The following is a 207,160-nucleotide window of genomic DNA, read 5'->3' on the forward strand; positions in this document are numbered from 1 at the left end:
ACAGCAAGATCTTAAGGTGGCGACCAGTCCAAATGGACCATCTAGGATCTTTCCCATCTTGTCATCTCAGACTATCTGACTGCAACTTACAGAAGGTGGTGATGGGAAGACAGAATTAGTTCACATTCGATTCAAAGATTTCACTTAGCCCAAAGTATGTTTTGAAAAGTACCTGCTTCTGGGATCAGGTTTTCTGAGTAGTCCCTCCAGGAAGAGAAAAAACTTCAACATAGTTCTCATCGCTGTACCATCCCAACTGCAAAATAATTCTTAGGGCATGGTATCTGAAGAAGGCTTCATTCGGTTCTTGATCAATCTGGTTGCAGACACATCTAAGACCTCGACTGCAGTGGTCTGTTCTTGGATCCTTACCAATGTTGTCCACAGGTTCAATAACTGTCCCAAAGTAAAGCTCCATTCACCCAAGGCACTCCTTTTCACAGTAAACAAGAGCTTCTACTTGCCTTCCCAACCCATCTTTTGTGAACAGCCTGTAATCCTTCAGGTTTATCTCCTTAAAGTAAGCTACAATACTAGAGCATTGGTAAAAAAGCAAATCTTGCAGCTATAAAGGGGAATGTGAAGACAACCTGCAGGTAGTCTGCCGAATACAGGCACACATGTATGCCTGGTAAAACTACTTACAAAGCACTACAAGTAATCGCTTAAAACAGTTATTAAACATCAGGTTCATTATGTGAGTTTAACTGGGATAGCTTCTGCTTCCCATATTATTATGATTCTTAGACTGTAGACTTGTACAAGTTTCCACAAGGCAAGCTTGAGTGTGGATTTACAGTACATTAAAGTGCCACTCGACAGTTACTGCTCACATTAATGCTCAGTAAAAAGAAGTAAATATTTGAAACTTGCTTACCACAACAGCTGCCTCATATGTACTGTGGGCTAAAATAGGCACACAGGTAGTTATCATGAAATCATCAGCATGTTGAATAGCTATAATACTCTGCATATACTGACTTAACTCAGGCTTTTATATTTAACCTTTTGCTGTGTGAGTAAAATAGCGGGTAAAAGATGGAATTACATTTCTTTTAAATGTGTGGACAATTTTCCAAGATTCTTTCAGAGAAATGAAGGCACACTGTCAGCCACAAGGTACTAGACACAGTTCAGAAGCTTGTGGAGAAACTGAAGACAGCATATAGAAAGTTTCATAACAGCAGGGGATTTGCCACATGCATGGGGAAAAAAGCTCACTGAAGCAGCATTTGCAGACTTAGTGGTAGCATTAATGTATTAAGGCCCCAGGGAATTTATCTGAAAACTGAGGATTGCTAGGTATCTTGTTGCAACAACTCATTCAATTTTCTTCCTTATCATTTAGTATGAGGCAGTTTGGACTTTCAAGTTTCTCTAAGAAAGTTTTGGGGCCTACTAAGCAATAGTAGAAGAGCTGGTCAATGAAGTTTTCTAGGTCTTGTCTAGACAGCTAATGTGATTTTTACATATATCTGTGGATACTTTGGAGTATAGCCTTACAGAGCCAGCTAGAAATAGGCTATTGCTCTCTGGTTTTGTTCTCTCTCAGAGCAAAAAGCCATGGATTCTATTGCACTCCTGTACTGCTGTGATATCATTCAGCAGTTTCTGATCATATACCTTTATATGCACTCCATTTCATAGCTGATGATGGCAGAGACAGAGAGGCTGATAGACTTCAGCAGCCATAGTTTGTTCTTCATGAATAGCCAGAATCAAATCCATTACCATAGATCTCTCCTGAAGTAAGTGGATTGAAAAGCAGTAAACTCATATACAGTGATGTCAGGGACTACGGTGCTAACTGCAAAGGGAAAAAATAGCCCGAGAATAAAGGTTGGGCATGAATCTACTTCTTAACACAGGCCTAAATTGCAGTGCTAAATGGAATAAAGAATTAAACCCTTTTATATGGGTCCAAAATTTTCTTCTATAAAATCTAGGCATAAACTCACTTGATTTTCTTCAAAGACTAAAAGCAGGAGATTTTGAAAAACACTGGGGTGCAAAACATATTGTCTGGAGGTAGGATCTTTCTGCCTGCTACGTTTAATGTACAATGAGTTAGAAACTGGATGACAGTTTCTACCACTGGGTTATACAAATGCCAGAACTACAAACAGAAACATGGTAGGCAGAAGACAGCTTGCAGCGCTTAAGTCAGGAAATGCCAAGTGCAATATAAAAATAAAACCACCACCCTTTAAATAAAACAGGCTGTATTTCACAGTTTATTTAGGGTGACGTGTGTTTATTTCAGTCTGGAAAGCCATCATACTGCTGGGATGCAAGGGGTCATTTCCTTCTGCATTTAGGCTGTTAGAGGCCTATTTTGTCTTTCCACACTAATGCAGCTTTTAATTGCCTATGAAATTGCACCACCCTGAGGGAACTTCATAGTAACATTCCAAATCGTGCTTTCCTTCTTTATGCTCAAGGATCAGAGGAAAAGCTACAGAAACTGGAATCATATATTTATGAAATTTACAGATTTACAGTAAATTTTACCAGAAATTTACATTAAAATGCAAACTGTATTAAGTGACAGCTAGGAAACTGGAGGTCTTCCATCTTTTCCAGCTCTGAAGTCATCTCACTTGCCAGAGTAAAGGAAATACACATTGAGTTCATGCTCATGTCACCTACAGTGCAGTATGATTGTGCTACACTGAAAAAAAAAAATAAGCAAGACTTTTCTAAAAATCAGGGTTTAATTATGGAGTTAATCTGGCTGTCATCTATTCCAACCCTTGCTCATAGCAGAGTCAGCTAGAAGCAGGTTGTTCAGGGCCTTGTCCAACTGGATTTTGAAAATCTCCAAAGATGGAGACTCCACAACCTCAACGGGCAACCTGTTCTAATGCTTGGCCATGTACACAGTAAAAACATTGTTTTGTTATATTTAGGTAGAATTTCCTGTTTTTTAATTTGTGCCCATTGCCTCTTGTCCTTTCACTTTACAGTACTAAGAAGAGACTAGCTTTGTCTTCTTTATATTCTCCAACCAAGTATTTATATACATTCATAAAATTACTCCACAAGCCTTCTTTTCTTGAGGCTAAATAGTCACAGTCCTCTCCTCAGATGTTTCAATCTCAATCATTTCAGTGGCTGTTCTCTGGATTCACTGAAATACGCCCATGTCCCATACTGGGAAACCCAGAACTGCATAAAACACTCCAGATGTGGTCAAGTACTGAGGAGAAGGGAAGAATCGTCTTCCTCAAACCTGCCAGAAACACTCCTTCGCATTGCAAGTTGCTTTGCAATGACGCTGGCCAGCTCCCTCCCTCACTTCTCAGGGATGCATCCCATCAGGTTCCATAGACTTAGAATCATAGAATATCTAAAGTTGAAAGGGATCCATAAGGATCATCAAGTCCAAATCCCTGCTCCCCGCAGCACTACCTAAAAACTAAACCATACAATTAAGAGCATCATCCAGATGCTCCTTGAACTCTGACAGGCTCGGTGCCATGAGTAGTTCCTTTGGGACCCTGTTTCAGTGACCGACCACCTTCTCAATGAAGAACCTTTTCCTAATTTTTAATCTGAATCTACCCTGGTGCAGCTTCATTGCATTTCCTTGTTGCTGGTCACCAGAGAGTAGATCAGCTCCTCCCCCTCCACAGCTTCCATTCAGGAAGTTGTAGACTGTGGTGAGGTCACCCCTCAGTCTTCTCTTCTCTAAGCTGAACAAACCAAGGTGACCTCAGCCAATTCCTCCTAAGTCTTGCCTTTGAGACCTTTCACCGTCTTGGTCACCCTCTTCTGGACACACTCCAATAGCTTTATGTTCTTCTTATATTGTGGTGCCCAAAACTGCACACAGGACTCAAGATGAGGCCATACCAGAACAGAGCAGAGCGAGAAAATCACCTCCCTTGACTGGCTGCCGATGCTGTGCCTGATGCACCCCAGGACACAGTTTGCCCTCCTGGCTGCCAGTACACACTGCTGGTTCATATTTGACTTGCCAGGGTCCCCCAGATCCCTTTCCACAATGCTGCTCCCTAGTTTCTCGTCCCTCAATTTGTATGAATAACCAGGATTACTGTGTCCCAGATGGAGAATCCAGCACTTGGTCTAGATAAATTTCATACAGTTGGTAATTGCCCAGCTTTCCAGTCTACCCAGATCTCTCTGCAGGGCCTCTTTACCCTCAAGGGAATCCACAGCTCCTCCTAGTTTAGTATCACTGACAAACTTACTTATTGTACAATTGATTCCCGTGTCCTAATAGTTTATAAAAACTATTGAAGAGCACTGTCTGTAAAATTGAGCCCTGGGAAATCCCAGGGCTGCCAGACTGATGTAACCCCATTTACCCAAAGTGTAATGGACTTGTCTAGCTGTGTGCTGGGTAGTTGATTCAGAAGGATATTGTGAGAATAGTATCAAAAGCTTGGTAAAATCCTAAAACACCACATTTACTGGCTTGGTCAACTAGATGGGTGACCTTTTCATGAAATGAAATTAAGTTAGTTAAGCAGGACTTTCCCCTTGTGAACCTGTACTCACTATAATCAATGAGTGCATCGTGTCTCGGAACAACCTTCTCCATAGTTTTATCAGGCATTGAAGTGAGACTGGCAGGCCTGTAATTACCAGGGTCTTCCTGCTTACCCTTTTTGAAATATTGCCAGCTTCCAGTTGACTGGGACCTCTCCAGACTCCCAAGACCATTGAAAAATAACGCAAAGGGGGCCTCCGATGACATTGGCCAGCTCCTTCAGTATCCTTGGACAAATCCCATCAGGCCCCATAGATTTATGTGCATACAGCTGGAACAGCCACTCTTGAACAAGTTCGGGGCAGCTGAGAGTTTTATCATGCCCTCAGTCATGGTCTTCCAACACAGGGCTCCTGGGGTCCCAGAGCCCATCATTGCTGTTAAAGACAGAGACAAAGAAGGCATTAAATGCCTCTGCTTTGTCTACGTCCTTATTTGCAAGGCAACCGACCCTGTCAACCAACAGACCAGTGTTATCTCTGATTCTGCTTTTGCTGTTAACATACTTTTAAAAGCCTTTTTTTGTTGTCCTTCGCAGCGCAGGCCAGCTTGAACTCTAGTCAAGCTTTGACTGCATGAATTTTCTCCCTGCAGTGCCAAACAGGATCTCTGTAGTCCTCCTGTGTCACCCTCTTCTTGCTTCCAGTGCCTGTACGCTTTTCTTTTGCCTAAATTCTGTAAGGAGAACCCTGCCCAGCCAAGGCGGCTGTCTGCCCTGCTTGCTCAACTTCCCTTACTTTGGAATTCCCTGCTCCTGTGCTCTTAAGAGAAGGCTCTTAAAAAGTGACCAGCCTTCACGGACCCCAATACTTTTAAAAGCAGATTCCCAGGGGTCCATACTAACTAGCTCCTTCAGCAGCCCAAAGTTTTACCGGTGCTTTTTCTCCTATCACCAGTGATTTGAAACTCAGCTACTTCATGGTCACTGTGATCAAGACAGCCACCGATCACCACTTCACCCATGAAACCCTCACTGCTCACAAACAGCAAAGCTAGGAGGGCACCTGTCCTAGTCATCTCCCTTAGTACCTGTACCAAGAAGTTATCTTCAATGTGCTTCAGCAATTTCCTGGAACTGTTTGTGTTCACTGCATGATACTAACCAGATGACATCTGGGGAAGTTAAAATCACCCAAAAGGACAAGGGCAGCTGATCTAGAAATATCTCTCAATTCCTTATTAAATAATTCATCATTGTTGGTGTCCTGGCTGGCTGGTCAATAGTAGACTCCCACAACAACATTTGCTTTAGTTTGCTTTCCCCTTCATCCTTACCCAGAGGTCACCAACCATGTCATCACCAACCATGAGCACTGCACAATCCAACCCCTCCCTTGCATACAGCACTACCCCTGCCTCGCCTGCCCTGCCTGTACCTCCTGCAGAGGCGACAAATGTCCATCACAACATGCCAGCCACAAGTCCCTACACCAGCCACCTGATCCAGTTCTACTGAGAAAAAGTGCTCACTGTGCCAGACGTTGCCTCTTGTCTCAGGGACTTGGGAATCCTGATGGCAGATCTTACCATTGAGGCATTGAGTATCTCAGCCTTTTCCCTGTTCTTTGTCACCAGGTCACCTGTTCCATTCAGTAACAGGTCCACTGCTTCCCTAATTGGTTTGGTTTTGGTTTGTTTGTTACTGATATACCTCTAGATGCCCATCTGATGCCCTCAAATCCCTCACTGCATTTAGTTTTTGGCTTTCCTCACCCTGTCTGTGCACACTCAAGACACTTGATTCTTCCCAGGTCACCTTTCCACACTGCCACTTCTTGTGTGCTTCCTCTGGATGTCTGAGTTCAGTCAGAAGTTCCTTATTCATCCATGAAGACATCTTGCCACTTTTGCATGACCTTCTGGATGCTGGGATGGACCATTCTTTAGCATAATGTGTAATAAATTACAAAACAAAAACAAAACAAAAAGCCCCAAACCAAAAAACAACAACAAAAATTCTTTCCTTCCATATAGCGTTATGCATTAAAAATGTTTTCTTTAAATCACAGGTAGCTCAGCATTGGCACATGAATAATTATAGCTGCTGCATAAAATGGCACTTTTTCCAATAAGGCAGTATTAGCTCAGCAATAAAGCATGAATTAACAGGTGGTTTTGTGTATACCAAGAGCTTACAAAGCAAGGAAACTTAAGATCTACATTGCTTATTTGCCCTGTCCCTCAGAAAACAGTATACACTCTTCCCAGTTGCAGCTCAGGACTTTCTACCTCTTGTGGCTTTAAAGGAGACCAAATTAGCTATCTAATATACAGTGACCTATTTCTTCCCCCTTAATACTGAACATAGAGTCTTTGTGCATACTCGTGTCTATCATGCTCTTCCAATCCCTTTCCCTCAGGGCTAAGCAAACCCATTTCTGAAATATTAAAAACCACAACATTCCCAGGGGAACATTCAAATCAGTTCTTCATGTTGATTTTTTTTTCCTATCACATTTTACAGCCGCGCTCTTCATATTTCTCAAACTGAAAAGAATTAGCATTTAATTTTTATTTTAGAAAAAACACCATTTTAGAATGTTTCCCTGTGAGGATGTGGAGCCAGTAGTACATTAGATGGACTTCTCTCTCAGTCTGTGCTATGGTACAATTCTAATTTTACTCAATATTCCACAGTTTGCTGAATCATAAACCAATCTTAAAAGCAAGACTGTCATTAAAAATCTTGATCTTCTCTACTAAGGGAAAAGTATACTGGATCAAATCCAACATTAATTATATACCGCCTTACCAATTCCCCCACAGTTATTCTGCAGTGGTAAATTGTGTATTTTTGTCCACAGGCTGTCCATCTGTGATGAAGCACTACATACATTCCATCCCAGAAACAGCTGAAGTGCACGGATAGCTAGAAGCTCTGTTAGTCAAATCTCTTCCACTCAGAGCTTTCAGTTTAATGAATAGTTATTATAAAGAGAACTGTATTGTCTTCCTGAATGCAGTTCTCATAAATAGTGTTGAATTCTGTTCAATGAAGGATTCTGTGCATCAAAGGAAAACTTTCAGAATTTCACCACTTTATGAGCAAGCTTGATAGAAACCTGTTTTTTACAAAGAAACAGAGCAGGTTTATATTCTGACATTGGAAATCAGACATATTTATCACCACAGCAGTTAAAGGCCAAGAAGAATGGAGATCTATTGCAATAACTAATATATGCACACAACAGAAGACAGTTCATTTCCAGAAATCAATTGCTTCATAGAGCAGACAATTTAGAGCAATATCAGTTTCCTCTGATTTGTTAACATAAAACTTAGCATTTTTGCTCTTTTTGTCACACTAGAGTGATTGATTAAGTACAGTAAATTTGATACCACACACTTGACATGGAAGAAATGCAAAGACAAGATGTATGCAATGTCACTGGTGGGGGGACATTTCAGGAAGCCCCAGGAGAAGCCAGCCAGTTATGTTTACAGGAGACAGCAATACTTTGCTATCCCCATGCTCCTTACAACACTACTCAGAAGAGGTGCTGTAGTTATGTCTCTCATTTCTGACAGTTCTGTGTCACTTCAGTAAGTCTGCTCTCATCACAAAGTGCCAAAAGACATGAAAATTTGACTACAGGTCCCCTGACTCTCCATCCAATACTCTGTGCCATTGGCAATACAAAAATATTGCCAAACATTCAGGAAGATAATCAGAATGAAAACTGAGCTTACAATTTTAAAGGACAAATTTAAAGCAGTAATATTTTTGTTCTCTCCATTTCTTGCATCCACTCCCTAGCTGCAGTGTACATGCACACACATGCACCATTTCACTTATGTAACCATTTTTCTCCCATTGATCTTCCCCCCCCCCACTCCCCAGTACTTCTATCTGTTGTCCTTATCCCATTGCTTTGGGTTATATTTCTTATACTAAAAATAAAAATCAAAATTATTTAAAAAATCAGTCTGGAGCTGTTATTAAGTCGCTCTCATATACATCCAGTTACTAGCTGATACAGCTTTGTCAGGGACACAGTATTCTCAAGAGCTGTGTTAAAACAAAATCTGTGATGAAAGTATTTGTGTCAGCCAGTCCTTTTATAGAAACAAGTCTTTTAAAAGTAATCCCCCTAGTTAATACATAGATAATAACACAGTGTATCCAATATCCAATCATCCTTTGAAAGCCTAATTTGCAGCCACTGTTCTCAGTTGGGATTACTTTCTTGGACAACTTTCACCAGCTCAAAGGTAGATAATGACTAGAAAAAAAATTACATATACTAGCTACTTGATCACCACCAGGTCTGTAACCAAACACATCACTTAATACAGTAAACTGCATTAGCATATTTCCACTCCAAATTACTTTTTAACAACAATCTAGATCTTTCATCTGTTTCACTTTATGACAACTTGAATGCAAGCAAAGCATGGGAACAGAAAGAGGGATGTGAGCAGGCTAAAGTCTTATGTTGCCTTATATTGTTCATGAAACTAGGACATGAGTCAGATACCACCTGTATTAGTTTATATATTACATTGATTTATTAGTCAAAGGGGAGAAAACCGTATCAGTTGAGAACCTGAGTAAAGAGAAGAAATATTTAAGGTTGTTCCTTTTGATATCAGTATGATTTCATTCCCTTTAACTTAAATTTGGCATTTATTGGCTGGAAGACTGAAACAGGAAATGGATCTAACTGCTCTTGGCTTCAGATAGGAAACAATGTTATTCCCCTACCTGCCTTCCTGATAAGGGCACTCTCAGCACACGGACTAAGCAGCTTCCCCAAATGCTAATACATTTATCCTTTCTTGTTCATCTTTTATTCCTCTTGCAAAAAAAAACCAAAAAAAACCAAACAAAAACCAAAAACCAACCAACCAACCCAACAAAAATGAACAAAAAACCCAAACAAACAAAAAATAAAACAAAAACCCACCCCAAAACAAACAAACAAACAAAAACCATAAAATACATTCTAAGGCAATAGGCATACAAAATATAAATACAAACATTAATGGCATTTCTAGTTAAAGTCAATAGCTGAGAAGAGCATAGCTTCAGACTCATTTCTAGCAGTGGAGTTGCAATCCCTTTTGCAAAAGAATCTAAAAGTAGTAGCAGTAAATTAATCTTCAAATGTCTGCAAATAAGTGTGCAAACATCCAGGACCAGCTGGTTTGCCATCCTTAACATGACAGCAGTATCAAACCCTTAACAGCTCAAAGCACACAAGGAAGAGAAACTCATTTTATGGTATTCCATGGAACTGATACTGTCATAATGGGTAGAATTTATTTTCTTTATCCTTTCCCCATACTTACACCGTCTCTTCATTACACTGCAATTTTTCTCTTGCTTATTGCAAATACTCTCCTATTTCTGTACATCCAAGTGGGCCCTTAAATATTAAAAAATCCACTCCAAAGAACTTGCAAGCTTCCAGTCTTTATGTTCCCTTTGGCTGTCTCTTGTCCAGGAATCAGGATGAAAACTGTGCAAACAATCCTAAGTGCATTCTTTACCACAGGAATGAAATGTGACCTCTTCAACTAAGTCCCCAGGTTAGGACAAACGTGGGACCAGAATCGCAGGACATGTTATATGGCGCAGTTATCTGTAGGAGTATGTGGAAGGAGAGTGTCTACTCCTTTAAGGGAATCTACTCAAGCACCTTTTCCAATGCAACAGGGATAATAAGAAAAAGAGGAAACACGAACAAGAAAGGGGATAAAAACCTGACTGATGTCATAAGGGAGGCTGTGATGAGAACCAAACCTGGTCAGTCACATCAGTTGATAAGGGCACGTGAGAGTGTGAAGTTTATTCCAGCAAGGTTATCTGACTGGGGACCTGGCAGTAAGAAAACTAAGGGAAAAAAGGGGAAAGCAGAAACAAAATACACTGAGACACAGACTTGTCAAAACAAACACAGAAACAATGAAAAAAAATAACCTCACATTCACACTAACTGATGGATTATCAGGAAACCACAGGTGCCACTTCCAGGAAGATCAGCCTGGACTTTGGAACTGATATCAGGGGACCAGACTGCGAGGGGTGTAGGAATTGATGGAGCTGTACACACGCATGGGGTGGGGGATGCAGAGGGGAAGGGGGAGCCGAGGAGAACAAAGAGGGTAGGCAGAAAGAGGTGTAAGAGGGGCCAGTGGGTTGGCCAATACAGTTGTCTGGCCAAGCCCCATGCCTGCCCAATGCAGTCTGGTCTTTCTTCTTCTATCTTCTTATGAAATCTTAAGAATCTCTCTGTCCCCTGTGAAACATGTTGCAAGCACTCAGTGCCAGCTACTTGTTGAGCCACTGTGTGCATGAGGGGAATTTAGTGCCAGCTCCTGGGGTGAGACCAGTGATGCCAGTGACCGGAGTGAGTGGAGTCCCCTTGTCAGCTACTGGAGCCAGCAGAGGTCTTGAACTTCCCCAGCCACTGGGGTAGGAACAGCATCTGTTCCCAAAACCAGCTGTCAGGGACACAGCATGAGTGAGACAAGCAAGGAACTCAGCATCGCTGGAGCAGGACCATGGGTCACTGTGTGCCTGGTGCCAGCTGTGGGGGGAATCTGTGTCTGCCCCAGTTTTGGTGTCCCTGGGTGGGGTGTTGGCATATTCACCACCAAACTTTAAGCTGGACTAACCAGCGACTTTGGGAGGCCAAGGATCTGGGCCAGGGTCCCCCAGTCCATTTGCTATGAAATATATGTATTTTGCAAAACCACCCATATTTGACCTTCAGCATGGCTTGCTGATGTAGGTTTTTCTATGAAAAAATCATGTCAATGAGTGCATCTGTCTCAGTTTAAAAAAAAAGCAAACAAAAAAACCCCAAAACCAGCCAAGCAATCACATTCTTATTTTGCCTGCTCAAAGATTATGCCTCTAAACACCCCCACTAATTTTGGGGGTTGTGGCACAGAGTAAAGCAAGAGAAGCATGGGAGAAGCAAATGTATTACAAAGTATTTCATCTGTCAGTCCCCACAGGTTTTTGGTGACCTGTGAAGAATAGATGGCTATACTGGAACAGACCTGTGCTGTTCTGCGAGCCTGCTGTTTTAGACAGTGCCTAAAAATAATAATAGTAACAACACTGATGGACATTTAGGTCAAAGGAATTTCAAGACTGACATATTCATCTTCCTGAAAGTAACTTCCACTATGTGGACTGCACAAACTCACTTGAGCCTTCCTGCTATGATCTTGTGTGCTGATAATGGTTTAAAAAGGATGCGAGTTGTCCTTAAACCACCTGAACTGGCATTCAATGTACTCCTGGAATTTAAGTCACCAACTCTAGCCAGTAAATTATGTACCTCACATCTAGCTTGGATGGGAGTGTACTGGAACATCTATTAAAAATATAGCTGCATACTTTTGTTTCTTCAGATTCTAAATTAAAAACTAGAGTCTGTACAAACAGGCCCTGTAAATGAACTGGAATGCAGACTGTCCCAAACTACTCTGTTCAGCAATAACTGAGTACACACAAAATCTCTTTTTTGGGATTTTGGGAGGTCTCTTTTTTGAGACCTCCATAGGCCAATAAATTATTTTCCTCCCTTCCTCTCTCACTGATTCTTTTAAGTCCAACTATCTCCTGTATTGGCTACTTATACAGTTCTGGACTTCGCAATAATAATCTATCTCCCCTTGCCAGAAAAAGGATGGTTACTTTACAAACAGCTTCGATAACATAATTCAGCAGCACAAAAATAGACACCAAAAAGCACAACACTACACTGAAAGAAGAGCTAAAACTTCAATTGTGCAGTGATTTGGTAAGATTAAGATTCTACCATTCAATTTGAATTAAGTAGCAAACAAGACACCACCATACAAACAATTGGAAAAGTTCTCTAAGATCAGTATAGATTATGGTATTTTGTGTCCATGAGATGCTAAAAAAGAAACTTCAGTTTTCTTAACTAAAAAGGTCAGTTCAGATCTCAGAAGAAAAAAAGACCAAATCAAAGGAACAACAGCACATGTTATTTTTTAGTTTCACAAAATGTATGCTCTGTAGAATACTGTATCAGAATACAAAGGACTCAGTAATTCACAAATGCCCTGTGTGATCTCCTATTATTTTATACAGCGTGGGGAACAAAGTGCCTTTTGCACAGCTAGTGTAGTAGTGAATCAAACACAAATCATACCTAGAACAGTAGAACCTAGAATTCCCAACTGGGATCAGAAATCATACTTCCTAAAATAAAGGAAAATGCATTTTAGCCCTAAATGGTTTAGGGATAGAAGCAAAAGGAAAACTTGCCATGAAATTACAAACAGACACACAACTTGTGTAAGATCTACTGACAGGCATCAATAACAGCACTAAGGAGATATTTGTGTCATCAATTATGATGCCAGATATGTAGTCATATTCTGCTTCCAGTTCCATCGGTTTAATATGACTTTGAGCAGACGTGGTCATCCCAAAAGTTGCAGTGCCTTTTAAATACAATAGATTTTAAACGGAGCCTTCGATCCAATATGTCAATTAACAATTCTATAACAGACCAATACAGATCATTCTATATCTGCCACAAATACATACTATTTCTACAGGGAATTGTTACCGGTCATAGCAAAAGAAAAAGCCTCAAAAGGCTTCAGCTTTGTGCTACTAAGGTCCTTTAACAAAGAACACAAGGGACACAATTTCATAGCAAATCGTTTAACAGGTAAGTGCATTTCACTGCAATAGCCCCTTCTTCGGGTTCTTCATGCTTTTAGGTACTCAAGTTTGGTTTTTATCCAAATATTGTCTCTTTGGCTCTTGCTACATGTGAAAAATACTCTTTAACTATACCAGCTATGAAAACCTGGCCAACACAACTGTTATGGAAAGCTTTCTAATAAAGTGTTTAAAGGATGACATCTTTTGAAATTTTCATTGTTAGTTTAACTGTATTATTTCCAGTAAAGTTAATCTAAACATTGTCTTCAGTAACAGTAATTACATGAGCACTGAATGCTTCTTAAACTCCAACCAGACAGGAACCACAGCAGCACATAAATACTGTAACAAGATGGAAAAAATTCCATAGAATAAGAACTCAGAAAGGTGTATGGCACTGCTGGTATCCCAACAGTGAGCTCAGCCGTTGCATACAAAACAAGTAACAACCACAAGAATTTACTGGCCTCAATTCTGTCAAAATCAAAGTTCAAATCCTAGTGCAAGGGCTTTGTAATTTTGCAAGTATATAACTGAAGCTTACAGTAAAATGTACCTAAAGTTAAACCTAACATCTTTGCTGAACTTTATCTGGAGAAAACTGATGGAGGTACTATAAATTTATTTTTTTAATACGTTTAGAATACAAACTAAGAGACCTCCAAACACAAAGCAACGTGTATACAGAACACAGACAAACACACATATGTAGCCAAGTCCCCTGGGGTTTTGCTGTTGTTACTTTATGTTTTATAGACAATCTTTATAAAAGATTAGTTTCATCATATGCATACTATATTAGAGGCATATTTCTACCACATTAATAATTTTAACATATTTTTAAAAAATCAGAATGTAAAATCTTGCCTTTGAAAACTTCCCAACAACCAATGTATTTAAGGATCACTAAGCAATCTCAAATTTCTAAGAGTCTCTACATTTGAAAAATGCACGAATAAAGTTTACATATTTTTTAAAAAAAGTTCACCAATCTCTCTTATGTACTTAATAGCTTGCCTCCTCCATAAATGTATCCCACCTTTTCTTTCACCTCTCTCCTTTAATGCTTCATGTTTTCATGTTGTTGTCTTTATGAAAGAAACAAAAGTATCAAAAAGACACAAACAATACTCAGTTCAAGCTTAACAAAATTCTATTAAGTACTCAGGGTAGATTTGGTTGGCATCGAAGATGACAAAGATCTTTGGGTTCCAGGTATTATCCACACAGCTGTCATACAAGTTCACAAAACTTCCATCTTTTGAAGGAGGTCTTATGTATTTTGAATCCCCACCAATGTAGTCACCAGTTAATACACGAGCAAGAAACATGACTTTATCTGGTCTGTGCAGATGAGGCTGCAGATTCACGCCATGAATCTGGAAAGTATCTCCGTGCTTCATGCTCTCTTTGCAGAAATGGCTGGAATATGATGCATCTCTGGCGAAGTAGGTCCCTTTCAAATAAAAAAAAAGAAATCTGATCATATTCTTATCATGACAGCTTAACCACTAGAGCATGGATATAGGTACCAGGATGACGAAAAATGTCAGTTCTTTTATCTTCATTAGCAATTCTTTTTTTCTTTTATTTGTTGAATTACAGCAACATGACCAAATATTTTTAGTGTAAACATTTCAGTAGGGAGATTGTCTTGTGATCAACACTGCTTTGCTGGGTATCCCTTCCCCATGCTTCCTGGTCCTACCAGCCAGTTGTGATTACATGTAATTAACTTCCTTAATTACACTTGATGTGAAAGCAGAGCTGTATTAAACAGCTCTTAGACAAACAGAGGGTGTGCATCACCAAGTATAATCTATAAGGAACACTTATCAATGTAGAACTGTTAGGATTACCAAACTGTTGTATGTGACAACTATACTTACCTTTTCCATATACAGCAGCATGCATCCCATTTATTCTCCAGTCAAAGTTATGAATACATATTGCTTCAACAAATTCATTACTGGTGCCATGAAATAGCATCTGCTCATTAATCGTTGGGACACCCCTTTTCTTCTTCAGTTGAGCTTTTTTCCTACAGAAAACACATAATACAGCATTACAAACAGTTGTACAATCACATTAAGTTACTACTGTGAAAACACTGCACAGAGGACAAACCTAAAACACTGCATACAGTCCACTTTGACAAATTCCTAGATGGTTCTAGTTTTTAAACAGGTTAGAATTATTAAGGTACATGTTTAGAAATCACACTTTTCTGAATGCTGTGGACTATTTTCAGGCATAGTCCAAGGTTAGGAAAAAAGGTTTTTTATATCAATTTATCACCTTAGTTCATTTGGCATTAGTTTTAGTATGGTCATTTTCTACAGATACATTTTTTTAAAAAGCACATATTTCTCACATTTTGTTCCCCTCACCTACTTAAATAGCATGGTGGGAGGCATAGCAAAGTTGGTAGATTATAAAGTACTACTACCTAGGTAAATTGCACAAATATTAAAAATAAAATCACCTAATGTTTTAGGCAAATTTACTTCCACATGATCACTTCATAATGGTTTTCTGAATTTATGGTTCACTAATACTTTTTAAAAGACATAGTTGTGCATTGGCAGGATTACATCACTCTAAAATTTTGGACCAAAATTTTGTCCTCCAAAAAACCCACCTTATACTACAGGTGAATGTATATTAGTCTCATGGACAGAAAGCCATAGCACACTTCCAATTAAAGAGCAGATATATTTTCCATCAATCTTTAAGTGACTTTCTGTCAGTTGGGTTTTCCTGAGATCCATGAAGAAGTTGACTCTGCAGCTGTGTCTAACTCATTGAGCTGTTCATAGTTATGATCCCTTGACCGTCCAGGCAAAATCAAGTCAGAGCACATCATTGCTTTGTTCTTATCTGTGTACCTGAATTTTCTTCCAGTAACAGCTACAGTGCATGGGGCACTGTGCCACACACTCAGGTTTATCAAATTAAGCAATCTGCTTATAACTGGAGTGCATGCTTGAATTGGGGAAGAGTTTAGATGCAGTCTGGGGAAGTCTTATCAAAAACATCCAGGGAAAGAGAAAGAGACAGACAGTGATGACTCTTGATCATATTAATGGCATTACATTGCTATTATGCATTATTTATAAATAAGTACACTTCACAGAAGTGAAAATCTTGCAGTAGTTAGCTTGAATGATACTTTTATCTGTTTTATTGTTCAGCATTTTGTTTGGGGTTTTTTTCTGCCCCACTCAGTGCAAACTAAAATAGCTGTGTCTTGGCAACTCAGTTTTTTCTGTATGTTTTTTTTCCCTACAACTGCTTTCCAAATCAGAAGAATGTGTGTATAATCTCAATGGCATCTGGGAGGTTTCACTACTAATCTTATTAGTGAATATTTTTTTATCAGAGACAGACAGGCTCCAGGCACTCAAGTTCCACTCGATTAGCAGTTCAACTAAACCTAAGAGCCAAGATTCCCTTCATCTTGAGAAAACTACCTGTGTGAGGAAACACCTTTCATTTTAAGGGCTACTAATGCTGAACATTCAAAATTTTTCTATTATTAGCCTTCTGTTGCTGGCTGCTGATCTCTGGCAATACATAATGTAGCCTAACTTCTCTTGAAACAAGGCAACAGAACAAATTTATAGAAAAAGTGAATATTCAATTGCCAAAGAATGCTCTGTAACAGTCTTTCACTATCTCTGACCAGTTTATTTCCTATAAACAATTTAGAATTGTCATTAATATGGGAACTACTGAAAGAGGTAAATGTGTTTTGACCACTACAGTGATGCAAATAATCATTCAAGCAATGCTCAAATGTAATACTTGATCTTATCAATTAAACAAAACACTTTTTCAAAACCACAAAAGTTTAAGTAGCAATTGTTCCTCATAAGTAGCAGAATATACTGGGCACACTGGGAAGCTGGTTCTGCAGAATGAAGAAATGCCACAATAGGATATTTTGTTAATTTGGAACAGAAATTGAGGAACCCAACTATTCTAAAAAGCATCATCCTAGCACTTTTCACCAGCACTGACAAGCTAATCCAGCTCAACAAAATTAATCCACCACTCACAATGTTTTTGTACACCCAGTTTGCTCAATAAAAGGAAAAACCTACAGCAAAACTAAGTACCCATAGAGATGCTCTTTGTACACATGCAAGCACTTAAGTAATCTCATTGACCAACACCATTTTTACTCGCTGTACTCCTCTGCAACTCCAACTGAGATGCATAAACAAAAATATGCTAGACTAAGCTTCATCTTCCTTTGAACATTCCTACCTGGGGCACCAAACAAACTTCTAGGGAATTTGAAATGCTGGAATACCTATTACTTTCTAATATACTACCAGGCAATGATGTCTTCACCAGTGTTTGTAAGCCCACCTACTCCAAGGCAGTATTTTACCCTCAGAAGAAAAGCAGCTAAGCCTCAATTGCATACACTTAATCTAGCAATTTTCATTGCTACTTGTATTGTTTTTATACAGGAAAAAATATTTTAAAACTCAAATTACTTTTCTCCATATACTTTTATACTGTATAAGTACTAAAAAGTACTTTGGTTTGTAGTCAATTATATGGTGATACTGTAATACTCCTGACATATGAAATTCTAATTCCCACTCTCAGTTTCATACCTTGAGAGTATTTTGGCACAGCATCCATAGATTCAGAGTTCTTAAACCACGAATTCTATTCACTGACCAGTCATGAAAACTAGTACAGTCTCCAAATTTTATCAGTTCCTAAACTAAGAAAAAAAATGTCTTCTTTAGCCTTCCTCCGCCATCTACACTGGAGACTCAAAGAACGTTTACTTTGAAGCCTGTTTGCCACTCCTATTGTCAGAAATTAAGATACGTATAAATATACCTCTAGAGAAACGTAATTCTAGGAAGGTAGATGGTGAAACAAGGCCAAGCAAATAAGCCTTATATTTAAACAAGGTAAATATAACCAAATCAATTTGCAATTAGAATTACAGAGTCATTTAGGTTGGAAAAACCCTTTGAGTCCAGCCATTAACCGGACACTGACAAGTCCACCCCTAAACCAAGGATGGTGACTTCACCACTGTGCTGGGCTGCCCATTCCAATGCCTGACAACCCTTTCAGGGAAGAAGCTTTTCCTAATATCCAATCTAAACCTGCCCTGGCACAACTTGAGGCAATTTCCTCTTGTCCTGTCACTTCTTATATGGGAAGAAGAGACTGACCTACACCTTACGACAATCTCCTTTCAGGTAGCTCAATAAGGTGTCCTCCTGAGCCTCCTTTTCTCCAGGCTAAACAGTACCAGTTCCCTCAGCTGCTCCTTGTAACTCTTGTGCTCCAGACTCTTCACCAGTTTCGTTGCCCTTCTCTGGACATGCTCAGTGTCTTTCTTGTAGTAAGGGGTTCAAAACTGAACACAGGAGGTGCAGCCTCACCAGTGCCCAGAGGGACAACCATTTCCCTGGTCCTCCTGGCCACACTATTTCTAACATAGGCCAGGATGCCATTGGCCTTCTTGGTCACCCAGGCCCATGGATGGCTCATGTTCAGCCAGCTGTCAAACAGCACCTCCAGGTCCTTTTCGGCTGGGCAGGGTTCCAGCCACTCTTCCCCAAGCCTGTAGTCCTGCATATTGCAACCCAAGTGCAGGACCTGGAACTTGGCTTGTTGAACCTCATACAATTGGCCTCACCCATTGATCCTGCCTGTCCAGATCCCTCTGCAGAGCCTTTCTAACCTCCAGCAGATCAACACTTCCACCCAGCTTGGTGCTGTCTGCAAACTGACTGAGGGTGCCCTCGATCCTCTCGTCCAGATCATCAATAAAGATACAAAACAGGACTGGCACCAACCCTGATCCCTGGGGAACCCCGGTAGTGACTGGCCACCAACTGGATATAACTTTATTCACCACCACTCTCTGGGCTCAACCATCCAGCCATTTTTTTACCCAGTGAACAGTGCACCTGTCCAAGCCATGGGCTGCCAGCTCCTTCAGAATGCTGTGGGAAATAGTGTCAAAGGCTTTACTGAAGTCCAGGTAAATAGCATCTGCAGCCTTTCCCTCATGCACCTTGTCATAGAAGAACAAGTTGGTCAACTGGGAACTGCCTTTCCTAAACCCTTGCTGGCTGGGCCTGATCCTCAGGTTGTCCCATACATTCTGTGTGATGGCACTCAAGACAAGCTGTTCCATGACCTTCCAAAGCATCAAAGTCAGGCTGACAGGCCTGTAGTTCCCCAGACCCTCCTTCCGATGCTTCTTGTGGATGGGTGTCACATTTGCTCACCACCAGTCTACTAGGACCTCCTCAGGGGAGCCAGGACTGCTGGTAAAAAAATGGCTTGGTGAGCACTTCTACCAGCTACCTTAGTAGCTTCAGGTGGATCCCATTTGGCCCCCTAGAGTTGTGTGTGTCTAAGTGGTGTAGCAGGTCACTGAGAATTTCCCCTTGAATTATGGGGGCTCCATTCTGCTCCCTGTCTCCATCTTCCAGGTCAGGGTCTGGGTGCTTGGAGAACAACTGGTCTTACTGTTAATGTCTTCTTTGCCTCAGTATTTAAAGTACCTTGGCCTTTTCCTCATCCTGTGTCACTATTTTTCTCTTCACATCCAGTAAAGGATAGAGATTCTCCATAACCCTCCTTTTGTTGTTGATTTATTTACAAAAATACTTGTTATTGTCTTTCACAGCAGTGGCCAGACTAAGTTCTAGTTGGGCTTTGTCCCTTCTGATTTTCTCCTGGCATAACATCACAACATCCTTTAATCCTCCTGAGTTGCCTGCTCTTCCTTCCAAAAAGTCATAAACTCTCTTTTTCCCCTAAGTTCCATCCAAAGTTTTCTGTTCAGCCAGGCTGGTCTTCTTCCTCGACTGCTTGTCTTTCAGCACAGAGGGACATGAGTCTTTAGGATTTCCTTCTTGCAGAATGCCCAGCCTTCCTGGACTCCTTTGCCCTTCAGGACTGTCTCCCAAGGGATTCTGTCAAACAGTCTTCTAAACAAGCCAAAGTCTGACCTCTGAAGTCCAAGCAGCAGTTCTGCTGACCTTTTTCCTTACTTCTCCAAGAATAAACAAACTTAATTAAGAGTACGAAAACTCACTTAACCATCATTATTATAAAGAAAATAATTTCCTTATACATATTAGTGATATAGCTCTCAATTAAAAATAAATTACATATCTTTCAAAAAAATCACAAAACTTATTTTAATATACATCTTCTTAGTTATTTCCTCACTATTTAACTTAGTTCAGTTGGTTTTACTAGTGTAAGACATCTTTAAAACTTCTGATACGTACTCCTTCTTAGAGGCTACACAAAAACTTTTGTCAAATACAACTTCTTAAGACTGATACTACAAAATAAGTGGATGCAGAACTGAGCACTTCCTACTTCTTCCAGGTCGGCACAACATGAAGAGGGAAAAGCCGAGAACTCAGAACAAGGTTTTGTAGCACATTAAACTTAAGGAAAACTGGAGAAATATGTGTTAATTAGACACTTAATTCTGTCCTGGGTTTCATAAGGTTGAGAAACTCAACAAGACACAAATATTCATTTGCTTTGTTCAGTAAAAATTAAAATAATACAATCTTCTCAAGGAATTATTTTACAAAAAGCTTGCTTTTGTTCTCCTTACTTCACTGTAAGTATTATGGGCATCTACATGTGGACATTCTGAACATCTTTAATGCATTAGTCTTATCTGTGCTACACTATAACTAATGCATTTCTACAAGTATTACATTTCTGCACCTGTAAAAGCTACAGAGTCTTGAAAATGGAAGTTTGAATAGAGAGAAATGACAAACAAGAAAATTTTTAAAAGATAAAAAGTAACACAAATTTTCATTAATAATAAAAACAATTAAACATATTTCTGCTACATAACTTCAAAACTTGCTCCATTAACAATCCTAAGACTGTTGGGTTTAGAAATAATCTCACCTGCAAAAAAACTCCCACAAGTCTAGATTTTGTATTCTCTTAATTCTTTTAATTCGGTGGCTATCCATTGTTTTTCCAAAGAGACTAGAAACTTCATTATATTCATTTGTTTTCTTTTGCAATGGAATAAGCTGTAAAAAAAGAGGTTAGTACGATTTCAATTCAGTGCATTATTTCATTATCCCATGTTTTTGACCAACTTGCATACCAACTCTTACCTGGTATGGCTCCTCAGTATTTACATTCTCCCAGTGCGAAGGCATAGGGATAGCCTCATTTTCACAGATGAAACTTCAAATAAAAAAGGTAAAAATACATCACACTAAAGACATGAGGCATTTGTTTCCTGTCAAACTCCTGCTCCAAACAATACAGTATGCAAAAAAACCAAAACCCCACAAGGTTTACACAGAACTACTCAGGGTTTTAATTCAATCAAAGGCTGTTGCCAGCAGGTAAAGTCAAAGGCAAGAGGTCTTATTTTGTATTCAAATTCTGCCTTAGCTTTTTACAACTAAACCATGGCAATGAACAGTTTTAATACACCATCTGCCCAACAGAAGATAGGAAGATAAAGCAGAAGAAGTGGTCAAAAAGTTCCACAACATTACTAGAGCAACATTGATTTAGAAATGTGACAGTGAACACACAGCCTGAACACTCCAAACTATGAGGAATTACAACTAGCCTATCTGGAAACTGAACCCTCATTTCAAGTAATTAAAAGCATCATGTTAAAAATACACACTTGAAAATTACAGCTTATTTAAAAGAAAAAACCAAAACAACAAAACCTTAAAAAAGAGTGTTTTAAGCATATGCACTGCATATGTAGCAGCTTTTAAGCCTTAAAACTGGGACTAAAAGAAGGAATCACCTGAAAGTAAACAATGTCATCACATGGAAATCAGAGTACTGAATGCAATTATTCGAGAAACAAAAAAAGGTAAATTGCCACATCATTGCATGCACTGTTCAGCAAATATCTAGTGAAAAAAAAAGCTAACACTTCAAAAAAACCAAGCCTTCTTGAAAGTAAGTGTAAACAGATGGCTAGTACGTTTCTTATGAAAAATGACAAATTTCATTCTGAATGTATAACCAGCCTACAATTCAGAACTAAAATTATTTCTCAGAAACTATCTGGGGAAAAAAACCCACATATTCCATGTAGTCCATTTCACCTGTGGCAGTATCACTGCATAGTTCAGTTTATTGTTTAGAGAGCATGAGATTTACATCAGCGGGGCTTTACATCTAATGACCGATCAAAAGGTAAAAAACTAAAGCAATTAGACTAAAAAAATCTGGTTGCTACAACACAATTTCTTTAACTTCAAATCATTTTAGAGCAAATGACCAAAACACAGGCAAGAAAATATAACTCAATCTTTTTTGCTGTTACAGTAATAGTTCTAAATAATTTATGAATGGAACAAACCGTCCCAATTCTGATTCAACAGGAGCGAGTGAGTCCAAAGGCTAAAGTCAAGCTCAGCTTTAAGAACCCTGCCAAAGGATATCAGTATACAGTATGCCTTCCCTCTCTCCATACAAATTCCTTGCTTTCTCAGAAAACAAAAGAAAAAAAATAAACTAAAAATTCTCTTGTCACTCTGATGAAACGTCTTCTTTCTTCACTTGACTAGCTCTCACACGTTGGTTCGCATCTCAAATTGTTTCATGCAAAAAGCAAATAAACATAAACAATAAAGACAAAACATTTTTGTTTCATTTTACTTAGAAGAATCAGGAATAAAATAAAAATAAGGAGTCTTCCTTTAATTTCCTTACCTGAATGAATTGATAGAAAAGGGAGCTCGCTTTATTGGACGTTGCTTAAGGGTAGTCAGGTTGATTTGTTTCATCACTGAGCATAAAACAAAAGTTAAAATGAAAATTTCTAGAATTCATCTATAGCATCTGAAACATTTACGTGACATTTTTTTAAATAACATTACTACACCCAAAGTTGCTTGACAGGGATTCCTTATCAGCAATTAACAAATCAGCATTTTCAATAAATATTTCTGAATGCATTGTTATATGTGAGTTGGCAAAATGCACAAATACTACACACACAATGTTTATTTTTAAAATACCCATCTAAAATTCAGTTTTACTAAATCACTGGCAAAACTTTCACTGACTTTAACAGGATGACAAAGAATATTACTACTATGCTTACTAAGATATTATGACCTACAGACAGTGACAAAAATTGTTCTTTAATATTTGTATTTAGTGTTTTTATTCTGGATGCAAAACAGTTTTATTAAACAGACATTTCAACACAAGTAAACATAAAAACTCCTTGTATTGTTATATACTACTTTACGGCCAGTACATTGTTATTTTACCCAGTCCTCACTTTCTGTATTTGAAATACTTGAAGTTTGAGTATATTAGAATACATATTTATTTCCTTGATTTCCTGTATCTAAACATATAGCCATTTTGTAATTTAATCAGAAAATAAACAATCTACAAATGGAAAAACTAAAAAAAAAAAAAAAGGAAGTTATTAGAACACATCTTCGAACAAAGCACAGATTACATTTATATTTAGTTGCATACATTAGAAACCTGTAATATTCTGTAATTAACAAGAATGACACAAGTGAGATCTTTACTAGAAAATCTTTTTGCCTATCGCTTTATTAGTCTGAGAACTGGCTTCAACTACCTGCTGAATTATTAAATCACTTTGATGCCAGCATTTTGCAGAAAACTTCCTTCATAGCAATGTTTCTTAAACAGACTCTGAATGGAAGAGGTTTTTCAATCTTACAGGAAGTTGCATGTTAAAGAAAAACAGTTCAAACTTCATGTTTTAATCGATGTATGCTACACACCACCTGCAGTTGAGGCAAGCAGCAAGTAACATGATGGACAGCTATGAAACAAGACATGCTAGCACAGTAATAAATTACACTAAAAAAATGTAACAGGGCAGCAGCTTCTACAGACTCATATGAACTTTCCTGTAAAGGTGGCATTTTCAATTAAATGTTTTTGCACCAGATAGGAGGACAATAACTTGCTGAATGAACAAATGTGCTGTGTATCTGGTACCTTCCATTATTTAAATTTACTCTATGAAAAGATACATACCTGAAAAGTCTAGCATGTAGTTAAACTTTGCAGTCGTAAAAGACAGAGAACCGTGTGGGTTTGTTCGGAAACTCCTTTCAATATCTTCACTGCTAATAGAGCAATGACTGTTTGAATCAGTCTGCAAAATAAATAAAATAAGTGAAAAAGCACATTTAGACAAATTCAGCAATAGGTAGTTGGATGTACAGAAATCCACCACAGCCAATATAACTTCATAGGGATTTACCTGAAACATATGCCATTTACCGCACTCGGCCAAATAAAACCAGCCCCACTGGGTATCAGAGGTATCCATCTCTTCAACGGGACTTTCCATTTTTGGAAATACATCTTCTGATGGTCCTTGGAGCATTTCCTGAAACATTCACACATATACACAAAAAATATTTTGCATTTGCAATACTTACAAAAAATCCTGGCAGATGGAGGGCATATTTGTTTTTTCTTTTTCAGAGGAAAATTCTCAATTTGCTACTTACACAGTATTAAATCCTTTGAGTTAGTTAAATATTTTCAAAACTCTCTTAATTGTCTGTAAAGTATGCCAGTAAAGGCAAGTTATAGGCTTTAACATACCAAAGAGAGGTGCTAAATTTCACACTGATGGTTGTAGGGTCAAGGCTATTCAGATATATACAACAGCCTCTCCATTACATGCTACTCAGAAATTATGTTTTGGGGTTACATCAGACACCTTGATGAAAACATCTACTAGCTGCTCACCAACACTGAACAAATCAGACTGGATATCAGAAGCTGTAAGAAAAAAATTTCAAAACTAAGTCAAAGAATATAATTATTTAACTATGTAAGAGCACACTACATTATCCTTCCATAATGCATGATGGAAAGTTTCCCCCTCTAATACACCCACTTAAAAATGACACAGTAAAATTACTGGTACTCTGTACTTGTATTTACAGAGAAGGTTCACAGCATAAGCTAGAGTGGCTTCCACACAAGCAATGACTACCACAGTCGAGGTGCTGCAGGATGGAAGAAAAAGGACTGAAGAAAGCAGAGGTCTAAAAATCATGACAAAACCAAACAGGGAATAAAGAATCACATTTTTTTTCTGACAAATGGAGGAGACACCTATTGAAGGTTGCAAATGTCAAGTTCAAAAAAAGTGAAAGATAAACTTCCTGAACCAGAGGAATTCCTTTTCATGCTATGGTGTGGATGCTGCAAACTGGAAGTTCAAACAGCAGCTAGACAAGTTCAAAACAACCAGAGCTCTTCTAGAATACCTTTAGAAGAACCCATTAGTCACTGCCACATTTCAGCTCATTCTTCATTCGCCAATAAAACTCTGAAAACTCTGAAAGTGCTTGTCTCCACTTGCATGTATTTCCTAACAAGTCAACTCTCTGCAACAACCTCCCCAGCAAAAATTCTAAGTAAGTTGGGGGAAACCTTTCAGAAAAAGAAGCTTGCACCACTCCCGGAAAAGGTCAGCAATTTATCCACTCTTAACTGTTTAACCAAAACACTTTGGCACTCTTCCCAAAAATTTCCTCAATTTCACTTCTGCTTCCAAGAAGTGAAACAATAAGCTCCGGCAGAAGTAACTCAAACAATATGCAGTTTGTATCTTAGATGCTTCAGTTGTTTCCTGATCACTTCAACCCAGAGAAAAATTAAGGTCCTAAAGAAGAATACTGGAAATTAGAGGCAAGAACCACCTGGACAGTGCTACGGGGGCAGGAGTTAAAGAAGCAAGAGAGCAGAAGGCACTTCTAACATTACCCTTCCCTCCCCCCTACTTTTCCCAAGTTAGTGGTTGTTTGAAAAACAATCTGAGATACTTCTTTGTGATAACAGCTATAGACTGCATTATAATCATCAAAAGCTCCAAAGAGTGTTCAGAAAACAGGGGAATCAGAAGTGGACCTCCACACCTCTAACTTGCAGAAACTGAGGGCAAACCTACTTCAGTACAAATGGAAGCCTGCCTAAGGCTACACACATGGATTGCTGCCTCAAGTTCAAGCAGAACTACACTAATGGTACATCAGCTGCACGGAAAAAATATTTTGAAAGAGGTAAGAAAACCATTCGCTATTTCAGAGGACATCTGCCAACATTTCTTCATTTCTTCTGTTCCTCACAGCAATACAGAGTCACAGAACCTACATTCACTTGGTGTTAAAAGCACAACTGGTCAACAGTTTTTTACTATAATCTTTCACCTTCAACTTGATTCTTTCTCTCAAGTAAGCATTTGGCTATGTACTATCCTACAGAGAGAAGGCAGAGAGGCAGATGCAGCCTGCACTTTTTTAAAGCTAAGACAAAAGCAATTCAGGTTTTTTTGGTAATGTTAAGTCTTCTCATATTTCCACTAAAACGGCCAGACCTCAGCTCCATCCCACTGCTGGTTCAGGGCCTTGACTCTGACCAATCAAATCAGTAATGCCTTTCGAACAAGAGAGAACATGTCTTTACAAGCAGAGAGGCACGATTACCAGTGCCTGTCAACACACAGTCCTCCAGGGGCAATACAGCCTCCAGAATAAACTATTTACTAGGGAGATAGTTATTCCCATGGCTTTCAAAAATATTACATTTAATCCACATATTACCCTCTTCACAAAGTCTAGGGTAAGCATATAGATTCCAGGATACTTCAGAAGCATGGAGAAATGACCCGAAGGCATGAACATGTAAAGCCATAAAACCAAGCTGTTCTCAAAGGTGACAGAAATCCAACATGCTGGTGGGAATTACTGATTAATTTAATATCAAACGCACAACATCTATTAAGCATGAAGTAGCTTTTTGAGAAGGACTTATTAGCACTGTTTCTACTGATCTAGGAGTTACCAGAACAGCTCAAATTAAGCAAATTACTCTGGCAGGAAAAACATCATTCCAAACACGATGAATGCTTATTGTATGCTGTGACTGAATGGCCTTACTACTACTGGTAATGCATTGCCTCATTTTTCTAGAAGTACTTTATGCCTGAATGATAAACATGCTTTATAGTGTGTAGAGTCACAGAATGGTTTGGGCTGGAAGGGCACTTATAAGACCATGTAGTCCAACACCCCGCCCCATCCAACCTGGCCTCGAACACTTCCAGGGATGGGGCATCCAGGCTTCTCTGGGCAACCTGTGCCTCACCACCCTCGTGGTAAAAAATATAACAGTATCCCAGCGGGCTACTCTGTCTGCATTCTTGTGCTGTCTGCTTCCACTTGGCACATTGCGCCTACAAACACCAACTTGGTATAGTTCCCTGCTGGAAACACAAGCAGTGCCAGGGGATTCTCCGGCTCTTCCTCGGAGAACACGACACCTGATTAGGAGACTTGTCTGAGGTAGTGTGCAGGGCTTGGCAGGGGAGGCGAGGAGGAACACCATCAACACCAATACAGGACACCAGGTGAAATGACAATGCCCTTCCCACCTGCACCCCCACGCACCGGCTCTGTCCTGCCGAAGGCCACCGTCGCAGTCACACCTGCCACCGAACCCTCCAGAGCCGAGTCCATTGCAGCTCAAGGGCACGGCCGGGCCAACCGAGCCAAGCACAGCACCACTAGCCCCTCATTGGGGCCGCAGGCCGCTCCTACACACACGGTGGCCAACGCCCCCCACCCCCTTGCGCAACCTGGCAGCGCGCTCGGCGACGGGGCGGGGCGGAGGGCAGCGGCCTGCGGGGCGCGCGGGCACGGCTCGAGGAGAAGGACGGAGGAAGCGGCCGTTCCGTTTCCGTTCCGCTCCGTTCGTTCCGGCGCGCCCGCCCGCACTCACCGCATGCGCCGCCCCCCCCGGGCCGCGCTCCCCACATGCCGCGCGCGGGGCGCTCCGCTCCGGCGCTTCGTTACCGGCGGCCGGGGAAGGGGCGGGGCGACCGCCGCGCTGGGCCGCGCCCATTGGCTCGTCAGCGCCGGGTATGTAAATGACGGCGGATGGGTGGTGCTGAGCGCGAGGGGTGGAGCCACTGTCGTGAGGCGAGGGAGGGGGAGACTGAGGCAGAGTCGCAGTCCAAGTCCAATCCCAGGCACTGTACTGATACTGAGCAGTACTAAAAGCAGTACTAAAAGCAGTACCAGGTGTAGTTCCAGCACCAGTCCCAGTCCCAATACAAGTCCCAGTTCTGGTACCAATGCCAGTACCTGTACCAGTCCCAGTACCTGTAGCAGTACTGACCGGCACCAATACCAGTACCAGGCCCACTTCAAGGCCCAGTTCCAGTCCCAGTACCGGGCCAAGTTCCAGTAGCAGTCCCAGTTCTAATACCAACAGGAGTAGCAGTACCTGTGCCAGGCCAGGTTCCAGTCCCAGTCCCAGTTCCAGTACCAGTTGCAATCACAGTTCCAGTAACACTACCAGGCCCATTTCCTATCCCAGTCCCAATTCCAGTACCAGTACCAGTTCAGATACCTATACCAGTACCTGTGCCAGTATCAGGCCCAGTTCCAGTTCCAGTCACAGTATCAGTACCTGTACCAGTGCAGGTAACAGATCCAGTACCAATAACAGTCCCTTGCACCAACCAGAGCCATGATACGCCCTCCACTGCTCTGTATCCCACCACCTGGTCTTTTAGTTCTTTGGATTCTTGGCCTTGATAGTAATGGGCCTCTGCTTTACCAAGAAATATTTGTTGTAACTATTGATAATTTGGTAATACAACAGCCCATCATTTTCCTGTGAAATACAACTCCTCATTTTCCTGTGAAGCACAGGTACACTTGGGCCCATACACGCATTCATTTCTGCACACGCAGCTTTTTAAAGAACTGATGCCACGTTGACGCCAGGCATGGCAGCAGACGTGACCATCACACCGTGCACAGAGCATGGTCAGCCAGTGCAGTGCAAAGAGAGCAGCAATTAGAGCTGCAGCCCGTTGTGGGCACTCAGAGCCCATGGGCAGCTTCATGTTACGACTGAGGTCTAGAAACCTCAGCAGCAGCAGCTCATGGTCTCAAGTTGTGCCAGGGGAGGTTTAGGTTAGATATTAAAAAGAATCTCTTTACAGAGAGGGTAATCAGGCACTGGAATGGGCTGCCCAGGAAAGTAGTGGATTCTCCGTCCCTGGATGTTTTTAAGAAGAAACTGGATGTGACACTTAGTGCCATGGTCTAGCAACCGCAGCAGTAGTGGATCAAGGGTTGGACTTGATGATCTCGGAGGTCCCTTCCAACCCAGCTGATTCTATGATTCTATGATTCTATGATTCTAGGACCAGTTCGTAAGAGAGGACACAGTCATGAATGTAGTTGACCCCAGCCTTTTGGTGCAGATAGTCTAGGATGGGAGCTGCTAGCAGAAAAGCAGGCAGTAACAGCAGCTACATCAGTCTGCAGTCAGCCAGGGGCCTGGTAACTTCAAAAAACCACGTAGTCATCATACATGTGTGCAGTCAGTGAAGCACATCCTGCAGTGAAGGATTTTTGTTGAGCAGCATGCCAAAAACAGCACAGGTGGATTGAAAATGAATTTCGCAAATTCTGAGGGAGTGTCAGGCAGGACACGTATCCAGATTCTGGCTGTGCTGACCTTGCCTCTGAATGCAGAGTTAGAAAAGGTTATTTTTCTGAGTTAAAAAGTCAAGCAGCCTGTGGTGAATCACTGGAGGTATTTTACTGGCATGAACATGAGGCTTCTGGAATAAAGGAGCTTTCTGGAAGTAGAGACATCTTTTCTCAGCCATGATATTTGTATTGACATTGTTGGAAAGCACATAAAAATTGTGGAGGTGTATCCTTCCTGTCCTGCCTTTCTTTATGAATATATACATAGGATAGAGGTAGGGGGGATTCTTTTACCACCTTAGCTATTGAATGTTTGTTGAACATCTTTTTTTGCTTGAAAAGATGCTGGCAATGCTTTATGTTTAACATGGGCCTCTGTGAATCACCTATTTCTATTTTTATTACTGTCAGTTGTGGATTTTTAAAATAATGGTCAGGTTTTTTGTAGAATTTGCATAAGTGTATATGAAGTTACATTAGCACAACACACAGTTTTCTAGGAGACGAAAGTTTTAACAAAGTTTCTGCTGCTATGCCTTGAAGCATGCCATAGAATTGAGATTTATGTTGTGTGTTTCTTCCCTTTCTTCGTATGTTTAGACTAATAATAATGGAGCATAAACCTTTCTTGAGATAAAAATATCTTCATTACAGTGAAAACATAGCTTGTTAGAGTGACTGTATTCTCAGGAAGCTACATGCTAATGTCAGACTCTTTATAGCAACAACAACTTAAAAACCCTTAAAATCCAAAGATTTCAGTGGATATCTTATGTACTGTGTACAGTCTAACAGCTTCTCTGAAGAAGACATAATTGGGTTAACTGATTCTCATCAGCCACTACTTCAAGCAGCAAAAAGGCAGAAACTGGAGAGGTTTGGACACATGACTTGAGTTACAAATTTGTTCTTTCAGGGAATGGTCAAATGGAAATGAAAGAGAGAACTCCCTAATACTGCCTTGTACATAAATTGTAGGATGATAGAAGGAACCAGGTTTGAAAGGACTCATGAAGTTCTTTAATCCAGTCTCCTTACCAAAGCAGGCCTAACTTCAAATCTAGATTAGATTGCTCAGTTTCTCATCCAGCCTTTTCTTTTTTTCTTTTTTTTTCCCTCCAGGCATGTTTGCTGAACTGTTTTCATGGATAAACAGGTTTTCCCTTCTGTCCAGCCAGAATTTCTTGTGTTGCAACTTGTAGGATGCATGTGGTATCTACAAACTTGTACACTCACAAGTACAGTTGCCCACAGGCAAGAGTATGAGGAAATACTCTACTTATTACAGAGCATCACATCTAAAGGCAATGGCTGTCCACCTCAAATATGGCATTGGTCTTGAGATGTGGAGGAAGCTGTAGAAGCAAATCATTATGCATTCTTTCCTTGAAAGTCCACATTGTCTTGATTTGTTGTTCAAAGAGCTGTTAGATGTGTCAAGCAATCTTTCTTAACCTGACTCTCCTGCATCCTTCTGTGTTCTAGAAGATACTGTTCTAACCCTGTTCCTGCTGTGCTTTCCCCGGTTATGCCTATTTTGCACTCTTCAGGAAATGGAAAAGGTCTAGGAACATCTTAGTTCTTTGATGCTTTTTTTTTTTTCAGTGATAGTGCCTGGAAGCCATGATCCCAAGTAGTACCTGTTCTACCCCATATGGAGAACGCATATGTTCTACCCCCATGGAAAACACAACCCACAGTGTGCCAAATTGCCAGTTGCCTTTCTGTCTCCTTTTATGGGTAGACTGAGCTCCAGCATCTCAATTTGTCTTTTTTGTTGTTTGTTGTTTTGAAGAAGGAGTCCTTCACTGACATTAATTGAATTTAAATGCAAATACATGCAATTGTAGCAGCAGGAGAACCGCAGAGAGCTTTTAGTTTGTTTTTCTCTAGAGAAGGACATAGAGGATCCATGGGCACAGAGAACACTTTGATACCTGCACTCATTTTGGACTCCTATCTTTTCCAGGCTAGCACAACCATGTATCTCTAACTGCAGCATTGCATAATGACATCAAGGCCTAATGTTGTTCTAATGACTAAACTTCATTCATCGCCCTACTTCCCTTACTTTGTGTAGCATACTTTGCATATATGGCAGGGATACTACACATCCTTCTGTGCTTCTGTGTACATATCACATCTGCACTGAACTCTGTCAGCCTAAGATTTCAATATAAACATTAATTCTACACACAGAGAAAAAAACCCTTACCCATAGCCTGATGCACTCCTCTCCCACCTTTCATTACAACCTAGGAAAGAATGCAGGGACTACTTGCAACCTTGTTCAATGACTGGAGATGGCATTGCTGTCCACCTCATCTCCTAGTGAATAACACTGATGAAGGGAATGGCTTCTCCATCTTTGCTCCCTGTGCTGAGCTGTACTATCTCTGAGGAGGGAAAAGCATTTGCAGAGAACTTTTGTGCCCAGTTACATTGGGCAGCAGAAGCAACTGTAGTTTCAGTAGTTTATCCTGTGTCTGCGGAATGCAGCGAGCAAGATTGGGGTGATTAGAGACAATGCCACACTGCAAACTGTGAGGTTGTCTGGGAAGTCTGGAAAGGATAGTCATCCGTAAGAAGTAAAGGCAAAATTGCATTCCCCATCTCTCTGAATCTTCATGATGTCTCTATCCACCAGCACTCAAGTGATGCTTAAGAGTGTACCAGGATCTGTCTGGAATAGTGTTAATTTTCTTTGTAGCAAGCTGTATGATGCTGTGGTTTGGATTTGTGACTAAAGCAGCCCTGATAAGACACATATGTTTTGGCTATTGCTGAGTAATGCTTGCGCAGCATCAAGGCTTTCTCTTTTCCCCACTCAGCCCTCCTCAGGGGTAGGCAAAAATTTGGAGGGGACACAAGCAGGACAGCTGACCCAAATAATACTGTGTACACTATAACATCATATACAGTAACAGAAATTGAGGAGAGAGAGATTTTGGGGAGGTAGCCATTGCTCAGAGACTGGCTCTGGACATCACTCTGCTTTTGCATCACTTTTTCCTTCACTTACTAAACTATATATATCTCTACCCATGAGTTTTCTCACTTTTGCTCTCCCCATCCTACTGTGGTTTTGTGAGAGGAGTGAGTGAGATATCGTGTGGTGCTTAGCTGTGGGTGAGGGTCAACCTGCTACAAAGTGAGAAAAGAAAACCTCCAGAGTCTCTTCATGCTTCCACAAAGCTATAGGACATTCCCATACTCAAATGTGTGCACATACATGCACCCCAGCATCTGCTCTAATGCAGTCACTCACCACCCCACTGTTTACCCTAGGACAACACAGGTGCTGTGAATTGCCAAGGAATGCATCACAGCCAGATGAATCTGAACCACACTTGAGCCAGCACTGTGACAGTGGTTGGAAACTTCCTTCTACAGGATACAGAGGCATCTACTGAGTTTGTTTGCTACCTCACGTGACCTGTTGATTGAGGGAAATTACACCTTAGACCAGAGAGCACTAAGGCATGTCCAGACTTTGGCCTGTTCCCCTGGCCTGCTCATCCATGTGTGCACCAAGGATATTGTCAAGGGAGACCTTAGTAAACCAAAGGTGGCTACAGGGCACTGGAGCCCAGGTGCTGTTCTCCTTGGTCCTGCCAGTGGAAAGGCAAGGCTTGGGCAGGAGGACCCCCAACCTATGGGTTAACACCTGACTGCACAGCCAGTGTTGCAGGTAGAGCTTTGGCTTTCACGAGAGTGGACCCCTGCTTTGAGGAACAAGGGCAAGAGCATGTTTTCAAACTGGCTTTCCAGCCTAGCTAGGAGGGCTTGCCCTAAGCATACTCTGCATGCACTGGGATTCTTCTAGTCTTTCTCATACTTCCATGGCCCTCCAGTGGTACCATGTGCTCTCCTTGGACTCTTTTAACATCTACTTCTTTCTTCATCTCTGTGAGGCCACTCTCTGCTCTCTCAGCATTCTTTCAGTCTTTCTGTTGTACTTTTTCACCTCTCCAAGGCTACTCTGATCTCTGGGTCTCTTTCTGGCCTACTTTTTTCCACCTTTCTGAAGCTAATCTTTGTTATCCTTCACATTTATAGGTTTTCTGCTATTTTCTTAACTTCTCTGAGCCTACTCTGTCTTCTCTGAGGTTCTTTCAGGCTCTTTTCTAGTCTCTTAGGCTCTGCAAGGCTTCTCTGTTCTCTGGGACTTTCTCAACCTCCCCACTTCTTCCCTAGACTCTTCAAAGCTGCTATGGCTGCTTTTCAGTTTCTTCCTTCCTCTCACTGAGATGGCTTTGGAGCACTTTAAGTCTTTCTGCTTGTTTTGTATCTCACTCACCTCAGCCTTTCTGTCGTTAGACTGGGTTTTCTACAGCTGTTTTAGTTTCCCTTCAAGGTTCATGGCATCTCAGCAACTACCCTTCTTTCTCCTGGGACTTTTTCAGCCTTCCTGCTTGTTTCTTCCCTTCTCCAAGGCTATTTTTCTGTTGCTCTTTTAGCCTCTCTCCTCTCTTAGCAGATGCAGATATACACTCCCAGTGCACTTGCTGAAGCTCTGATACTTTCTTGTTATTGTCAGGGTCTCTTGTGTGTTTATCATGGTTCTTTCAGGCTTTCTACTAGTTCCTTTTTTTTCTTGGTCTTCTCTTGAGGCCACCCTTGGTACTACTGAGTACTCCGGGACTCCTGTCATAGTTCTGAGACTTTCTTGTTATCACTGAGCCTCTTCTGTATTCTCTGAGGGATTCTTTGCCTTATCTATTTCTTTCTTGGCCAATTTGACGTTGCTATATTTTGTTTCCTTGAGCACTTACAGGCTTTCTTCCCTTCTCTGAGGCTAATTTATATACTCTGAATCTCTTTCAGACCCTCTGTTGCTTTGTTCCCTTCTGCTTGGCTCTGCAGTTTCATTTGGTGATCTTTCAGGCCATCTTCTACTTTCCTGGCATTTGGAAGGCTATTCTGCAGTTTTTCTCTGTCTGAGTGTTAATCAGTTTTCACATTTTGTCTGAGACTTCTCAGTGTCCTCTGGATGTCTTTCAAGCTCTCTACTACTTTGTCCTCTCTTCAGCTATTCTATATTCTCTGGGAGACTGGCAATCTCTTTCCTTTATTAACAGGCTCTCAAAATCATTTTCCCATTTTTGGGTACTTTTCACACTTATTTCTGTTCTATTAGAGTATTGTTTTGAAGGATGAGAGAGGACTGGGGCAGGGTGGAGGAGGAGAATCTTTTCAGAGATGCAACAGTTTCAAGAACACTGGATTTCAAGTGCAAAGGAACTGGAGTAAATCTCTGTCAGTCACCGTTTGGAATGTTTTGTCCCTTTTTGGTTTTGGTGGTGGGGTTAGGAGACAAACGAGCTCAAAGAGGCACCTTTGAAAAAATGCTTTATTTTTATATCATCCTAGTAAAAATCTTTTATATAAAGGCGAAAGTAGGTATTGCATAGAAGAAACACTGGTGCAAACATCACCCGGTGGGAATGGCATGTTGTTTCTTAGTGTCTACTATCTACTGCACAACAGATGGCTAGCCCACAGCCAGACATCTCCAGGTTTCCCCATGCCAGCTACAGGATGAAGCTGCTCAACTCTGTGGAAAGAAGTTACATCAGAATTATGTGTGGGCTATTCCATGCTGCTCCCAAGAACCATCTGATGGGAAAACACCCTTTTCCCCTTGACCACTAGTTGCCCAAGAAAGACCTCGAGGACCAGTTTGGCTGACCCCTGTTTGCACTCCTCCTGTGTGTGAGTTTGTATTACATGCATACAAATGGGGGGGTGGACACAGGATAGGAGAGTTGGCCTAAAGCGACCATAGTCCAGGAGCTCAATGCATGACACACCCAAGGTATCTTCTGTCATCTTGAAGACATTTATGTCATTGTTTTTAACATCTTACATGCTATGGGCACTTTTTTTGAGCACCTTCCACCTGGGCTTCCTGTAACTAACAGCCTTGGTACGTCCAGAAGGGAACAGAATTCACTGCTAACACTTCATCAGCTTTCAAGTAGAGGTTCTTCAGGCAGTTCTCCTGTTTTGCCTCTGCTTAAGTTCTATTGCAGCTTCCAAGCACGAAGGACAGTAAGACAGCAGGTATGCTACAGTCTGAAGGAACACTCAGAGAAATAGCACTTTCACAGACTTGAACTGTGCTTTCATGAATTAGAGATACAGAGAGGTATGCATTTATACAAATCAATATTTGTGTATATTAAAGATACTTTTACTCAGTATCAGTTTTTATTTAAAAACATGCTAAAAACTTATAGTTAAATAATCAGAGTGACATTTGGGGAAAACACACAGATAGCCACCTACCAGCATAAGCAAAAAAAGTGCATACATACATGAGCCAAAGCTCCCTTTGACCAGTTTACAGGATAATTTGTGCCTTCTCTGACAAACTGACTGATGCAGCCTCACACTTTCCAGAGTTGTTTTTTGCTGCCTGGAAAATGGTATTACTTTTTTGCTCCTTTGAGGATGTCTGTCATCACTTCCCACATCAGAGACTCAGCTAGAGACACAAATCAGTCCTGCTTTTGACTCCTCTCCTGTAGGTGGCTTCGTAGAGATGAATACATGAAGCTCATGTAACTATCTCACTTAATACTGTGCTTAAAATGCCAAAAGTAGTCATTAAAAAAAGATTTCAGGATCTGTGCTGCTAGATCATGAAATGGAATGAAGCATTCTAGAAAAATAAGTTTGGATGGAAGGCAAAGTAGCTGAGTTTGCAACTACACATTTCATCTCTGAGTTACTCATAAACATTTTTTTATTTCCTTATTACTTTCACTAATATATTTTACCATTTTTGTACAAAAACTGACTGCAGATTAAAATTTAAGATGTGGCAAGTACCACTGTGTGACCCCAAAGGACAGAGATGAAGCTCCTGCTCAGCCCTGCACCCTGCTCTTTTTAAGCACCAGAGAAAGCTAGAGAAAGCTAAGCACTTCTGCCCAAAGGGAGAATGCAGTGGAGCCATCAGATGAAAATCATCCTGTCTTTTCTTGCAAAAATGGGAACGCATCTTAGCAACTTTGGATACAGTCTTACATGTAGCAGCAAATACACTGGGCATCAGAGCCCCTTCTTCAATGTGGAACAGCCATCTCCAGTGAGGCTCAGATGCTCCTGGTCCCAATTTTTGTTAGAAATGGAAGTAAAACTGGATTCAGTTTCTGTGCTTTCCCTCTGCTTCTTCCCCAACTCCTTGAAAGGCTATCCAAGTGAAATAGCTGAACCCATATGGCCTTGTCTGCGTCAGTGGGAAAAAAGAGCCCTGCGAAACTTTGGGCATTGTGCTCATATGGGCAAGGACTGTGCTCTAAAAATAGTAACCTTCTTCACTGCAACACCCAAATTCATCTCTGTCAACCACACATTCACACTCCTTCCTGTCACACTGATTTCATAGGAACTGAAAAAAGTGACACATAAGTCAGACAAAACACTGTTGCTGCCAGATGTACAGATGCATGCAGGACTTACTAGGAATATAAAGAGGGGACTAAAACCTCTCAGATATAAAGTGGCTCAACAGCTATTTCAGCCCACAAGGAAAAGATAGGCTAAATGATACAATGAAAATTGTATCTTTTTAGAGCTTAAAGTATAAATATTCATATTGGACATTAAGAGAATTTTGTTTACCAGAGGAGTAGTTTGACATGGCATGGCTCTGAAAGGCACGATATCTCCATCCTCAACAGATTCTGAAACTCAGCCCAGTACTGTCATAGTGAACCCCATCTTACATATATGTCAGTACCCCTTCGAGAGTGACACTGGATAAGGTAACCTCTGAAGGTTGATTCTGACAGCTGCTAATGTAAACAGCTATGTTTCTTTCAGAGCTGAGTCAAGCCCTGACTGAAATTTAGTCAGAACATCCTCCAATGTCTGAGCCTTTCCCTCTTCCTTCACAAAATAGCAAAAACCTGGAACAAAGGGTAAATGGGGTTCCTTGCAATGAAGAAGCATTTAAAGTAGAGAAATATATGTTCAAGTTTTCTAACGGGAATGTTGGTAAAAATATGCATTAAGTAAACTACCCCAAGGGATGGACTTGGCAATCCATCAGCAAGAATCAATTCTGTACTGAAGGTGTGACAACACAAATCATCTCTGAATGCTGTTTTGGAAATTGCCCCTTTCCTGCACCATCTGGTCACCTTTAATCAAACCACCTTTTCTACCTCAGGGAGACAACTGTCTTTGGCTTGAGGAAACCCCTACAATGAAGGGCATGGCATGCCAATGTTGCCATCAAATTGCCATCCCCTTCCTTCACATCCAGCAGCACGCCATGCCTTGGGCAAACTTTTTGAAGCAGACAACACAATCTGTGAAGTCTGCTGCCAGTAGGTCAGACTGCAATCTCTCTCCTTTGTGCCAGCAATAACTTGCTTAGTCAGTGCTTTTAGCTTTCAAAGTAGCATGACATCAAAGCAGCCAGGCACTGCTTTGGGTGAGTAAAGGCATTGAAACTTTGCCTCACAGAAGTAGGAAGCTCATCATCTGGTCCAATGGGAGGCCTTTGCATTCCATCTGAGGAAAGAGTCTCTGATTTTAAAGGAACACCTTTGTTACAGTAAGGGCATCAATGCCCTGGTAAAGGTAGACGATGCCTCCCCATGGACTTGAGAAAAGTTGTGTCTTTGCCTGCACCAGCTGTCAAATTTGAAAAACATGTCCTCTGGAGATCGCACAGTGGTTCTCAAATTAATGTACAATAAATGTGTAAAACCAAAACCAGTAAGAAGTTATAGGTCAGGCAACTAAATTCTAAGCTATATCCATCATAATAATAATCATCATCATTATTATAATAAAAAAGTATACACCATAAGGTACAAGAAGCTGCAAAGCAAAGCAGCTCCAATTCCCAGGACTCTCAGAGTGGCTTTTCCGAGTCTTCCAGTAAATTGGATATAAGGGTTGAAAACTTAATGGAAGACTTTGAAGAATTCTCACTTGAAGTCGAACACATGTAATTTTTGCACATATAGCATGGATTAGTAGAGCAAAACATTTTCTTAAGTTAAGAAACATTCTTAGAGCAGATCTATGATTTCGTGTAGAAAATCCATTTGTTTGGGGGGGTTTCCCCCTCTTTGGCAAATAAATGGCAAATGTGAAACAGAAAAAAAAAAGAGTCAAATAAATTGTGATAATAACTGAACAAGTAACAAAGTGGATCAGTCAATGGGACGGATTTCCTCAGCAGGGCTAAGTGTGATGCTCCTTGTGGTCATTCCTTGTGTTCATTTTTATGATGAGACAGAAGGGTTGATGTGATAATGTTTCAGAGGCTTTAGGCATCATATTTTTTGCCAGTCCTGTGAATCTGCTGGAAGAGTGTCATGGAGAAGGCCATGCCAAGAATCTGAAGGAAAACAAACAGTAAGGGCTTTAATACAGGAAGGCTTCCAAAACTGCACTGCTGACCTGTGTCCATGGCCCAGCTGTAGTTTTAACAGTCATTCTACACTAGCCATATTTCTCAAGCTTCAACACTGAGCAGTAACCTTGAATGTATGTTGTTCAGGCACACAGTGATGTCCAGGGCTGTATCTGTCAGAGCACAGATGGAGGCAAAAAGCTCTCAGGGCTCTTTGTCATATGTGCAACAATTTTTCAGAATCAGTATGTAAGAGTCACTCTTCCCTTTGACCCAACAACTTGTGCTTGTTTAGCCAGGTAACTGTGACTGAAAATGTCAGATCCAGGTATCATCTCCCAAAAGTACAGGAGTGATAGAATCAGAGAATACCATGAGTTGGAAGGGACCCACAAGGATCATCAAGTCCAGCTCTTGGCCCTGCACAGGACAACCTCAAAAATCACACCATGTACCTGAGAACATTGTCCAAATGTTTCTTGAACCCTGGTCGGCTTAGTGCTGTGACCACATCCCTAGAACAGGAACTCCAAAACCTTAATAGATTATTATGATACTTCTGCATTTCTTTTTTAAAACATGTTGACCTACTCAGTTGAGTGGCCATGACTTGATTCATTTTGGGAATTTCTAGAACCTGCTTCCAAAATTAAAAAACAACCAGTTCCCTAAGGGACAGCATAACAAATGGCTAAATATGTGAACTCCAAAGAAGTACTCTGAAGTCAAAACACAGGTGGAGGCAAAACCCCACTGCAGCATGTCTTCTTTGCAGGACTCACTGCTGACCTGCTTCCTTTCTGAGCAGATGGCCTTATATGAACTCATAAGACAAATCTGACATTATTGAAATAATATTCCAACTCAAGCAGTTGAGCATCACTTTTCACACAGCAGAATCAAGAATGCTGACAGCAAATCAAAGCCATCACACATGACAAACATTATACCAGTATTACCTGCATTATGAGGATGCACATCCCAATTGAACCAAGGACATGCTTATTGTCATCAAACCAGGTCATAACTCTCTCATAACATCCCTGAAATGATGAAAGATGAAAATTGAAACCCCAAGGTCACATTTTCTTTCATGTGCATTCCCTCTATTTTGTTCCTTCCCACCCCTACCTAAGATTGCCCTGACCTGGGCAAAGTGAGCCTTACCGTTTTCCAGACTAATTCAGTAGAATTCCTTCCACAGTCTTGGGAGTTTTCTGTACAACATCGGTCTGGAACAACGTTTTCTCCCAGGACTGGGTACCAATCCGTAAAGTCATTCACACCACAACATTTCATCTGTGCAAAAGTAAAGGATTAATAAATTAACTAGCACAATTTGTGAATCACACACAACCACAAACTTGTGCTTCCACTAAACCACTCTGTATTTTCCAAAGGGTTGCCACAACACTTTTGTAGTTTTAAAGTGTTCTGTGGTCACTGACCTCTAAATGCAAATACTTAAAAACACAAAGAAAAACCAAAATCAAAGAAAATAAATGGTTCCATGTCCAAGGTACGTTAGTCTTCTTGTCACAGAGACGTGAGCCCAAACACCAAAACATAAGGTAATCTGCCCTCAACTGCTAACAGCAAAAGCCTGCCAAAGCTTCAGTTCCACCTGTGCAGGTTTTGTTGCCTCTCTGCTCCTTCAGATCATCTCTATGCCTGTGATAGGCACAGAGAATCTCAGACAGGTGAGCATCTTTCACCTTACAGAGTACACTTTGACCTTGGGTTTCACAATACACCCTGGATGCTCTGGAGTGCAAAATCAGAAACCAAAACCTGCATTAGCCATCTTTTAGACTTGGCATGGAGGCCACACTTAACAGACTGCAGCAGGCTTCATGAACAAATTATTTTTTTTTTTAATTGAGAAAATATATTACCTCTGCTTGAATGATATTCCATGCATTTTTCAGTCCAACATTATTTTCTGAATTGTATAGCTTCATTCCTTCCTTCAAATCCTTCTTTGCACTCTCACTGACCTGCACCATGTAAAAGATAGAGAAAGTTAATGCTATTCAGAGGAAAGGACCAAATGGTATAGACACACATATAGAACATCCATCTCTTAACTTCTCTCACCACAAACTTAACGTAGGTAGAAAAGCTTCAAGACTCTCACAAGTCAGTGGGACTTTTAAGCACCTGCCAAGGCCTAGTCTCTCCCTGAGATTGCAAAATACTGGATTAATTCTCTTGAGATAGGAGACCTCTGCCAAGAGTCCATCCTGTAGTCATCATCTGATTCAAACTAACTGAACATCAACAGCATAAATCTGCTGAGCTTACTGTAACCTTGCCAGAGATAGCTGTTGTCAACACCCCACAGCAGCCTCTCCTGCCTTTAACCTATGGCCTACTTTAAGGCCAGAGTTCTGGCCTTCCAACTCTAACAGAGTTATCTTTGTATGGGTTCTGAGTTCAGGCAGGCTATAGTAAATAGTCAGTACAAAATCAATTGAAAAAAGACATTATTGTTCTCCTTGTGGGAACAGACTTTTAGGATTTATGATTTTCAACTGTGTGCTTCTTTTCCTAGAGGATAAAGTTGGAATGCTTAATGAGAGATCTGAGATGTCTCATTTCTTGTATAAATTTCAGTCTGAGCTCAGAGTCCCAGATGCAGGTAAGAATGCACCTTGCCTCTGACACTAGTGAGCTGGCAGTAGAGAAAGGATTATGGTCCTGGCATAAAGGTCAACTATATTATCTCTTTCATCCCTCTTTGACATCCCATTCCAGAAGTTCACCTCAGCTCCCTGAAGTAGCAGGCATTAAAATGACAACCTGAGAAGAGATAAAGATCTGGTGGAGCTGTTTTAAAATAAGTCTGGACATGCTCATACTGCAAGGTTCTGCCCTGTGTTTAGCAGAGTTCTCCAGTTCCTCAGGCACTTTTCCAGTTTTACATATCCAAGGGGCCAGCCAGGTGTGCCTACTTCACTTGGTCTCTATGAGATAGCGGATTACAACAGATGAGCTTTACAGGAAGCTGCCTCCTGATCCATTTTGCACCCTTGCCAAATTCTCTGGGACTGCCCAGTCAAGTGACAACTGGTGGCATCTGGAATAACCTGTGAATATCCCATGCCTCTCTCCTCCAATCCTGTTTCAAGAGTTGGCCCTAAGAAGCTAACTAGGTTTTAAGTAGGACCTCCCACAACTCAGGTCCACAAGATGATCAGCTCCTTGCAGACATCAAACAGCTATGTTGAAGGCTATCTAAGATTTTAAAAGAAAATTAAAAGGGAGGCCTTGGACCACAGTTTTATGTCAGGGATTTCTCTTCTGCTTGCTCTCCTCATCACCTCCTCCCCCCTCTTCAGAAGCAGCGTACAGAAAACAGCCAAGGTTTCAAGGTGAAACCTTCACCAAAGTGAAGATCAAGGAGAATCCACATACTTTTATCAAACGAAAACAAACTGAGCCTGGTTTACACGCTAGTACAGATAATTAATCTATGTGGCATATTTGCTTACCTTGTCCATATAAACAAAGAACAAAATGAGTAATATCAGCTCTGCCAGGAGAATTATCAGCAAAACGATGAAAAACTAGAACAAAGCAAAAACAGACAGTGTATACACACTTCCCAAACAGAGTGCAAAGCTGGGGCTTCTAGAAACTATGAAGACTATGGGTCTTGTCCTCTAAACCTCTCCTGCACTGCCAAAACCATGCAAGTTTGATTTCAAACTATTCAGGCATATCGATACTATACTGCCTCTAAAATTTCTGAGGGCCTTGCCATCAGTGAGGAAATTCACGGTGTAGCATTCTCAAAATCTTAGGTTTTGGCCTACTACCAGTTTGCAGGTTTCAGCCATGCTTTTGTCTTGCTCCTTTTGACTGCTGTCACAGCACACAGCCCTCCTTCCTTCATACAGACTACAGGAGAGATGATAAACCCCTTACCTTACCTTAAAGATCAATGTCATGTGCCTCTGCAGTGATTCCCTGGCAGGTGGGCTTTAACCACATCTGACTGTGGAATAGTCATTTTATTATTACTCAGGCCTTCCATTCCCAACTCTCTGTATCTGAAATGTCTGTCTGCAGGGGCATCCCAAGTGTGACTTCTAGTAGTTTCTCACTACTTTTCATGCCCACTATGCTTTTTTTTACCCAGGCCTTTATGCCCTAGCAGACTGTCAGATAGGCATGACACCAGCTGCCCAAACACGGGGAGAAGCAGTATGTAGCACAGCTAGCTCTCCAGTTGGAAACTCATGATAGTCATGGTAGTATAAACAGACTTTTGCAGAACCTTGTAAGAATATAAATACTCTTAAAAAAAAAAAAAAAGCTGGTGTTTGGTGTTGCAGTCTGTGGATGAATGACATGGACCTCATTACTATTCTCTCTTTGCACTCCTAGCTGTACAACATACAATCCAAGAAATCAGACAGCAAAAACCAGGTGCACATTTTCCCTCCAGCTTAACTCTCTGAGGTGGTTTAAGGAATGCTGCCCAGCTGTTCCCCAACATCCTATAAGGGAGACCTTTGCACAAGGAAAACTTGCTCCTGAACGTCACAGCATCTGTATTGATAAGGTGTGACTGAATGGGAAGGTGTGACTGAATGGGAAGCTGTCTGCTTGAAAGCCCTCCTCTCACCTTCTGCCACATTACCTCTCTCCTTGGGGTGGGGAGAAGCATGATGAGCCCTCCTGGGTTTATGCAAGAGGAGTGGTCCACACTGTGTTCTGAGACGGGATCCAAACCTCTGTGCTTCAGTGCTGAACAACAACTGGCAAGGATCAGACTTTTTCTTTTTTTCTTTTTTTTAATTGATAAGGCCTGGCAGAGACCTGGACTTCTTAACTTTCAATCAAATGGTTTCCACCACCCTCTGCCCTTAGGTAAGGGAAATGTAGAAAATAGCAATGAGAGGCTTTGAGCCCCTCTGTGCTTATGATTTTTTCAGTCCATCTTTCCGACAGGCATTTCTAGAAGGGCTATCCAGGTTGATCCTACAGTTCATGTTTAACTAGAGGTAGCTGATAGTAATTTTCTGTGCTATCTAATACATTAGGGCACATAGTGACAAGGAGACATTTGCTAATACACCATTGATATCCCTGTGATCAAAGCTGTGGAAAGTCATACTGCAAGCATACAGAGGATTGAAAGCCAAGGGCAATATTACAGTGAGTCACAAGGCTATTTTGCACTGATCATTCAAATAAAATAATAACAAAGCAACAATCACTTCCTTAGTGAAAAGGAGCATTGATGTCTTACGCTCAACAGGAGGCACTTGTTTTCCTTGATAGCACCTAGACAGCCCAGAAAGCCGGTCACCATGATCACTGTGCCAATGGCAATGACTAGGTTGGCAGCTGAAAGTGATGGAAAGCTAGGAGAAAATGTGGCGAAGTTTCCTTGCGACACCGACAGCCAGATGCCCACACCCAGCAGACCACAGCCACATAACTGCAAAGAGAGAAACAAAAGAAAAGTGTAAGCATTAAAAAAAACTGTCACTGTCTCCTTTCTCAGCAACTCTGAAAAGAAAGAATTTCACAGGTAAATTCTCAGATAAGTGTTCTGCAGTAACGCTTTCACTGGTTTGGTGCAGAAACAAAGTGAAATTAAATGTTCTTACTTAGACTTGGTCATGTCGCCTATACTTATAATTCTATTTGAAAGCCACTGGATGGCAGAATTCTCTTTTTAAAGACTTAGCACATGAAACTAGAGCTATTCATTGATCTCTCAACAGCAAAACCCAATGCAATTTTAATCAATAGCATCATTTCAATAAATATTTGTCATAAAATGCCCAGTCCCAGTAGCCATGTTGGGTTTTAGTATGAGTTTTCATAGCTTTAGTGTTGTTTGCCTGTGTTCAACGTCAAAAAAATCAGATTTCTATGTTCATTTTCTACAGGAAGTTCAACTTTTGCTACTCTCCATCAGTAAAAGAACCTGAAGGAAATGCATAGCTGCTAAAAACCATAAAATTAACTTCACTTTGTTTCTCACTTTTAATAGTATGATGTCTGGTTAAGGAAATAAGGTTTCCCATCTTAAGTCATGGGGCAGGTCTTCAGAACAAGGGCCAAGTATTGCATTATGGGGGGCTTTAAGCTAGCCATCTTTTAGTACTAGCTCAAAGTTAGCTCATGGCTGTTATACAACTTCCCATCTGACCTGTGATCACTGTGCAGTGAAATCTGATGTAGGAGTTGTACTTTCATTAAATCTGTGAACTACTCAACAGTGCTATTAGTTTCCCACCAATTCTAGCCTTTGTCAAGGTCAGAGGTGAAATTCACATCATCTTCCAGTGACAAGGGGATCAAAGTGCAACCTGCCACCCCCAACTCAGAGTATTTCTACTCCAATTTACTTGGACCACTGTATGGGAAAAACAAAACTGCACCTAATCATTACTAACAGTAATATCCCAAAGCTGCTGGTGTTCACCTGTCAGCAGTGGAACATGAGTTCTTGTCATCTAGCAGGTTCCCCCCACCCAGTTCACCCCATCGTGCTTGCATACTTTTACTCAAACAGGAAAGTGAACATCAGAGAATAGCTCCTCCACTAAACCAGGCTTCAATCCTTCCTTGTGATGAGCACAAATCTGGCACGATGAAGACCTATCATTGCAGGCAAATATCTGCCTGAGGTGACTTTACCAGCAGGGCTGATAGTTCCGGGTACAGCTGGCTTCTTTTGGTTTTGCTGCTTCACAGAACATGGAAGAAGAACTAGAATAGTATCTTCTTGCAATCACATCACCTTATCTTTGAGATAAGCTTATATTTTTATAATCATATACATACTAATTTCTTTTACTTCTCTTGTGACCCTTTTGTCCCCTCTGAGCCCTCTTCCTAGTTTGCTTGAAGCTTTTGTAACTGCTTTGCATCTAGGGAGATTCATCAGTTCAGTGAAAAATTGGGACCAGGAGTAGTCCTTATGCAAGATGCTCACAGGCATTCCCAAGAAAGGCAGAGTAAAGCATCTCTCAATGTACCAAGCACAAAAATATAGTGTTGTGTAGGCAGAAAAAGAAAATGAGAGATGGAGAGTAACTATATTGTGTTGGTGGTAATTTCCACATCCCTTTGCACTTAAGCTTTAGTTTAGCAATCTGGAGGAAAATGGCACAAGTGTCTAAAGCTCACAAGAACATGCATTGAATAATAGAGGAAATTTTCAGCATTCTTGTAAGGAGAGTGGGAAGCATCTCTGCTTCCGAAACTCAACACACAGTAATTCTTCAGAGTGAGTTGGGGAGCTTTGCATCACTGGGTGAGGATAAATGTCACCACATCTGCTTCCTATAACAGACCTGTATGCAGCTGCAATATGAGTGTGTGTAGCAGAAAAAAGTCAAACACCTATTATCCCTGTGCTAAGATTGGTACAAAACATACACACACACGTGTGGCAGGGGAGGGCTACAGGACTTTCATCTCTTCCCTCAAATCTGTCCTCTCCAATTAATAGTTTTGAATTGATTTCACATTGCCTTCCATGGTATGTCAGCAAGGTCAATGTGAACTTAAGAGCAGTAAAAAGCTGGGGGGGGATACTAAACAGAAGCCTCGTGATTGTATTCTGCTGCAGGACCCAATAGATATTGCTACAGGTTTAAACTGTCTGCAGTTCGTGGAACCAGCCACCCTACTGTTCCTGCTTTAAATTTCATCTACTCTGTCCTTGAACTGCTGCAGTTTTGGTGCCTCAAGCCCACTCAGGAATCTACTCTATGGCTCAGCTGTTTTCGCCGTTAGATGAGAACTGCAGGCAGTTGCTTAGGCTGAGACCTTAAAGGTTCAGGAGGTCAGAAGCAGCTCTCACCACACAACATTCATTTAAGATATTAAATGGCACTTCTAAGCTTCCAGGGCTGCCATTGCCATTAGCTGATGGCACTTCAATCAATGACTTCATAATACCCCATGGATGAGACTTGAAAGGTTTCCAAAGAAGTTTCTACCAAAGTCTGAAATTGTTCAGTGTAACTTTCCATCAGAACCTGAATTCAGACTTTAAAGGTCATTCACAAATGTATTCCTTGGACTTTCAGACTCTGTTAGGCTCAGAAATCACAGTCCTAGCTCAAGTGTTTTGAAAGAGTGCAGTGAATTCTGGAATCATCAGGCCAAAAGCAATAGATCATTGCAGATAAACAAGGTGGTGGTGAGAGCAAGATCAGGGCAAAAGGCTTACAGAGGAAGGGCAAGTAAAGGACAAATGTGATCAATAGAAAGATCAGCCCATGAAGAGTCACACCTTGGATCTAATGCCAATTATGAGATAGCAGCAACAGAGACAGAAGAAAGAAGCCCCTACCAGCATCCCTTTATATTTGAAAAAATTCTGCAGCACAGTCTCGACTGAGATTGAGTCTAGAAGAGAAAGGTAGCTAGGAAATTACAAGGCTCACATTTATGTTTAATTAGACAAAGTCAGAAGCAGCTAATCGCTTAGATGAGGGGAGAGCTACCTTCAAGTGTAGGAAATCAGAAAAGTGATGGGCCCACTGGTGCTCCATGGGATGGACATGAAAACTAAAAAGAAGGACCAAGAGCAGAAGAAGAATCAAAGCTGCAGGGCAGAAAAACAGACAGATGGCTTCTGTGCCTTTGACAGGGTCTCAGTTCAGGAGGCCTTCTATATACGCTTCCATACAGGGCAGATCATACCTTCACTTGCTTGTGGCAGCCACATCAGTATTTTGGTAAACTCAGGAGCAAAACACTTTGCTTTTTGGCAGAAGACCAGTCACCTGCACCTTCACCTTTCCACAGTGCCTTATTAAGAAGAAGTCTTCAATACTTGATGTGAAATGTTTGCAACAAAGGTCTGGTGCTGTCCCTAGGCAGACCACTGTGGGGATGCAACTTGAATGCCAGACATATGAACATGCTGGGAGGATGGTCCTTTACAATGCAAAATGAATTTGTACATCAGCTGAGGCTGCAGACATATCAACATTTGTTATTTTTTCCTGCAATTCTAATGTCCCACAGAAGACAACTTTCCTTTCCAACTTCTGTAGTGACTGGGTAGCATGCCAAAGCACACAATGTGATTACAGTATCATCCAGAGCTTTGTAAAAACACTTATTTAGTGCAGTACTACAACTACACCACAGTATCTGCGCTGATCATGTTCTCACCATGCCTGATTTCCAAGCTAAATTCTCCATTTCACAGACTTTCTATCTCCCAAAGTGAGATTTCTCCACCCTTAAGTTACACTGAAAGTTCAGATTACATAAAAAATCAGGTGATGGAGGGGCTATTAAAGACGAAGGCTGATATATGCAAGCAGGATTATCTACAATGACTGAAGAGAGTAAAAAGTCAGAAAGACTTGCAAGAGATTTAATAAAAGACATGGCATCCTAAAAACTTCCACAAGGGGGCATCCCATACCAAATAGCTCTAAGAGTTTAAGACAAATTCAATATTTCTCCTCTCCACAGCTCCTTGATTTTTGTGCTTTCTTCTCTGTTTTTCTCCCTGTCTTTCTACAGAGTAGCAGTACTGTTGATGCTAAAATTTATGCTTTAAACCTCAGGTCCCATGACAAATGCTACCGACATGGGACTTAATTGCATACACCATACCAACCAAAGCTAGCTAGCATTCTAGCAATAAACTACCTTTCTCTGACAGTTTATTCTATACCATTCTCATTTTTTATACTACATGATCACTATAAAAAATGTTCTGACTGCTTCTTATTCTCACAGGATCCACCTCTTTCTATTTGGAACAACTGAATCCTGGAGAGTGAAAGGAGAAAAAATATATCAAGTCATCTTATTAATTCCTTTTTCACCATATAATGAAATAATATATGCTGCTTGGTATTTAATTGTGTGAGAGTGATGGCACTGACATTATTTCCCTAGAGAAATGGTTCAACAGCATAATAAATTTCACTAGATTTTTCTTCTCAAAAAATGTTGGCTTGTTTCCCTCTCATGATTAGAAATCATCATCCTCCAGGCAACCCTCAAATCTCTCCTTCCCCTGGTATTTATGTCACCACAGAACACTATCATAAAGTCAGTCACTTTTACTTACCGAGTAATTTAGCCAAGCTATGGTACATATATTTTGAGCTTAAAAGCAAACAAAAGGAACACCAACTTTCCTCACAGGATCTCTCACACTTTGCTATTTCACTGATCAAAATCTGAATTCTTTTCAATACCTCAACATCTATCTGCCATCATCACTGTGCCCAGAAAAATTACAACATTCTAGGAAACAATAAGAATCTCAAATGCTTCAAGAGAAATGAGAAGTCCAGATAAACTCAGAGAGAGAGAAACCCCAAAACAAGTCTTTCCCTGATAAATGCTATCACCAGAGTGGGAAACGGGCTCTTTTATTTTATTCTACATTTTTGAGCATTGCATGAACTAATACAATACAAACTTTCACAATACAGCACCATATCCAGGTTTAGTTGCATTATCAAAAAGAAGATATAGGAAGAATTTATAAGACCTAGGAAAGGGCAACACAGATGGTCAGAGGTATGCCAACGCTGACATATTGTACAGAAGGAGATTGTGCACAGGATTAGCTAGCCTGGGAAGTATTACTAGACAGGATGTGAATGAAACATTCAGAACTCCAGAGGTCAGTATGAAAACCAAACAGCCTGTCTCTTCAGTCTTTTCCAATAATAGGAACAAGGGGACTACTAGCAAGCATTTTTAGTATATTTTGCTTCACATAACTGAGAAGTAAATTGATCAATTATGCCATAGGTGATTAGAAGAATCAAGCATTGTGGTCACAATTGTCAGTAAGGGCTAGATGATTTTATGTATTGGTAATAGCATTTGTAGTTTCTTAGCATATACATAAATAATGACATTTCCTGCTTCTCACAGTAAGACAATGAATGCAGAACCCAGCAAAGCTACCAAGCAGCAAACAAGGTAGGGTAAAGAAGGGGTAGGAAATGTCATTCTGGTAGGGTTTATTAATAGAATTATATTGATAGACTTGCTCTTGAAGTCATTGAACAGCATCAGGAAAAGGGATGAGGCCATATTCTTGTTGACTTTTCCATGTCATGCACAAAATGAGCGATGGAAAAGCTGCACAACTAAGTATGAGAGAGAAAGAGCGGAGGGAAGATTTATTCTTGTCATCAGACTTCCGTCTGCTGGTTAAACACCAGGAGACCTCTTAATGCACTTGGAATAGAACAGAGACATTTAGAAACCAAACACTGAGAGACAACCACAAGGGACAAAAAGAAGCAGCGTGTGTCTCTGTACTCCACTTCGAATAACATGCCCTGGGCTGTCTGTGGCCCAGTTACAGATAACAGAAAGCTCCCCACCTTCTTCTGTGCTGTGTTAAAACAGGCAATCTTGCCTGAAGCAAAAATGATACAATGAAAAATAACGGAACAGCTTAAATATGCCCCCCATAAGTGGCAATAAGCACAGGAGGTTTGTTACTAGGAAATACTAACATCATGACTGAAAAAACAAGTGTCAGTGCTGGGAATTGATTTCAGGACAACTGCAGTGACAGAAAGACACTCTGAATTAGGCTTTAACAGGCCTTTATTTAAACAAAAAGTTAACAGAAAGATGACCTGCACCAAAAGGACAAGAATGAAAAAGCCACATGGACAAGCAGAATGCACCACCAAAGCCTAGCACAGAAAGGTTTTTCAGTGTCCAGGTGGCTCTTAAAACCCTCCCTTCTGCTGGTGTCAGCAACACTTTGGAAAAGCTGCCAGTAATATTTTCCTTCTGTTTGGTAAGTTCTATGAGATAAAGGTTACCTATCTTAGCTCTTCTTTTCAAGATAGAAAGATTTTCCACCTTTTTTCCAACTGACTCTCAGACCAGTCAATGTACAGATGAGATAAGGAAGACAGTGGCCCTTATGAAGTAGTAAAGTCTTACTTTGATCATGGGTTTTGGTTTAATATTTTCCCCTCTCCTTCATTTATGGTATCTTAATGAGCTCACAGGTTTCCTAAGGAATCAAGAAGCAATACATCTTGGAAAACAGTTTGAAAGGTTGTTCTTTCACACCATGCAGGAATTTTTAAAGAAAACTTCCATGAGATATAAAGATGGATATCATTTTCTTTAGCAACTGAAAACCTGATTCAAAGACTCTTCAGATCAGAAGGAAGAGTTCACATCTTCTGTGCATTTTGGATCTGGTGCTTTCATTTGGAAGCAGCCTGGTATAGAGATTCAAACCAGTAAGAGATACCATTCAAAAAACCACCATCCTGTCTCAAAAGACATAGCGATCTCTGCTCTTATTTTAATGCACATTAACTAACCTCAGTTTTGGAAGATATTAACTTTGTTGTCCAGACATACTGTCACCAGAATTAATGGGATTTTTCAAACTATCACAATGCATTAACTGCTCTGTTGAGACTAAAATATTAATCAAAGGGGGTGTGTGAGGGTGACTTAAAGAGGAAAGAGGACTCAAAGCTCAGCAGAAGAGTCATTCTATCATTTCCCATCAGGCAGAGGTGCTCACCTTTTGCTTTTGCAGTATCCTTCTCTGAGTTACAGATCAGAATAATACAGAGGAGCAGAGATGAGAACTACATGGTTTCTACCACTTCAAAACACATTCCAAAACAGAGATATGCTTTCTGCAAATTAAGTTTTTGGATGCCAATCGCCATCTCTGGATTTGGGTAGTTAATCCATCTCTGGAAAGGGCTGGTGCTTAAAGGAGATTTTCAGGTAAGACCAGATAAATTTTCCCACACTGGCTAGATAATCCACAGGATTAATCAAAACTGGGGTTTAACAGCTGACAATCTCAGAGGTTTCTTGCAAAGCAAGATCGTCTTCTACGGATGATCCAAAATATAGCAAGAACATCAAAATCTGAGAAGTTCTTCAGCCATAAACTAGGAAATGAGAATGGAGTATGGAAGTAGGTGAATATACTTTAAAATACCTACTTAGTGCTACTGCCATAACAATACAGCAAATTTAAACTCCTCTACAAGATTCCTGTGAACTGGACATTGATGGAAGACAAGGGAATCATTTTGATTTCTTCTTTGAGTCTAGTGCTGTAACACCTGTAATGACAGCCTGGGAGTAATAGAAGCTTACAGAACTGTGCAAATGCTGAATGTCCTTAATTCATCTGCCAGAGAAAGCAGTTATCCTTTTCTTAGAGTCATTCCCCCAGGAGTACTCCTAGGATGGTCCTGAAAAACTGAAATGAGGTTATCAGAGACTGTGATCTTTTGTGGGACTAGCAGAGGGCGAGCTACCCTGAGGAGAATTAAATTCGGACACTTTTATCAATCTGTGGTTTTGGAATGTGTAAATTTGCAGGCAGAAGCCTTAAGCTTTGGCTTGGATGCTCTTCCCTGGTCACACTGGAGTCTTCAATAAAGGACATGTTTTGTAAAAGGAAGTTGTAATATCTGGGTTTGCTTGGTTTGTCAAGAACAGCTTAACCTCTTTATTTACTTGAAGGGCAACTTGGATACTTCATGTTGCACATGAAGTACTGAGAAATTAGTACAGCACTTTAAGTTACCAAGGAGGTGTCAAAATCTCCAGTCACAGAGGTTTGCAATGCTTTGCTAGAAGCAGTCATGGTTGACCTGACCTAGCACTAGCAACAGTACCACTTGGTATGACTTGCAGAAATTCCTCTCAAGGAACATTTCTGTGATTTTATAATTTCCTCAGTTACTATGTTCTTCCTCATTTGTGAAAAATTCAACAACCATGTCATTTCTAATGAACACATAAAATCTATTACCTTTGGAAACCTTACAGGGAGAGCTGTCTTGCCCTCACTGGAGAATCAGCACACTTGTCTCTCTCCAATGTCTGTACACCAGCACATACAACACAGTGAACAACAAGGAGGAACCATGCATCTGAGCACAGTTACAAGGCTATAACAGAGATAGTGGGATAACTCACTTAACTGGAGTGCTGTGATGGATGAAAACACTCTTTAGGCAGATCAGGCTGGGAAGACAAGGAGGGGACACTGCACCTTATGTGAGAGAGCAGTGGGATGGATGACAAGGAGTCAGTAAAGAGTTATGAGTCATATGTATGCCTACATACGTACACAGGAAACATTACTTCGTTTTGGCCACTGTTTTGACAGGGCATTGCCCTTTTATGGCAGGGAGGTGCCATTTTGTTAATATCACCGCTCTGTGATTGGCTGAAAACAGTTATAAAATTCATCAAACATTCTTTAATAAGAGCTAATGGAATAAATAATTCAAGGTTAAATGTAAACAAAAGTAAAAGGCTGTGTTGGGATCCCCCACTTTAGCAGACTGCAGAACAAGCAGTCTGAGCTGGGGTAAGACTTCAAGAAGGTAGAACGGCACCAAAAGGATGATGGACATAAACAAGTTGAAAGATGTCGAAGGGTTGCAGACCCCTCCTAGGAGGTCACCAAGGTGCCCCAGTCCAAAGCCTGCCACAGGCAAAGAGACCAATACTTCAAGTGGGACTGAGAGGCCTCTGCATCTTCCCACAAAACACCAGCTTCAACTTCACTGTACAGCTGGGGAGGCCCCCAGAACTTTAAGGGAAGTGGGAGCTGGGGCTGATGGAAACCACACAGCTGAAATAACATCAGCAAAGATGCCATCTTCGAAACAGCACTGCAGGCTAAAGCATGGCACTGTAACTTGTGTAAGGGCTATCATCTGTGCTTCTCCATGTTGATGGAATTTCTCACAGATGATGTCACTGCAAGGCCACTCTCAGTTACTTTTGTTATGTCATGGCAATTGGGAGAGGTTACTGAAAAGATTGAAAGAAAACAAATGTCACTCCTATCTTAAAGAAGGAAGATCTAGGGAACCATGTGCCAGTCAGTCTCACCTAAATCCTTGGGAAAATAATGGAGCAACCATTTCCAAATACATGAGGGACAAGAAGGTGATATGTAGTAGTCCCCATGGATTTCCAAAGGAGAAATCACGCCTAAGGAACCCAATAGCCTTCTACAATGAGGTGACTAGCTCAGTGGATGAGGGGAGAGGTGCTGATGTGATTTAACTCAACTTTAGAAAGGTTGCGGAGCCTCCGCTTGTGGAGATACTCAAAACCTGACTACACACTGTACAGGGTAACCTGTTCTAGCCAACTCTGCTCGAGCAAGGGGTGGCAGACTAGATAATCTGAACAGGTCCCTTCCTACCACACCTGTTCCATGATTTCATTAGAAGATAAGCTCTCAGATATCAATTAATAACTATATTGCAGCTCTATTCTCCACTATGCACACATATCCCCTCTTTTTTTTAGCCCAGTACCTAGTGTTTGCCTGAACAGGGAAGGAATAAGCCCCCTCCATTATTCAAGGTTGTGTCCAACACAAGCACAGCACTGATTTGCTAATGATTGTCATTAATTATGAGGGGGTAAACATCTTGTTCATGAAATTCAAGATGATAAATTGTCAGTATTTAAAACACAAGTGTGGAGAAAAGTAGCAATAGAAAGGAAACAAAGGATTAATTTAAAGGAAACATACACCTGCAGAATTATATTCCAAAACACAGACTTTCTGCAAGATGTTTTGGGAAAAGTTGATATAAAGAAGCAAAGTGTCAAAGCTAATGAGACATTGCTTTGGACTGCAGTATTTCTTCTTCCAAAACTTCTCAGCTATTTTGAGTGGCATGCAGAAAGGCAACAAAGCAAAAAACAACAAAACTGTCTCTGCCTGAAGCTGTGAAAGGTCAAATTTGGTTGTGCCAATGTCAGCACTATAATCTTTTTGTATATAAGACATAGTGCCCAAAGTGCAGTTGGCAAGAAAGAAGACTGAACATTTGAAGAGGATTCAGAGATGATTTATGAAGAAGGATTAGAATGTGCACTACAATCTAAGTGACAGTTAAACTCAGAGGGCAGGAAGGAGAATGGAGGCAGAACTTGGAAACAGTATTAGAAAAAAAGAAAAAAAATTTAAAAATTATAGATCAAATACTGAGACTCCCGAGATCAGAAGGACTGGTAGGACCCCAGTTACTCATCTGCTGGATGGAAAAACATCAAAGACCACAGAGAGTTCAAAATGTCAAAGACAACATATATAAAATCCAGAGAATAACTAATATAGAAGGAATTACACAGTCACTCCACTCCACAGTGGAAACTTGATTGGAAGGATATTTAACATATAATTCATAAGGCTATGTAATTTGTGAAGGCTATGTAATTCATAAAGCTCATAAAGGACTTGTGGTTCCTACAGAAACACTAACCTTATGCATACATTAGAATGTGCAGTTATGCTGTCCTTGATAACATACTGACAATAATAGCTCATCTAAAATACAGTAACAAAGCATTATACATAATCTTCACATTAAACCTTTTTCTCATTAGTAAGCAAGGGGATAAGAGCTGAAAAATTCTCTAAGCAATTCATCATAATGAATGAGAATCCATCAGCCTAACAAAGCACTTCTGAGCATTAAGCCCTATTTCCTAAACACACAGAACTGAAAAGATATCTTTCTGAAATGCAAAATTTGGGGATTAAACTCCGTCTCTCTTTAATTCCTGCAAATGACCCTATCTAGAGACTTCAAACTGAAAACAGGCAGAAAATTACAATGCTGTCCTGTTAGTGCAAAACTTATTGAAACTACATGTCAGGAGATATAAATTTAGGGCTTTTCCCTGTGTAATAACAGTAATTACAAAATGGAAATGTGCAATGATTTTTAAATTATTTTATTTTTCGATGTATTACCATAAAGTTAATTTCACTTGAGATGAAAATCCAATCTGAAAACCAGCTGAACAGAAAGATCTCCTGAATTCATTGCTCCATAGAAACATTTATATCTGAGTTTGATAGCAAAAGCAAGTGCATGTTGCTGTTTAATCCCATTAAACATGCAGAACAGAAAGAGAAGTGAATTTTGTTCTTCTAATTCTTGGAAAATTTGGAGAATATTTTACTACAATCCTTAATCCCTGTGCAACCATAACAAAGGACAAGATTTTTACATGTTAGCAACCATAATTTGGCTAGTAAAAATGTTTTCGTTTGCCTCACTATTAAAACCTCTTTCCAAAACCATTTGATTCACAGACTCAAAACCAGCACTCAAGGCTTTGAAAGCTGGAAGGAAACTTTTCAACTACTTTCATAGATGTCACAGGAAGAGACAGTTTTACCAAGACAGATTCCAGAGTAACAAACAGCACATCTAAATCACAGTCCAAATTCCAGTGTACAAAAGCCACAAGAGATGTATCAGACAAGACAGGAAACCATATTTTATTCCATTGTTAGTAGAGAGAAAAACAAATGTAATCATTATCAGTTGAGTCCCCTCAGTGCTCTAATTTTTGGGCAGCTACATTAAAGCCTTTTGAAAATAGAACTGTATGGTTGTTTAAAACTATATGGTAAATTCATATGTTATATATTTGCACAAATGCAGGGGTATGCATCTGCAGTACTTTCTTCTGAGATGGAAGCCCCTACTACTTATGCATGGACACTTTATGCCCAACAAGGAGCACAGTTAGATTCTGGTCAGTCTACCATCAAACAAACATTTACAATATTTAGCATCCACTGGCATAACTTTATGAAATTTAGGCACCTCTGTTGGTCACATGTTGTAAATCTGTCTCTTTTTTCCTGATCCAATTCTCCTGAAGCCACTTTATCCTCTTTGTTTATTTTAACCACAGCTGCTTAATTCTGCTCTATCTCTTAATACCAAATAAATGCAGCAGTAACAAAAAAAAAAAAATCAAAAAAAAATCAGATGTTCAAAGGACTTGTGGTGCGTCAACAGTCAGCAATCCTCACCCAAATTTGTCTAAAAGGACTGAGGACCTGTACAGCCTCAAAGAAGTTACCATGATCTAGGATACTCTCTTGAAGATGTACTACAGGCTACAACCAAGAACACTGAGTCTCAAACACTTAGTGCTCTCCATCTGCTGAAAAGGGGCTTAAACTACATTCTGCAAACTGACTTGTACCCTTCTCTTTCAGATGTTGGAGGCATTTCTGAGAAAAGGCACGAGGAATCAATGTGAAGCATATACCTACAGAAGTTATTTGTAAACCCATCACTGTATAAGTGTGAAGTAAGCCTTGTACTTTCTGGACTATAAGCATTCTACTCTCGGTCAATTTGTTGTTAAAACAGCACAAAACCGTAGAGGATTCACTCCTCTCTTTAATTCTTCTGGCACCACTGATAACTAAGGAGTAAAACTGACTTTCAGTTTTACTTACTTTATGTCAGATAATAGCATGGCTTCCAGTTCCCAGTGACCTTGTGTTGCTTAAGCTTTCAGTAGAACAAGCACGCCAATACTCAAATACAACAGCTAACAGGAACAAAGGCAGGAAAACAAGTTCTTTGTCCTCTGCACTGTCTGCTCTTCTTGGTATTGAAGTACAATTTTGTGAATAGCAATGATAATAAATAGCAATAATAAATAAATAGTGAAATAGCAATGATAATAATAGGAACAGCTTTGCTCAGCATTCATTAAGAAAAAAAAAAATCAATAACTCTATTAGATCTACCAGAGAGAAATTGTATTAAAACTGACTAATTCAGTGCAGATTTAATATTTCTTTGGTAGTAGTTAAAGTTATTCTACCCCTTTCTATTAATATGTTCTATTTTGAAGCTACTGCCTGGCAAGTAACATCTCCCAGTGGATTGGGAACACCTCCTACTTATTGTTAAATACTCTGTCAAGAGGTCTTCAATTAAAAATATTTTATGTGTTCCATCACTGCCTGAATCATCTCTATCTCATTACTTTTCAAGATGTAAAAAACCTCAAGCAAGTGAAACCTTTCACCTGCAGGTTGCTGGAAATACTATAAGGCTGAACCTGATTCTGTTCAGAGAGACTAACAAGGATTGCTATTATAAAGGGGCCAGATCAGATAAATAAAAAGGGGTAGTAGAGCAGCCGTGAGCTACGGTCAGGATAGTTATAAGCAGCAGAGTAGGCAGATGATTCATTAGTTAACTGAATCTCACTTTTCCCTTCCATCCAGAGATGTGTCTTAAGGAAATGAAAAACAGGCAATCACACTGGTTCAGGAAGAAGCGTGAAAATTCACAAGAAAATTCAGCCAGTTACAGGTGAAAAAATATCTTTGCTATCCCAAAGCAAACACAGGACAGCGGCATTAGACCATTTAACATCATCATCATCATGGCTAGGCTTTGTGAACGAAGATTTGGGAAGGGCTCTACCCATGTTTGTCACAAGCACGCTGGTGGCTAAAAAGGCCAATACGAGACAGGAATGTCCGGTTGCAAAAGGCACAACAGAAAGACTCCTTAGATGGTATATTCTGCAAGGCATGATTCTTTCTGCGTTGCCTTTTCTCCTCAAGGGTGATCCTGCATGCGTTCTCAACCATTTAACAAATACAGATGCATACTGCAAACTGTCTTTGAGTCCTGCATTGCTTCCATGAAAACACCTTTTAAAAGCTTTCACTGGCTTATCTGAAAGGAGACTGAGGACTACTTATTATGGAAGCAAGAAAAAAAGGACGTGCTCCAATTTATATCTAGAATATTTTAACAATATTTTCATGCCAAACTCACTGTAAGAAGAAAGAACCTGCAGAGGAACGGATGCCAGAATGGTTTAGTTAAGGGAGTACTGAGGTCACGTCTGATCCTGCTCAGTGTTGATTAACTTCCATGGTCCAGCTAACATCAGGGTGAGAAAGACCTGGGGCTGTTTCATCACCATTATGGTATTTTTTTCATATACCATGACAAAACAATCTTGCTATCAGAAAAGTGAGGAAAGAAGTCACTGTTGCCAGATAGGAGCTGTGATGTTATCCTGGTATCTGAAGCGCTGGAAAATGAGACTGGGACAAAAGAATGTCTGGCAACCAACTGTAAATATCAGCAATGATTAATAGCTCTGGCAATTACTGTATCAAACAAATGAGTATTCATGATATGTACATACTTAGTCTTCAGACAGGCACTGCTACTAAAAGACACAGCACAGTTTGTGATGCAGTGATTTCAAATGAATTAGAAGGTAAATCTAAAAGGAGCAGTCCTAGAAAAGGTGAGAGAAAGTGACTACAACAGGACAAACAAGGCCATATGAGAAGCAGAAGATAAGCACATGTATCTTTTTTTTTCCACATGCAAGATTGAGAGGAAATTGGGTTAGCGAAGACAAATCCACAAGGATTCACAAGTAATAAAAGTTACAACTTCAAATATTAACATGAGGGTACTCTGCAAGCAGTACATCTAACAGAGACACCTGATGTCCCTGATACCTTGGGAAAAGTGCAAGGAGCGTCGGGTTTACCTGTGGTTTACACTGTCCTTTCCCTACTACATGTTCAGTCTGCTAACATGACCAATGGATGAAATATTTCAGGTGGCAGACACTGTGCGTTTTCTGTGCCTCTACAATCTAAGTGAACATGTGAAGCAGAGAAAAGTACTTCCCACTGGAGTCCAGTTGCACTTTAGTCTTCCAAAACACAAATGCAATGGATATAAATGTACTGGAAAATTCTAGATTCTAACAGTAATTTACACTCTCAAAAATATCTAAGAAATACCTTAAATAAAAATAACTTGCTGTACAATCTGTAAAGTAAAGTTACAGGTCTCAATTCCCACTGTAACACAAAAAATCATTTGGTTTCTGCAGGTTCTCCACAGACTTCCCATATGTTCTCATTTTTGGGGCTGGATTAGGTTCAGAAAACATACTACCAGAAGTGAGGAGTACTAAGTGAGACTGCTGTTGCCTCACCCTTCCTTCCCTTTCAATGAGCCTCTCCATCCACCACACAAGCTCATTAAAGACAAAAGCTGCTGTTCTGACAGCATTACATTTGAACATGCTGACAAGACCATAGGGGTCACAGTTGGGAAGTACTGGGACTACAGAAGACAGTTCCATCCCACTGTCTGACAGATTTGTTTGTATTCACTTCTGCACAGAACTGAACAGTAACAGAGCTTTTACACCAGCCATACTGATAGGAGTAAGTGCATTTTATTTTGCAAGTCAAAATTCAGCCATCAACAGAGAAGGTGATTGCCGGATGAGTGGCAGTAGCATAAAACAATTTCCCCTAACTTTTGTGTTGGACAAGAGTTACAAATTGTACTGACAAATACTCACTAGAGTATGGGTTTGCACTCAAAATTATTCTGGTTTACTTTGTGCTTTTACCTAAAAACACTTTCATAGCTGACTGCAGTTTAAAATACCATTTCAGCAATCAATGAAAATAGCAAAAGACACACTCAATTACAAAATGTTTCAGAATAAGATAAAAAAAGCTGTTGGCCACAACATCACGCAAGACATCTTTCAATCTCTTATCTCTGCTCTGCCACTTTCATATGTGAAAGCCAAAATAAATGTACCAAATATCAGAAATGAAAGGTAAAATGCAAAACCCTGTCTCAGCATATTCTACTTCTTAAAAGGCTCAAGTACTGGTAACAACACATTGATACTAGCAGCAGCTTCACTGTTTGAGAAAATCATTATCTAACTGCATCATATGCACACAGAAAAAGAAAAACTATTCAAATTCTGTAAGGAACAAAAATCTCTGCCCACAAGCTACATCTGGGTATGATGCAGTGAGACTACTCTTAAGGGCTTATTCCATGCCAACACTGAATCAATATATTTCCTATGTGTGATTCGTTCCACATGCAAAAAATTCCAGCAGTTCTTCAGACTGATTTACTTATTTTAGCTTACAGGAGGGAAATATGTCCTCAACAACTCATACTCACTTGACTGGGGCCTAAAAAAAGCAAACAACTTTGCCACAGGAGACATAATGAAACCTGGATTCCCATAGATTTGTGACTCATGATTGGAATCTCGGCTTTCTGATTCCATGTGAACTAACTTCTGTTAATGCTTGCCCTCTTAGAGGGCATGTAAAATAATTTGCTCGTGTGGATTCTCTGGCATCTAGTAAAGCTAGAATTCATTCTACAGGCTTGCTCTAAGGGAAGCAGGGTGTGTATCCCCTATCCAGTCACATCTTCAGTTTTATTTCTGTCCCTGAAGAATTCATTAAAATGTAAATTACGTTCTACTGAAAAAACGTAAGACTGTTAATGGAATTTCATCCATTGCATTATGCAGATATCCAAAATAGACAGCCACTTAGAGCTAGTCATGATATACAGTGAAAGTTAGCCTCAAAGGTCATTTCAAAAAGTAAATGCGCTAGGTTTGATTTTTTCTTATGCCAGGTGCTATTTATTTGGGGTTTGGACACATGCTTGACTAAAAAACTTAACAGATGGTATTAATTAAATCCCTCAAGTATGGCCTAAAAATACCTCCATTTCCCTACCTCTAATTCTTTACTCACAAGTTAACTGCCCCTGAGCACTTTTTTCCTCTAATTTCTGCAAGTCATCGGTAAGTAATTTATCAAGAAACAAAACATCTTAGGTACAGAGTAGGCTTCTCTTCTGGTAAGTCCAGACCATACTCTCCAGTAATCTCTTTGACTTGCCTGTTACTAAGACCAAGCTACCTGATACACTTATTCTGGTGTCAGAAATAGTTAATAGTTAACCACTGAGAAGAAAACCAACAAAACATAGTCATAGACAATGACTTATGAACCCCTATTTTAAATAAATTTATTCCAAATAAAGGATTTATCACTCTTCTTGGTATCTCATCTAACTTTGTTATGAAAAAAATTAACTTATAAGAACCTAATATGAGACTAACTATAGCTATTCTTTACATCTACAAGCACAACTGCAATGTTACCTTACTTCAATTTTTACCAAAGTCAGCTGCCCAAGTTGTCAAGCTACGAATACATTCTGTAGCTATGGCATTGACTAGAGTCACAACTGCTAATGATAAATGTGTCTTCACATTTTCATACTCTAATAATGAAACTCAAATGGAACTACTTGGTTACAAAAATTATATCCATGATGAAGAGAAATACATATATTTTCAGATTATTTCTCAGCAAAAAGCTTCATTACCCTGAAGATTAACATCTAAATTTAGGGCAGTATTACCTCTAAGTGGGAACTGACTCAAGGACCAAACCCAAAGATATAAACAAACCTCTTGAAGAAGACTCATTCCACTGCATGGAAAGATTCAGCAACTCACACAGGAGACCTCAATTCAAGTCCCTACTGTTGGCAAAACAGTTAGAATTTCTCCATCCTATAATTTTATGTATTTCCTAAGGCGCTTCAGTTAAAATCTCATCATCTTGGGCTGCCTGTATAAATATGCGCGCCTTCAGAGAAAGACTCACACCACATGGAGGTAGCTATGCACAAAGTAGGTGATAGCATCCTATACAGCCCACAAGCAGAGACAGAAACCATTCACATAGACAAGTATTGTTGCCTTAAAATAAAATTGTGACATAAAACTGCAAAGCCGTATTGCAAAACATAATATCAGGTGTAACTAGAATTTGAACATGTCCCACTTCAGAAAGCATGCTGATTTGGAGTGCTGAAAGTATCTGTGTTCCACCTCTACAGGTAAGACAACTCATGTAGATAGAAATAAAAAAAATATAGTTCAGTTAAATGGGATGAGACCCTGTGTGAAACAGACTGCTATGAATTGCATTTGGAATCTCACATTCATCTTTTAATTTTTCCCATCGCTCTGGATACTACATATAAATTAACCATTAATGGGGAAAAAGGCATTATTGTATGTAAGTACTGCGACTTAAGTGAGTCAAAAGCCTTCTGTTATTTCTGAAATACAAGATTCCCCATTTGGAAGATTAGAAAATAACACTTCTCTACCCTACAAGGTATCTTCTTTCTCTAATTAAAACATCCTTATGAGGAAAAGCAAACAATTAAAGCACCAGAATAAATCAGGGGAAAGCTTGGAAGCAAAAACAGAATACACAGACTATGAAATACAAATAACATTTCCATCTTATTACCGTCCAAACTGCACTTTTATGTGATTTTTTTTTTCCTACTTGTATGGCACTTTTGTAGTGTCTACAAACTTCGAGCATAGAATCCCTCAAGAGCTAAGTCATACCTATTTTTAGTTATGCTACTTGCACAACTATTCATGAACCTTACAATGGGAACCATCTCAAAGGACCACTTCTCACTAAGAACAATTTCTGAGCAGCACTCTCAGTCCCTGGATTTTCTTGATGCTTCTCTTCATGGTGCCATTTTGTGTTTTATTTTGGCCCATTGTTTCCATGTCTAAACTAATGTTCAACATTAACTATCAAAAGTCATTCTAGCAAGCTGGTTCCTTGTTACTAATTATGGTTTTGCTGGTTTTATACAAGGAGAGATATATGCAAGCCATGTGGATGGCTGAGGCCTGTGAAGCCATGAAAAGTCTAAGTCATCTAAAATAAAGTAAAATGTAACTACAGGCTCCTAAATCCAAATTTGGATATCTTTGTGAGTTTAAAACACAAAGAAAATAACACTCTCCATCAAAATTAAGTTTTTCATTTTTTCCTGAGAAAAACCCAAACCATTTCAGGCTAAACTTATTCTAAGCCTGGACTCACCACCAACATTTTTCCTCTGATGTGTATTTTCACTCAGAGTGATGTCTTTCCCTTATGAAGCCGGTGGGAATGCATGGCTGTACACAGTCTCCAAAAACAGCCAGTCTTTTACAAAAAATAGCTGAGTTTACTGCTGTGAAGGATGTATGCTTACTTGTCTTTACTGACTGCCACAGGATACCTTAGTGTGCATGTAACAGGACTAGTGGATTCTCTGGAAGGTGACAATTCATAACACCCACTGTGTGGAAATGTGTTTGTTTATACAGCTCTACATGACAACAGATGATGGAGCTGTCAACATCAGTTTGAATTCTTGATGTCTTACAGTAGATAACCTTCTATGTTTTCAGTGATTAACTTGCATAGCACAAATTCAGCTGTCCAGAAATGGCAACTTCCAAAGTCTGTTATCTTCAACTTCTCACAATTTTTTCTCTGGTCTTTCTTTCAGACCTGGTATACCTGGAATGTCCTTTCCCACATGGGTATGCTAAGTCATCAGCCTTTATGCATTAAAGCCCATCTGGAGGGACCTTGGGTTGTACTGAGGCTGCTCATTTACTATATTTAGAACTGAGAATTATCTATGATTATGCGCAGACAACATACTCAAAATGGCACAAAGATGAATCATAGAATCACAGACCAGTTGAGGGTGGAAGGGACCTCTGAAGGTCATCTGGACCAACCCCACTGCTCAAACAGGAACACCTAGAATCAATTTCCCAGGACCATGTCCAGGTGGCTATCAAATATCTTCAATAACAGAGAATCCACAGCCTCTTTGGGCGACTTGTTCCAGTGCTTGGCCACCCTCACAGTAAAATAAGTGTTTCATTATGTTCAGGTTTTGCCCATTGCCTCCTGTGCTGTCACAGTCACCACCGAAAAAACCTTGGCTTGGTTTTCTTTACACTCCCTGTCAAGTATTTACATACATTAGTTAGAACCTTGAGCCTCTCCTTTCCAGGCTAAACAGTCCTAGCTCAATCAACCTTCCCTCATATGAGAGATGCTTCATCATATTAATGGAAAAAGTCAAACAAAGGGCCACTATATCCATATCTCTCTGGTACTGGGAAGCCCAGAACTCCAGGTGTGGCCTGACCAGTGCTGAATGAAGGAGAAGAGTCACCTGCCCTTGACCTGCTTGCAACACTTCTAATGCAGCCCAGGATACTCTTAGACTTCTTTGCAGCAGGGACACATCGCTGGCTCCTGCTCAATATGGTATTCACCACAATTCCCAGGTCTTTTTCCACCAAGCTTCTTTCCAGCCAGGTGACCCCAGCATGTACTGGTGAGTGATGTTGCTCCTTCCCAGTTTGCATTTTCCCTTGTTGAATTTCATGCGTTTCCTATCAGACCATGAAAACCATCTCCACATCACGATTATATTTTGGTTGAAGCAGAAGGAACTCACCTAAAACTATACTGGGCCTCTCTGTAGCCAAAAACCATGAGATGTTATATCTTGAGCTAAGCAGTAAGAGTCACCAAATGAGCCCTAAGCAACATGTTCTTCCTGCAAGGGCACAGAGAGATAGGTGTGTCACACAATTACTCTCATAACTTATGCAGCCCATGAGGAGTTCAGAATCTGACAAGCATAAAAAGGTAAAAGACAGAAGAAGAGTTTCCAGGAGCAACATGTCAAAGTGTAAGCAACACATAAACAAATTCTCCAAATCTGTAAGAACTGCAGCACTTAATCACACTGAGAAAAGCAGATGTGCCGAAGGGATGTGTCGGTCAACACATATGCTGGGATTGGTTACCTTCTTATAGAGTCAGGATATCCTGACTCTATATATGAATCTTGAGTTTCCTTTCCCAGGTCTGTAAAATTCATAGTAAAGCTCCAGTTGCTGACTGTAAATCTGTGCAGTGTAACCTGCCTACATTGCACTTCTTGTAATGATAAAATCATTCTGGGGTAATTTCCTGACATAGTATCTCAGTACTGACTCGCCTCACACAAGATATCTGACTGGCATATATAGGTAATCCTAAACTGCAAGCTGTGCTATAGATTTTAATACAAACATGGATTACAGGAACACATTGACTAAAATAATCTCCCAGCAGAGAGGTAGTCGTGGGATTTTGACCTTTCCAGTCTCTATCCAGAAAGCTTTCAAAAAATACTTCCCATTCCATAAGTTCAAATAGCTTTTGCTTCAGCCGTAACATCCAAAAACACAGTGCTTGCTCCCTTACCTTCCCATATGCTTCCATCTCTTTTACCACATACATCAAAGAGAAGTTAAAATGGTCTTCAGTTATTGTTGACGTAGTGAAATCCATCCAGCAAGACCTTAAAGTCAGGAAAGACCAACCTAATTCCCAATATGACTTCATATGTGCTGACATTTTTCTCCAAGTATCCTCTGACCTCAGAGGATTACAAGAATCCAGAAACCCATGCAGTGATTTCTTTGCATTGTTCCCAGTGCATCTCCTACTGAGGCCTTGTACTCATGAACTCCTAGCTCACACTTTTCTGTATATAATTAATGCATCTTTTTGCATCTTTTTGTCAGGACAGAAGAGAATCTATGTCTGTACATTTAATCATCTTTTGTTGTTGTTTTTAGTATGTCAGGAAGCAGTGAATGATATGTTTTTATTTAACTTTTTTTTTAATAGTAACTCAATTTCAGTAGAAATTGGCATTCAATCAAAAGCCACAATATAACATTTTGAAACTACACACTATTAGTTACATAGTACTATATCTAGTGTGCTGTATGGATAAGAAACAGGGATGGCTTCTTATCAAGAATCCATCATAGTTTTCATTTTAAATGTATTTAACAGTGGCAGTATTAACCTTAGTTAAAGAATTGAACACTCCTGATGACCAAACTCATTAAAAGTATAGAAATTGTAGCTCTTTTATGCTAATATCTAATTCTCTCTCTGTGCTCAAAAATAGAAAGCGAGTTTGTCTGCTTTTTTCAGCTGCCAGTTTTTCAATAATAAATGAACTAGATGTTGAGAAGAACTAAATGAATAATCTGAAATAAAAGCTACTGCTGGTTTAGACTTTCAAAAACTGTTTTAGTCTTTCAGTCAGCTTTGCTTCCAGCTGCTAAGACTTCTACCAGTTTTTTCTTTGCAGAAACTGACAGCAAGTACCCTTGAATGTTTTTATTAAACTTGCATTTTCAGAGATTATAGTCATGAAATGTGTTGTGAAGATTTTGAATGGGTTTAGTTTTTCAAAAGGAGTTAAGTGGAGTTAAATTAAAAGTTATCTTTTTTTTCTCCTCCAGCTCAGAATGCTAGTTAACAATTAGCAAAAAAATGGAGAGCACTCTCTTGGCAAAGCATGAAGGAATTCCAGTAATTCTTTATGTTGGACTTATTATTTCAAGTCCTCCTTTTCAAAAATAAAAATTATTTTCACTTTCCTCTTTATTTAAAAAAAAAGCCCATCTCCAATAGTAGTTGTGCTGGGAAGTCACAAAGATAACAGAGCAGATGCTATAAGGATTCACACTGCAGTAGCAATGGAACAATATCTCTTCATGCCATGGTCAAAATAGCAGCATGAAATGAATATCACATGCAAATTCACTCAGCTATAACAAACAAGGAAAAATATTTCCATAAAAAGCAGCAACCTGGGAATAGTAGTAAAGACATCAGTCTATGCTGGTCCTCTAGACATTTTGGTCTATTAGGCTCCTCTCCCACTGCCAGAACAGCACTGTTTCAGTTTGCTCTTGTGTTTTTGTCCCAGACTTAACGGTGATGATTTTGCAGTACAACTTCACAAGTTCCTGTCTGTCCCTTAAAAATGTAGCCAAACCCAGTGCTCTGGAAATGCCACAGTATTTCCACCAGTTAACATTCAGTTCATTCACCAATAAAGTCAAAGTTTTTCCTTCTTCCCCACAGCAAAAATATTCTTGCTATTTCCTTTTTTTCATTCTGTTTCTCAATCCATTCCAGATCCTGCATTAACCAGAGAGAGTTGCTCCCCACATGCAAATAAGCGAGAGCATAAAACACTGATTTTTCATGCAAAAACATGAATCATTTTGATTATACAGCAAGCACCTGAAAAACCTAGCAGTAGGGCCTACTTAGATGAGATTACATAAGGGACTACAAAGCTTGTAATTCATAGTGAGACCAAAAGTAATGAAATAAATAATTTTTGGCCTTTGAAGAATTTTGTATCCTTGTTTTACCTATAATTTTACTAGTTAAGGGATCTCGCTAACTTAAATGTCTGACATTAAAGGATTGGTTGTAGCCATACGGAGCGGTTTAAAAGCTGTGATTACAGGTACGGTCAGGAACAGAAGGGGAAGAAGAGTGAAAACTACAAGTTTTCACCACAAATGATTGTGCCATTATTAAGCAGGAGAACACTGTAGGTTGCACTGGCTCACCATGTGTGAGGAGTAAAAAGGGACATGTAGATGAAAGACCTTGTGGGTTTTTTTCAAATAAAGAAAAATAATCAAATTGCATAGGCAAAATTTCAATAACTAGCATAGTGAATTAGCAGGACATAATTGAAAATGACACTCATTCCACAGCATTAGTTGAAAGTGCAGAATGAAAATTCCTATCATTTATCAATATGAAGTGATAAATTTACTTCACAATTTTTTGTGGAATGTTTCCTGGATGCACACATTTGATCCTGAGATGTACCACTCTTTTCTCTCTCTGAAAAAAAAGACCATCATAATCACTCTGGCATAAGTCCAGTACATTTTAGACACGAAATGATACCTCTGTGATGACCTCTAATACTTTTCTTCCCCTTTTCTATTTCTCTAAAAGTAGGTAGGGTAAGGCTTGCACCATCCTTAGCACTGAGAGAATGAGAGCAATTTCCCTTTACACAGTTTAAAATAGAAATAACAAACCTTGCCAGAATGATTTGAAAGCATTGGCAGATGGATGAAATATTTCTAAATCTGCATCGTGTAACATTTGGCAGCTAACATGACTACTGAACAGCTGACTTTTATGCAATGACATTATTAATTATATCTTCCTTGCCAAACAAGCACCGTAACTGAGCCTTTGCAGTAGTCTGTCATTAAGCAGCTCATGCATGTCTGCTAAACTGATCATACGGTAAGTGATGTAGCTGTCCTGTCCCAGGCCTACTAAAAACATCAGCCTGACCCAGCCAAACTACCATCTGATTGCAAGAGCTACTATATATGGGCCAAAGACAGTACAGTAACCAGAGGGTGGTATGTTCCACCCGTCTTATCAAACACGAGACAACAGTCATTCCCAACATTATTCCTGCTTTGCCAAGACCACCGATAATGCAAGACAGTCATTCATGCCTACCGTCTAATTTGCATAAAATTTGCCTGCAGGCTGAAATGTCTTCATTTTGGACATTTTCCATTTAAGGATTTTTATTTTTTTTTTAAATTGAAATCTGCAGAAGCATCTCAAAAGCCCATGTATGCCTGCAGGCGTATAATAACTGAGCTCAGATTTGCAGTGCGCAAAACTAACTCAATGAAAAGCCAGTGCTTGTTTCAGGAAACAGAAAAGCTGACAGGAGCCATCATGTCTCTAATCCTAACTGCCTTAAGCCTCAATACTGTGCAAACATAGTGATCCTTCTCACTTCAAGCCAGCATAAGAAATTTCAGATGGATGTATTAGATACATGTATAAGTGTCTGCAACACTTATAATTCAAACAAAATACGCACATATTCTCTGTTCCAAATCCCAACAGCCACTCACACGCAACAGCCATGTAAATCTATCCCTTTGACTTCTCTGTTTCACTCATCCAAGCTTTCAGCAGTTCTGCTGACTTCTGGAACCGAGTTCCTTGTGTTTGACACTGTTTGCTTCACACAGAAATTTCCGGGGGAACTTTGGATTGAATTTGATAGTCTTCCTTCACTTCTACACTAATTGCCTCCTAGGTAGTCATAAAACAGGTGAGAGGCAGCACAGATTTGATTTCTTCTCAGGCAGCAGAAGCTGCTAGCCAGACATTTGCTTTGAGATCCTTTAGGTATAACCAGGGTGGGGGTTTTGCTGTCCTTCAACAGACCTCCCAGTGTGACAAGATCGGCACATTCAACAACATTTCACACTTTGTGAGAAGTTCCATAACTCTGTAAACTTGACTAATTCTGATAGCAGCTTACTGAAACAGGCAAATTAACAGAACTGTATTGATGCAATCTTCACACTCCTCTGAAGTCATCAAAAAGTCACTGTTAAGTTCAGTTTGCTTTTGAGTGGACCATAAACAAGCATATTTAGATGAGTGATAATGTACAGTTATGAATAATGCCATCAACCATTGTGTTCACCATTATTTCTGTACTTGAACATAGAAAATATGCAGTATTGATCTCATTTTCCAAAGCCACAGATGGAACCTGTTTTGAGTATCCACCAAAGTGTTGAGCACCATGGGGTATTCATTTTCTTCTCAATCTGAAAATTTATCCTGCTTTATCAGTTCATTTCTTTATCTGTTTACAATTATATCATATATAATATATATATCATATATATATATAATATATGATAGTGTTGGTGAGTTCACAAGCTCTCTATTCCATGTGTATCATGGGTCATTCCCATGTATGGTAGCTTTAGCTATATCATCATCACGTTACAAATTAAAGCTGTATTAGGAAACAATACTAAACAGAAAATTAGAGCAGTATCTTGCATAATAGGAGGGCAGAGCATACAGAGACTTCTGCCACTGATAAGCCAGTTGTTATTGCCCTTGTCACCTCACAAAGAGAAACTGCTTACTGTAGAGGCTCAGAGAAGTTGACTTTAGTTGTGAGGTCAATTGTGGTGGTACACTGTGATCTGAGAAATGCTTGTTAGGCCTCAGCCTTGACAAACTGCACCTGGGCTAAGGCCCTCTTGAGCTTATAAGAAACACTGTCTGTTCCCAGGAACTAACAGGTGTCTAATGAGCACCTGTTTTTTTAACAAACAGCCTTGGAGACTTATTTTTCTTGCCTAAATAACAACTCAAGTGGAATAATATTTTTGTTATTGAACCTTCAAAGAAATTTACTGACTCAAATTGTGGCCAGGATAGAAATTACTATGACTACTCACTCTCTTGTGACCCTATAGACAGCTGTCCAAAGTGAGATCCTTTTGAGCTCTCGATTTCCAGAAGGTAAGGGGCTAATGTGTATGTCTCAAACATAATTGGTAAGAGGATTGCTGTGGAGTCAACCAAGGACTGTTAGTAATAACAGAAAAGAATTGTGGGTAATAACCAAGGACTATTGGTATTAACACACTATGAGTAAGAATGAGATTTGGCTGGACAAAGGGACCATACGGAAATAGGGCAGCACTTTTCCCTGAGGAAGAACCACAACAGAGTACAGCACAAGGAATAAGGCCAAGAAGCTGGCATGGACTGCAGGGTGGGATTAAGACCACCAAAGACTCCCAGATTTCTCCGATCCTTTTCCAGAAAGGCCTGATAGAATGGACTGCGCACGGCAACTAATTTGCATAGAAAGCAAGAAACCTGTCTTCGGGGCAGAGAAAAGGTACCACATAAAAAGGTGGCAGCAGCCACATAAAAAGCCCAGGCAACATCTCCAGGACCCTGAACATCTCATTGACTGGACCAACCCAGCTGGACTGACACTGAAACCAGGATTATCAACGCTGAACATCCTATCAACTGGATAAATGCTGAAAGCAGGATCGACATCCCATCAGCTGGATCGATGCTGGAACCAAGATCAACATCCCATCAGCTGGATCAATGCTAGAACTAGGACTGGTGGTCTCTTTTTTCTCTTTTTCTCTCTTTTCTCCTTTTTGACATCAGTTGCTCTTCCTAAGCCTTGCCCTTGAGACCATTCACCATACTGGTTGCCCACCTTGGGACAACTAATAGTCTGAAGTCCCTCTTATATAAAAATTCCCACAATGGCTCACAGCATACGTGATGAGGCCGCCCCAGTGCAGAGCGGAGCAAGACAATCACCTCCCTCAACAGGCTGGCAATGCTTTGCCTGATTCCCCCAGGACACAGCTGGCCCTTTTGGCTGCGAGGGCACTGCTGACTCATATTCAACTTGCCATCAATCCAGAGGTCTTTCTTAGTCATGTTACCATTCTTGCTCTGCCCAATTTTAAGCAACACAAAAAGAGCAACCTAATTGCTGCAAAGAAATGCAACCCAAATGTCATGGTAGAGGCTATATAGCCATTACGTCAGGCACATGGCATTCTTAGAATCAACTTGTAATTTGTCTTCTGACATGTCATATGACCTTGGACTAGTCAGTTCACAATCTGAGCTAGATGTATTGCTTTCTTTGACCTGTAAACCTAGAAGATCCTTGAACTTGCAAAGCATCTTCCTTATCACTCTATAAGCATGTTAACTACCTCAAATATTTAATGTACTGCCTCAAAGTTGAACAAAACCAAAGTACAGATGTGGATAGGCAAATACATGGCTGACCATTTTGTCTAAATAGTCACGTTCAGTTTATTCCTCATTCCCTTCCACTCACTCCATGCAAGAAGAAAATCCAATATACTTTTCAGTGCACTGGTTGTACAATGATAGCACCGTCTAGGCAAGCTGACTCTGCAACTGGGCACATGGGGCACCTATGTCCCAGATTCAGAAGATGCAGTTATAAAGTTAAAGTGACTCTAGATATGGGCCAGGAGGGCTGTACTGTGTTGTAAGTGTACTTACTGCACAGACCAAAACTAACTCAGGGGTCTTTTGCTTTGACTTTATTGACCAGCATAGCTTGCCTGCAGTTGGGAAATCCTTAAGAAGGACAACTTGCTAAACACAGAGACACATTTTTGTGCAGTAATAATGTTTTTTCTGCCTTGCCACTCTGAACTAAACATTTTCTGAACTGTTTTCCAAAGCCATTGTAGAGATCTCTCCATTCATTCTCAGCCCATGCAGAATTTTTTGTGCACATGCTAAACCACTTACTAGCAGCTGTACAGCCAAATTTAAACTGAATCACCAGAGACAGCTCTCTCACTTTTCTGTAACATCTGCAAAAACAGTAGAAACAAAAAATGGCCACTAAGACTTCAAACTGAACTGCTGACACCACATAAAACATTGAAGGAACATGAAGGTCATAAATGAAGCAGGGTTAGCAACCATAAATGAAATGAGCTGGGATTCTTGTTTATGCATCACTTGCTTTGTGCTTCACAAGAATTAGAGGAGGCAGCTTAGGATTAATTTCTGGCTAAATGAATCCTTTCTTGGTGACAAGCAGTACGTGGTGATTCCTTTGCTGCAGCAAAAATCTTCAAAGGCTATTTCCTTCATAAATTCCAGAAAAGTTTCTAGGGGAAAATGGTTTGTTGGGTCATTTTCTAACAGTCCCTGTAAGAAGGTGAAACCATATAATCATAGAATGGTTCGCATTGGAAGGGACCTTTACTCCAACTCCAATGTTTGAAATGTTTGAAGAAGCTTACATATTTATTTAATACAGGTGGCAGTGGCTCCCACTTAACATTAATGCGGTCATTTCACTGATTTTGTCGGCAAAAAGCCTTAAAGAATACTTTTGTTAAGAAGAGACTAGTGTCCTTAGTAATACTGTTTGTAAATCACTTTCCAAACAGTTTTTAGGTTCAATCCAAATTAACTCGGATTAAATTAAGGTTTGGTTGACACAATCCAGAGATTAGATGTCCTTTGCGCAGAGGAAAGCTGGCAAAAGTCATTTTTAGAAAGATACTACATTCAAGTCCACTTTTTTAAACTTATTTCTGAATTAGTCTTTTTGATCTCACTGTCATACATGCATGTGTGTGAAAATCCGTCATGTGTATCTGAAATGTCTAGGCCTGGAAAATAGCTACATACATGACAAAGACTTAAAAATATTTTGTTCATATCTATTTTAATTTCCTCATAAAGAAAAATAAAGAAAATTAAACTAAACTATTGTTTCCTGAATAGCAACAAACTACAGGTAGCTGTAGTAGCAACAAAGAACAGTTAGCTGTGACTATAGTGGGAAAATTAAGCGATAAAAGGGTCTAAGCATAAATGGTTTTCTTGAACAGAAAAGATAAAATTCCAGCAACAGTGAAATCAATATTATAGCTTCTGCTGACTTCAACAGTCACAGAAAGGAGGGATGGAAGCCAGCCTTCCTGATCCTCTTCATATTAAATGTTTCATAATGCAAAGATAGTTAACACAAAATTCATAGAAATCGGAGTAGAAAAAGGAGATCGTAAGAAGGACAAGGACCCATTATCATGGGCAGCAGGATCCAAACAATGCTACTGCCCCATTTCTGAACACACAGCTAAGGTTCTCACCATATTAGTTGAACTGCTGCTTTTCAAGAAATAGGTTAACTCCTGCTCACCACATTTTTGGGGAGCCATAAAAAAAAAGATATAGAAAATCAGTCTTATGCACCCAGCTTCAAACATGTAGTTATCTATTTTCTTCACGTTTTAGAGACTAGTGAGTGGAATGACCTTGCCTCTTTGAGGATCTTTGGCAAGAAAGCCCAAGATAGAAATGCAATAATGTGTTCCAAGACCTTGGCATAATCTCTACTTAGCATGTTCCTGACACTTATCAAAAGGGAAAAGTCACACATTACCTTTTTAGTGCAACAATTAACCACTAGACAAAAGCAAAAGCAGCTAAATCCAGATGTTTCAAATACAGAGACCCAGCAAAACAAGTACAGAATTGCTGATCTACATAGCATGGGTTTGCTGTAATATGGGTGCTTAGTGGCACTCAGAGAACTTCAAGCCCTTCTGAAGTATGAAGCATTGCCAAGTGTTAGCTCAGATGTGTTAAATACATTGTCAGGTGACTGTACCCTGGTTAAATATGATAGAAAATGATTGCATATTTCCTACAGTTTGTAGCTTTGGAACAAGAATGTCGAATGGATGAATTTTATGCTACACAACTGACAGAGAAGGGCACCAATTGTTCCACTTAAAAAGTGTAACTGAACAAACAAAACCTCATATCAGATCTAAATTTGTTCCTTTTAGGCCTTGTAGCAAAATTAAAAGCTACTGTAAGTAATGCAGAAATGTATTCTGCTACACATAAGGATAATTCTCTAACTGCTTTGCACATTTCTTAGTTTATATCTTCACCCCAGCCTGTCATTTTTACTTCTGTAACTTCTCCCTCTAATGGCAGCTGATACCCTTCCATTCCCAATGTGGCTGTTTAGAATATTCAGGGAATCAAATTAAAATAGATACTCACATCAATAGTTTGGATTTTCTGGCCCTAAATGCTAGCCCCTGCCTAGAGGTGCTAAGATTGGTACAAGATTTGACAGGACCTTATTTGCAGTTTCCTAATTTTAGATCTTCCCTGTGGACTATACAAGCAGCCAAGAGAGAAGTAGAAGGTCTTTGACCATGCCCTAGGTGACCAGGCCCAAACCTATGGCTCTTTCTGTGGGCAAAGTTGTGCAAAGCAGTCTCAGAAAGACCTTAAAAGCAAATTCTCCTTTTTTTATTTTTTCCTGCCAGCTAGGTAGAAGAATGAAGATGTTCTACACAGCTGTTCACAAAAACTTCCCAAATTTTTTCTAGACCCAAAGGAATTTCTAGTAACAACCCAATATCTACATGAATAGTCAATCAATGAAGGGAAACCAGAAAGAGCAACAACCTCTTGTTCCTTTATAAGAATTAGATTCCTTTCAGATAAATTACACTAACTTTTTTCTCAATGAATGATTTATACATACAACACAAAAACAGAGGGAATATACCATCTGAATTGTTTCATGTTATTAACACCCATAAATCACAAGTCATACATAATGTTAATACTGGATCTATTAAAATATTCAATTTCACAGTATAGATTTGATGAAAACTATCATCTAATTTCTGAACAAGGCTTCCAGAATCTTCATCACTTCTCACAATGCCTTTCTACCTGTTACAATAGGAATAACAGCACATGCATATAAATCCCATCCATCTCTGGTATGAATACTCCATACCATTTACAGAAAAAACACAATAGTTCATAAAAGGAACGCAGCCTTATATGTCAAAATACTGGCAGCTGTGGGCATTTTTGCTAAGCTGGGCTTCATTTTTTTCAATACTGGCATTCAGAAATTTGGTTGAAATCAAAACAAACTGAAGGCAAACTGCTCCATGGTAAATCAGGACTGATCTGCTAGTGGATGCATGAACAAGAGAACAGCGTGACCCTCAAGACCTAGATTCTATCCTAAACGTGATGCTGGAGGGCCTGCAAGGAGTAATTTCATTGCCTGTGACTTGGTTTCTCTGTTAATAAAATTGGTCTGAATATTTAGCTCTTTTGAAAGCACTTTTTGATCTGCTAATGAAAACCATTAAAAAAATCAAGTCTTGCTCATTTTCTAATTCTGTATTTGTACAATAAGGACCTACCTAGGAGTCAATGGTTCTACGTCAATGAAAACCAAAGTAAGTATGATAGTAATGACCAGAAAAAGATTTAATCAAGACAGGCATTGCTACTTGATTTTCAAAAACGAGACCCCAACCATCTGAAGTCTAGTAGTCCCTGCATAGGGACTTACGTTATGCTGCAGTACTAAACGTGAAACAAAATCAATTAATCTGCTTCTTATCAGTAGCAAAGTTCTTCTAGGTGATCTGCCATCCACACAGCCATCAGGTCCCAACCTGCTTAGTTGCTCCATACAATGAAAGTGAAGTTGTCAATATCTTCTTTTTCAATGGGAATTGGGCTGACTCCTCACCAAGTCTTTATATACACAGGAAGATATAAATTAGATGGAAACAGGTCTGTTGCTAACAGCCTGAGCTAGATATAAAACTATGACCTGCCATACAATGCTTTATATCTCAGATGAGCAGTTCCCTTCTTCCTATATCCCAGAAATAATAAAAGAAAACATTATGGTGGTATTCCTTTTTTTTTTTCTTGAATTTACCTTATTACGTAGTCATACATTGCCCTTTACTACCATACCCTCAGCCAGATGTCTGTCTCTATGAAAATGCTGTAGAGACAGCATCTAGCCAAGACACATATTGATAATGGACAATTTGTAGGTGCATAATCAGATCATGTTAAAAGAAAGAAAAGCCCCACACATCTAAGTAGCACGTGAATACTTTTAAGTCTCTAAGGCCTAGTAGAGGACTAGCAAACTGCATGGTTGGCTTATTGCTGGTCTTCATTTTGTATTACTTCATGAAAAGCCCTTATGATGATTGAAGTGTACACCTGCAATCTTTTCTGTAAAATTTAGGAGAGTGCAAAAATGTCTGTGGATTAGGACAGAAACATTATTGCGATAGTCCAAACACAGGTCAAGAAAACCCAACCAGTTGGTGTCCTTTTTCTGCCTCCTCTTTCACCGCTCTGTCCACACAGGCTTATGCATACATTATGAGTAAGCCATATGCTTTGTCAAGAAAAAAAAACAAATGACAAAAAATTAATCTATTCCTGTGTCTGCTTTGTACATGCACAAGCAACATGTGTGCACATAAGTAAAAAGTGAGATTACACTTTCTATTTCAATAGATTCATACAGTTGACAGGAGATTGCCATTTCTAAGGTCAGTAAAATTCTTAACCATAGGTCTAAGAAACTTCCAACATCTAATCGTTAATTCCTTTTGTTAACATCTGCTTATCTAATTCATTGTAAATGTGCCATGAAAAATTCTCTTTTCTAATAGCTCCACATTTTTTCCTCAGCCAAGGAGAAAGTCAAAAGATTCCTACATCTTCAAAGACAATCAACAGGAGAGTCATCAGAGACTTAGTTTGTCCAAAGTTAATGTCACGACATTTCTTTTTAAGAAGGAAAAATAATCCTGATTTTTCACTCTCTGCCTATACAATAAAGAATGGAAGACGAGCAGATTTTTTCAACTTTATCTCTCTCCCTTAATTCTTGCAGCTAAAGCTACTTTTTTTATAGTCCATTTATACACTTATTGATTAAAAGTAAGTTACACATTGGAAGTGATGCCCACCAGGTTTTCAGAGTCTACAAAATTGAAGGCTCCAGTGCAAGAACGGCAGAATTTTTTCCTAGTCACCTTAATGTCATTCTTCCTTTTATGAAATGACCAACTGCTGGCTCTTCTGTGAGGATACAATCCTTACAATCCCAAGTGTGTTCACGATGGTTTCAGTACCTGCATCTACAGCTCACTTGATAACTTGCTAGTGTGTCCTTAGTTCTGTTTCTCAAACATTTAGTTTACACTAATCCTGCAACTGAAATTAAAGTTCCTAAGTTCCTAGTTCACCTCCCCTTACGGAGCAACCCATTGTTACTGCTCCCACACATGCATAAGTTGCAGAAGAGAGTCTTATAAGAGACACAAAGGTTCCAAATTATTTACAGTGAGACTTAGGAGCCCAAGTACTGTTAAATAACCACTCTTGCAATTATGATGAAAGATATTTTTGAAGATCATAACTATTATTTGTAATTTTGTTAGGGTCCTATGTAGCTATTAACCTTCAGGTCAGAGTAAAGTGACTATATAAGAACCTAACAAAGTTAGAGATGATGAAGGATAGACATAGAAATGAATACTTCTTCCTCCCTACTTAATAAAAAAAAGGTAGTACTTAAAAAAAGGCCAAAATAAATGAAGAGCAAGAAGAAAAAAGATCATTGAGCCCCTGTTGTCTGCATTTCAATAGGGAGAAGAACAAGAGAGATCCTCAAAATGACTACACTTTGTTCAGTATTCTTTTCCACTACACTTTAGTAGTAATACCTCTGGGCCATGCTTTCTCACAGAGGTATTCAAAGGATATTTATTTCCCTCTTGTTCTATTAAGATCCTTCTTCATTAGTGTTATTTTAAAATATACACACAGGACCATTTTATAAATTCAAGAGGACGAGGCAAGTGCGTGATATTGTGAAAGCATCGCTTCATAGCCAGTATGAGAATTCTGCTACAAATGTCACCTTCGTTTCTCCCTGGCTAAAGAACAGTGATGCTGTAGCCTGACAGTACCTTAGTTGGCCATGGCATTCTTCCTGTGTTAGATAATTCTATGTCACGGAAGCTGCACTACCACTACTTGTAAAAAGCTTAATGGAAAAAGCCTTAGTCTACATTGCCCCTAACAGGAATTACTGGTGCCTAAGAAAACAAAATCCAAGATCCTTTTCCTTATTACTATCAACAGCACAGGACTTAGCCAAGATCAATGACTGAAGTACTCTGAAACCACGCCACAGAGGTTGGGCAAATCCTAGTAGGATCAGAAGCTGCCAGTGGAGTGAGGCCATATGGCAATGTGAAAGCATGGGGTAAATTGTCAATCATATTTCTTATTCCAAGTTTAGTACCATAATTTCTAGGATTTTATTACAGAAGAACTGTCATACTAGATAAAATGTAAGGTTTCCACTATGCCATATCTTGCCTTTGACAATATGTGAAAACCAAACACATCCAAAGGAAGCTCAATAGGCAAAATGCAAAATAAAAGTCAATTTAAGAATGTCAACTGCTGCCCTAGAGACAAAGGTGAGATTAGGTCACACAGCAAGTGAGATGTGTTCTTTTGCTCTAAAATTTGACCAGTGGACAGTCTTTTCACAGAGAAACCCAAAATATCTTTGAATCTCTTATTGTCGTTACCATCTTTTAGCAGTGAATTCCACAACCATAGCAAGTGCCATATGAGCAGCGTTTGGGAACTTTTTGGGTTTCAAGTGGTTTGCATATTGATTCACCACATTCTGTGAAACAAGATGAAGAGAAATTACAGATTCCCTTCTCTGTCAAGTTTCATTATTTTGCACTCCGTTACAGTGCTATTTATTCAACTCATGTAATTTCATTATTCAACTTAGAATTTCTAAGACAAACAGTCTTCTAAGCCACCTTCTCGGGCTTTTCATACTTGTTGTATCTCTTTGAAGCAAAGAACAGAGCAAGCTTTCCCCTTCACTGCCAAAGTATCACGAAAAGAAGCAGGATCCTTCCTTCATCTAGGAAGGGAGAGTCTTTTATCCATCCTGTGCTCTGTACAGATGAAGATTGAGCATTAGCACAGCACAAAGACCAGCATCACATCTCACTGTGACACATTCTCGGTCAGCCACGAGCAGTTACAACTGCAATGCAAATAACCTCTGCAATTCACAACTCTAAAAGACTCAAAGGTAGACAACACATTTGTTTTGAGCATACACAAGTGATAACTGGCAGAAAGACAATTATGAGGTTAATCCATACCAAAATGGTATCACAGACTGTTTCCTGCTCCTTTTATGAAGTAAAGCTGCTTGGCTTCATTTGCTGACATGCACTGAAAATACAGAGAACTTTTTCAAGGAATTGGACAGTTTTATATCAAGGTCATGTGACTGCCTCCCTGCTGAAGCCCATATATCAAAGCAGGCAGCTGCTAGCCTGAAAGCACAGCACAGCATCTATTTTCACACAGGAATTGCTGTGTCTCTTGGCAGAATTCTGTTCTATATTCAGTGGGTGACATAAACCACAGCAATGAACCCTGGAAGCTGAATCTCTCTCTCTCTCCCCTGTGCTGCACTCAGAGGTGAAATACCAGCAAAACGAAACCTGTCCTGTGCCAGGGAAGTGTGTATGCTGAACAAGCATTCTCTCTGTCTTTTTTTGGTCTATTGCTCCAATAAGGAAAGGCTGGTCTCAGCCTCATTAATAATTAAAACCAGATATGCATAAATTATGTTCATGGCAATTATGGAGAGGTTAAGCTGAACAAATTGAGAAATAATCCTCTAGCAATACATATTTCAAAATGCCATACTCAAAAATACTACTCTGTGCTAACATACCGTATGCTACTGTTTAAGGATTCTATCTGTCTGAGCTACAAACTTTTAAAAAGATTAAAACAAATTCATTTCCCAATTCTATACTGTCACAAGCCATAGGGGTAAAGAAAAAAAAAAACAGATTTTTTTTTTTTTCAAAGAAAAAAGAGGGTTTTTATTTAAAAAATTACACCCATGTCATAAAAATGTACCTTTAAAATTGGGATATTGCCAAGGAGCTTAGGCTTAACATTCAATCTAGTAATAAAACTGACAGATTGAAGGAGAGGACAGAAATGAATTAAAGTGAACTACAATAGAGACAAATGGGAAGAGATTCAGAGTGCTTATTCCTTTCTAATGCACAAAAACAGAACAGGGGTTAACTGGCTTGGCAGATGTTCCACACAGACAGATCTTATTGGTCAGACTGGGAGTAAACTGAACACAGAATTTGAATGCTGAGATGATAATCTTCCCAAAATGGAAAATGGAAGTGGGGGACAGCAATCTCAGCTGATGACACCTGCCTAGAGAGTTTATTTATTTAAACATAAATCAATGTATTAGGGCAGACTACTTTTTAAAGTTTAAGGGAAATGCATGACAAATTGGTTTTCATTTCCTCTTTAGTAACCAAAAGACAGAGGTCTTCTTGTTCTGATGGCATAAGCTGGGACTGCAGGCTGGCAGCTTGGCTTCCCAAATCCTGGAGTCGAAGTGCCTCCCTAGGCATTCATGCCTGGAAATCTCAGTAAATATTTTACTTCAAAAATTCCTAGATGTGAAAATCAATTCAGCAGTGCAACTAAGCTTACACTTATTTATTGTATAAGTCTCTTTATATTGCTTTTGCCCTGACCTTTCATAACTAATTTATGTATTATTCACTTTCTAGTCTTCATGTTTTGCCTTTCTTAATGAAATGTGGCAAAAGCCCTGCATTTAGAAATTCATATTTTCATTTCTTTTTCCTTAAGTGAGTCTCTCGTTCTTTAAATTATGCTAACTTCATGCTGAGTAATGCCAGTGAATGTGGGGTTACAATAACACAACAAATTTAGAAAGGAGAGATGATATATGCACAGTTGAGAGGTCTACTCAGAACGTGGAAGGCTTATTAAAAAAAGAGAAAGGAAAATCTCGTTTACCCATTAGTCAATAGAAACAGAATTAGGAATCCAGTTTGATCAGGCTGATGCAGAGAGGTTAAATTTAAGATTTATTTTGTCCTATGGAGGTGAATAAAAAGGAAATAACAGCAATTTCTATCAAATAAGTGCTAGATAAAATGAGTGCTGTAAAACTTCAGAGTCGCAATGACCTTGGTGACCTGAGAGTGAAAGGATTCTGTCATTCAGCAAAGTGGGGGGAGGAACTGAGTATCATTGATTAATAATTGAGATAATTCAAATGCTGGGCACATTTTGAGACATCTGTTTTTAATTAGTTGTATTTTTTGACAGAGAAAAAAATCCCAACCAAAAACACCCTAGGCTAATAATCCAGAATGCAAAAAACTCCAAAGTATTAGAAGGATTGGGAGCGTGTGGTCTTTTGGTCATACAGCATCTTCCTTGGATAACCTGTTCTTTACAGCACACAGTTATGTTTTAGCCAAAGTCAAGTGGTCACCCAAAATATTTACCCAAGTAAGCAGCCAAACTCTTCACTAATCCCAACACCTGCTCTGGTCACCAGGGATGACCTTCTGAATGAGGGAGAAAGACACAATGGCAAAGGACACTGTACCAGACTGTCTCCTTTCTCCTTACCCCACAGAGGTCTCACTCTTATCTCAGCATGGTAGGCACGGTTCATTAAAGGAAAGGAGCAGGACAAAAGGAAAAAGCATCTTTCAGCCTTTCTGTAAACAGCCTATACAAGCCATCCATTTCAGCTTTGCCACAGGACTGCCTTTCACTTCCCAAAGCCCATTTATGATGGTCTTGAGGTTAGTGCTGGTGGTTTACTCAGTTTGTGGATGCACTGTGACATGTGAAAAGCTACCAGCTGACTCTGACATTTCAGCTTCTCCTCTGTCTTCACTACTGGAACAAGGTAACCTGCACAGCTGCCCCATTTAACGGTGACAGTGGAAAACACTCTGCTGAAGCACTCCTTCGCCTGAAGTTTCCTCTCTTTCTGGAGTTATAATCAGACAGAGACACTCTGTGTTTTGCTCTGATTATTTGTTCACCCCCAAGCAGTGTAGGTACGTATACCAATGATCGCAGTTAAACCTTTTTACAAGCTGTATGGGCCACAACGTTATCAACCACTTTGCAAAAACTCAGTCTAATTTATTTCTTTGCACACCAACAAACAGTTGCCTTTCAGATAGACGCTTCAGAAGTTCTTTACTATAGGGTTTAAATTACATACAGATTATTCCCAATGAGCAGTGATGACACTAAGAAAGAAGACAAGTCCCTTGCAGACTCTGTTTCTTCCACTAAGACAGTAAAAGGGACATGCTTTAATAAAGAGAGCTTTCCCAGTTTAATTCCTGTGAATTATTTATGCTCGTCTCAGATGTTTAGGTACACATCCACCCCTTAGATTACACATGTGCACTATCAGCAAGAAATGGAGAATCATTACTGCAGGGAACTGGAATTACAGCAGAGTCTAGTCAAGAACAAAATGTAGAGCCAGACAACTGCTGCTTTCCCCTCCTGAAGTGTTCACATTTGTAGTTTGCCTGCAATACAGAATATAGTTTGTCCATAAACCAGAATTTATGCACACAATTGTATTCATAATTCTACACTTAAAATCACAATAGACATATGAACACACACTCTCTGTGCACAAAGCCCTCTCTTTCATGTAAATGACCTTGCCTTCTTATAAAAAGATAGAAAGTTCTGTATTTGATTTTCTACCTGGTCCTTTTTCCATTCATCCTGAATAAAAAGCAGATAGTAATGATGTGCTAAGCAATAAATTCATGCATCACTTTGAAAGAGAAGTAAATGTTAGGTATACTGTCTTATACTGTCTTTCTCTCTGTGCATCTGACTTGGACTAAGACAGAAATGCTGTCTTCCTCTAGATATACATCAACAGCACTGGCACAGCAAGTATAAACAACAGACTTCAGCAATTATCCCAAAATACCACATCATTTATATCAAACCCTACCAGTGAACACTTGCTGATAGGACTGTAAAAGAAAACTGCTTGCTCAGAGAGTTAAAAATTGAAGTAAGAAGGGAGAGAGAAGCTAAAGGAAACACTGGGAATAGACTAAATTCTCTCAGGCTGCAATAGGCTTGACACAAGAAAAGAAGAACCAAGTCTAGCCACTTCATGACAATAAGCATACCAAGTTGTGAACACAAAGGTTAACTACAGATTACAGCACACAGATACGGGTACAGAGAAACAGATCACTAAAAACACACAGCTTTTAGAAGTGCCAGAGCTCAGCACCTGAACCAGCTGACAAAATGGCGAAGGAGTCTGGGGGTTTGAAACACAGCTGTGAGACACCTGAGTTGTGAAGTTAACATCAGTCACAACCCAGCAATCACTTCTCCCTTCCCAGCTTTTCAGTTCAAAAGACAACCATAGACTGAAATGAAAAGTCATTGTATTTAAACCATCAAACCAATGATCCAGTAGTGAGCATGCTGGGTGCTGCTATAGTGCATGGCAGGGTTTGTTTTCTTTTTTGTGTGGTGGGGTTTGTTTTCTTATTAAGCTTTATGAAGGGAATAAAAAAATATGCATTTGATGTTTCCAGTTAGAAAATGTAACCTAAGGGCATGCCAGCCTATCTGAATTATTTCCTGGAGAAGCAGTCTCAAGAAAGTGTTATAAGTAAACTGAGACTTAGGTTAAAATATAGCAGCAAAAATTTATTAAAGATTTATATAAATTGCAAATAAGCAAATCAGCGCGCTGGGCTGCCAGGGAGACCCCTTGCTCCACACATGGTCGGCAAAGCAGTGGGCAAGAACAGTATTTTTTATACTATTGTCAATTCCCTTCCCATAGTCACTTGTTATCCTTCTATTGGATCCGAGTTTGCAAGTCTGGTTCTGGTTGGTTCTTTTGCAGGCTCGCTTTTAGTTGCCAGGTACTTCCCCATCCATAGTCTTAGGTAATTTTTAGTCCTTGAGGCCTACTGTGTGAGTCTCTTCCAGATGTCCACCTTGGATACTTTTTATCATCTTCGTTCTTGACCCTTTGATCCTTGTCCTTCCCTTCGTCACTTTAAGCATACACTTTTAGACAATATACAAAAGACATTCAGTAAGACATAACAACTTGTTTTGTCAGCTTCGAAACTGCAGCTGCAGGACTATCAGCTTATAGTACTGACAGATTAATTGCCCATTCTGTAATTTACAATCCACCGGCCTTAACAGAACCTTGATTACAAAAATATATATGAATATAACATGCAATACTATTAAAAGAGTAAATTACTACAACTATTACTACTTCTAATTTGATGAGTAAATTACTTTACTACTACTAATCTATTACAAAAGCAATGGGAAAAGGATAATGTTGACCCCTTCCCTTCTCAGCCTCTTCCCCAACCCTTTCTCTTCTTCCTCCTCCTAATTTCTCTCCTCTTTTCTTTTAAACAACCCAAGCCTGCTGCTGCAGTCCTCCGACTACCTCATTATTATGTTTTTTACTGTTGTGGCACTCAACTTTTTCCATTTCCCTTCCTGAATACTTCAGTACAAGCATGTTTCCTCACTGCTCTGTCCCCTCAACACATTTTCTGTGACTGCTTTGCATACGAGAGAAAGAAACTGCCTGTTCTTTACTAAGGTAATTAGCTAGTACACAGATACATGGGTTGTTAACAATTCTCAGATAGGGCAGATGAGATCCCAAGTGCCAGGTCAAGAAAGGGGAAGGGAATTGCCATTAGAGAGTTAACAACTCTACCCTGGGCAGCAAGGCAGGCTATGGGGACATCCTCCCTTCCTTGTGTCCCTCATTATGGATCTGGGGTTCCTTCTGAGAGCTACTGAATACATCCGTGCTCTTACCATAGTTACAGTGAGTGTTCTTTAGCTGCTTTTATGAAGTGAAGTTAGGCAAACGTGTGACAACAGCTGCACTGGTAGAATAACCAGAACATAAATACTGTCAGCATTTAGCAAGGCTGAAATTAAACCACCTTGAACTACCAGAGCTGAAGCGGAGTTCTACATGCACACTGAATCATGAGAACTATTTAATTCTGAAGTGTGACATACCACAGAGAGATTATTTTCTCTTCACCCACAAAGAAGTAGTCTGAAACCTTATCTCTAAGAACAGTCATTTTACATGCAGATGACGTTAAATGAGAACTTCCCGTAAGGGTAAGCAAGAAGGGGGCAAAACACCTAGAAAGCTACTGCATGCTGTCATGAGTCACTTAAAAAATATCTGCCACAAATACAAAAAAAAAAAGGCTTCTTTTCTGATGCTGTCTAATACATCTAATATGTTTCTCTCTCCTCAGCCTTTTCCATCACCACTTTATGGTACCAAAAGCTGGGGGAAAAAAAAAAAACAACCTGGAAAAAAAAGCCCAAGAACAACAACCCAGAGACAGCTATTTAAAAGGAGTAAGAGGTTCATATGGAACCTGTAATTTTTATAGTTAATTAGTTTCTCAGTTTTCAAATTCCAGCATACAACGAACACATTTACAGTCCATAAACACTATTAAAAAGATATTTTTCAAAATTCATAGCTGTCACAGATGGCAACAGTTATACCTTTCAGCCCAGCTGCAACAGCTGGCTGTGTGAACTACAAACAGCTGGATGGAATCCACTTTCAAGGCAAGCAGTAAAAACTATGGACAACCATACTACTCTTCTATCTGAGAATCAAAAAGAATGTGGAGGAAAACATAAATCAGAACAAAGCAAAACTGAACTAATTCAAATCTACCTTCCAAAGAGCTTCAGTCCATCATCTTAAAAATATGCCATAAAATAGTATTTATAGAGTAGACAGAACTATTGCTGGACATACAACACCAGTGCTTTCAGTTATGCATCTGGGAGGAAGATCACTCAGAATAAACTGCATCTGGGTCCATCACACTCAGCAAGAGTTATAAACCTCTAGAAGATTAAATCTTATTTTAAGAAGGTATATTTGCTATAATTAATGATATTATTTTAATGTATTTGACTCGTGTCCTAACATCAGCAAATTAGATTTCAATATAAAATTAGTTCTAACATTGATTCAACTTGAGTACTAATATTCCTTTAGTCATTAAAGATAATAACTCATTACACCAGACAACAGAAACATGCTCACCAGGTTATTAAAAAATCAATTTGTCATACATTTCATATGACCACATCCTATGTAAGCTAAGTACTACAATCACAAGGTAGGAGAGCTGAGGTGAAATTCATCGAGCGCTCTACTTTGTAGTGGTGCAGCCTCACCTCAAGGTTTGTGAGCAGTTTTGGGCACCTCAATATGTGAGAGGTATAAAGCATCCAAAGGAGGGCTACAAAGATGATGAAGGGTCTAGAGGGGAAGCCATACAAGGAGTGGTTGAGATCACTTGGCTTGTTCAGCCTGGAGAAGAGGAGACTGAGGGGAGACCTCATCACATTCTGTAGCTTTCTCATGAGGGGAAGTGGAGGGACAGGCACCGATCTCTTCTCTCTGGTCCCAGTGACAGGACACGAGGGAACAGCACGAAGCTGTGTCAGGGCAGTTTAGGCTGGAAATCAGGAAAAAGTTCTTCACCCTAGAAACTGGTGGTTGGGCACTGGAACAGACTCTCCAGGGAAATGGTCACAGCACCAAGCCTGACAGAGTTCAAGAAGTGTTTGGACAATGTTCTCAGCAGTCTAGTGTGGGGCCAGGAGTTGGACTTGATAATCCTTGTGGGTCCCTTCCAACTCAGGATATTCTATGATTCTATGATTGTAAGTACCTTCTCTGACACTCATCTTTTCTTCATTATTTCCTAAACACTGCATTTAACTAACTAACTAACTAAATAAATAAATAACCACTGAAAATTAAATGTGGACTGGACTTTTGTGCACTGGAGTAAGTGGGCATTTCTCACATTCCTCTGCTTCCATTATAAGCAGGATTTGTCTAAGTTATCAGATAATTATTCAGCCAGAAAATTCAATTGCCTCCGGCAATGGCCAATCATATCTAGTTGAATACGAGGAAATCCCTTCCTGTGCAAAACTATCCCCAGCTGAAAACAGAGTAGTCAGAAAACAGACGAGAAAACTCCAAACTTCTTTATCTTTGAAGGATGTTCATTAATAAATTTCTGAAGAAGATTTTACTTATCAAAGAAAGATAATGTATGACATATCTCAGCACAGAAGAATGAATCTTATCCCGCACATCCTTACTTAGGATAATGAAGCCTTTGGTTTCAGTGGGACCACCTCAGCAAACAAAGACTCCACAAATGAAGAAATAAGTCCCACTCTCGTGTTTTCTTACGTAACTCATAGTAGTGAACTTGACAGAAAGGTCATAAAAAGTCCTCAGTAACTCTACAGATAGGTGAATTTCTGGAATGCTGGGTCCAGACCAGCTATTAACTCGGGACAACATTACTGCAATGCCAACTGTTAAGTGAATGCCTGCTTCCTGTAAAAAAGAAACAGTACTTTACCTTGTCTCCTTTACAATGCAGGCTGCTTTCACAATAGTTGGACCCCAGAATCCTTTGTCCAAAAAGGATTTCTAGAGTACAAGTCTATCTCCATATGTTGAACTACCATAGGACAGACTGCATTGTAACTAAAAAATGTTTGATGCTTCCTACCTGACAGTGAGAAGGGATATTTACAGTGATAGAAGGTGTAGGAATGGTTCAAAGCTGCCTCACAGGAGGCTCAGAACTGACATTAGGAAGCATGTTTTACTGAAATGGTGGTCAGACACTGGAATGGACTTCCTAGAAAAGGTGGTCAATGCCTCACGCCCATTAGGGTTTAAGAGGCTTTTGGGCAATGTCCTTAATAATCTGCTTTAACTTTAGATCAGTCCTGCAGTAGTCAGGCAGTTGGACTAGGTCACTGCAGGTCCCTTCCAACTGGAAGTACTCTGTTCTATTCTGTGATTCTGTTCTGCTCTATTCCAAATTAAACCAATGAGGTAGCTGTCCCTTGCAAACAAAGGAATAACATATTAAGTGAAATGTGTGCTCCTCCAGCCCCAAACACCCACAGGTGAAGACCATTTTGATCCGTAACATCATGGATGGAACTAGCCATGATGTCACTGCTTGACAAGAAAGAGGAAGGGAAGACTTGTACTTTCGTGCATCCAGAAGAACATGCAAGGCACAGGGAGGTGCTAATGGAGGGGCACAGCAATCACACCTTTCATAGATAGCAAAGGTAATATCAGTCTATATTTCTATCATTGTTGTTACCATGGGATCACTGAATTCTGCACCAACAGCAACAGCTCCTTAGACCTAATCCTTATACAGTATGTCCTCACATGACAGAAACCATCTGTTCCCACATGAGGCAAGTGGAATTGGATGCACTGACTGGAGTCTTAACCCTATTCTTTTCCCCTTTATACCAATCAGTGGTGCCCCATTTCTTCTTTTGAAGTTACCCCTAGTAAGCAGAAAAAATTATACATTTGGAAGAGCTGTAATGGAAGATGAACCACACCTCCAAATGGCTACCAATAGGCCTGCTCCCCCTGCTCCCAGGCCACTGTGCACTTTGGCTCAGGTCCATGCAGCTCCATGTTTCCCAGAGCACCTGAAGTGTGCAATAATCTGAAACATGAGAAGTCTCCAAATACAGAAAAGCACTTAAAGGACTCATAATTTCAAAGTGATTCAGTTCAGGCCTAAGACTCATATACCTTTATAGTGTTACTTTCTGTTTCATAACATGGAGTTTAACTGCACATTTTACAAGTTTGTTGGGTACAGAATTAAAACTTCTTTTTCCCAGATGATGCTTCAGAACAGTAAAGTTAGGCTATAAACTAAATACGTAAGCTAGAAGTAATGTATGGTATGAAAGCTGTCAAATAAATTTGTCATTCCATATAGATCACTTCAGGTACAACACACCAGATAACCTGCATGCTGAATGCAGTCTGACTGAGCACAAATAATGCCACATTGTTGTTATCGAAATCAGAAGCACTACCATTTAAGCCATTTAATGTCAGCCCATTAGCTTGAATTAAATTGATATGGGTATGCTCATCATTTTACAAGTGATTATGGTACATTGATTATGCAATCAATGAAAGTTTTCTTGTGACTCAGGGTAATAAAAAACCCCATAATCTACACATCTAAGAAAAAGCCAGAAATTCAGAGGAGATCGATGCACAGAATGCATTACATTTAGGTACAGATGTACCTATACCTCAGTGTGACACACAAAAATACCAATCACAATCAGGTCTGATTAACAGAACTACTGAAAATTATTTTATGTGCAGAAGTAACAAGCAGGTCCAGAAATGCACAGACCAAGTAAAAATTAACACTGTTTGCTCTGGCACTCTACAAGGCTAGTTATTAAAAGGGTAGCTACTAAACTACCAAGGGAATATTTGCATGTCATTACAATCACTGTATCTTAGGAAGAACATTGCTGCAGAAACAAGATTACTTCCTTTAGGTTACTTCAATTTGTGAATCTGTGTCGAGAAAGTTGATTATTCAGACACGGCATTTACAGGTCTGACAAACAGGAGCAAAATGTTGGAGATGAAACAAACTCAGGAAAGAAATTAACAGATTGACACCAATAATCAATTCCGGAAGGTATCTAATTTAATCTCGGGCTGAAATACAGACAATATTTCTGAACTCCAGAAATAAATACATCTGTAAGATTCGCTTGCTTTTGCCCAAGATCCTTTCTCTTCCCCATAACAAAAAATATTTCCTTTTTTAATAAGGTTGCATGCTCTAAAACTAAATTAATTTCTCATCCTCTGCAGTGCTTAAGGTCTCAGGTTAGTTAGACAAAATAAAGAAGGGCAGAAAGATAGAAGAAATGAAGAGCAAATGATGAACTTGTAAGCATGGAGATGGTGTCAGCACTGACAAAAGACACACCTGAGGAACAGACGGGTCTTTCAAGCCACTGGTGACAGATGGAAGCACCCACCCAAGAACATCAAAGAGGCCTGATGCCCTCTTTCAAACAGAGTAAACAAAAAAGTTCCTGATGAGTTTCCTATGTGGACTTCTCTCACTTCTTTTTTTTCTGTTTTTTTTTTAATATTAAAAAATATAATTAAAAAACAGGAACACTTTTATTGATTCACCACTTGAATAGTCTTTCAATCCTTCCTCCACAGCTGTTTGAAGTATAGCAGCAAGGAATGAAGCCACATTCCATTTAGAACACCTGCATTCACAGAGCATGTTTTCACACAATTCTTATCTTGCTTTCAGGGTTTTTTTAATGTCCCTGCACAACTTGCCAATTTTAAGTGTGTTTATAACTTTTTATTCTCAGTTCAAAAGTTTTGCTGAGGCAGTGTTTCAGTTGATAATTAAACAGTAAAAAATCTCTGAGCCAACAGCATGCCATCATTTACGCAGAAGGATGCACATTCCCCTCATAAAAGATGCACATAAAAGATTACTAATTTTCCATTGTGAATCAACCTCCCCTTCCTCCCACACCTATGTCATTGACTTATCTCTAGACAAGTTAACTCTATTAGAATTACCAATAAAGTCTTCCTCCTTACTTTCCTCTCCCTCCTTTGAACTAACACAGGAGCACAAAATGGGGATTACATCTCTGAAAGGAAAAGCAATTATTACTGACTGGCACACTTTGCATTCTGCTCTGTGTTTCCCTGCATAGTATTACAGCTGGGAAGCTGGCAGGCCAAGTGAAATGGTTCTCTAGGCAAGATCCAACCCTGAAAGCTGAAATAAAATTTGGCACCAGAGAAAGAGAGTGCACATCAACTGTAAAGATCATATTTGAATTTTCAGTTCATTTGGAGAACGACAACTCATTTCATGGCAGAAGTTGCATACTTAGCAAGTAATTTGCTATTAATTTTTATCTCTGTGTTTGCAACACTATTCAAAACTTCCCAAACTTCACAGTTTCTACAAAACATGATGTTCCAGGGAAAGGACAGGTATATCAGATGATCTCCTAGAAGCAAAAGCAGATGGAATAGCCAAGTAATAAATGTACTTTCATGGATATGGTTCACACAGTCAGTGGGGGGGGGGAAACTGCACAGATATTGAGAATATATAACCAGCTAATGTGAAGTATTTTCTCTAAACAGGATGTTTTCCAAAATTTTCCTAGGAAACGAGTATCCTCTGTTTAGACTCATTGAGGAGCTGTTTAGAGTCATTGAGCAAGCTGTCACTGCAACAGTGTCAGTAACAAATATGTAAAAGATACTAAGAGAATGTCATAATTTATAGCATAAGAGCAATATTGCTACTACTGATCTGGGATGCAAAGCCTGCTTTCTACAGCCTTCAGTACCAATGTATCTAGCTCTATCCCTAGAGAGATAAAGTAGCAATGGGTGTAGGACAGATTTAGCATTTTAAAATAATCTTATTCTTTCAATTTTACAGTCCCATTTGCCTGGCAGAATGCCACCAGAGTATGCAATTTAATAAAGTCATTGCTGTCACAAGACATACTAGATTGCTCTATCCATGGACTGTCTTCTATATATAACTGATAAGAGCTTGCATAATTAAGGTTGCATTTAGAAGTCTCAGCTATGTAACTAACAGCTCTTTCAGTGTGCTTTCATTATATATGAAACACAAGCTTTCCTCACAACAATTTTTCTTCTCTAAAAATGTTTTGATGATGTATTTACAATGATCTTCAATGTTAACAAGGGCTCTAAATTTAAAACATGGTGTAATTTCTTTGAACTTTTAATATTAAACTGCAGACTTTTTCTTCGTATAGAAGAGAAACAGAATTTTATATGAATGTTAAATGAGGAAAAGTCTGTGTATTAGTTATTACGCATTAGATTGTGAAACAACTGAAGACTGCTTTTCCAGACTCATCAAGAAGTCCATCTCACTTCCTACACAGCACAAAAAGAAGCTGTCAAAAGGAGGAATACTTGGAAAACTGCCAGGAAAAGGTAGATTTTGTGCAGAGTTGTGGTACATTTACTTTCAAAGGAAACCAAATGCATCTAAATGTGACACAAGACTTTCTCTTCCTAGGCAGTATGAAAGATGTTGCAAGAACAAATTTTGAGATGACAAATATAGGAGGTATGACATTTCTAAACAACCCATAGGAGCACTTATTACTGCATTTTTTGCCTATAATTCAGAGAGGTTTCTCCATCAAAGAAACTCTAGTTTGTGTGCTTCAGTTGTGCACTTCAATACTAATTCACAAAATAACACAAAGTTATTTCAAACCATGAAAGCTACACAGACTCAATTAATTTATAACAGCAACTTTAGAACAGTCCAATTTTTTCCTGCTTGACACAGGACAATGAAATAAGTTAGGTGTTAAACACTCAGTACATCTTTTACAATCAGTGTTGTACAATCAGTTTACAAACTCAGCACTTTTGCAGGAGAAACAGATCACTTACTTGATGGTTAAGCAATTCACTAAAGACATCTATTTTATTAGAAATAGCAGTTGCAGGATCTGAGGTATGCCACAGCTTTACCACTACCCAAGACTCTCTTGAATTTCCATTCAGCAGTATTTATTCTTCTGTTATTTCTAAGAAGTTGGCAATAAGCACACAAAATATCCTGAAAATGAGCACTGGGTCTTTTAGCAAAGTTCTCCAGCTACTGGAACAGAATTCAGTTCCCCAGTTCTGCTTGATGGAGCATTAAAATTGTGCGAAGGCTTCACTTACTTCCAGAGGCTTTCAAAATACTTTTTGGAAGATTCTATTATGGTCATTTTTAAATAATGTCAGGAGTAGTCTATTAACCTCAGATAAGTGCAAGACATTTGCACCCTATACATATTCAAAGCAGTTGGAATTCAAGTAAAATGAATTCTCCATTCAGGAACTCTATTTATTGTCCAAGAGCCAAAAAGACAGAGAAAGTATCACCTCCTTCTTTTGCTCCCTTCCTGTCCCCAGGGGTAAATATGCAGTTTGAGAGCACAGTAATAATCCCTATAAGAAATTTGTGGCTGTTGTCCAAAACCTTTACTTTCACTTCCTATGGCATAAATCCCTGACATCACAGAAAGTAAAATACTTGATACTCAGAATAATATTAGAAGTGCACACAACTCACTGTACCTTACAGCACACTTACCACCAACATGGTAAGTACATGCTGAGACTTTAAAAACATTACAATGAGACATCTGTTGTGAGTATCCAGGTAACCTCACCTGTAGGTAGTATAATTTGCATTTATTTATCTATTAGACACTTATATGGCTCCCTCACTGCGTTACTAAGGCATATTACAGGTAGCAATGAATTTTCCCAAGAAATACCCTTGCAAATAAGCATGATTATCTCCAGGTCAGAGGTGAACAACAGATATACAAAGGAACAAAGGAACTTCTGAAGGTCAGTCTGAAAGTCTGAAACTACCATTGAAAGGCTATGAAACAATGATAATCAGAACAGAAATCTCCCTAAATCATGAACTAGCTGTGTCTCTTCCCATGCCTCCCATGCCTCTCTCTCATGCTCTTTTGGCTGAACAGAAGTCAAAGAGAAACAGTAATATGACCTTCAGCTTCTGAAGTTTGAAACAAAATTATTACCTCTGACTGAAATAACCATGAAATGTTAAGAATGCTAACACCTTCTGTGTCATGCCACCACAAATACATTAGGATGCATTTATTCCTAATATTCTTAGCAAAATGCTTATATGATAATTGTCCCACTAATCCCTACTGCTGCTAGTGGTAGCTGTGACAGAGCTGAGTAACAGAGGCTATTTTCATCATGCAGAAATAATTCTGCAGCAGCTCATACTGAGTTTATAGCATTTAGGAGCAAAGACAACATCAGTCTACAATTCAGGAGTTTAGTAGAGTCCTTGCCCTGAATGATCATTTTTCATTAACTTTAAATCCAGGATGGGTCTATGTCAAAACTAGCTGCTTCCTAACAGAATCTATGGAGGTGATTTGAAGAAATGTAGGGATGAGAGATATTGAAATCTAACAAAGAAGTTGTATGCCTGAAATAATCAAATCATCTCTTTTTTCTTTATTTCTTTTTTTTTCTTTTTTTTTTCTGGGGGGTGAGGGGAATCAATTATAATAAAAAGAATATGCTTTCCTACAAAGCACTGCTTCCTTATAGCCTCTGACCTTCACAGTGTCATAATGCTAATCTTTCCTGATTTTCATCCTAGACTATCAGGAAAGAACTCAATGTTTGTATCAGAAATTCCCCCACTACAAACAGCCCAATAACACTAGGAATGACATTGGTAACCAAGAGTATTTATAACTTGGTTTTGATGGGAGTCTTCTTTCTTTGGGAATATAAAACAGAGTTCATGGATTTGTAGTGCTCCAAGTACTGAGAAACTACCAGGAAGGTTAGAGGCGTGAATTGTCTATGAAAGCCAAGTAAACAGAAATACAGATTCAGACTCAGACAGGAGTTCTTCCTTGGAGCAGGAATTCTACGATCCACGGGGGTAATTTGCTTACTCTGTAATGCTGTCCACTCACAAGGACCACATGGTCATTTCTGAATAACAACATCCATACAACTGTACAGACTTAGAAGTCTAGTAACTTTCCTGAAGCTTATGGTAGCTTTTTTATATTTTTCATCTTTTGTTCAAAAGACTTCTAGTTTGATTCAATCCACCAGGATGTTTTATGGCTTACACATGTGGAGGGCAGATCTAGGGATGTGTGTTCAACAAGCCTTTCTGCACCTTACACATATCACATGTTGCCTGCCTGAACAAGTCTAGAGAACTTTTTCTGTCCCAAGTTCTTATCCCATCATCAAGCCTGAGAAAGTGGGCTCACCCTGCCCATACCAAATCTGTCATCAGAAGGACTACATAAACAGCACCAAACAGATGTCCATATAACTTGGAGGATGAAGAAATCAGCATGTCATTTAATAATCTGTGAACTTCCAGCATCATACACACCAGCTAGCTGCAAGCAGCACTTCTCAGGTGCACCACTTCTCTTAAAGTAGCTTATTAATGATCAGAGGCACACTTAATGAGTTTGAAGCAGCACAGGTTGGGGATGACATAGCTCAGGCTGTCCCAGGGAAGACACAGATTCAAACAGTAGCTGAATGTCTCCCCCTTTCCCCATCAGATAGACCATCTTGAAAAAAAAATCTAATTCATAATGGCAGAAAATCATCAGGATACCTCAATTTCACACCAAACAGAAATGAGGTTATGTGGGAGCTACATCATAGTATAGTCAGCATGTGATCCTTTCACACCCTTGACAGTAATGTAACCAACCATTAAGCCAACCAGCCAACCCCTCCTAGTACATCATAAATCAGCACCACAATTCAAACATCTGTTGTTGAGACAGCACATGTAACTAACGGTAGCATCGAGATTAGAACCTGGTACTATTCTTTGGGTCTTCCCTGTGCCAGAGGAGGCTTAAAGGAACATACATAAACCCCCGAATGAAAACTAGACAGGTCAAAAAGGGACTTTATCTTACAGAGGTGACAAAAATTATTCACCTTGAAAATATGGAAGCTGTAAGGAAAACCAACACGCCATCCCAGCAAACTTCCTATCAGGATCTTGTGCCTTACTGCAGCATAGCATAGTTAACTATTTGTGAATGGGAACACAGAGCAGCATCTGCTGGTTCCCAACATCAAATCCTACAGCAAAAAGCCTCCGTTTAGGATCACCTAGTTGAGCCTTCACCATGCCCAACTCCAGCACAGATTGTGAGATCAGCTCAGCCCACCATGGTGTGGTATAAGATTCTACAATCTGGTGAAACAAGAAATTGTTTTTCACTAAAATTCTATAAATTTTCTTTTATACATATTTTCTTACAAAAGGTCTCTGGATTGTTTAAACACCTCAAGGGTCTCCAGATTATTCATTCCAATACAAGCTTCCTCTAGCAACCCTTAACCCTCATGTTCCCCTTTGGTAAGCATCTAGAACAGATGTCAGCCATAAAGGATCTTCTCTTATCTTTCTCTGACACTTTTCTACATGGTCAGAATGAGTTTTCACCCATATTTATCAATTCAATGTCACCTTCAGCATGTGTCCCTGCAACAGATGAAGCACTTACTGCACTCCCCTGGAGAACTGAGCATCCTGGACCCATTCTTTTCTTCCCATCATCATCCGTGGAGCAGTAGACATTTCAGGTTTTTTAAATGTTCAGGAATTTACTACATTTGAGCACAACAAGAGTGATGGCAACAGAGAGAGACCCTGTCTTTACATCCCTTTTTTTGCCTCCTTTCTCACATACATGAACTCACATAAAAGATAGAAGTGCTTTCTCTCCCCTACGTGCACCCTTTAATTAAATGTGCATCTTCCCTTAATTTCTTATGATACTCCACACATCCTTTTGATGCACTAGCAGATCACTACTATAATTTTATTAGCACTCCCCAGCAAATCTTTAAAGGCTGCAAAACAGAATGATGTCATACTTTTGATGTAGATATTGAGTGTTACAGTTCCTTCTCGCATGCAATACATACTCCCATGAACTTGTTTATATCCTTCATCTTTCCCTTTCACAATGACAGGCTTGTTGCAGTTCTTTATTAAAGCCCCTCAGTTTTCTCTAGTGTAAAATATATTAAATGTATGATAGCTTCAGCAGGATAACAAGACTTAAAGTAAGTTAGCTTCAAGTCAATACTTCCATCCTCAGCTTCTGGCTTTGATTTTTACATCTACCACTAAGTGTTAACACTTGCATCCAGCTCTGGTGCTCATATTCAATGGCCAGCAACTTGCTGTGTGACCCCGGCCACATAATATCAATTCCCATCTTTCTTACTTATACAGTGCTTGTAATTCTCAGGCATGGGAAGTCACTAAATCCAAATATTCTTATAGTAAACATGTCACAGTACCATCACAAAAGGCTCTATGGAAGTGTAAAGTGATAGTAAAACACTGTTATTAATGTGTGCATGAAGATACCGTCACCTGAACTTCCAAGCACCTTTTCAGCCCTGCAGAGGACATCAGAACCAAGAAAGAGTGCTGCAAGAAAACTAGCAATTACATGAAGGGTACAATAGCAATAATGTAAATTTTTTACTCAGATCAAGACGGAACCCTTTTATTTTTTGCTCAAGTGTTAACGCACAACATTAATGGCATTTTTACAGTTCCTGACATTAATCAATACTAGGAGTAATAATCAAGGTGTTTTTCCCTCCAACTGAACGAGACCAAAGAGAGAAATAAATTTTAGCAGTGAAAAAAAGTAATAAAATACTGACATACTCACTTAGCTCTAAGTGTATACATTTGACACTCATATTATTAACTTCCTATTCATCTACAGAGAATATTCCTTTATCTTTCTAACAAAATAACTTGAGTTGCTGCGCAGCATAACTTCAGCGTAGCATTGAAGTCGTAACACACATACACGCACACACTTCTATAGAGGCAAACCGAGCAATTACCTGATAGAGCTATAAAGTAACTTCCATTTGGTACATTTTTTGCTAAGTAGAGGTGTGTAGAAACGTAGCTGGGCAAATTGATTTTGGAATCAGGCCAAACCTAAAATTAAATGCTTTGTGGCAGCTGTCACTATTTGTCTGTCACGCGTCAGAGAACATTAGGCCATACTACGACATCAGTTGAAGAACATACAGCCTTTTGTCTAAGGTACTGATTAGTTCAGTGCTTTCATGACAACTCTTGTGCACATTTCTTATACCTTTAATGGATGCCTGGCAGGAGACTACAAGTGAAATTCCACTTGCTTCTTTCCTATCAGGAGTATAAATACTCATTGGACCTCAGTCAACTTTATGCCTTGCCAGGTAAAATGCAACATTACAATTCTGAAGCAATCTCCAGCTCCTCAGCAGCCACTCCAGAGGCATTCCACTACTTCTGCAGATTTGCAGTTACCATTGTTTATTAGTCTACCAAAAGAAGACTTGCCAACACCTTCAGAGAAATTGAGACATAACAGCATGTTCTCACTGCTTGTAAAACAAACTTTCTCCTACATGCAAACTAGGCAAATAAAAAAAAACCCCACCTCTTTAGTGGAAAGCTCTACATTAGACTGAACAACTTGCTTTGTAAGTAGGCAACATTCCAATTGTTGGGAGAGCTTGAGAACGTGTTGATGTATGTATACCAAATACAACCGATCATATTTCTCCACAGCAGTGTTGCTAAAATGGCAAATAAGAGGAAGATGGGGCCAAATGGTAAAGTTACCACAGAACAGAAGACATAACATCCTAAGGAGTCTCAACATGACCAAAGATTTTATACTTTAAAACAAAAGGGGCAGCAGATACTTGAAGAGAGACATCTGAAAAACTGCATCTGAAGGACAGATAAACAGCATATGGGTCCTAAACAGAATGCTGTTGCAATATCGTTAATCAAGAGAGCTCAGCCTGATGTTTTTCATCCCTTTTTCTACAGTAACCAGCTTTAAAAGTCTAAGAACTATACTGTAAAAATTTGTTCAAATGAGCTTGGAAATGGACATGGAATTTAGCTGTAATAGCTTGTGTTTATGCCAAGCATTGCTGCTATAGCACATTTCTCTTGTTAATGGTTTTAAACTATGAGTACACTGCAATTACTCTGCATTGATTTTAAATGCAGACTTAGTGCAGTAACGTCTCCAATTTGTAAGCAAAACATCAGCACTATAAATCAAACTGTTAAAGTCACTGTTGGAGCCAAACATGAGAAAATTAATAGAGAACAACTATGAAGATCTGTCTTTAGTTTTATATATATTACATCTGTGGACTTTAGCACGCATTACATTGTGCTTTATGTCATTCACATAACGTAGGAAGAGAATTGCTGAATGATGGTAGCTTTACTGCTGTGTCCCTCACTGTTAGTCCACATACACAGAACTGAAGATGACTTGCAGGTTCTTCCTTCTGCAAGGGTAAGAAGTGCAAACTACAGGAGAGCCATTTGCTTGACATTACAAGCCCTTCACATACAGCCTTACAGTGGAAATGATATTAAAATCTCCAACCACTATGCCTAGAAAGAATGACAGAAGAGCAGGATGTTGAATGAGCAAGTGATAATTACTTGACCTAAGATTTTATTAGATTAATCTTTCTGTGTAATATAAGAAAACACTTCATAACAGCACAGATCAAGCCTCCAGTGCACTGTTAGGCCAATGAAACTAGAGGAATTAATTATATTTAGTAGTTTCTTGCTCAGAAGACTAGAGATATTTTATGGTTAAACTTGTGATGCTTTTAATAGCATATACCTAAGAAACAGGCAATGAAGTCAGAAAAAGACTCCAATTAAAATTAGGTTCTGACATCTTGTCATCCATGCCTGAGCAAATGTGTCCAGCAAAAAATGAAAGGTTTAAGAGATGTGCTAGCATCCTGATTTTTGCCTTATCCATAACAGAGGTGCCCACAATTCTCTTTTTCATGAGGTACACAGCTGAAGATAACCCAAGTACTGCCTAGACACTGAATAGACACTGAAAGGTCTCAAAGGTGCTCTGGTGCTCTCAAACATGTGCTTAACACACAGCCATGGGTGGAAGAATATGCAGCCACTCAACCAAACCCCTGCTCAGTGAGAAGAATACACAGAGCTGCTTTTTAATTCCCAAGAGGGAGTCTTGAAGTTTATCAGGTATTCTGGAGAGGGAAGAAATATCTTCTTCAATAGTCCACCCAGCAGATGGACAGAAGAAGTTCTCCTCAAGAAATAAGTGCCAAGATACCACTAAACAAAGAAATAAAAAGAAAAAAAAAAAAAAGAATGAAAGGAAAAAAAAAAAGAAAGAAAGAGGGGAAAAGCACATTTCCTTTGAGTATCAGTACCAGAGAAAGAAGACTTTGTTGCACTCTAACCAGGCAATGACTGCAAGGCATTTAATTTTCCAATTAATTAGATCCTAACTCTAAATGTAGAAGTAATTGATGTGTCAACACAGACAAATGAAACAACTCTTGACATAAAAGCAAGGACGATGTGTCTACCACTCAGTACTGGATGATGGATTCTATGATAATTTTGTAAAAAATTGCTTCAGTGAGAAGCAATGCCAGTGCAGCTCAGTAGCCATGCAGTAGCATAGTTATTATATAAGGTACCTTCACATCATTCCACATTTTTAGCAGACAACACATTCCTACAACACCTACCACCTCTCTTCTTGGACTGTAAAAATTCCTTTGTCATGTATTGAACACGTATGGTTCACACAAGCATTCACTGATACCCTTATCTTCCAAACACTATTTGCTTTCTTCTGTCAAACACACAAACATTCAACACTCAAAATTGTAAAGAGAGATGTCTGATCTTCTTTTCAGTGTTCTCACAAAAATAGCAGCCAACTGCCCCCGGTTAGATTGATTGTCAGTAACCAAGACTTAAAGCACTAAGTATTTAACACATATCAGTGAACCTGCTACATTCCCTTAATTTCCCTTTTTGCCTGGGCATCATCCATTAAATTTAATAAAATTTCTTAAATACAGTCTTTATGAGGCAAGGGCTATTTTCTTTGCCTTCATTTCTAATGACCACTGCAATGGGAGACTTATTGAGTTCTACCAAACCTTACTAAAGTAATAAAGCCGGCAGAGAGAGGCACAGGAAAGCCAAAGCAGGTGTTGGTTGGGAAGCTTACGTAACATCTGAGCAATCTGTCCCTGTCCTTTTTTTTTATTGTTCTGTAAACATACACCCACACATGCACACACAAAGAGTCAGCAGGCACGATCAAGAATTGTTGTAAGCCTTTTTGTAATGCTGGTCTCATTTTTTTTTAATCTAACTGAATTACTGGCTCCAGGTACAAAACTTTGACTAGTCTACTTCTAAAATGCTTGCTGGAAAGTTGTGAACTCACTGACAACTGAGGTAATAAAAACAAAAGTACTCCCAAACCCTTCACTGACCCATGCAGCTATTACACTGTCAATGTTCTGCACAAAACTTCAGAAAACCTGAGTTCCTACCATTCTACTACCCTGCTCATATATCACTACTAATCTTACTTTAAAAGAAAAATTTATTAACAGGATACAAGAAATTCAGTAATAACTTGGGGAGACAATATTCATCTAAGTTGAAATGAAGTTTTTATGAAAGTCACTTAATAAATGCTTTTTGCTTTATCCATTTAGTGCATGCAGGCATTAAAGCAAGGCACTCTCCAGTCTTTCAGCATCTGAACTATAAGTGCAAATGTACAGGGATGGGAAGGAGCCAGATGGCTCCAGGGATGACAGGCTGGTCAAGGGATATTCCTTCTTTCACCTTATCTAGGTCAACAGTTTGAAACAGACTGAAAAAATTACCAGTTGACAGGAAAGGACCTGTTGGCCCATCCCAGTCCTTCCCCCCACCCCCCCAGCAACTGTCAGCTTTTCTAACATTTAATCAGCAACATTAGGGGATGAACAAGCACAGAGATGACCTCAACCAGTTCTCTCTGGAACACCATCAGGGTGGGATGTACAGTTGTAGAAAGCTTGCTTGACAGAACTCAAATTCCTCTGTTCTGCAGTTAAAAACCTGCTTACACTAAGGCTAGCAGACAGTTAACTTTTCACTGATACTGAAAGCTTCAACATAGAAGAAAAGAAAGGAATTGCCATTTCAAGGAGTTAAAAAAATTAGCTCAGCCCATTTCCCCGGCAACACCGTCTTACTTAAATGTTTTCCAAACTCTATCACACAAGCACCCAAGAGAGACGAAAGGCTGATTCAAGTCAGTTCTTACTTCAACTAAAAGCTCATCCTAATCTCAGGTTGTTTAATACCAGGAAACGTTAATTTGGCCCTGTGAAATGTCAGCTGAAGGACAATCACCCTTCCAAATTCCAGCACATCCATGACTCTTACTCCTCTCTGTGCATACATCAGATACAGGAGGAGTTACACAATGGTTCTTACAAACCCTCTGATTAGAAACCCCTTCTCTGGGCATTTTTCACAGCAGGCTTAAATGAGAGAAAATTCCATAAAAATCCATTCCTACAGCACTAGGGGGAAAGTTCATTCCTTCTCTGCTTCACTACCAGCTTTGAAACACCCCTTGGTGCAGAATAGCCAGTCACAAGTGTCACAACCTAAAAAGCAGCAAAATTGCATTTTCTGACTTTATCGGAGCACTACAGACAGAGCAGAAAACAAGAGAACAAGAGCAGCTTTCCAGAGCCCCCTTCTCTAACACACAATGGGCTTGGCTTTGCACGTAGATGCACCCCATAACTTCCAGATGTCAGATTCAGCAGCTCCTCAAATATGATAACTTGTTCCATTCTGCAGGCAGGGACTGGATCAGCCAGCAGCCTGCTTCTGGCTGCATTACATACCACACAGTAGCTGATCTTGAAGTATTTCAGAGCTACGAAGTAGCTGTCCTAAAGTATATGCTTAGATACTGGGCAACTGAGTTCTTTCCTAATAATAGAAAGTCTTCCAGAGAGAGCAGTAACAGGCATATCTTATTTAGCAAAGTATACAGTGAGCAACTCTGGCTTGCAACAAATTTTATCTCCCTGTTAATTCAGGTATATTCAAAGGTGTACACAATTGAAGAGAGCAGTCAAGGCAGATTATGATATAGCTGAACATAGAACCCAATGAACATATTCAGAAATGTATTTAAAATTTAATCTCTGTTTAGAGACTGTCATTTCAAGATACTGCTAATGTGCATGACAGACAAGCACTACATCTGGTATTCTCCATTCCATACATCTCTAAACATCTATCTCTACACATTATCTATTCTATACATCTCTTCTATTCTCTTCTCTATACATCTCTATTCCCTGGTACTTTCCTAGTCAGCATGGAAGGTGCTGACTAAGCGTTTGCTCCTTTGATGAAATAGACTTCAAAAGTAACACAGCACAGGCAATGTTTTTTTGTTTAAAAATCAGAAACAGACTCTTCTAGGTTTCTGTAAGAAATTTTGCTTTATGGGGAGCAGGAGAGAACAAGTTTTACTTTACTGGCATTACTGTTTCTTTGCGTGCAACAGTACCCAGTGATAGGAAAAGCACTGTTCTAATGGATAAGAGACAGAACTCTTGCCCCCAAAACCTCCAAATCAAACAGGCACTGCAATTTCAACTCATAGAACAACTAATAAGAGTTAGGAAGCATTTCAAGTCAGTGCTGCAGACACTTGATAAAATCTGGAGTATCTTGCCTTGCTGTCTCCTCCACAGCTAAAACTTGCTCCTCACCATTACAAGCAGGAACCATTTTATTGACCTCTACAGTTCTTAATTCGCTTTTTTTGTATTAACTCTCTCACTCTGAACACCCCTTTCAGCTCTCTCGATAAATGGATCAATTTGAAGAGAAGACAGCAAAGTGCTGAGTCATCACTCAACTCCCACTGAAAATACAAGGAGCTGAGTGTAATCAGTCAATGGAAGGACTTAGAAGTCTTCTGTTACTACAAGAGAAGCCTCTTTCATTTCCAACATCATGTCAATTCCTGTTATTACAACAGCCTAGCTACTTGCTTTCCAAATGTACACTTTGTCTTTTACTCTTTACATCCTTTGTTTACAGTAAAAAATAACAGTCAGGTGCCTCTAAAACTTGTACTTAAGAACTTAAAAACCAAACACACACACACAAAAAAAAACCAAAACCAAGCAAAAAAACCCCACAATTATTTTTTATCAAGTAATATATTTGGGGGGGTTTTTTCATCTTTAGTTTTCCCGCTATAGTTTTTACTCCTCTTTTCAAGCTTTTCTCAAAATCTCCAGGGCTAATGCTCTGTCTAGCATTTTTGTTTGGTTTCTTTTCTGCTATGAATAATTAAAATTATTCATTTTAATAATCACATGACTCTGGGATCAAGGCTTTAAGATAACTGGAGATTTAAAGTCACAATTTTTGACAATATTTAAATCTTTCCATTTCTAACTTCTACATTGCTGTTTTATCATTTGCTGGTAAAGTCACCACATTACTGGTTTCAAATGGAGTTTTAATCCAGTCAAGGAAGGTAACATCATGAGATGTCTCTCATCTATCCATATAGTGCTAGCACACACACTTCCTAATAAAAATGAGGTACTACACAAAGAAAAGAAGTTTATTTTGAATCAAGAAGGCAGAACAGCAAACCAAATCACACTAATGCTGACGAAACAAACAGTACAAAATGGTAATTCATTACTTTAAGGATTTAATACAACTGGATTTTTTTCATAACTTTGAGAGACTCTTCATCGCTTAATTTAGTCAGACCGCTATGAGCAGGTTCAAACAACAACCAAGCTGATCTGTTTATAAGAACTCGTCTCTCCTCCTCTTTTTCCATTCCTTGCATATCTGCTCACTGAACATTTTAAGATTACAACATAATATATCCTTATAAAAGTTTAAAACTTAACATTTGCAGAACACAAAAAAGTGGAAAGTTGTTCTCTTGGGTGATCATGTTCAGCTGTTCAGTACTGGGGTAACTAAGGATTCAGAACTGAGGACAAGAATAATAAAAAAAAACAAAAAACCTAAATCAGAGCCCAAGGAGCTGAAACAGTGAAAATATGCCTCTCATCTAAAGGAAATAAACCCATCATCTGCTAGGATGGCTCATCTCTGCAAGAACATAGTTAAATAAAACATAAAACTTATTTCCACTCAGCAGTCAAAAAATAAATGTAGGCCTGTGCATGCATTTTGTTAGCGCTTTGGTTTTTGACCAAAAAAAGAAGCACTAAGAAAAATGTGCTGAGCTCTCCTAATTCAGCACAGGTACTGCAATAGGTAAAGAATTCCTAATTCAGCACAGGTACTGCAATAGGTAAAGAATTCTTCTGTTCCTCAGGCTAGGCTATTTCAAATTCCACTTGTACTCACATCAGGTATGGGGGCCATGAGAAGCCCGTGGGGGAGAGATCTTACACCTACCTCACTGCTGGGCCATGTGTAGGCCAGTTTCTGTAGTTTGCACAAAATGACAAAACACTTTGCTTTGTATATTTGGTTGCTCAAAGACAAGCAGTTGGCAAATTATGCAGGGAATGACTGAATGAAAAATTCACTTTGGCAGGGATAATTTTTACATAAACTAGCATCCCAAAAAATAACTCTACTCTAGGACACTAACATAAACAGCAGATGTGTTTATGGCAAGTGTTCCCCAATATCACAAACAAATAGTGAGATCTCCACAGTAGCTGGAAGAGAGCCATTTTGCAAGCAGATGGCTTGAACAGCAGTCCAGGGTTCTCATCTCAGGACTCTTCCAATCAGAGGATATTCCTCTCAAAGTACTAACACTAATCTGAAGCTAATAGCCCTCTTTTCCTTGCTTTCAAAGACAGAGGACAAAGCACAGAAAGCTGGCCCACCTAAGCCGCCTTAAAAGCCCTGTACTGTTTTCATTAGTGGCGGAGTAGCTGCACTGACTATAGCAATTGCCAGTCATGTGAGATACTCATCTGAGCACCATTCCATGCCATGTGATTCACACAATATTCAGTGGAAAATGAATGAAGAGGCCGAGGTGGGACTACTGTATTCCCCAAAGCATCTTAAACATAAACTCTGGAACAAAGTACTATTCCCACTTTTGTAACCATAGACATGCAACAGTCTTCCACACTCACCCCAAGCCTTGCAGAACTGGGCGCCAGGAGTTTTGACCAGAGACAAAGCAAAGATTATGAATCCCAGCTTGTTCCACAGTAGGCAAAATGGTACTGATGATCACCTAGAGTTTTGCCTGAAAACTTCCACTGTTCCAGTCACTTGCTTGAATGCCAGCTTGCACAGTTTGTTAATCTCAGCTCTACTCTACCAGTTTCCCTATCTTCTTTGGCCTAGAAGCTCATTAAGTCCCATCTCTTCTACATTTCTTCTCCCTTCTTCTATCTTGTGAATTAACTCACCACCTCCAGAATTAATTCCACTCATATTTCATCAGCAAATATCACCACATCAATCCCTCTGCTTGCATGTTTTTATCCCTTTACCTGCCTCATTTTTCTGTGTGTGTGAACTCCCAAAACAGGCTCTGCCTTTAACTCTGCATTTACACAACACCTTGCACAACCAGGCCCAGACCTCTATTTGTCTCTAGACATTGTTCTGACACTTATATTAGGGCTTTTTCTCTCTAGCTATGTTATTCGGTCCAGTAAACGTATCATCTCTTTCTACAAACCTCAACACAATAATAATAGGACAATAATAATTGTGGCAAAAGCAATAGCAGCAGCACTGTACGACCCACATTATCGGCACAAGGTACAGGAGGGGAAGTACCTGTGTACCATGTTTGAGACATGAATTGAAGAATAGCCTGCCCACTCAGACGTGATGTGGAATTTAAGAAGTCAGAGCATAATTACCCGAGCTGGTCTTGGCTAGGATGCCAGGATTAGCACTCCAGCACTTCTGAAAAGTGGCCAGGAAGGCTGTTTTGCCTCTCATCCAAAGGAAATAAACCCATCATCTGCTAGATGGCCCCCAAACACTAATAATACCTAAGGCATTATTTTCACACAGGTTTGAGAAAAGTGTCTTTACTGATCCACCTGAATGACTTGCAGCATCAATGCATCCCTTAACAGTGCACTGGACCAGTATCAACCCAGAAAACCAAGTGGCTCTTCCCTGGTTCATCAAAAACACACCCTTAGCTATCTTAGTTTTTCTGCAGATTTTTCAGCCAGTGACACAGAGACATTAAAGGAAACAGTGACCTAATTCTGACACTGTGGTTTCATAATGTAAAGATAACCTAATTCTTCAGCAGTCCCAAAACTCCTCTTCCTGATAAATGACCTTCTCTCTGGAGTATTTAATATTACTTTTGGCAATTAGAGGATTGTACAGAATATGCAAACTGGAAATTAAAAAGCCTTGCTTTTCCTTTAGATCAGTTAGGATGATGTACACAAACACAGAAAAAGAGTATAAACTACATTAATGTGCAGCTCTTCATCCTAAGACATGAGCAGTCAAATCTCTTGCTTCAGTAAGTACTGAAATCAGGGGTCACAAAGGAAAGTTGTTTTCCCCCACAGTACAACACTACTTAATGTTTTAAATGCATAGGAATTTTCTTTAATTTTCTTAAGCATCAACAGGTATCAGCCCTAAATAGATCAAGAAAGGTCTCGGTACAGAAGTTCCAGTTAGAGTTAGCAAAGAGCATAGCTGAAGACATTCAGCAAACAGGAATATGATAGATTCCTACCTACATTATTAATCTGATCAAAAAATAGTTTACATAATTAATTTAAAAAATCTTAGCCACCAAGAAATAAATTCAACAGAAAACTGCATTTAAATGCAAAAAAATAGGTAAATGAACCAGGATACAGATCAGCTTAGTATGACTTACCCTTATGTATAGCTTGAAAAAGCGAAGGAGCATAAGATAGAGAATGGTCATGGACTTTTCAGGGAGCTGGCTAACTATATGTGTTCATTAACAACAGTTAAAGAACTGAAGAAGAGCTTCTATGTAGCATGATGCTGGGCATGAAGAGTCAGCATTCTAAGAGGAATACTTTTACATTAGTAAGGAAGGGCAACAGATGAAGCTAAGTTTTATCTTCCATCACTCCTGCATTACTATCTTTTTCAAGGCCACGTGTGCATGACAGCCTCATGTTACATCATCTGTGAAATTCATTGCACAAAACTCAGTGTACTTGCTTTGAGAATTCATGGCTTCCAAAGACTTCTTTCCTATGACATCAATTGCATATACTCCCATGGAGCGCAAAAGAAGCAAGGTAAGTCCTCTACCAGACGAAAGACCTTGTAGTTTTTTTAATTTCCCAAGATTAAGTGAGAAGAGCCCAAGGACCTGGCAGATACTGTGTTTGCTTTGTGGCTATGTGCAATTAGCAATGTGCAAGAACCTATCGCAAAATGGTCATTGAAGCGGCAAGACTGCAGGAGCTAAATAAAATGCCAGGCTTCACCATGAGGACTTTGGTCAGCTTGGACAACTCCCACTATTTGGAAACATGCAAATGGAAAGTTCCTTTTATAAGGAAGTTACTAAGAGCAACAGGATGAAACTTCCAAAGTCCTCCTGGCTAACATCTATTACTGGTTTATCAGTGAGCAGCATCCTCACTGAAAGGTACATACTACGTTCTTTTTCTCTCCTTCACAAGTACTCTCCTCTAACAGATGGTCAGTTTACATGTAATGATCCACTGTAATTAAAAACCACATTCTCATTAGCCATCCTCCAAGAACATGACAGCTCTGGCTCACTTTTTCTGGTGAGTATGTGCTTCGTTAAATGATAAACTGCGGCCAGGAAAATAAAAAATACAGTAAATTTCTATACTGGGGTTGAGTGGAGGGCTTGGATTGCAGATTCCCAAGGAGACAGTCAGACAGACATTCACCAAGATTGAGAACCCTTAGTTTGGGGGTCAAGACATGGGGGGTCAGGATGTGAAGTTCCTCTGTTTTCTGTAAGGATTCACTGTGATTCATATTCCCTTCACTGTTCAAGTACTTTTCTCATTCAGCTCTCAACATATTTACAATCAACTGCTCTACAATAATTATGGAACACAACAATTGCAAATGAGAGAGACATTACCAGGACTCTGCTTTTTATAAAGGCACAGATTTACTGCTTCCCCCTTCCTGCAATTCCTCTCCCCCTCTCCAGTTGGAAAAGCCAGAGGGCCAAAATAGACATATATTTTTCAAGAATCATTACCTTCCCACCAACTCTACAGACCATTTCAGATGCAGTGTCACTGCAGAATGGAGACATTGTGGACTATTGAAAGTGTCTGTAGAATCACTGACTCAAAAAATCTCTAACACCTGAGAAAGACCATCATCATCTAAAAGCCTAAGGGGAGGAAGAACAGTATTGCAAACAAGACCTTTAATCAAACCTCTGGAGACACAGGTTCAATTTTCAGTTCTTTCATAAATCACTCTCTAATGTTCACCATCTGTAAATATATATGGAGAAGCATTTCCCACTTCAGATCACAAATACTCAGCTGCTGGAAGCAGCTTTTACTGTCTTTTAATTCATAACCTCATCAAGTAGAACTTCAGTTCCTGAGCAGCGTCCTGAGATGGTACCTCTGCATATAGAAACATGGGTAGAGCCCCACTGTACTCCACTCAAAGTTACCTGCAGGGTCCCAAGAGGAGTAGTAGAGTCACATATACAGGTAGAACGATACAAGTTAAAGCATCCTCCTGGGACAAATTTCTTGGCTGGCAGGTAAATACTATGTACCAGGGTTTAAGTCAGGTTTTTTTAAGTCTTTGCAGCTCCTCTATCAATTTTTCACTTACTTCAACCTTCCCATGAGTCTAGCAAAAACCTGACTGCAAGACAGTAAAAAGCAGATATTTTCTAGTGCCAGGTCTGACTCCTAGATAGAAAATTGTAATTATCAAGGCAAAATTATTTTATGTGGCAGTGATGACACACAATCCCTCTTACAGAGAGCTCTATTTTCCATTTCAAGCAAATAGATTTTCTGTCCTGAGCATCAAAAATTTAAACCACTCATACTCCCTAGTGTTTTGCATTGAGCATGGCTCACTTCCAAAAGTCAATGTCAAAATGCAATAGGGAGGTCCAGTGTTACATTACTTCTCAATTTTTTCTGCATCAGTCGTGTTAGGTTTGCAGTTATCAAATACAATTTTATGTGTTATTTTTTTCTGCTGACTCCGAATCCTGAAGTATCAGCCCTGGGTTTTAGAAACAAACTGAGCTATTTTCTTCTGTCACTCTTTCACTCATAGCAGTACTTTCACAGGCAAATTCTGTTCTGCTGTGAAGGGTCTCACTGATTTAACAAACCCACTATTTCTGTGAAACATGCAGATCTGCTTCTGGGCTGGAGAAGCACTAAAAGGACAAGAAGTTAAAACCTCCCCAAGTTACCTCAGTCAACAAAATCAGTAGATGTGACTACATGCATCACTGGTGGCCAACTTACAGCATTTGAGCCATGTAGGGCTTGAATGCTTGGAGTGCAGGAAACACTCATGGGTCGGTCCTATCTGACTACATACCCAGGTTAGCCTCATGCAGCAACTAAGCAAAGGGACCTGTAAGAAGCTGTTGTCACCTCACTCTCCCGAATTACTCATAGAAACCCCCTTCCCCAGAACTCTCCTCAATATGAGGTATGTACTCTGTGGCATTCCACTGCTGAGAAGTTTAATTCATGTCTCACAGGGTTGGAAGAGCTGGACACCTGTAAGATACAAATGGCTGCATTAAGTGTTACTACAGCTCTTGGAACACAAGCAGCACAGCTAATAAAATGTCATCTCATCTGCTTACTACTTCTGAGGCCATTAAAAACTACAGCAAAAAACAAAAAGTGGAAAAAAGCAGAGAGGCAATCTATAGCACACAGGAGGCCTGACTAGAAGACAAGTACACAGTGCTCATCTCAGGTCTAACGTGTCCTCCTGCATGGCTATGTTAAGACAGTCTCAGGTACCTTGTAATCCTTAATAAAGGGCTTTGAAATTTTAAGAAGAAAGGTGTCTTAACACAACTTGTCTCTATCTTCATCTTGGATTTTTTTTAGTTTCCCTTTCAGGATGGTTAGCACAGGGAAAGTACTAGGTTTCTAATTGTAGCAGGATGCTCTGCCTAGAGTGGGGGTAAACCAGATGGAACTTTTTTATTTGCAAAGCTATCAGTGGTGAATGGAAAAGGGGATGTCATGCTAGCTTTGGTGTTGAAGAATGCTGAAACCAGCCTGACTCACCAACCCCAAAGTTAAACATTCTGAGGAAGAACAAAGTACCTGATAAAGGAACCAAAAAGTGATACTCCTTACAACTTATCTAAAGATGCTGAGCTGGCACAGCTGGCCTAGAGATATATATGATTGACAGTCAATCACTTTATACCATAAAAGTCCATTCCCACTTACTAACTGTAGGGTTTTCTAACATACCCCTTTCTCAGAGTGTATGTGGAAATTTCTCCCTTGAGTGGAGATGCTCCTCAAGGTTACTACTCCAGGCTGAGCGAAAGAGATTTGGTCACAGTCATCAGTATGGATGAGTAACATCAATCTTTTCATAATAATTGAATTTGCTAGCTTCAGTGTAATTGCTTCAATATTGCTTAAAAAATAGCGCACTAGTTATAGTTACCTATACTGTGTAGTAAATAATCCTGATTAAGATATTTCAGTCTAATCATTATAATTATCATAATAAATTTAAATAAATACTTTATTTTACATATATATGTGTGTATATATATTTTTTTTGACTGCCATCCTTAATACTGCAGGATAAAGTTCTGTAAAGGTTCAATTGCACCTATATAATCCTTTAGGCATAAACCATTGACAAACTCTGGGGCCAAGATTGGATCCAGCTGCACCTAGACTCCCCTTTGAAAAGAAGTTTAGAAAGCAAGAGGGTCCTTTGTGTACCTCGTGACTCAACAGGAGGGCTTCTTTAATAAACTTTGTCTGAAGTCCCATTCTGCCCACAGCACTCATGTGTCTTGACTTTATTTATTTATTTGAGTTATGCTCATGAAAAGAAACAGTAGAAAGCTAATTGCATGCAGCCACAAAGCAAATACAGTATCTGCCAGGTCCTTGGGCTCTTCTCACTTTTGACCGCCCGTTTTATCTTAGGAAATTAAAAAACCACAAGGTCTTTCATCTGCAGCAGAGATAAGGCGTTTTCATGCTTTCCTGCTCTGCCAGTGTATGCCAAACCTATTTGGAAGGCATCATCACCACACATTTTTTGTGAGCAAATCTATTAAAGGAAAGCTCTGTAAAGAAATTGCCTCAAGGCTCCAGTTCAGTGGTAGTTATGGCAGTGTTCCTGTGCTGTTGGCTTGCACTCAGTGTGGAAAGTCCCCGTGAAGTCATGAATAAACAGAGCTCTTTATACTTTTGCCATGGGATCACATGGGCATATCAGTCCAAAATGAACAGGAATCTCTTTTACAAAACCACACTATTTTGAAGGTAGAAGAATGGATTCATTTAAGCAGGTCTTCCCAATTCAGTACCTTTGAATGAGACATGTTAAATAAAAGCTCATGTCATTTGTCAGCTGAAATGTATTTTCTATCTCCATTGCTATATTTGAATGACTAGACTTTGAAAACAACTTTTGGAAGTCTCTTCCTAATTAATACCGTAAACAGAGATAACTTGGAGTCATGTGACTTAAGAGTAACTAAATCAAGGTAGGAGTTCTTGCTCAATGCCAAGGACATTTTAAATTAAGTCTCCCACTGCATGACAGACAATTCTTTTCACAGAAAAGAAAAGGAAAAAAAAAAAAACAGAAAAAAAAAAAAAAAAACAAAAAAAAAACACCAAACCAAAAAAGCCAAAGCAGTAAAAAACGGGCACAACAATGCTAAACTCAATATTCAAGCTAAGCTCCATCTCACTTTGCTTTAGCCATCTACAAAGTAACACTGTAGAAGCTCTTGTAATCATGTCTACCTGTCAGATTTGCAGCATCTACCTTAGAACAAGTTTAACCATAGCCTCTCTGTCACCTATGAAGGGAGCTTTTGGGGAATCTCTCAGGTACAGCATCCATAGCAGACATCTTGGCATAGACAGATAATTATGTAAGATGACTGCTATCCATAGAGCTGGAAAGACAATGGAGTTTTGATGACAAAAAGAACTCTGTCACAAGCTGTTGAGAGCAAGCTTAACAATCCTCAGGCAATAGCATCTGGCTAGTGACTGAATAGAGTACCAGGCATTTGGGAGCTTGAAAACTGGCCATCAATGCATTCTTCTCTAAGAGAGCTGACTCTAGCAGCAGCAAAGCCCAGTCAGTGATGAAAGCTTTCAAAAATCCTACTTTTGATTATGAATGTTTGAGTTCAGGACTTCACTGGAAGTTATTGGTTTAGTGGGTTTTTCGGTTGCTTATTTTGCTGGGGTTTTTTTGCAACTGATGGCTCAGTTATAATTTTCTAAAAATGGATTTTTGATAGGATTACAGAACAAGGTTTGATTTTCCAAGAGCTTGCAAAAGTGTTACAAAATAAAAACTTTACTGAAAACAATAGTCTATTAGAAAAGGCATTTTTAATGGGTTCGACTATTTTCAAGAACTCAAAACCAATTCAAGGTAGGCATATTCACGACCAAGAGTACTCAGTCTTTCTGCAGTGCCCACTGTTTCACCCTGGAGAACCAAAAGTATTTGCAAACTCTTCTTCCTCCTTCCTGGCGTGCCAGGGAAAAGGTTACCTCTGCTCAGTCTCAAGGAACTGAGCTGCGACTTATCATCAGAACAATCTCAAACTTGATCATATGTAATGTCATGCTATCACTGTTTCTTGACCGTTTTTAGATTAAAATAATGGGACACCTGAATTAAGCAGAACAGACACTATAAAAACTACCTAATCCTTCAGAAAAACAAAAAATTAGGGTCCATCCAGCACAGTGATGACACTGTCATGCCTCTGTGACAAACTCTGTGCTCCCAAGATTTTTCCTTTCAAGCACATGTTCCTGAATCTTTACACTGCCTTTTGTTTCAGCACTGCCATGCTCATTTCAGCCCTAAGACAGATCTTAAATCTATACAGTCTATATAATCATAGGCAGACATAATTCAACAAGCCTGTTTTTTCTCTTCATGCTATTGGGTTTGAACATTTTCTTTGTTAAACCTGCCCACAGCACATCCAAAAACACAAAAAACCTTGAGCTGACTACCCATAAAATACATCGCATCAATGACCAGACATAAATCTGAGCAGATACTGCAGCAAAAAGAGCCACTGCTGAAATGAATGTCACATCAGGTTGTGGTCTCGGAACAACAGACAGAAGCAGGAGACACTACAGGGCAGAAACAGTGAAGGAAGAAGCCTCCCTCTCTCCCCCAAGCTGCAATGAAGCAAAAAATTAGGCCAGGGACTGTCATTAAAGCAGTATTGTAATTAAAGCTTCTAGAACCTTTTGCAAGTGAGTTGAGGACAGAAAGAAGGTTCTTTAGAAGGTGTTGAGCTTCTTTCAACAGAAAACAGAAAAACGTCTCTCAATTATTCACTCAAAAATCTGAAGTCACCTCAGAGAACTGTGCGCATGCAGGCGCAGTGCTATGGGAATTATAAAAGCGGTGCCTCACACAAGTGCAAATGAACCCTCTCAGCTTTCTCTGATGGAGGCTGGGAAAGAAAGCAAGTAAGCCAGCAGCTGTTATTCTTCAGAAACCTGATCATAACCTCGCCAGGATCTTTGCTTCCCCTCATCCAGTTACTCAAATATTGAATCACAAAAGAGCAGGTATGACATTAGTACCAGCAAGGCTAGGCATGGAGAACAGATCGGTTGGTGGACAGCTAAGCTTTGGGCAGAAACAGATGGTGTGCTGTGGATTCTGGCAAAAGAAAGAAAGGAGGAAAGGGGCTGGGGGGATAGAGTGGAGGAAATTAAGGGTGCTTTTATCCTCCCATTTTCTTTATGAAACACACAGTAAGAATTTAAAAGACAAAAATACTTCTATGTATATGTACCCATAAGTAAATAGAATTACAATAGTGCTGTTTTTCTCCTTTCACATTAATTTTATGCACATCTTCCTTTAATATGTTTGTTGGAGAATTCTTTGTAGATCCAGAGGCAGGATCTTGTAATTGCAGTAGTAATAGTTCTTGAATAATAAGGAAACAGAAACCATCCAGACACAAACAAAAAACTCGTCCTTCTTTCCAGTGCTCTGGCTCCACTCCCCTATCCTCCTGCAGTGCTGTAATGCTATCTGTTCCTTCTTGCTCCTGAGAGTCTCCCACGATGCAGGAACTGGGAGAGTCAATACCTATGAAGAGTTATACACAGAACCATAGAACAAGGAGGGACACTACCGAAAAGTACCAACATCAAGGATGCCGGAGGTAAGGACAGTCTCAAGGAAGAATTAATTTTTTCCTAGTTTTTGCATGTCACCTTTTGAGGTAAAAAATACAGAATGCTGCAAAGATATAATAGTTTCATGAGAAATACATTTCATGGTGGGAAGCAGAGAGGAAAAAAAATTAGTGGTTAAGAACCAGATAAATTAGAAGGAAGTAACAATTTAAATATCAGTGACATTTCTGACAATGTGTCTGATGGCATGGCACAGAAGGAAATTAATCCATAACCTTCTAATTTGGATTTATGGGAGAAGTATATAATTCAGTGGATCTTCAGCATGTAACATACAGCAAGTATTTCAGCTTTCCAAAAGCATGAGCTGCTTCAACCAGCATATGCCATTTGGAATAGGTTGGGGAGTACTCATTAAATCACTTGTTTATTATTCACACTACAGGAATGTGAGTTCTATTGGTAAAATGAATCAATCAGAGAGCAAAGAGCTATTCTCTGGAGTCTACATTAATCAGCCCGACAAGCTGTCACTAAGGATTGGGTCAGACTCATAAGATAGCATCCAACCAGTGGGGAAAAAAATCCCTGAGACTGCTGAAACAGGGAACAGTTCACCCATTTAAAGCTGTCCCCAGGGGCTTGTGTCAACCATTTATTACTGCTCACACACAGCTGCAGAAGCTTTTAAGTGAGAAACCTGCATTCTTGGACGTTCCAGAACTGTGTGTGTTGTGGAAACATGCTTGATCCCAGCTAGTTCTGTGAGGACAAGCAAGATGAAGTGTCCTGAAAGAAATACTGTTGGGCTTCAATATAGCCCTCTGAAGAAAACACATTCATGAACTTAGAGAAGGTCTAAAACTAGGACACATGTCAGAACAGATACACTGCTGGGAAACAGAGTTGTCATGCAGTCTGCACTTCAATAAAACATTTTTAAAAAAACCACTGTTTCTACAGACTATTTTTCATACAGGCAAATTGTTTTCAAGGTTTAGCTGTTTCCCAGCCTCCCTCAATGTAAGTCTAAAATATAAAGTATCATTTAAAATAATGTCATACATAAGAATGCACACACACAAAAATTTGCTTTTTCTTTAAAAACAAACTCCCAACCTAAATAAAACCCCACAGCCATTAACCTGCCCCACTCCCAGCCCTGCTGGTAAAAACCATGAACTACTAAAATTGCAATATTCTGAGATATATACTATTTTAATGAGAATAAATATTACAGAGAAAAAAGCACTAGGTGGACTTCAGGAGCCCTAATCAGACCTGAAATGTGGAATAAAAAAAACAGTCAGCAAGTCCAACAATACTGTGAAGCCATGTAACACATATAGCAATGCATAAAATCAATATACCATACCAGAAAACACAATCACACGCTGCAACTACTTGGATGGGGGAGTGATAAGATCAATGTTTCTGTTCTTGTCAGCACTTGCGCTGGACAGAGTTTAAAACTGAGTATGACTAACAGTGACAGAGCTGCAGGATGGGCTACAAAACCTGCTGAATGGCTCAAACAAGTAGAAGTGGTTTAGCTGAAGTGTACTTCAGGGGAGGCTAGGAGAGAAGGTAATCAGACCCACTTTTGGGAGGGAAAAACAACAAAAGGTTGAAAGTGTTTAGTTTCAGCAAGGTAATATGAGTGTACATACTCGGGAGTGAGGAAGAAAATATTTCTCTCCTCATAACAGAGCTTCTCCATCTCACTGAACTCTATATGAAGTGCTGCTGCTCTAAACTTGGTGTTAAAAGCTACACCACAGAACAACATAAATATTAGTGTAAACATTTAAATACAGCCTCAGGCAGCACCAGCAAGACTATATTCTGCAGATCAGGAGATGTGATTATTCCACTCTACTCAGCACATGCTCTGACTGCTTCATCCAGGTATAGTCATCCCAGCTCAAGAAACTGAAGATCATCCTACATAGTTCCACCAAGACAAAAAATGATTTTTGGTGTGGCTATAAGGAAAACTGAGAACAAACTGAATGAACTGAAAACAATTAAACATTGGAATAGATCACCAAGAGTAGAATCTCACTTCCTATAAATACTCAGTGCTGAGCTTGACAGGGCCTTGGGTAACACAGTCTAAGGATTTCCCTTCAACAGAAGGTTGGACCAGATGTTCTCTAGAGGTTCCTACCAACCTCGAATTTTTCTATGATTCTGTGATCTAAACATATGCTATGCTAAGCATTGCTAAATATTGCTTTTTCAGTAAACACATTTTAAATTAGAATTTCTCTGATTTTTCTTCCCATTCCAGCAATAAAATAAAAACCCCAAAACCAATAATGACGAGTCAAAAGGAGAAGGGTTCACTGTTTTTCAGAATAACTGTCAGCATCTATTCAAGAAGGCTTGAAAGGAAGTGCCCTTTCACAGAATACTTAATTCTGTTTCACAGAAACAAGTGAACTTACTGCCAGAGAATTTTGGATAAATGACCCAAAGGAGCTCCATTAATTTGTTCAATTCCTTTAGTGCCTATTAAGCATTCTTTACCATCTACTTTGAAAGACAGGGTATACAAACTTTTGGTCTGATCCAATATATCCAGTTTTGCATTTGAGTCTCATGAATGAGAGATAAATCAAAATACCGGAAGTCAAGCACGGTGGTACTAACTTGTAACCCCACTACAGTTTAGTGGGATCATGAATTTAAATACTGAAAACAAAATGATAGAAACCTTACCATTAGTAAGCTACATCTTACCACTAACATCTAGTAAATCATAAATCACAACAGTTATTTATTTCAATTAAGTCATAAATGGAAGAACAGGCTAAGAAACAAAACAAGAAGAAAATCCAGCAACAGCGTCAGCTTCCACTTCTACCTAATGGCAGAAAGACAGACTTAAATTTCCAAAGAAAATGGGATTCCAACCTACCAAAGTAATAGATAACTATCACACTAAGGTCGTCATACATCATAGCCACCTCCACAGGCCACTTCTATGAAGAGACCAGACAACAACTAAAAAAGAGCCTAAACAAACACAAAATAACAAAACGGGAGCAAATGTATCTCTATCTATCTGCATTTTAAACTATATCCCATAAGACACAAAACCGGTGTTACACTGAAAGACATCCCAACATCCTCCCAGACGCTGAGAGTGGGAAAAAAGATCCCACCCGAGAGTTCTTTTTAAATTCCACATGCTGAAAAAGCTGTTAGGGCAAACATTGCTCAGACAGTAAAAGACAAACATATGGCTTGAGAGGCTATGGAAAGTAGGAAGAATTGTTACTGCCAGCCATGCAACAGGTAACTTTGTCTTCTTATTACTTTCAGTAACTGTTAAATCCTATGTTGGTTTATTTGTTTATTAATTATGGAATATACATTATTTGTTGGTTTGGAGTTATAAAAAAAATATTACAACATGCATCATAAAGACAGATATCCCTCTTCACCTTGGCTGTCATCTGCTGCATGACAATCTCAAGAAGAGAACTTCAGTTTACTTAGTGACGCTCCGTAGGCTGTGGAGAGGTTTAGGATTTGTGTTGTGTCATGAAAAACTTCCACTCTTCTAGGTGTCAGTGACACGATGCTAGACCTCTGGAGTACACAGCCAAATAAAAGGATGGTAACTCCTAAATCTGACAGGAGTTCTGCGTCTGTGGACAAGACAACGCCATACAAGTATGTAATTGCCTCTGAAGTCTCTCACAAGGCATGGAGCGTAACAGATGGTCTGTTGCTTAAGACACTTAACAGGGACTTCAGAGATCCAGATTCAATTTCAGTTTAACTTTGTACAAGTCTCTTAATAGGACACATCTACACCGTGGATATAGACAGATTTAAGCTGTCTCTGCCCAAGCTAATCTGGAAATGAAAGTGCAGGGAAGACTGCTGCAAAGACACCCAAGCTCAAGATAAGTGATCAGCAGGATTTCTGAGCTCATGGGCACTGCCATGCAGAACTCAACACAAGCCTCTCTATGCTGAAGTCTGCTGCACATGCACTTCTGTCCTGGTTTTGGTTGGGATAGAGTTAATTTTCTTCCTAGTAGCTGGTACAGTGCTGTGTTTTGGATTTAGTGTGAAAATAATGTTGATAACGCAGAACACAGAACGGCTTGGGTTAGAAGAGACCTGAAAGATAACCTAGTTCAAACCACCCTGCCATGGGCAGGGAACCTTCCACTATACCAAGTTGCTCAAAACCCCGTCATCCCATCCAGGCTTTGAACACCTCTAGGGATGGGGAGCCCACAACTTCTCTGAGCAACCTGTTCCAGTGCCTCACTTGTTGCTGAGCAGTGCTTACCCTGAGTCAAGGACTCTTCAGTGTCTCATGCTCTGTCAGCAAGGAGGTGCAGAAGAAGCTGGGAGGGAGCATGGCCAGGACAGCTGACCCACACCATAGAATATCATTCTCAGTATATAAACTGTGGGGATTCAGCCAGGAGCTGTTGATCGCTGCTCAGGGATGGGCTGGGCATTGGTCAGTGGGTGGTGAGCAATTGTACCCTGCATCACTTGGGGGTTTTTGGGTTTTATTTATCTCTGTTGTCTCAGTTTGCCTTACAACTATCATTATTTTGTTATTGTTATTATTATATTTTATTTCTATTATTAAACTGCTTTTATCTCAACACACTTACCTTTCTCCTGATCCTCCTTCCCATCCCACTGGGGTGGGGGGAAGGGGAAATGAGCAAGTGGCTGTGTGGTACTTAGTTGCTGGCTGGGATTAAACTATGAAACTTGCTAGTTCTGGTCTCTAATAGCTCTCAGCCCTCTACCTTGTGTTCCAAAGCAGACGTTCTCTTTGTTTTGGTGTCTCAGCCTTCCATCTGTATCATGAGGATAAAAGCACTGCCTATACTTACAGAGTGTCAAGAGGATAAATTCATTAAGTGGTCCTAAGGCACTCTAGGATTATGGCAACAGATGTAATATCAATTCCTTAAAGCAGTGAAAATAGAGAAGACGGGGCAATCAAAACTCTAAGGAAAGAGCAATTGAGAACATGAAGTTTATTTTTTCTAGTTTAACTGTGTCTCTGCATCCAGAGGACACTGCAGAAGAAAAGGCAAACTTTGGAATGCAGCAATAGCTAGATGAAGTGGAAAATGTGAGGAGTGGGTACATAAGTAAAGGACAGTAAGATTCTTAACCACCAATTGAGTTTAAAACTACTGTGAAATGAGACAAAATGAGATATTTGCATTTCTGAATTACAATCTGTTGACAGACATCTCTCTTACCTGCGTAAGATCAGAACTAGCTGGAAACTCTCCAAGACAATACAGAGGAAGAAAGGAGACTTGTGAAAAATCCATGCTATTCAGCAGTGACACAGCTAACCAACAAAATATAAGTATTCAGCAGCACCATTAAAAACCAAGTGTGCTTAATACATGAATTAAAAAGCCTAAAAGAACAAACCTCTGACTCAGAAGTAGTCCTTCTGCTTCCACTGTTAATCATTATATACATTATTTGCAGAGTAAACTGTGTGGTTTAAGTTAACATGCTTTGCATCACATTTGCAACATGGTAGAAACATGCACACAAGCAACTAATGATCTCTGCTAATGACTAGTAATTTGCTAAGCTGATGAACCCCTACAGCTTATAGTCATCTGTTCATAATCTTGTCTTCATCCATAGCCCATTATTGTCTTGTTTCAGTCTTCTTCATCATAAAAAAAGATTAAAAAAATTAAATACCACTTATTCTAGTAAAAAAATAAATACTTATCAGTCACAACATAATACAATGTTAGAAATTAATAATTCTATAACAAATGATTAGCATACCAGTTTCTGCTGGTTTCAATTCCTTGCAGCAACACTCAATATGTGTCATACGCTTTTAAGAATCAAAAGCAATGTGATCATTTCCTACTGCAGACCTGTAATTTGTACCTACAGCAGCAGAAATTGTACCAGAATGCACATAAAACAGAATTATGAGGAAATCCACAAAAGAAATAAAGAAGATACAAATTCAATCTCTGATGCTTCAGGACTTGCCAGTATTATATGAGAAGAAAGACATAAAGACATTAGGTTAAGCTGTTTTCAAAATTACATGTCCCTGGTGCATTGATTAGAAACAGGACAAGGGGTTTTCATTCAGGAGAGTCAGAAGACAGGAGTACCAAGGGATTCAGGAGACCATGAGGACAGAATTCCTTCCCCACTAAAACAGAAGCAGTATTTTCAAACAGTATTAATGCTCTCAATTCTGAAAAGTTAATTCTCATTTCCTGCATTTAACAAAAAAAAACCAAAACACAGCAAACATAAGAAGGCAAAGAAAGAAATAAAAAAAATGGCAAACTAGTCTTCCTGTGCTTCAGTTTCCATCCCTTTCCCAGGGATGCATTGCTTTCCAAGGGGTAACCATCAGCTCTGTTACCAGACAGCACAGAGGTTCTGAGTAAGAGATGAAAACCGACATGTTAACTGCAAAACCAAACACCTACAGATGGGCTCAGATTGGTTACTAAGATTGTAGGGACTTGCTATAACTTGATTTAGGACAACAAAAAACATTGACTGGATGTTTTGTAACCCTGTGGAAAACCTAGCCCTACCTACATTACCTGAGCAGTGATAAAGCTATTGGCCAAGGTGCCAGGTTTTGAGAGACGTTATTGAAGATGAGCTGTAGATGACTTTTAAATTTCAAACTAGCAGTAGGTCCCAAGAATATTCACAATCCTTGCTACACTGGATGCAGTAGTTAAATGAAAAAGGTTTGGATAGCCATGTGAACTTCAGCTCAGCTCAATAAAAGCAGTTGGAAAGAACAATCATTCCAGTCAAATTTCCAAACAACTGGAAGTTCAATTATCTCTGCTGAATAAATTCAGCAATTTAAGTTGCTCCTAAGCAGCAAGGGATTGAGCTGAGTGGAGATCTAAGTTGATTTAAAGCTAATTTGTTTCAGAAAGTTCTGAAATTGCATTCCATTCAGTGTCTGCAGCAATTTCTATAAAGTGGTATTAAAATGATTAAGTTTTACGTGACAAGTTTCCAACAAGTTCAGCAAACATTCACTGTCTAATAACACACCTTTAGCCATATTAGGTTCCTTCACTTTGTTTGGAAAGTGTGGTTTATTTATTTCTGCAAGATATTTGAAGCAAAGCCCAAGGTATCCAGCAGAATTCTTCCTTTTATTCAGAGTTTTAGTAAGTTGCTGAAAGGTTGACAATTTCACAAATTATAAACACAGAGGAGCTATAGTATACCATAATATCTGTGGTGACTTGGAGGTCCATTAGGAACATCCTAACTTTGTGTACAGAAAAACCCCAATAAATGATACTCTACTTTCCACAAATTGGAATGCATCCTACTATCTTTTCTACCCAGATCTTGTTCTGTGTCAGCAGTGTTTAAACAAACAAATTAGATGCCTCCTTGGACAGCCAGATAATGGAGTTACAAGCTCATCCACTACTCACATGAGAAAGATTATACCCCCTTGGATGGGCCTCTTGCAGTCCTACTTCCCTCATGGGAAGTAGGAACAGACAAAAAAGGGAACATGCTAACCAAGGCCCAACCACGCAGCTTACTGAAATGGGTATAAAAATCCACAAGTAAGCAGGAAATATCACAGTTATTAGGCTTATTCAAAGTTAACAATAATTGTATCCCATTTTTATAACCATTGCTTTATAAAAGCAATGATATATCATTGTTTTTTAAGTTAGGGGAATTGAGACACAGAAGGCTGAAGAAATTTTCTTAAGGTCATGCAGATAAAGGATATGAGGAACAGAACCTGAGTCATACACTTAAAGAAAGATTTAACTCTGGGATTACAGGGGGGGCAGGGAGGACTGGAGGGGGTAATTTGTAATTTGTTTTCCAATTTGAAATTCTTACTCCACTTTTCACTTTTAATGACCATAAACCTCCTCTTGTACAAATGAACAAACTGTCCAGCAAACTACATTATAACAATTCTATACAACAAGTCTGCTTGAGTGATGAATCAACTCATTGTTTATTCAAAATAACAGACACAAATGGCCCTCGCACACACCTACAGCTAGAGTAAAAACACTTCCATGCTGAAAGAAAACAAAAAATAATTTTAAAAACTCCATACACCTAAAAACAACCTGAATAAAATATGGTGCTAGCAAAGAGTAGTTAGTAGAGAACCACTGCAAAAAATGCCATTTCTTATGTCTTTCCTATCAAGTTGAAACAGCTTATACCCTAAAACAAGTTATGGGGCCCTCTCCACCTGGATTAACCAGTCTTACTCAGCTCTCAAGCAAACCTAACTATTTAAAATTAAAACTAGTCTCAGGCCTCCAATAATGCTTGAATATTATTCTATAATGTCATAACGCCGGTTACAAATGGACTTCATTTACATCATATTCACTAGGACACCACAGTGTTGAACTCAATATTACCTTTCCTTTTTCTCCCAGCCAAAATATTGTCATGCTAAAACATTTATCTAACAGTTCTCCCCCAATGAGGTGCACATTTCCATAGGGACCCCAACAGTGCTGTACCATTTGCAGGGGAAGCTAAAAACTAATAGCTGGGATCTTTTCACAGCTTCTCAAGCCTCTGCTGAAAAAAAAAGCATTCTCCTGCTAATGTCATTGAAAACATAGTTTTTCCAGAATTTACTGTCTTGTTGGTTTCTTTTGGGGGTTTTTTGGGGGGTTTTTTTGTTGGGTTTTTTTTACGGTTGGGGTGGAAGGGGTTGTTCGTTTGGGATTTTTTATTTGGTTTTGGTTTGTTGGTTGTTTTTGAATAGTCTTACTTTCACAGGATTGTACAGCAACTGTCACTGCACTTATGTCATTAGAGTCAAAATACAACAGAAATAAATACTGCTACTATGTCAAGAGACAAGCATTCCAGGGCCACCTACTGTCTCCCCTTGTCGTGATCCCCTGTGTCAGAAAATGGGGAATATCAGTGGGAGGACAACAAAAGAGAAAGAAATTTAACGTGTTTCCTTTTCTACGCTGTCTGTAGTTAGCAATTTTATTCCCATTTAAGGGACAAACTGTCCACCCCTTTTAAACCTCAGAGATTAATTTTCAGTTATGTGTAGGGACAAAGTCTGTTCACATGATCTAACTGTCTGTCCAACAGGTTCAATTAGGCATTAAAGCTTTGTACTTCAAACTAAACAGTGCACTATAGTATTTATTCCAGTTTGGCATAAATAAGTATGGATTATTTTATGTAAACCATTCTAAAATTGTTAGCTGCTTTACAGTACCAATAGCTTTGACAGCAGCAAGACCCAGAGAATGGACATGCTCCCTCTCTTTTAGTCTGATCTGAGCCTTTAGTAAAAGTGACCTGCATGGCTGCTGTACTACTGTCCTTATGCTCATTGATAAACACAAAAAATTGTTTTTACTCTACAGGAAAAAATATTAATTACTCCTACTATAAGATTAAATTAGACAAACAATTAATGCAACAAAATATTCTTCAGGAGCAATAGTATCCATTATTGTAATAACAGAGTATAAGCAAAAAATTTGACTTTTGCTGCTACTGCTGGACCATCAAGTTTCTAGCCCAACTTTTCCTCTTGATGCCTAAAGATTTTTAGACATCACTCTTCTAGACTTATGTTTCAGTGAAAGGAAAATGTTCCAAACCTATAACAAAATTTACTTTGAAACTAAGTATTAAATTACTGAATTTGTAAATTTGACTCCATTTATCTTAGATAACCTATAACTTCTGCTTATAAATATAATATTAATACATAGGTATTATTCCTATCAGAATTTTTTTAGTAGTTTAAAAGTAAGCACTTTAACAAATAAACCCCACTAAGGATTTTCTTGACTATGGCTAGCTTTTCCTTTACTCTTATTGAAACACAGAACATCAGATTTAATAATCTTGCCATATATTCCCCCTAATAAAATGCATTTTATATTAAAATTAAGCATTGGTAAAAACTAACAAGATGTGTATTATGAATGTTTTGCTGTATGTGGACTCATTAACCTTAGTTAAATTAATAGAACAACCCAAAATGTAGTCATGACCACTGACTCCTTGCAAAGTTATCTAATGAATTTTTTATCTTATTGCAGTCACTTCAAAATTTCCCTTTTAAAAGCCTGTAAAATTCTCATTCCCTGAGCAAAATTTCTTTTAAAAATTCATGTTTTATAGAATTTCCATTTTATAACCAGTGAGATTTTCTAATACATTTGGTGAAAACAATTATTGTAATCCTTCTCTCTAATAACAGAGAAGTGAAATCTACCATAGAAAGACATATACCCTAATGTTTATATTTGGCAATAACCTTTCTTGACAATTTAGCTGCTATCTGTAGAAGCAAAAATCAATACTTTATTTCTTCTGCAGAGTGATATTAGCTACTTTGCAATCTCTGTATGTGTTTGCACATAAATATTCTTGAAGGCAAACTAAATCATTTAACATTTGTAGTTGTCCAGTCTCTTTGCAAGACATATTATGCACTTAGGATGAATTCAGTGTAAATCATCATCCTAGCCACACAATTAAATACCATAAGCTTCCTTAACCCTCAGCTCAGACTCCCCTAATCTCTAAAAGAAAGCAATGCCAGATGGCCATGAACAACTGCTGAGAATCAGAGGGACACAGAGAAATACCTGAAGCTCTTGGTAATATGGTAGAGAAACACCTTCTGTTCCAACTTACTGCTAGGCCCCACTTAGACAAATTTGGTTTGCACAACTCACATGTGATCCTTCCAGGTTAAATAATACACAGGTTACTAATTTTCAAAAGTTATATCTTGTAGTCTAATTTACAAACACTGCATTTTTGCTGGGCACAAGCAATATAAGGCAACCCTTGATTGTAGCTATCACAGCAACAGTATGTTGGCTTCAAAATGCAGAGATAATCCACTAACCACTGCACTTCTCTATCNGCTTTGCATTTTTAGGGCACCATGACGTGGGTGAAAACATGGGGAGAAAAGAGGTCGGGGCTAAAAATAACCTGTGAGTCACAGCAGGAGCTGGGAGTGTCCAACCAACGGAGCTGGGGCTGAAATCCCTGGGAAGAGGATGGGAAAAAAATCCCTTTTCCCTCCCTTGATGCCTGAGGATTCCCAGTCCTTCTCCAGGAAGAAAGAAAAAGGAGAATATAGAGATATTATATATATATATATATATTAAAATATGTAAAACATATTCTACATAAAATACCGTGTGCAATATATAATATCAATATATAACTCACATGTCTTCAGATACACGAGTTAGCTGCAAGGCTGAAAGAGTAGCACAGCTCATTGGCCCATGAGGGACAGATTAGATCCCAATCTCTTTCTCTGTGTCAAGAAGCAAAAATTGGAAAAAGGTTCCTCTTTTCCTATAGAAGAATATACTCCTTTGAGCCAACACTACGAATCATTTAAGACAATAGTGCCCAGCATTCTGGGATGCCAAAGGACACCTCCTGTTTTCATTTTCAGAGGAAGCATCTCACAACCATTTTACTATGGCAGAACAACACTTCCTATGAGACAAGCTTTCTGCTTCTGCAGGCTCAGAACAATGCAGCTTTGTGGTAACCAAGCTGTTCTGCTGGATTGCCTATTGCAGCTGTACAGCTGCTGGACTGGCACCTGTTTAAAGACTCCTTGAAACACAGTTTTCTCACCTCTGTTTCCAGTTGCCTAAACCAGTTCCTGTATTTAAAAGAGATCAAAACAAAATGCTTCTTGCCTTTACCAGAAGATAACAGTGTGGAAGTGGTCTCCTCACCTCTGAAGACCAGGAGTCTCATTCTGCTTTAAATTACAGCTCAGAAAATTTCATATTTAAAAATGAGTCTTCTCTTTCTAAGAAGAAATCACCTTGCAGTACAAAAGATAGTCACTGCTCAAGAGCAGGTCACAACTTCATGTTTTTGGACCTAGGTTTCTTAACAGAAATTCAGAAGGAAGCAAAAGAATGGGCAAACCTGGGAATGGAAAAAAAAAGGTTAAGAAGAAAGACAGGACTGAAATAGCAGGGAGTGCTTCAGGGCAGAGTAGGAGCAAAGGGCACTGGCACGGGTGTGTGGGGAGTCCAGAGCTGGACCAGCAGGAGAGTACAGGACAGGAGTGAGAGATACTGCACATGCACAGCATCAGTAGGGAGCACGAGCAGAGCCAAACATTCAAACCCTGTCAGACAGGCATAGCAGAACTAATGTATGTTCCAGGTATGAAGCCAGATGTGGCAAACTACAGAACACCTGCCTGTAGTATGCTTCATTCTAGCTTGCATTCCCATGAGTAAAAGAAGATGATAATATTATTAATTTGAATTTCTCAAAACAATAAAACAGCCCAGTTAAACAGAAGTAAGAATATAGCAAGACTGGAAGGATGCATGGTAACATCATTCTGGCTTGCAAAATTGAGTATAAGCCAGCTACACTGAAGGGGCACTTTTGAACAATTTAAACCAGGACAGAGGATCAAATTTCTGTTGTAAACTACTTTGAAAAGTACCTGACATCTTGCATTTGGTATTTTTTTATAATCTCTCAGATTTACCACGCCAGAGTATCATTTTCATTCTGTATAGCACGGTTCATACAAAAAAGCATTTTTAGAATATTGGATAGAGATATGGTGACAAAGTTCAATAACAGAAAGAAAAGTGATATAAGCTTCACAACAAAAGACATGGTGATGAGAGTGTGAAGGGGATTAAGAGGTAAGAGTAAGAACTGAAGAAGCACAGGACACTAGAGAACTGCTCCAGATGGTAGGCTAGTTTTAACCTACAAAGCAATGTGTTTGTATAAAAGTCCAGTGGGAGCTGAGCAGACAGAGATGAGCACACAGTTGAAGTCTGAAATATTTTTATGAGTTCAAGGAATGATAAAAATGGACTCTAAAGGTCTGATGCAGAGTCAAGAAAATTGCTGCTTGGGAAGAAGGTAAAATCAAAGAAAGATGTTGCATCTAAGGAGGTGAGGGGTGAAAGACACCTAAATGACTGATCACAGAGGACATGAGTAATGATAAGAAAAAAGCTTTTCCAAAACTAGTTACCACACATAGATATGAAAAAAAACACTTTCAAGGTGTCAAAATAATGCAGCATTGGGTCAAATAGCCAGTTTGATATAAATCTGGTATGTTTAAAATTATTTATTCCAAAAATAGTTAAGGCAACTTTCTAGTACGGCTTGTGTACAGAAAAAGAAAAAAAAAATTGTAAATCATAAGTGATCAGTTCTATCTTTCTATTTCAGTAAGATGTCCACTAGTTCAGTAATTGTAGCATTCCAGTCTATTACTGATAAAAGCTCACTGTTGCGTGAGCGGTTCAACACTGTACCAAATCTCCCATTAACTCTTGCTCTTAAAGGTTATTTCAGTAAGTGGGTCAAGATAAAAACAGGACCTGCTAGTAAGATTCCTAATTTGAACAATGATATCTATACACTAGAGGTAGCTATCTGAATCAGACTGCTAATGCCCCTTTTTCCAAAATAAAGCCAGGGACAGTGTTTTTATTTATTTGTGAAGCTTACTGTATACTTCTGGATCACAACCATGAATGACTTTGTTCACATGCCCAGGCTTTGTAACCATCAAGAAAGCATTGACTTTGCTTTCAAACTAAGCAAACAGTTTCATACTGGGTTATATTCATGTATACTCAGTATTTCAATTAGCCTGTGATTTCCTTAAAAATACTGTACTGAAGGATGCCTAGTTGCTAGATGATTTAACTTTTTCTCCCTCTCTTGTATATGACAATACTTTGCTCAAAGTAGCCATTAAGCTTTTAACTTGCTTGCTGAGGCATTCATTGTTACAACTCCTCATGCCTCTTGGCTGATGGAGGAAAACCAATTTTGATCCCTGAGAAGCAAGTGCAAGTCTCTAACTTCACACACCAATGTGTACAACTGCAGCTGAAACTGAATCCAGACTATTTCACCATTTGAGGCATTTCACATTTATGCTGAGACCTTAAGAGGTTAGAACATACACAATTTACTGGTTTTAATTGGAGAAATGGAACAGAACTTCCTTCAAATGAAAAAGAAGTTTGTCAAATGAAGTTTACAAAAAGCAAATGAGATTTATGGTGACAATGAAAATGTACTTCAAAAATTAACCTGCAGCTTTTTGCAACACAAGGCATTACAACAGAATGCAAAAATCCAGCCACTGCAGGATTTTAATGCTACGATTATTCTGCTCTTCCTTAAAGGGCAACAATTTTGCCCTTTCTTAGATAACCCAGTTCAAAACATATTAGAACAGCAAGTCTGAGTGATTAGAAGTCAAACTACAGTAACCAGGTAGCAATAAAGATATAGAAAGCATGTGCATTTTCCCAATAGACACAAGTTTAACACTGAAAATATTCCAAGCAGGTATGAGAGAGAGGGAGGGGAGGAGGGAACTTACTGTACTGCTTCAAAGATGCACCATACACATAATGCAGCAGTACAGGGTACACTAACAGATGAAGGCAACTGAAAAGGCAGTACTCACCCAAAATATTAAATTGAAAAGGAACATCATGTATTTCAAACAACACAGGCAGCCTCTTGCCATGTTGCACTTCTTAAATTCTAAAAGGAAAACAAAGGATAGATCCAGGTAAAAGACCACGTATTTGCTGCCTTTGGGTGCACTGTATTTGTCACTTTTTACGCCAGTTCCAGTCCCAACGCCGGTCCCGGTTCCGACCCCAGTGTGGCTCTGTGTGCGTGATCCAGTTGTACCATAGAAAGCTCCTGCAGTAAAACCTCGACCAAATTGCCTCCCTGAGGTAGAAGGTTTAGCAAAATCTGAGTCTTTGCTATCCAAAGATGGACTCCGGTGAATTGAAGAATCCTCACTACTTGACTTCTCCATGATCTCTCTTTTCACAGTTGTCAGATTTAATGTATAGCATCTCTCAGCATTAAATGCAGTGCCTTGCAAATGCCACAGTGCGATAAGAGCTGTCTGTGTTTTGCTTCTCTTTTTCTTCGTACATAAATCAGATAATCACTGCAGAATTTATTCACTGCATTCTTGATGTCTTTATTTTTTATAGCAATGTAGGCTGTACTCTGTCTATCTGAAGCATGGATTTATTCATTAATATCCCATGCAAGAGAAGACTCATGATTTATCTTGATGAATCAGTTATGCAGAACTTTGATTTTTATTCAAAAGAGCCATAAGCTCTTTCTCTGCACTCCTAGTCTACAGCCCTCTGATCTATAGGCAGCAGATGGTCCTTGCATCCATTTCCAAAAAGCTTCTGCAGTACACCTGGGAGACTCTCCTCGAGCCGGAGCACTTTCCTTGCTCTCAGCTTCCCTCTCTCTGTCTCTCTGACTCTCTCTCACACGCTGTCTTTTTTCTTTCCACCCATTCGCAGTGTCTCATTCAGTAACCAGCTACCAGAGTGCACTCTGTGTTTCACTGCTGTTGCCGTGAAATCATCGGCAACTGCAACCACTGGGCATTTCCCACAGAAATCCCTGACCTAACTATCGAGTAATAAATCCGCCCTCCTGCTCGCCCCTCCCCTCTGCTTTCCATCAGGCCAGTTAGCAGAAGCCTTCTCCTGCAGGGCACGCCTCCATGACATAATATCTTTAATAGGATTAGAATTACTCTTGACTATACAAGTGCACAACAGAAAATCTCTTTAAATGTCAAGTACTGTTTAGCTGTTTATGCACTAGAACTGTCAGGCAGTGATATTCTTTCAATGCAATATAATACAGGAAAAGTATGGATTAGACAGACAGGTGCTAACCTTTCCTTGCTCATTAAATTAACAGTAATTTACATTTTTTTTCCCAGGTTATACAAATGCCATGGTACAAGGAACTGGAATAGACTAGCACTCAGCATACGCTGAATAGGCACGTCTCAGTTATACATGCACATAATCACACCTTTACCTGTGATATAATTAACCATAACCAGAAAAGCAGAGCTGTTGCCTCTTACAGGGTCATCAATCAATTCTTAAAACTCCTGAAATGTAAAAGTATCTGAACCCGCAGCTATTTACACTCTATTTAACTAGTATATCAGAGATTATTCTTATGCACGGCAATAAGCCATCTTACATCACAAGTAGTCTGTGAACTAGAAACACTGACCCAAATGCCACATTTCTTTTCCACATAGTAGCACAACATGCCTGCTAGGACTCTGAAACAGAGAGGACATGTGTGTCTGTGCATATGCGTGTAAGTGCCTGGAGGAGAGGAAGAGAAATACTTCAGATCACGCCTGGTGCTTCCAAATTTGTCATTTTGTCATAAGCGTAAAAGCAGTGCACTGATGGTGCAAAGTGCTATAGCAGATTTAAAATACAGGTTGTTCTTTTCTTTTTGTCTCTAAAGAAACCACATTAGGAGGCCACTATGAAAGAAATACAGCTACCAGGAAAAGCAAAATTCTGCACCATTTTCAACTGTCCCTTTCACATGTACATTAAAATGCACTGTCAATAATTGTATCAGGTATCTTTGAGAAAAGACAATATAACATTTATGCAATCTCAGACATCTATACCCAAAAGCCTCTTAAAATTCTATATTTTTTATGTAACAATATCAGAATCAACACCCTAAAGCACTGCTATACCCTTCTTAATAGGCTTTTTCTGTGAAAATATCCCTCCACCATAAGTACTTCATGCCATGAAATACCCAGCATTTGTATGTGTAATATCATTCTCTCACCTATTCTGCTATAGAATAACATTTTAGCAACAGGCAGGCCCAAGCCTGTATCAACGGTGCTTATTACTTTGCTTTTCAAAAGTAATTTCAGAACTGCCTGCCTCAAATGTGTCCATCAGAGAGACAACTGCAAGATGACTGCTCAGCACTGTGTATGATAGCAGAAACGGCTACGCACAAAACATCAAGATAAAAAAAAATAATTAGCAGCAACCAAAGCAGAATGGGGCATTTCTATCCACGTCTATGGTTCACATACGAACTTCAACGTGAGCAGCTGAAGAAGAATCAACTTTCCCAGAAAAAAAACATGGAAGTGATTTGTGGGTCAGGGCCAGGTGCCTGCCTCAGACACAGGAGCCTGGCACATAACTCGCATTCAAACACAAGCCTGAGTATGGATTTAGAAGTCTGAAAAAACTCTTCTGCTTGAAACTCACTCACTGAAAGTGTAAAGTTGTGCCACCGCAAACCTATGCTGCAGCAAACCACACTTTCAGAGGTTTTCACTTCTCACACAAAATTGAGCTCTCAGTCAAAAAATTATGAGAGTGCACAAGTATTTTAAAGCATTTTTTCCTGTTGCACCCTTCAGTTTGCCATAAAATTTATACTGACATAGACTAGCTACAGAAAAAAAACTTGCTATTCACTTGTAAAAATTAATGCATTATAAATATTTGCCTTCCCAGTGAAGCTATATGACAATAATAATTAATGTGCCCTCCTCAAGGTTAAAAAATTAAAAGAATGTTTTGTAATACATAAAAAATCTCCACAAAGCCAATCCTAGTTCATAAATAGTGGAAACTTTCTATTGGTGGTTTAAAAAAGAAAAGAAAAAACAGGCAAAACAGCTATACCTCCAACCTTCTTTTTTTCCAGTTTTCATTTTTAGACCTTACTGAAGTTTTCTAGTTTTCTGTTTTTACCTTCAAATACTACAAAATATTAGTTTACTTTATCAGTACTTGTAATGTATCTTCCATTAAGAGATCTCCACAGCTGGTCTACAGCACAGTTTGTACTTCAGCACGAACAACCGAAGACACACGTAAAGTTAATAGCCAGCCTCAAAATGCAGGCCTGAGCAACAAGCACTAGGGAAAACACAGTTCCAGATCAGCCTCCCCTCCCACTGCGTAGCAAGAAAACATATGACTCTCTTATGGTTATGCTGTTGCCACCAGGGACACTTTACAAGCTTCAGTAACTTTCCACCACTTGAATTTGAAGCCATGGAGCAGCTTTACAGATAGACACCACTTCCTCCTGCTGGAACTCTCAACTCAGTGTTTAGGTAGCTCAGTTAATAAATCACCCAGAACTGCTTATTTGCTGAAAAAATACATGGTGAAAAAGCTGTAGCCTGTCTGTCCAGCTGTGTTTTGACCAACCACTGCACTTAAATCGAACTTTGATTGAGAATTCAGCGGCAGGTGTTGCTGCAGGCCACTCAACAGCACCTTAGAGTGGTCCCACTCGACAGTGTAACCTCAGCACGAGGACAAACACATTTTGCTTCACTACAGACCTTACCTCTGTTTAGTAATCAGGGCATGAAAAACATTCAAAAGCTCGCTCTGTACATCATTAATGTTTGATTACTGAATCACAGAATTTTGTTGTTGAGTGATGCCTCCACATCAAGAAAATAATTTCAGTCCCACACGTACATGCCTAGGACAAGGCAATAAACATCAGTCATCTAAATGGCTCTGTCAAGTATTAAAGGTAAAAATTTAGGTAGTTTTCAGATAACCAGGTATAAAAGTGGATGTCACAATAGGTGTAGCCAAAAAATGGAAAAGAGTATTAGTACTATGGTCAGAAAGGCATAGGTTCATTCTCCTACTGAAAATTATTTACTTGGTTCCCTCCTGAGAACAGTCTACCACAGTCTTCAAAGTATAGATTCCAACAACTTCACTTTTCAGTGCAAGTCACAAAATATTTAACCTTTTTTCTCAGCCCTTAATTTAATCTCACCAGAACTTGAGTGTCAATTATACCCAGCTAGCTGTTTTGCACAACTGGCTTCTGGAAACATGCTGCAAAAGAGAGCAAAAGTTGACCAAGTTTATACACGTATTTATAACCATGTATTTATAGCAACATAATACAGATATAAAAAGTATATCAGCAATATATAAAAATTACATTTATTTTTCCCCTTTTAAAAGTTTTGAATCCATCTTACAATACATTCCCCTTAAATGATCTTGCTGACTCAGTGAGAGAGAGAGGAACTACAATAGGCAAGAACAGGAACAAATACTGAACACTGAGCAAAAATATCCTAAGCTTTTGTTATGTCTCCCATGATTCCTGAATACGAAATATGAAACTCCATGAGTTTTTGAAAGGAAAAACAAAAACTCCAGTCACCACAATACACAAGCCATTTTACAACTTATTACATATTTTACCTTGCAATTTCCATTAGGTAGGATAATGCTACTGTCACTGTTTTAATTATGGGGAACTCGAGGACCAAGATGCTTGTTGAGGATGCATAGGAAATGGCTGGCAGGGAAGCAAACTGAATCTCTGCCTCACATGTCCTCAGCTAGTACACTAACCACTGCACCATTCCCAAATTAATTATTTTTAGAAATCATGAGTTTTAGTAACCCTGCCACATGACTTCAGAACAATACTGAGCCCTGCAGAGAGACATACAAATGCATACACTACCAAGTGTTAGATAGATATGGTTCTTAAATTCATCCTTTTCTTTTGAATTATATTGACCAAGAATTCAATTGTACAAACCTTCCTCAGGGTACACTAGGTAGACGAAGAACCAAGAATGCTGAGTATAAACTCAGTGACTACAGCTTTCCAGTCACTACTACAAATCCTGGAAGGTCATGAGAAAATTATGGAACAAGAGCTGGAAAGAACAGCTTGTGGTTCTGGCATACAGTTACATACAGTTGAAACTTCAGATAAAAAAAACCAAAAACAAACAAACAAACAAACAAACCCCCACCAAACAAAACCCACTGATTTTGGAATAAGTTTAAAGGGAAAAGAGTGTCCAAAAAGTAGAACTGAGATTAGGATCACATGAGAGACAAAATCATGGGGTTGTCAGGACTTCCATACTCCTGGTTCCACCACAAAGAGCTTACAGACACCAGTGAGCCAAAATACCTGGAGTTCCCAGGTCTACTAAGGCTACAGGATTTATAAGCAAATCCTGGATGCTCTGAGGGTTGTAAAACACATCCTAGGACCTTCCAAGCTCACAGCTTGCATCCTGTAAATCCAAAGCATTCTGCTGTCGTGGGATTGAACAGAAACAAGGTAGGTTTCAAGGACAACTTTGTATGGTAGACAAGTTTTGAAATCTGCCTGTGTTTTTCAGAACCAAATATCCCAAGCCATATTTAACCTTTGACACAGTTTCATTTTCCAAGAAGAAAAGTGTTCCATTAGAAACAGACGGAAGAAGTACTGTAACTTCAGTTATCTGGGACAGGTAAATGTGCACACAGCATAAATTGGAAAGAAAACACAGATGGGTTCTTAGAGGCTGAGCTCCATGTTCTGGGTCTCCACCTAGCATTGGGACAGCTGAAGGAAAGGGAGGTCTGGCAGAGAGAGAGAGGAGTAAGACAGCCCTCCAGGATGCAGGAACTGTGTGAAGGAGCACACCTGAGGAGACACTGAGTTTGTGATCTATGGGGAGTTAATCTGTTCTTACAGATACAGGAATTGAGTGTCTAGCCATCTCAATTCAACACCCACCTTCATCAGTCCTGACCCAGAAAAATTATATTTCTTGAAATTGTTGCTAGAAAGGAAATGAATAATCTGTTTCCTCTGACACGATGATACTTGCATAACAGTTCATGGTTGCCTCTGATGAGTAATGTTCCTTGCCTCCCTGAGGCAAAGAGGTAAGAAAAGAGGGAAAATCTCTTTGAATGGACTAAATTAATACTTGCTAGTTTATCCTAACATACACTTATAAAAAGAGTTTATGCTTCCTACATGGAGTCCTCACTGGACGGATGACCAAGAAAATAAGATCCTGTTGTAAGACTTTCTACTGTGCCAAACGTTCTGTGTCATTTGGTCCCTGGGATTTCCACTAAAAATCATTTACTGCCAACAATGCGTATGTGGTTGAGACTTCTCATTTAGGATTTCACACTAGAGACAGAATAAGATCCTGTCTCAAAAATGTGCAAAGGAATTAGCTGTAAATCATGTCAGGAACCTTAACCCACTGCGATCAAATGCAGATGATGACTCGATATGCTAATGCACAGGAGATATGGGACATGAGGATTAAACTGCAATATGAGGTCTGAAAGCTAAGAAATTGTGATTATGTCACACCTTCACACCAGTTGGCCCTCAGGGGCCCTCAGACTGAGCAGAACATTTGAGTTTCCAGAGCGACAGAAAAACAGAACAGAAAATAGAAATCCTGCTACCAACATTTAAGTTTTTTAATCAAAACATTTGCATTAATACAGAGATCTTTTCACTTCACAAACACCATCATGAAATATGCTAGATCTGAAAGAAGTACTCTAAATACTATGTCAGAATACAATTCATCATAGCTAGTTTCACCTTTAAGAACTGAAATCCAGAAAGTCTTTTTACTGTTTGTTTCTGAGAATTCCTGGAAATCAGAATCTTCTTGGGCTTGGCACTGTACATACGTAGAGCAAGTGAACCCATACAACAGACAGTACCGATAATAACAGCTGACTCTGAAAAAAAAAAACTATCGGTCTTTTTTTTCCTCTTAAGTCCCAAAACTACCTTACCAACTCTCCCACTAGTAGGTGAGAAAAAGCAGAGAATATGAGGGGCAAGAGAACAGCACATGCCCAAGTAGACAGTTGTCTCCTGCCGGGCAGCAGAGAATACCAGTCTGTTTATGACTTTTAGCATACGAATCTATGCTTAATTGCAGGGTGTTTATCTATGCTTCTCTAACAATTAATACATTGTTTCATCTCCATCAACAGCTAATCCTTCTTAAATTCTGCTGAGAATTTAGCCTCAATATCTCAGGACTGGGAGTTCCATAGGTATGCATTATGTTATAAAAACCAGCATCTTCCTTTTATTCACTATCATTATTAAGCCTTCCAGCTCTGTCCTCTATCCTGGTATTCATCCTCATCCCATAATTCATCATTCTATAATCCTCTATTACATCTCATGTAATTTGTCCTTCATTAAACTAAACACTCATCTTTTCATCATCTCCTGTTATTGAAAACTCTCTAATTCCCTAATAAGTTCAGCTAACCATCTTAGGGCTTCTTTCTGACTGAGCTATGTTTATACCATAATCATTCCCAATCTGCTGATAAAAAGATCTTCTTTTCAAAGGACACAAGAGTTAATATTCAAATTCAAAATTAATTTAATCAATTCTGTATCTATCAGCACCTTATCTTTATGAAAATGAGGTTACTCAGATTCAACAGACCTTTTTTCATCATCCCTAATCTGCTTTTCTATTTCAGATTCAAAATTTGGCTCTGAAATGTTCAACTTTTCAGAGCCTAACAGGAAAACCCTTGTAGTTTAAATTTGTATCTTACCTGTAGGAGGAAAGGGAGTTTTCTCACTACAACAGCATTAGTTTAATACTAATTTCTTGTAAAGTCATCAATAAGACCACCCTCAAGTCAGGGACTCCTTGTGAAGATACTAACACAACCAATCAAGCCTTGGCCATCAATGATGCAAATGAATGTGTGGTACAACTGCTGTCCCCTCCCAGTACACAAAAAAAATCATATGCAAGGAAGTGCTTTTTACTTCACATACAGAGAATATAAGATCAAGGGGCCAGAAAGCTGTCAGTGCAAGGCAGGAAGGCAACATCATATCCCCAATACCCCCATGGGATGAAACACCACAAATCAGACCTCCAAAACCATGCTCCAAAAATTAAAGACCAAAAAAAGAAAGCAGAGGCGAGAGAGTGAGAAGGGTTCTTATTTAACATCTATTTTTTGCAGAGGTAAAGTACATGATCTGAGTGCTTCTCTTCCACTCCCACTTTAAATGACAGTTTAGACTTTTACTTCTTCTATATTGACTACAGATTAAAGAAAGCTAGCAAACAGCCAAAGGTTTTTGCCTATCATGAGAGTTGGCATCCCTTCTTCCTCTTGGATGCTGCACCAGGACTTCATTAATACAATAACTCTTCTAACTGTGTCCAATGTGTACAAGTCCCTTGGACAAAATCAGGTGGATTTTCTCTAACATCTGTTCCAAAGAGGCTGTCTTTCACCAGCAGTCTGCTGTTTTGAATTAACTGACAGCTGGTGTCTATGTATTAGCAGAACTATTAAACTTAAAAACCAACAAATTAAAGAAACCCTCATACGAATGGTTCCATGCAAAGAAAGGACCAAGAGAATGACGTAAGCATTCATTTTAAAAGGCAGCACACATCTCTGAAACCTGCTCAGTTATGCCATGAAGCAACATTTCTAAGCACATTCCTTTCACAATTGAGTGAATTCCTTCATTGCTAAAATATTCATTTTTTGGCACTTAAGCATAAACAGGTGTCGTTCTATGAATGGGGACATTTAAAACCACTGTGTCAGGGCTGGCAGCGACCCAGATGTCTTCAATGGGCAGCAAACTTGCACCATTATTTTAGGCTCCTTCCCCCCTAACTCATCACCTGCCCCAGCCTCCAATTTAAGATTCACTGTAAGTGGCAGACCGAATGCCTTATTGAAGAGTCAGCCCTCAGAAGGACGTGAATTCTCAAAAAGCTGTTTACCAGAAGCATTTCCAAGCAAAACCTGATCCCAGGTCCCACCTTCAGGTCAGAGACACAACTTTCATAAAGGAGTCAAACTGCCAAATAAATTAAGTACCTGCCCAGGGCCAGTAGCCTCACAGATGAAGGTTGTCAGCAGAGAGGGCTGAGTTCAAGTCACAGTAGCATGTTCCCCTCTGCTGGCCCCTCAACATCACCCAGGGGCAGAAATGTCTGGAAACAAAGGTGGGAACTAGTCTCTACAGCCATTTAGTCCCCAGCTCACTCCTGGCCCTCCCTGAGGTCTACCAACTGTGACAACAAGCTACATTGCCTAACAATTCCCTGCACATACCTCCTTTTGTCTTTGAAGGTAGACATTCCCAAATTTGTGAGAAATAGTTTTGAGTAATTCAAGGTAAATAGAATATACCTTAACTGCCATTAACAGCACTTCTTAAGTTCTGATCAAACCACTGCAGGACAGCCACATTCCATCCTGCCCATTTGGGCTGGACTCCTTTTTATGGCTTTCAACAAACTTCCTCAACTTCTACCCAGAGCAAAGTCCACAGACTCCTTCCTGTCTTGAAGCTCTTTAGATTTACAAAAACAATCCTATCTGAGCATCTGCACCTGCCCTTGCAATAAAGCTTCTCTGTTTCACAATAAAGCTTCTTCCATGTTGTGTAGTGAATGGTGGAATGTGGTGAACTTCAACATTTAAAATAGGATGCGCCTGTAACGTAACAGTCATGCAATTAATGCTTTTTGCTTTGCCAACAACAGAGTCAGATTTAAATCCCAAGAGGAGGCAGATATTTTAGCCACCTTACTCATCTCACAAGAACGAGGCTAAATGGTTCTCATCTATTCTGCATGAGACACAAGAAAGGGTATAATAATGAAAACAAGGTAAACCTCTTACTATAATCCAGCAGGTTTATGTAACGGTGCTACTATTCATCAGCTTTGTGATCGGTGTCAGCTCTTATTACAAGGGTGTGAGAGATTTAAAATGACAAAGGAGGAAAGGAAGAGGGAAAAAATCAGAGTACAGTTTGATGTGACCCTGCCTGTCAAGCCACAAAAATCATGCAGCAGTTCAATTCTCTGACTTACAGTAGGAGCTACTTAACTTTTTAGAGTATATTAATTAATGAGCTCTTATAAAGGCAGAAGTATAATGACAAAACATAATTTTTATAACCTTATCTGCATTATGGAGGACTCATTTACACTTGGAGAGAATGCTGTGTGCTAGCTGCAATACCAGGCATTCAGAGCCTAATATGGGGTGCAAAGAATAGATGCAAGCATGTTTGACTCTTTCCCAAAAGCCAAGCCCACATTCACTTCAGTTTTGAAAAAGTTTAATTGTATCATCAGTGTCCCTCAGAGATGAGAAAACCAAGATAGATACCCTCGATCAGCAATCAGAAACTAAGAACCTTGCAAAAATTCCCCATAGAGGCATCTGAAAGACAAAAAAAAAGTGTCTTTTGGAGGGGAAAACTATTTGTGTCCTTCAATCTACTCTGATCTACTTAGGTATGTCACAACTATGCAGTAGTTATAGTATGAAATATCAATTGGCCTTTAGAAGCAGCACTTTGTTAATTCATCACAGGCAGATATTTTCCATTTACAAATTAATTGGGATGCTGGCATTTTATTTCAGAAACAATCAACATGATGTTTCACGCTATGCTCTGCAGACTGGTTCAGAGGAATCTATCAAATACATGGCCATAAATGCTCAGTCAATGGTGTGCATCCAGACGAGTTTTTAAACAACATGAACTAAACTAAAGGCTTAGAAAATGCAATATCATGTAAGAGTAGACAGTGCTCCTTTTGGTCCAAATATGCCTTGTAGGAGTCAAATTCGATGTCCCTAGCAACAATCTGTATATGATCTTTCTCTCTTTTCTCCTAAATGTCCAAGTCTAGACCAACTTTAAACCTAAACTAATTTACTGAAAAGGCATTCCAGATTTCTCCCCTTCAGGAGAACAAGGTAAAGGTAAATCTACAATAATATAATCCATTGGTAATGTTTTGATTGTTTTTGTTGTTTTAACTCTCTAATCCCAGTGTCTATAGAATAGATCCATGCAAGTTTGGACATCAATACCCCTAACATGAAAGATACTTTGTTCCCTGGATTTTATCCAGCTAACAGGGTCTCCTGTGTTATTTTTCTCATATACTCATTTCTTATGTGCACTTTTCCCTTTTCTGCCAGACATCTGCCCAGAAGTCACAGAAAATTCTTTTAAGCCACCTGGATAATTTTCAGAAGAGTTTTACAAACTCATCATCTTATCCCATATTTGAAACCCAACTTTTCTTGAATGACCACATCTCAGTCTTCTCCCCCACCTTCTTCTGTGCTGATGGTTTTAATGCAGAACTCTCTTGTACAGTACTTAGTGTTTCTATTCTAATCGCATGGAAATTGTTATATTAAACATTTATCGGTAATGGTGTTACTTCCTTCTACTGCAAGCTGAAGCAAGATACAATCATGAAAAGATTCTGTATGTTTCTCTTTTCTTGAAGAAATACAGTACTCGAGTACACACAATTCCAACCAAAACCTCAGTGCGCGAACTGTAGTCTGAAATCCCGTGTTTCTTGTATTCCAAGGATTGCTACATTAAGTCAGCTCAGTTCCCTGCATTTTTTTCTTTTTAAATCAACCTGAATGCTTTCTGCCCCATACACAAAAAACAAAGGTTCAGAAACTGTAATATGGTAAGTAATTGGGTCTAGGATCGAAAATAAAAGAGAAGAAAAGAACTCTTCTCACTCCCCAACAGGTGTACCACTGGAACTCTAGGTTTAAAGGAAACAAAAAACAATAAAAGTTTAATAAACAGAATCAGGAGTTATGGACCTCCAAACATACAAAGTGAACAGAGTTGATAAATTGCAAGGTGCAGTTTCTTTTTTACACCAAATCTTTTTCCAAACAGAATGATGCTTTGCACCTGTCCTGTAATTGGATGACAGGCTTATGTATTATGCTGCAAATAAAAGACTAAGAAAATGTCTTGATCATTTCAAAGAAACTCCCAAAGAGTGCCTATCGCTGTTCCATAGCATTTTTAGCTCCGTTTATAAGGATGTCTCACTTTTGTCCCTACTTAATACATCTGCTGTGTTTATATAGTCTCCATCACATATCGATGATATCTAACTGAGTATAAAAAACTACATCTATACCAAGGCATAGGCAGGAAAAGGGGAGAGGGGAATAATGAATTCTTCCCTTTTTGTTGTTCCCTAACAAATTGTTCCCAGGCACCAGACCCTTCAAAATGTCTAGCACAGAGCTATCTTCATGCATTTTAAACATCCTTCATATTTAAGATCCAGGGTTTTTTTATTTTAATATAAAGGACAAATGCTCAAAAGCCAAATAATCCAAAACAGATTTCTACACAGTGTTCGGCATTCTCAAGCAGTGAAAAAAAAAAACCCCTCAGACTACTGGAGTCCTGACATGGTACACTGCTACAAAGTTCTGTCAACCAGATTCCCTCTCAGATTTCACAGGCTGGTCACCAGTAGCTCTTATGCACAATCTGTAAACCACATTTTTAAAGCAACCAGGGACTCTTCAAAATAAAAAGCCAGATACACATTGTTGACACATATTTCTCAGTACTGGGAAAACTTAAAGCATTGACTTCTCTTATAGAAGAGAAAAGATACGTGCTTAGGGACAGGATTCCAAATTAAGATAACCTCAAGAGATGCTATACGCTGTTTTGAAATAAAACTTTCACCTCATAAAATGTTAATATCAGGGCTTTAGGCTGACACTAAGTTCAGGACAGATGTGCTGCCTAACATGTAAAAGACTCTCACTTTCCAGAAGGCCAATAACTGTCTTTCAATAACTAAAAAGCAGTTACAGAAGATGGTGGTACACAAGTATGCATGTTGGCAGGACAAACAATAGAAATAAACTGCTCAGGGAAAAAGTTGTCCTGGATATAAATGAAAAAAAAAATTCTGTGAAGAACAATTAAAAATTGGAGTAGCTTGCTTAGAGAGATGGTAGAATCTCCCTTCCTAGAAATATTCCTCAGTTTGACAGAAGTCTGGATAACCTGAACTGGGACCCTGCTTTCAATAGAAGTTTGGACCACGTGCTCTCTGGCATCTCCCTCCAACCTAGACTTTGCTGTGATTCTAACATTTTCTTCTAATATCCAAAACTTGAGTCAGCTACTGGCACCAAAGATGGGTTGTGGAATTTCTTATCAAAGCATAATGTCTCCTTGAACTGCAAAAGACTGACACTGAACTCCTCGTAGTACTAGTGAAAAAGTGGCAAATTGAAATTGCTATCACACTAATGAAAAGGGAAAAAAAGATGTGTTTCTTATCATAGCTAGATTTAACAAATTAGTGCATCTTCATCCTATCAACTATCTGCAGATCATAAAGCCTGTCTGATCATAAAGCCTGACTTAATTTGGTAGTTATCCTTTCTAATCTGTTAACAAATGTTTTCTTTTAACAGAAGAGATTTTTTCTTTAACAGAAGAAATTACACAATGAATTCCAGTCTTTCCCATCACCATGTTCTGGGTTTTTTTTCCTACTGGAGTGTGAATTCCATACAGGAGTATATTTGTCAGATTAAAGGACCTTCCTCAAGGAAAGGAATGTAATATATTTGCAAAAAACAGGGATTAGTAATTATTTAAAGGCAATCCATCTGCCCCTAGAGACGTACCAGCTACACAGATGAAGGGCTGGTTTAATCTCTTCAAGAGTAAATTTCTGAAAGATCCTAAATTAAAGTTACTTATAAAGAAGAAGAAAGCTTGATCCTTGAGCACAGAGATGCTAGAGTTTCTTTTGGTGTTGCCACTATGTCATGACAATGGAAAGCTATTTAAAGACTTTGATCTGACAAGCTGGCACAGTTTTAGATGCATCCATCTCCTTAACTGGGCATTAACAACATAAAATAATGTCACTCTAGACAGTCTAGAAAGTTAAGATACATCTTGTGTTGCAAGTTTCTCCCTACATCTTTCCTATCATACTGTTTTCTTCTGATAGCCCCACTGAAGAAGAAAGGAGAGTTCATGAAACTTTGCACAAAAATGATCAGTTGAGATGAGAAGAGGGAGAAGAAGGGAGAAAAATCCTTTTGCTCACTCAAACATCATTCAGGGCATTTCAGATGCTACTGTACTAAGAGTGAATAACACTTTCTGGACAGGAGTCTGACTTTAGCAGCTGTTGATTCTTTAAGCGCTAAAAGAGATATCAGATTATGTATACGAATAATGTACATTGGTCTGATTCTAAAGCTTTCCTTCAAAATACTGAGTTAAGGACTAGTCTTTTGAAGGAAAAAGGCAAAATGTTGCTAGATCTGGCCACATCCCCAAATAACTGCTGTATTGTTAGAGCCTTTAACAGTTACAGACAGTCTTGTCATGGGGCTGAGCCCACCTAGATATTTCATTCTGTATCAGACATACATGGTGCATTATTTCCCTTGGGATTTTGAAGGATTACTAGTCTCATTGTCTCTAACCTCTTTGTAATGAGCTGTTCTAATGGCAAGCAGTAGCACATGGAAACATCTCCTCTGCAGTGTTTTCCTGTCTTTACTGTGCTACATCACAAGGAGCATAAAATATGAAGAAAGTAAACAAACATGGTTTTGATCATTGGGTATTAATAATGCTAAAGAGCTATTTTGATGGAACTGCTGAAAGAACTGAAATATTTTTAACTTCCCAACTTCTAGTACTCATGTGACAATAAAACACAATTAATTTCGATGATGAAGTTAAAGACTCCTATGCACATACATTCAAAGTGTTGTACATTCCTTTCATTCTTACAGAATCTAATGGATTTTCATACCCTGGCATGAGTTATCTTTTTGAGGCTAATCTGGGTAGCCATGCAGGTTGACAACAGAGCTTCTTCCCATAGCAAGTGACCATTTCTATGCTAAAGTAGCATTGTCGGCTGTAACTCAGAGGAAAAAACTTGCTACAGTCCAAAATAAAAACCCATGGTATCGTTCCTATGGATTTAAGAAGTAATAAGCAATTCTTCTGTTCCTAACAGGATCAGATCTCCTTGAGATTTTTAAAAGTCTTGCTTTAACATGTCAGTACAGATAAGTGCACACATGAAGCTGTTAAAAGAGTCAAACAAGGGGATGAACATACAGAAAAATAGCTGAACTTCCTTTTCAAGCTCTAAAAGAAATATGGACAGTGATATACCTAAGTCATTCAGTGGTCAATCCTAGTTTATCCCGCTGGCCTCTCTGTCTCCACATTTATTTTAAAAAAAAAATTCTCCCCCTTTGTTATAAATGAAGTTGCAACATGGCAACAGTACCAGATCCTGGCCACTCTTCCTTCCCCAAAATCACATAATTTATTTTCACTCTGGATATCTAAAGAAATAAGATTTATGCATCCAGACTTCAGTGAAAGCTGAGGGAAGGGAGCAGGCACAGTGCTGTATGAGTCCTGGAAACCCAACACACAGCGGCATGTGTTTGGAGTATCAATAGCAGCAAGGCAGAACAGTGTGCAGGGCTGACATGGAGCCTGCACGAAAAATGGGCACGCACATGACTCTGAGCTCACATTCTGTGCGCTCTGCTTTTACCCTGCACAGCCCTATCAGAGGGACATAGGGGAGATCTTGGAGTCTGGGCAGGGTGGAAGGTGGGGAAGGAAGGGAGAAATCTGTAATGAGCTCAACCATCACAGCCCAAAAGAAAATAAAAACTCATTCATTCTGCTTTTGGCAGAATTTTAAACAGTAATAGTAAAGTTTTTCAGAACTGCAGCAGGGCAGTCACACCTTTACCTCAAACAGTGTGTGGAGTAGACTCCAGCACACATCACAACAGTGGCAGAACATCACAATAGTAGCAGAAAGTGAATTTTTGCAAACAGTGTACTCTGCTGTTCAAGCCCAGTGGCCTGGGCAAGGGGTTTAAAGTGGCCTCGCCCAGCAGCAGGAGCAAGACCAAGGCCCCTGCTCAAAAGGGGTTCTGGGGCCCTAGCTGCCATTTTCAGCACCACAAATTGGCATCTCTTTTGAATACATCTCTCCCCACTTCTGTTTAGGATATATGCTCCAGATAGCACTCATGCTTGTGATTTAACAGTTCTCCAAGTTTAATCTCATTTTATTTTCTCTTTATGTATCTAAACCCTTCGCCCCCTTGTTTTTCTGCTCTGAGGCTCACAATTCCCAGTTTGTTTTCAAAGCTCATTAAGAGTATTTTCTCTCTCCCTCTGTCATATCATTAACAGAAATGTTACACAACACCAGTCTAACTCTCAACCTACATAACCATTACACTGCTGCGGATAATCAGCTCCTGTTTACTATCTTTCACCCAACTTTCTCTTCCTACCCCAGTGAATTTCAATTAATCTTCATGTTAGAAAGTAAACATACCTACTGTTAGAAAGTAAATATACCTACTTCCCTCTTGATTCCCTAAAATCATTAATTTTGCAATTCTATCAAAAAAAGCAATTACACTGTCTGGCAAGACATATTCTTTATGAACACATGTTGTTATTGCTTAGAATTCTGTCACCCTGCAGACTGTAACTTTGCATCATCTTTTAATATCAGGCCCATTATTTTACCAGTGGTTATACTTTCAGGACAGTAATTGCTAAGAAAAACCTCAGCTTTGTTTTGAAGGTCAACACTATAGTTGCCAGCTTTCATTCACACTGACACTTCATTTTAGCTACCGTCTCACAAAAACAATAAGCACACAATACTGGCACTGCAAGAAGGCTCACTGAATGTAAACTATTTAAACTCAGGGGCAAGAAAGAGAAAAATCAACCTTTTTTCACATAGTCCCTTAATCACTCTTTAACATTAAAAGAAACTTAACAGTCAGCCTTCTGCTACAAGAAAGCACTCAGTGATACTGTTTGTACTCACAAAATAATGCAGGGTGGAAGGAACCTCCTGAGATCACCCAGTCCAACCCCATGGTCAAAGCAGGGCAAACTTCAAAGCTGTATCATATTACTTAAGAGCTTGTCCAGCTGAATTTGGAAAACTTCCAAGGCTGCTGATTCCACAGCTTCTTAGAGTAACCTCTTCCCACAGCAGCACCCCCAGGAAAAACTTTTTTCCTCACCTCCATTTGGGTCTTAGGCACCAACTGTGACCACTGTCTGATGTCCTTCCTGTGCATCTCTGAGAAGAAACCGACTACCTGTCTTCTCTACAACCCTCTCTAAGTAAAGCGGGACCGTGCAAATCAGCCTGTTCTTCAGGCTAAATGAGTCTCCAGCTACCAACGCAGAGTGACAGAGAGAAGATCTGCAACAAAAAGGCCAGGTAAGAGAGGATAGATGGGACTTCAGAGCTAGAATTTCCTAGAAGTGTAAATACCTACAAGAGAACAAAAAGCAATGGTGTAAGGTGCAAACCCTGTTGTTATACCTGAGGAAAAGCAGTACAAGAGGGAGAAAAGGACAGGGCAAACAGCAGCACACGGCTGCAGCAATTCAGTCGGTTCAGAAGGTTCATATTTTAGTAAGTCAGGAAACAGTAAACACACACAAAACTGAAGGCCTTCCCATATATATGCTTAAAGCCCAACAAGATAAAGCTTTACCTTGGCTGCACTTTTAAACGCTTTCTGTGCTGCTGTTCATATTAGATTAGGAAAGAGATTTCTCAGTACTGGGCATATCCCAGGGAACATGGAAGGTGAAGAAGAGAAATGAGTGAAGATGGTCTGTTTTTTCACATATACACTCTGTCATAAATGAAAAAAACAAGCTTAATGCTCTCCTGGTACACAGTATAGACCAATGGCTCCCGTGGCAACAGAAAATAACTAAAGGGGCAATGTTGGCCAGGAGACCAGGGACATATGCATTGTACAAATTTTTGGAGTTTCAATTTCAGTCCATGGATCTGTGTTAAGATGTATACATCAGCCACTGCTTTCCATTCTGCTTTAATAGCAATGGCCTGATGAATGCAGAATAGTTCTGTTATAGTTTAGGAGTAACACAGACTCAATTTTACTCTCAGGATATTTATTGCATTCATCTAGTGGCTTAACAGAAAAGCTGAAAAAACAAACAGTAAGAAAATAGAATGGCTTAAAAAACTGTCTCTTTGCAAACATCTGAGGGCTGAGACAAAGGTTTATATGCTACGCAAATCACAAGTTAAAGAAGCTCCCTCTCTTGTGAGAAGCCAGCTGTTTGGAGCAATGTCTTGGGGAGCCAGGCAGAATGCCAGCTCTGTCTCCAGAAGAAACAGAAGTACAGGGTCTGACAATGGAGAGGGGAGCTCTTTGAGACCAAGAAGTACACAAAGTGGTATCTAGTGGTTTTACATTACAGCTTCACAGTTCAGGATCACCAGATGAGTCACAATGTAAGTGGATGACACGAAATCCACTGGAAGTTATTTTAAAATACACTTTTATCACTTTTCAGCACCTGTAACAGCATTCTGCATTGTCAGCAGAACCAGTTGTGTGCTTCTCTGCAGCCTGCCTTCAAAATTAGATTAGCCAAGCCATTTTATTAGGATGCCCTAGAGTTCAGGCATCCTGTGTCCTGGAAAAGTTTCATGGGGGACAGACCAAAGCTGTTATTCAACAGCAAGATGTCAGACATGGAGAAAGGTCAGCTGGAAGTGCCAGAAGGAGGCATAGAAACTAAGACATATAAGTGCAAGCATAATCCCAGTTGCTAACACAGGCAAACACCTAAGAATATTGTGTCATGACTCATTTGTATAAAAGATACTGAATTATTTGAGAACTACTTTGTTCTCAAATGTCCAACACAAACAAAAAAAAGCCATACACACCAAACCAATCCCCTTTTCACTCCGTTCCCATCACCAATATCTAAATGTCAGATTTCCAGCTATTCAATTAGAAAGGGTACCTAGAACCTGCTAAGAGCTGCCAAATCTGATACCCCCACAGAGGCAAGGCTGCTGCAGGTTCCTGTCCCCAAATCCAGCCAGCAGCAAACAAACCAGACAAGCCCAAAGCCCTCAGCTGCTCCTCACAACACATGCCTTCCAGCCCATCCAGCAGTTTTGTTGCACTCTTCTGAGCACATTCAAGGGCCTTCACACCCCTCTGAAATGGTGGAGCCCAGAACTGCACCCAGCACTCCGTGTGAGACCACACCAATGCTGAGCACAGCGGGATGATCGCCCCTTCTGACCAGTTGGTTTGATGCTCCCCAGGACATGGTTTGCCCTCTGGGCTGCCCAGGCACACACTGCTGACTCACATGGAGCAGCTGCCCACCAGTACCCCCAGGGTCCCTCTCTGCAGGGTGCTCTCCAGCCACTCCTCTCCCAGTTTATACTTGTGTCTGACGCTACTCTGTCCCAAGGGCAGAATCTGGCATTTGTTCCTGTGATATGCCATGCCATGGATGATTGCAAATGTACTGACCAGCCTCTCATGTTGACTCATCTTGATAGGTTTTACGCCCAGACCATAGGCTGATCCCTCTCCTGTGACAGTCTGGGGAGAAGTCAAATCAGGGTGTTCCCTTCGCGTGACTGTAAGTTAGTCAGGTTCTCTCACCTTCTGCTCTTTTACAGTTATAACCCTTTTATCATATAATCTAGCAGTATCCTCTGAAACCCAGCATGAATGAATTCACTGGTGCTTTGTGCTTAACCATTGCACTTACTTCTCCCACAGAATCAATCCAGGGAAACAGGGGCAGGGCATACAGGTTATCATGAACATGCTGCAAACTGATAAAGAAAATGTAAGTCCTTTGTTAAACACAGACTTTAAAATTTAGAACTTGCTCTTAAAAATTCATATCCCTCCCTACACTGAAGTTATGGGGTGTGTGTGTGTATATATATATATATATATATATATCATCATCATCATCATATATATATATATATACACACACATATGCACACACACATACATATATTACAGTATTTATCGAAGATATGAATTAAAGTATTTTGCTGTCTGCTGCCACCAGGGACACTAAAGAAATAAATGTACAACCCCAGAGTTACTTTTTCCAGTGATTTGTTCCTTATGATCTGTCTTTTGGAAGTATGTACGCTTCAGTGAAGCACTGCATTATCAACACTCTTTCCCATGTCTTTAGAATTACTTAGTACAAGCCTCAAAGACCAAGTCAAATCAAGTGTTTTTAATTCCTCCCTGCCTTTTGGGTTTTTTTGCGGGGAGGGGCTTGCATTTCATAGAATCACAGAGTGGTTTGGGTTGGAAGGGACCTTAAAGATCATCTAGTTCCAGCCCTCCTACTACAGGCAGGGATATCTTCCACTAGATGAAGTTACTCAGAGCCCCATCCAATCTGGCCTTGAACACTTCCAGGAATGGGGCATCCACAGCTTCTCTGGGCAACCTGGTCAATGCCTCAACACCCTCACAGTGAAGAGTTTCTTCCTGACATCTAATCTGAACCTACCCCGTTGCAGTACCTTGGAAAAGAAAGGGAGAGGGAAAGTAACCTTCTACATATTAAGAACAACATGAAAGAGGGTTAGGTTTGCCCTGCAAGAGAAAAGGACTAAGGCAAAGGAAGAAGAACCACTTTGGAGATCAGAGACAAATACTATGAACAGCACAGGAGAATAATTGGAGGAGACTCAGCAGAGGGAGGTACATTCAGCAACAAGAAACCCTGGGACTGAGTGGAATATAGATTGTGGGTAGAGGATGAGTATTTCTCAACAAAGGGTGGGCTGGAGAAAACTCTAAGAATCCTACTTTAAGGTACTGCTCTGTACCAGCTTTCAAGCAAGGAGGACCCACACACCAAGCTTGTGGAGAACAAGGTGTTTCTGTCCCAGTAGCTATTTATTCAACATCATTATTTCACATAGAGACACTGCAGTCTCTTTCTAGGTTGCAGGGTTTTGGCAACTTAGAGCCATTGTAAATCCAAACCCCTGAGTTCCTCTGGTCTCCTCACTTCCCCTGCAGCACCCCACCCTTCCCAAGTGCTGGCATTCACATCTATTCAGTGAGACACTTCAAGAAGCTGAGCCAATCACAAACTATCCCTATGAAGAAAAAGCACCATCAGTCTGGCCAGGGCAAACAGAGGAAAGCGTACTCAGGGAAAAAGGAGGGCAGAACTGGATCACAGCAACTGCAGTTTAGGGTCAGTTTCAAAAGCTGTATAACCACAACCTAAATTCTTGAAATTCGATTCTTGAAGGTGCATCTCCTGGATATTCTTGTACAGCAGGACATTGCCTATTATCCCATTCATGGACAGCAGAGAGATGTCAAGTGAATTGTCAAAGCTCACACAGGAAACTTTGGCAGGAGTGGGAAGCTGAATTTAAGTTTGTCATGATTCAAGGGGTGCCTCCTCCAACAACTGGACACCGTCACTTGAAGCTGTCTCTGCAGTAAAGAGCTGGAATCCTAAGAGAAAAAGGAGTGCTATTTTAAAGACTGGAAGCAGATATTCATATGAGAAAAGTGACTTTCCCAAAGTCAGTTGTAGTTGTTGACAGAATCGCAGGCAAAAATTAATTCAGAACTACAGAAATTTATGTTTACAGACAGTCCTTGCTTAATATTATAGTACCCCGAAATGAAGAGTAACCTTTTAACAAAAAAATTACCTCCTTACATTTCTTTTTATGAGGAAGTAAACAACAGTTAAATAGGCAGTTGATGATCATTAGAACACATTCTGAGCAATATTTCAGTTTTGCTGCTTGGGTCTTGAGAAGACATCTTTTGGCAAAATCAAAAGCAGATCATGCTGAATAATTTCCTATTAAGGGCACAGAGGAGAATGAAGAGACTACAAGTGCTTGTGCATTAAGTCATTCAGTGCCTCATAAGGTATTTGGGGGTTTTTCTACATCTATATCTAATAAGAAAAAGATGGGTTCTGTTATTTAGTTTAAATAAAAATAATAGTACAGTGAGGATATCTCACAACAAACAGACACTCTGAACTTCCACCTCTTAGGAACCTAGCAAGCTTTTACATTCTTCCTGTCACCTTTCTCATCTTCTGATGATTCCCATGCTGCTCCATCTATGGTAGTGGAGACAGTGCTTTACCAGAGGCTTTAGATGCTAAAGGCTATAAGGAAGCAGGTTATGCAAAAAGTATCTATTTCCAGCACGGGAATGTGGCCTGTAACTATCCCATGACAGGGAGCTCAGCTCAAATAGAAAGTGTAAGCCCAAGCATATCAAAGCACCAGGAGCATTGCATCCTGAGATAGCAGTGGGAAATCAGGGCAGTGGGGGCGGGGAGGGCGGGGAGAGAATGAACAAGCACTTTAGTCTAAAAGAGGAAAGGAAACACTAAGGCAGATCCCAAAATTTTATAAGGGAGTCTGGAAAGCACCTCACACTCTTAGCCTGAAAGACACTGCATATAAAATATCAGAATAAAATTCACAGAGAAAACTAATAAAAAAAATAGCTACAGTGGAGAACATCCATTAATTCTTCAAAGATGGAAGAGGAGGTAGCATTAAAGCTCCTGTTTTAACCTCAGATTCTTAAGAGAGCTTGGAGCCCAAAAGCCTTCTACACTTCTTTCACATAGAGAACTCAATAGACATTGACAGGAATTATGGATTTTGAGGAGATCACATAAGAACTAACACATTTTACAAAATCTATTTCTACCTGTAGCCCTCTCCCAAAGTTAAAATAAACAAAATCAACCTTGCATATTCAGTGCATAACTATTTTGAAGGTCACATTTGGAATGAGTTATGAACATTCAGGCTATACATACATTATTAGGAATACTGATACATCTTCATCCCAGCTCTCACACTCTACTGACAAGAGAATTGTAGCTTTCCATTTCCATTTACAGAAAATGGGAATCATACTGCTGCTGCAGTAAGGATCTGTTGTTCTCATCAGCTGATATGATCTTTCACATTTGAAGCCTATAGAGCTCAATTCTGATCACAATGGGGTGTTAGATCATTAATGAATAATTTTCACTTTCTTTATATGCTCTTGCTCATGTGTGTGCTGGAAGACAAGTCCAGGTGAACACCACCATGAAAGATGGGAAGTATTCAGGGAAATAATTCACAATTAGAGGTTGCTTCCTCTATAGAAGGAGCAAGTAAGTATCATGAAATTATTCTGAGACAGCAGAAGCACTCAAGAGGGTGGTCTTAGATTCTAGAAGAAAGTAGGGAGGAACACATAACACTATTAGGGACTTGAATCAACCTCATGAACAAGGAAGGAACATTCAAAACAGCACCATTTTATCTTCATGCACAATGACCTTTTGGGCAAAATGTTGTCCAGAGTTAAAATAAAAAGTACCTACCATCAGATTTAATGAGAAAACCTGACAAGTGAAGAAAAACCAACTATTTCATAATTCCCATAATCAATCCCAAGAACGGGCTGTATTTGCAGTGATGAAAATAGCAATCCATTTATTTGCAAATATATTTATAAAATGCTTCTTTGTCTTCAAAGGGGGTTAAACTTTCCACATGAGACGGTATTTTATCGAATACTGTACAAGAAACGTTCTAAAGCTCACCAGAATGTTGTGGAAAACCCAGCTGCTTACACTGAAAGGCCTCAGAAATACCAGTGGTACAGACCAGCAACGAACAAGAACACAATTATGAAAAATCTGTGGAGCACAGAGATGTGAAAAGGCCAGAGGAGAAGAAGGTGACTAAAATAAGACCACAGATACACAAGTCACCACTGAAACTTGATAACAGAGTCAAACTTATCTTTGAGGGAAAGGGAGCTTCCTCCAAGAAGGAACTCCTTACCAGAGTGCAGGGCAAGACCCAGCTGCCTTTTTAAATATCTCAGTGCACAGGTAAGAGCTGCAAAGCCCAAAGGCAAAGTGACCAACACAGAAGACAACCATTTGTCAAACAAGGTTGGAATAGAACCATCAGCAAAGGGGCAGAAGTGAGTTCTGTGACTCTAGAGCTGCCTGCCTGCAATCCATGATAGCAGCAACAGATACATGGAAGAGATGAGGGGGATTAATGTTCGCTTTTTTAAAACCTGGGAAGTAATATGCTGACATCCACATCAAAAGGACATTACGATTGCAAATTCACCCACTGGACACTGGGAACCATCACTACCAGTCCACTGCAGGTCCATTCCTGCAATTACAGCTTTATTTTCTCTATGAAAATAGAAGTGAGTTTCACATTCCATGGGCATGGACTAGCTAGCTCTAGGGAGAAAGCAGTATCGTGTACAACCTAATCATGTAACACTTGAGGACACAGGTCCTGCAAGGGAGAAAGACAGGAACAATGCTCTGAATGTCAAGCCAGTCAACTCCTGTCCTTGAAATCCAACATGATCCTTTCATTTACCACAGAGTCTTTTTGCAATGCATAGCAAAATTCCTCACATAGTCATGTTCCTACTAATCACATTCCTTGTTCCTTAGTTGTTTTTCTTCAGACCAAGGTTGCTCCACAGGCAGAATGGCCAAGCACTTACAATTACAGTGGGACTTGCACCATGAACACAGGCTGTTATTTAAAACAAAGTGTCCTGAAAAAATACAGGGCAGAAAAGAAAAACTTTCTGAACCTTGTTGTGCTCAACTCCCATGTGTTATAATGGAGAAATGGCAACCCCCTCTACTCTCCCTCAAACAAGTGCTCTGAAAAATTAAGTCCTAAAATTTTATAAAGCACTCCAATATCATCACAATAAGGTCATTGCAATCTTCAGAGCAGAGTTTAAGCAGCATACAGTAATTACAACTGAATAATGAGTAAAAAGTAAAACAGGTGATCCTTGGCTATATGGTGCAGCACACTCCCCTTGAAGACACTGAGATGGCATCTCAGGGAACTCGTAAAGTGGTGTCACACTTAATCCACATAAGGTAACCAACCAACAGTCATGTACCTTAATCCCATTGTTCCCTAACTTTCACAGAATCAGACTCACAGCCAAGTAAGGCTCAAACACTCCTTTAGTATACCCATCTCTCCAGAAGCAGTATCAACAGACATCTGCTCAGCAGGAAACTGTGTCCCAGTTCCAGCTCTTCCAGGTGCTTCATGCCACATTCACAGCTGGGAAACAGTAGAGATGGCCTGTAACTGCTTCCCAAGAGACCAGCAGAGGAAAAAACCCACTGCCTCTCACAGTTCTGTGGGAAATATTTCACATCTGCCAGACCTCAATATAATTGCAGAAATACCTACTCACTATCCAGGGTTGTGGGCTCCATCTAAGTGGCTTATACAATACATGTTCCTAAAAGCCTCCACGGCTGGAAGCTCTGCACCTTTCTCAGGCAATCTGTGCCAAGACTGTCACAGCAGCCACCACAAGCTCCCCTTGCTTTTAACTTCTTGTCAGTGCTTAACTTCAGCAGCCCCAGTGCTATCCTTTGTTTCCTACTTAGTATGGAAACCCAGTATAGTTAATTCCTATTACTGGTTTTACTACATTTGCTGTTAACACCTTACTATATGAAAACAAAATTGTCGGGTTTGTACAAAGTCTATTTGTAATATAGCTCTCCATTACAGTCTCTTCTGAAACACACACAGTTATTTTTGGGCTGCATAAGTCCAAAGGAATTCAGTGTCCTGAGTCTCTTTCTGCATCAGCAGCTCTGCTGACACTGCAAATAGGTACTAAGCAGCGAAACTGCATTTCAACTCTAGAAGTCTCTACTCACTGAGTCCTGGATGGGTGCTCATTTCTCACAGCCCAGTAGAAAGCTATCAGTTGGCAACAGCTTTCAGACTTTACCACCTGGGCTAGATGCAAACCAGTGATACGGATATGGAGAAAATATTGTAGATCATTACATACATATCATCTGTCTTCCTGGAATTTTTTCCCTTAAACACTGGAAGGATGGGTTTAAGAGGAAGGTCAAAAGGCCAGCTGCAATGCTCAACAACTTAAAGGGTTTAAAAGCAATTCAGAGAACTAACTTCTAGGTTCTGTGTGTGGAATCTCCTCTTTGGCAGGGGTGACCCAAAGAGGCTCTTTCGACCGCCAAAATGTATCATTACTCATAATGAACATTACTTCTACACCTATTTTTTCACAGCAGTTTCTTACTTTAATAGATAACCAAAAAGATCACATGGGAAATAATTGAAGTTAACTTTAAACACAACAATCTTACCACAATATATATTAAAATAGAAAGTTGGTTTATCCCTTAGGACCTCATCTAAATGCTCAGCAACCTCTTTGCATCAGCAAGGCTTTTGTGAAAGAGAGAGAGAGAAAAAATTTCCCTGATGGAGAGACCACCCATCCGGTATTCCCTTTCACAGCTGCTCTTGTGCAGAGGTTCCTAAGATTTATTTCATGATGACAAAGTTTTGGTTTTATTTCAATTTCTTTTTTTCCCAGGAGAGAGATAGATGATATTTGTTTTTAGCTACAGCTTCTTACAAAATGATGTAATAATCTCCCCAACCATCATTTATATCATGTAACAATGAAAATTAAGTTCCACATTCAGTAACTGTACCAACTGTTGCTGAAAAAACTCCACATTGACTCCAAGGATGGGATATCATGGCAATTGTAACTGAGATGGATCAAAGCTGCTTGTCTTTTATGGTCTTCATTTGCAAAGGACCAAACATAACCGGATTACTGGTAATGTAGTACAGCTCAGTATAAAAGGACATTAATTTTCTTTGCCTGGAAAAGGCTCTTAGCTTTTTTCATGTAATTACACCAAAGAGCAAGTCAACTGTAGGGCTAAAAGGGAGCAACTGTGAGGAGAAAAACAGGAATAAACCTTCAGTGGGACTTGAACTTGGGAAAACAATGCCAGTATGTTCAGAATGAGCAACACCACTTTCACCTCCTCTGATGAAAGTTCACGTAGCTTAGCTCTACGAAAGCATTTGCAACAGGGGGGAGGAAGGGAATCACAGCAGGATTGAGAGGGAATGTGTATTGCCTCTGATGAATGGCACAATGCCCAGGCAGCTGCTGCACAAATGCCAAAAGTGGGACCTTTGTTGCTTCAGCTGGATCCCTCTTGAAGTTTTGAATTACAGGCAGATACCTCACTTATGGGATTCTGCTGCAACATGGCAATGGAGAGACTGCTTGCTACATGTGTCTTTTCCATTCTGAAATTGAAACCCTAATGGGAAACTAGCCTCTCCAAAAGTCTCGCAAAGCAGCTAAAAAATACATTTCAGCACTTTTACACCAGACCTTGCAGAAATTAACATTATCCAAGATCTTTGTTCATCTTTCAAATGCAAAAATCTACATCATCGTAAGTGAATGCAGACAGTCATTTCTTTAAAACAAAGACTGAATACGCTAAAATGTTCAGAGTAACTGAAGGAAAATGAATTAATTAAAATTCTGTTAACAACTTGGCAGGTGGTTGCTGCATTTTAAATGAGAGCCATGTCATTTTCCACATAGTAGGTAAAAGAATGAATCATAGAATCACAGAACATTTCTAGTTGAAGGTAAGGGACACATAAGAAACATCAAGTCCAATTCCCTGCTCCTCACTGGACTGCCTAAAACTCAACTGTAGGACTAAGGGCATTGGCCAGACGCTCCTTGAACTCTGACAGGCCTGATGCTGTGATCACTTCCTGGGGAGCCTGTTGCAGTGACAGACCATCCTCTCAGTGAAGAAACTTCTTCTAATGTCTCAGCAGGATTTCCCTGATGTAGCTTCATTCCATTTTCTTGTGTCCTGTCACTGGTGACCAGAGAGAGGACCAGGATTACCCCATCACAGGTGGAGAATCCAGCACTTGCCCTTGCTAAATTTCGTATGGTTGGCGACTGTCCACCTCTCTAGGCTATCCAGATCCCTCTGTAAGGCCCCTCTACCCTTGAGGGTGCCCACAGCTCCTCCTTGTCAGTAAAATTACTTAGTGTAAGTTTGATTGCAGTGTCCAGAAAATTTATGAAGACATTAAAGAGCACTGGCCCTAAAACTGAGCCCTGAGGAACTCCACTGGTGACCAACTGCCAGCCTGATGTAACTGCATTTACTATAACCTTTGAGCCCAACCTGACAGCCAATCATTCACTCAATGTCCTATAGACTTGTCTATCTGTGTGCTGAACAGTTTACCAAGAAGGATACTGTGAGAGGCAGTACAAAAAGCTTTGCTAAATTAATAAAAAAAAAAGAAGGCTTCCCTTGGCCAACTAGGGGAGTGACCTTATCATAAAAGGACTTTCCCCGCATGAACCTGTACTGGTTATGACCAATGACTGCCTTGTCTCTCAATGCTTTAAGTAAACCAGATACAACTGCAAGGATAAGGTATATTTTCATCTAAAATGAAATTACTAAAATTTACAAGTTATGACAACTTCTAAGAGCTAAAAATTGCCAAGCTATTAAAATTATTTTAATTAGATAGACATATTCAAGCATTCCAGGTTTGCTGTTAACTAAAGTGTAGAATAGAACCGGGTGATACCACCTTTGACAGCAGCAATATTTTCTGAGAAGCTACTGTTCTCATTTCAGCTTAAACAACTAGTTCTGTTTCATCACCACCTGTGCTGCTTTTGACTGGGGTACAGTTAATTTTCTTCACAGTAGCTGGTATGGGGCTGTGTTTTGGATTTATGCTGGAAAGAGTGCTGATAATACAAAGATGTTTCTTTTGATATCACTAAGCAATGCTTGCACAGCATTAAGGCTTTTTCTGCTCCTCACACCACCCCACCAGTGAGGAGGCTTGGGGTGCATGAGAAGTTGGGAGGGGACACAGCCAGGACCCAAGGGATCACCCACACCATATGTGTCATGGTTAGTATAAAAAGCTTGGGGAAGAAGAAGAAAGGGGGGAATGTTCAGGGCGATGGTGTTTGTCTTCCCAGGTCACTGTTATGTGTGATGGAGCCCTGCTGTGCTGGGGGTGGCAAAGACCTGCCTGCCCATGTGAAGTTGTGAAAGTGGTGAAAAAATTCCTTGTTTTGCTTTGCTTGAGTGCTCAAATTTTGCTTTCCCTAGTAAACTGTCTTTATCTCAACCCATGAGTTTTCTCACTTTTACTCTTCTGATTCTGTCCCCTAGCCCACTGCAGGGGGAATGAGCAAGCAAGCAGCTGCATGGGACTAAGTTGACAGCTGGGGTTAATCTCCAACATGACCTCACATGAAGTTGCAGAGCACAAAAAAAAAAAAAAAAAAAAAAAAAAGAGAAAATAGATTCTTCCCAACTAAAAAAACCCTAAACCTTGAAACACAAATGATAAGTTCCATTTTTATACTTTAACACGGTGACTAACAAATAAAGTTCACCATTTAGTAGATACTAGTGCTAATTTTAAATGCAAAGCATGTTTTCAAAAACATTATTCTTCAAGCCTCCAGCACAATTAACATAGCCTTATATAACTATATAACAAATTTTTACAGTTTAAACTCATTTCCAGATTTCAAACCACATCCAATTTTACATAATCCTAAATTAAATATTACAACAGCTAATAAATAATTTTCGAGGTTTTTAACATAATGCAAACCATATGGAAATTAAAATTCCTAATCGGTGGACCATTAATCCATGAGAAGTAGTAAAATCGTTTTCCTGTTTTCCACTCTCCCAGCCAAAATGAGCACCAAAGTTAACACCAAATCTGTTTTTCCACAGATGATGGCAACTAAATTAATAATGAAAAAAAAAATTAAATCAGATAATTTACATTTTATTTAACTTACCATAAAATTAGAAATTTAAAGCTGCACTAAAAAAAACCAAAAAAGGTAAGCATTTTTCTCAACAGGTTTTCGACTTTTGGGTGTCTTTAATACAGCAGAATGATAAAGTTTGGGTTTCACTGTTTTCTGAAAATAGACAATTCTGCTGTGGACTTGTGGTTCTTCCATCCTTAAATTTCTCAATGAATTCAAAAAGTGTTTTACATAAAAAAAAAAAAGGATAGGGATCTTTAACTAATAATTTATTTCCAAATTAATTCAAAAGATGTAATGCCACTACTCTCCAATTACTGAAAAGGTCTTTTGATGTTTAGCCAGATCTGAGTTTCTATTGCTAGGAGTGGCAAAAACATGGAAATAATCTTCCAAGCTTTCTTTAAGCAGCATAGATGAGAGGAAAAAAAAAGTGAAGCTGCTCATTCTTCCTTCTTTAGAGGTCACCCTACTATAGGTCACTCTCTTGCAATTGTCAGGCTTTTTACAGTTCTTTCACTCGCTTTATCAAAGTTGGAATGAAAGTTATCCTAGAAGAATCCAGCATAGTTCCACAAAAGCCTTTAAGTTCACACCTCTCTTCAATCACCTGAAGACCATATATTTCACTGCAAGTATTGCTGAATAGCTGTTTTCTGGAAGGCTGGGAAAACAGAGCACCAGTATATCTGTTTATATCAACAGCACTCTTTCTGGCAGACAAATACAGATAAATATTTTAGGTTTACTTTAAAAAGAAAAAGATTAGAATGCTCAGAATTGGAAATATAATAAATAAAACTGGAGGGCTGATGTGAAACACAAAAATATAAAAATTGCTAAGATACCTCTATCACAACTTAAACTAGAAATGTCACCTCAAATATTAAATGTCTGAGCTCTTATCAAAAATTTCTAGCATGACTTGGACTTGGTTTGTCAGTGTCATGCTGACCTGGAAAGAACTGCTAATAAATAGCATCAGCTATTTATCTATTATTCCTCTCCCATTGCACTTTTTTCCATTTCCCACTTCAATGTTGATGGTGACTGAAAAACAAATGAAGGGGCAACTACTTGTGATGCATTGTAGACTTCTCTTGTTAACACTGTAAGGGAGTTGTACAGGGAGTCAAAGAATAGTACAACTGAATGTCTATAGCATCCATCCTTCCCTACGCTTCCTCCTCTCCAGCTCCATTGCTTCTGCTTGGGACACCAAACCCAGTCTTATACTAAGGTGCCACACAGCGGTAGGCTACTAATAGGTAACTAATGAGGACTGGGACCTAACGAGCCCCAACACTGCACAAGGAAGGACTGCTGAGTGATGGATGCTACGTCTTGATTTGACACAGGCTGGACACATGGTTTGACATGGGCCATCTCTCAGCATCATTTCTTTGTCCTGTCAACTGACTGACCAAGCTCTTTGGTTCAAAGTTACCTCTTCAGGCTCTGCTTCACAGCAGATGTAACTTGGTGGGGATTTTTTTTCTTTAAGTCTTTTTCATAGTTTACTAATCTTTTTCATCTGGTCTGTCAAACAAAGAAAACCAAGTACTTTGCTGGTAAACACAACCCGTTTGTAAGGATGAGGACAAGAGAACAGACTGCTTTTGTGCCAATAGCCTGCCAAGTTCTTCCTTACCCTGCAGGGCTCACAAACCCCCGCCTGAGTGCACAGACAAGCTCTCCTACTGCCCAGAAGATAGCCTGGACTCCTACAGCACAAACAATGGCCTCCCAGATGTCCCATAGACACCCACAGAGGAAGCTGGTTTCCAGAGAGAACATGGTCATGCAGACAGTCTTGGGTTCAACTTCACAGTGTAGGTGTGCACATCCAAGTGGTAACCATCACATGAACCGCTATGGTACTAAATGCATACATGAGACCCAGTAATTTTCTACTTCTGAGCATCACCATGCCAGAAATAGTGATATCCCCACCCCCAATCATAGACAGTGATAATAAATAATTATGGCAGGTTTAGCAGTGAGTCAGTTCAGATCAGAACTGCCCATGCTCTTAGATAGCCAATACAAAAAGTTAACAGCAACAGAGATCTCACCAAATTTCAACATTTGAATGAATTGTTTGATCATGTAAGGACGCTTTAAAAAAAGGAGGTAAAAGCAATACAATTTCACCACAGAGAGCAACTCCCAGTTGCAGTGTTATGATCTATGACTTGACAGCATTTCATCTTCTTATGCAGGGTTTTTCTTTTCTTTTTTTTAATACAGTAGCTTAGTTTTATGTTTAACAATAGACTTAAGTAAAATTAAGTCATTCATTATCTTAAATGGTGCTGCATCGTCAGCACCCTATAATTATTTTAGTGCATGAATGCAATAGTTCAGAATAAAAGTCTTAAATTTATGCAATCTTACAGCACCTTTGGCATAAATCATATGCTTTCAGACATTTTGCATGATAATTCAGGCTGTACAAAACCTGCCAGTTCTTGAAAATGCCCTGTATTATAGACTACCCAGCAGCAGATTTGCTACATTTATAATATTCCTATCAGCCAGTACAATGCATTTAAATTCAATATAAATTATCACAATAATAAAATAACTTCCAATTAAGTCCAAACTGCCAGCCAACCACAGCAAAAAGATGTTACTTAAAACAGTCAGCACTTGTAGTTCTTATTATTGTGTCACACTTATTGCATATATTTGCCTACCTGTTATAGGCAAGCACACAATTACAACACATTCCCCTCTACATATAGCTGTCTAACCCTCAGGGTTGACTATGGAGACTAGAAAACCTAAAAAACCTGAAATTCCTAAGGTGGCATTTGTAAGACAACCATGACTTTCCATGCTCAGGACTTCCATGAGCCACATGTATCCCACCCTTTCAGTGAAGAGAGTTCCACGCCCAACAGCTGAGGCATATGATAAAGCTTTCATCCAACTCAGGCACTCAGCTATGGAGAAAGAGGAGAATCCTTACATGCTTGGAGTAGATATAATGCACAGCTTTCTGTACTCTGCTCCAACCGCACTCCTGACACAAGCCAGCACTGCTGTTGCGCTGCAGCTGAACGCTGACTCAACAGAATTTTCTCAAACCAAAGCATAACCCATTTTGTTCTTGCCCCAGCACAATGCCATACAAGGTCCTCACTAGTCTGCTGACTGACTCTCACAGCAATCCTTAAAAGGAGTGAAAAGTCACAAAAAGACATCAGATATTCAAGACAATATCCACAATGAACATGAACTACCTAGCACTCCTCACATGTTCTATCGAGTTTTTGAAACCGGATAACACATGGATGATTTTGGGGGTTTTTTTGAGAGAAATTAACCAGTAAAAACGTCAAACAGGAACTCTTCAGATAAACATAGAAACCTCACATCCCAAGTGTAATGAGGATTGGCAGTGGTCCAAACAAAGAATACTGGCTAACTTTTGAAATTTGTTTGCTCTAGAGCTCTGAAATTCATATTTCAGGTCAATTTGTAAAACTTTCAATTATCCTCAATCACGTTACAAAATCTTTTAGTATTTATATATATATATATATATGTATATATATATATTGACAAGAGCTCTATTGACAAGAGTTCATTATTTCCTCTATTTCGAATCAAAAGAAACTACAAAGAGTAGTTTTGGGAATGAAACAAAAAAGTAGAGGTGAGGCTAAATAGATATGTCCAATTGTCTTGAAGGGTAAGAAAGCTTTAAATTCCATTTTAAGATACAACTAGCTTTCTTACTCAGTAACAGTTTGGCAATTTTTTCCTAGTTAAACTGGACCCCTTGTTCTTGATACACTAAATGTAATATAATTTTTGACACCAGCTTTTGTGGTTGAAACCTTTAGAACTGGGGGGAAAAAAAGGCTTTTGGGTGAGATTCAAGCACTTAACCTTAATAGACTCAATCACTCTTGTAGAAAACAAAGGAAGAAACTGGTGCTGCAATAATCCTACTTTAAGATTAAAACCCAGAAATAAAAAATTCCCATAACACATGCAAAGATAAAGTGATACTATGTACCTTTAAAACAAGGTAGGAAAGGGGCATATGCTCCTTTACCCAAATGGCACTGATCCATCATCATACCTTCAATTAGTTACTCTTCGAGATATACTAAGACTCAAAATAAAGAAGGCACTAAAATTCCTGAGAGTGACAGGAAACCCAGCAGAGCAAGAAATTGTAGACAGAGTTATTTACAGATATTTTCCTGTGAGAAAAGAATGATAAGAATGCAGCTTAAACATTAACAAATCCACTAAAACATCATTCTGCCTGGCAGAGTCAGCAGATTTGAAGGGGGATTCAGTGGGACTGGAAATTCAAACTTTAGCTTCTAATCAGAAAAATCCTACTTTAGAAATTTGAACCGCCAGCTAGAAACATGTAACATAATACAGAACTCTCCTAAAATGGTACCCAGCTAGAGGCACCTTATAGTATGTGAAGTCTATGCCTATTTAGCTAAAAAAAAAAAAAAGCCAATGACACTGAAGCTCTTTATTATTCTGCAGGGACCTATTTGTAAGTGAGTGACATGGACAAAATCTGCAAATCTGCATTTCCTTCCTTTTCTTTCCTTGGGAATGGTGTTGCAAATTGTGTGTGCAATTCCACCATTAGGATGCTGACAGAGCAGAATTTTATCTGAAATAAATTTCCAACTTAAATAGTCTATTCTATTCTAAAGATATTAGTTACTAATGTTTTACTGTCAAGTATGAAGGCACTTTCAGTGGGGTTCTATGGGAGATCCAGCTCATATCCTGCAAATAGCCAAGAATTTCATTGTCAGCTTTAGAAATCAGAAGCTCAGTACAATGCAGGAAGCCCAGAACTAACTGTTTCCCTGTTGCTTTAGCTTAGCAGAGACATGCAAGACCTATTTCATATTATTCTCCCAAGACACCTACACACGCCTCAGGAACATCACTATGTAGTCCTGATTATCTGGAGTACCAGTGGTTCTTCAAAGAACACTGACAAAATACAGCACACTATACAGAAGCTTCTATGTGGTTCAGCCAAGGAGCAGCTCATGTTTAAGTCAGTTTAGGCTTCTGGGATAAAAAAAAAAAAAAAAAAAAAAAAAAAAAAAAAAAAAGGTTGATTTATTAAACAAGCAAATAAATAATGAAAATGAAGGAACAGATTTGGGGATTATTAGGGAATATTTATTTGGCAGGAGAAAGCAGAGAGGACTTGATGAGACTTGTAATAGATAAATCCATTAAAAACATTGTTAACAGAATGAACCAATTAAGTCTACATCCCCAAAGCAAGTTGGCAATCAGTTTTCAACACCTGTTTTCAGACCAGGGCTTGCAGAGTTTAAACACATCGTTTAAAGTGATCTCCCCACAACCTCTAGGTCAAGAAACACAAGGTAAAAATGCACTTTCAGGACTGCTTACTGTGAATATTAGCCATAGCAGATGCGATTTTCAACCAACAGCGTTCAACACCAGGTAGAGGAGGGCTGAGCGTTCTGTCCTGAACGGAGCATGTCAAAATCAGGTGGCCCACAAGTCGCAGATTGCTGAAGAGGGCAGGTACCTCCTGACTAGTAAAAGTAAGAAACAGAAAGGTCCATCCAAGATAGTCATGAATCCATATTTATTTACAAAAACTCACATTTCCCTTAACTGAAAATGTGTGGAGCATTACTTATGTACTGGGAGACAACACCTGCATCCCTCAGGGCTCCCTAGAGTCTCATAAGGATTTCCAACCAGGATCTCTTTGACTTACAGGCTCTAAAGCAAGCATCAAAAGTAGTCATTTGAAGTATTCATGTCAGATTTGTTATCAGCAGGCACTGATGTATAGGACATCCTTCCTGAATAATTAAAACACAGATAGGTCACATACAGTCCTCATCAGTACACAAATCCAAGAGCCCTGACATAGAGGGAAACTCTTTTAAGCTTTACACAACAGTCATACTGCATCCAGCAAACACTCTTTCTCTCTGGGGCACCTGGCAAGATCCTGCTTTCACTCTGATCTACCAAAGTAAATGAGAATTTTGTGAAGCTGTATTTGCCATTACCATTTTCCCTCCTTGACAAATTTGCAGAGGCTACAAAATCAGGAAGACTGGCTGATACACCAAACGGTTGTGCTACCCTTCACAGGGACCTTGACAGGTTGGAGATATGGGCTCACAAGAACCTTGTGAAAAGTGACAAAGGGAAATGCAAAGTCTTGCACCTGAAGAGGAATAACCCCATGCACCAGTATATGCTGGGGGAAGATGGACTGAAAATCAGCTTTGCAGAAACAAAACTGGGGATCTCGTTGGACAATGGGCTCAACGTGAGCAAGCAACATGCCCTTGAGGCAAAGAAGGCCAACAGCATGTTGTTACATTAAGAGCAACAACACCATCAGGACAAGGAATGTGGGTGTTTCCCTCTACTCAGCACTGGTAAGGACACACCTGGAGTATTATCACATGTGCTGGGCACAAGACAGACATGAACATACTGGAGCGACTCCAGTGAACGACCACAAAGATGTTTAAGGGACTGGAACATCTTCCATATGAGGAGACGCTGAGATATTATGATTAAATGTAGGAAAAATCTTTTTTTAACTCTAAGGATTACCTAACACTAGCACAGATTGCCCAGAAAGCTTGTGGAATGTCCATCCTTGGAGGTATTAAAAACCTGACTGGACACAGACTTGTGCAACCTGTTCTAGCTGACCCTGCTTTAAGCAAATGGATCGGACTAAAGGATCTCCAGAGGTCCTCTGCAGCCTCACTGATTCTGTAACAAACCCCAAACCAATACCAGTGTTCAACATGGCACCCTGGCAAACCTTTAACTTTGCAACTCCTGCACTCAGGAAAGCATCCTAAGCTCGTTATACAGAGAACTAGCACTGCAAAAGGAGCTGCATCCACTATCTCTTTGCAAAGGATTTAATGAAACAAACATGACAGCAGAAAGAAAAATACCTGGAATTGTCGGTTGTGTGCAAATACCCTTGCTGTTTATCGAGAGGGAAGAACAGGAGATGACAAGTCCAGTCAGAAGTATTTTGCTTTAAACTGTCTTAGACTGCACAAAGTAAGCTTCTATTTGCACAACAGAATTCACAATATGCATCCAGTGTAGAAATGAGGCAACACACAACGACACGTAACACTGAACACAGATGCTTTCAGTTCTCCAGTGTGCAGATAGAAGCTTTACATCGGTGATCACAGATGTCCCCTGACTTCATTTTATACAGTTTATTTTGGCACATAGGTACACACATGTAGGCCACATGTGCAGGTACATACCAATGTGCCTCCTACCAATTTTGACTGAAAGGCCTATTCTGTTCCCTGGAATGATGTTCTCCTCCCACTGGTCTAGAAAGTTAAATCTACAGGCCTTGCAGTCTGAGGATATAAGACCTCTCTTAAAGAGAACTAGAGGGAACTAGTCATGTGGATCACAAATGTTGCAAAGGAACACTGTAATTAACATCTATTTTAGGCCCTTTTGTGGGATATGCAATTCCTACTGTACATGTGAAAAGCCTAATGACTTGCTCAAGGTCTCTTTTACCCACAAATGATTCAGTAAGAATTGCAGAGATACAAAGAACAAGACAGCAACACAGAACCAAGGTACAAGTTAGAACTCCAAGCAGACCCCTAAGTCCAAATTAAGATGCACTGCCAGGCCTGCAGTAATCACAGAAGACCGTACAGAAAGAAAAGGGGCATTGCCAGAGTTTTGTTGGGAAGCCAAGATAAGTGCAAAATGGATATCATAGATATCTCAAGATAGTGAGCAGAAAGAAATTCACAAAAGCAGTTGATTCAAAACACACGCAAACCTAAAAATCATCTGAAAAAAAAACCCAACAGGTTGATAAAGTATATCAAAATGAGCAGCAGTTTCATACCTGAAAATCATTTTTTAGGATAAGCTATCTAATATATGATACAGCTGTGACAGTCAATGACTGACATAGCACTAAAACTGCCAAAAGGGATAAATATGCTGGCATCCAGTGTTAAATCAGATGCTGATAAGGCTAACTACAGGTACAAAGGCACCTGAAAAGCGGAGCATAGGAACAAAAAAGTGTAACCACTTCCTGATAGTGAGTCTGCAAATCTCATCCTTCAATATTTATACATCTTATGTGTGCCTCTTACCAGGGAATTCAGCCTTGCTGCAGTCAAAGGTGTAAGTACCGCTTTGGTTGCAGATCATCTAACAATAATACACATGCAGAGCACACAAATGACATTCCCCTTAGCATAGAAGGGTCTGAGGTGATAATGGGAAATGTGGTATTTGGAGACAATGATGAAACTTTAACAGCTGCAGCAGATTGGAGGGTGGAGGGGAAAAAAGAAAGGGAGAAAGCACATAGAGATGGGGGGATGCTGAAGGACTGGAGCCTAACTAACAGCTGGGTAAAAACAGATTAAGAGAGAGGTATCTTTGGAGCTCCCACATCCTTTTTGTCCCTCTTATATTTTACCAGTTACAGCCAAACAATAGTAGCACATAAATAAATTAAGTAGAATTGTTAATATCAACCCTGTCAGGTCATCATTCATCACATCATGAATCTTCTTTACACAAGCACATAAATACACTGATGACAAACACTACAGAAAGCCTCTCAACAGAAAAATAAATGCAAATATGACTAGAGAGCCAAGCATCAATCACTGTCATGTCTTACACAAAGAGTTTTTGCAGTTACCCAGTAGTTAAGAATTCTTGAATAAGAGTCACATAAAAAGAGAAATAAGGGAGACAAAAATTAATTTTTTGTGCTTTGCGGGGGAATGATTGGTATCCGAAGGCTGGTGCCTACTTATTCACCTCCCTGTAGGTGGTGATGATTTGGTTATGTGATAACCAACCAAACAAACAGGAGCACAGAGAGGCAAGGACAGGTGGGGAATCCCAGTAATATCTTGGGTACTCCCAGGGCCATCAAAGGAGAATGATCATCCCCTCAAAGGCTTTTATCTACACATACATATGAGCACAAAGGCATGGGGACTTAGAAGAACTCTGCCAGGAACACAGAGCCCCAGCCCCCTGCTAGACCTGACCCAGAAGAGCCCTCAGCCCCATTGCCCAGGTGTGACACCCACTTGACAAGTCAACTGGAGAAGCGCTCGCTCACCTTATAGGCCAAGGGAGGTTAGTGTCCAGGAGTATGGGACACATTATGGGATGTGGAGAAATATCATTCCAGAATTGCACAAGAATTATTATAGGATGTTTAGGGTAGGAAACAAAAGCAGGGGAAGGGATGGATCCAGGTGATTTAGAGGGGAGCAAGCATGGAAAATAGAGGGACAAGAGGATAAAATGGGCCAGTCATGTGTAAACAGGTTTGCTGCTTGGATGGGACTACAGGTTTTAGAGTCTACACATCTGTGGTGTCAGCAACTGCAGTGAGTGTGTAATTGCTAGGAACTATCAAGCCACAATAGCTGGCAGCTATTTGCTGGCTAAGCAAGTAGTTAAGCAAGGTGGTTTGGCAGACAGCTGTGTCCCTGGAAGTGAGGCAACTAGTGGAATTGGTTTCTGGAGAGATCAGGGTGGTCCTGGCCAACTTTTGGAGAGACTCAAGTCTAGAGGTCAACTGGAAGACCTGCTATTGGATGAACTCTATGTCCAAGGCTAACAACTGGGGGATCCACAATGCAGGAGATGCAGGAGTAAGGGGCTGTCTGTCCATGTGTGTGAGTGAGGGGGTCTATACCAGAAAGAGGAGTAGGGCTGCAGCCTTGGGGACTCATATGTTCAGATCACCATAAAATCACAGACTAATAGTAATTTTCTGTTTTTCTGCCTCATGAAAACAAAAGTCAAAAAACAGCTCTTGACAAGGAAACAATTTAAATGCTCGTGTCACCTGCAAATTCCAGCATGTTTCTAATATGTCAAGTTGACAACATATTTAAGTAGGAACAGAGGAAACCATCATCTACTAATGAAAGTGTAGGAAAGAGTAGAGATGGAAGAGTCAAATTCATGGCTATTTCCATGCAATCAAGTGTGCAATACTAGGCACCAACTCCTTAGATGCACCAGTACATGTGTTCAATGCTACCTCCTGTTCCCATTTTCAGTTGTGAAGTATGTTTTGAAACTGAAGAATTTTTTTTTTTATTCTAGTTTGTACTAGTAAAGTTAGAGGGGTGGGAAGGGAATGGAGATTCTGGTTCTGGTCTCCAGGGCTGTGAAGTATTAGCTCAAAAAACTGAGCTGTAATGGGAAATAAAAGGGTAAAATAGCTTAAAAGGACAAGTCATAGAGAGAAAGGACAAAGCTTTAAGGTGCCCTTAATCCCTTTATTTCCCATCTGTTTCCCTCACTTCATACAAACACCAATCTTGCTCCCAAGATTCTTGCTTGCACTGATGGTGCATCTGAATTTCTAGTGTAGAGGAACAAATAATACAAGTAAACAAAATACACAAAAGAAACTAACACCTTTGCAGGCATTCTTCACATGGCTCAAAAGCAAAAAAGAGATTGGTTAGTTTTTTTCTCCATCCCTTATATTCACATTATACTTATTATATGAGCTTTACAGTGGAAGAAAGAGCAAAGAAAGTAAGCTTACAGGAGGCCATCCTTAAACACATTACAGTGATTATGTCGTGATTTTACATTTACTTTCTATTGAATTGCTTCTTCTCATGCATGCATATAGATTAAGAAAATCAGACTGCAACTGGAGTAGCAGCAGACACATTTGTTCTTTGTTATGAAAGGAGCAGGATTAGAATAATGCATGCATGTTTTTCACCACCACTCCTTTTTTTTATTATTCTATTTAATTACATTTTCAGACTATGCTGTCCTGCCCCACATATATATACTTATGCTACGTGAACAGACACAACATCTCTTTGTGTTGTTCTGCATCTCAGACACTTGCATGCTTCTGATCAAACAATGAGCTGGCGGGAAAGGGAGCTGATCTTAACTCACTAAAGAAAGAGCTCAGTGAGACATGAAGATGCACAGTGGGATTTTTTTTCCAATCTAAGTTTGTCAAAATAAGGCTCCAAATGAGCCACTGTCTCACACAATACAGTTTTTTCAGTGCTTGTTTGTTTTTTTGTGGGGCAATTTTTGTTTTCACCTTATTAATGCAAACTCTACACCAAAATGCTTATGTCGTTAGTTAGTAGGAGACAAAAGAGGCACAGGCAGGAGGTACCTCTCAGCTGAGCCTGGATATGAGAGGGGAATTCACTGACATGGACAGACACAGATTTCAGCAGTGCAGAGGGAGCAGCTGTTGCACTGACAGTAATTAGACTGGGCTGAGAACCTGGAGGAAGGGAAAAGATAGAACCATGAAAGACCATAAGGCAAAGGAAGACACTCATTTATGAATCAGCAGGTTATTACAAGTTTTAGAGGTGTTGGAAATAGAGTAGTTCCCACAAGAATGTCAGCATCTTATTTGTAGAGACAAAAGCTTGTTCAAAAGCTTAAACAAGTAGTACTGATAATGCATTATATGAAATAAAAACAGAAAATGTTGAAGTTACTACCTTTAACTTCTTTTTTTCATGTCAATGCCCTTTTCCTGCATACTGGCTACACAAAGTTATAATAGGAAAATGCAATTCCTAGTAACCGGCTGCATGAGAGGAACTTCATTTTGTCAAGTTGAATACATATCACAAGCAGCATCCCATCTAGCGGATGGAAATACTGAAACAGAGGCTGGTAAAACTACTATAACAACATCACCAAGAGGTTTAAAGAACTACAAACAGAATTTCCCCACTGCCCTTGATCATATCCTTTTGTACTGAGTAACAGCTGCCTTATACAGCCAACACACTCCTCATTAGCCCAGGCTTCTAGGAAAATGCTCTCTGAAGACTGCTGACTATTCCTCTCCCTCTTCCTTCACTCCCAGTTCCAGAAGTTTCCTTTTCAAGACACCCAAGTGACACTCAGTTGACCACCATCTGGAAGGCAATCAGAAGCTCCCTCTAGCAAATGAATATGAATCAGAACACGAATCCCACTCCTCTTCTGCAGCAGCATAGGAATGCACAGCTGTTACTACATCTCATTTCAGAGAGGCATCAGGAACTTGACATTCATGACCACCCCAAGCACATTCTGAAACTCTGCCCTGCTCAGGTCCTCACTGGCAATCAGCCAGGCCCTTGGTGGTTGGGACCACTGTGCATGAAACATATCACATGGCACATTGCCTTTTGTCATTTCTGGGAACTGGATTAAGTATGAGGACTGCTGCAACACTTCATCTTGCTCCCACTGCCCTCCTACCTCAAATGGAGATGAAGAATTAGTCTTTAGTCTTACAGAAATGTAGCCAACAGATAAAACGCATCCCAGCCTGCACTGTAGCGCTGATGCAAGTTACACTGAGTTATGGAATATGTGATGACATTCCACAGCAGACATATAAACGTAGTGCAGCAGGTTCACTAAAAAGAAATACCCCTAAATTATAATTCCTTGCTGCTTTTTCTTTCAAATCAAGGAGGTACTGCTTAGCACTTATGTGTTAGTAAAATTCTTGTGAGAACGTGCAATGGCCTAGGTCCTGTACATATTTTTATTATTAAAAACAAGACTATAAAAAAACAGGAAGAGTAGCAGGGTGAATAGCAAATAAGCTTTTAATCAGAAGTTATACTTTCAAAAGAAGGTATGTAGTTTAACAGTTCAAGTCAGATCAGGTTAGAAAAGTTCAAGTTAGAGTAGTTCAAGTCAGAAACCACGGTATATTGGCTACAGGAGGTTTTTGGCTTCTCGGTTGCAATGGGGACTTCACAGGTAGCTACATCAGGTCACTTAGCACTACCAATGCTTTGGGATCCTGCATCTAGAAGGGGAATGGTGATAAACACCCTTCTTTATAACACACTTCGGGATCTTCAGTTCTACATACCAGCAAAGCTCCTGTCCTTCATGCATCTATGAACTAAAGCTCAGTTAGTGTACAGGGAAGAGTGAGGAAAAAAGAGAAGAAAATGGGAGGACGGAGAGACAAATGAAAGGTTTAAGTGATTTTTTTCTTCTCAGCTGTTTGACCACCACATTTGCATTGGCTTTTTTTTATTATTATTTTCAAGAATGTTTTGGCAGTTCCCTGTTCCAGCTGTAGTGAGCAAGAAGCTGATGCAGCATCTTTGTTGCTGACAAACAGTTGGAAGTTTTGAGCCAATGAAAACAGCAACGTCCATGTACACTGTATGTTGGAGAACCAGCAACATAGCAACCATGGAAATGAGTCCTTTGGCCAGAGGGCAGGATTTACATAAGGAAGAGAAATGCTAGTTTAAATCAAGAGCTCAACAGTATCCCCAGTTGATTGCTGGAGACTATTTTCACTACAGACTTTTTCCACTTCTGCAGCTACCTCTTAAGTTACTTAATCTTCATTGAGCCTGAGTTCACTTCTGGTTTCAGTTCAATAGTATTTGGACCCCTTGGTGTGAAGAATTTAATTCTTTTTTTGTTTTGTTTTGTTTTGTTTTTAAATGAGGAAAGTCTCACACTCTTTGTGCAAGGGTAATCTCCTGAAGCTCTGCATTTTGACACAGGATTGAAATGTTGGACTGTAGCTGACACACATCAAAGCAACTGACTGCACCAAGCCACACCACATCACACAGTCCAAAGCTACAGCCTCTATTATTACCTCAAGGTTCTCCGCTTAGGGCTGTATTCTGCAGCACAGATCCAGCCTCCCACGTACCAACAGTCTTCAAGTCACAGCCTTTGCCTGCAATGCCTTTTAACAATGCTTACAGAAACAAAGAAATCCAAGAAGCTGAAAGCAAGGCTAGAGCTCTAATGAGCGCTACTGACTGCATGGGCAGAGTACACTGACCACAAAGCACTACTTAGGCAAGTACTGCCATCAATAGGCCAATGAAGACTTGGGGTCATTTGTCTACACTTCAGTTTTGCCCATATAGACAACGCTGTCTGCCTCAATCCCACCCTTAAATTGACATAGGTTGGAAATTTATACTGTGTCATCACAAAATTCAACTTGCCACTGTATATCTTGCTAGTTAAAGAACTGATTTAAACTGCAGCTCCAACAGGAAACTTACTGATATACCTCTACAAATAAAAAGACTTACAGTATAATAAATAAGCTGCAATATTGAGCTCCCATATGGCTATTACTGCATATCCACAGTGCATTTACAGCACTAGGCTTTTTTTTCTCCAGCTCTTAGAGTTCCAATTTCTTTCCCATGAAACTGAATTGGAAAGCTCCCACTTCTTGCACAGCAGCTCCTGAAACATAATTCACTTGGTTGACACAGTTACACTGAAGTAGCTTACTGACATTCCACTAAATTACACATTTTCCAGTCTGCACAAGCCTCCTGTTTTTCCTGTTTACCTGTAGAAACATGAAGTTCTTCTATCACACAGAAATTCCTTTTTTGTAATCTCATTTCTTCTGAGAAGTTCTGACTTTGAATTTTCTCTCAGTCTGCCTTATACAGTTGAACCATTAGCAACCCCCAGATTCTTTTATCATCTACACAACCTTGAGTGTTACTTATCTGCTTTAAAGTTACTTTATCTATCCTGTGAACTTTAAAAATGAGAACTTTAAACATTCAAGAAAGCAAATGGTGAAGAATGGCAAGACTGAAATCTAATTGTGAAGAAAAGCCAAAGAAACTACTATTAATGACATGTAATATCTGTGGTATGATCTGGGCAATCCTCAAAAAATCCTGCCATCTCTTTTCTCCAACTCAGACATGACAGCATTGAGAAGAAGCTTAGTTAATGACTTTCAATTTGTTACTAAAAAAGCTGATGTCCAGTCAGTGCAGAGCCATTAAATAAAACCACTGGCAAAACAAACCAGCACTGGGCACAACACCTGGCCACCAGTAGATTTAATGAGTAAAAAATGAACGTTTCCAGCAAAATTGAGGACTTTTTTTGTCACTGTTGAAAGTGTTAAGCATGTCCTCAGGCATTCTGCTTTTCCCCTATATCTGATGGAGTTCAGAAGTATCAGCTGCAGCTCACTAGTCCATCTTGAAATCCACCTGGTTGGGTGGATTAATCCATGGGTTAACTTTATTTGTTTTATATTATTTACAGCAATTGCCATTAATACTATATAGGCAGAAGTGACGTGGCAATTCCTACACTATCTGCTGGCTGATTTAATTAACTTTTCCTGAGGTCTCTTCTTCCCACAAACTGGTCTTGGTTCTTGTGTTTGCTCTCAAATCCAATCGAGCTGGTATTCTGTGACTCAAAGGTGCATTTATCTGCTTAGCACTTCCCTCAGTCTTCTGTTACACCTAAAAGCTTTCACAGCCCTCCTATCTTACTTGGACAAGCTAACACAGCCATAACTTGCATACTCCATTATGATGCAATTAGAAAGGATCCCAATAGATCAACAGATAGGAAATAAAAGGACGAGAATTAATTTACGGGCTCACTTCAGGAAAAGTGAAGACTGATCAAACGCAAGTAGTAAAGGTGGGCATCTCATCATTTGGGAAGCTTACAAAACATAATGGCTGCAGCTTTAACATTTCTCATGCAGATGTCTATGTTACTGTTGGTCCCAAGGAGCACATTAGCAGCAGTCACTAAATGCAGAGCTTTAAAATAGGGAACGTGTTGATCCTAAATCTATAATAAAGGAACACAAGTAACAGAATTTTCCCTAACCTGCTTTCCCCAGTTTTCTATCCACAATAAATAGCAAGTTGAGACTTCTACAAAGCTGTTGTCCTTTACCCTTAAACTTTACCTTCTATCTCTGTTCTCAGGCTCTTAGGACTTGCCTAGCTGGATACAAGACTGGTCAATGAGCTACCTATTTGATACGAAGCACAAGACTTCTGGATTCTCTCCTTCTAACTTTGGGGTGGTAGAGAGTTTAAATCTATACAAATCAGGATGCCACAGTTCTGCATCCTTACACAATTAAAGAAGATGCCCAGTAGGCAGGGGAGAGAAAAGAAGAGGGGCAGCGCAAGGTATGCTTTGGGTTCAATTTACATTCACTCCAGGTGAATCATGTACAGATCACTGCAAAGCAGAGGAAAAAACATCTACACTGAATCAGCTATTCTTCTTGGTGCTCTTTACTCTTGATAATCAGGCACCCAAAAATTTAAAAAAATCCCACCTAGAAGTTTGACAATGAGTTTCTTTCTCATCAAAAGTCAAAATCACCCTGCTGCCAAGAACATTCCTTTTTATTAAGACAGAAGTTCTGTTTTCATTAAATTTATCCATGAATAGACAGTAACTTTTAGGGATTTGAAGAATTTCTATACTGTCAGTCTTCATGACTGCATTGAAATGTCACAATTTCTCCTCAAGGCTCAGCTCATGAAGTCCTGCAATGGCATAGGTTCAGATATGCTGTTCCAAGTGTTTTAGAATCCATAAATCATTGTTTCAAAGCCCTCTCTGTGAGCTGCAACACTAACAGAAAATAACCCCCACTGATCTATCTACGGAAACAAACACTAATTTTAAGCTGTTCCATCACATCAGGGAGCGCTGACTTATATGTTAAAAAATAAGTAGCACAGACTATTAAGAAACCTTTCCATCTTCCAAGCAAAGACATGTTTTACGTGAGAAAGTCTTTTCTCTAGATGATATGTTGAAGAGTAATATAAAGTCTATCTAAACTGTTGTCCAGACAAACCCTATTTCCTGACCAACCCTTCCAACCTGTATCTCAAATACATGCAGCCTCATACCATAGTCAGGGAACACACTGATGAGACCATATGTCCCAGGTCATTACAATTACTGTGGCTAGAAGCTGCACTGGATTTCTTAATAAGCTAAAATCACTGTAAGCTAAAGACTGTTAGCAAATCACAGCTGAAGCTATGGATGCTCTATTATGCTCTGACAGCCAGTACTCTCAGTAGGGACTATTTAAGAAACGCTGGAACTGGTTGGAAATTTCTTCTATTAGCTTCAGTGTCTCTGATCTGAACCTCCCTCCAAATACATTATGAAGCTACAAACTACATGAATTATAGACACCATCACTTACTGCTACTTGACCCAGTAAAAAGCCAGATGGAGGTCTAAGCAAGAAACAAACAAAAGATAAGAACAGCTGAGAGTGAGATTATTCTCAGCAATATGCAATTTAGGTGAAGCCTTTGAGTTCCTGGCCAGCTGCCCATGAGAATGCTGCTTAAGCCAAATTGAATACTTCTGTTCTATGGGTATTTACAGAAAGACACCAGCTATGGAGTGCTGCAGGGACAAATGAATGGGACTAAAAAAAAATTTAAAAGAAATTAAAAAGCCAGGACCAGACTTAAAATGGTACAAATACTGTGAGTTTTCCTAGCTATAGCTGAAGTACCCATGACCTCGAAGACAGTTTGAATACTTAAGTATTCAGTGACTGTTGAGTCATTCATTCAGTCTAATATCTAGTTAAAAGAAATTAAAAAATCAGTAATTTTAAAATTGTGGAAATTAAGAAGTTTTAATTTCTTTTTGATAGCCCCAGGCATACAGACTAATAACAGATTACATGGATTTGCTGAAATGCCCATCAGTTGGGCATAATCCACATCTTAATTCTAAAGTAGGTGGTCAGTTCTACAGAAAGAGCGACAGGGGAAAACCCACACAAAACAGCATCTGTTGTACTTATAAAAGTTAACTGTACTTCTAAAAACTGACCTTTTCATTTTTGGTCTTTTTTTTTTTTCCGCTCATTGCTTTTTTTTTCCTTCCTATCCAATTGTTGAGAGATTCAGAGAATCTGGTTGGAGAGTGCCCTGCAGAGAGGGCCCTAGGGGTGCTGGTGGGCATCAGCTCAGTGTGAGTCTCCCGTGTGTGCCTGGGCAGCCCAGAGGACAAACCACGTCCTGGGGAGCATCAAACACAGTCAGAAGAGGGGAACATCTCACTGTGCTCACCTGGAGTGCTGAGTGTGGTTCTGGGCCCTATGATATAAGAGGGATGTGAATGTCCTTGAATGCATCCAGTGGAAGGCAATGAAGCTGGAAATGGTTCAAAGCTGCACCAGGGAAGGTTCAGACTTGACGTTAGGAAGCATGTCATTACTGAGTGGGTGATAGACACTGGAACAGGCTTCCTAGGGAAGTGGTCAATGCCCCATCCCTGTCAGTGTTTAAGAGGCATTTGGGAAATGCTCTTAATGATATACTGTAACTTTTGGTCAGCCCTGAAGTGGTCAGACAGTTGGGCTAGGTGATAGTTTTACGTCACTTCCAACTGAAATATTCTATTCTATTTTATTCTCTTCTATGTTTCTTTTTTAACTTTTGTGGTTTAAGTTTCTTCCAAGTCTCCTGAAATCCTATGTTCTTGTCCAGTTACAGTTAATATAGCATAAAGCTGTACTATCCCCATTTTAGATCCTTACCACACCATTAGCAAGAACTCCTTATAAGCTGTTAGCTCCAGTGTAATTTTCAGATCAACCAGTTCTGTAAGAACGCTATTAGAACAATATATTGGGTACTTAAGCAAAACCGAAGTAACAATTTGCCAGGAAGATGTGTCAACTAGAGGCTATAGCAAACACAACAATTTTTCATTTTCATCTCATTGTACTCTACTGCCTGTCATTGCTGGCATAGCAATAAATGAAACTACCAAAGAGGGAGGTCTCAAAGACAGGTTCTTGATTTGGTCTGCTCATGCCCACTGAGAGTTCAGCACAGTTCAAATTCATCTGGATACACAAGGACATGCTTTCTCATTCAATCCAATCTTTCCCAAACTCTAGCAAAAGGATGGGTTGGAGGTGAGAGGTGACTGACTTAGGACTGATGGTCCTTTTATCTGCATTTAATTTGCAACTAAAGCAACTATACCACAAAATATGCTCTTAGAGGCTTTCAATAAACACAACATTGCTGTTAATAACAAAACAAAACAAACAAAAAAAGCCCAAAACCCAACAAATAAAAAGTCCCTATGAAGCAAAACTTTTTTTAACAAATCCCTTTACATATGCAGATCCTCTGGACATCTCAACTGACCACTGAAGTGACTAAGAGCACAGGATTTCACTTAGTAGTTCCTCTCTGACAACCATCACTTCTGTGTTTTTGGAAAGGTGTTTTGCAACGTCTTGCCAATTTTGCTTTAGTTACTTCCAGTTAAGGATGTTTAAATCTATTTTGAACCAATGCACACACCAGAAATTCATGAAATCACTAAAGGAATCATTAGGACATAAATCACACATTACCCAACCCTATCATATATGCATCTCTTGGTTTATGCATAAGAATATAATGGCCCCTTTCACCATGAAATATAGTTTACATATTCAGGAAAAGCAGAAAGGTGCCACTGCCAATCCTATCCTGTTCTTCTAGAAACATGCAATTTAAGTCTATTATCAAAATGCAATAACCTACCTCTTCATAAATCTTCAAATGCTTCTAGACTGAAATCTTCTAATAGTATCTTTTTTAGAAATGACTCAAAACAACTTTCATTATTAAAAAATTGAATTCTTTTCTTCTCATTCAAAACATTTTCTCTCCGTTTTCCTTCATTTTTATAGCCTGCAGTTAAAAAACTATCCCAGATATTTCCTGAAGTCTAAGGTACCTCCTACAGCTAAGATGACAACACAGGTCAGATTTTAAGCAACTGGCAGATTTAGCTTTGTACAGAAGGAAGAAGCTATAGAATTACTTTAGGAACACAGTTGCATAGTGCAGATGTGCTAATACACAGCACCCTATGTCACTCAGGAGCAGGTAATATCTGAATGATTTAGATACCAGCATTACTACTAATGATTTCCCACATTGTCACATATGGGAAATACACTAAGCAATCATATCAAAGTTCATCTGTGAGAAGTTCATGCACTGTATGACTCACGACAGAAATAAATCTACTTGAAAATACATTTCTTTTTAGGGATTTATTTTGCTGTTTTTGTTTCAACAGGGTTTACAATCATTGTTTATGACCCAGAATAAAAATTGCTGTGACAGCATTGGTTGTGGGAAGCTGTAACTAATCACAAGTCAAAGCTGATCAAATGCTCATAGTTTTGCCTCATTCTTAAAGAATGACCTTATCGTACAACAAATAAACCTATTATGCACTTTCCCCTCCCCAAAATCCTCTATAAAAATGAAATGTAATATTATGCCACTTGGCAATGTATCAGGACTTATGGCCTATAAAGGGAGAGCTAAAGGCTGTACCAGATGCTTCTTCATCAGAAAACTAAGACAAACTGGAGCAAGACAGGAGAGGCCTTTGTTACTGCTAATGATTTCATGTTTGTTCTTGGGATCTTGACACCCTTAGGGTGGAAGAGACCATTACATTAGTTCCTCACAGACTTAACTAACTTACAGAGAGAATTTAAGCTATTCAGATCACCAGCCAAACCAATACAGTGATGCTGTTACAGACAGCAGTCCAATTCATTTTATACTGAAGGAAACACAGGGGCAAACAAGCAGTAACTACTGGCTGCTGCAACTCTTCCACTGGGAGAGTGTTTCTCAACTCCTGATCTTCCAGAGATAGTGGAATTATGAAGGAAAGTTCACCTATTTTACTCCTGTGACTTCCTCACACAGCCACACCATATTGCATAACAGAGGAAAAATGGCTATTGCTGCACTGTCCTCATTCCACCCAGACAGACTGCGGTGGAGTACAGGAAGATATTCAACATCTTCCTCACACTGCACAGAGAAGAGATTTGACATGGAAGAGAACAAGACTCATGGCCTACTGCAGGATTTTTTCACCGTCTTGATTTTGTTTCACTTCTGACTGCTCAGGTCTAGCCTGCCCTTAGGCCATGCAGTGTGCTGATCAGCACAGCTCAAACAAGATCAAAATGAAAGCTGGTGGTGCAGGAGAGGTAAATGATAATGAATGAATGGCAGCACGATTTTCTATGTCAAAAGCATCAAAGCTTTATATTTTTGGAAAAGCACTTTTTCCTTTAAGTTCTCACACACTATAGGAAGCTGTAATGGGCTAGGAAAATCTAAACTTCTGAAAGAAATTTTCTCCCGAGAGCACAAAGTAACTGCTGCCAGGACATTGCATAACCAGGCACAAAATGAAGCAAGCTACTGAAAGAGGCTAGTCTTCCAATCACTCGTATTTTAAATAGGAAAGCAGAAAGGAGGGAATACCAAAGCAAAGCTTAGTTATGTACTAGGACCTTTAAATATGAAATCTTAATATTAGAATATAGAAAGTGCCTACTACAAAGTGATTTCTTTTACAGGAGCCACATCTGAAGAAGTATGGCCCATTAAGCAGTCAAGCTCAAATGCAATCTGCTCTCAAATGTCATCAGACGAGCAGTGACTTTCCACCAGTCTATTCCCTAACATACAGCTGCAGTTTCATCTGTTAAAAATAATGATAAAAATAGCCAGTGAAGCTTTATTGCTCCTTTTGTCCTGTGAAGGCAATGCAGTTCAAAGAGAGGGAGCAGACATTTATCCTTGACTGTAAATCATCAAAACAATTTACAGCTGGTTTAATTTCTGCACATCTACAAATGGTGAGATTGCATAGTGACAATTTGGGGCATAACCACAACACCACAACTGGGCCTCATAGGGAGAAAATTTGACTCTCGGCAACTTCTCTTCTGTTGTTTATAAATAAAGCCTACATATAATCTCTCAATTTGCAAGACTGGCAGCTAGGAACAAAACAAAAGTGCTATGGTTTTGCTCATTTTAATTGGTTCCTTCTTGTGATTCAGAACCAATAAGAGAAAGAAAACTGCTCTACTACTGCATTTTTTTAGAATGCTATGCAAATCCAGCTTTTACTAAAATAATGGTATGGCACTGTCCAAAAGCCAAGCAGCCCTGCACTTCCGGAACCTTATATGAAAAAAACTAAGCAAGCATCAACCATTTTCAAAATCTGCCCTATCAATCAGCATAGGCTGGCATGAATGCTTATGTTATGTCCAAAACTGCCAAAAAAGTGTCAGAGATAACAGATACCTTCTGCAACATAAAATGGAAACGATGGTAGAAAAAAGCAAGCAAAGTCACAAAACCTGCAGTACTTTTAGGATATCACAACAAAAAGCAATAAAGCCGTTCTACTCAAAGTGACTCCAGCTCAGGCCTTTTTCTCCTCGAACTTGGGAAAACTGCAATCCATTTTTTGGAATCAGTGTCAGCATCACACAGCCAAACCATGCAGTCCACTTTTCTTTTTCTTTTTTTCTCCAATATAATAAATTTTTCATTTTTTATCTCTTATTGTCACTATAGCTTAGGTATTTTAATCCTTCTATCCACCTCTGAAGCTAAAGAAAAGGTTTTGACAAAACCAGACAAAATTTCCTTATAATTACATAGTTCCAGAAGCTTAGCTTGAAAGAGAAAACACTGTGTCCTTACTATTAGTACAAAATTTCTAGGGTACAAGATTTTCTAAATAGAGTTGCAGATTACTTTTCAGATCACATCATTTGCAGAGAGGGAAACAAATATCTGACACCAAGTCAAGGAAAAATCAGCCTAATATCTTACACGAGTCATAAGAGCCTTTCCTAAAGCTTTACTGATATTATTTTGTCACTGTTCCAAACACCATTCAAAGTTCAAGTGCAAATAAACATTTGATTACTCAGCTGCTGAAAAATATTGTTCAACACTTGCAGTAAGCATAATGGATTCAAAACAGAAAGAAAGGAAATAAACCCCAAAAAGATACATAAGCAACAACCTCAAAAAACAGAATAGATTCTTACTTCAGAATCAGAAGAGATGAATATCACATCTCTCACAATACACCTGTGAAACAACTTACACTTTTCACTAGGTATTTCACCACACTTTTTTAATTAAGACATGTAATACTTCCAATTTTAGGTTTAAGTAAAGAAGAGCTCCTTTGGCAATTTTCATAAGACCTGTGAAAATAGTAATTTTTAACTGCTTTGACCTTTCCTTTCTAAAGTGTGCATATTGGATTATGTTTTCTAGTTGCTGAGAGGATAGAAAACCATCTGGAAGGACAGGAGTTGCCATTTTGAAGCTCTGCTAGGGCAAAAAAGATGACTGTAAAGCAAAGTACAGGATAAGAAAAGATCAACTCAAATGTTTTGGAATTTAATTTAAAATTACATACCAACAAAACCTACGAAATTAATTGTAAGTGCTATAATATTAACTTTTATGTTCTTGAGAAAAATGAACAGAAGGAATCTTTAACACATTCCCATCTCTGGCAACTCTCCCCTGGTTTCTGAAACAAGGTGGTTCGAAATACTCATCAGACAGGAAACACAAGGAGTATGTCTTCAGAGCTAATAAATTGTGAAACTGTTCTCCCTCCTTGACTACTGATCAGTCTAACTGCATGATACAGCTAGAGGCAAAAAGAAAGCTAGAAAGTTAAAAACTAGATTTTTAGGCTTTAAAAAGATCGAAAGAATTAAAGTAAATTAATCGCTAAAAATAAGCATCGCATAACAGGCAGCTAACAAACTCTTTTCTCCTGGTAAGGAAGAATGAAAGCTGTTCTCCTAAAGCTGGTTTTCTGAAAGAACTCGAGTGTTTCAACCGCCCTCTAGTGTTAAAATGAATGCACAGGCAAGCCAAGAGGAAGGTTGAAAAGATGCTTCAGTTAAGAAACTAATCACTATGGCTTCTTTTTAACCACTGTAAAACTAAAAAATACAAATCAGATTTTTAAAATACCAGTGGGCACTTCTGTCTTAACATGAAGGTTTTCAAACCTTTTCTGTGATCTGCAATTCTGCCTCACAGCAGCTAGCTACTGAAATGAAATAATGGGAGATCTTTGACTCAACTTTAGCCCTATATTTCTGTGGAAACTGGAAACAGTGCCCAAGAAAAATTTCTGCTTAATGCTAAAAAGTTAACTTATTAGAATTTTAAAAGAGAAAATAATCAGTCATTTATTTCCATAGCCCGAGATGTAAGACAAGCAAATACAAAACCTAAAGGAGAAATACTGACTTTTACAATTCACTTTATTTAAAATAAATTGTTTATATACAACCATAGCTGAAAAATTCTCCTTTTCCTCCTGAGGTCCCACATATAAATTTTGAGTTTAAACAGCATGCAGAACAAGGAAAGCTCAGAGGCAAACCTTCTCTGAAGGTCCTAAAGTCCTTTACCAGCAAATTAAGTGATATCTTGAGCACCAATAACAAAACAAAGTTAATATGGTGAAAAGTGACACTCCTAAGAACATTAGGTACTTACAGAAGAAAGAGAAATGTTCTAACAGGTAAGTTTTATAATGGGCTAAAATAGGAAAATACAGATCAGGGATTTAATGCCTAGGAAAAGACATCAACCCCATGTTTGGATTGCTACATCAAATTCAGCAAGGGTTACTACTGAGGGAGTGAGGGCCCAGTCTAAAGCTGGATATAATGCACACAGTTTAATGGAAATCATCAGAACCATTATTCATGGGTGGATTTGTTCTATGCAATACGAAGCTTTTACTCTGAGCTAGTACTGACCAAGTTTGCTGCAGAAACAGTGACAGTGTAATCACATCAGGAGAGTGCTGTTCCTGATCTAATTAATTCTGCTGAGAGATAAGGGTAATTAGCTCAGCTGTAACACTGTAATAACACATCTATTCTTCTTTCAGGATTTAGATAATATCTCCACGTGATACCACAGGTGTGTACACCTTTTGTCAGTAATAACAAGGGATTTTCTGAACACAATCTATGGTGTACTTCTGTCTTCAAAAGATCAGGGATCCTGGGATCCCTGGGAAATCACAGAATCAAGGAGGTTGCTCTTGAGATCATATCATCATATCTTGAGGTGGCTCTTGAGATCATATCATCCAGCCCCCTGTTCACAGTGCCAGCTACAGCAGGTTGCCCAGGACTGTGTCCAGTTGGTTTTTGAGTATATCTCCCAAATGGAGACTTTGCAACCTCTCTGGGCAACCCATTCCAGTGTTTGACCATGTTCACAGTTTAAAAAATGTTTTAAATTGTGTCCGCTGCCTCTTGTCCTGTCAGTGGGCAGTACTGAGTCTGGCTCCCTCTCTTCATTCCACCCCCTCCATGAGGTGTTATACACATTGATAAGATTTTTCCCCTTGAGCCTTCTCTTCTCCAGGCTGAACAGTCCCAGATCTCATTGCCACTCCTTATATGAAAGATGCTCCAGTCCCTTAATAACTTTTGTGGACTTTTGCTGGACTAGCTCCAACATGTCCATATTTTTCTTTTGCTGAGAAGACTACAACTGGGCACAGTACTCCAGCTGTGGCTTACTAGCACTGAGTGGAGAAGAACCACCTTCCTCAAACTGCTGGAAATGCTCTTCCTGGTGCAGTCCCAAATGCCGCTGGCAGCCTTTGCCACAAGAGTGCATTGCTGGCTCATGGTCAGCTTGTCATCAACCAGACACTGCAGAGCTACTTTCCAGAGGTCAGCCCACAGCACTCACTGGTGCATGAAGCAGGTACACATTCTTGGAACACATTTCTGTGCAGATGCAGATGTTGTTGGTGAGTGGGAACAGTCAACATAGATTAATCAGTGACGAATCGTGCCTGACCAACTGGATTTGTGGACAATGGGAGAACACTGGATGTCATTTTACCTCAGCAAATCTTTTAACAGTCTTTCACAGTGCCTTTGTTATCCAAGTAATGACACTACAGTCTGGATGGGTGAACAACAGGTAAAAAACTGCTTGGAAGGTTGGGCTCACAGAATAGTGGTTGAAGTTCATACTCTGTGCTGCAGCCCCAGCAATGAGTAGAGTACTGCATGGGTCTATCTTGAGGCTTATCCTGTTTAACATCTTCATCAGTGACCTGAAGACGGTGACACACTACTCTTTCATCAGGTTTGCTGATGACAAAAAACTAGGGGGTAAGTTCCAGGGCAGAGCTACCCTTCTGAGAGACTAGACGGGCCAGAGAAACAGGCCACCAGGAACAGACGTCTGCTGAAACATGACAATTCTGTGGCAACTAGGGTAAACAGGACTCAGAATTGCAATGAAGGCTAAAAGCTTACTGGACTGTATCCACAAGAGCATACATAGTAGATAATGGAAGTGGTCGTTTTCCCGCACTCAACACCATACTAAATCTGGTTCTGGGCCTACAGTAAAAGAAAGACTTTGATAAAAAGTGTGGAACTGTTGGAGTGAGGCCAGAGAAGGGACATGAAGGAGATCAGAGGGATGGAGCACCTCTCCAATGAAGACATGCTGAGACTTGGAATTGTTCAGCCTGGAGAAATGAAGTCTCTGGCGAGATACAGCAGTCTTCCAGTACCTAAAGGGGGCCTGAAAGCTGGAGAGGGACATTTGACAAGGGCATGCAGTGGTAGTATGAGGGGGAACGGTTTCAAACTGAAGGAGAATCAATTTAGATTGGATATAAGAAAAAAGTTTTTTGCAATGAGGGTGATAAAACACTGGCACAGGTTGCCCAGAAAGGTGGTAGGTGCCCCATCCCTGGAAACATTTAAGGCCAGCTGGGATAGGGCTCTGATGTAGTTGATGATGCCCCTACTCATTGCAGGGGGGCTTTAAAAGGTTCCTTCCAACCCAAACTGTTCTATAAGAAACCTGAACAAGTCCAGCCAAAAGGTCAGTAAATTGCTCAGGGAATTAGAGCACTGGGCCTGTGAGGAAAGGCTGATGAAATAGGGCTTGTTTCATCTATGAAGGTTTTGGGTAACATAGGAGCAGACTTTCAGTTCCCAAAAGAAGGTTACCAAGAACACAGAACCAGGCTCTTTATGGAAGTATGTGGCTGGAGAACAAGAGACAACTGAAGCTGCCACAGGATATTAAAAATCACTGCTCTGAGGTATTGGAACAGGTGTCTGAGAGGTTGTGGCATCTACATCCATGTAGATTTTCAAGAACCACCTGGACAAAGTCTGAACAACCTAGTCTGAAGTCAGCATTGATCTTGCTTTGAGTAGGAGCTGGCCTAGATGACCCCTGGGGGTCCCTTCCAACCTGAATGATTCTGCAAGTAACATCACCTTATAAACCTAAGCACAGGGAGTCTGGAGTATCATAGATTCAATGCCCTTTCTGATAGTAACATCATAAATAAATCGATATTTATTTATTGTTGCGTGCATTTATAAATGCAGTTTTATAAAATGGTATTTGAAATGGCTTTAACATCTAACATATGCCTATACCAGGATTTTCTGTTCTACATGCAATGCACAAGGAGCACTAGCATATGTTTGTAGCATTGAGGAATGTTTGAGCTGCTCACCCACAGTTTATGTGCTTAGTTAGCAGCATTTGTTTCAAGAAAATTTAAAACAGTGTCCCCACTCCCTCCGTATGCTTCCTTCAGTACAAACATACTGATACGGGTACCAAGATGTACCAGGTCGTATAGACACAAACTTTTAATCAGGCTGGAAGAAAGTCTTTGGAAAGCTTCCATGACACAGATGGTTGCCCTTGGCCTGTGTATCACCCCTATAGTGCCATTACCCTTACTGTATCTGCTCCATGAGAGCCATCATTAGCATGAAGACTGCCAGTTGTAGAGCAGTGTCAAGTATCTCATCATGGTAGTCAATGATAGGGTCCACATTTAATATCATTAATCTGGATCAAAGCTTCATGTCAATCACGAGAAAACTTGCTGACACAAACTCTGAGAGCAGCAATAACCCAGCAGGGCCAAACCAAATCACTGCCTGGAATGTAGAGTCTGATGTAATACTTGGCTTCGAGTTGGTCCCATGATTCTCAGTTACACATACAGTAACAGTCACCCACATTACACAGATACTTTTGTTCAGCAGTTTTGTGAAATCTGTCAAAAAATTCAATGCTGTTCACACCAGTATCAGCTGTAGGCATTATATCACAGTAAGCACACTGAATCTTTGAAGCACAGTTAAATATTTAGGAAAAAAGACAAATACAGTTTTAAAGCAGAGAATTATGTTTATAAATATTTGATAGGAATGTCAAAGTCTCTAAAGGAGACTTACAGACTTACAGAAGTTTCAAAATCACTTTGGTCAGCTACATACTTTCGTGGCAGTGCTGCTGCTTTAAGCACATTCTCAGCATGACAATACAATTCTGCTGCATGGGCATGCTCAGATACCACAACCAGCACATGTACTATCCTTTGGGAATCTCTGAGTTCATACAGCATCTAGTCTGACATCCACCCACTTTTACAAAACGACTCATCTAACCCAAAGGCAATTTCCCATCATCTTGGTTGACCATCCAACAGCTGTGGGCACACTGATTCCCCAGGGGCCTGCAGCCTGTTTCCTTTCTCTCCTTTTCCTGACACTCCCTTAATAGACTGTCATTTCACGACAGCAGTTACTGAAATGGGAGGAAAATGTCTCCATTTTTGCTGAATAATAAGCATGCCTCCAATCGAATATGACAACCTTCCTGTCACATGGTGATGCAGTCATGTTCTGTGTCCTTACACTACCAGAAGGTCACCAGTTCCCACGAACTTCCTGTTCGTGGGCACTGTGGTCGGATCAGAGCAGACACACCGCGATGCACAGTCTGTTCGTGTCTCACTTAAGAAAACATTAGCTCAGTCTGGAAATGCCGAGTGCTATGGTCAAACAGGAAGGGACAAGAAAATCCTTAACCGAACTTAATAGGTGGAGAATAGACTTAAGAGCTGAAACCAGATATTTAACATCCTTCACCGGGTAGGATTTCTTGTGTATTACACTTGGTATTCACTACCTAACTGTATCCCCAAACTGGTTTAAATGCCCTTAACTCACAGCCCTTGTGAGTCATCACCTTGATGATGGCTTCCACAATCTATAATGATGATACAAGGTATGACAGGAACCACACAATTTGCTTTCATTGTTTTTCCCATTTCTGAGTTTCAGTGAACCTCCCCGTGTTTCTTTTACGCATCTTGGGAGACTACCACATTAAAAGATAGGACAGCATGTATAATATATATTTTCATTTTTAAGTATTTCATACGTTTGTTCTAATTGGGTATCCATGGACTTAGGATGATGCAAATAAAAGTGCCTAGAAGTGAATTAACAGATGTTATTTTGAAACAAGGGTACACAAACAGATCTGCAGCTTTCTGTAAATCGAGTGGAACAAAGAGCAGACAAAGTCACTGTGCTATTTTAACCTATACCAATGTTGAAGAGTAGCTTTTTCTCTCTCTTTACAAACCCTCCCTTAAAAAAAATATTCCATGCCCAAACTACTTTATTTCTTTCTATATTCATCTCGTATTTTCTCATTCATCAAAGGTTAATCAGCCTCATTTAATATATTTCAAATTGGGAGCTCAGGATGCTTTAACAAACAGGAATTTGTCTGAGCTTGGCTTGATTCCCTCAACTGCACACTCATCCACCAGTTGTAGATGACTGGTACTAGCCAACTGTAAACCACTGTTCCTGAACAAGTAACAATTGTTAAAAAAAAATTAGAGTTTAGGCTATGTATTGTTCTGTGTTGCTATCAAAGGAAGCACTCGCATGAAAATACAAAAGCAGGAAACAGTAAAAAAGTGCATTCTGTGGCACCAGCTCTTTGCCAGCTTAAGTCTTCATTGCACAGTGTATCACACCAATAAATAAAAGGTGCACTGTGAGCAGCTTTAAAGCAAAAACAAACAACAAAAGAACAAAACAAAAATCAAACCAACCAAACAGCCACCTCCCTCAGCAATAAAAAAAAAAAACAACCAGCAGACTGAAGACTAAAGCAGTAAACAATTGTGACAAGTAAAAAATCTTCACAAAGGTCAGTGTTGTCCCTGAGATTTTTATTTCAGCCATTAGCTTTGAAAGCCAGACATAAACAAATGTCAGTAAATGCAAAGGGCAAAAATTAGTACTCTTATACAGCCATACTCACTGGCTTTCCAGAAATTATCCTTTTTTTCTTTAATTAAGTAACAAGATTATAATAATAAATTACAAGGAAGGTTTCCAGCCTACTGATTTACTTATTAAAAACTGCAAAATATCAATATTCAATTTACTCCTGGAATCCTCTTCCCATCTTGCATGTCCCTGGAATGACCCAAACAGCACTAACTGTAATAGGTGTGGTCAGACAAAGACCGCACTTGAGACTTTTTCTGTGTGAGGCACCCAATGCAAAAATCAGCTCTTAGTACATCTTTACTTTCTAGCAAGTGAACAGAACTTAGAATCACAAGCCACAAGAAAAAAACAAACAGGTTTAATAATACATATTTTAAGAAATGCCACTCACAATATTGTAAGTTGAAATTGCATAGTAACTTACAACACTGTAAGTTTGATGTTAATTGTAAAAAATTAACATCAAAACAGTGAAAAAAACATACATGTCACAAAACACAGCCTTCATTCATTTCTTCTTGACTGTTTCTATATTCTTTTTAATATGAACGAGACATGTAAGAAACAAGTAGGTAATGCTGTTAGAGAAGCACATAACACTTAAATTAGATACATAAACACTTTTTAGGGTAAAAGTAGGTCTCCAGAGACAATATAAACTAATTGCTAGACTTCACATTTTTTTTAAGTATGCTTATAAAAAAGCAAATACATTTTGAAATCAAAACCACTTTTAAAAAATGGCAGCTAAAACTACTTAGTTTTCTGTTTTCACCTTAAATAGCACAAACACTTTAAAATGTTTACAAAAATTATTATGACAAGAATATATGCATGATGATATGAGTTCTGCTGAGTAACTGATATTAGCATCCCTATTTTCAGCAGTGTTACGTGACAAATCCATCATCCTTTAGCTTGCTTAGGCTGAGAACAATCCAAAATAACTACAGTGTCAACACTGTGTGTAAACACTCATGTCAGAGATAGAGCCCCTTGCAAAGTCTGACTGTGCTTTAAGCTTACTTTCTTCCCAAATTCAACCTAATTTTTCTATGAGGATGAGTTTGTGCTTTCGTAACTGCTCCACACAAATCTGTGTTATCTGTCCTGCTCAGAGTAACAGACATCAAATTCCATTTCTGTCCTTAGCCATGCATGGCTCACTCTCCATGCCCACAGCATCTCCTGTCATCCTTACCACCGCTAGCAATGTACAGTCAAGCCTGATTTAATGTTCTTCCCTGAAACAGAAGGCAAAAATAAACACAAGGCGGCAAACCAAATGCTAACAACCTTGGGTTCAAATTTTACCCATCCTGCATAGCATCAAAGAGGCCACCTCAAAATGTTTACTGCTTTACCTCCTCTCAGTCCACGTGACAGGTTTTTGTTAGTTCATGTGTCTTTCAGTTTCCATCTGACTTTATTGCCTGGCTTTGTTACTGAATAACTTATCAAACCCCAAAAAGGTTTTATCAACCCTCAATTCAATCAGATAATTGAATCGGGGAAGGTTCTGGGATTTGCTTGATGCAGATCACTTGGAAAAGAAGTTTCCTGATGAGTTACTTCAGGGAATGTCTGCATGAGCCTCTGAAACCCACTATTGAGGGCAAATTAGAGGAAATACAATAGGCTTTCCATCTCTCACATCCTGCACTCTATATAGCAATAGTGCATTTGTGCCATACTTTTTCCATTAATAATAGTGCTTTGTGTTACCTGTTTTCAGATCTTGCACACTAAACCCTAGCTAACCGACTATTTGTTTCCTAACTCCCTTATTTTCCTTCTTAAACATTCCTGGAGTGATGACTTTAAAACAGGAAACATTACTAGGTCAATTAATCTCCATGTCAGCCTGAGGGCAATACAGAGGCAGGCAGTGAAGGAACTGGCAGGATGGCAAATATAAAGCAGCTGAGTAGCACAGTTCAGTCAAGAACAGCACAGGGCTGAGCACAAGCTAACAGACTCCCAGTACTGCCACTATAGGAACACACAAAGGAAGTGATTAATTAGCTTGATAAAAGGGAAAGAAAGAGGATTAACATCTACTTTCGATACCTACATATATCCCCAACTTTTTTTTCAAAAGCACCAAACTGTCAGCCCAAGCAATGGGCTCAGCGATAGCCTTGGCAGTGACTTCTAAATCCATAATGATACACTATACAAAAAGTATCCAGTGTATCAGGAACATACTTCTGTGCCTCTGCTAGGGGGAAGCTCACCTGCCCGAGGGGCACACAGCTGCCAGAAAATCTGCAGCAACTGAACTGAAGTGCCAAGAAACACATTAATTAGGAGCAATTTGATATTGGCTCTACAGAGGGCTGGAAAGTTTAATGTTTTTTCCTCACTGCCATCTCTAACCTCTGTGATACCACAAATGCTTCTGCTCAGTGACAGAAGTATCCCTTTTCAAATGATGGGGGGAGATGAGGGCTACTAGCATGGAAAGTAGTGCAGCTCCTGAAATTCCCACCCATGCCCACATGAAGCTACAGATTTCTCTCCTACACTGAAAGAGACCATTCAGGGATTACAAGAGCAATAATTTTATGCAAAAGAAGAAAAAGAAAGAACCCACTGACAGTGAAAGTTTTGGTACTCTAGTTAGTTCACTTTCTTGGTTCCTTAAAACAAACACACCTGACCACCCATAGACTCTCTGAAGCTGAGCTACACAAGTGTGATATACCAGGCAGAAATTAATAGTTGGGTAAACGACTTAAATACAACAGCCAATAAATCAGAAATCAAAGTGGATTTGAATTTAGTATACAGAGAGCCTCTAGTAGAAAATGTTAAAGACCTGATAGTAGAAAAAATGAAAACTACTGCTTTAAGAAATTGAATTTAGGTCACAGCTGCCCAATAGGCTATCATACGAACGTATACACATCACTATTAAAAATGAAGGGTTTTAATTTCATCATGGAGTGCAGACAATATGCTGCATGTAACAAAACAGGTACCACAGACCAGGTCAGACCAAAGAGACAGACTCCGCAATTGCTTTCAGAGGCTGCCATACTCAAGAACAGCTTTATGGAAGGCAGCTGCAGATCACAGCTCTGTGGGAGCTTGGTATCAAGCAATAGAGACAACAAGCCAAGGAAGAGCAAAAAATTGTGCTCCATCGGTGATCACATTCCTCCATGCCTTCTCTCATGTGATAAGCAAGTAAGAAACAGCCTCACCCTATCATTCATAAGATTTGATTACATGTCACTAAGGACTCAGGTGAAAATCTTTCTCTTTATTAAAAAACTTTAATAAAAATCCACCTTTGGGAGAGGGCCACAAATCTGATATTCCAAGGGAGCAGAATAAGAAAACATGTTAATTAATGATGGGGACAAACATTCCAGGTTCAAGCAACCTGAGAAGAGCCAGCGATTAATTCAGCAGTATCTCTGGGACAAATAATTTTCCTTTCCCTGTAACTAATTTATCTTTTACCAGTAGGGCGTTCTCATATATGGGAATTTAAGTTTATGGCACATTAAAATTCAGCTATATCATATTACTTAGTAACTTACAGGACAGGATCATTTACAATTCTGCCTCAAGACCTCAGAATCCAGTTTAAAATGGAGATTCTGTTTTAAACAGAGACTCTGCAAACAAAATTACCCTGACCTGGCCAAAGGCCAACCCCAAGACCACTGCAACTTTCTTTTCCTCAGGCTACCTTAGCACAACTTCCAAAAATGTTCCTGAAGACGTGATCTACCATTATCCATTTAATTGGACAAGTTTATACTTATGACAAAGAACAGAGACTGCTGCCAAGAAGTCATTCAAATCAGATACGAACAAGGTGTTGGTCCAAAACTGTGGACACCTCAGCACACTTCACACATTTTTACAAATATGCACCTTTGGCACAACGGGTCACCAAGTTATTTCTGTGACTGTAAGACAGCAAAATAAGTTAACGAAATTTCTTCTCATACTTTCCTTTTTCATCTTGCTTGTCTGATCTCATTTTGAATAAAACTTTACAGCTTGTATTTGTACAGTGCTTCCCAGGCCCTCCTCTCTGCACCTCACTCTGCTGGGTGCAGTATAATGAACTTGGGAGCAATGACCCTGCTCACAGTCCAAAACAAAGTACACAAACAAAAAGCAGCCCTGCCCCAGTGAGGTGCCCAGGGTCACCCCAGAAGATTTCACAGTCCACCACATGGGTAAGGCATAGCGCCAACTTGTTCCCATATGACAACACCTTAAAAATTTAAAACCCATTATTTAATACACTGTGTATGTTAAAATGTCCATCTTATCTAGAGTGGCTGCCTGCCAAAAACATACCATCACAAAGCATCTCACAAACTGAAGACCACCTCCACTACTCAATCTAGGCCTGAGTTCTCTACTGAGCAGTCTCCTACAATAGCTTTTGTAATACACTGTATTTAATTCTGAGTGATGACTAGCAGTATTTCACTAAACTTCAACACCACACACTAGCAAGGTATTTAATCACTTTATTTTAACAACAATTTATTGTTCAGTTTCTAGAAATTCAAGTCTGGCAAGCTTTTTAATATGACTGAGAATGTTTTACAGAAAGCAAAAAGCACATTTCCCGTTCTGTTCAGCATGCCCAAGTCCTATCTTCTTTGCAGAAATGGACAACTTTGAAAAGAAAATCCTTGAATTAATGTAAAAGAGTATCTGAAATCTGGTAGCTAACACTGATCAGCGAGGTAAAGAAAGTGAGGTAATTTCTAAAGCACCGCTAGAGATGGGATGTTAATTTTTCAATCTGCTGTGAAACTGATTTCAGGAACATAATGGAAAGAGGAAACAATTGCATATTACCAACAATGCAAAAAAATGTTTGAAATATCCTATTTATCTTCCCTCTCTAAGGGATGTGGACTCTTTTGTACTCCTTGATGATGTGAATCACAGATCGGCATTCTGGGAATCAAGCCTATTCCCATTTACCAGTGTAATATGATCATTTAGCATAATTAACATACGATATTTCATTACTGCCATGGATTTGGACCAGATCTGAAATGTAAATATTTATCAAACTGTACATCCTAGTGCCCAGTGCTACACAATGGTGTAACTTAAGACACTCACTTGATTTGCTTTCTCTTCTGGGGACAGAGTTAAGGCTGCTGTGGGAATTCTCACTTTCATAACATAAGGCAGTTTAAACATTATAGATAATGTTACATTAATTTCTGCAGTATCAAATTTTAAAGGTGTGGAAACAAGATGAAAGAGCTCACAGTACAGCAATAATTTCAAGTGGCACAAGCATGAACAGAAAGAAAACTCCTGGAACAAATAATAACCATTTCAATCTTCCCCAGCTATCCTTTCCCTAGTGTACTCCAACACCCAGCTTTCCCAGGACACAGGAATCAACAGAGCACCATTCTGTATGATTCAGAGCATGGCACACATGCAAAAAGTAGTCAAAAAACTCATTGCAAGATGTAAATACACAGCAGCCTTAAGCAGAGACATTTTATGACTAAGTCAAGACTCTTTATAACAATCTTAAATTCGACAGCATGAAATTTCATAGGTTCTTTATCTTACATACTAAAACATTGTGTCTCATCTACTACAAATACAGATGTTACCTGCATTGATGCCTAACACCCCCAACTATCTCTTCATTCTTTATCTTGCCACAGAAATACCTGGAAGCTATTCATGTCTGTGCTGGTTTTGGCTGGGGTAGAATTAGTTTTCTTCACAGTGGCTGGAATGGGGCTATGTTTGGATTTGTGCTGAACACAGGGTTGACAATACAGAGATGTTTTTGTTATTGCTGAGCAGGCCTTACACAGAGTCAAAAAAAGCCTTTTTTGCTTTTTTTGTGACCATGCAGGCAAGTTGGGGGTACATGGGAAACTGGGAGGAGACACGGCTGGGACAGGTGACCCAACCAGACCAAAGGGATATTCCAGACCATTTGGCATCATGTTCAGTATATAAAGGGGGAGGAAGAAAAAGGAAAGCAGGGGACACTTGGAGTGATGGTGTTTGTCTTCCCAAGGCACCTTGATGGGGACTTGCTCTCCTGTAGATGGCTGAACTCCTGCCTGCCTGTGGAAAGCAGTGAATTAATTCCTTGCTTTGCCTGCATGAGTGTCTTTTGCTTTCCCTATTAAACTGTATTTATTTCAACCCACAAATTTTCCAGCTTTTACCCTTCCAATTCTCTCTCCAGTCTCGCAGGTGGGGGGGTGAGTGAGCAGCTTGGCTGCTGACTGGGGTTAAATCACAGTCATGTCCTATATCAAATGTATAGATTTTAAGCTAGTTGTATACCTCATATTAATGCATCTTATTATTAATTTTTCTCTTGGAAACACACGGATCCCACTAGTGAAATTTTCCAGAGCAGTTATACAAGAGAACTATTGCCTTGACACTGAAAGTGTCACACTGAAAAATCCCTCCCAGTATATTTCTCAGTTCTCCCTTCCATAAACAGCATCCCAAGGTTGATGCATCTTTGCCATGTGCCCAAGACTGAGCCATTGTGTGGCATCACCTGTAATGATGATTTACACAGGTGTAAAGGAAAGTGTCAGCATTCCTTTATATTAGCCTCACCTAACATATTCCTACCTTTTTCAAATTGCAAGGAGATTCTTTTCCTTCACAGACCATAATCTTCTTTCATTCATCCCAAAATGTACAACAATAGATGTTCTTTGCCTGCAGTTGTCTTTACAAGTTTTACACAGCAGCACAGAAGTATGAAATAGTTCTTGGCAAGCCAAGTGCAAGAGTGGACTATTATCTCTCTGTTGCTATTACTGCTTGGACTTACCAACCTGCACTCCTTGCAGCCTTTGGCAGAACACATGACATTCAGCAGAGAGGTAGCTCACACTTTTCCTAAAGGAGCAAAACTTGCTTCTACTATGTCAGAAACATAATGAAAAGTTACTTCTAGCCAAGGCTAAATCCCTTTAGAACACAGGGAATGTAAAAACACAAAGCAATGGGCCTGCAGCTGTACTAAGACAACTAACCCCAGGGTAGCAGTGGGTTCCTCCACGATAAGTCTATTTTTCCAACCTTTTATAGAATAGGGTGTTAATAGAATTACCCTTGCACAAAAGGATAGAACTTAGATGGACTAATGAAAGTGCTATCAGTTTGAACCCTGTTTTGCTCTTCCCTGCTTTCTTTCCCAAAAAATGTCACTGGTAAGAAAAGAGAGGAAGAAGAATATTTGCATATAGTGAAGAGAATTACTGTCCTCCTCTGCTACACTTCCTTTGGTACTTAGAGCAGCATTTGGAGACAACCCCAACAACAACCATGTTAGTGTGGACTCTCTCAGCACTTGTGGAAAGAAAATAATGGATTACAAGAAAGTTTCCTAAGGGCTTAGTGTTGGACCAACTCATCTACCCTTAATGTCAATGTGAGCAGTACAAAAGCCAAGGTTGACTGACTCCAAGTATCCTTCACAGAGATCTTACTTACTTGAGGTAATTCGATGTACACCGATGAAAAAGTCACAGATCAAACCTGGAGAGAAGAAGAACAAAATTAACTTTTTTGCCTTTTGAACCCATTTCCCACTACAAATGTAATTAGCTTAGGAGGACAGAAAGAAGAGATTAAGGGAGGGGGAAAAAAAAAAGCAAACCCAAACAAAAACCAGGAAAAGGTATGTCAAATTCCACCTGCTTCTGAACAGAAGGAGTAAGTCTAAACACTGGTCTCCAGGGCATAATATACTGATTTCATCTGGACTTGAATTTAAATAATAGCAATTAGCAAAATATTAAAACGGATTTACAGAAACTAAAGGGAAAACAGAGACCATGGGGAAAAGCAAAAGTTGTGTGTCAATGAAGTCAGAAATACTAGTCAGAAAAATTCAGTGCTTCTACCCTTTCAACTTAGGCCCCCCATTATCACCATGACACCTGATGACCTGCCTACAGCAGAAAAAAAACCAGAAATTAAGCAAGACCTTTCCTGATGAACCATCCTACACTAACCTCACTTTCTGACTGGTCTCACCTTTGCTTCCAGTAAAACAAAATGGAATGAAACTCACACAAATCCACACCACGTAAAAGCATTCCACCTTCTCCAATTCATACTGGAACTTTTAGGGCTGTAACAACACTACTCCAATGTCAGAAGGGTGCTACAAAAATAGCAAACTGACCAGAGTGAGACTAGGACTTCCTCCAGCCACATGGAGAAGACACAGAATAGTACCATCTCCAGTGTTTAAAAGCCCATCAAAATTATTGCAGCTGCATACCAAAAAAAGTACAGACTGATCATTTAAAAAAGAATTGTGATTATTCACTAAACTTTGTCACCAGAAATGTTTCCATTATTCCACTATTGTTGATTTTTAAATGAATGCTTTCCCTTGGCCTGCTTCGCTGTACCAAGTAAGATAATGAAACACTTTTGTTGATTTCACAGTGCATTTACTTACCTGCTTGAGCACATGGACACCTAAACATAACATACAAATCAGTTCTATATACCTTCCTTAAAGGAAACTAATACTACATAAGCACTAGGCTCATCACTGATGTCAGGCTCTATGTCAAGCACACTCAGAAATCCACCCAACCTAAATAGCTCCCCAAAGACAGAAGTGACAACAATTTCAGCCACTGAACTACTCATACAGAAGTAAAAAAGTTGCTCAGCAATAAACAAAAACTGGAAAAAAAAATTGATAATTAAATAATCCAAGTTTCCCACAGTTCCACTCATAAATATTGGCTAGTTAGTCAAACTGATGTCACACACAGTATGCTGTCAACCACATTTAGAGATGAACTCCATTTACCACTGATGTAAGACTGTTACGAACACAGCACGATCTGTGGCAAATGGTCTGAGAGAAGTACTTCAAGTCATGTAATCCAGTGACAGACAGCAGTCCTAGCCACATCAGAGATACACTGTTTGGCTTGACAAAACCAGGTCTATGCAGTAAAATTAAGAAAGGAAAATTAAATACTTTCAAGAAAACCGCTGGAGGAAAGAGGTCTTGCTGTTAACATTGACAACAAACTCAAAGAAACAACAACCTTCTGACAGACCAGAATCAGTGAAATGAAAATTCACAGGCAGATGAACTGAAGAGCTCAGTTCATGCCCCCCCAAGACTCAGCACAGGCGTCAGGTAGGTACAAGGTTGTTGCACTGAATGATGCTGTTGGAACAGCCACTCTGCACATCCTTCAGAAATTTGCATCTTTCACCGTGGTGTCTACATGAGTAGGGAACTGTACTCAGCAGCCAGGCAACCTCTCCAGCTCACAGTTCACAGCTGAGGGAAGTAAGGAGACAGGTCTACCTTTCAAAGCATAAGTCCTCTAATATGAGAGCTAGCAAAACCCAGAAGAAAACGTAGATCTTTTCTCCTTTAGAAAGTTCAGGTAGACACATCTCCTGATAACTGTTAGGTACATCACCACACTTCATCCTCTAAAATAAAGCATGCTTGTCTTCCAGTTCCTCAAATCATGCCCCAAGGGTGAGAAAAGTCTGTTTGCTTTTGTAAATGGATGCCTTGGACTAATGTTATCAGCACCAGGTAAATACCTACTTTGGCTGCCACTGACAGTTTCGAGTTTGCTATGGGGATATTCTATTTCTGAAGTATGGGATGGATGGATTTTATCAACAAAATTAAAACCTACATGTCTGACTACTTTCAGATCTTTGAAACAGAAATTGCACTGTCTAGTGATCCAAGCAGAAACAGTCTGATAGTAATCTCTTACTAACTTAAGAAGAACACTGAGCACAGAACATAACCTCTCAGTGTCTCTTAAATTAAGAGGGACACCTTAGCACCTTCAAAACAGACAAGAGCCTTAGGAAAATTTTGAGAAATCACTTTCAAATTTTAAAAACAGATTAAATAAATACTATTTGCTAAAGCAGAAAGAAAGGTGGGGATTCCTGCATGAAGCAATATTTCTCTTTAAAGAGCTCTTTAAAAAGCAGTTCAGAAAACCAGCTACATATCTAAATTACTTGGACCTGTTTTGCTTCCCTTGCTGTAGTTTAATGTAGAAACAGCAAGGAAGAAATGGACTAAAGACAGCAAAACAGAATCTATGGCTCTTTTACCATAGAATGAACTTTCTCAGCTTTTCAAAGAGGAATTGAAAGAGAACAGAATAAGAAGGAAGAATTGAAGATAGAGACTACATAGCTGGGAAAATCAAGGTACAATGAGACACAAGCAGGACTTTCTGCTTTCATAAAAGAAAGCAAGATGCAATAGGGACTTCTTCGAACTCCCTGGAGAGCAGGAAATGAAAGGTGAATTTTTCAGGGAAAACTGACTGCTTTCAAAGACATGTCTTCAGAAATTATCTTAAGAAAAACAGAATGAAAAGGGAAGAGTTTCTTGTTTAAGTTTTGGGGGATGCTTTGTGGTGACTATTCATCAGGGAACAGTGGGACAACATGGAGCTTGGAAAACAAAGGCACACAGATAAATTTACATTGGTGTGGGAACTTAAGGAACTGTTTTCATTTCCTCCTCCTGATTTTCCCTAGAAGATCCCCTCTCTGCTTCACAGTCCTTTTCACTTTGCCTCCTGTATAACTGGAATAGAGAACACATCCAAAAAACTCCTCTTCACAATGAAGTTTCTTCCTCTACAAATAGTCATATTCCTCTATGGATCACTGGTCCCAGCAAGTACTTTTACCATGGCCGCCTTATCCTAATCTATGACCATATTCACCCAAAATACTGTCTTGAGTCTTCCCTGTTACCCACCTGAAATAGGAGAAGTTTCAGAGTGTAGGATTTATTCCATCTTCCATCCTGAGTGGGTGCGAGGGGAATATATTGGAAATTTTCCCAGAGCTGCAGGTCTTCCCTCTTGCTCTTTATCTTTGATGGTGTCAAATAGCTCAGTAATAGGTGTCAACACTCCCCATATCTGCCCCTGCTGCTGTCCACAGTGTCCCAGGTGCTATGAATGCAAAGTCTTGCCTGTCCTGCTATTTCTCCGTTGCTGAGAAACAGATCAGCAAGAGCCTTTTTAACACTCAGAGCCACTGTTACTTGGCAAAACTTTGTGAGACAGCACAGCAGCAGCGGAGAGATCCAAATGCTCTGCTGTATGAAAGAGAATAACTTTATTTATATTTGGAAGGTTTCCTGTACAGGCTTTTAAGCCAGCCATTTAGGTTTTTATTTTACAAGGAGACATGCTCCCATCTGCATGTTAGTACAGGTCTCTTCTATTGCCAGAACCATTATCCCATTCCCCTAATGGTATTTTGTCCACATGTATATAAATATATATAAACAATACTGTGCAGACTGTCCTCCAGTGGAAACAACACACTAGACATTCTTAAAACGTTGCTTTCTATCCTTCACAACTTCAGCTGCACTTTCTTCAGACAAAGTCAAGTAACAACCCTCATTCACATATGGTTATAGTCTTAAAATAAAATGAAATGCAAAGGTGATTTGGGGATAAGTATGTATTTAAGAAATCAGGGAACTGTCTAAAATAAAGCTAGTTGAACACTACCTTACACTCAACTGTATGCAGAATTATAGGCAAAAAACAGAAATAGACACAGAGAAAGGAAAATATGCTTTCAAAAGCACTCTTGAATTATTTAACCTTTAGAAATGTGCAAATCAAAATAGAAAGTCTCCTTGCCTGTGCTTAACATGAGTTTTGAGTATGGCTGCAATCACCATAAAAAGTGTTTGTCAGCATACTGCCATAAGGCACTTGAACAGACAGCACTGACCACCCAATTGCACAAGACAAGGAACTTGGGTTAGTAACACTAAGTGCTGTCTCTCAGGCTTTGCCCCTGTATCCATACGCATTTGAAAATTAGTAATGATTACCTAGAGGTTATAGAGAAGAGTGCAGCCCATGAATAGAGCTAAACCTACCATCTAGCTCTGTCACAACATTTTCTTTTCTATGAGTTCTCTGCACCAGTGTCCTAAAGCCAGAATTCCTTCAACTTCAAGTCTTGCCTCCCTCAATCCTGCAGGTCAAATTAATTTCATTAGGAGTAAATTTGAAGGACACCAAATACAGGAAAGTTCCCACAGCCCTCTGTTCTCTATGATTTGCATTGATCCCTGTTCCCTAGGACAGAGTCTCAAAATTTTGAGCTAAGTCTCCTTCAGACTTGCTGGGTGTGCCATTTCAGCATTCTGTTCAGTGTACCACCTCATCCTTCCTTTTCAGCCCTTCCTCCCATGGGAGGGGTCCAGACTTCCTCTCCCTTAGCCTAGTGCCTTCTCAAGGTTCCTGCCTTCCCACCCACTCCTCCCTGAGCTCCTTCTCCAGTCTAACCCTGCCTCCTCCCCGCACATGCCACATATGGCTAACGCAGTTTTCATGATCCTATACCTGCATGAGGTCGATATACTCCATCATATCCTTATTTTGAGTTTACACAGACCAGCCCAAGCAATTGTAAATCAGTGAAGACTGCCCACAGCAAAGGCAGCTCTACTTGAGCAATATCAGTGTAGAAGCTAAAGCTCAGGTAATACAATTCAGCTGATTCTAGAGACATACAGTGACTCGGCCTCAAAAATGTAGCCAGCTTTTCACTAGTTAATGCAGTTTGTTTCCTCTTCTGCATTTGTAACAGGGATCATGGAAATAAACACCCTAGCTATTAGTCACTTCCACCTTCAGAAATATTAGGCATTAGAACAGCATGACAGCGTTTGCATTAGAAAGGAGAAACTCTGACAGCAAAAGGGAGAAGTGTTTTCAAAAGAATTTTAATAAGAAAAGTTTTTCTGTTATACTTTTTGAAACAAGGATTAATGCAAACTTCAAAACTTTTAAATTTATGTTACTACTTCAGTATAACCATAATATTACAATATCATATTCACATCACTGCAAAGAAATGCTAAGCTTAATTAATACCTTTGTTCACTTAAAGGCTTATTGGAGCATATTTTTATAATTTAGTCTGCCTCATCTGCCTGCAGCTATCCCTAGAACCTGCCTGTCTGTTTTATAATCTTGATTTTAAAAGCTTTTCAACAATAGAACTTTTTCACCCGTCCTCAACAGGCAATCTAACAGCCTAATACAACTCACTGGCATCAAAACGCAGCTCATTACTTACTGGGGATCCCACATTTCTTTCTTTCGTGTGAAGCACGGTCAGATGACTCCTTTTCTACTGTGCTTGCAAACAAGCCAAAAGCAGCTGGGTTCTGCCCAAAGATCATGCCTTATTCTACAAACTCTAGCCCTCAAGACTGGCATTGACAGCAATGAATGTAAGTGCTTGGAATATCAGAAAAAAAACAGAAGGAAAGGTGAGGTAGGGTTTGAAAGACGTTTAAGCAACAGTGCTGTCCAACTGTAGTAGCAGACAACCCACAGAAACACACAGCTTTCCTAGAAACACTTGTGCAACGAAGAAAGCATCCAACACCTTTCACTGGAGAGCAATGTCTTGCCTCATCACAAACACACCACAGAAAACATGTCACTGAACCAAAGAAAGTGACCCAGAAGATGGACTTAATGTTTTTTTTCCCAGGAAACATAACGCTGACAGAGCAATGCATGTTTCATCTGAAAGAGGCTACAAGGAGTAGCAGAAATTGTCTCTAGACTCCTCAGTTTTAGGAAACCAGGAAGATAAAAAGAAAGCACAGAGTGCACTAGTGATACCTCTTTACTCTCCAATAGAGCATCTTATTACATATGAGTAAAATATAAACAAGATTGTATCTTCCCAATGAGTACTTCTCCCCAAAATTAAATTCTATCATGCATTTTACTGAGTGAAGAGAAGACAGTTCCTCAGCACATCCCTACTTCACAATTTACAATTTCACTGCCATGTAGAGAAGACAAAGACTTATTTCTGATCCACTCACATTCTCTGGGTATTGCCAAGCTGGCCCTACCAGGATTGACTCATTCCTAAAATCTGCTAACAACCATGGCACAAATGGGGAAATGCTCTGCTGAACCTGACATGTTTGTTCTATTTTCAAGAGAATCAAAGAAGGTAACCCCTCAGGTAAGAACTCTTCCCTGATCATACTCCGTCTTTCCCCAAGCTTAGCACCATCTTTTATTGTCATCACACTTCCTACATGAATTTTGAAAGAACACTGTTTTGCCTATTTCAGAAAGCACCTTTAAGCAACATAATGCCAAAAAGGCACTTTGTACTTTGAGAATCACTAAAGGAAAGCAAGTTTTCAAATACAAAGTATCCTCCTGACCACACACACACACACACAGAGCTGTTCAGTATAAGCTCCTAGCATAGTGAGGAAAATTTTTAATTTAATTTTTTAAAATTCTTCTTAGTATTTTAGCAGCACATCAGCATCCTAAAACCTTTCTTTATTTCTTCATCTGGGGCACTTACAAGTATTGCTAAAGCTTTGCAGACCTCCTTCCTTCTCAGACCAAATGGCTGCTTGATCTCAGGATCAAAGAACTCATGTTGGAGCAGGCCTGAGGGGGTTCCATCTGCTGTACTCTAGACAGGGCCAGCTATGAGGTCCCAACAGGACTCTATCCATTTTAGTCTTGAAAACCTGTGAGAGCAAACAACTGGGCAGTCTGTTACAACATCTGACTGTCCTCATTGCAGGAAAGACTTCATTACATCTAGCTTGAACCTCTTGTTTCAACCTGTATTTGTTGGCCCTCACACAGCCACCACCTACCAAAGTGAAGAGCCTAGCTCTGTCCTCTTGAGAACCTCCTCCTAATTGCTGGAAGGTCACTATAGGTCCCATCAAAGTCTTCTCTTCTCCAGGCTGAACAAGCCTAGTTCCCTCAGCATACAATCCCCATGCGGTACGAGGGCTCTGAGAGCCCCGAGGGGCCTTTAAGTATACTCATTAGCCTCACATCCACCCCTGCTCTCTGTTCATGGCATCAGAGACTTCATTTAAGCTCTGCCTGTGGCCTTCAGTGCCTGCCCAATGTATGTTTTAGGTGTGCCTGTCTCCAATCATGCCTCTGTATGGTCATGGACCCTACTGATCCAGACCCTGACCCATGGTCTTGCTTCCCCACTTGACCTCAGACCTGCTGCATCACTGTTGACCTGCTCAGTGGTGACCGTGTCTGGCCCTAACTACCATTTGTCAGCCTGATCCTGACCTGCTGATTCACACCTGAACTTGATCTTGGACCTGCCTTATCATCACAAACCTGCTTAGTGATCCAGACTCATGCTTGGCACTGTCAAACTCGGTACCACGGGACAAGGCCCTGATTGGTGGGGCACCTGCCTTGCCAGCTGGGTTACCATGCTCAGTTCCCAGCTCCCCATCCCTTATCAAGGGCCAGCTGTTACAACATGCTCTGGCCACTGATGGTCCTAATGGCCCTCCACTGGACTAGCTTCAGTTTATCCATACCTTTCTGGGCTCTGAGGGCAGAAAACTGGATGCAGTCTGCTAGGCTCTGTATAACAAGTGTTAAGTGCATGGAGATAATCACTTCCTTGGTATACTGGCTGCAGTCTTACTAAAATAGCCCTGAGTATTGTCAGCTGCCTTCGTTTCCACAGCACGCCACCAGCTCACGTTCAGCTTCTTTAAAGTATCTCATCTCTTTTTTTAATGCATCAATAAATCTAGTGACATTCTTGCAACACAGAAAACTAATGGGGCATCAGTCACTTGCAAACAGCACAATTCTGAAACATGACTAAAGTGAAAAACTGAGATGGGTTTTCAATTGTAAAACCCCAGTGCCTCAGGTATGTTAACATACTGTTTCTAAAACAAGCAGTCACTTCTGCTCTGGGCCCAACTAGCTCCATACCAGCTCCCACAGAGTAATACCAAGACAAAGTTTTGTATTCTCTATTGCAAGTTTCATATGCTAGTTTCATATGTGACACAAATGTGAAAGTAACTACTCCAAACAGTGCTGCTGCCTCAGTGTTGTTTTGCTATTTTAATCTGTGCTCTTCCAAGTTTTACTTTTCTTTTGCCATTTTTAGTTTGTGCATTTGAGGAGGAATGGCTTAAACACTAAACATACAGTTGTGTTGGAAATACCCTCATGGACAGGCTGAGGTTTGGCATGCATTGGAAGAAAATAACTTAAAATAGCCTGGAAAGCAAAGACTGTGGGATATGCATCTCTGATAGCTATTTTCTGTTAAAATAACCACAATAGCTAAGATAACAGTGACATTCACAGTTAACCCTCTACCCTGCTCAAGAAAGAATAACAGAATTGTTCTAACCTCAGAGCTTTGTCTAAATAATGCAGATGAATCTGCAGGATTCTGACCTCAAGGTCTAATGCAACTTTATTCATGAGAATTAGGTTTAAAGAAAGGGCAGGTACACAAAACCAAGTTTGACATAAGTCTTACAGCCCCATTATAGAAAAGGCGTTGTATGTAGGATTTGCAATTTGATCATCACAGGTCTAAAAATATGAAAGGGAAAAATTTGGAGGCAGATGCTATATTAGCTCCTTAAAGCTGAGGAAAAATGCAAAATGGAAGCAAAGGACACAGAACTATGAGGACTGATTTTTTTTTCCTTGGTGTTCTCAACATCACTTTGCTAATTATCTTTTGACATTCTTAAAGTCATTGAGTGCTAACTTTGGGTCCATATTCTATACCAATAAAACTCATATGAATGCATTTCTGCAGTGGCTATTTGCAATTATTCATCATGGCTACAAAGGACTCCATCTATCAGCTTAACAAATAAACCATTAAAACTGTTCGTGGCACCTGTTACTAAGAACTTTGCTACAGTAACATGTTAAGTTTTGGCTTCCACAGGGAAAGTTTAGGTCCACCAAGGAGTAACAGCACAAACTGTGTGATTCGACTCTCATGGCTGTCCGGGAGAATATTCAACTTTTTCCCAGGTAACTTACCCCCGAGCATTAAAATAAGGTCAGTGCAGTCAGGTAGAAAAATAAGGTGCCCCCAGTCCTAGCCCTGTGGCTCAAACCACAAAACTGTACAGAGTAAAAGCACAGAACAAAAGAGTTGATAAAAGGATTAAGTAGAGAAATGCAGTGTTATTCACCCTTGTAGTCTAGTTTTTCCCCCAACACAGCATCCCCATACCACAGTTCCTCCTCTCTGCCCATGAGAAATCTCTGGAGCTAAAGGCCTCTTCGAGAGGCAGAGCTCACGGAGCTCCCACCTCCCATCAGGAGCACGGCGACAGGCGGATATCCAAGAATCAGCAAGAAAAGTTTCCAAAAGCTTGAACGGGAAAAGGCAAAGCTGGAGTCAAGTTTTACATAAGAAGGGGGAAGGCAGAAACTGCTGGCACCACCTCCGCGGGCGGCTGACGAGGGGAGCTGTCAGCCCGCCGTGGGCTCGCTCCCCATCGCACCCCGGACCGCAGCCTCCCTCCCGCGGGGGCTTCTCCGCGCTCCCACCCCCTCACACCTCGCTGAAGCC

General features: G+C 39.6%; 2 protein-coding genes across 7 annotated transcripts; both read right to left on the bottom strand.

Annotated features, from left to right (window-relative positions):
* Positions 1-12,489: 12,489 nt before the first annotated feature.
* On the bottom strand, positions 12,490-28,622 carry PARP11 (poly(ADP-ribose) polymerase family member 11). Of its 4 annotated transcripts, none has more exons than XM_018074736.2 (8): positions 28,506-28,622; positions 24,463-24,591; positions 24,234-24,354; positions 22,914-22,989; positions 21,338-21,410; positions 21,120-21,250; positions 15,068-15,219; positions 12,490-14,634 (listed from the first exon to the last, which is right to left on the bottom strand). In XM_018074736.2, exons 2-8 carry the CDS (start codon positions 24,586-24,588, stop codon positions 14,321-14,323), a joined length of 993 nt encoding a protein of 330 aa, XP_017930225.1. In that variant the 5' UTR covers positions 24,589-24,591; positions 28,506-28,622; the 3' UTR covers positions 12,490-14,320. The 4 variants fall into 4 exon arrangements, with proteins under 4 accessions (XP_017930225.1, XP_017930224.2, XP_017930223.1 ...); XM_018074735.2 differs by lacking the exon at positions 28,506-28,622 and adding an exon at positions 27,999-28,031; XM_018074734.2 differs by lacking the exon at positions 28,506-28,622 and adding an exon at positions 27,668-27,912.
* Positions 28,623-35,902: 7,280 nt separating this feature from the next.
* TSPAN9 (tetraspanin 9) lies at positions 35,903-197,240 on the bottom strand. 3 transcript variants are annotated; one of them, XM_029964889.1, is made up of 8 exons: positions 197,201-197,240; positions 130,110-130,189; positions 44,371-44,562; positions 42,605-42,679; positions 41,006-41,107; positions 40,278-40,409; positions 40,070-40,153; positions 35,903-39,095 (listed from the first exon to the last, which is right to left on the bottom strand). In XM_029964889.1, the coding sequence occupies exons 2-8, from the start codon at positions 130,170-130,172 to the stop codon at positions 39,024-39,026; spliced, it is 720 nt and encodes a 239-aa protein (XP_029820749.1). In that variant the 5' UTR covers positions 130,173-130,189; positions 197,201-197,240; the 3' UTR covers positions 35,903-39,023. The 3 variants fall into 3 exon arrangements, with proteins under 3 accessions (XP_029820749.1, XP_029820750.1, XP_029820748.1); XM_029964890.1 differs by lacking the exon at positions 197,201-197,240 and adding an exon at positions 165,229-165,371; XM_029964888.1 differs by lacking the exon at positions 197,201-197,240 and having other exon boundaries at positions 130,110-131,064.
* Positions 197,241-207,160: the final 9,920 nt, after the last annotated feature.

Source organism: Manacus vitellinus, unplaced genomic scaffold (assembly GCF_001715985.3).
Source record: "Manacus vitellinus isolate BGI_N305 unplaced genomic scaffold, ASM171598v3 scaffold_83_pilon, whole genome shotgun sequence".
In the NCBI taxonomy this organism is placed as follows: Eukaryota; Metazoa; Chordata; class Aves; order Passeriformes; family Pipridae; genus Manacus; species Manacus vitellinus.

Excerpts from the sequence above, each read along its gene's own strand:
- PARP11 (XM_018074734.2), bottom strand. The coding sequence starts at position 27,736 with ATGGACTCGGCTCTGGAGGGTTCGGTGGCAGGTGTGACTGCGACGGTG. Across the intron at positions 15,220-21,119 it reads TTGTGGGAGTTTTTTTGCAG|GAAAAAAGCTCAACTGAAGA; the intron begins GTGAGATTATTT and ends TGTTTTCTGTAG. Across the intron at positions 14,635-15,067 it reads TGCTGCTGTATATGGAAAAG|GGACCTACTTCGCCAGAGAT; the intron begins GTAAGTATAGTT and ends TTTATTTGAAAG.
- TSPAN9 (XM_029964888.1), bottom strand. The coding sequence starts at position 130,475 with ATGGAGAAGTCAAGTAGTGAGGATTCTTCAATTCACCGGAGTCCATCT. Across the intron at positions 41,108-42,604 it reads TCTTTGTTTATATGGACAAG|GTCAGTGAGAGTGCAAAGAA; the intron begins GTAAGCAAATAT and ends TACATGGTGCAG. Across the intron at positions 40,154-40,277 it reads CTGAATTAGTCTGGAAAACG|GGATGTTATGAGAGAGTTAT; the intron begins GTAAGGCTCACT and ends TCATCATTTCAG.